The sequence below is a fragment of the Neolamprologus brichardi genome, chromosome 1, assembly GCF_056152115.1.
Source record: "Neolamprologus brichardi isolate AB-2024 chromosome 1, ASM5615211v1, whole genome shotgun sequence".
Classification (NCBI taxonomy): Eukaryota; Metazoa; Chordata; class Actinopteri; order Cichliformes; family Cichlidae; genus Neolamprologus; species Neolamprologus brichardi.
Window position 1 is genome coordinate 8,521,342 of NC_142104.1, and position 221,186 is coordinate 8,742,527.

Sequence of the window (221,186 nt, forward strand, 5' to 3'; positions counted from 1 at the left end):
TCAGCAAGTGAAAATAAAATAAATAATAAAAGGCGAATCAAATGGACCATTACGGCAAAGCTGGGATGGTCAATTTGGTAAAGTAAATCCGTTGGGCATCTTTCTTGGCCTTTAGACAATAATTCTGATGGTAAAAGAGCCAAACGGGACAGGCAAAAAAGAAGAAGAAAAAAAAAAAAAAAAGATTGCCATAAAAGGTTTTCCCTCTCACAATGTAGTGCTTGAGGTCCTGCCTACAGAAATCAACAAATAATTTACAAGTGCCTTTAATTAATTTGATCGACACTATTGTTGTTTTTTAGGCCATTTTGTATATTTCAGAATATAAGCGCATGGCTTCCATGAATGTGTTATTAGAGCAATACTGTACAGTGATAGATGAAAACAGGTATGATTCACAGAAGGGTTCATAAGGTTGACATTTTTGTCTTTCTGAAACAAAGCAGTGTGTGACTAATATGAGAGGTATTCAGAGAGATGAGTGAATATTTTAGTTTGTAGTGGGTGATGTTAACGTTGTTGGATGCAACCGAGGATGAAATTTGTTTGATTAAGTGTACAAGTAAAAAGATACTCTGTGAAAGCTGGCAGCCATGGTAATACTGGTATGAGAACAAAATATTAATTCTGTTTTAAACAACAAAGGCCCGATATTGATGCTCTTTCAATTAGAAGACGGTATTAAGAAAAAACTAACATGTAAGTTGCTCGGTTAAAAATTGAACTCATTTAGCCACGATTGTTGTGGCACATCTGACAATGCTGCAAAGTGATACAACAAGGAGAACGGACTTCTTGGGGTCATGCCCCTCTCTGCCAAATGGCAATCAATCTAGAATAGATATAACTGCCAAACTGTCAAGGTGAGTGAAGTAATCAACACATGAACAGGAGGAGAGTTATTACTGATCAATCAATACACATATTCATCATTTTTTCTTAACTGCTCATCCAATTCAGGGTAACAGAGGAATTGGAGCCTATCCTAGCTGTCAGGGGGTGAGAGGTGGGCTACACCCAGACAGGTTGCATGGAAGTGGTTTGTCAGCAGTGATATGTCACCAGTCAAGGCTACAGGGGAGACAGACAAGCGTGAGCATGCAAAGTCCACAGAGAAAGGCTCCCGTCAGCTGGCAGATTCAAACCCAGGACCTTCCTGCCTCACCACAATGCCATCCCAAGGACACAATGTCACTGTACCAATCAAGATCCTGTAATGGAAATTATTTTGATGCACAGAGCAGATCCCCCCCTCCATGAGAGACCCAACTAACAGCAAGTGTTAACTTTGTGAAAAAAAAGAAAGAAAGAACATAATTTAAAAACAATTTCTTCAAACTGCTCGACTTATAAGCGATTAAAACAAAACGTACAATAGTACAATTGTATCCACTTGCTCAGTTTTGCATATAACAATATACTATGGAGTCAGAATAATAATGTTAAATAAATCTACCAGTAGTTATTCCCTATTTTACAAAGGGTTATGCTTTTTTGGTTAGGTAGAGTTTATGTAAAAGTACTTTTCTAAATGTCACTTAAATGTAACAAAACTGAAAAAGTTACTCTATAAATGTGCATCATAAATGTGCTTATATGTGTTATATCCCAGCATATACAGGTAAGTCCTTCTAGAAAAAGAGTATCCCTTTTAAAAGCAAAATGAATAACCATGTTAGTACAATCCTCAAAAGATCAAAGGGACAAACACAAATTTTGTTTCCTGTCTCTAGTGTCCATAAAATTAAATGTACCAACACTCTGAATTATTGCGTCTGTGACCTGAGTTCCAAACGTGGTTTTACATAACAGTGGTCTCAGTAGGATATTTCTATTGCTGCACTGATTAATATTTAAATTAACAGTGTTGAGAGTTAACTCTTTAAACAGTAAGTCATGTCTATCCATTATGTGCCTCAGAGGGATAGGACTCATATTAGAATCCCTGAAGGTTAAGTCACATCAGCTCACAAAAGTAAATGCTGGCAAATAACTGTCAATGCATGTTTTATGTCTGCGAGTACAACTTTTCATTTTGAGATCTAAGTGCCTTCAAATTGGTGCTTTTATTCTTCCATCACACAGCCATAAAGTGTCGGTTCTGAGGGAAAGGGCTCGTTTCATTTCGATTTTGTTATTAGACTAAAGTAGGTACCTTATGTTGCCTAAATTTACAGTCATTTGTATGATTCTCACACACTCAAAGGAAGTAAAATCTGTCACAGCAGCATTTTTTTTTCAAGCATTTCATTTTTTTTTCAATTTACCTATCAAAAATGACATTACGCTAACATAAACAAATAGCAGTCTTACAATGCACTTGTATCTGTGTATGTATGTAAGTGCATGCTTGTGTATGTATGTGCGTGCCTGCGTGCGTGCGTGTCTGTGTAAATGTGCGGTTATGTTTATGCTTGAGTGGAAGATGAATATTGCAGCACAAATTGATCACTCTGTAGAGTTAGAAATTTGATTAAATGCTCAAGGCTGATTTCCGCAACAGCTCGTGTATAAGTCATGAGAGCACTTTGGGGGAAGTTAAAACTGTGGAGAAAACAAAAGCCATCCATTTACCTCATTAGTGTGCGTGGAAAATCTTGACATGCTTTGAAGAGAACGTGCTTGTGTAGCAAAATCAGCTTAAGGGCCCAAAGCAGACATACAAGGGAGGCAACCAAACATCTTCCCAAAGTGATAAACAACCTCGCCTTGCTTGGGAGGACTGTAAAAAGAGACTTTGCTCCATTTTTCAAGTATTATTATTATAAGTTCCTCAGCTAATCTTCCTCTTTGCCTTCAAGCCAGCATTAACATGGCTGATGACAGGTTTCGCTGATTCGCTGACGACAGTTCTATCACACAGACATTAGCAGGCACACGCACGCACACATGTATAGGACAAAGACTGACACAAAGCGGTTTGCAAGGGCTGTCTACAAAGGCAATGACTGCATCAATGCCTCTGCAAAATCTCCCGTGTAATAACGGAACAAAACCAATTTAAGGTGTTGACTCTTCGGTTCAGTAGAAGAAAATCTGAGAGGAAGGAAATTCCCTCAAATGTCAAATACAAAACTTGGCTGATTCCCACGCATGCCAGGTTAATTCTCCGCCTTTTGCATGAAACCCTTGTTTGTTTTGGCAATGAGTGTGCTGCACGCTCCAGACACATCTCTCAATGACATAAGCCTCATTAAAATGATTTGCTCAAGCTCTGTTGTTAATCAAGCCACGCAAAACGACAAGTGGAAAATAAGTTTACGGACGAAATCTCAAAATTCAAGTCCTGTTGAGGGCACAACCTTTCCCAAAATCTAATTTGGTGAGGTATGCTGGTTTTCATCAACACAGCTCAATCGAAAAACAAAAACTTCGTCATTTAGTTGAAGACAGAGACAAAAGTAACTGTGGCTGCCTGGTAGTAGGCAGGTGAACCATACAGATACACAGCAGTACATTCTTAAGCAGGCCACAGAAGTGGTGTTATATATTCAATTCACACAATGACGATTCCCAGGTTTTCAAGGACAGATTTCCACAGTGCACTTGAAAGTAAAGGCACGCATTCAGAGGTGGAGGTACTCATTTGACCACCACAAACAAAATACCAGTTTAGTAAATATTTGCGATAATTTCCATCCTTAATTCTGTAAGCATAGAAAAATTCAGCACAATTGATCATTGATTCAAACTGGGGTATTTTTGCAATTTGATGATTTGTGTTTTTAAATATATGTAAAAGGTATCACGGCAGAATGAGTAATCTGATTGCTCTTTTCTCCATTTTATAAGTATCTCTATAAAAATATAAGTATCTGGGGGTTTCTAAGGAAATTCCTTTATATTCAGCTATGGTATTACTCTTTATTCTAAAAACTCCAAAGCCATGCTGTTTGTTACCTCTGCTAACCAGAGAAATATCATATACAACCACATGATGGCAGTACTGCTCTGAAATATGACAAACCCCAACAATGCTTTTGCTTTTCAAAGAATGATTTATGGACATAAAGGTGTGTATAGTAATGTGAACTTAGGTACCAAATTTGCTGTCACTGCCTGTCATGCTTCACTAAAACATCAATGAAGGCCTTTGCAAGGCTTCTAATTAGGTTATATGCTGAAACTGACATAAATTATGCAGCAGCTTTAATGAACTTGAATCAATAAACATAGGTTCCATAATGAAGTCACGCAAACTGCTAAAGGCTAAGTGCTTCTTTACCTTGGGGCTACGTCTCTACCAAACTGACACAACTGCCACGAATGGCTAAAACATTTGCATTGATAAAATGCATTTTCACACGGCCTTTGTCTGTTTATATCATAGCACTGCTCTCTAAAACATGGCAACGTTTCGTGTATGTATATTTATTTAAAAACACATTGAGGGGTGAAGCAAACATCTGGGTGGTGATGATGATGGACAGGAGATGAGGAAGAACACTGAGAGTTAAAAGCAAATAATGAAATAAAGACATAAACCAGACACAAAATTGATTAATATTAGTTTAAGTATAAAATTCTTTAAAAAAAAAATACGGAGCTGAAACACCTCGAACCCTCCAACCAGAACAATGTGTCTGTAAGTCTGTAATGGCAGATTTTCACAGTAGAGAAAAGTAATATGTGATATACACAGATAACTGAAAAATACTATTGGAGAGGTGGGCAAATATTTAAAAAAGGAACACTAACACGAATAAAGAGTTGTTTTTTTGTTGTTGGGTTTTTTGGCATGACAATAATGCAGGCAAGCTTTTGCAGTTGGTTTGTGTTGCAGTGTTACTCACTTGTTCCTAACAATGCCTTAATACACTGAGCACAGCTTTCCAGTAGCACTGCCAACTCTCTTGGCTGTGCAAAAAAGTCAGATAGCATCACACACATGTAATTCAGCAAGCTTTGTTAACAAAGTCAATTCCTTTCCCCAAAAGCACCCTAACAGTTAGTTAAACTCAAGTACAAGAGTGCAACAGATCTAACGATGTTTTCAAGATAAAATAAACAGTTTCTGACATTTATGCTCCTTTCCTTATGTCAAAAATTGTCAAAACACACAAAAATATAGTGGACTTTTCCAACTAGCAAGCTTAGAGCCTGAGGAATTAATCCAACATGGAAGCGCCATGGCCACCTGCATAAATCCCCATAGACTTCCATATAACTGCCTGGTTTTACACCAAAAAGAGACATGTTTTCAGGCTGGTACAAAACCCAGCTTTGGTGTCTATCTTGAGTAAACGTTTTGTTTTGACTCATTTTTTAGCATGGCCCGTTTGACTAGCAGGTGTTTTCAACTGATCCATCGGCTGTGTGCTAGCCTTGGCCGCAGCTAATTTAAGCCACTGAAGTGGACAGTTTGTGGCAACACCTTTGGAAGAATTTCTAATGTTGTCTGTCAAATATCACAGATTTCTGTGAACATAACTGTGCTGACAGCCTGTCTAAAATGCCTGTGCTGCAGTTTTAGCGGGTGGAGTTACTTTGTACTAATTAGGTGGGTACCTGCATGTCTGTGAATCACACATGCTGTCTCTGAACGTACTTTGATAACCAAGCTTGTTAGCATTTGCTGATAAGCGCATTTCCCTCTCTTGTCCAGAAATGCTCAGATGTTTCTTTAAAAAAGGAAATTATAGAGAAGATCAATATCCTTCAGAAGAGTTTACAAACCAGTGGGTGATATGATGTAGCTTAGAGATTATAGCAACACCTCTAAGGATTTTTCACTCAAATAATCTACATTAATTGCCATGGAGCAAAATGGAAAAATATCGTACATATTTTGTTCTTATAAGCAAAAGCACAACTTCAAAACCTTTTTTTCTAAAGCTGGTGGAACCTAACCATCAGTTTTTCTGACACAAATAAAGCTGTGCAGCTTCAGTTTCCTTCGCCTATTCGAAAAAATAAAGCACTTCTTCTCAAACAGAAACAACAAATATGTAGGAGGAACACACTTCATTCTCTCCATAAACAAGTTGAGATCCCCTGCCAGTTTAAAGCTGTTTGGTTTTCTTTATCTATTAAGGTGTATCACGCATCACAGTCAACCTTTGATTTTTAAAAGCAGCCTTATTCACTTTGGAGTCACCCTCAGAGTTTCAACAGCACTGAAAGCTTTCTCACCTTCTTTTATTTTCCCGTGGCAGGCAGCTCTCACAAACTCCCCACCCTCCCAAAAAAGATGCAGCCACTGCTTTTCTCTTCTCCTCCCTTTCAAGTAGAGAGGCAAGCTTTCAATGAATCACCCCCTGCTCACGCCATGTTCTGAACTGTGTCTTCCCTTCGTCAAACAGCGTGAGTGATGGAAGTGACAGAGAAGACACCTGCCCTGAACCACCACTGATAGAGAGGGAGAGAAACAAGGAGGGAAGAGGAGGGAGGGAAACGCATTGCCTGATGGGAGAAACACACAACGAGGCAACAAACTTGCAGAGACTATCACTTATAGTGACAGGCCAGGAGGTGCCGTGCTATTAGCAGGCCGTAGGGTAGGCCCAGAGCGCAGCCCGTCCTACATAGGATGGATGGGCCTCTCTCTCGGGACTAAATTAATACTGGGAGTCTAGTGAATTGCTTTTGGAACAATGTCCTCCTAAGGAGCTAATCAGACAGGAGTTATCTAGAAGTGCCTGTAGGCTGGCTGGCGTGGTTGCAGCGCTGTGGCTGCCTGGCAGAAGGCAGGTGCACCACACCGATTCACAGCAGTTCATTCCTGAGCAGGCCACAGCAGTGGCATTATATATTAGACTCTGGGGATGATGAATCTCAAGTTTTCAAAGAAAGAAAGATTTCTACTATGTACTGAAAGTGAAGGCACATGTTACAAGAGGAGGAAGTTCTTGTATGAGCATTACAAACAAAATATCAGTTCAGTAAATTTGGGGGATTCTTTAAAAACGAGTTTTTGTTTTTGCAACAAAGGAGAAGCAACTTCGCACTTGTGAATATCAAATAATTCCCCCATTAAATATGATATTATTGACTTTTATACCCAACTAGGGGGCAAGGCTATAGTGAACAACACTGACATGTTTTCACTTAATTGCAAACTAATAACTTTTTCCAGCATCCAACAGAGCAGATTTAGCATTCGTTTGAAATCAGCGGCTCCTTTTCTGTCCATTAACTCCAATGCAAAGTGAACAAGCAGTTTATTAGTAACTCTGTAAGCCAAAAAACGGAGGCTGTGGCCTTAAAACCCAGAATATACAGAGATACAGAGATATGGCGCATGGTTCTGCTGGTCATTGGTGACCTTATTTATCTTCTGCATTGTATAGTTTGGTAATATAAAATATTAATACATGCTCCCACTACTAAATAATTTAGAAAAAGAAAAACAAAGTAGCAAGTTGCAAAGTTTCGATATGCGATGAAAGAACATTTTAGATACAATTCAGAGATTCAATCTGACAAAAAGATAAAGAAAAAAACAAACACAACAAGGAAGCAATGAGTCAAAGCCAAGAGGGTTTTGCTACAGCATGGTACTCATCTACAGTGAGATATAACTAGGAGCAGATTCAGCTGTATGTATAAAAAAAGAGAGGTTAAAATTAATGGAATGGATTGACATTTATATAGTGCTTTCAACTACAAGCCACAGTTAACCATATACAAACACAGGGTTTTATTCTATGTATTTTTAGCACTCTATGCAGCTCACAGCCAATTTAGGGTGACTAGTTAATCTTACATTAACGTGTATGTTGTTTGGCTATACTGTACTGTGGTCATTACTCAAAAAAGTAATGTTTCACACTTACTTTTTACTTTTTAAAAAGTAATGCATTAAATCATTTAATTACTCCCCAGAGAAAGTATTTTTTAATTGCATTACTTTTAAATTATTCTGTAAAATGTTCTGAAATGCACTGTCACATAATTACAGTTAACATCATAAATCTTAGGCTGTGGACTCTCACGCCAACGCAAATCTTTGTCCTGTGCACACAAGCTGAAATCAGCTGTCTGAAGCTCAAGAAAAAGGCATGTTTGATTATTTTTTTCTACCGCTGTGCAGACAACTGAAGAACCTTTGTAAAATCAGGCACATAATTGTAACTGTAATATGATTACTGTGATTTAGGATATGTACATTATTGTATTACCATAATGTGATTATAGTAGGTTTGATCACTGGCCAGGGCTTTTCTCCATGCAGAAAAACAATTGCCAGGGTTCAAACCAGTTACCTTCCTTCTATGAGGCTACCAGGCTAACGACTGCATGACCATGCAGTGAGCTTAAACAGTGGAGCCAGTGGTATATGCTGAAGAAAGACAAGCAGAGACCATGATTAAAAAACACTTTCCATGCTCCACTTCTTTTATTCTTTTGTATATTCTGCACTCTGCGTGGACATCTACAGCTGCTACACTGGTTGAAGAATTGTAAAAATTATTATTTCTAAAGTTATCATCACATTTTTACAATTAGCTGACAATGACAAGTGCTGGAGGAATTTTACAGAGCCATTTATTTAGTAAAAGCAATAAAACACTATGAAAACACATCCCGACACATAAACTGTGTATTACTGGCATAATGTATCGGAAGTAACAGCAATTATTCCGCAGAAAAATGTTCCTTGTCAGTGTATTATGGATTAATATTACTGCTGCTGATATGTACGGTTGAGCTCATTTTAAATATACAGTAATATATCAAAATCATGTTTGTAGTGCCACTGTCCTGCGAGGACCGCATATCTCAGGGGGAAAAAACAGTTTTTACTGCACTTACAAACAAATGCTTTCAGTTTGATTTTAAAGAAGTATATTGAAATACATGAACAACAAAACATCAGCTATATTATAAGACTTGAGCACTGTGTGACATGGTTAACTACCAATTTCTACAAGGGAATTAAAAATATTAATGAAAAATTAAGATGAGGTACTGGTGAAATAGCTAATTAAACTTGGTAGATTTAAAGTATTTCTGGGAGACGCTCATCTGAAAATGTGGGTGGAGCCTTCACCTGTTCAGGTCGCCTATTAAACCGGACATGGCAGGGCCTGGCGCCTCCTGTCGAGCTTCAAGGCTTTTCTCACAAACGTGCTAAAGTAATTATTACGTTTCTTACGTGTTGGGTGAGGTAAGACTAAACTTATCTGTTAAGAGGTTGGATCACAAAAACACTGTTTACTCTGTACCTCTGTTTCCATACCAGTCGCAAATGATAGTGAGAGCGGTGAAAGCAGAGCCAGCAGTAGCTTGTCTTGTACAAAGATCTTCCGTCACTTTTCCGTCAGAGGAAGGTTTATCCGTGATGCGCATGCGCAAACAACCACAAAAGCCTACTGGATTCTCAGCATGCACAAGCTTTTGTTAACAGACAGTATAATCTTAACGGGATATGGAAAGATATCTAAAATCGAGAAATGTTACAGATTTTAGTAGAACTGTAGGCGAGCAGAGTTTAACCACCTTCCAGAGACACATTCCAACAGCCACAAGAGGGCAGTAGACTAATTTAAAGGATGAAAAGCTCAATGACTATCACTTACGTTTTAATTGAGTCCTAGTTTTATATTTCACTGGACAAGGAGTGCCTTCCTTGCGTGGCCTGATAGCCAGGGGGGGGAAAGACCTATTAAATTCAAGGCCAAAATAGGGATGGGGGGTGGCAGTTAAAATTATGTATGATAAGCATTTAACAGTTTTTATTTTGTTAAAAACAGTAGGTGTTAAATGGAATAGTAGGAGTTATGAATACATATTTTAAATAGTTTGCCATAATTGATGAATGCAGGGATAACCTGAACATAGTCCAGAAAGAAATAGAATTAGCTCATGCTTAAAAGTCACAAAATGTATGTCAATAATACTAGTGAATTAATGGGTCAGATAAAGCCAAATATTGACCGTGTGACTAGATGAGCCCTTTTGCTATTTCATTAACTCTAAACACCACTAAGAATCACTTTATAATGAAAAGTAAGTTGATGCTGATGAAAGGACTGGTCTTCACTGCACTGCACCACTGGTTGCAATCATTTATCAGGGGCATAAAGTGACTCGATGAGGTCTGAGCTGAAACAGATGAGAAAGCACTGAGACCACACACATGGCTGAACAGTAATTATGTGTAAGAGAATAAACTCTGCTTTCAGCACATAATACACACCCAGTATTACTTATGGCCACTTAACACAAAGTGTTGGTGAAAGAAAGCAATGTCTATGGGGCGCTGGCTTCTTAGCCTGCACCAGCCCAGGCTGAGAGAGAGCAGTGCCTCTGGCAAGCCCCAGCCTTAGCACTGCTTCACCTTCTGGAGGACAGCTAACGCATTCAGACTGTAATTCACGGCACAAAACAGATATATCATGGGTTAACTGGCTCGTAATGCCCTATTCAGCAAAACCCAGATGTTGCATCTTTTTACCTTGTATAAATGATACTGTATTATGCTGCTTAGAGGAACTCCGGTGATGAAAAAATTCATGCATTTTATGCCAGAAGATAGGTTTCTAGTGCTGTAGCATAAGCAGAACTTTACTGTTGTAGCTTGGTGATAGTAAGTTAGTCTAAACAAGATGAGGTCATTAAAAGAAAAGAAAAAAAAGTCAGGTTTATTTTTTTATTTTCTCTAAACTATTTCATTACTGTACATCTTTTTTTATAACATAATTGATGACACTTTTTTATCCATCTTAAAATAACAAAAGAATGTCTCAACAATCCACTTAAGTACAGAAATTAAATAAAAGTACCTGAGTTACCTTCATTCACCCCACTTAACCATTTTCCTTAGGCACAATATGCCTAATTTATCAACAGTAACTCTGAATTACAGAATTAAATGCACATTTACTCGTGTGTCGTGTTTTCATAGTTCTGTTTTGTAAAGTGTAAGCTACAAAAATACTTTTAATAGTGTGTTGTGCTTCCATATGTTATGACTTAAGAAGTTTTTTTTACCAACAACTGCTGTGTTTACTGTAAAAGAACTAAAACTCAAAGGACATGATGACATGCAAAACTGCGTCATTCTTTGTGTGGCTGTAACAAAAAAAAACCCAAACAAAAAACCCACCACCATTGAGTATATGAAGACTGGATTTTCACCAACTAAAGTTGGTTGGATTGCATGTTGTGACCATAAAATGTCATCAGCCAGCAGCCTCAGTCCCTATCAGGCAGTCTGCTGCACAGAGCACTCTCCTCTAGCCTTGGGCGCTGGCCGCACTAGCATGCACCCTTCCCCCATTGCCTCTCTTCTCTCTCCTCTGTCTGTCTCTCTTTTACCAGGCTGCAGTGACCCACCCTTCCCTTCCACCCCAACCCCACCACTCCCCTCCCTGTCACCCTGCGGCGCTTAGCTTCCATAGTGTCAGTGCACAGGCCTCAGTGTTGACAAAGCAGCAGGCCTTCAGAAGACACATCAAACCCTGTCCCTCCTCTGTGCTGTTAGGGAGCTCAGCGCACAACAAAAGGACAGGGACTCAAGCTTCAGTCTCAGGCCATTACTAGTCTCAACAACATAGCTACAGACAGAAAAAGGCCCTCGAGGATAATGTACGTACCAAGACTTACAAACATGAGCTGGATCAACTCAAACCATTCAAGACTCAATCCATGTTTTCTGACTGTTGTGATGACAGTGCTGTGATGGATGATTGTAAATATAAAACATAAGTCAAGGCTGTGGGTTGATGCCATCATGACACATGCACTCTAATGAGGACTGTGGGTGCTCTGCAATGCCAGGGACTTCTCCCAAGGCACATTGAGCGGGGGGAATGCTATGTGATGCATACCAGATGTGATTGGAGACATCACACTGTTCACGTTGTTACTGCTAACCAAATAGTAGCAGCAACAAAAGCAAAAGATCATTTTTCCTCTGTTTACACATTCAAGGCATGAGGCTGGATGTTTGTAAGACTGGTTTGAGCCAGAAGCAGAATAACACATTTCAGAGGATTTAGTTTTTTCCCCAAAGAACTTCAGAGAGGACTGCACATAGAAATGAAAATTTGGTGACGGATACAAGAGATGACATAAAACATAGTTACGTTATCACCTCTTCTCCTCTGACAAAACAGAGAAAATGTCTAATTTCTTGGCATTTTGGCAAAGTTTCATAAACATTCTCATGTTCTAATTTCATCCTGTACTCACGAATGCCTCTATTACCTGATGACCTCCTTCACAGGTACTTTTTCATCAGTTTGTAAATATTTAGAGCTTTAGACCACATGATGGCAGCAGATTTTGAGATTTTAGACAATTCTTAAAATGTGGAAAATACATTTTCCGCTTCTTTAAAATGTCAAATTTCTTTTTTAATTTATCTGATCTATAACATCCCAGAATGATAGGAGGATATTTTCTTTGCACAAAGAAGAAAAACTAAAAATACAGGTAATATTATATATAAAATTATCACAATACTGTATTTTTATAATTGATTTATTGGTCTATATGGGAAATTGCCTTTTTTTTTCTGAAATATGTTTATTTTAAAAGTATGCAGTCACTAAAGATGTCAAAAAAGGGGGTACAATATGTAAGATTTTCCATTTTTTAGTGAAGTAATATTAAGTACCTATGATGGCATCAAAGTACACTGCCTTTTTCAAGGTTCAGAGTCTAGCATGTTTGGGGTACTCTGCAGGCTTCCAGTTGGCTAATATTTAGTAAATGTCTCAACCAATTACATTAAGATTCTGAATAGACAAAGACTGAACTTGACAACATCAGAGTCATTGCAGTTTTACCTGTAAAAGTGGAACTGTCTCATAACAGCAACTCTCAGAAGTACACAGAGTGTACACACTCTCCTTGTGCTCAGCTTTTTCTGAAACTTAATTGCTGGCATTAAGCACTTGAGGGAATTCTGAGCTGTGCTTGTTAGGTGTTTGTGAGCAACACAACTCCATACGTTCTATTAATAAACTGACACCCTTTTACCTTCTCTCTCTCTCTCTCCCTCTCTCTCTCTCTCTCTCTGAACAATAAGTGTCGCTGCTGCACCTCAGACACACACCAACATCAAGCAGAATGTCAAATGGCTGTAAGAACGGAGCGATTGACAGCAACCGGGCTCCACAAGGCATGCAGATTACTAAAAGCAAGTTCTGAGCGTTCTTTTCAAACTTTCTCCACATGCCAGAGGGGCGAGTAGAAGTGGAATGCTTGAAAGAGATTCTTGCAAATGCTCACATTTAGAAGGGCAGATGTGACTGTATTGTGCCTACTGTTTTCACCTTTGTGCACGTGTAGTACAGTTGTGTGGGTGACCTGGGTTATGTGGATCAAAAAAAGGACATGTTGGCCAAATGCCCTAAAGGCTTTAATTGAAAAGTAAGAATAAAAAAAGAGACAATAAATATTAAAAAATAAACCAAATGGAAAGACTATAATATAAAAGCCTATTTTAAACATTTAATGAAATAATAAGTAGTACAACATATGGCTTCAATGTGACTGGTAAATGTGTGTTTTATCATTTTAATGTAGGAGAAAACATTACCCATTACCCTTGTACATTAATAACAACTTTACTGATGAATTATTATTGATGATTACTGACTATCAGATTCCACCATATATAGAAACAATATTACACCTGGTCCCAAAATTATAATGTACATTTTTATGCAGACGGCACTGTTTATGCCACTGGCTCTTCCCTTGAAGTACATGCGATCATCTAAATGTATCAGTGAGCAGTTCATTAGCCCTTTTGGAAGCACCAATCAAGAAAATGATATTTATATTTCTTATGGTGATATTGTTTATAGTCGTGTTTCTTCATCCACCTTGAAGCCTCTTGATTCTTGCATCATAGTACATTGTAATTTACCAATGATAAATTGGTGTAGGTCTTTCCTTACTCACTCTTCTATGAAGAAGTAGGATGGTCAACCTTAGGAAACAGAAAAAAGTGGCAGTGTGTGGTGTTTATTTTCAAGGCTCTACTGCAGAAATTGCTTGGTTAGCTCTAAACGCACTACATGCAATGTCATGTCACAGAATGTGCTAACATTACTTGTTATTCACAGTGAACCTGGAAAAACAATTTTTCATTACGTCTGTGATGGTTCTCAGTCATCCAGGTCACCGTAGTCTAAGGAGCTTGGAAAGAAAAGCGTCTGGACTTCTTTAAGTTTCTTTGCAGATGTTTTACCTCTCATCCGAGGAGCTTCTGAAGAAACTTCTTGGATGAGAGGCGAAACGTCTTCAAGGAATTTTTCATTACTTTGCTGCCTACAAATGGACTGAGCTACAGAAGACTATGAAGCTTCATTCTATGGCTTTATGAACGTTTTTAAAAGGTGACATTTATGTTTATCCAAAAACTAGAGGTGGCTGGATAGATGCAGATATTAAAAGTATTAATACCAATACTGGCATTGGTATTGAATTGATTCTGACAAGATAGGATAGATACTTTATTTGTTTAATTTGCGTTTAATTTTTTTAACCTCAAACATGCACTATGGAAAATGTCTGAACCTTAAATCAAAGTTATGTCAAATAGAAGCTATAAATCAAATAGGTGTGTTCCAGTTCACATCTGTTTGATTTGTAGCTTATAGCACATTTGAACAACAGAAGATGATCCAAAGTGATTTAGTGACGGGCACATTTACATTCCATGTATCCAAAAACCCCAGCTTTAAAATGCATAAAAGGTGAAAGTTGTGTTCTGTGTTAAATAAGTATTGGGGAAAGTAAAAAAATCAATTTGAATTAGTGGTCATTCAAGCGTGCTCTGAATTTGCAAATTGATGATTCATCTTATGAATCATGACGCGTGGCTCTCCCCTTGATAAGCTGCCTTTATAGCTTAAAAGTATCAGTATCGGCAGTACTGACCCTTTATTTGCTTCATTTTAGATCAATACCAAAATTTGCAATATCCCAAAGTAAGATCCCTTGTACATGCTTTTTTTAATCCTCTGAGATCCTCTGACCCCAATGCTAGTATCAAATCCAACCCTATGTTTTTTTGGGGGGAAGCTGGATTTTTAAAAAAAGTTGATGTCATAATTGAATATGTTTTTCATACACAGGTTTCTGTTGAAAACGATATCTTGATCTCAATGAGACAACATGTTTAAATAAAGGATTTAATAATAATTAAACTCATCAATATGCATTTTTTTGTTCACAGTGTTACACCTTGCCAGCAGATGGTGCCATGTTCCATCTTTCATTTGAGTAATAAGTATATCCTCCAGATTAAAAAGAAAAATACCAGCATGCACTCATTCATTGGTGTCAGATATCTGACCTGCTTACAGCAAAAAAAAAAAAAAAAAAAGTAAGCATGTGTCTGTACCACAAAAAAGAAGGTGGAATAAATAGTTTTTAATAAAAAAAAAATATAGTACAATTTATCCCTCAGAGGCATAAAGCATGCAATACACCGTTGATGCTGTGATTAATATATAGTAGAAATATATATTCCCCAGCTTTATCCTCTTGTGATAAAGCTGGAGAAAGGCACAGCATTGTCCTCTGTGCCACTTTAGGCAACATAAGTAATAGCACCTTGCATTTGAACCTAGAGGCAAAGTTATTCTTCTCGGGGTCATGCATTAATTCATATACTTCATTAACATATGTCTGAAGGAGACTGAAATTTTGACTGATGTATACAGTTTGAATGCGTCACGTTGCAACATAAACATCTTGACTCCGATTTGAGCAAAAATCTATGTTCATTTTGTAGTTTTACATAAGTAAACATTTAAAATAATGAAGAAATTATGTGGAATAATCCTTTAAAGAAAACTAGAACAGAGCTGTTATCTCGCTCTGTGCCTGCATCAGGGAGACCAAACATCTATAATCTCATTACCTGGGTCAAATAGTACAATCAGATCTACATTTTTTTAACCCTTAACGAAGAAAAAACACTAATCGTAGGGACAGTTTTTTTGGACGGTTAAGAAAATGGAAATGGAAACCTGTCTGTCTTCTCACTTGCTGATGTGCTGGTCAGGAGGACAGATGTTTAGATTTGGGAAATCTCAAAGCTGCATGCAAATCCTCAAGATGACCTACTTCTTCCCTTCCACATAGACACCGATAAAATCCATAAATTAAGGAAATTAACTGATGGGGCCCGGGGCCACTTTGTAAGCTATTTAAATCTTTAAATTTACAACATCCCTGCATACTTCATGTAATTGAACTAACTCCGGGCTTGTTTCCTTTAATGAGAAAAAAAATCCCTCTTTCCCTCCAGTCTGTACCTCTGGAAGCAACAAATCTGTGCCAGAGGGGAAGAAGGGAGCGCTTGAGGCACGCTGAGGTCTCTCTAATTATAAAGACTTCACTTGCTTCAAGGAGAGGCGCATTCTCACACATCCATCAGCTTGCTGTCAAATATCACCAGCACCTTTTAATTTTATATTTAAATATCTGTTATTTTATGCCGATTTTCTATAAATCTGTCTCTCTCTCTCTCTCTCTCTCTCTCTCTCTCTCTCTCTCTTGCTTTGTTATACACACACACACACACAAATGCATATATATATATAGATATAGATATAGATATATATAGATATATATATATAGATATATATATAAGATAAGAAAATGTTAGAAGAGTATCATAGTGATATTGCTTTGGAAATCTATGTGCTTAAAAAGAATGTTAATACTATTCGGGATGAACGAGGCTCCAAAATACTGAGTGAATTGATGTATTTCCTGTGGACCAATAATAAGTTCCTACACTGGTTGGCGCCAAATATCAAGAAACGAATATTACACCCCTCTCACGATTCTGGTACAGAGTAATTACTGGGCTCGATGTTGCATCAATTATTCACAGTTATTTACCCGCAAATAAACAAACATGCAAATAAATAAATAATCGTCTCCTTGGCGTGAGCACCTGCTTGACTCCTTCTTCCCCCTTTTACTTTGTGCTGAAGTGGCGCAACACTTTAGCGCTTCGTCACTTGCATTGTGTCTTTCTCTGTTGAAAAATAACAATAATCAGGCACAATCTTATTTTCCAAAAGTCTGGAGGCTGCCTCCTTTTATTGTAGAGTAGAGAGGGGGGTGTTCTGGGCAGATATCTCCATCTAAGCCCTGCGCTATAATTGAAATGGCGCATTTGGCTGCAGGCAGGTTGTGAGGGCGCTTTCTGCAGCAGCATGCATGCATGTCCATAGACGTCATTTGATTTTAATGGCCTGCAGGAAATTTGGCGTTACAACTCCAGACATTAAGGCAAGAGAGAGAGGGAGAGGAATAGAGAGCGGGAACACGGGGGGAAATCACAGCATGAAAGATATTGGTTCAAGGATATCGCTTCATTTTCAACATATTTTTTCCTGCTGAGACTTTATCAACAAGTTATTGCGTCTTTATTATATGTTGCCTGAGTAAAGGACTATGGCAGCCCGCCCGCTTTAAACTTTAAATTTAGCTTGGAGATGGAGATGGAAATGTAATCCTACTAGCTGGACAGCCTGGGGAACTATTACATCAGACGAAATGACAATGATTAAAATCTGCTTTTTGCTGCTCTAAATCTATTGAGCGACAGACAGTTGCCTGTTAGGTTTCCTACCCCCTCGAAATCACAACTACTTTTTGCCGGAAAAAATAAGATAAGTTATTATATCTATGTAGTCATAATTTCGGGAATAGAGGGTATCACGTTTTCTTCCTTGAGAAAATTGCCTGGGTGAGAGAGTGTAGTTGAGCTAATTGTAGCCTAATCCCTGGCCCAGAGGCGCTTGGGCAGCCCGGAGCAAGATTTTTCTTTTTTAGCTCCGCTCTGTTATTTAGAGAAGGATTATTGGCTTTCTTCTTCTCATAACAAACCACAGGGGCAGTTTCATTTAGGCAAAAAGGCAGACAAGAAGCCGAAATACGAAGCAGGATTCCAATAAGAGCGCACATTTTACGCGTATCCAAATAAGAGCAGAGAAGGGGAAGGAGATCATCTCATCTATGTTCAAGGTAAGGACGCTTCCTGTGCGCTTTGGTACAAAGAAGCTTGGTGAGGACAGGTCGAGCCAGCCTTGCAATTGAGCCTTTAAAGCCACAGAGACTCTTTGCAGTCGATCCCGGCCACAACCTAGCGTCTTTTAAAAGCAGTTTTGTGTCGGATACAGAAAAAATACTTGGCTTTTCCGTGCGGCAGTATAGGTACTGGAACTGGACGGCGGTGTAGTTCGGTGACAAACTCGGGGGCATTTTGAGAAAATATTTGAAAATTTTGGGGGGTTACGCGGACAGCAGCTGGGACTGACCGCCGGCACGGATTTCCTCCGGACTCCCTACAATGTTTGAAACGGTAGGGTGACCATTTAATATTACAGAATCCAATGTTTTTTACGCACAGTGTAGGCTTAGGAGGTACAGTTTTCGTGAAGGACAGTTGAACTGTGCTGGAGAGTCCTGCATTGGGCTACTGCTCGACCAAAGTGTATTTTCTGTCTTTTCTGCCAGACTGTACCCTATAGTTAACACGTGTGTGTTTTATCAATCGGGTTGTGAATTACACGTGTCGGGATTATGCTTTTAATTGTACAGCAGCAATAAGACGCCATGTTGAGCATTTGGTAGATTAAAGGCAGAGCAGGGGCTTGTGGTGTTCCTGCGGAGGGAGTGTTGTATCGCATCGTTTCTTTTTTTCTGTGTCCTTTTTCGTGGTTGTTTTAAAGATCGGTCGTCAGGGTTTATGTTGCTGTCATTAAGTGTGAGCTCGACAGCAGTATGTCTGAGCAGGGGTCAGCGAAGGGAAGCAGCAAGAAAGCAATTCAAAGAAGGAAAGTTGAGTCTCTGTAGCTGCTGTGATTTTTGTGAAGGAATTTATGTGTTGTGTGTCTACGTGTGTCACTCACTGTTTGTGTGTATGTGATAGGGAACAAGAGAGTTGGGAACAAGAGAAATCAATGAGAATGTGATCGGGATAGTAAGAAGATTTCTATATTTATTTTTCCACATTTGTTCTTCATTGTATGTCAGTGTAGGGAATTTATTGTTTAATTGGTGGATAAGTAGGAAAGAGGAAGATACCAGCGATGGGACAGACCGATGGGTGTTCGTGTGTGTCTTTGTGTATGTGCCCTAAACTTCTTAAGTCTCTCCAAGTTTTTTCTCTGTTCCTGGGTTTTGAAATGTAATCCCGTCTTCTTGTAATCGCATTAAACGAATACGATACTGCTGTGAGGAGGTCTATATAAAAAAAGTATCCTGTCTCATAGTGTGCCCACTGGCATTTCTCTCAGAGCCGCGGGAATGATCTGGACTTTGGCAAAAGGTCTCCCGTCTATCAGTAATGACAGTGCAACAGCCCATATGTGCAACAGAAAACTGATCAGTTCACATAATTTAGTGAAAGCTGGGATTTTATTATATCAGTCTGTTTAAACACACACACGTGTACTATGAAGCTCATATTATTATTTTAGGTTTCTTCGAATGGAAGGTCTGTATTTCAACCAGAGCCTGTAGGCACGGACTAGTCGTGATAAAGTGGAGAAGCGGTGACCTTTATTCTGTGATTATTAAAGACAATTGACTAAGAACAGTATATTTTTGTTTACTTTTCCTTTAAAAAAATAAACTCAGCCTCTGTGATGTACAATATGCTTCGTAACAGATAATAGTAACACTGAAATGTGGCCACACTGATGTTTTGTGGTTCACCTGCCGCTGTTGGCAAACAAATTACGCACCAGTAGGTTGGATATAAACGCCTCCTCCGCTCCTCCTGAAGCAGTGCGGAATCAAATGACGGCGCATCGAATTGAAAATATTTTGTCAATCATTTCATCAGATAATCTAATTCAGCTCTGCACTGACCTCGGAGTGCTCCGGCGTGCTCCCAGTAAGCCCCAGTCCCAAATATATGCACCCACAGTCTGTATACGGTAGGCTCTAGTGCCATGTACTTTACTTTATTTTAGTGGTTAATCAACGACACTGAGCTACAGCAAGTAGATACACAATAGTTTGGCCTGCAAGTAACATGATACTTTCGACTTTCGACTGAAATCGGATGCGTTTTTGTGCAATACATGAGGCCCGTGTGCCTCAAACTATCTGCGGACACATGACAATCTTAATCTTTTTGTGTACTGAATGGATGCGTGTGCGTGTTAGAAGAAAAGTTGAAAGCTCCCTCCCCGTCGAGCTTTCCTTACTCTTAGATTGGTGGTTGGTGTGTCTGGGCGCATCACGTCTAACACATAAGGCGACCTTTAATTAGAATATTGCAGCAGCAGTTTATTTTATTCCCCTGGAGGCTGACACCTAGCATTCCTCTCCCTCTCCCCCTCTCTTTTTCTATCTGTCTATCTCCTTCTGTCTCTCTCTTTCTCTCTCTCTCTCTCTCTCTCTCTCTCTCTCTCTCTCTCACCCCGATTCTAATAAGCATCCTCCTATCCTCGCCTGCGGTGCTGCATGAAAAGATGCAAACATACTTAATTAGAGCGGTGGCAATAATTTCCAGGCTAAATATGCGACCAGACAGACATGGAAGTGATCTGATACCATTCAGAAAGGATACTATCTACTTCCCTGTTTAGGAGCACTCTGCTGATTTTTTTATTTCTTCTTTACTTTTATTCCCATGGCTTTTCTCTATACTTGCTTTCAGGAGGGAAGAAGCATGTCAAGGCTGTCTCTGACCCGGTCCCCGGTCTCTCCTCTGGCCGCTCAGGGGATCCCTCTGCCGGCTCAGCTGACCAAGGCGAACGCCCCGGTGCACATCGATGTCGGGGGACACATGTACACTAGCAGCCTGGCAACCCTCACCAAGTACCCAGATTCAAGGTAAGATCAGTCCCTGCCTCTAGCATCGCTGCTGATCTTAATGTATTAATTCATAGCTTATCTATTTTTTATTTTTTTTAAATCAACTTTAAGAAATATGAGCAAACTAAAGAGTAGTTTAATCTGTCTCTTGCTGCTTTTGTTTAAAATGTGACACAGTTATGCATTTATTCCAGTTTAACTAAATAATGGAAAATGTTTCCTAAATAAATATTCAGTTAGATTTCAGTCACTTTCTATCTTAGTAGCTTTATGTTGCATTTTTCACAGTGAATCGTTTAAAAAATTGATTTGACTGGCGGTTTTGTTAATGAAGTCTAACAGAATCTGAGATGTTAGCAAGTCATTTAGCTGACTGGCATTGGGACACCACCAGTGAAACTTTGGGGACAATTTCCCCATATATCTTTTCAAATCATGCGGGGGCATTTCTCTTCTCTTCATTCTTTCAACTTTGTACCTTAAAAATGATACACGTGATTGCTTTTTTGTTTTAAAGGTGATTATTTCAATCTTCCAATAAATACCTCCAGGGCTTTTATTTTTTATCTCCTTTCACATGGTAGCTGTTATTGAAAATTCAGCTGCTGTGCAGAACCTTACACATGTTTTACTGCTGATGTGATAGTGTTTGTGTGAATTCACACCACGCAGAACATTTTCACACTACGCCCCCTTTTCACAGTCCTTATTTGTTTATTTTATTCTATTTTTCCCATAGATCAGGGTGCTGTTAGGAATACTAGAAAAAAAAATTAATGACGTAAGCGTCCAGAACCCCCTTAATCAAAGTTGATGTAAAACAGCTTCAAATGTGATTAAAATCATGACATGTTACAAGTTGTAGGGGTTTTTTTGCAACCGCCATTTATCATGTGTTGCAACATGACCTTATCAAAACATTTTAATAAAAAGTTGCATGACTTATCCTTTTATTTTGTGAGCTATTGTTTTCATGATCTGACTGTTATAGTCACACATGAAGCATTTCCACTTCTAAGAAAAAAAGCATGATGATTCAGGCTGTGTAAGAGCTGATGGTAATCCACCATCCCACATTTTTATACACATTTTTAGCTCCATCCACAAGCAAGGTGCCACTACTAAAGGAAGCAAATTCAAATAATGATAAAACGACTCCGTTTTATGCTGATTTGAATGACCCCTCCCATATTTTCCTCTAATGCAGTTTGTCATTTATTGCATTATGCTCCCTGCATTTCGGCATCAGCTGAATCCCATGTGGGCCAAGGTAAACATACACCAGGTTGTTAGAAAACCTGCCAAATTGGCTACAGGAAATAATCCACATAATCCCCTGGTAATAAAGTCTTGATATTCATAGAGTCTGCTGACAGGAAATCCCTGACAACTCTCTTTTTATTCCAGTGCAACATGTCATGAGAAAGATAAAGCTTAAACCAGAAAAGGCTTTATTGTTGTTTGTGTTATTAAGACAATTTTTTTTCCCCACTATTTCAGTGTCATAGTCAGTTTATCCAGTGGACAGATGGTTTTTACATTTCTGTGTCATTTGTATTCGCAATTGTGCATTGCTATTGTGTTCCTGTATTTATTATGCTCTGATGCAGCTTTACGCTTTACAAAGAAGTTATTCACTCTGAGATGCACAGGGTCTTTACTCCAAATGCAGCACAGAGTCATGTCAGAGCATCCAAGCAGTGTTTTTACAGTAAAGACCGGATATCAGTGTGAGTGTTGGTTTGGTTTAAGTGCTCTTTCCTCTTTCTTTCTCCTTCTCTTTTCACACATGCTCCTTTGCTCCTTCTCTCTCTCCCTCCCTCTGTCTTGTGCTGTTTCTTTCTCACTCTGGATCACACACAAACACGCGCGCACACACGCACATATTCACATGCATACACTCACTGTTTCTCTCGTTCTCCCAGCCTCCTCAGCGTACAGTTGGCCTCAGGGCTCCACTTTCCACTGGAGCCAGTGGAAGGAGGGGCCCTTTTGTGTGAATTAGTATAATGGCTGACAGCAGAAAGCAAAACAATTACACTGGCATAACCGCATATGCTGTGTTCAGCTACATCCGGTCAAGAAAGGCGCACGGGCAAAAGTGAAAACGTGACGACTGAAAGAGCAGGGCTAAAGAGTTTGAAGTTGCTGATTACTTTTAATAGATTGGGTTCTAAATAATGCAGGGTGCCAAGAGAAAGTTAGTCTAGTAACTAATGTGTGGATATTCATCTTCTTCTGTGTGGGCCATATTAAGGGACAAGGGTCATGAAACATTGATGTGCACTCTGTGTAGCTCTCAAAGAGGACAGTCTCAGCAGTCACTTGAACAGAAGCTGAGGAAATTAGGGGAAATGTTCCACAGACAAGGAAACTATTTTGAAAGGACCACTGGACATTTTTCTCTATGAAGACGAGACTTCTATGTCCAGAGATGATAGATCTGTACTGGCTTTATGGTTTTTCAGTGGTCCTCTGTTTCTGGAAATGTACTTTTCTATAAGCTGAGCTCAAAATATGTAACAGAATTTTGGAGTTGTGTTATTTCATTGCTATTTTGTTTCATTATCACAAGCTTCTTTTTTTTTAGTACCAACACACCACCATGAGATAAAGCTGAAGCTTTCAAATAAATCTTTTACTCTGTTCACTTAATGTTAAATATTAACAGGAAGTAATTGTTGCTCCGGAGTAGAAATAGCCGTATTATACAACCATAAAGTAACAGATAAGAAAACAGAGCTGCAGGCAAATATTGGCAGTACCAAAGTGGAGATGTTTGCATTAATACATTCATGTTTATAGTATTTTTTATTTTTTTAAAAAATCACATAATCTTGCAATTAACCCCAATTTGGACAGATACTGAGCAACTGAGCTATACACAGTGAAAGTTATTACCAGAGAACCAGCGAATTCTGTTGCTGCTGATTGCATTAACACGTCAAGATTTCCAAAGGCATTATAGTTAGGCTGGAACTTGAGTTAAATGTTCTCATTTATTTTCCATAAGTCACGATCTTCGGAAAAAGCAAAAGTGTGTTTCCTTATTTTGAAACCTGTATCACCCTTCCTTTGGGTTAGCTTGTTTGGAGAACCATGAGTTTATCTAGTATTTCACAGTCGCTTCAAGCATGACTTTGCGAATCAGAGCCAGGGACTGTAGCGATTTGGTTTTGAACTTTCTTATTTGACTTTCCCTACTCGGAAGCCATTGTGGGCAGCCTTTGATGTCAGGTTGGACAGCCTCACCGAGATCCCTGGGTGTGTTTGTTTCACTTTCCAAGAAGCACCCGGTGCTTTGTCTTCGTTAGGGGTCCACAAGTGATACAGTTTCCACACATTGTCTGTTCAAGCAGAATCAGTGTTACCTGGGTCCTATTCCCAACCTCGCGAGGATGCGTCTTTGGCAGCTCTCAGCCTCTGGCTGGCTTTAACTGGTGAAGCAAACATCCTGCCAGATATTGCCCACCTACTGCCCCACTGCCTGCCCTCGCTTGGCACCACAAGGGTAGGAGATCTGAGCCATCCGTGATAACCTCCAACACCCACCACCTCCCTCGTTCTCAGTGACTAGCACGCATTATCCAAGTTTTTTAGTTCCGTCAAACCTTTTTCTCTCCCACTTTATCTCTCTGCATTTCTCCTGCATTCTGTTTCTTTTCTCTGTACTTCTGTTTTTTGTACTTTCGCCTATCGTTGCCTGTCTCTTTGTTTTTTGGCCCTTCTGTTTGTGTATCTTGTCTCTTAATTTCTCTATACAACCCCCACTCCCTATGGACACACCCTTTTCTCTCTACCTACCTGTTAAAAACAGCCCACTCTCCAATTCAGAGATTTAACAGAAAAGGGAAAAATGAGGAGACCAACAGAGAAGACAGCGAGACAGAGAGAGAGAGAGAGAGACAGAGAGAGCGAGAGAGAAGGGAGTTGGAGAGAGGGAAAGAAAAAGAAAAACAGGCAGCATTTTAATTGCTTTTTAAAAAAGTGGAGATGAAAAACAGAGTTAGCCTGGAGGGGTATGGTGAAATTCTAGCTGGAAGAATTGCAAGACCATATGAGAAAGGAACACCTCGGGCAAAACAGGGAGATGAGTATTGGTTTTTTATAAAGCATTTTGCATCGATTTCCAGAGAGAAAGCAAGTAAGGGAGAAGGATAGAGACAGAGAGAGAGAGACAGAAAGAGGGAAAGTCGGAGAGAGTGAAAAAGAGAAAGGATGGCAGGAGGGGAGAGAGGGGGGAGAACCATCTTTGCTTTCCTTCTTCACACAGTCAAGTCAAAGAAAAGAGACAGAGCAAATTTAATTTGATAGCTTCTGTGTGTTGAGCCAACACATCAGGGTCAGAAGATACCTGATACAGCCAATAACTACAAGCTCATACACTTTTACAAAGCAGCCGATTGTAATTGTAAATTAAAGCGAAATGAGTCTGTGAGTAAAGCCTTGGTGTTTGTTCATTGACATTCCCACTACAGCTCCCTTCCTCTGCCATGTAATGGAGTTTGACAATGCCAGTGTTCAGGCAGTGCTTTGTGTGTGTGTGTGTGTGTGTGTGTGTGTGTGTGTGTGTGTGTGTGTGTGTGTGTGTGTGTGTGTGTGTGTGTGCGTGTGCGTGCATCCGCGTGTGTGTGTGTGCGTGCGTGTGCTGGTCGGCATATTTGCAAATAGGTTTTATGATTTTCTTTTGTCGCACAACTTTGTCAGCCAACCTAGAAGCTGTTGTTGTGATTAAAGTGCTGATTACTTCAAAATGATGATAATAACAGCAACATAGCTCCGTGCCAAGAGCTGTTTCTCTGCAAGACGATGTACTGTAAATGTGCACGGAAAACGTTAAGAAGGTTACGTGCAACAGATTTCTCATGTAAATCAGCGGTACAGCTTATTTACACTGCGTAGGCATTCCAGGTTTCTCTGCTGAGGGTGAGTTTTGTTCAAAAATGAGTCACCAAATTAAATTATTGCACTTCAGACTTCGGAAAGTTTAGCGAAATGGGACACTTGCACATTCTCAATATTAGGGAGATGCTAAAAAACTGTTTTTTAATTATTAAAAAGGGGATATTTAGTACTTGGAAATGAACAAACAGATAAAGTGAAGGTGCCTGGATGAGATCATTAGACCAGCGAGAGAGGAACCTGCAGGTAAGCGGCAGGAAAAGCACACAAATATTAGGGGAAATGAATATCTGTCCAAGGGTATCTCGAGGCGCGGCACCAGCATGGTGTGATGAAAGTTTAAAGATAACAGCAATTTCCACTCTTTGCTTTGATGAGCCCCTGTAGCTGGCTTCAGCCCAGCCCTTAATCTTGCAGTAAACTGAAGGGGTTAAACATGGAGGCAACAAGTGTTTTATTATTATAGCAAAGTCTTGTCAATACTTAGTGAAAGCTTAAAAGTATATATGTATTTACTGTCTTTAGTTTATCATTATTCACATCATTTGGGCACTGATATTTACATTATCTTAGAAGTTATTGTGTCCTTGCTTCAACATGTGAAAGAGATACCTCTGTTGACTAATATAGTTATTTTAATTCATTTTAACCAGCCCATTTAATAGAGGGAGAAAATGAAAACTCAGCACACTTTGTTGGGTTCTGGTCATGTTTCTCATCTTAAAATGAATTTCTGAAAACAAATTCAAATATTTAAAGGTCAATATGTTGAGTTCATTCTCAGTGGGGTGGTTCATATTCACAAATATAAGTGTATATGTTTTAGATCAGAATTATCAGCTGGTGCTTTGTCTTTTTATTCTTCTACAAGAAAAACTTGCACAGATTGCAAAGGAAGAAACACTAATATCCTATGATTCCAGCTGCAAGACAATAATCTTCTCGCCATTAAAGCGAACTGCAATTACATACATTAAGAAAATTACGTTCTGCAATTTTCCCTCATACTAAGACAATACAGCACAAGAAGAGTGTTATTACAAGCTGTAACACTGTATTAAATTAAAGCAGTATGGCCTACAGTAGGATTGAGTCTGTCCGAATTCCCCTTGAATTAATAACGAAATCAAACTGTAAAAGTAAAATATCTTTTTCCACATATTCTCACATTAATATGTGGCCCGTCACCATTTCCTACCTCTGTTTCATTTCCAGCCCTCTGACAGATGGAATAATAGAGCTGTAATGCTACATTCATGCCATTAATTTCTGTAAGTACAAGCAGCAAGCGTGTGTGTTGTTGTAATCTCTCTACAGAAGGGACACTTCAAACAAGTCTGGAATGGAGGAACGGTGCCTTAAGCCCCTTGTTTCAACCTGGGATGCTAATGCATTTCAAGCTTAGTGCTAATAAAATTGAAAAATAAATGGAGGGTAATTGTTTCATGCATTTGAAGGGAACTGGCTCATTCCATTATGTGGTTGTGTTTGTGTGTGCGGCTGTCTGCGTGCGTGTGTTTGTGTGTGTGTGTGTCTTTCAATTTCCAGAATCAGTCGTCTGTTCAATGGCACCGAGCCCATCGTGTTGGACAGCTTGAAGCAGCACTACTTCATAGATCGGGATGGCGAGATATTCCGCTACATTCTCAGTTTCCTCAGGACCAGCAAATTGCTCCTTCCAGATGACTTCAAGGTATGTGTCTGCACCACAGTATACTGTATTGTGTGTACCTGTCTGCACCATCAACTCACTGTTTGAACAACATAACATAAAAGGCATTTGCCCAGACATCAGCTCACACTCTGTGTGCTTCTTTATTTTGCGAAAGATGGCACATTTAGGTGTGAATACTTCTGTATTTATTACAGTTTCTCTGTTCTCTGATTGATAGTGTGTTTCCAAAATAAACCTGATACCACAACAGTGCAACTAGTTGTGCTTGATACGCACAGCCTTACCCCCCTTAAGTGTATCATATGAATTATGTGTGGTAGAAACATAAACAGTAGTTAAGAAACTTTAAAGAGGAAAAAATGGATGCAGCCTGATTATTAAATGATGGAAAAGTAAACTGCTAACTGGTTAACTGGAGCATGATCTGGTGGTGTGCATGCCAAAGCCTTGAGCTGTTGTTTTTCACCCAGTGTAATTTCTATAGAAGTGATCCCAGGTGAAATAACCCCTTATGAACTTCCGCTCAGCTCCATGCAGACAGTAACTCTCACCCAGAGTCTAGAATTGGAAGGGAAAGGTGCGGTTTAATACCTGGTGCTCCGTATATGTATACTTCTTTGCACTTGCTCTTTGCTCTTTGTGAGACAATGAACCTGCATGCATGTGTGTCCTGTTTTAGTGGCATGTCAGTATCTATTGCAAACAGTGTAGGTGCTTTGTCATATTCCTGTGTTAAACAATTTAAAGCACATGTTCGGGGCACAAAAGCAAATTGTGAAAAGTTTTACATTTAAATGTGTTAACTGTACAAGCTGTTTTGCATTCGCTGTATTTTTGTGTTGTGAAGGTTTCAGTTTGACAGAGTAAACTGTGTGTGTGTGTGTTAGCTGTAAAAGTTGTGTAAGAAGCTGATGTGAGAGAGTGTTAGCAAACTTTAAACATTAGCATTTCACTGAAGTTTCTGGACACCTGCCAATGTAAGTGGAATAAATCCAAAATATCCATGTCTTTAGTTGTTAAATTCTTGCCTATGTTCATTAGTTGACTTTGTCTACATGCTATTTGCTTCTGGCCAGGTAACATTTAGTTGGTGTAACAGAGCTTTTTTTTTGCCTCCTGCTGCTTGAAATGAGTGTGATGGGAGTGAGGGATGAGAGTAAACCAAAATAGTAAAGCTACAGGCTGTGAAAGCAAAACGATGATCTAAAAGATGCTAAAATGTTTAGTTGACCCTAAAAAAGGCTGAAGAGTTAGAGGGATGATCACTACCTATGACCCCGCTCACATTGCACGCATGCCATTTAATCTACTGTAATATAAAAGATAACGATTAAATTTATTTTTTGGCACTAGTACAGATTTAGTCTCACCTAACAAGTATTCATACAATCATATGTGACGTTGTCAGAATGATTATCTTCCTACAGCTTCTTCCTTCTCGAGCTTTTCATTCCATGATACAGTTTCCTAGGTGTATTCTACACTTCGCTTCACGTCGACCCCACCTTAGTTTTCATGACCTTTTCACTGCACTGGCACTTGTTCATCATTCTGTACGAGGTAACAAGGCAAAGCCAAGGCACTGAGAGCCAGGGGCAAACTCTTTGGGCCCCACGGATAGTCTGAACAAGAGCCAAACCACAGACAACAGAACATGACATGAAAGCCCTGCATATTTTGGCAAATGATGGCCTGACTCAGTACCGATTAGATTTTCCCTTCTTATTCATACACCCCTCCTCCCCTCTGTTAAATCTTGACAGTCCAATCAGGCACCACAGTGGAAGAGAATGCATTGGACTTCATTGTTTCAACTCATTACGATCCCCTCGCATAAGCCTGTGTTGATCTGCATACCTTTCAATTTGCGTGAAGCCGGGGAAAAAAATGCAAATAGTGCGAGGCGGAATTGAGCATGTCCTTATCTGAACACAATCAGGCTTGCCGTCGCCCCAGGGCTGGGTCTGTTCTGCTGCTGGCAGCCACGGCGCTGTGTGTTTTGCTAAATCAATGTGAAAGTCTGAGCAGAATAGGAAAAGAATTTTTTCAGCCTGCATCACTGGAACAAAATATTCACTATTAATATCCTCCCTCATCACATTATTCAAACTACAATTAATCACGAGAGAGTAAGCAATGCTCAGTCATATTGAGGGCATGGTTATAAACCGGTAAGAGTTACTGTTTTCTGTTGTTATTCAGATTTTGCATTACTCCTCAAATTGATTTTTTTTTAAATCTCAGATGCTGGAAATGACAGAAAGGCGCTTTTATTGTGATTTTATCTTATTTTTGAGTGACATTGTTATTCAACAACCTTGAACTTCTGCTTTTTTGGGGGGTCATTTTTGACCAAAACCTACATTAGGTCTTCACTAGTCCTCTAAACTCCCTTATAGTGACATTTTCCATCATTTTCGTCTTCTCTTTCTCTGTCTCTCCCTCCCTCCCTCTGTCCTTCCCTGAAATGTTGCCTTGCCAGTGGGCGATCAGGTCGGATCATTATTTTGAAGCTCAAACGGGCTGTCTGGACACAGGATTGGGGGATGAATTGTCTCGTAGAGCTGGCAGCAGTAGCAGCAGCTTCAGCAGCCAGGACGGAGCTGTTGGCCCTGTCTCCCTCTCATCCTCACCTCAGCGCTTAGGATTACTCTGTTGTTTTCTGCTCTACTCAGGATGACTAAAGTGCCTCGCAGACAGACCCCTGTTAAAAACATATCCATCCATGGCTTCAGACCTGTGAAGGATGAGGAGTAGCACTTTGATACAGAGAGCTGCCTGAAGGGGAGCGTCTCAGTATGAGTTTTGTCAGCTGCAGTAAGAAGGCCAGGAGAAAAAAGACAGGTAGTAAGGGAGAGAAAAAGGGAAAAAAGGACCTCCACCCCCCTCTTTTCGCATTCTGAAATCTTAAACATTAGACAGTCAGCTTAAGATGTGTTGCGTCAACGACGCGTCCAGATGGAGTTGTATTTGGGTGTCGTTCACATGCCTCGGATGAAGGCACAGTTTAGATGAAGGGGTAAAACAGTGAGGGAGGCTTTTCAAGGCTAAAGAGTCTGACAGAAGCAGCAGGGTTAATGAATATGCTGTTTGCTGCCATGCTCTGTTTCTGTGCCCAGCAGTGGTCTTGAGGAGGAAAAGGGGAAAAACTCTTTCTAGATCAGGGCTCTGTGCCAGCGCCGACACCCAGACACCCAGAGCCACCAATGATGCAGACTATATGAAACATATGTTGTTTTTGCAGCACAAACACACATTGTCTCACTTGGGTGTTTGGACTTTGTTATACGGAAAAAACACAGCAACCTCTTTCTCGAAAAACGTCACCAAATGGACAATCACTTCTTTGCTTCAGTTTACTATGTCCATTCATTGAATTACGCTGTCATTGTTTGCCACTGTGAAACATTAATCAGAACACAGATTTATTAATTACTAATTATTTAGCAAAAAGGTTTTGCAGCATTTAGGTGTAACCTAATTAAATCTTGTTCTAATAGGAGCTTAACATCGGGCCACAAGCCTTATTAACATAAAACTCCCTCCATGTGAGGAATACATTAAAAACCTCCTTGGCTGATGATTGTCCTCATGTTCACTTGCACATATCTTTTCCTCACCTCCCGTCTGCCTCCAATAGCGAACCTCCGCCTTCCCGTATTTTCTGTGGTAGTGGTGAATGATGGTGCCATCTGGTCTTGTGGGAAATTAGAGGCAAGAGCGCAGGGGCAAATGGCCCCCAGCAAACCCTGCCCAGGAGGGAGAGGCAGGCAATCTGCTGCAGACTGTCTGTGCACAGGAATGCACCATCCCACTTCACCAGAGCCCAACTGACGGCCTTTCTGGAGTCAGCTCACTAAAACACGCTAAAGGCTAACACCACTCTGCCAAGAGCTACTGTGGAGGAGAGCTGCAGCATGGCTATCCTTTGTTTATTGAGAGTGTTGTCCTGCTGGTCCGAGTCCATCACTGATCTTGGTTTATTGTTCTTCAATCTGGTCGACGTATTACATGAAACCAAATGCATTTTTAAAAAAAATTAGCCTCATGGGGACAAACAAAGGTCACATTTTTGTATTATATTAAGATTCATTTGTCATTCGTGCAAGTTTATCAATTTAAAATCCTACACTGTTATTTTGCCATTTGTAAAAAAAAATAAAATAATAATTTATCTATCTGTCAATGTGCAATTAGTTATTAGATCTTCTGTGAGTTACCTTTGCTACACAGGTAACACACACTTCACTACAGTGGAAGAGTCAGAGTTCATATACAGCAAGAACCCGCTCTTGGAGTAATTGGAGGTTAAGTGTCTTGGTCAAGGACATCATTAGCTGCTGTGAGGAAGCCATAAGGAGTCCCGCAGATATACTTTCCTCTGTCATATTAATGTTGCACAATACTGTATATGTGTAGGGTTTCTCTGTGACCTTGGTGATGAGTTGCAATCCAGGGAAAGTCATAGTGTGTTAGTCACACATATTGCCAAGAGGAGTATAATACACATGCAAAGTCACTGCTCTCATCTGTATGTTTGTCTGCCTGTACAGGACTTCCACCTGCTGTACGAAGAGGCGCGTTATTACCAGCTCACACCCATGATCAAGGAGCTCGAGCGCTGGAAGCAGGAGCGCGAGCAACGACGGATGGCGCAGCCCTGTGACTGCCTTGTGGTTCGTGTCACACCTGACCTGGGCGAGAGGATCGCCCTGAGCGGAGAGAAGGTCCTCATTGAGGAGATCTTTCCTGAGACTGGAGACGTTATGTGTAACTCGGTCAATGCTGGCTGGAACCAGGACCCAACACACGTCATCCGCTTTCCCCTCAATGGCTACTGCAGGCTCAACTCCGTCCAGGTAAGACACTGAAATGCCTGTCCTTTGTTCGTCTCCTTCTCTGCCCATGATTTATTTATCACATTCTAGACTTGTGTGTAAAACACATTACAGTGTTTACAGTTTTACTTGAGTTAGATCGTCCTGTGTGTACACCTCTGAGTGTAGTGCCAATATAACAAATATGTGCTGATATCTAACAATGACTTTCATGCGTAGTTATTTTTTCTGTTACGTTTATTCACTAATAAGCATGATATCATGGTACTTGCAGAGAATCAAGAGCAAAATGACTTTGTGTGACAGAAAGTTTTGATGTGTGTCTAATATGTGACTGCAGCATCGTCACAGTCTTTCTAAAACTGGAGGCGGCATCATGATCAAGGCTGCATTCTGTAGCTACCAAATCAGCTAAGTTGGGTAACTGACAGCTGTCTTCAGCTGTGAGGAATTTGCTAGCTCATATAGAGCTGATTCAGCTCTTCCAAAACCTCCTCACCTCAGCTGAAAAGGAATAAACTGCTAGCTTGCTGCTAACAACAAAACGTACAACGTGATCATGAAACTAACAGTGGTAGTTAATATGAACATTGTGCAACATGCATGGGGGAAAAGCCACAAAGTAGCTTTAGTGGCGCACTTGCAGAAGAGTCAGAAAGTGTCAAAATGTGCATTATGTTTCATTATCTTTACCCAAACAGCTTAGTTTAGCTTACTTTCAACATGAAGATAAAATATTGAATATTTGTTTTATTTCTAACTGTCGGATAGTGAAACTGTACACAATGCTTTATGATACTGTGCTTGTACACCCCTCCACTCTCTTTTCTTACCAATTCTTTATTTAATGTTAGCCACAGGATGCAGACTCCAAAGAGGAACTTATGTATTTATCTACTCGTTTATCCAGCTGCTTGGCAAGCAAACCATTTTTCACACCAACTTTCAACATTTCCATAAACATTTGAACACCTGGCTGGGATTTGCTCAACCTGGGCTTTTGTGACCACTCTGCAGATCCACTTAACTGTTTTGCTGAGTGGCACACGATGGCATCTGCTGAGGGAGAGGAGGCTTTCTGTTGGTCACCTTCTGTGTGAGTCCTGTGTCAGCCTGCAGAGTTTATTTTCAGGTTGCTTTCCCAGATAAATGCTGTTATATACACTGATTTTCTTCAGTAACAGTAAGCTGGAATTACACCTCAAAACTTTGCTGTAAGGCACTTGGCATGATTTGTGGCCCACTATATTGCATTTTGCCACAGTAGAGATAATAGCTTGTTGTCAATAACTGGCATAATAGCCACTCTGGAGCAACAGCTGGAGTGTGCAGGTGTACAAAAACCTTTGGAGTTTTCCATTTTGTCAAACGATGGTCTTCAGTTGGCTGTTGGGGATGAGAATGATGCAAAACCTCAGCACGGTATTACCATAAAGCAATTTACCGCCAATATCATATCAAATACATTTGCTTTATGATCTGTTTTTGAATAAGTTTGACACCGGTTTGAAAAATGGTGTGAGATGAACATCTGTTTTTGGTCAAGCAGAGTTGACCATGTTGTGGAGTCAAGTAGTAAGAGATTAAAAGCAACTTCAGAAAAAAATAGTTTTACAGTAGTGTTACCCTGCGAGGTCTGAGAGAGAAAGAGAGGACGGGGGGAAACATAACAGTCTCACACCACAGGCTCGATATAACACACTTGAGTGCCCACAGCCACGAACAAACCTACACATAGAGGAGCGTTCACCCCTTCAGCACCCAGAGAGAGCCTCTCCCAGGCAGGCTAGTGCACTCTGACACCTCCACCTCCTTCCTGCCAGCGTGAGAGACCACCTCCAGGGAGGAGAGCAGAGCGAGTGGGACAAAGCACGTGTGGACTGCGGCCATGTTTTCCTGCGAAAAAATGAAGAAGAGAAATGGAAAGGGGGGGAAAATGATATGCATAATTTACGCTTTACTCCTTTTTAAGACACAGCTCCTTTTTTAAAAAGACTCCAATATAACACCGCTCAAGGCAATTGAAATACACGTATTGCATTTTTTAATACCATACTTACAATTTCTCAAACAGCCTAAACCGGTTTATACTTCTTTTATAGATTTTTAAATGACTTACAATATAATTAATTGGCCGCATCAACTAACACAACATTTTCCCACTCTGTTTACCAGTGAGACTGGTTATGGGATGTGAGCACATCTGACTAACACAATCTGAACGGCATCTTTATTGTTTAGGCTTTTATTAGGCTGTTCTTCTGAAGGCGAGGTGAGCCGAAACCCTTTTCTCATACAAACTCGTACAAGGCGGATCTGCGAGGTTTATAGGCAGCGACCCCTTCTTGTCTCATATTCTGGCCTCTCCTTGGTGTCTCCTCGTGAGCCCTCTAAGATACAGCTCTACGGCATTCGTTAAAAAAAATAATGAAAAGCACAAACACACACACACACGTACATATGCACACACAGTGAAGCGGCCCGGCTCATTGAGTCGATGTAGATGAGGACACAAGGAGCAGATGGAGGTGTTTTTTTGTTGTAAGGGGAGATTTTTCCAAACAACTTACTCATTCTGTTCTCTTTCATTGTTGCGTGAAGGAATGAAAAGGTTAGGAAAATAATCCTTGTCTTACCTGCCAGACAATGAGCCTCTGATCTGATTTCAAGCCTGGACCCTAACCCAGGGGAACACACACACAACCACACCCTGCCCACAGAGGAAGTTCAGGGCGAGCATGGGGAGGCTGCGGCAGCACCGTCTGAAACTTATTTACTGAGTGATTGGATCAGTTTCAGAAGAGGTCTTGACAGGAAAGAGATGGATATATGATGACATTTAAATGTGTGCTGTTTTCACTTTATTATGTCAGAGGTGTAGAGATTTTATTGGAGCTGAGGTACTGTTGCTTTCGTGCCCCAGGCTGGACACTGCTAGACCTTGTTATAGTTGGTCACAAAATGATAACACACATTTCTCCATACCTTACTGTACACTAAGTATATCGACCTGTTTTCTAAACATTTAATATTCCATTTTAATAAGATAAAACATGAGGATAATTCATGAACATTGAAAAGATTTCCATGACTCAGTTTTCATGCTTCTAAATTGGTGAGATATCATTATACTGTATCATCTATTTATAGTTTGAAATGTGGCAGCAGTAATTCTTTGCATGTTGAGATATATATGTAATCTGTTGCTTTGCTAATTTAGCCCCTTCTTTAATCTGTTTTCTTGTATATTTAAATGCGAGAGAGGGAGAATAAACAAATCCACCTTGGCAAGTAACTCTCCATGAAGTCATGAGTGGAATTTCGGGAGTAATGCAAACCACCTGCGCTGTGATGTAGATCCAGCGGGGGGAAACAAAAAGCAGCAAAGGCACTGAATGCAGGGAAAACATTTAGCCAAAGAGCCACAGAGGTGTACACACACGCGTCCCAGCGCTAGAGCTGGGCCTGCTGTTCCATACATCACCATGATGAAGCACTCAGATCAGACCAGAGCCAATCCGTCCTACATCAATGTGACAGCGGAGGCAGTCGTAGAGAAGGGTCCCCTGTCCCCCTGCTGCCCAGGCGGAGAACGCAACACGTCGCAACACTCTCTTACATGTCACGCTGCCACTCCATCAATCCAGCGCTGGGTGAAAAGAGAAAGCACAGCTCATCGGAGCAGACATGGCCACACAAACACCTCCGCTGCGCTCCTCAGCGGGCCGAGTGGCAGAGTAAGACATTAACACTACTATGGCTTTGGGTCCCTTGGCTTTCTGTGTGGCTCTGTGGGTAAAGCACAATGTCAAGATTAACAGTAAGCAAGCCAGTGTGTAGAGAGGATTAAAGCTGGGAAATTCTGGCTGCTGACAGCTTCAGCAGTTGATGCCAGAAAAATCTTTTAAAAAATTGTTCTAATTCGTTTGTTGGACACGGGCTGATTAGGTAGCGGAAAGTAAATCAGAATAATGACAGAGAAGGACAATTCAACTGAAGACAATTAGGTAATTAACAAGTCGTAGTTTAATCAAAAGAAATGAATCAAATATATGGCACTTTTTTTCTGTGTTACATTTTATTGATCAAGTGTCACAAAATCTTTATCTCTGTAGAAATGGCTCATACAATGAGTGTACTGTAAATGTGAACATTAGTGATGGAAATTTCAAAGTCAAATGCTCCAATGAGAATATGTTTCACTACAAATTAAACTTATTTATTCCCAGTCTAATTTAAGGAAAAGATGTATTATCAACAAAATGAGCTTATAAAATATAAAAAAAGAGATTTATAGAATATTAGACTATTGCTTATGGGCTAAGCGATAATTTAATAGTTATTATTAATAGCTGATCAAGATAATTGTAACAGTTATATCCACTCCAGGATTGTTTTAATCTATAGATTGGATGATGGTTTGCATTTTCTGTAAGTGGTGCGGGAGTATAAAGTGGTATAAAATGTAAAGAGTTTTAAAGATTGTGCTTTTAGTACATGAGTAAATTCACAAAGTTTTCTTTGACGATGGCTCTTGGTGTCTTAAATACGAGAACGAGTAACTAAAATTGAAATAGAAAAGGTCAGCGGATGAGTCAGGTGGAGCCCTTGTGTATTTAAGTCTCCTCAGTTTAGTAGTTGAACTACTTGCAGTCCCTTTGAGGACTGACCTAACCCAAAACACCTCTGTGCTCAGTATGTATTTACTGTGCCAGAGTTAAGTGTTGCATTCCCACAAGGGTCACCTGAGCTAAAAGTCCTCGGTGAATCACGATGCTTAAAGACACTTTAGAGTGCCTATTTGTAATGGAGCTCAGTCAGCTGCAAGTACTTTAAGAATAGACTGTTCTGTCAACGTGTTTTTTGCTGTCTGTGACTCTTTAAAAAGCTGGCAGATGGCTTAGAGAATTAGAAAGAGTTGGAGCTTCACGGATGTTTTATGCCAGATGCTTGTGATAAGCAGAGGATACGACGCAGAGACTGCAGTTAGTGCTCCTTGTCACATATTGAAGACTGCATAGTTAAACAAAAGCAACCCCCTGAGTGTGGCGCCCATCTCATGCTACAGTGTGTGTGTGTCATAATGTGTCAATCATCTCTGTGTCTTGTGCCATGAGGAGCAAGTGTCTTACAACTCCTCCTGAGAAGTCTTGCAAGTGTGTCTGTGCACTCTGGTGGCCATCAATATTGTATTGTGCTCCGGTTTCCAGGCTTGAGACTCATCCACTTTGATGCATGCCTCGCCATCTTGGCTAAGATGCTGGGAGGTTAGAGGAGTGAGGCTGATGTATACCCTCCTGATCCCCGTGGTGACTCCAGGTTGAGTGGCAGCTCAGATGGATGGTTAAATGCTGAATGGTGCGCGTGTTTTTGAGGGGAGATCCCTGTGCGGCCAAGTCGACCGTGCAACCGCGAGACTGATTTCAAATGCAGGATCACTGGGGATGAAGAGGCTGAAGAGACACTTGTATTCAGCTTCAATCACAAAGAGAGGAGAAGACAAAAGGAAGTGCTTGATTTCATAGAACAACTAGCAAAGTTTGGTGCTGCAATATCCTCTTCACTGCTATTTCGATTTCCTGCTTTGATTATTGTGGTGTCGTGCTGAAGAGAAGCCTGTCTTTAGGTTGAAAGTGGTGGACATGAAAAGCGGAAAAAACAAAAAAACTAAACAAAGACTGCTAATTAGCTGTAATCCAATTTCGTGGAAATCACCGTGTTAGGGATGAGGCATCGACCAATGAGGGTGCCCACATGCAACTCGCCGTTAGAATATTTTGTTATGGTTTCGCTCAAGTGAGGCAGTAAAGGAAGCAAAGAAATCTGCATAAGTACAACATAAGCTGGGATCTGAAAGCCTGCGGTCAGAAGTATGTTCTGCAGAACTGAGAAACCAGACATGTTTTAGCTTTTTAAGAGGGTGCATTACTTTTCCTTGTCAACGGGGACTGATTTCGGGACATTGTCCTGTGGACATTAAAACCTTTTGCTGGGATACGTCTTAATTATTCACTATATTGTTTATTCCCCCATGGCACTAACTCACTGTGTCAAACTGAATGCGAAGGGTTTTTTTTTATGGCATCTTATAGTCATTACAGTATCCTTGAGTCAGTTACAACTATCTATAATAATATCCTTAAGTCTTTTGTGTTGCCATGCATTAATGATAAAAGTGTTTTCAGACTATCTTTATTGATCAGGCCATTCTCCTCTGTGACCAAATTCATTGCTGAACATGATGGAGTCCCACATGCGTTAAGAGATGATGGGGAAAAATGCAATGTGATGCAATGATCAAAGAAGGCTATGTAATATCATTTCCATAATCGTTAGGCTCCTCCGTCGTCTGTCATGGATTTGGGAGTGTTTGATGCTTGGGCAGGTCTCTTAATTAGCCGTCCTCACCATCAGCTGTCTGCTGCCCCTTCTGTCTCACAAATTACATAGTTTGTTGTTGTCATTTTGCTAGAGGACAAAAAGGGGGAGGGGGTTAACTTTTGCAAGTGGTCCTTTCTGCTTACAAGTAGCATGTCGGTGCACATTTAAGTTTTAATTTGAAAGCAGATGGGTGCTGGGGTTTTTCAGGTCTGTTCAACAAGTTTGTATGCATTTGTTATATTTTGGATTTGTACATTTTAATTCTTGCACGTTGTGTGAGTTTATCTGCTCTTCTTCACTGTATCCCCAACTGAGGAGGCTGCGGCCCTTTGACTTGCAGGCCTAAACATTCAACCATAGCACGCCAATGGGGCCTAAGCTGTAATTAGAGAGGTCATCCTTCGCCACGAGTGCACGTGTCAATGTGTGTGTGTGTGTGTGTGTGTGTGTGTGTGTGTGTGTGTGTGTGTGTGTGTGTGTGTGTGTGTACGAGCATCTGAAGAAATCATTCTGTTTTTCGTGAACTTCTCTGGCTCTCTATCTGGCAGAAAGAGTTAGCCCTCGGCGAGACCTTTCATTTCCATGCGCTGCACACTTCTTTAAAAGGAAGGGGGGATAAGTAAATACACGGCACTCCTCTCACTGGGATTTAGATCTATACCCCCTCCAAAAAAACAACATCCCACATGGATTACCCCAGATGAGGGGAGAAAAGTGATGCTGAAGTTCACGCGTTTGAGTCTGAGCGCATCTCTTGTTTGGACTACGGTGTGTATCACTGTCCAGACTAGAAGGGTAACATGAACCCCATCTCCTCTTCTCTCCCTGCAGCTCCAACACGTTGTCCACACTCAGATCACCCATAACTCCTCATCGTCATTCCCCACACGTCGCTCTCTCTTTCGCTCACGGACCTCACTTCTCCTCTCACCCAAGCCTCATTACTCAAATTAGGAGCTCCAGTAATCACCACGCTGAGCTACACTCAGCCTCTTAACACACCTCACTCACTCTCAGCTCTCCTCATCCCTTTGAGCTCATGCCCTCAGTTCGGTAGCCAATCTAGCACAAGCAGCATGAATATTGCAGAGATGGTGTGATGTTGGAGTGCCCTCTGGATTTATCTCATCACTGTGTGCAATTGGAGGTGGGGGAGGGTTAATGACACATGGTGCATGTTGTGACTGATGAACATCGGAGGTTGATGTCCGTTGACTGGATGTGTAGATATCAAAAACTTGTACTGCTGCTCATTCATTAGTAAAAATGGATAGCAAACTTTATTTTTACAGTGGAAAGACTTGGCCGTGGCCAGACTCTGGAACAGCAAAATTGTTACGCAAAAACAAACAAAAAAAGATTTATCACACAAAAAGTTAAAAAGTTAAAACAATGAAAAAGTCCAATTCTTGGGAAAATACAGAAAGTTGTTTAACTGTTGAGGATGATGTTATATGTCTTATACTAAACTATAATCAGCACAAAGACTAAAAACAAGGTTAGCCAAGGAAATTAGCCTATCAGCACCTCTAAAGATGCTGTGATCTGTTACTCTGCACTAAAACTGAAGTATAAACTCAACAAATTTTTCTGATTGGTTACAGGCCAAAGCAGTTATGAGATCATTAACTTTCTGGTGTGTCTGGTGGTGGCTTTGGCAACTGTTCCTCACCAAGACATAACGCAGAGCACAGAGTAATCCCTTGTAAAACAGGGAATTGTTTTGTTTTTACTCTTTGGATTTTGTGCAGATTAAACAAACTAAATCTAAAGTGTTAGTGAGCTTTTGATGTGACGGGAGGACAAATTTGTTATTAGACAGAGCTGCACTATTAATCTTCCCATCTTGGCAAGAATAAGCATATTTCACAAAACGTCAAACTATTCCTTAGAGCTGTATAAAACCTGAAACCTGCATCCTATCTGTAAACTGTTTCATTTAGACTTTTCCTTACTGACGTGGTACCTTTGTTGTAATGCCTTCTTCTCTGTCCTCTCTGCAGGTTCTGGAGCGTCTTTTCCAGAAAGGTTTCAGCGTGGCAGCATCATGCGGAGGCGGCGTGGACTCGTCCCAGTTTAGCGAGTATGTGTTGTGTCGTGAGGACCGGCGAAGTCTCTCCATTAACACACCCATCAGGATAAAACAAGAACCCCTGGACTAGAGCGTTCTGGGCGAGGGACTGCCAACACCCCCCACCTCCCCCTAATACTTCTTCCATCTTCTCACACCACCCCACCCCTGCCTACTCCAACTCCCTTCCTGCCCTAATAGGACCACAACCACCCCCAACATACCTAAGTATTAGCAGAGGCTTGTTAACCTCACCAGTTCTCTGCAAAAACTCTAAGGGGAATGTAGTACCAAACAAAGGAAAAAAAAAAAAAGCATCAGCAACAAAAGTTTTTAATTATGTTAAACAACGCCCAAAGAATCTGGGACTGTGATGAAAACAACAATGACAAACGGACACCACAGCAGCTGACAGCTCAACATTTTAGCACAGTGACTGGTTGTTTTTTTCCCCTTACCTTGTCATAAAAAGGTGTCCCGAGACTCTTGGAGGGACACAGTTTTCCCCCCTCCCATGCCTTGAACTCCAATCCACCTTATCATCAGCTACCACATACACCCCAACCCTCTATCTTTTGTTTCGTCCGTGTCCGTGTGTGAGGCCTCAGTCTTCTCTGACTGGTGACAAGTCTGGTCTATTGTGGGACAAGGAAGATTTGGCAGACAGGATGTTTTTAAGGATGACAACAAGAGGACATGATTTAATGTTGTGAACTCCCACCCCCTCTCCCACAAACCCCCAAGATCCCATGACCCTCACCCCACAGGCCTGGCTTCAACTGTCAGGACCTTGCCAAACACGACATCGTTTGCCAACTGATTGTTTATTACAATTTTTCATTGTTGTTTCTAAAGTATGTTCTTCTTGCTCCTTTTGCTGTTCTTATCATGACATAGTGTAAACAATTATTATTAATAGGATTATTTTTAATGTCTCTTTTTTTCTTTCTCCAATATGAAGGATGTATGAAAATTGTATTCATTAGGCTCTGAGAGCTTGTGAGGGAGCTTTTCTTGGCAGTAGCTGCAGAAACTCAGATGTCTGCAGGCTATGTGGCTAAAGCAATCTGACTGGCAATGCATTCAGAGCCAGAAAAAGTCCCATTGTTCGAACCAGAATGGAAGAAAACCTGGATGTTTTGACATTGTTTTTAGTCAAATGTGTAGCGCACATGAAAAAAAACGAAGTGCGCCAGAATTTCTGCTTATTAGCTCTAAAACATATCTCGGGTCTCTGATTGGATTCTCTCACACGAGCACAAAGGATTTGTTCACACTTAGTTAAAGAACATTTGTAAATTTGAAATTCAGGTCAAATTTGCACACGCTCCGAGTGTATTGCAGTTTTGTTGAGTTAGAATGTTAAAGACTTGAGGACCAACGGAGAAAGCTGACGTTTACCAGTAGATCTCATAATCAGCACGAGATGTACTTTAAATGCTAAATGTTTCTTTGCACTTCAACATTTCCAACAGAGCTGCTCTGACCTGCTCCCTCAACACACTTGCTGGAGTCCAGTGAACGGCACCAAGTCAAGCTGATTCTCTTCTCATGTTTTAGGAGACTGTGACATTAAACTATTTAAAAACAGAAAGAAAAAAAAACTCCAACTGAACAAACACTCTGGTACCAAAGTAGACAAGGTGCCTGTTTTGTTGATTGTACAAATATAAAGATGTTCTTTGTTGCAGTTTATAGCAAAATAAGACTAAATGCATTATTCAGAGCTGTATGAAGGGTACCAATATTTGATCCTCCAGGCTGCCAGTCTTGACAGCTTTCTTGAGAGTAGCTCACAGAACCTCCAGAGCAAGTTTGAAAGACAAGGTCTCTGTTTCAGGATTGTCACTTCTAAGTGAAGATTATTTCATCGGTTCTTCACATGTATGTATGGCAGAACCCAAACTGAACTATACTCACAGCATCAGCATATTATTCACAAAGAGGCGTGTGGGCGGCATTTACTCTCTCCTGCTCTCGTTCTTTTGGTCTTATTCTCAACATTTCTGGATCAAAGACAGAAACAAGAAAGGCCAAGTTTTCATGCTTTATATTTGTGTGTGACTTACAGATGCTGTTTCTTCCATTCCAAACGACTGAGGAGAAAAAAGAAGCCCATTCTGATCCTTGTGGGTGCTGGCAGTTTTTTGAGTTAAACTGGGGTTGTTTTTAGCAGTCCATTAAAAATGGGCGGTGGTTGTTCAAACTATGTTGTTTGTAATAGAATATTTAGTTTTTCTGGATGCTGCTGATTAAAAGAGGCCAATTAGTGGGTGAAGATGGACTGAGTTTAAGTGTTGCTTCAAGTCAAATGCAGTCCTCCCTGCGGGTCTTTTAAAAAAAATATATACAATCAAGTCCTTTGTTCTGACCTGCCAGTGGCCTGCGCCTTTGTATCTAGTCGCCTCAAAGGGAATGGTCAACCAGCCCTTTCATGTGCCAAGGCATGTTGGGCGCTTTACAGTCATCTTCACCCCCCTCTGCTTCCCTGAAGGCTCCAAGCTCAGTGGTGCCAGTAGAAACACGGGTTGTACCCCCTGCTGCTGTGTCATCCCTCATGCTCCATTTTCAAAATGCCCTCCTACGCCATAGCTCATTGGACCACACCACAGCAAACCAAACAAACTGATGAGTCAAAATACGAACATACTCGGAGCAGACTGTACTGTGCAGCCCGTCCACTTTACTGTGGTGTAGATGCGAAGATCTTTGATTCATGTGATATGAGGTGTGGAACTCCATCTGGGTAGTTTCTTGAGGAAGAGTGGTAAAAATCAGTGATCAGTGTTCTAAAACTACACGTACAAGAACAACTTTTTCAGGGAGGAGGAAAAGAAAGCAGTTTTAGTTTGCCTCCCTGAAGTGGCACGGTGAATTATACAATGGACTCTAAACAACTTCCGAGAGCTAAGAGGTTACGCATTTGAAATAAAAAATAAATAAAGATTTGTATTTGTGAGAAAAAAAAAGAGTAGTATGGGTTTCTGCAATAAAACCTCAGTATAGAAATAGCAGGTTATCTACAGAGACAGGAACGTGTAATTGGACTGGATAGTTCATAGACATGTTCACACGCCACCCATTAAGTAAAAATACTGGTCAGTGTTCAGCCTGTCCACACGGCATTTGCTCCACTTCTGAGGCGGGTCAGTTGTACAGTTATTGTAAATTGAATTATCAGGACGCTGGGTTTTATGGGACCCTCGTGTTTTTAAGAGACATCTCAGTCCTCTTCAGAAAAGAATGAAAAGAATTCAAAGCGTAACATTGTGTAAATATGGATTAAAACATTTCAAAGGGTATAATAAGGTGCAAATGTATATTATTTAAAGTGTTTAAAAACCATTAGACTGTGGTATTAAAGGGCATGTGTTCATTTGCAGTGTCTCCATTTGACTTTTCTTGCATATTTGCGATAATAAAAGGATGTACTGTATATCTGACATGTGTCACGTTGCTCTCATGTTTTTGAACAACCCCCATAGGATGAGAAATTTCAACTGTGTTTCCTCTCTCACTGAACTGATGCAATCTCACCAGCCTTTCTCTACCCAGGCATGTGTGTGCTCCCCGTTCATCATTTTTGCAAAGGGGGAAGGTCGTCTTCAGGGCTGAATGGGCCGAGATCCTGAAAAAACCAATATGCTCCTAAACCCCAATATTTTGCACTGAGTTAAACGGTTTGGTCTTTTCGAAAATGCTTCTGCTTAATTAGCAGCAGAAACCTAGAGGGACTTTTCATAGTTGAGCAGCAGCGCTTGACTCAGTTTGTACTTAGCATGTGCAATGTTAGAAATGGAAATGAAGCAGGCTGAATTAGTAGTTGACTTTGGTAAAAAAAAAACAAAAAAAAACAGCATAGCTCATTCTCCCTTGAAAATCTAAGAGGTGAACACATTGCTTAGTTGTTTTATTATTTGCATTTAGAGACATTTTAGAGTAAAAAACACCTACCTACAAAATATGTTTATGCATTCGCTGCTAGAATGATACAAAGAAGAAACTGGAAAAAGTCGTCTTTTCAGTTTAGTAAACAGCTTATTTATTCCTTTACAAAATAGGTACAAATACATAAGTATTGTTTTTCACACAAACAGGAAATTTTCAAGATATATACAAGAGTTTACCAAAAATAACGTGGTTCTAATAAACACATAGTTTTGTAAACAATATTTACAAATCATCCTTACACTGAAATGTATTTCCTCCATCTGTTTACACAGGAATATTGTCCTAATATTTTGGCTAAAAAGCTGTAGTAGTAGTTGTTGTTGTTCTAGGAGTAGTAGTAGCAGTAGCAGTAGAAATGCCCTCCTGTGAAACGACCGGAAACCATAGAAATAATTCATAAAATCATCTGAAATCACTACAATAAGTACTGTTGTGCTTGTTTTTAAAACATGGCATTTTAGAGATAAAGTTTATGAAAATGTGTTGAGCATAAAAGCCAATCTAATAAAAAAAAAAAAAAAAAAGCAGAACAGAACAAATATATTAATTGTTAAAAAATAAGTGTCTTTTGACAGAAAGTGGCAAATACTGTTTCTTTGCTATAATACAATGACAGCTTTCAGTTGTCAGGTAAAATAGATATCAAAAAAGTGCCGTCAAAATTTACAATGCACGACTTTTGCAAATGTCATCCATATTTAAATAAATTTCAATATGACAAGAAAAGCTGCATAGAGGCCAAGATGTTTAGTTAAATAGAGAAAACAAACAACAACAAAAACCCATAATGAATGCCATTACATAACACATTAAGGAATGGGGGGATGAAAGTAATATGACGAAAATGCAAGACATGTAAAAAGGACTTTCTGGTCAAATAGTGTTCTTCGGTCAGTGATATTGCAGAAAAGACAACAACAGAAACAAATCAGAGCCGCTTGCTTCAGTTTACCATTAGTTTGTTGCTGTGACATTATATTTTGGATCGAATGTCACACAAATATAAATGTTGTGCACTAAAACATCTCATGGATTAATTTGGCCTTTCAATTAATATCAAAGTGAGGGTGTGGGTTGCTTTGAAATAGTTAAAAAGTGTTTTTGCCAAACATCAGTAATGTGCAGAAAGAACTATGAACGTGGAAGATAGAGGAATGTCTGTTTTCATTCTCCCATGCCACTGATGCATCTAGAATAACAGCAAACTTCAAAAATCGACCTTCATAAACCATTACTGTGGGCATGATACCATAAGACAAACAGCTAGTCATAAAACAATGTTCACATTATGTGTTTAAAAAAATACTGACTCACTCAACAAGGGAAACCAGTCTGAAACTGGTGTCACATAGTGCCGTATGTGTTTTTTGTTAAATGACCTTTCAAGAAGGCTCAAGAAGAGTCTTCTTTGTAACAACACTCTACAGAATATACCATCTAAATTTGACTCTTTCAAAGCACATGGTTGTACAAAACATCAGGTTTCATAATATTGACACGTGGATTATTCCTTTTCTTACAAAGCTTACATGTGATAAAAATATACATGCTGTAAAATAATTCAAAAAGAACTATTTACACATATAGTAAGGAAATTGAATTTACTGCTGTTATTTGGAATCTGGATGTTTCAGAATCATGAGTTGGTCTAGAAATCTGTAAAGTCACACTTATTAGGTTCAGCTAGACTACATTCATTGAACTGTGTTCAACAAATAACTCATGGATAATATTGTAGGCTGTATCAATATGCTATTATATTTTCTTAGGCAAGGAAATTTCTACTTTAAGGTGGTTCACTGAAGCTTCTGCCAAGAATGTCAAACAAACGTGGAAGAAGGTCTTGGTCAAGTCCTGTGACGTAAACACATCGTTCCTCTGGCAAATCCAACTTCAGCAATAGGAAATGATGGGGCCCTTAAACTGAATGATCTAACTACACACTGTGAAGCTAAAGGAGAAGACACGGAACACCGGTTTTATTTTTATTCTTTTTCTGTCTATATCTCTCTCACTTTCTTTCTTGTTATTAAAAGCTACATCAAACATCACACTACAACACATATGGAGACACAGAGCTGAAACATTAGACCTGATCTGAAGGCACGTGGCTGGGAAGGAGGAGGAGGTGGTTGAGGTGGGCGCTGAGCGGAGCAGAGGCTACTTGAGCAGGGCACGGTAAAGGAGGAGCGAGTGGGCGGTCTCTCTCTCCTGCTCCATGTAGAAAATTAAGTCCCTGAGGTTGACACGAGTGATGCGCTGCCGTGTATACTGGCGTGATGAGGTGGATGGGGCGGATGAGCTGGCTGGGGAGCCTGCCGTACTGCCGGAAACCTGGAGACAATGCAGAGGTCGAAAGGTGAAATGAAATAACTCATACGATATGTGGATGCTTTTCATCAAGTGCTATATTATCCATGTAAAAGCCAGGTTCTGCAGTTCTGCAGCAGTAAAACAGTAAAACCCTCATCCAATTTAAGTAAAAGCGCTAAACACTTCAAGGTCATCTCCTTGTGCAGCCATACACTGTTCCCAGCACTCCTGCTACATTTGGATTGCTGCCGTTTTGAACCTTTTTATTTTTGCATTTCAAACTTGTATCGAGAGCTAACATCATCTTTTATACCATAATGGTTCAGCTTTCATATTGAGGTTGAGAGCTACATCTCGACAAGGCAAACTCGCTAGTTTTTGTTTCTTGTGCCTTATTCCCCTAAAATAAAACTCAAATTGAAAGGTCTCTTTTATGGCACAGTGGATCCATGCTTTCTAAACAAATGCAACGTGCATCTTAGCATGTGAGCATTGTAGCAGGCTGACATTATGGCTTAGTCACACTACAGTAAAAACATAACGGTCCCCTTGTAACTAAGGCTACGTTCACACTGCAGGTCTTAATGCTCAATTCCGATTTTTTGATCAAATCCGATTTTTTTTGTCTGCTCGTTCACACTACAAATAAAATGCGACAGCAAACGCACTCTAGTGTGAACGCTCAAAGCGGCCCGCATGCGCAAAAGAAGACGTCACACACAACGCGCTCTGTTTAGACCCAGAGCAAACGGTATTGTTTGACTGATGGCCCTTAATATAAAGACTTCGGACTTTACGTTTCCCAATTTTTGCTTTAAGTTATTTTGTTATTTATTTCATAATAATGTAGATAACCTAATAATTATCCTTATTGCTGTTTAAGAGAGGAGCGGTACTTCAAAGGATAGTTGCAGATTTCTGTCAGAATCTGCAGATTATACAGTTCAAATAAAATGTTCACGTTTCTCCAACGTTGTCTTCCTAGCAGTTTCACTGACATCTACACTGAATGGCCAGGAAGCGTTCGTGATGTCTTCTCGGACGCTTCTCCGGCGCCGATAATTGGCGTCTGTCTTGTGTCAGTGACGTAAAAGACGAATTTAATGCGACATGACCGTTCAAACAGCAGTCGCTTTCTAAAACATCAAATATGTGTCGGATTCAGTACCACATACGAAAGTGACCCAGATCGGATTTGAAAATATTGGATTTGTGCCGTTCACACTGTCATAGCATGATCGGATATGGGTCGCATAGGGTCAAAAACAAAAATAGGATTTGATGCGCTTTCGCCTGCAGTGTGAACGTAGCCTAAGAAAAGTTGGTGGTCAATATTTTTTTTTTTCTGTGCATTTCATCACCAAAGAGTTTGGATGATCAACCTATTGCCCAGACATTACACATGCAAAACCTTCAAGCTCTGGGCAGCCACTTTGAATTGTGAGGCGACTGCATGGGTCACCTGGGGGTAGGCAGCCTGTCTCTGAACTACTACAGTCCGACTCAGTCAGACTGCAATTACTTTCAGACAGATTGACAAAGATTTGCAAATAACTGACGTTTAATTTATAAATGCAAACAGATTGCAAATATTTTGCAGTAAATCTGGTTCCGTCTGCACTGATAAGCACATCTCATCTGCAATGTGTCTCTTTGCAAAAAGGGGACTCAACTCAACTGGTTGCCAGCTGGCTGTATTTTTGTTATATTTCTATATAACAAGAAGCTTGCCATGTGCCTATGCCATTCAGCAGATAAAGAGGTTTGCAATTTTGCATTAATTTATCACAGTTAATTGCCATATGGCCACACAGAGACCACGCAATTGCCCACTTGACCCCATTTAATCGCAAACTGATAGGTTGACGACAGATTTACTCAATCGCATTTTACATTCTAGAAACTCATTTGTGATTTTGTAGGAATCATGCAGCTAAAAGGAGAAGAGAATACTTTTGTTTTTGAATGGCAAATTGTGATAAGTTAATTCGTGGTGTGTAATGATAGATTTTTGATCCCACATTAGTGTCTGTTTGTGTACTTTGGCTATGCAAAGAGAGGGATTGTGGGAATTCAACTAATGCGGCAGCTACATTGCATGTAATGTAGCTGTTTCCATTGGATGTTTGTTTGTTTTTTTCATTTAAAAGGCCAAAAGCATAACAGATTGCCAACTGGTTGAAAGGTTGGCTTAAACAGAATGGGACAGACAGTAAAGTCCACCACAAAGAAGAAAAATTGGAAAAAAGACATCAAAGATAGCATATAGCTCAAGTATAGACCGTTTTCATTATTTTTGGTTTCACCTCACTGCAAACAAGCTTTTTGTATGGCTTTTTTTTTTACAGCTAAGCTAAACTCCCAACTTAACCTAGAGTAGCCCAGTTTACTGGTTGTTCTACGTATTTTTGACACTGTCCCTTGGTGACAGTGCAGCTACAGCTACAACATGTACATACGGGTCTGCAAAGCCCTGTATACCACCTCCTATCAGTGCACCACCATGCTGTGACCTCAACGCAAACCCCAAACTCAGTATGACTTTTTTTATTGTTTCTTTTACTAGGAGTTTTTCCCTCACTTTCTTTTCTGTAAGTCTTTGGAACAGTTTCTACAGTGAAACACAAAACTGTTTAGAGTCAAGCAATATGTGGTTTCCATTCAGAAAATAAAGTAACCTTTGTTCAATGGCAAACACATTGACAGTATCAATAGTAAGGAATGTGGCCTCTAAGCAAGTATACACCTCCAATAAAGAAAAATAATCTGTCTTGAAGAGCTGGATGAGATCAAAAGACACACTAATAATGTCCAGATCTTCAGGTGCAGGCAAATGTTCAAAAAATCTTTAAACGTTCAAAACAAAACATTGGCAACATTCACCAAAGGCCACATTTTTGCTCATGTATGTTTTATGGCTCTTTACATTGCCTGGACTATGAACAGATTTTTCCTCTAAATAAACAACTCTGCTGACATAGATCTTAGCTGACGTTCCAGTCTGAAATGGAGACCTTGTTGTTTGTATTTGATCCAGGAAAAAGGAGAACGATAAAAAAACAGGGAGTGTATACAGAGGCTGATACAAATCAAGAGATGCATTTACATTTGGAAATGAGAAACACTGGGAAACAAATCCAGCGAATGCCCACTTTTCACCCAGGCACAGAGAAATAAGACAGACATTTCAGTCAGGAACACCCTCTCATAATTACATTGATTGCACCACTCTGTAAACACAGAGTACAGACAGGCCTTAATTGCAAACATATGATGGGTATGAATTTACAAGAACAAAACCAAAGTCCCTCCAGTACCCACCCCCTCATATGCTTGTGTTTGTGTACAATGTATGATGATGCCTTGTCTCAAATTACCCTTAGAACACATTTTGTCCCTTTTTTGGAAGCTGGATGACGATTGAGGCTAGCCAGGCCACTTCTCCTGCCAACTTACCTCAACCACATCTAGGGGCAAGTGGGTACAGCATGCTCCTCAGCACCCTGGGGCACACCAGACCCTCACTTTGGGGAGCAACCCCACTTTAATCAGGTCAATCATAGCTGACCACACGTGAAAGATGGGCCTGCCTACTGCCATGCCAATTACTGCCAATCACAAGTAAGGTTGATGACAGGGCCACAGATTTTACCAATCAAAGCCATCCATCCACCTAGATGGATGGGCAGCACTGGCCACAGGCAGGCAGTCAGTGCTGGGGTGATGTAGTGGCTAAAGTGGGTGATGGTGGGGTGGAGGGAGGCAGAAAGCACAGACAGATCATGGTCTACAGGTAGTGCACTGCAGATCCCAGAATGCCTTATTCCCTTTGGGGACAAGGGCAGTCGTAAGTGATTGAAATAATACAGGCAGAAAGTCCAGCGCTTATAGAGGAATTCACTCAAAACAGCCTCTCCTCTCCCCTCTGTCTTTATATGCTGTCGTCATAAAGAATGCCAACAACCCAAACAGTGGTATGTTGTTGTCAGTATCTATGGAGACCAATGCCTCTCACCAGTACACACAGGAAATAATGTTGCAGAGGAGGGAGGAGAGGGATGGGCATGGTAAACACCACCGCTAAACAAAGCAGATGGTGGAGTGTCAGTTAGAAAGGGAAGTGAGACATCAATGACTATTCGCTCTTTGTCTAGCAATTACACTGTAATTGTGTTTGAAATTGAATAAAAAAACAAAATGGTAGACTTTTGTAAGGTCATGGTGGATAAAAAGAAAACGTGAGCAGAGGAAAGAGCACGAGAGCAGAGTCACAAAGACAGACAGAGGAGTACAGCAAAAAGGAAAATCTCAAAATCAGCTTGGCCAAGAAAGATCCATGAGGCAAAAAACAGCATCTGTCATTTTATCTGTGATGGGCGCTCGGAGGCATTATGTCATATGACATATCCATCGTACAGAATGCGCAGGGATACTTCGATACATCTCTTCAGACATTTGACTTGTTTGGAGCGGGGGACAGACAGAAAAAACACAGAGAGTGCGGTGGATGGAACCTGAGGAGGGGAGAGCGGAGGCTTTAAAGCTCGTCTGTAATAAGGCCTCTTTTGCTGGCTCTGGTCTTCAGCGACAGTGTGTTGACATACATGACAACGCGCCAATGGTCCAGACACATTAGTTTACACTATTTAATTCCCTGTGGTTTGCAGCACATTTGCGAATGCACAAAAAAGCAGAAAAAGCACGTCTAAATGTGCTTTATCTATCTTGCAATTAGCATAACACACTAAGTGGAAAATAATGAGAGAGGCACTGAAGCACAGGACAAGTCCTGCACATTCTTGGGTTGTGACCCTATAATAATAGCAATTTCTTGTGAAGCTAAACTTCAGATTAGATTTAGAAATAGAACATGAATGCATACTTTAAATGACTGAAGTAAGATTTACAGACGTTATTCACAATAAATATGGCCTGATATCAGACAGAATTTTCAACTTGTTACACTCCATTTCCTTCGTAAGTTTGACAGTTCATCCCCTCTAACTGATTTATATGGGAGAGGAGATTTGATTTTCCTTAAACAATGACTAGAGACCACCTGAATCTAACATCGTTTTAAACCAAGAATGGTGCATAGCCACGTCAACACGCTGGTATCACTGTGATTTTAAGAGTGAACTGGAACATATTAAAACTGTTCCACATGTTCCGTCATTTATCTTTTATTTGTTTGTTTAGTAGAGAAACCCACTGTTTCATCTGAGCAGACAGTTTGGCAGAACACACAGATTTCAAGATAATGACAAAGGTAACAACAAATACAAGGCTTGTATTATTTAGTGTTATTATCTTCTCCCAATGCAATTATAAAATTATGAGTGAGGGCAGATTTCATGAAAATGACAAGGCTGGTGTGTTTGGACATTAATTTTTTTTCTACTTTTATATGATAATCAGAGATTCATGGAAAAAAAAGAATATTTTACTAGAAAGGACAAAGTTAGCAAATCACAATTTCAGATTATCAGATCATATATGGACTGCAAAACTCACTTTAACTTTGAGAGAACTAAAATGAATTCATATTTTGCTAAACTTACTTTCAATTCATATTTCTATTTACACTCTCTGTCTTTCTTAATCTTGCCCTTATTTTTGACTTATTTTCTCCAGTTGAACAGTAACAGTAGTGGTGCTTGTATGTGTATGCAATTTACATTCAGTCCTTTACTGTTTAAGAAAGGGAAAGGGGGTAGGGTAGCGGTGGTGGTGGGTTTCTTGCTGATCTGTGTCTTTGAACCCTGAGTGGCACCTGTGCCTTGATGCCGAAGCCAATATTGGATTTGGCCCAGGTCACACCTTAGGGCGGTGGGTTAATGGCCCACTTTGCCAGGCACGCAGAGCTGCTCGGCCCTGCACAGTCCAACCTGCTGTCTCAGCACTCCACTCCTCACGGCAGAAGTTGCAGACAGAGGCTGGGTGGTGAGAGAGGGTGTACTGTATATACCAGTGTGCGACAACACACTAACAATCACGCTGCATTAACTAAAACTGCAACATGGGGATAAAACACTGCGTAGCTGTCATGCTAAAAGACAAATAGTAGACTCTTGAAAAATAGAAGCTGTTCATAATACAACATTTATCTTTTACTTTGGTGGTGAGATAACTCTTATGTCTAAGCCTCAGGCAATGAGGACATATATAGAACAACAATGATAGACTGCTGATAACATAGACAAATAGGCGAAGCAAAAGCTACACCAAGTAGTGTTTTAAAGCTAAAAACTGGGTGGAAGTTAATGATAGCTGCTATTTAGTTATGAAAATTTTCTCTTTCATATTTTGGTCACTCTTAAGAGCACAAAGTCATGATTTAGTGCTCCAATTATATTTGCATTAGGTGTTTAGATCCTTTAAATTGGCTTGCAGGTCCTACTCCTGTTGGGCTTCCTCACATGATGAGTACCTGATGTGCTGACAAACTATCATGCATGCTGGTTGACTGAAGGCCTCGCAGATTTGCTGATTGTCAAACTGAAGACCTGACTGTTGGGCTGACTGGCTTAGAGCTTGACTGACTCACTGACTGACCGACTCATTTACTGACTGAAGGGCTGACTAACTGACTGCCTGGTTGACTGACTATGTGCCAGGATGCAAAGCTTTCCCACATGTTTTCCTCCATGCTGCATTTCAGTTGGGGAACGCTGCCTCGTCCCTTCAGTGTTTACAGTGTGTAGCCCAGCCGTGGGAGTGCAGCCCCGCTTCATCTCCACACTCGGGCTGAAACGCCTCTTCTCCGGGCGCCATTAATCAGCAACAGAGACTTTCTCTCTCGCCTCTCCCTTTTCTCGCTCTTCTACGCCCACAGACATGCTGGATGAGGCCATTTTGAAAGAGTTAACAGATGTCGGCTGATTTGCCCCAGGCTTTCTGACATTGCCCGAGTGATGTATTTGATGTGGAGTTTATTCAGCTCTAATAAACGTATAAAGAATTAGAATAATAATTCACAGATGTACATACCCAGATTATATGCCGGAGCTCCCCTTTGAAGCAGACAAGGCAGCCAAGATTAACAGAACCAGGGGGAAGGATGAAAAGGGTTTTGGTTCAGTCCACCAATAATCACAGAGGTCAGAATGGACTAATACCACAGCTTTATGTTCATGCACTGACGCAGATGGCCTTTGTTCCTATCAGAGGTTTCTAAATAAGAGGCAGCCAGTGTCGCCATGCTTTCAAAAATGGAGGCGAGTGAAGCCCATTTGCTCTATATTTCTTTTCTTGTCACAAACATGTTATTTTTAATTTGTCATTTTGTGAACAGCAGAAAGAAAAACTAAAAGAATAAAGGGTAAAACACAATGGGACAGGAGTGAGGTCTAGCATTCTGATCATGGCAAAAAGGATGAGGGAATTACTTTCAAAACAAACAACTTCCATTTGCTTCACAACTAAACAACAACAAATCTCAAAAATGGCCAGTTGCAGAGCATCTTAATACCCACATAAACCATAAAAACAGCTACACAGCTCCATGGCAATGCATAGCAACCGTGCAGAATTTCAGTCAAGGAGAAAGAAGGCAAAAAAACACCTTATTACTTCTAACTCCTGCAAGCCATTTTGGTCTCCAAAGGTTTTAGAGCGCCGCAGGCCATGTGTCTGCAGTGTTTCGGGAAATGACTTGCCTTCGCACGAACACTGCTATGTTCTGCAGCACTGCTGCCCCCAGCATCCCCGCTCAATTTCTGTTTAACCCTTTCCTGCCTTCCCTCACACTGACTCACTGCAACAGAGAGCTCACACCCAGCACAATACTGTCACATTGTTCAGCCTCCCACAACCAAAGCGAATCAGACCAGCTTTTTCACGAGCTAACACATTAACTCCACGTCTAATTTGGCTACTTAAGCATGTGATGGCTCTTGAATAACACGGTGCAGGAAAGGCGTAAGTTTACACGAGGAAGAGAAAGACGAAGTAGGGGAAAAAAAGTGCTCCATTCCACTTGATCTACTACAATGTGCGACACAGTTTGCACACTTGAGTGTGTATCAACGGTGGATTAAATCTGCAAACTCGTTGACACAACACATAATTAAAACATCTTGCTCGAGGTCAGGAATTTTCTAATTAGTAGTGTACTGACAAAGCTGCAATTCCATCGCCCTGAGTCCACAGGTTACTGCTAAGATGAAAGCCGACCCCGGAGCACTATTCTGCAGGGCTGCTCATACAATTCCTCAGAAGACAGTCACAGGGTCACCAAGCTAAACAGTCTGCTGCACCCGGAACCTTACTTCCAAACAAAGAACTTCAAACTTTCCTGCCTGGAAACACAATCTTGCTTTTGTTTCCCCCTCTCTCTTTCTTTTCAACCTGAGAGAAACAAAAGATTTTGTGAAGGCAACTAGAGGAAGAAACCATAACACCATTTTTAATCTTTTTAATTAAAATGCTCTAAGCCTGGCTAGCTGAACAACTTGTTAAATAGTACAAAGGCTTTATTAGGTGGGGCTTTGTAGCTTAAGTTGGCAACCCCGCTTCGGATTTGGGGGTAATAACATTTGTTCACATTTTGCCAATTATTATCTGCTAAATGACAGGAAAGCCATATTGTCCACAGCCAGAGTAGTACACCAGCAGAACAGCTAACATAACAAGGATCCAGATGGTGAGTTTGTTGCTGTTGTGATTAATAAATCAGTTTTATTTGTCTGAAGATCATAATCCAACCAATAACCCACCAAGCAATGTGTTCAATGTCTTGCTTCTCTGGCACTTTCTGTAGTGAGGGACAGAGTGGCTACGAAACTGCTAACAGCCTCCCTGATAACCTGGACAATTAACACAGGCCAAGTATCTTTGGCTACATAAAGTATCAGAAGTAGAACTTTTTCAGCATTAAATATTCAAGGCGTTTCATATATAAAATGAACCCAATTAGAGTTAAAATAGGAGAAGTGTAATGAGTCTCTAGTCAGAATGCTTGTCTTCAGAACTACTCGCTAATGAGCCCTTGTTGGTTTTACACACTTTACTTTCTATGGTGTGGCACTGTCATTTCTGCTGGTTTTTAATTTTTAATTCAAGTTGAATGAGAGGGTGGTGACTGAGTTAATAATCAAGGCACCGGGGTGTTTTGCAGCCGATGGATAGCTGGGAGAAGTTGCCAAATGAGGCTTGTGGTCCACCCTTTGATGTCTTTGCGAAACGTTCCAAATAGGAATAACCAGTTAACAAAAGCCTATCGGTTCAGAATGGTATCAAACATAAATGACCATACTAAGAAGAACGCATCCTGCAAATGGCCTAATTAGGGAAAATGGTACACTAGCAAAATAGCATGGCACTGAATAACACAGAACCCATGCGCAATAACAGACACTGACTCAAGCACAGGATGAGACACGAAAAGCAGCACAACAGTTCCCGCTGCTCGGCAGACATGTGCTGTATCCTGAGCTGTCAGTCTTCACATAAATCCTCATATGAGCAGTGACACATTCCACTTACAAGAAAAGGAACACACCAAGGAGCCACAGTAGATTTGCAGATGTAGGGTTTTAGAGAGCACATCTATGGCAGAGGTTCGCGCTATGAATCGGCCCTTGATCTTAAATTGACATTAATGGGGCCATTTTTGACATCACTTAGCCATCACAGGCTCGCTCCCGTGCTGCTGACACTGGTCCCCGTGCACCTGATGCAGCGCCTGCTAAGATGAGCAGCCGGAAAATGGCTGTCTGAAGAGCAGGTCTGATTAAAATCCACGCTCTTCAGGGGAAAGAGTGGAGTTTCATGTTTTATATAGATGGCCCAGAAAGACGAACCAAAACTTAAATAGAGTGTCTCTGTGAACATCCGTGACCCCCAGTGTCATTGTTTTTTTATCCAAAAAGCTGAAGGGGAGAAGCTGCCAAAGTTTTCTAAGCTATTCTGAAACAAATTTACCAGTCTGGGGATTTATGGTGTTAAATCAACCTACAGTAAAGTTACAGTAAAATGCCCGACTTATATTGTACTTCTACTAGTTTTTTTGTTAAGCAAAAAAGTCTTTTGACTAACAATATGGTATGTGACACTTGTCGAAATTCAAATCGTATAGAGTAATATGCAATTAATTTAAAAAATCCAGATGTGTGGGAGGCGAACGGGGTAAAAATGGTTGGCAGCTTTGCAAAATTTCAACGCAGTTAAAGACTTCCTCATTATGGTTCTGTTGGCACTTTTCTGGAGGCCTCATTCCTCCCATCAGATTGCTCTTCCACAGGCCCAGAAGGCTTACTTCCTACCTGCACAGCATTTTGGCAACCTGCTTTATTATACCACATACAACAGCATCCTTTCCCAAGCAGCTGTGTGTATATATGTGTGTATAGTGCTTATCTACATATTGACTTGGTATAAATCCACAATCTTGTCTGCCATAATAATTACACATCTTGTAAAAGAAAGTACTCAATTCTTCCTGCACCTGAGGCGGGCAGCTGCAGGAGCTACCCTTCGGCGCCCAGCAAACACACCTCCGGCGCTGCCTGGTATCCAAACAGCTTCAGCGTGCACCCAAAGCCATTGCCTTCCATGGTGTAATGGCGCCTTTCTATTAGATTCCAAGTGAAGAGAAAATGCCAACGCAAGCACTGGTAAATGTGTTTCTATGTACTGCAGGAACAAAGCAGTTAGGACCGGCTGAACAGGTAATAAAGACAGCAGGGGCCTGTTTTATAGTTGTCAATGAGTCAAGACCACACACGCATAACTGCACATACCTTGATACAAATGTATACGCAAACACACAACAAAGCCATCATGTGTAGTGACAGAGGCCAGCCCAGGAGGTATGTTTGCATTCTGTGGCTCTCTGGACCTTGTGGTATGTGTATATAAAAATTTCTCCAAAGGCCAGACAAGCCTTTTAAAGCCAAACCACATCTCATTGCTCAGAAATGCCGTGACATGTAATCAAAATGCTGATGCGGGCGATAGGGACCATAGCAGCTATTCACAACTCCCCCAAAGTTCTATCAGTGGAGGCCGTTCATTAGTCCAACAAATACATAATTTATGCAATCTAAAATATACATGTGATCATGAATCAAAATGGGAATGAGAGGCACAGAAACACTGAGGCTTTCTGATGATGCCAATTCCTTTTTTTTTGGAAAAACGAGTAGTGGTCAAATGTTGCCAAACATGCCCAACCGCAGCATCTTTGTTCTTCTTAGAGGCTAAACCAAAGCCAGTCTTGGCAATATTAAAAGTAGCAGCAATCTATGGTCATTACAACTCTTTTCTTATTCAGACAAGATTGTTTTGTATTTGTCTATCGTCTGTGTCGTAGTCAAGTACATTATTAAACTCAGAATACGCCATTGAGCAGCAAATGTGGAATTTACAAGACGTGCATGTAAAACATATTATGCCAACCTGGGAGATAGTAGGTTAGAGTGAATGACACTTGACACAAAAAAGAAAATGCAAAATCAACGGGAGCAACACAAGCAAAAACAGTGAAAGAGCCATAAGCCTTTATTCTTTCTTCATTCAGGGCTCATAACATCTATGTGCATGGTGATGTCTGAACTCTGCTGAGATTATTTGTCAAAAATGCCTGAATTTCACAGTTAATTGGCCTCCCTAATTAGCACAGGATGTCTAATTCCCATTGCAGTCAGTGTGCTAAATGGTAAAGCTTTAGCAAGCGGATGCCATTCCTTTTCATTTGAGCAGAGAGACTCCCTGTGCAAACCGAGCTACACTGTACATTACACACTCAATGATCGATTCTAAATCTTAATTAGGGAAACGACAAACAAGCAATGGGACTTAATGAACTGTGTACCTTGTCAAACAGCTGGCTGATTATATTTATTGAGATATATGTTAAATTTAATGATTTGGGCAATTAACTGTTAGACCCCCTCTGTAATCTCTGAGGGACATAAAGAGGCCAGGGAGTTGAGCACAAGGGCCAGAGACCTAATGGAAAGCAGCTGACAAATATTTGTCGTCCCCAGAGTGCTGAAATAGGCATCGGCGACTCAGAAGACCTTGTGCTTCGAAATGAAGATGTCATATACAGGGAGTCAACTCCCCTGTCTGCTTCAATCACTAGTGCTCCTGGTTAACACAGCTCTGATGGTGTAATAAGACATGTTTCAGACACTCCTAGCTTTGCTGGGACCTCAATTCATTTAATGATGTGAGATGTTCTGCACAAACAATACAGAAACATAACAAAAGACATCTGAAAGTGTGCACAGCCTTTATTATCAGTGTCGTTTTTTTCACGGCCATCCATTTCTAACTTTTTTTTCTAAATTGGTCAAATGGAAAGCAGTGAAAAGCGAGGAAAAAAAATTAAGCTGAGCCAAAAAGTGCGACTTGGATTTAATATTTTATAATTGCCAAGGGACATTCTAAGATCAATGAATTTTTGCCCGGGACACACATCAGAAAGAGATGTACTTCAGTCTTTTTAGGGAACATTGGTCTATTTAATTCCAGTGTCTGATGCATGTGAAATATGCCTTCCATGGCCTCCTTCTTCTTCCCCAGGCACTGCTGCAGGCAGACATTACCACTTTTAATGGGCCGCCATGAGAAGAGGCAAGTCAGCCAATAACCCATCCTCACTAATGGATCGCCTTGTTTGTTCTCTTTTACCATTTTCAGAAGCTAATTTTAGATGTTCTGTTTTCCTGTTAAAATACAAAATAAAGGACACTGTATCACAACAACATTTTAACAAAAACAATGAAACAAATGAAGAACAGCAAGGGAGCTGTAACAGATATGATATTTATGCACGGACATTCTCTGCATGTAAATCATGTGGTTGTTCATCCAGATTATGAAGGGTGGCTATTGTGTAACTGAAAGCCATAACAGGGCCTGTCTCAGAGAGGGGGGTTACTGAAAAGGCTTCAATGGGTTGTAGTAACAAAGTCAGACTTGACTTATGGTGGGCAGAAAACGGCAGTAGCTTTTAGGAGTGGTAATGATCAGCTGTTTGATCGGTTTAAGCCTGGGATAAAATATCTGCTTGTCTGGATTTCCATTTTGCCTCAACCTTTAACTTTTTAAATATATCTGAAGCTTCAGTTTTAGTTACAGATGTACAAATTTTTTGTAGACCAAGCGTGAATAATATGACTGATACTGATTACTGATATACATACTAATAATAGTATGTATATCAGTAAGTTAGTAGTTAGGGAATATAATTAACATCAATCCACCTCACAGTTAAGCTGATAAAAGGCACTGAGTCGACATGGCTGGTTAAAATATCCATCAAATATTTATGGTAAAGCTGAAGCCCAAGATGTGTTAGAACATGTTTTTGGTTTTTGTTTTCAAAATTAGGACAAGTTCAGTTCTGCCTACCTGCTCAACCAGTGTGATGTTAATATAATACTGACAATAACCACGATAGGTGAAAATTAAAGACACTGACATTGGCATCATGTTAATAATAGAAAGTAGATAAAATCACATAAATTATAATTTAATTGTTCTTTCTATACTGCTTTCTACAGAAACTTATAAATCCCCGAATAGCATTTTAAGTGTAAAACACACAATAAGGTTGGAAGAAATGGAAGAATTTCTGTTTAACTCCCTCATGAAGGTTTGTACAATGCAACTTGTTATGTTCATGTTATAAGAATAAAGGCATTTTAAATTATATTTTTAGAAATAGTGACTTGGAGTTCTTAAATATTACCTCAATTAAGAGCAATATATTTTTAATTTTTCTAAAAACATTAGAATAATGTGATATTTGTAGTAAAAATAATATCTATCATGATAGATTATATTACACTTAACCATTTCTACCTTTTTAAGCAGTTTATACTATTATTTAAATTTCAAGGGTTCATTCCCACATATATTATTAAATATACAAACAACTGTAAATGTATGTCTGTAGGTTACACAGAAACTATTTCTGGCAGAAAAATAGGAAAGTGCAAACTAGTATAGTTCAACTATTACACAGTGAAGATTGTTCTAAAATATTTAGCACTGACCTATGAGTGGAGAGGAATTGCTTACAGGATGCGTGATGTGCACCTCCATAAAGTCGTTGTTCTAGGCTCTGATCAGGCATTTCTAGCATCCAATTGTAGTTTCCCATCTCTATACATACAGCTACTCTTCCTCCCGTCTTGGCATTCTTCTGCCCTCCTACCAGCATCTTTACTATATTTTTCTTCTTTCTTTCCACGGGATCAAACCTAAAGCTAGACCGCTGACAATGGAGTGCACATAAAATAACAGTGAATGACAACAAACCTAAAAACATAGCAACATTAAAATGCACTCCTCCTTTGTAATGCTAGTGCTGTGCTGCAAAAGGCAATCAGGGTTAAATCTAACAGCATCGCAGGAGGTCCTATAAATAACGACAGTAAGTCACACAAAGGCACAGGAGTTTCTTAAGTGAGCCATAACAAAAAGAACTCTATGTATGCCTCTCCAGGGCTCCACCATGTAAGTTTCAGAGGCTCTATGTTGACAACTTTATTAGCAGCTCTTGCGTTCTCGAGTCATTCGATGCCATTCTCACATGTTAAGAATAAGAAACTTGAGGCTCGGAGTTTCCATCTCCTCCAGGATGGAGGAAATATAAGCAGCACAGAATGGCAAAGAGTGATTGAGGCATTTTCACTGCCTATCCCTATGAGTGGTGAAAGCGTAGGATGAGGAGTGTGGGTTTGCACAGTGCGGTATAGCACAGCATGGGGCCCACGATGTTAGGCTGTCCCCACGTCCCTGGCCAGCAGGCTAGCTAGAGAGCCAGCCATTACTGGTCCGCCTCCATAGCAGCGAGGCGGAGGGGGAAAAAAATGCAGCAAATTTCATTCTTCAGAAATTTAATTATATCAAGATTAACAAGGGAGGTAATTAATTTCTTTAAGATGGGTATCTTTTAAGTGCCTGGGGCTCAACTTTGTTGTCAAAACTGTATATTTAACCATTATTTCAGGGCAAAGTTTTAAAGGCAGAAATGAGGGGGATATCTACTTTGGCATGAATATGAATATATAGAAGCTTCTTATCTAAATAAGGAGACTACTGTGTTAAAACTACCATGTACATGTATAGATGTATGCTCTATTTAGGAATTACTAACAAAAAGACATTGGAACTTTATAATTATATTTTCAATGTAAAGTATATTGAGCTAAACCTTTTATTTTTTAATCAACTGGTTGTAGTTGTAGGGAAAAGAAAAGAAGGTGATACATCCATATGAGTAAGATCTTATATGCCCCCTAAATATGTTCAATATGTTCAAATATGTAGAGGTGTAGAAACAAACAGGAAACAGGCTATTCAGAAATAAAAGTACACTAAACTCAGTTTATTTTAATCCTGCCATCATGTTAAAACAGGATAAGCAACTGCACAAATATTCATAACTATTATCCTAAAGCAAGAGGCCATAAAGAAGATAACAGTTTTTGAAGTTTATCAAAATCTTTATTAGAAATTTGTGCTTATTTATCATCTTAGCAGCACTGGTTTCATGTAAGGCAATGATGGTTGGGTAGTCATTTTGCTATTCCGACCCTTTAGTGCTGACTGAGATGTCTCAAAAACTGTTGGTCTGCCATTAAATGCTGGACATGCATATAAAATGCCCAGAGGATTAATCCTAAGACTTTGATGATCTTGACTTTTCTTGAATTTCTAGTTAAACATTTTCATATATAACCATGGTGGGAAAAAGTAGGAACCCGAATTACAACTTTGTGATCCTGTGACCTTTCCTGCAGCACCTCCAGCAGTAAAAGGTTTTACAAAATTTCTCAGTATCTCAATATCTGCTGGATATGTGCATGTACAAAACTGAGTACAAACATTAGTGGCCCCCAAAGAAGCAGTCCAGAGACTTGGTAACAACAATTTTCTCGTGGTGTATATTAAACACACATGCAAGGTGTATCAAAAAAAAAAATCATCCAATGTCAGAGTTTTTTTAATTCTACAGTTGTTCACCGGTAATGACTGAAACATGTACTATTAAAAAGAGGGGATTCGTGACTTTCATGTGTTGCCGGTAGGTTGCATAACAACAGCAGTGCCTGAAGTGACTCCAGACATGCTCGCAAACGTATGTGACAAGTGTGACTATTGTATGGAGATATGCCATCCCTTGGAAATCAGTCTATTGTTACCTAAAACTAAAATGCTGGACTTCTGACTATAATTTTAAGCATTTCAGGTCAACTGCATATCTGTTGATTACATGAATATCATGTTTTTATGTTTCACGTTAGCTCACAATAGAACTGAATGGGAGTGGAAAGAAAAGTGTTTGATATAATTAAAGCAAAAACCAACAGTTTTATCTTTCCATGATATAGCTGTATTTTAAATGCCTTAACCCACAGAACATAATGTTAAAATCCTAGTGGATACAACTGTGCTCCGCATTGTGTAGGGGAAAAGAAAGTTGGCTAAGTTCACCGTGTTAAAGCTCTCAAAACGGATGGCATCTGGCCAAGAAACCCCTGTAACCATTCGGAAGATTCAACTCTGTCTCCTTTGTGTCCTCACTAGTAGAAATACTGAATTGCCTTGAGACGTAAAGTCAAACTAACATTAAAATCTTCTTGACATTATGAAACCAATAGCAGCCTCTCCGTGCCCTCTTTAATCATATTTATGTAGTATGTAGAGAAGGGGAGCTCACACAGGAATCCTTATGCTTCACTGCATCCTCACAGACGTCATGCTAAAGTCGTTGCATTCATCTCAGATCCCACCATTATTTCCATTAGAGGTGAAAAAAATCTTATAAATGCAAGAGCTAATCAGGGGTTAATGTCAAGGCTCCCAGTGGATTCAACAATAGGCTCTGTTTGGTTAAGGGCAAAAACAGAGCTCCACAAGAAGGTTAAGTTAGCTGTCTTTTCCATTAAAACCGTCCACTTGGTGTATGCTTCGGATTCGGAGAGGAGCAAAAGGAAGGTACAAAACAAGAGGCAGTTGCAGTGACTACATTATATTTGCTCATTACTGCCCCTGCTCCTTCAACATTAGCAAGTAGCCACGACTTTCCAACCATATACTAACCCCAACAGATTCTGGACAGAGAAGGGAAAAAGATGGAAAGGAAAAAGCGATGAGGAGGAGGAGCAAGTGTTTTCCTTTATGCTGTGCCTTCTACAATCATTCGGTTGGCCTGTCTCCTTCTTAACCAAACAGCCTGGTTGGTCCTAGTCCTCTGAGTCCTTACACACCCCCTCCAGCTCCGGAAGCCTTGTACTCTCAGAGTTTCCTGTTTGTCTGGTTGAAGACCTGGACATTTTACTCCCAGGCGGCACATTGGGAGGGACATTGGAGGAGGAGGAGTAAGCAAAGGAGAAAAGCACAAGAGAGAAGGACAGAGGGGAGGTTGGCGGGCGAAGGCAAAGGGAGAGACACTGAACACTCCCGAGTTGGGATTGATTTACTTCATTAACCGAGATTACAAGTTTAACTTACAAACCAGAGGTCAAAATTTCTCATTAACAAGGGGACCGTGGAGAACCTCAGGGCTTGGAGACCACTCTTATTACTGACTACACATTTCAATCTGTCTTTGATGTTCCATGTCTGCCTTTCTACCCCCTCTTTCCCCCTCCTATTTTTTGGCAGCGAGGTTGATTTTAATTGTAGCTATAGAACAGAGCATAGTTTGCCTGTAAGCCAGCCTCCACATCTGTAGCGAGTGCAGCTTTAGTGATATTGGGTGCAGTCCATAGCTTGGGGCTAATTTTAATGGTCCCCCCCCTCCCTCCTTCATTGGAGACTCAGATTGTTTTCCACGTGATTCCTGTTAATTTAGCTGGAGGAAAGGGCATCAGTTTTCCTTGTGCTTTTCCCCCTCTCTCCCCATGCCTCTCACTCTATTGCCTCACTCCTTCTTTCTGATCTACAGCCTCAAAGAAAGAAGGTGAAATGAATTCAAATGGAAAAATAGACTGTGCTCACTATTAAATCGCTCGCCTACCTTTGTCCCTCGCATTGCGCCTGGTTGAGACAGATAGGAGAAAGCCAGTGTGGCTGTACAAACTGGGGCAATTTAGCTGCTATTGTCGCTTTTACGTCAACAAACAAAGCTCTTCCTTTGATGTGATAAATGGCCTAAGTGCCTGGATGATAACTCAGAGCTCATAAATGTGTCAAGGATGTTTCAAAGCTCTGAGCATGTTTAACACTGCAGGACATTGTGCACTGAGGCACAGTTTACATCGCAGAACCTTTAATGCTAACCTTAGATGTACAGAGGAGCCTCTGCCTCTCATAAGCTAGCAAAACAGCAGCAACTCAGTTCAGACAGGATTAACCATATGAGATGAGAGGAGATCACAACATACAAAAATCAATGGGTGGAAATGAAACAGTAAAGTGTTCAAATTGTATCAAATGTGTTAAAGGACAGAGTACAGAGGGTGTCATGGAATAATCATTATAAACAGAGCTATTTTTGGCTTGTCTGTCTCTCATCCTTTATTCACTGAACTCAAGTCTACCTATACCATCTTACCAGCTTTTACATACGATATACAAATGTTGGTGGCTGGAGAAAAGAATTGAATATGGAATAGAGTTGACTTTTGTGTAGGATGCAGTAGTAATGTGTAGAAGTAATGATCCTAAAAGTTAATTCCCTTTCATTCTATACTTGTAAAAGCATTCATGAGGCCAAAGGTCATTTCTCTATACAACTTCAAACACCCTTTGCTAGCACACGTCATCACAAACTCCTAAAACTGGTAGCTCACCCTTGACTTTTGTGTTGAACCTGTGTGTGCAGATAGCTGGGTAAGGGTTGTAGGATCGGGACAATTAAGCTGGAGGCAGAGTTGGAGTATGTGCGCCTGAACACCCTCTGCCTGTGTGCTGACCCACCACTGGGGCCACAGCAGGCCTTCTTCCAGCAAGCCAGCCAGCAGCCGCAGCCATTGGTTCCTTGGAACTAATCCACCCCGAGGAGCCCTGTAAGACCCCCTTTGTTCCCTCCTGCAGACTAGATCAAGCTGGAGACAGACACTCCAGTCTTGACTGGCTATCAATTTCACAGCTTCTAGCGATCTACATCCAGGCACAGGCCCAACTGCGGCCAAGCCGCCATCACATTAAAGGTGATTGAAAGGGGGGATCGGGCTGCGGGGAAAGAAGCAAAATTGTGTCACGTGAATTCCGTCACAGTCCAAACAAGGTGGAAAGGTGGTCTGTTTAGTGAAAAAATAAGCAGGAGTAAAGGCATATAAAAAAAAGAGGATTTCAGCAGGAGTTTTGCCTCTCAGTGAACAGAACAGGATCTCAACAAGGCCATTATCTGGCTCCTAATTTGAGCTCTGGCACAGCACTGAAGGGCTGCCTTTGTCTAGGATTAATGCGGAAAGCTCAGGATGCGATGTCAGAGGGAAATAATCAGCGTGGGCCCTTCATAACGTTGGCTGCTTGTGCTCCTGGCCAGGGCCCCCGGCTCATTTTTGTGGAGATGAAATCTATGACAAGCCCCTCAGTGAAGCTAAGAGCAGGCAACAGTCCAGTAACACCCACAGGCCTCCAGGCATCCTGTGACCCCCTTAGAAAAGTCACATTCACTTTGCTCTGGAGAAGGGAAAGAGAACGCCGCCGGCGATTCCAGCCCATGTGAAATGAAGAAATGTGAGGAGGTGAAAACGAAGTGAAAATAAGTTAAGATTCCTCCTCCGCCCCCTCTGCAATCACTCCAGAGGAGGGGCACACTGTGGCTTCACTTTATTATGCCTTCTAATTAAACATATACAGGACATTAAAAAAGGGAGAAAAACATAAAAAAGCCAACAACTCTGCCATAATGTATATTCATGTTTATGTTGTGTAACTGCATTTAGGAAAACAGTTTGAAAAATCAGGGTTGTTTTTTTTTTTTTTTTCTAATGCAGCATGAGGTCGGGGGCTAATACCCATCAGGGTAAAACATTCTGAAAGAGGTTGGCACTGTACTCAAGGACCAGAAATAATGCTTTTATTTTGTTATTTATGCTTTTTTACCGTTTGCATTACCATGCTCCTCTGCAGCATATTGCTGCTAAGCAAAGGATGTGAAGATGCAACTCGATAAGCAGGTTATTAAAATGACCAATTGACATTCAAAATTCAGGCTTATTTTAGATTCATCATATTTACAGATGAATATGTGGAATTTAAATATTTCCCAGCTGCCTAAAGGAAAAATATGATTTGGTACAGCAACTAGGCATGACTTCATGTATAACCCTGTGCTACAGAAATGTGATACAAAGGTTGTTGCTTTTGGAACCTGTAACGCAAGAGTTTTCTTTGTAATACCAGAGTTCAGGTTAATTAAAACCACAACGGGCAAGTCACATGGAAGTGTGTCGCTGTGCTCTCTGTACAGTGCAGATATTTCCTTACATCCATCATTTCATCCTTCCTAACTTTGAGTGAAACAGGTTGAGTCTTCAGATGTATCTCTAAACTTAAATCATTCTTACCAGTAGAAGAACACAACTGAGCTCAAAGATAAAGACAGTCATATTTAAGACCAACAAAACTAGTCTGCAAGACAAACCTGCTTCCTGGTATTTCAAGAAAAGTACTGCCTCATCACTCTAAAGATTAAGATTTTATCCTCTTTATTTACTCACTCCTTGGACATTTCTTTGTAGGCAATCATCGCTGATCATTTGATGCACGCCACAGGCCCGATTGTTTTTGAAACACTCTGTTTCATTCATCTGGTAATGAAAATTTGGCCCTCTGCTAAACTGTTCCTCTGCTAAAAAATGAACTACCTGGCTCAAAATGTTCATAATATGTATTAATTAATGTAAATATGAGATAAAATTAATAACTTTAGCGCAAAGTGACAATAACCCTTTTGGCACCCATATAAACCTCATGTGAATGTCGCTCGGTCAATGTGGCTTGCCATCGCTGATCTCGACGCCTGTTGTGTCAGTAGTTCTAAAACCATGCCTGCTTCCAGTGTTGGGAAGGTTACTTTTAAAATGTATTCCACTACAGATTACAGAATACATGCCCCAAAATGTATTTTGTAACGTACTCTGTTACGTTACTGAATGAGAGTAACGTATTCTGAATATTTTGGATTACTTAATATATTATCATGCTTTTACAACTACATGAATGTACTATTGCTGTGTGTTTTTTTACTATTACAGAAGGCTACTCACCATACCAAAACCAACTAGATTTTTAAATCTTAATATAAAATGAGTAACAGTAGGATGGACATTAGGTAAGGCTGCACTTTTTGCAGTGATCTCGTATAGAAAACTATTCCACGCGTATTTAAAAACAAGTCCGCGGCTCCGAACCGTAGTAAAGGGACCTCTGGCTAATATGTTGGTTCCGTGTCAGGCTCGTAGCCAAAAACTAGCTTTACTTTGTTGTCTGGGTCAACTTTGCTAGCGAGAGACAGAGAGAGGCATTGAAAGGCTGCTCCAACAGAACTTATTGTTTCGGAGAAAAACACGAACACAGTGTACAGTCGAGTCTTAACAGCTTACTTACAGCTGGGCTACACTGTCCATGAGGCTACATTCTTTAGGGCTATGCCTGTAACAGTCTGCCTATTGCCTTCATATTAAAGAATTTTTGAACAATAATTTAAAAAAAATATTTTCATTATGCGGGCCGCAAGAAGAGGTGACATGGGCCACGAGATTGAGACATTAGAGCCTCTTAATGTGTGTTTTGTTTGGCTTTCCAGCGGCGTGGAATTACCAAACATAGAGAGGGGATAGCCTAACACGAAACAGGAAAAGACAGCTGTGTAATCCCTTGATTTCAACAAAGTAACTGTATTCTGAATACCACCTTTTTAAACGGTAACTGTAATGGAATACAGTTACTCATATTTTGTATTTTAAATACATAACGGCGGTACATGTATTCCGTTACTCCCCAACACTGCCTGCTTCACATTCACATTTCATATCTTGATTTCTGACTTTTTGTTTACATGGTGTGTGGCACTTTGCTAGACTTCATTTACCTCCATTTTTTATTTTCAGTTTCATTGTTGTGTCTTCTTATTCCTTTTGACACTTTAAATACATAATTTAAAAAAACCCAGAACTTAAATAATGTTTTCCCCAATAAAATATTAATAAGTAAAGTAGGTGGTTTAATGAAAACAAAGGATAAGAGGATAACACAACTACAGAAAAGAGGCCACTTTATTGTATCAGCACTCACGGAGGATCAGATGTGTCGAAGGACAAGATGTTCACATCCACCGGCTCAAGTGCTCGTTGATGTAAATATCTAATCAACCAGCCACAAGGCAGCTACTCGATCCATATAGACATTTAAACATGACCAAGAAAAATGCTTAAGTTCAAACCAAAGGTGATTTAAGTGACTTTAAAAATGGCATGTCCGCTAGTGCCATCTGTGTTGGTCTATGTATTTCAGAAACTACTGATTTACTAGGGTTTTTCCAAACAGCCATCTTTATTGTTATACAAAGAATGGTCCAAAAAAGAGATCTGCGGTCGTGTCCAAATTCATGGGCTGCATCCTCCTGAGGACCCGGCCTTCGCGGTCTACGTGGGCCGGGTCCTCAGAAGGTCGGGTAGGCCGGAAGTAAACGGCTGGGGAAATTGGACGGTCTAGCCTTCTGATTAGCGTCACCGCTGTCTCAGTGGAGTTTAATAAACTCGGCCTCTGCTCCTTGCTATCTAAAATATAACAGGACACTGGCGTAAATTCTCAACCGTCTCACACTTCTGTTTAATCAGTTTTCTGTTTAACGTTTATTCAGCTGTGTGAAAATCCCGGAGGAACCCGGGGGATTAACCGATTTACTCACGAACAAATAAAACACCAAAAAAAGCCCAACAATAACATTTTTAGGTTGTCTAAGTGACTTATATATTACGTTTAACCTGAGTAGCGAAACTCCGCGGTGATCTGAAAATGATGTGCCAGGAGTTGTGCCGTTCTTGGCGGCTTCAGTGACCCTCGAGCTCCCAACTAGCTATCAAGCTGGTGGGTAGCAGATGCTCCGAAAACGTCGAAGCACTTTTGCAAATATGCGATATCTTGATAAACCGAGGAGATATTTGATGTTTACACAGCTACTTTCTCGCCTGAAAATATGTTAAAAGCTTATTTTGTGACCCAGAAAGATTAGTAAGAGTAATTTTAAAACTTATTAGCGGCCGCCATTATTGGAAACTGGAGTTTGGCTGGGACGCGCTATAAATTCTGGGATATGGTAGGCCACGAAGGACACACCCGACCCATCCTTCAAATTCGGGGAAAAGGAGGACGCATTTGTCGGCTGCATTCGGAGGAGTCTACGAATTTGGACAGCCTTCGGCGCGTCGCTGTGACGTAATCGGTCTACAAATGCGGCCTCAGGAGGATGCAGCCCATGAATTTGGACACGACCTATATATTGCATGGGCTCATTTGAATTATACATAGAAGCAGGGCCATGTGAAGAAAATCTAATATCGCAACATTTTTTGGCAATATCGCGATACATGATATATATCACGATATGTTAAAATAACCTCCAAAAACAAATGTTATTTTCAACCATATAGTGCCTAAAATTGCATTCAAATCAACCACTGAATACTTTTTTTACATGGAATACAAAAAAATCGATTGAATAAATGAATGAATGAATGATTGAGTCTTTAACCATCAGTTGCACACAGAGGTTTTTCACAAATGTCAATACTGTCACAGTAAGTCTCTTTCTGTGGTCAACACTAGACCTTTAACAAACAAAAGATCATAGCAACAAAAAAGTACATCAAGCAAGAATTAACCTCCTAGGACCTGCAATCCACAAACGTGGACATCACATTTTGGGTTATTTAGACCAAAATACTCAATTTTGCTCTACAAGGGCCTGATATCCACTTACGAGGACATTATACTGCTACTGTTCTATCAATATTTTAAACAAATATCCTCATGTGGCTCTTATTTTTCTTAAAAACAAAAATAAGGTAAAAAAAACCCCCAAAAACTGGTAATTCTTTGTTTTTATATTCATTGGGCCCCAATATGCCCAAATATGAAAGAGAAATTAAAAATGCATGCCGTGGAAGAGTTTGGGTCTTAGGAGGTTAATGAGAGAAAATAAAACAACTGAATTTTAAAAAGTGCTCTTTGTGCTTATAACATATTAAAATAATAAAAACGATAATAAAAGTCTAAAAACGACTGACCAAGAATAGTCACAGGTATCACAGCTGGTTTATTTAACGTTTCCTTTGGTGTGTGAGGAGACGTTGACATGCAGAGTTTAAAACAGTCTTCATTTTGCAGTGGATGACTTTTCAGCTGGAGGAATAATTTCGTGGTGCTGCTAACTTTTGCGGCAATCGTTTTACGGCATGTTTTGCAAGTTACCGCATTTTGTTCAACACCCTCCTTGTGAAATCCAAACAACAGCGAGTCTCATTCCCTCGCTTGTTTGAAACTTCCGCTGTCATATTTTCCCTATCTGGTAGTATATAAAACGCATGCTCAGCATAGTCTACCAGGTAGACAATTTTCTGGTTGGATTAATGATGCATTTGAAGTGTGTGGGAGAAAAAAGAACTCACAGTAAATTACATGCAGACAGCTTAATATTGCCATGGCTATTCATACTGGATGGTTATAATAAAGCTATTTTAACAAGCATACATTGAAAAACTCGCAATACATCGAGTATATTCAATGCATCGTCCACCCCTAAACAGAAGGTTGAAAAACATTGCTTTGATTAGTCTTGATTTTTGCTGTTACATTTGGATGACATGATCAAAATTTGGCTTAACTAAGATGAAAGCATGGATCCATCCTGTCTTGTATTAACAGTTCAGTTTGGTGGTACAATGATGTTGTGGATATTTTCAATGAACACAACTGGGCCCCTTACTACCAACGGAACAACAGTTAAATGCCTGCCTGAATAATCACCACAGTATACCCACCTTTGATGGCTGCCTCCAGCAGGATAACGCATCAAAATTTAGATCATGTCAAACTTTTTTCAGCACGACTGTAGGGTCATAATTTGTATTAGCAGATATGACCATCGCAATGACCGCAAGCTCATCCAAGAAAGCACTTAGGGGTAAAGTTGAACAAGAGAATTGAGAGTCACATCATGAAATATTCTGGTTATTTTTTTGTTTCTTTCATAACCTGGCCTCATGTCTTGCATTTGGGTGCCCTCTATAGCAGTTGCATCCCATAACGTTCAGCAGAGGCTTAAAATTTGCAATAATAATTTTTTTTTCCATTACCAAGTGCCAAGTTTATGACTACCAAAAAAAACCTTGAACATTCTCTGAAATGTGAAAAGTATGATTTAACAACAAGATGGTAATTAGATTCAGGAGAATAGACGGCATTAAAAACTTTTCAAAAAACAGAACACCTGAGATGTGTTCCAGCAATCTGACCAGCAGCCAGTATCAGAAACCACAACATTACCTGCAGTTATCCATTGTTATTCTTATTCACTGTCTTGCAGATAAGATATTCAGTGACTCATTTTTACTATCGAGTACTTACCGCAGTTGGGGATGACACAACTATGTAAAATTACCACTGAATACTGCCTACACAAGAAATTTAAACAAAAAAGCAATATTTTGGGGGAAAAACAATGTCTATGGGTAAAACTCTAATACGTTGAAATGTTTATTGTTATTATATCATAAGCAGGAAAAAATGAATTTGAATTCAAACTTATATCATGTAATAATTTAGTTAGTTAAAATGTAATAGTTAAAAAATATTTTTATCATAATGAATTGTGCTGTTTGTTTCCTCATAAATAACAAGAAAGTGCACAGATTTCTGTCAAATAAGATAACAATGTCATTGCCTAGGCATGTCCACTAACTAGAAATAGTAGAACATGATTGATTAAATTAGATTAAATCCAAAATTCTCTACTGTTAATTTCCCAAAGATCGATAGCAAGTCAGCATTACAAACTGGTGATGACAAAAAAACACATTGACAATATAGTTCTCACCTCAGTCCCTGATGGTGTGGCCCCCGGTGAATCCACTTTACGTTTTTTTCGGGGTCCAATGGCGGCTAGTGCTGTAAGGTTGGCATCCCGCTGCCTCATCTGGGCCAGTTCCTGTTGTTGCATCTAGTGAAAACATAACAAGAAACAATCAGACCTTACTATGAACATAAGATTCACATCTAATATTTCCACATTTTCACATGTTGTTCAGTTCTTCTAAGTCTTATGCACATAATAAATTTGCATCATGGCAGTGCATCCAGACACATTAGCTTAATGCTCCTCCCAAATGTACTTGCTGTTGTTGTACTTGTTGTTCTTTCATAATGCTGAGAGATCGTTTTTTTTATACTTAATTTTTTATACTTTTATACTTAAAGTATAAAATAACAGATCTCTCATCAATATCACTGTATTGTTTTAAATGTCACTCTCAATGTTGACATATTCCTAATTTAACTGGGCTTCTTCATTGACAATAAATGTTGAACTCTATCTCGAACTCTGAAATTAAACTTTTTACTTGTGCATACTGATGGAGCAAACCTTCACCATCTCCCTGTGATGAACCCAAAACCAAATAAAGGGGCACCATAGCAGTTACATATAGCCAGTAATACTAACCCCCAAACTATGACTTGCAATCATTAGCTCAAAAAAACAACAACAACTGTCAGGCATATAAGATTAAGATCAAATGTAAGAATTAAAGGAGACTGCAAAAAAAAAAAAGATTTCTTGAACTTCTACTGTATAAGTAGAATTTCCTGAGCAAAACAAAATGGTAGACTGTTCTCAGCCATTAACCGAGCTCCTCTCAAAGACTATGTGTGTGTAGTCACATGGTTCTAAGGGAGTGTGGGGGTTGCGGGGAGGCACTGCCCAAGGTAATGTCATGCCTACCCTCAGGGTTGAGGGGGGATCCAGCATTGCTGGGAGCTGCCCTTTATATTGGGTGGAGGTGTGAGGGCCTGGGGCCACGGTACAGAGGGTGTCAGCACTCCCTTCAACATTCAAACAAAGTGTACAGACACACAACACATACACACATGCCTATCAATCTTGGCCACAGCACAGGGAATGCCTACCCACCAGCTTGCCTGCGTGTCTGCCCGCTGGGGGAGTGAGGCCTGGGTTGAAGCGTACAGGGACAATCAATGTGCGCCTTGATGTCTTTCATGTTCTTTTATGTTATCTCTCAGCATGTGTTCGCTGGGCACTGGTGTTTGCGTGAGGCATGTATGTTGTCTGATCAGGGGAAAATTTCATGTTACTTTCAGATGGCGCTCTGTAAAAGGTTGCTTTGGTGTACAAAGTCTGATCTTAAATGTGCATGCAGTTGCTTCTGATTTTTTCCTAAAATCCCGCTGGCAAGGCATGCCCTTTAGGGTGTTGCCACTTCACATTTAGCACGGCGGAATGTTGAAAGATTCAAACACGCTGACAACACAAAGTAGGGGGAATAATAGCAGCAGTACCAACCAGCTCAATGAATAAACTACATTTATTTATTCCTTTTACATTGGATTGTGGTCAAAATAAAGATTTTGACTAATAGTAACAATTTGGACAAATGTTGAGTCAGGCTCTTAAAGTCATGCAAATGTATACAGGCATTAGAATAGAGTCACACACTAAGGATTGTGGCTGGATATGGCAAACAGAGTGGATATGATTTTTGCCCCTGTCTACATGGAAAAAGCTGCATTAATATTATCACTGTTATCCTTATTAGGCTTTGCCATAAACAACAGACAACCCTCTTCAGGCCTGATCTTAAAGAATCCCACTGAAAAGTGAGCCGTGACAGAGCATAGAGAGAGCGAGAGACAGAAAGAGAGTGAGTGAGGTCCGCTATCTCACTGATGGCACCAGGATGCCGGCAACTCTGGCTGGCAGTTGGCACCAGGCATGGGCTCCCAGCGCCCACAGCAACTGCCTGCATTTTCAGATTTATGACTGTATGATGAATGTAGACTTCATTTTACCATCTGCAACCCTCCAGTCTGCGTTTCCCGTCAGTGAAGTGGCCGCCGTGACAGTGGGAGACTTATTTCTGATTTCAATCTGGTGCCATTATGCAGAGTCTACCTTCCTTTGTTGACTGCCAGTGGATACAAGCCAGAGTTGAGTAGGGCTGGGGCAGACTTGCTTTGCCTTACAACTTTCTCTGGCTACCCTTAAATGTTTACATATGTATGCTCATATGGTCACACAGAGGTGTACAAATGCTATGAACTCCCCTTTTGTAAACCTTTCTTGATTGTCTGTTGTGTGTTATATGTAGCACCATGGCCTTGGAGGAACGTTGTCCCGTTTCACTGTGTACTGTACCACTGCACGTTTGGAATGACAGTAAAGCCGCTTGACTAAAAATGGTAGCAGCAAAAATATTTACCTTTTCCAAGATCCAGTAATAAGGTTCTGACACCATACTGTTAAATACACCGTCAGTCTCTTCTAGTATGTTTTTACAAACAGAGCTATTCATCTTTCCTTATGACGTTCCTGAAAAAGATTTTACAGACTGACAATGCTGCTGATTTATTTTTATTTTTTTTGCAGGAGGACATCTTTTCACATTCTTTAATCTTGTAGAAATACAAAAAAAGCAGAACCGTGACTTCTAAGTGCAATAATCGCTCTGAACCTTCTGGAGTACGCTGTCAGCACTGTTAAGCGATAGGTACAAGCATTGCCAAAAACTGCAAAGGTCACCATTGGAATTCTTCCCAGACTGGAAAAATAACCAGCTGACAAGATGCATACATTTGCCAAGTCCGATCAATGGTACCACATAAATATCTGCTGTTCTGAAGTCACTTAAATACCAGTGCTTCCAGTCTGCCGGTATGCCCTTTGTAGGCAAGGAAATGGGACTTGTAAAGTCAAATTATTAGCAAAGGTCAGGAGATGTAGAACATTTCTGAGATAACCCAGAAAATCAATCTACAGCTTTGCTATGAGATTTAAGTTTATATACGCGCAGGTGGCAATTATAAAGTAAGGTAAAACAGTTAATGAGAATATTACAATTGTTCTAATTAAACTGTTCCTTTGCTTTTGTAAATGTAAATTATGACTACTGGATTTAAAAAGCTTTTTAAAAATGATTTATTATAACACTGTACTGCAGATTAAGTTCCAGGACAAGAAGAAACCTGTTGTATAAGCATGTTTAAAATTTATGAAGTTCACGTATTTTATTACTCATATTTTTAATAGCAAAAAATAGGAAAATCCTCTTGATTTGATCTGTGATCAACTGTACTGTTTTTTGTTCTTATCAGTCACCTGCTTCCCAACATCATGAATTATTTATAAGTTAACTCGAGCTCTGCGCCCTTAATAGATTCGTTAAAGTATCTGTCAAGACGTAAGTAAGAAATAACATGGGTTTTTCTTATCACAGAAGAAAGAGCAGTATGCCCCCTTATGATGCAAAAATGTCTAAAATACAGAAAGAACCTTAGAGCGGTCTGACACGCTTGGAGTGAAGAGGAGGATAAGCTGTAGGAGCCATGATGGCCAACCTGCCGTTTTCCATCTCTGCTGTTTTTAACAAAGTCTTTTCTCTCCTCTCCCCCTGCTCCTGGCCTGGGGGACTGCTTGCGGCCCTCCAGACGCTTACAGACAGATGTCCTTGCTAGAGCAGAACATGCTCTGCTTGACGTCACAAGCAGCTACAGGGCTATGAAGGAAGCTAAAGGGCTGTTCGCCCTGCAAAGCCCACAATATAGTGTATAAGGAAGATCATGGGTTTTTGGGTTTTCAGTTAGTGTCTGTCCTAACACCCCCTCCAAACACCCCTCAAAAGCTTTGATCCAATACAACAAAGCAGGCAGCGTTTTACTATATAGACAAAGCATATGTGGTATTTGGTGAATGTCTTTCTTGGACCCAAGGCCCCTGGTGCAAACATTTTTTAAACAGCGATGGGTACAAACTTCGCTGTTTTGCAGTTTCTACATTCATTCTTTATCTTCTAATAGTGTAAAAAAGTTTGAGACAAAAGTGTACCAAAATACTACAACCACAGCATATTGTCTTTTGCTCTTTTAAACTACCCAGTCTCAATCAATTTAAAGTGCATCACTTTTTTCTTCAAATACAGCCAAATTGCCAGCATTAAAAATAAGTCATCTGATGCTGACTACATAAAAAGTGTTAAATTAATGATAACAGTAGTCAATGCCAGCAGTTTAAGAGACAGGCAGGAAGGCTTTAACTGGCAGTGTGTCAACTCACTAATTGTAAAAAGATAAAAAAGCCTGCGCACGGATTTACAGAAACAGTCTATGGTCTGCCTCTAATACACTTGTGGATATATTATAAAGCTTCAAGTATATTACATCCACAGGACCAGGACATAATCAAATGCATGCAAAATGTAGTTATAAAAAAAACTATATTTATTCTTTTTTAATGGAACTGTAAGTAAACACAATAAGGTTTTAGTTTTTAGCTTCACTGGCAGTGTGGTTCCAGGGATTGCAGTGTCAGTCTTACACGACAATGTTAGATGAATTTCTGAAATTTGTAACATTCTGTTAGACTGTCATGTGACCTTGTGTAGATGACACTATTTTGTATTATTTATTAATGAAGTAATAATAAAATTAATATAAGGTTAAAGAAAAGTAATAACTTTTGATTGTTCATAAGAATGGTTTGGTATTTTGTAATATTTGCATGAAAGAAAAAATCTCTGCTAAATCAATGCAGACATTATCACTGGGAAACTATTGCATGCCTATATGTAACTGTGCATAGCAGTGTAGGTCTGACGGACTGATGTTTATTTAGTATTTAATTATTAATAATTAATACAAAACAGAAAAAAGGATATGTGCACATTATTTTTGATTATATTATATTCATTTCATATGAATGAATTAATCTGATGCAAAGGCAATGTCTTTTCTTTAGCATGAATTCGAATAATAGATTTTTTGTTTGTTTGGTTTCTTAATAAAGGCTGCTTTTGAAATTCCGGTATTTGTAACATTGCGTGTTCATTTGTCTAAGTTTCCCACTAACATAAGTGTGTGTGTGTGTGTGTTGACATTTTATGTATGTTTTTTATGTATGTCTGTAATCCATGCAACTCATTCACCTGACACCCACATGGCCGACATTACGTGAACATCTGTGAGCCGCATCTTGAGGCCTTTCTTCATGTGAAGTGCCTGGCAGTTAGTTTGCTGCAGGCAGAGGGGCCATTTGCAGTAACCAATCAGGTTTCCCTTCTCCATCTGCACTCATACACTACAAAGAGACGAGTTGAGCCACGACCTGCTAATGTAGGCAAGTGTGGATAGAGACATGTTTGGCTTCATTAGACAAACTGAACTGCAAATAGGAGAACGGCATAAAATATTTTGTATTATTATTATATTGAATTTATATTTAAAGATTTATAATATTTATAAAGCTTAAAGTTAAACTATGCGATATTCAGTGTGCATTACTAATATGTTCTGACACATTATAAACGGCACTTAAAACTTTGGATTTGCACTACAGTGCCGATACTAGTCTTTCTGAATAGACAGGCAATAGATAATATAGACAGATATAATAGATAATAAATCACCCAAAGTTAAAAATGTAATGACAAAGCGACATAAACTGTTTTGAAATTCAGTTTCATCATAAATTCTTTGCACATAAATTGTGATTGTGGTATTTTACCTATGGAGCAAAATGTGCAAGATCTAATAGTCTTAGTGCAGTGTGTTCCATTTCCTCTGAAGTTGAGTATGTCTGAAGTCCTTCCAGGGCGAAGGACCAATTATTTAGAGCCCTCAGTTGTCCCTGGAGCTAAGGTCATTATGTGAGTGTCACTATCACAGCCCTGTGGTTCTTCTTCATATGCAACTTATTTGCAGGAATTAAAATGTATAAAGGGACACTGCATGAAATACATGAATAAATTGAATGTGTCTTACAGACTTCGTGCCTTTACTTTGGAGTAAGTAATGCTTCTATAAATAATAACATTTGCACGACACATTTCGCCAAGGAACGGTGTTTAATGAAGGAGCCAGAAATCAGTGTTAAGCAGATTCTGACAGTGTTACACCGGAGCGACAGGGGAAGAGGAGTGATCATTAAAAATACTGCTTATCTAAGGGAAAATTTCCTACTTTAAATGTTCTCTCGCTTTGTCTCGTTCTATGCTGCTGTGCTTCGTCTAGCAATCTTCTCTCTCCATGTCTTGCTCTCTTTTTTTAACATTTAGATTTGCCGCTCGTCACCTTCTATTGATCACGCCTCATTTGCATCCAGGAAAAGATGAGAACTCAGATATTCACACTCCGAGAGAGGACGATCTCAATGATTTATTCATTTCCAAATCAAAAAAAGGAGTGAAAGGAAGGTAGATGAGAAGGGGAATCTTCATATGCAGCAGGCGACTAGGAGGCTCTGAGGCTGGGCTCTTCTTCCCCACACCGCCCCTAGGCACATGGTGTGCAAGTCCTCCTAATTAACAAGGTGAATCATGCTGCCGCTCTCTAATTAGCCAACATGACAATCTAATGGAAACATGCAGGCCGAGCTGGCACACTTAGCATCACCTCTCAAAGACCCCCGCTACTGTCCTTCCCATAAGATTTCCACAAAAATGACTCTTTAGATTTTAAATGAGAAAAAAGAGAAAGGTGGGGCACAGCAGTTCAGGGAAGTGTATTTTTGGGAAAGGTCAGGAGGGAGAAGGTAGCTGATGTGGGCAAGCTATTTTTTCCCCTCTCCTATCCTCTGTGTGCGGTGTTTGTTGCCTAATTGAAACATGTCCTGCCTCCTGCCTCCCTCTCACTTATATCCCAGGCAAAGGAGGCTGGCACCTCGCCACCAGCATAGCTCAGCATAGCTCAGCATGCCCAATTCCCTTGTCGCTTGAGTCCCAAGGAGTGCTCCGGCGCACAAAGAGAAAAGTGAACCTACAGGCTTGTACAGCAACTAGACGAGTCGCTATCTCCCTCTGAGGCAAAAAAAAATCTCCTTTTTTTGTTGTTTTCCTTCTCATTACAGCACTTTGTAATATTCGAAAACACACAGGAACACCAAAGGTACTTTTAAAGCCTGTTTCTATTTTTTTTTCATGTAATATGTCTTGAGGTGAAGAAAAAAAACCTGAAGTTGGAACTACAGACAACAAAGCAACAAATAAAAAATAAGGTTACAGTGTACTATTAAGTAGCCTGCATATCTGGAGGACCTACAAAACAGACCTTTCTTATGTGATAATTAAATTATCCATCTTAACCTGTTTCGTGATCTTTCAGAAAAATAATTGAAATCAAGTTGAAAACATATTAGATTAAAAGCACTCTTGTTAATTGTTTTTTTTTAGAAAAATGAATTTTTAAAAAGAACCTAATATATAAAATATACTCAAGAAGCACACATGCATGTTCCTGTAACCATGATTGTGCAAGTTGACCACGATGGCTGCTGCTCAAGTGAAATGAATGTATTGTGTATCTGTAAGGCTAGAAGACAAGAATATAATAACTATGAATTGGGACACGCATAACAGCAGGAATTCTCTTTGAAAGTCAGCATGGAGAGGGAGCAAATGTGGAGGAGGGTAGCAGGCTTTTGCCCTGGGGCCTACCTAATGGGGGACAGCGCTCCTTTGAGCAGAGCAGTTTGAGGAGGGCCAGAGGATGAGAGCCTATGAACTCGGAGATATAACTGGCCTAATAAAAAGCAAGGGGCTGTTACATCGTCTTCTGACAGAGAAGTGTGAGGCAGCAGCTGATGGGGCTCATAGTGTGGGTGGATTCCAGTTTCGCCACGACCTGGTCACTTGTGGCGAAGGTAAGGCCAGTCAAACACATGTATATGTGTATTAAGGACTGGCTGAACAAACGGGTACGATCTAAATAACACAAAACATTAATGCAAACAGTTCTTGAGAATATAGGCAATATATGGGTAAAGTATATTCCTTTGAAAAAGGCTCTGCATATCTCACGTGAATAGTGGTCTAAGTGAATTCAGACTCTAACATATATGTTTGCACCTCAGGAAGGATATATACCTGCAGGCTTTTAATTGGAGCCATGCAAGGTTCAAAGTTGAGCAAGAGCAGAATTAATTTGGTAGAGGTTCAAGACATTTCAAGCAATGCTGCTGCGTCAAATGGGCAAAAAAAAAATCTCTCAATGCCTGAAGAAGAAAAAATATTTGAGGAAAATTATTCTAACAAAAACCTTTGAGATTCCCATTGGAGAGCTCTCGGTTTCACACAAGTCTTCTGGAATCACTCTAAGCTAGAAGTGGAGTGTTGCTGCAAGGGCATGGTAATGTGGAAGAATGGAAAAAGAATGAGAAGAGAGAAGAGGAGAGGAGAAGACCATGTACTCCCTTACGCTCCCTCCCACATCATCTAAAGGTCTGCCAGTGATTGGGCTGGCAGTGGGAGACAGACTGTGTTAACCATTTTTTAACCTTTATTTATCCAGGGAAGCTTGACTAAAGCCCCCCGCTGCTTTCAAGAAACACCCTGTTACTAAATCTCACCACAGAGTTCTGCTGTGGAAACTAAAAGAATTTGAATCAAGTGCTGAAAATGTGCTGAATGTTCACTTTTAGTAGTTTCTTCTGTAGTTTTAGTGCTTTCTGTGGTGTTAATTTCCCTTTGTGCATCTCTCGTCCTGCCTTATATTTGCTTAAAACAGCAAGGATCATCATCTCACAAGCATCTCAATCCTCCTGCGCTTTTCGTTTTTTCCAACAGCACAGAAGCTTCACGTCTGTAGTGGTCCAAGCATCTTAGCAAAAACACCTAAAATTAAGACCTCAGTGGCTTAAGTGTTAAACCATGAGCTCCCTCAACTTCCCAGCCAAACAGCTTTGACTAATGCCCCATCTTATTTGTTTTTGAATTATTAACAACATCAACTGTCTAATAAAGGCATAAAATGCTGGGAAATCATTTTTAAGATGTATGTAGATCTCTTTTCAATTTAGAAAAGAATACAACCATGTGATGGCAAGTCAATATCTAAGTTTTTTGTTTGTTTTTTTCTTTTTAGGAACTTTGAAACACTAAGGGTAAATCCAGATTCACTCTCTATGGGATATCACAGAACCTTGACACCTGTCTGAAAACATCCTATATTCAGACCCTAAAGCAGCGGTCTCCAGCCTTTTTTGCGCCACGGACCGGTTTATGCCCGACAATATTTTCACGGACCGGCCTTTAAGGTGTCGCGGATAAATACAACAAAATAAAACTAGTACCGGTACCGAAAAAAAGAAGATTTATTCATAACACACGTGAAAAGACCCAGGAAAACCGAGTTAACGATAAAAAGAATAACAAAATAACGCTGAAAACTGATAAAAACCCTGAAAACTATACATCTCACACCTGAGCCTCAAATCTTGCGGCCCGGTACCAAACGACTCACGGACCGGTACCGGTCCAAGGCCCGGGGGTTGGGGTCCGCTGCCCTAAAGGACATGACTTGTGATGACAAATGTGAAGCACTTCCTGGAAAACATAGTTAAATTTGTTTTTATGCTATTCTATTATTCCTCCACAGGGTTGGACTTGCAAGCTACAAGTAGTGAGTCTGGCTGCCCACAGAGCACAATTTTTTATTTCGTTTTTTCGAAGTTCGCCATCATCATGTTTGAGTAAGATCACAAAGCCGAAGCCGGAGTCTTCCAATGCTGTTTATCTTTGAACACCAAGATTCAGGACAAGGTATGTCCAGTCTGGGGATTATGCACAACAGGAGAGCCAGCTGAGCATCAGACTGGTCCTCAGCTTCAGTATTTAATCCTGGAAAATGCATGTCATATTTCTCAAGATGTTGAGAAAAGTCTGAGTCCAACACTGAGGAGCTTTGGGATGAAGTCCTTGCTGGTAAGTGGGGTGACCACATGGAGTATATTGAGGGGTTATTTGACCCGGAGCCCTTTGAGAGTGCTAACCAGCCACAGTAGGAGATAGCCAGTTTATCAGAGGATGAAACCTGGTAGCAAAGCCCCGGCTCTCATCTCTTACTCTATATTGGGGAATGTGGATGACTTCACGCTTACCGGGAGGGAGCGTCTTTAATAGCTTTCAAGTGTATTGTGAACAATCAACTACTTGCTCCTTATGTAGCCATAATTCTTCTTTCTAAATAACATTTATTTTATAAAAGGCACTCATTCAAGCAGTGGTGTTAAAGACTTTTTTCATTGCCTTTTGAAGACATTCTGTCAATTAAGTCTATTTCGCAAGTGGGTATTTCTGTCACAATCCTGGGTCTTATGACCCAGTGTTTTGAGTTTTAGTTCTTTTGATGTTTATAGTGTTTGTTTAAGCTTATTAGGTTTCTTATGTTCATTTGCTTATTAGCTCCCCCTTGTGTTTTCAACCCTTGTGAAGTCTCCCTTGCCCTTCGTGTGTTTCATGTCTGTGTGTCTTATGTTGTCATGTCTGCCTCTCATGTTTCCTGTTTTATTTTGAAGAGATCTTGTGTTCCTGTGTTCATCGTGTTTAGTTTTACTCTTCCACTGTGACATTGTTATGTTCATGTGTGTCAGCTGTCCCCCATGTGTTCCCACTTCTCTCATTAGCCTCCTGTGTGTATTTAGTCTGTGCGTTCTCATTCAGTCTTTGTCGGATCGTCTGTGTTGTTCCCATGTCAAGTCCTGCGTTCAGGTTTTCATATATATATAGATATGCGCTCATCTTCATTGCCATGTTTAGAGTTTTGTTTGTTTTTCTGCCAGGGTTTTTCATAGTTCGTGCTTCCTTTCTAGTTTACCCAGTTTAGGTTATTGCTTAGTTTGCATTGTTTTTGCCCTTTTATTTTGTACTGTTCTGTCTGCCTTAATAAACAGCTCATCAGTTAAGTTTGAGTTTTAGAATGTCTGCACCTGGGTCCACTCTTCACACTCCACGCAGTTTGCCTCGGCAAACTGTGACAATTTCTGCCTATGATATTGGGTCTGAAAGAATAAGGCTAGGTGGTTCTGCTCTTCTTAAATGGGTGTACTGGCTGGTTAAATTGGAAATAAAGCTTTTTTTAAAGCTCATTTTAAAAACAGAAACATCGGTTTTGTGTTTTGCACACAAACTCGTCATTACAAACATGTTTTTAACTCCCTATAATTGTTTTTGTTCAAGATAAGATCTTTATGGATATTTTTCATATAAAACTCCACTGCTTCTCACTTCCACAAAGGAGGTGGGCAACCTCCATATTTTATTCTTGGATTCGAATTTCCCCTTGGATTGCCAAGATTACGTTATTTGCTGTTGGAGAATTTTTCCCCCAGACGTAAATCTCTATCTAAACAGCACTTTGGTGATGTGTTGTTTGAATTCTTGATTGTCAACATTTATTTCTTCATATAACTTCTTCTTTCTTTATTTATTTAAAAAATGTTAATAATGACTTGAATAAATATCAATTAACAAAAACTTAAGTATTCATAAATATAATAGCATAGTAAAGACTTTCTCAAAGGCTTACAGTCACAAAGGTCTTCCTTTACCTCACTCTCAGATAGCACAATTTCGATCAAGGTTAATGCAACGTCATAGATTCTATTGAAAGGGATATAAACTTGCATCTTGCTGCATCTGTTGGTTATCACTGCAAACCTTGTCTTTGGTTCCACCATGTGTATGTGACAGCTCACTAGGCGATATATCCTACCTGCACTACTGTGCTTGTAGCTCAGCTGAAGCATGAGGCTTCTCTGTGAGTCTTGAATCCATATCCAATATGTATTGCACTAGATTAACTAACTTAAAGAGAGGCACAAGGTACAGCAAATAATGGACCTGCTGTGGAACTGGGCTTGGTGAAGACAGACAACTGCAATGAACCCTTAGAAGTGATGTACATATGTACAGGTGTGGCCTCACATACAGATGGCACAGGTCATCTGACTTGATGCATGCTGTATCCCATAAAATATGTGCCTACACTGTTCTCTGCTTCAAGGAACACAAGTTATAAACAACATTTTTTAACAACATGTACTAGAACACATGTGGATCTGTCCATTTAAAACAAAACAAAACCAAAAAAAACCCTTTGTGACTCTATTAGAAACCTATGTAGGACATACACTAAAGAGTCACACTACACACCATTACAAGCCTACTTATGAACCAATTGCCAGGTATGATCAGGTGGCACTTGAGTTATTAACGTTCTCCCCAATGCACCAGTTCAGGGAAAAATTACCTGTAGCTGCACAGCTGTAAAATCAATTTCATCCTAAGTCAGCTGGTATTATTATGATTATCATTTGTCCAATTTGAATCGTAGTGGAAGCTGAGTAGGTACTGCATAATGCTTTAGTGACAGTTTTTAATCAACTTATATGAACTGTGCCATATAGTGGAAATATTACTGTTCGTGGCTTTATTTGCTTTCGGGGTCGAACAAACTCAAACAGGAGCTTTTGGCCGGCTTTTGGCCAGCTGTAGTAGCCAATTTGTCTTTTTTCTCTTCCCTCGTCTCTCTTGTCCTGTCCTCTCTCCACACCTCTTCTCCACTTCACTCGTTTCCTGCATCCAGTTGTGCCTGCAGACGCGGTTGTGATGATGAATCTGTGGCTGCAGTGTGTCTGTGTTTCTGACATTGTGATGTATCTCCACTGGCCTTAACTCCCTCTCTATCTCGCCACTGCCCCCACCCTCACCCCCAGTATCCTTTTCTCTCCATCTCTTTGTCTCTGTCTCTCTGTCTCCTCCCTTCTCTCTCTCTTCTCTCTCGCTTATTCTCTCACTTTCAATGATCAGGCATTGCTTGGCCCCCTGCCTCAGTGATGGAACAGACAGAACACACAGACCCACCAACAACAAAAACAAACAGGAACTGAGCTCCACGATTTGCCGATTGATTTTTACTGGGGGCATTTCTGAAATAGCCCATCTGACCTTTCGGCCAAATGGTAGTGAATAGAGGAAACAGAAGTGCTAAGCCTATCGCACACAAAACCTCTGCCAACAACTATCTGACCAGACTACACTGCTGGTGACGAGGTTGAGCTTCAGGTTGCCGGTATATACATAAGCACAATCACAGGATTAGCTACATCAATATACAAAACTAAAATCCTGCAGCTCAGCTGGAAACACCTAGAGCATAAGATGTTCATTACAACCCATACCGAATAGAACGCTGTATTTCTTTTGTATTCTGGCATTCTTTTCTTTTCTTTTTTTTTTTTAGTGAAGCTAAGTCTGTCCTAAGGTTCGGGCTAGAGGAAAAGATTGTTGCATAATTAAAAAGAGAAGGTTTTATCCCCTTAGAAACACAGATCTAGTCTCTGTAAACTTAAGAACAAAGTGCCTAAATTATGAGACAGTCTGAACAAAGTTAGTGTTTTGGCCAGCAGAAAGCTCGTGGACTGTTCAAAACAGAAATGGTTCATCAATTAGAGAGCATTTAATAAATGTCCCAGGATTCTGCTTATTAATTTCTAACATTTCTTTGGTACATGTGAAAGCTCTGGTCTAATCATGGCACTAATCAGGGTGTGATGCCCACTCGTCGGGTTGAAGGTAAGTGGGGTCCTCAGGCAAAGATACTATGTGGGGCAAAAAAGACAGGTGCATGGTGGGAAGCTAAATATGGACAATCAGCAGAGACAATGCTGTGTAGTTAAAAACAATTAATTTCTTTGGCTTCAACAGGAGTCAAAAATGTTATCTCTGCTTTTTGTAAAACTTGGTCATAACACTGATAATGAATACATATTAAATATACATCCATCTATTTTCTCCTGCTTAACCAACCTATTAGCTGGCTGGGACACAAGGAGAACATGCAAAATCCAGAAAGACCCCAAGTGGGCCACAACACCAGTGTCCCACCTATTACAATTCTTTAATAGATTAAATGAGGGTAAGATGACGCAGTTGTTTTATATATGTAACAAACTCTATAAGGCAAATGTGTGATTTTAAAACTGACTTAACTAGACATTCAGCCTGAGCATTTCAATTCATACAATTTATTTGCGAGTCATGGTTAACACCTGGCTGTCAGGCTCCAGCACTGATTCAGGTCTGCAAAAGTAGTTTCACAGCACAATGTACCTGCCTTTTTAAAAACAAATCATGCGCCAGCTCAATTTACATGCCAACACTTGGTTCGAGTATATAACACTCTGTAATTCCATCTCCCCAAAATGATGACTGTTTGGTGGTAGTGGTTGTGTGTGCGCGTGTGCATATGTGTTAGACTATGTGTGTGTGTGTGTGTGTGTGCGTGTGTGCGTGTGTGCGTGTGTGATCAGGGAGAAGGGCTTAAAGAGAGTCGGCTCCTCTGCCCGTCGCCTGGAAGAGTAGCTCGGGCTCATTATCCTGATGAAATTTGCGCAGATGTGTGAGCTGCCGACAGACTCTGCAGTGACACAAACAGCCAGCTCTGTCCCCTTGAGCCAGTCAGGTGATGAAAACTGGAGAGGCACGGGGGCTGAGAAACGACGGCCATTAAGCAAAAAAGAAAGAGGTGAGGGAGGGTGGAAAAGGGGAGCTGAATGTGTGTGTGTATGTGGGGGGTGGGGGCAGTTGGAGGGGTTGGTGAGTTTTCCTCATCTCTATCTAGCGGGAGAAAGCATTACATAAAGTAACAATTTCCAAACCACCTTCTTAAAATTCCAGATGAAAATGAAAATGTGCATACATGCACGCGGCATCTCCTCACGAGGCACTAATCTGGCCGTATCCAGATGACGAGCGGACTGCCACTTAACAGGGAGGAGATCCACTTTGATCACATGGCCCCTGGGGCAAACCTATCGCGCTGCCTATTACGCTGCTTCATTTGCATATGTGGGGCTTATGGGAAGGCTGAGATCTAGTGTGAATGTTCTAAACTGCAGCAGGGCTCACTGTTGCTAGAAAGAAATGTCCGGAAGAGAAGAAGAGAAACGACAGAGTGCCGCAAGCAGCCTGTGGTAAGTGCACTTGTCACTTTAAGGTCACAAGTTCAATATCACACTCTGGCTAAGTACATCCTAAAATTAAATATTCTGGCCAAACAACAATACAAGAGTTTCCGTTGAACGAGATAGATGCAATTAATTCTTAATATAAGTGGCCAAAAGTGTAGAACTGTGTGAGCATAAATGATGGTGTAAGTCAAAAAAGTGCATGCATGCTCAGTAAACTTTACTTAAATAAACAAAAGGCTTGCTTTAAAAGAGTAAGCAAGTTAGACAAAACCCTGTGTGCTCCTTACATTCTACATCAACAACAACAACAGGTGAATGCTGCTCGTTTTATCCTCCTGCCTACTCAGACTTTTCAATAGAAGCTCCACACAGGCCTCTTGATCTTTGTTGGCAAGCCAAGGACTGAAAGCACCCAGTGAAGTTATTCGGGTGTAAACAAAAAAACAAGACAAAACAAAAAAAACAAAAAAATTAAAAAGGCAAACTTCCGCTGTGAAAGTGCTATTTCCTTTTCCTTTGCGTAAACAACATTAACCATCCACTAAAACACGGTGTGGTCTACTTTCTGAGCTCCACTGGGAATTCATTTTATACAAGACCTGCACTTGAGATGAAGCGCCCCCGTTGTACAGAAAAGAAATGCACTATACCAGTTTAAACACTTCCCAGTTTGCAGAGCTAAGTGTTATGCCTTTGCGTGTTGGAAAAGGAAATAACTCTTTTTACTACTTTTTACTAGGAAAAGTTATTGCAGACCATGAACTGGTACATCTTAAAACCTCATTCATCATATACTTTTATGCTTTTGCTGAACTATGCATCGCTGCAACTGGACTAATTTACAAACAGATATAAAAAGTTAATCCATTTTGCTCTCTCGCTATAAATTCTGTTGCACTGTGTAGGCTAAGATAATCGCACTTTTATGTGGCAACAAAATTTACATAAAATGAATACAAATGTACTTTTAAGATGAGATACAGATGTGCCAAAAGTGAGTTGAGAAATTAACAGTAAATAAAGGACACCATCTACCGAAAGACAGCGGGCCCAATGAAAAGCAATTAGTCAAAATTTACACTGCTGTGAGACGACACAGATGAGGAGAAGAAAAAAGAAGAGGAGTGGAAGAAGTGGAGGGTGTCTTGGGTGCGCAGAAAATCATTTTCCACACTTGGGCTTCAATCTGCGCGAATAATTCTTCAAACTTTTTTAAGTCCGACTTTAAATGGCATTACATATGTAGTGAGGCATGAAAAATTAATACGTTGGAGTCGGGGAAATGTCAAGGGTAATGATCTCCGCTGCAGCTTACCTCCTTAGCTTTCTGTTTCAGTCGAGCTTGCTCTGGGTCTTCTTGCCTGGAGCGACTCTGTGGAGCAAAGGAGGGGGGGGGGGGACACAGGTTAACAGCTGGTTTAAGGAGCCCACAACCTCTCCGCTACTCATCTGTTGCTGCGGCAGCAAAAAATAGTGCAAAATGGGAACAGGATACAGAGGTGTCAAGGACATCGTATCTGAATTCAGAGAACAGCAATGGAGCGCCCCCCGGGGGGCAGTGGCCTTTAAACCCGCTCCAAATCCAGCCCTAAATAAGCCGCTGGAGGGGGATTCTAATCAAAAGAGGTTATTAAAAATTCTGCTCGAGCCAGCACGCACACACGCGCGCACACACAAGGGGGAAAGGATGTTGGTGACTATCAGTGGCAGAGAATGTCTATGTGTCACTGAGAGCCAGTGTGGCTATCCGTTGCTTTGTGTTTGTGTGAGTGTGTGTGTCCCTGGCATAACAACACAGCACTTCTATTTTAATCAGCTGCTAAGATCTGGGTGAATGTATTTGTCCCTGGGAATCCTTCACCACGCAGCCAAATGTACATGTACAGCTGACCACTGCAGGCAACAGCGGCAGATTATGGCACTACACAGTAATTGCGCGTTGTTTGTTAATCTGGAAATAATCTATGCATTTGATTTTTTTCCCTATTAAGATGAGCAGAAGTTGATCGTCCCTAACATTTTTGTGCAAACAAAGCTCTCAGTTACTGTCTAACCTGATTTTGGTAGCTCTATAACGTCTTCATTTTATTCCCTGAAACATTGCAAAAGGTTAATCGTGTAGGTCTACATATGTAGAGAACCTGTCATATTTTATTTTTACAATACAGCCTCCATCTCAGTGAAGTGAAAAGCTATCTTACTTTCATCTAATTTCTTCAAACAACAAATCAGTTAGAACGTGCGCCAGGCCATCCCTATTCCCTCCTTAACATTACCTCCCTTCCTCTCCTTATGTACTCTCTCTGATGGACGGAGACCTGCTCTTCATAGCCTTACTGCTAATTGGCTTTAAATATATCAGGCAGTTCACGTAGTGGTCGGTATCTCAACTAAGACTAATGTGTTTGCCCTCCAGTCGGCCAGAGCATCCCTCAAGACTTGAGTCATATTTTAAATGGCTGGCATAGCAGAGGGTAAGGCTTGTTGTGAAGGAAGGAGGAGGGGGTGGAAAGGATTATTTCAGTGCGTTTCTTATTCAAGAGGTCAAATTAGCGGGCGCTCGAGCAGCAAAGAGGCAGGCAGGGAGGTGGGTGGAGGATAGGAGGGGTAGGTACAGATGGACTGTTTACAAAGGGCAGTGGTGCCACTGGCATGCTTTACATCTCCTCTGTCAGCTGCCCTGGTTTCCCCACTTACAGGAGTGAACAGAGTCGAGAAGGGAAAAGAGGACTGCGTACTAAATGCTGACAAGCTTTGTTGGTTTTGTGTAATTGAGTGTACTGTGCTTAAAAAATGCAGTGTAGTATAGTATACAAACAGTCTGGGAATGTATTCTGGAGCTGTTTTGTAATGTTGAAATTTCATTTTGTTGCCAAAAATGAATTATGAGAACAATCAGAGGGTTATTTTTCTTTGATTAAGCTCCGGGTTCTATGTGGAAACAGCAAAGTTAACATATTCTCCCAAATATTTAGAGTGAAACTTGTCATACTTTAAGTTACCACTGATAGTATTTATACATCTGATCAATCTTATTTCCTTTACAAATTACAGGCAAAAAATAATAATATCCACCAACAAACCGCCAGCATCAAGCTTCACCGTAAATCTTTCTTTTATGAAACTTTAAGTCAATAAATGGCTCACTTATGCAATATAAGAACATAACATTATGAATTATTGAGAGTTTTAACATATTCAGCGATCTATATCTCTCAAATGAAGGCTGAACATGAAATACTATGTATAAAGTATTTCATTTTATAGTTTAGTGAACTGAGCCAAAAACATAACATTTAAAGTGAAACAGTTATTAGAGGAAGTCAGAAAAATCGAACCAAAAATCAAGTTAAATCATCAGCCACTCCCTAACAGTATGTAAGTGTTTTAGGATGGATTTTTCCTGCTTTCCCTTAAATCAGTCTGTTATATTGGCTGCAGAGTATCAAAGCAAGTGTACCATAAAACAGATGTGATACCTATAAAGCTGTAAAGGGAAAAAAAAGCAGGAAAAGTAAAACGAATACATGATTAAATAATAGAGAAAGTACTACAATATTATCAAGCACTGTTTGTGTAGTATATTGTTCAATTTTCTTTCCAAACTTCTCCTTGAACTGAAACGCCATGGCAACAAGAGCCAAAAAGCCACAGACGTGGCTCTGAGGTGAAGTCAGACTTTCCTCAACGAAGCTCAGGCAATCCAAACAGCCCCGAGGTAAGCCCTTCTAACAGAACTTGGCTACATTTGCAAAAGTTCTTCAGTAATCCTGTTAATAAAGAGAGTTTTCCAAAGTAAAAAAAAATGATTAGAGTGCTCAACCATGTAGAACTGGGACCTGACAAAGAGGATCCTAAAGCTGCACTTTTTCTTTTTAAACAACCAACTTTACAGTTTAGTTTCCTGCTGAGGCAATGTCTTTTTTTCCATCTAAAAAAACAGAAAACAAAAAAAAAACAGATAGGTCATGGGGTTTGGTGGCCCTGTTCATCAACTAGAGGATTTTCTAATATCCTGCATGGCAGGACTGGAGCGTAATAATGCAATTAAGACAGTGAGGTGTGCTGCAATGAGAATCTTTACTGTGGGACATTGGCTCCATTCAAAATTAATTAAATTAACCTAGCTTCTGCTAATGTTACACTGCAGGGCATTTTCATTTGCAAAAGATTCTCTTTCTTTTTCTGGTCAGTGGTGATCTTCTTTTACTGAGAGACAAATGTCTTTACATGCACAAAGCTGAGATCAGAATACTGGCCATGTGTCAGTGCTACTAGCACCCCATTAGTTTTGATCATTTTTTTTTTAAGGCTAGGGCAAGTAGTCCTGTTCTAAATGTCATGTGCTACAATGTTTAACTGGACGAAAGTAACCTTCAATCTGGAACAATTTTAAAGAACAGAGAATTAGGTGTCTAACTATTGTCCAGTTTCACAGTTCACCACCTTCTAGGCTTATGCATCATTTTTGTTTGCTTGTTTATAAAGGAGATCATAATCAAAATAAAACTCCGTTATTGGATTTCCACCTTTACCTCAAGGATCTTTAATTATTAAGGCTTTAAAAAGGAAGGCAAGCTTTAAAAAGGGAGTAACCACTCCAGATGACTAACTAGCATAAGCAGGATAAGCACATGGCTAATTGTCATATCATTACATAATGCACAGTAACAAGCGAATTTGCAAACTGCAGTTTATAAAATGCAGTCTTAATTAAAAAAGAAAATTTATAAACCAGCACGTATTTATTAGGTGTACTTTACCACAAAGACTGGCTAACATACCAGTTAGTTCCCGCCTCTCCTCTCCCATACTGTCAAATAGAATTTTTGATTTGACTGTTTACAATCATGAACAGAGTTTTGCTGCACTTACCCTTGATAACATGTCAGTATCATGCCTCAGTTAGTAACATGAGACCTCAATGGTCATGATGTTATTGAAGCACAATAATCAGATGCCTTATAAAAAAAAATATTGCATTCAAACAGCCTTGAACTGGACATGTATGGAAGACTTTGGCAACAGCAAAGATAGCATGGAAGGATATTTTATTAGCACAGTTGAAGCTCCTTGGTACCAGCTGAGCATATCACCAGACGCACCAATCCAACAGAGCCCCTTCGGGATATAGTAGAACAGGACATTCGCATCATATTCAATGACAAATCAACTGTGTAGTGCTTAGAGGTGGGAATCACCATACATCCCACGATACGATATTATCACAATACTTAATGCACGATACGATATTATTGCAATTTTTAAAAATATTTTGCGATATTCAGATTCTGTACATAAAAGTCAACTTTATCAATATTCATTTTATCTAATATCAAAGTCTCACAGTCAGTCTTTCTCTCATTTCAGTCAGTTTTATTGTTGTTGACAAACTGAACAGTTTGTATTACAGTCTAGTCCAACTTAACTGAACGCAACCATCTGGTACAATTATAGCTATTCTGAACTATGCAATTTATGAAAACTATGCAGCCCATTCAGCAACTGAAGAATTTGAAAGTAAATTTAAACAAAATATAATTTTACATTAAATAAAAAAGTTTTAAACTTAATTAAAATAAAACATGTCTTAAATTAAAATAAGTAAACTGTCATGTTTATTGCTGCCATAAAAAAAGTTAAACACATTTGGACGGTGAATGAATGTCAGGATTCTTGCTCAGAAAAAGGATCAACATGCTCTGAAGTTAAAGCAATAAAACCTTTTTTGTAACAAAATATCGATTTCTGCTGTCCCTGTATCGATACATTATTATTAGCAAACAAAATATCACGATACTACACAGTATCGATTTTTCCCCCACCCCTAGTAGTGCTGTCACGTCAATACGGACAAAATCTGAGCAATGTTTACAGCACCTTGCTGAATCTTCGCCACAGACAATTAAGGTGGTTCTGAATGCAAAAAAAGGGTCCAACCCTGTCCTAGCAAAGTGTACCTCATCTGTCATCTGATGAAAAAACGTTTTGTTTTGTTTTTTCAATTGACTACACATGGAGCAACACGTTTTTGCTATTACACACTGAAAGTAAATCATTATTTTTAAGGTTTGTAGGCTAATATTAAATATGGACCACGCTTCATTTTAGATGTTTGTGTAATAGCTAAGATAAAGTGTACTCTACTTGCAAAACCCAACAAACCTATCAGCTAATTCTTTGATGATCTCCACCAATATATTATCGCTGCTATTGTTTTGTGAGTCTGTCCATGTGTGTGCATCATCAAGGCAAAGGCCTGGAAAAAATACTGCAGCGGGAAGTAGCTCAAAGGCAGTTCTGAGTTTTTTTGGCAGATGTTTATGGAGACGGGCGACAAATTAAGGGAAAAAACAACAACAACAATAACACTGAGTCTTAGAAAGCTTTTGGGAGAAGTGCTGCCAGAAGAGCTTTAACTCACCTTGGCAATGATTGCACAAATCTCCTGAACTTCTACAAAAGGGATGGAACATCACTACTCAAACGGTTATTTAAGTTTTGATGATGGTGCTGATATTGTTCCAGAATCTCCTACAGGTATTCAGTTGGGTTACGCTGTGCTGACTGTTACAACCATACTATGTTATTCCCATTATTTTCACACTCAAGCCTTTAAGTAACTCCTTGAAAAGTATATATAGGTTGTTTTTGCTCTTACTATGAACCATGTAAAGTTTGCTGCAATAGGTGTAAGGCTGCTGGGAGATTCCCATGATGCATTGAGTATTTCTTCTTCAGTTACTTTTCTCACTCACTATCTGTTAATAGACCTTTCTGCATTGAATCATACTTGTTATTATCGCTGACTCTCTTCCACAGGATGTCTTTTATCCTGTCTTCCTCCTCTCACCCCAACTGGTCGTGGCAGATGGCCCCGCCCCTCACTGAGCCTGGTTCTGCCGGAGGCTTCTTCCTGTTAAAAGCGAATTTTTCTTTCCCACTGTCGCCAAAGCGCTTGCTCATAGGGGGTCATATGATTGTTGGGGTTTCTCTGTATGTATTATTGTAGGGTCTACCTGACAATATAAAGCACCTTGAGGTGACTGTTGTTGTGATTTGGCACTGTATAAATAAAACTGAATTGAATTGAATTAAGACCACTCCCTGGATTAACAGAGCACTATCCACCCTTCCTAACATACACTGTGTGGTAAGATTGGAACAGCTGTATAGGTGCTTCTGGCTTCAGATACATTGTAGCTGCTGCAAGGAAACGGCGAGAGAAAGCGATGTGTGATCCAGCCTATTTTAAATAGGACAGATGATGGCTGTATAGCTTAAGGTAAACTGAGGCAATTTTGCCTCGTTCAATTTTTTTTATAAATCTTTCAGGCTATTTTTTATATTTCAATTTCATTTTATTTAGTTGTCTCAAGGCGCTTCCTATAAAAAGGTAAATAAAAAATGTTACATTATTGTTAGGGCAAAATGTGCACTGTAGGGGTCAAGTGTTCAGGTTTTCCCTTAATTTGTCACTTACTTGTCTACAGACAGAATTTGTCAAAATCTTATATTATTTTTTATATGAGATCAAAATGAATTTGAAGATATTTGAGGTCTGACCCATGACTACTGAGCACCAGTGGGTAAGACTAGATATTACTAAAGAACAGTCTTTAATTTCTAATGCTATCTTATTCCAAACAAACCCCAAAATGATTAACTTCTTGCACATCATTAGAAAAACATTTGCATGATCTGATCTGACTTGCTGTTTATTTTTTGAAAACAGCTCAGGTGATACAGATGCTCTGTTGCACCTGAGCTGTCAGGACTTGTGATAGAAGGATGTTTTACAGGTAATACATGCTGCGGATAAGTGTGTTTGTTAGCTTCACAGTGCATGCGGGTTGTGTAAGGTTTTTCCCCTCCTTGCTGTGTCCGGGGAGGAAGAGCCAGGACAGAGGAGCCCTCAGGCCAGGAGCCTGGGAGGACAAAGGGAGGTCACTTCATCCACTGGTGTCACACTCTAATTCATCTGTCAGGGCCTGCACAAGAGCAACATGCTCACACATGCACACAACGGTACACAAGTTCACACTGTTGCACAGGGACATAACTTTCACACACAAACAAACACACACATAGACACACAACAGGATGATAAGGCGACAGTAACTTACTTTAGCGGCTTTCAAAAGGATCTCTCTCTCCTGCTCATCCTTCCGCTGCTTCTCGATTCTCTCCAGCTGCTCAAAGAAGCGAAGCTGAGAGCGAACGTCTGCAGACTGCTCGTAGCACTCATCGTCCTGACAAGCAGATAGAGATAATTACTGTTTCAATGGTAATAGTTGAACAAGTCCCACTCGGCAGCTACTTCTAAGGCTTTAGCCACGTACTTCAAAACTCTGGGTTGCCTTCAGTTCAGATATTTCAAACTGAAAATAAGGTCAAGATGGTTGTGATATTAATAAGAAAACAGAATATTTCAAATGTAAGACACTTAGAAGACTCTTCCTCACTGTTAATGATTTGTTTACTTCATGATTTACATTTGAGGTTAGTCTTCTCATGTGTCTGCTGGTATACATCTATATTCCCTGGGCAGCTCATTTAATCCTACACAGTTAGGTATGTAGGTATTTGGACAATTACACAGTTTTCCAGTTTTCTACCACCTCCGTGTATTTTAAATCAAACAATCAATATGTGATTGAATTACAGACCATCATCTTTAATTGGAGGGGTTTAACAAAACTATCACCTTAATCATTTAGGACTTAAAGCAAGTTTTGTACATTTTTAAGCACTCAAAAGTAACTGGACATGGTAACATAATTTTAAATATATGTTTTCAATACTTGGATGAAAATCCTCTGCAGTCACTGACTGCCTGCAGGCTAGAACTCATGGACATCACCAAATGCTGGGTCTCTTCCCTTGGCATGCTCTCCTTGGCCTTTCCTGTAACCACCTTCAGTTGCTGTTTGCTTGTTTCTCTCTCGGCATACAATTTTGTCTTCAGAAAATGAATTTCAACTCTCAGTTGGGTTGAGATGAGGTAACTGAGTTGGCCATAGAAGAATATCCCATCTGCTTTTGCAGTATACTTTGGGCTATTATTCATTCGTACTGTAAAGAGCTGCCCGATCAGTTTTGCAGCATTTTGTAGAATCTCAGCTGACTAAAGCCTTGTGCACTCGAATCCTAATAGTTGCCATACATGCCCAGGCCATAACACTGACTCCACCCTTTTTGATAGAGAATATGGTATGCTTAGGATAATGCTTCTCCATACTTTTCTCTTCCCATCATTCTGGTACAAGTTAGTCTAGGTTTCATCTGGTTTCGACTTGGTTTGATGATTTGAAGTTACTGAGCTGGCCAGTGCATTCACTTTTTCTGAGAAAGTACCAGGTTGTTTATTTGGTCACTCCTAAGGTTTTTGACATCTCTCTTCACTTACGCTGCCATCTATCTGGACCTCATATTAAGAGTTCCAGTGAAAATAAACCTTCTGCAACTTCAACACTTGGAATCAACTGCAGATGTTTTATCTGCTTAAGCTGTCATGCAATAATGAGGGAACAGTCCTCAACAGGCTGTGGACTGTTGTTATGCAGTGTCACGCCTTTTTCAATATGTCATATCATTACTAATTACCTTAAAAACACTGATTTTGATTTAATGGTGTAAAAAAATCCACCTAATTTTCAAATCCTTTTTCCCTAAACAGATAGGATATTTATCCAGCGCAGTGACTAACTGTAGTTCCAGATTAACTAAATCTTCTTAAGCTATTGTATTAAAAAATTGCAGTAGATTGCTATGATCATACAAATCTATATTTAAAATGAATTATTTGTTGAGAAGCAACCATATTTTTTGGTTAAACAATGAAAAGAAACTTTAAAACACAAGTCAACTGGAACACCACCAGTCTGAACACATCAACAAACTTTTTCTATTTACAGACATTGCTTCTCTTTACCTATGTCACATCACTTCCCACTTGGGAGATAGAAAGGCAAGAGTAAAAACAACTTTTTTAGGCCATCAAAAGTTAATAGGATAATTGCTTATTTCTCATGTTTCTGTGTGACTGCATGTGTCTCATGCATCTCTGTTCTTGCTTGCACTTGATTTCTATATCACTCTCTTCTGTGTGTGTTTCCATGAGTGGATGAGAGACGCCGAGTGGCACAGAGCACAAAGACACATCAGAGGAGACTCATCACCAGCCCTCTTCCAGTCTCCCGCCCCCCTTTTCCGTCTCTCTCTCTCATCCAGCTTCTCTCCTCTTTGTTGCAGCGCTGAGCCTGCACTCTTGCCGTAGCTCCCGCCGCCGCTCCTGCCGAAGCCCGGCTGCACTTTAAGGCCGCTTTGTCTTTCGGTCTTTTCTCTCTCTCTCTCTTTTTTTCGCTGATGTCAACAGAGCTGGGCTCACAGTGCTTCATGCCTCCTTCACACACACACCTCATTTACAAAACCACAAAAAAGGCAAAGAACGAATGGAAAGAAGAATCACAAAACAAGACGGGGACAGCAGTAGCAATGCTCTTCCTCGCTCCTCCTCATCCTCCCGTCTTGGCATCAAGAAAAACACATTTTCAAAAGTCGTCCCCCCCCCCCCCCCCCCCTCCGACACACCCCCATTTCTCATAACGATGCAAAGATATAGCCTTCCAGCGGAGATGAATTTGTGCTTTAATGTTTACCAATTAAATGTGGTTATATAGTTATATTTAAGGGCTACAAGAAGTAAAGTCACCAATAATAACAAAAGTATGCAGCTGTAGGTAGACGGGCACTTACAAGTTCTTTTATAAGTTTTGACTGGCTGAAAACTCTGAGCTCTGGCGCTTTGTATCAACTTAAAGGTAAATAAGAGTTCTGACATTAACTTTTACGTGTTTATAGTTCCATTTTTGTTTGTGAGTTAACAAGTAAAAGGAAAAAAATGCATATGTGCATATGCCAGTGTGTATTTACATGACTGCTGAAGCATACATATGCCTTCATATCCATGGCAGTTTAGTTTTGCATGTTTGCTACAATATCCCCATGGATTTTATTTCCTATCTTGAGTGTTTTGTGCATTCCTAAGTACGGTGACAGTCTAGCTAGGATTCATTTAGTACCATTGGTGGCCCTTTGTAACATTTTATGCAGCCCCTGAACAGAAGAAGGAAAAAATTGTTGACTGAACCTTTCATTCATCAACAGTTTAAGTCATATCATGATAAGGTGGCGCCAAAAAAACGACAGCAGCATTTCTCTTTAATTTCAGCTCTTGTGTTCTGCCCATAAAAGCAGCTTACGATGTAGAAACAACGCAGGTTCAAGAAACCTGTCTGTCCTCTCAGTGATGGCTGAAAAGACTATAAACCAGAACAAACATGACAATTACCCTATATAAACCACCATACTCTGATTACACATTACAATCTCAAACTATACGAGTTTGATGCGTTTGATGTGTTTTTTCTCTGCTGCCCTTAATCATATGGTAGCTACCTAAACAGGCACTTAGTCAGATTGTCTTATAATAAACCGGATCGTACTCGCTGCATGCTGGGGCATGTGTGGTAAGGGTGTGAGACACACAGTCCCTCATTATTCAGTATTATCACAATATCGCTATAAAAAGATCTATAAATAATATAATTCTACGACACATAGCAGTACATTGGTATATCCATATGACAGGAAATAATTCCCATAAAAAGGAGAAAAAAATCCCCCCAAATAATCCATTTTTCATTGTAAGTGTAAATCATTATTATTCAAATGTAATCAATCCCATGTACTCATTTATTGTTCTGTTCACTCTACCCTCCTTCACTGGATAACGGCCACCACAAAAAAACTCATACTTGTTATAAAGTATGAGGCTCATAAAATGAAATCTTGGCAGGTGGCTGATCTGATCATAGTTTTCTTTTATTGTGTTTTGTTGTGTTTCAGTTCGTGGTGCTTCATTTGCCTCACTCGAGTGACATGCAACAGTAAGACAACGGTTTCAGAAATGCAGCTGCATGATTATTTAATTTTTTTTCATGCTGAAACTGTACCGAGCTCAACATATCTTTTTTGAGTGTGTGTGTGTAGGGGGCAGAACATATTTATTTGCAAACGTCCTACCTTACAGGAGTCCAGTCGGTGCTGTGCGATAGTAGAAACCTTTTCTACTACCGTCCGAAGCCGTGACTGCGTGGCGTGTGAGATGAATGTCACTGTCTCCATGGGGACTTCCGTAATTCCAAACTTTTTAGCTGCAAAAGATATATTGACACACCCATTTAGGACAAGATGACATTTCTATGATCAGATAGGGTTTTGCAAATATTTCTTACTTTGCCCAGGTTTATCAACAACTGCTCAAATACATATGGAGACTATTTTAGGATTTTTATTTAGATATTTTTAATTTGTCTGAGAGAATAAGTCATTTTTTGTATTTGTTCATTTTTTTTGTCACTAGTAAGTTAATGAAACACATTTCCAGTGTGGTGTTTTTTCAGTTTTCAACATTCCTTTCTCAAGTAGGGTCCCCCTCTACAGTTTGAGAAACTCTAACTCCACTATCTTGCTCTGCAATTGGCACCAAAAGCCCTTCTTCTTTGGAGACCCACTTTGAGGTGAAGGGCCACTTCAACCAGCACCTGCTGCAGCACTGAAGAACTGGTTCATGTGCCTTTACACAAAGAGAACAAGGACAATCAGTGCCAGCTGCAGGCCAAGAAGGTGAAGTTGGAGTTCATTTGAAGGATGAGAGACTCATTTGAGAGGCAACTGATTGCAAACATAAATGGCGAAGACTCGTGTACATGTGCTCACATATATGTCTTCAAAACAGAACCTAAAACTCTGGGAATCACTGGATTAGTACATCATTAGTGTCAAACAGATGCATTTTTTGGACACACCAGGTACAGCTAGTACTTTTGCTTCTTATAATTTCATCTATTTCGTTAAATCCTAAAATATTGATCCACTTTACCAACAAGGAGTTTTCTAATGTAACATCTGTTCCACATTTAATTTACTTAATGTTATAAACAGGTCATAAGTCACTGTTATATCGTCACTTAAATTGCTGCTAAGACTTAAGAAAAGCAGCAGATAAGCAGGTAGAATTAAAACACATACAGTGCATCTGTAAAATATTCACAATGCTTCACTTATTCTACAGTTTGTCATATTACAGCCTTATTCTGAAATGGAATAATTAACTTTTCACCTCAAAATTATAAATACAATATCCCATAATGAGAAAGGGAAAAAAAGTTTGTTTGATGTACAGATTTATTAAAAATAAAAAACAAATATATAACATATACATACAGGTCCATCCTGTTTCCACTGATATTTTATCAGATGTTTCTAAAACTTGATTGAAGTTCACCTGAGATAAAATCAGTTGTCTGGAAATGATTTGGAAAGACACACATGTCTATATAAGGTCATATGGCTCACAGTGCATGTCAAAGCACAAAAGAGCATGAAGTCCAAGGAAATGTCTGTAGACCTTGGACACAGGATTATATCAAGGCAAAGATCTCAAAAAGGGTACAGAAAAACTTCTTCAGCATTTAAGGTCACAATGAGCGCAATGGCCTCAGTCATGCGTAAATGGAAGAAGTTTGAAATGACCAGGACTCTTCCTAGAAATGACTGGCTGGCCAATCTGAGCAATGGTGGTGGAAGGGCCTTAAAAGAGAGAGGGAGGTGACCTAGAATCCAATGGTCACTCTAACAGAGCTCCAGTGTTGCTCTGTGGAGAGTGGAGAACCGTTCAAAAGGACAATAATTTCTGTAGCCCTCCACCAATCAGGTCTTTACGGTAGAGTGGCCAGATGGAAGGCACTCCTCAGCAAAAGCCCAATGACAATCTGCTTGGAGTTTGCCAAAAGGCACCTGAAGGACTCTCAGACCACGAGAAACTCTTTGGACTGAATGCTAAGCGTCATGTCTAGTGGAATCCAGGTATCACTCATCACCCCGCCAACACCATCCCTACACAAAATAACCTGCTCCAGAGGCCTCTGGACCTCAGAGGTTCACCTTTTAAAAGTTACCCTAAGCACACAGCCAAAAACAAAAGGGGGCTTCGGCACCAGCCTGTAAATGTCCTTGAGTGGGCTAGCCAGAGCCCTTGACTTGAACACGATTGACCATCTCTGCAGAGGTCTGAAATTGGCTTTGCACCAACACTCCCCATCCAACCTGACTGAGCTTGCGAGATCCTGCAAAGGCGAATGGGAGAAGCTGCTTAAAAATAGGTTTGCTAAGCTTGTAGCGCCAAGCTTAAAACACTTGAAACTGTATTAGCTGCCGATGGTGCTTCAACAAAGTATTGTGCAAAGGATGTGAATATGTACGTACATGTTATATTTATGTTTAGTATTTTTAATACATTTGCAAGAATTTCAAACCTCACTTTTTACCTGGTCATTATGGGATATTTGGTGAAAAGTGATTATAATCTATTTTGGATTAAGGCTGTAACATGACAACATTTGGAACAAATGAAATGCTGTGAACACTTTTCAGATCCAGTGCACAAGCTCACACACCCCTCCCAAAGAAGTCAAGAAGTAAAAGCACATCAACAGATGACCACAACCTTCATTGAGTACCTTCACTTATGCACACATATACACCCACTGTTCTTACACATTCATACAGAAAAACTGTCTGGATTAGTATGTGCAATTAACTCCCAGAAAGAAGACTCATTGCACAGAAAAGTTAATTTGTTTCACAGTCTTAGTGCAAATTCTCAAGTGGCTTTACCAGCTAAGCTCCTTCAAGTGTGTAAACGACATTGACCATCTCTTTTCATAGAAGGATAATTTAGTTTCCTTGGAGCAAAACTCATCTGAAGTCATAACAAAAGAGAGGAGGACAGACTTTGGTAGGGTTACTATCTGTTTCCAACTTCCTTTTAAATTATTCCATTAACATAATTTTCTCTCTGGCACCCTTTTAAGTAAACCACACCAATTATTTAAATCAGCTGAACAATACATACACTTCTCAGCAGCTAAAGCTTTGAAACGGATGGAAGGAGCCCTGTTAGCCTTATAATTACAGTGGCAATACATGTGGCAAAGTCACAAGGTCAAAGAAAAACGCTAATAGGCTCCTGCTCCCTAAAAAATGCAATCTATCAGGGACATTAATATTTCAGACAAAGTTTAAGAGACTTAGCCGCAGAGAGAGAACAAAAACATATTCTTCAACTTGATACAGATCATTATTCTTCACCTAGAAAAAGCATGTAAAACAGCTAGAAAACGACTAATGATCTGTACAGCTATAACATTTTGTTTAATTCTGACTTAAATAGCATTAAGAATAAAAAGACAAGCACCAAAGACTGTAACACTTCCAGTTGTGTGGTTAATTCAACTCATTTAAGCTACCTTGTGTACGATTTTTTTTGCCAAACTACTGACACTAATGATGGCAGTGTTGTTCAGTGAAACAAAGAACTGAACATTTATATCGAAAACTGATATATAGATTCTACAAGGTGACATTACCTCTGACATTACCTCCAATGCCTCTATCTGGAGAAAAAAATTAAATTTATAAACAGATATTGTCAAAATAGAAGCTTTCTGTGAAACAGGATGTGTTAAAAACTCAAAACTCAAGTGCATCCAAGATTGTGTAATTGCCTAACTTAGCATAAATGCAGCCGGATTCTCAGAGCGCTGTGGTTTTTAAGACCTTAGAAATTCTTCTTCAAAACTTTCTCTGAATTCACAATGTGTTCCACCAAAAATTTGTTTAGGAAAAGACATAAAACTGATTTTTTTAATATTTATTTATTAAATTTGTTTTAACCACCAACCATGTTGCCTTGCAAGCAGTCTTTTTCTCTGCATTGACACATTGCTAAAATTCCTATGTGTGCATATGAGTAAGATATTAGTATACACAAGATAAGCAAAAAGGTAAACCACACATAAAAAAATAACAGGTCTACAATTCTGCTAAAAGTTTAAAAACCATCACAAGATGATGACACATCAATATTGTGTTCAAAACTTATGAGTTCCCTGAGTGGCTCCGTAACAAAAGTCCAGATGGCCAGAAATCCAACTGCAAACAAATGGTATACACCTAAACTCCCTGTTGGAGCTGGTTTAACTGAAAGAATATTTGTTTAAAAAAAAATTAAATAAAATAACATGCTACACTGACTTCAGACCCCACCAGGTGACCACCTGTCCTTGGCTTTCCCCTCCCACTTTTATTTACATGACACAGTAAAAGTCAGTTTTTAGAGTTTACTAGTCAGTAAACCAAAGTTAATCGTACAGGCTACAATTGACATATTTGTGTTCTTTATCGCTAAATCTGCATGTATTACATGTCAACTCTGATAAATTTTAAAAAACACATCATTTGGCTAATTGAAAGTTGTTTATTCAGCTGCCAAATACTTTTTAAAACAACAGACATAGTGAAATCTCATGATGAGACTCAATCTGCAATGATACTTGGATTTTTTAGTTCCTGTTAAACTTGCTGGTATTGATTGGAAAAAGAGTCTCCCTGAAAAGTACCTGGCAGTGAAAATGGACAAGTCCCATCTGTTGTAGTTTATATCTAAAATAATTGCAACTTTGTCATTCCTTCTCAAAATACACAGCCAGTTTCCATAACTGGTTTTGATATTTATTTCACCATCCATTGACGAGATGGCCAGACCATAACTGACCACTACAAAGTCAGAAAAGACTTCTCTACTGCACGTCATGAGTCAGTATTTAAGAAAGACCACAACAAGGACCGCTCCATTCTACATATGCTTGATGTTATGCCAAGAAAAGACCAAAGCAAATTCTTACAGCAAATGAGAAACGATTACTCACAAAAGCAAAGTCTGAACACTGTACTACAAAAGCCAAGAAGTTTAAGATCTTCTCTCCTCATCTTATGAAGCAGGTGCAGAGCCGAAAAAACAAATGGGACAAAGAATCGTTAATTCTTTTCAGCAAAGTATTTCACTAACTAGTAAGAAAATTACAGAGAAACCCCGTTGTACTGGACAAGTTGGACAGTATTAGCATATAGTATCCATCCAATAACACTGGTCAACCAATATCTTAGTTCAGCTCAACTATAAACTGATATAAAAGATGGATGTAGCTACATCACCTGTCAAGGGCAGTGCTCACCTTCATTTGGCTAACAACATAACAAATAAGATGATACAGCATGCTTTGTTTTATTGCAGTTATTGAGGTCTATCATTTACAAAGCTAACTTCATGTTATATTTAATAACACATAATTGCATTTTGGCACTCAGAAATCAGAAAAGTTCAGCGAAAGAGAGCAGATGGCTGTTTGCCAATAGACTTCTATAGAGCTGGTAATCTTTAAACGACCACAGGAGTTGTAGCAATAGGGCGGATGACGACATAAAAACATCTATCCTATCGTTTGTTTCGTGGTGTCGCAAAATAAACTGTTTACGGCAATATTTTTTCATCGTTTTAATGGTCACTGTAGTGGCTATATTAATTTCTTAAAGTTCTCTCTTTCTCTTATATTTTATATAACCACACTACGGATGGACAAGCACCGGTTTTATGCGTTGTCGTTAGCAACAACAAAGGTAAAACTATCACGTGTCCCCTTGTTTATTTTCCACATAAACCTTTCACAATAAAGCTCAAGATCCTGTTGAGACTTTTCAAAATAAACTGAATCACGTGAAAAAAGTGTGCACAGTATTTACGGATAAGAAGCAAAAAAGAGCCGTCATGTGCTAAAAAATAAACTAGACTCAAACGTTAGAACAGGCTTTCCCCCGCAGCACGCTGTGTAATAAATACAAAGAAAACGGCGGCCGTTAAAACTTATGTCTAAAAATGTGTCATTTCATACATCGTTAAAACACTCGGCGCCAGGTACACGACGCCAAGCTGGAAACACTTCACGCAAGTCGAGCTGCCCGAGATTCACAGAATTTACAGAAAATGTTACATTTTTGTGATTTATATCGTCATCGGGCAATAGAATTCTTATATCGGAGATATGAGATTTTGGTCATATCGCACAGCCCTATGTAGCGATAGTGATAATTCTTTCTCAGAGATCACAAACAAATACTTTTAGTGCTAAAAAGCTTAGTGGATTGGCATAAGTACTTCATTCCTGTTATATTCTGTATAATAAATAAAAGTAAAAAAAAAAAAGAGAGATTTGGTAATGTTGCTTAAGAAGGTTTTTGTATTATTAGTAAAATGTACTATTTTGTACAAATCTGAAACAAATTTAAGCAGGGATATGTTCAATGGTTAAATATACTCTAATGCCAACCATGTCTGTGTTAGCCACTTCAGGGTACGCAAGTTTCTTGATAAAAAGAAAAAAAATTAAAATGGGTTTGCAGCATTAGAGATCATTAGCAGCTAGCAGGAAATACTATTTATAGATATTCCAAATACAAATAAAAGGCAATTAGCCAGCAAAACATTATTTGTATTTCATCTTAAGATTTAGCTTTTTTTTAAAAAATGAAAAAACAAAAAACCCTCTGTGTGTGTGCGTGTGCGTGTGTGCGTGTGTGTGTGTGTGTGTGTGTGTGTGTGTGTGTACCTTTAAGGTACCAGTGGACTATCATTACTTTGAGGAGCTTTCCTAGAGAACTCCAGCTGTGCCTGTGTTCTGGTTCCTGAGATGGGGGTGGAGTGCTGCTTTTTAGCTTTGCAGCCCCCACCACCACCACCACCACAAGCTCAAGGACAAGCCTGGAGAGTTATGAGAGAAGGGAGACAGGTTTGGGAGGCGAGGGCGGCCCAAGTGTTTGTTTGCAGGGGATAAATGAAAGAAGAGAGGAAGACACGGAGAGACATGAAGATGAAAATAAAGAAGGGGATAGAAAGAGCCAGTCCCCTCTTGAATTCACAATTCAGAAAATACATCAAAAGGGGGTTAGAAAGGGGAAATTAAGACATCTAAGAAAAGAAAAGAAAGCTACTACAGCCAGTGTTTTCATGGGGGCAACCAGGGCAGGAAAGGTCACAATTAAGTTTTTTGCAGGATGCTAAATGTTAAATTGGAACAAAGTTGGTGCTTTTGCAGGAAAGAAGAGCAGCCGAGCCTTTCTGATTGAGTGGAGCTGGCAGGCTCGGGGAGCCTCCCTCGGACTGCTGTCAGCTGGGAGCGTGGAGGGGCCAATCACTGACACAACAAAGCTGCATAAGTGCCACTTCCCCAGCAGGGGGCGCCCTAGCCTCCTGCCCCGTATCATGCTGTGTGCCCCCCTGAGGAAAGATTTATATTTTTAAACAACTCTTCTACCCCAAGGTGACGGGATAACAACCATGCCAAGGGTCCACGTAATGAAACATGACCCGCAGGCCTTCATGCTACACTAAAGATACTTTAATTGAGATAAAAACAAGATGAGGGTGCTAGACTCCCCGTCACGTGGAATTATATTGTGTGTTTTTTGATCTGATGCACAGGAGCAAGATGCTAGGCACAGTTATTTTGAGCAATAATGCTCATTACACGTTTTCACAGGTTTTACCGTGCAGCTACAGCCTTAGGTATATATCAAGCAATGAAATGGGTTGCCGCTAGCAAAAAGAGGTAATGAAGACACCATCACTCGTGTGTGATACTGCATACAAGCAAGACTTCTCCGCCTATATTGATTAGCTCAGGCAATATTGTGCGCTTTTAGTGGATCTTGACACTCTGATAAGCCGAGAAAGATTCAAAATTTCACTGGCAAGTTACATCCCTCTAAACTCTGTTCCTTTAGTCCAGAGGACAATCTGACAGCCAGCCTTCAAAAGACAAACCCATAAAGTATTTATGCATGTGCCTGGGGTCCAGTGAGTTCAGACAGCCACTGAAGAATTCATTAAAGGAGGTGAAAGAATTTTTAAGTGTATCAAATTTAAACCAAGGCCAAACAAGAAATGCTCAGTCTGAACCACAGAAGGAGAAAAAAATCAAAACTGTCTGTAGTGATGACACAATAAATACAAAAACAACATGGTCCTTACACAAAAGGCAACAGAGAATCTTTTTATCATGACATGAGGAATTTTCCTACTGCATCGGTAACCATTTTTATCTGCCATTAAGAACAACTAAAAGCTACAGTTCTGTGAAACAGTATTTGCCCCCTTCCTGATTTCTTATTTATTTTCCCCATTTTTGTCACACTTACGTGTTTCAGATCACCAAGCAAATTTTAATGTCAGACAAAGATAACTAGACTAAATAGGAAATGAGGTTTTTAAATGATGACATTCATTTATTAAGGGAAAAAGGTTCATCAAACCTACCTGGCTGTATTGGATAAAAGTAATTGCCCCCTAAGCCTAATAACTAGTTGTGCCATCCTTGGCAGCAAGAACTGAAATGAAGTAATAACTGGCAATGAGTCTTTGACATCATTGTGGAGGAATTCTGGCCCACTTGTCTTTGCAGAATTGTCTTAATTCAGCCACAATGGAGGGTTTTTGAGCATGAGCAACCTGTTTTAAGCTCATGCCAACCATTGCAATTGCACTAAAGTCCAGGCATTGTCCAGGCTCCTGGCAGTAATCGGGCCTAAGTGTAAATAGTGAAATTGTACTCAGCTTTCCAGAAAGCATGGTTAATTACAGTTCATGAGTAAGTAAGTCAGTTAATTCATGACATAGCTCCCCCCCCCAACAAATGAAATCATTATTTAAAACTGCAAACTGCATTTTGTATTTACTCAGATTAACTTTGTCTAATATTTAAATTTGTTTGAAATATTCAGGTGTGTGAAATATGCAAAAACAAGAAACCAGGAAGAGGGCAAATACATTTGGCAAGTCTTTATATGTCACTTCTGCGATGAGTGGTCAGGATTCACCTGTTTCTTGAATTCGTCGGTGTAGCAGCCCCGGATGAAGAAAGGCCTCGTCTTTACATGAGCGGATCTGCGTTCCCACGAGGTCAGAGTTGGTGGCGAGTATTCTGGCACTTTCCTCATTCAGGTTCACCCCGGCCATAGAAGCCACATCATTGATATCATCGTCGTCCCTGAAGGACGAGATGGTAGATGGTAAAAAAAATACGCATTTTATTGCGGTACATTTTTACAACACATTTCTGTCGTGCAACAAGATGAATAGAAACACAAGAGACGTAAGCGGTACATTTTCTCAAAATATGCATCTGTCCAAGTTTTACTTTAGGTAAAGTCTGTGAAATTTCTACAGCTCTCCAAGGGAAAACTTGAGAGGCCCTTGTCACAGTTCTACTGACTCCTACTGGAAGCTGTGTTCAAAATATTTCCTCTACTTTTTAGCTCCAAAATCACCAGGAAAATTCATTTTGCACTATCCTTAATTGTGTATTCACGCCCTAACATTACATTGTCAACTAGGAGATTTTTCACAGGGATATTTGCCTGGACAAAATTATGCATTAGTTTTGTTACAAGGGGCTATACGTTGCTTATAATGGCACAGAAGTCCCATTCCAGGGTCTATTTGCGTCAACACTTTGAGAGTCAGGGAGATGAAGAGCGTTTGGAAGCTGTGTTTTGCTCGGTAAGGATGCTCCTGAGAATTGGCAAAGAGCTGCAATGAATCTGGCTATAGACTAATGTCAACAAACTCTATTTACACAATCATGTGCAACACACAGCGATGTATTTTCTCAAAGCACTGGTCATTTCTCATGGTCATAATGCAGACTTCACAATGTTTACACAGTATTACAGTTTAGCAAAGACAAAGGAGTATAAACATGCAAAATGTGTGCTATGGTCACTGTGTTTCTCTCTCAAAGAGGTTTACATATTCTGTAAAAGGCTGCAAGTTTCTTTGTGAGTTGTCACTGGGAAAAATTCCTTTACAATTATTATACTTGGCAAGTAATGATTATGATCCTGGCCTGAATTAGCAGAGCAGTGACATGTTGTGCTTACAGGACTGGCCTAGAGCGAGGAGCGGATTTTCTGAGTGGCTTTGACGGAGAGAACAAAGAACCACAGAACACACACAGAGTGGCCGATTGCCACTCACTGGCTAACCTCCGTAGTCATTTATGTTCATGCCACTGTTGTGGGTTGCGACAGAGTTTACGTGTGTGTTGCTGTGCTTTTGCTTACACATGTGTGCAGCACGGGGCACCGAGTTCTTTCAGGCGTCTCGGGGTGTGGGCACACACCGTCAGCCAAGTCCACCCCACCGAGGCCCTCCTGCTCCTTAGTGCGGCCACGGAGAGCCGATATGAAACTTGACACCACGGCAGGAGGTTGACAAAGACGATTAGAGTAGCTCCCTGAACTCTACACACCTCAACCTTCTCTCGTCTTTTCCTCCTCTCCTCCAGCTCTCTAATTAAGCCTTCACAGAGAAAATCTACACACCAACGCAAGCGTGGATGCATAGGATTATGATCTGTGTTGCACCTCAGGCTGTGCACCTTTCTTTATCACGTCCTTATGGATAACTTGACCTGGCTTAAAATCCACACACACCTTAGGCCATACTCAACCAGCTAAGTAAAGAAAAACTGAAAAACTACACATCAGGCCAATGTCCATGATGGAAAAGTGACTACACAAGATCACTCAAAGCCAAAGCAAAATCTCAGTATCAATGCATCCAAAGAGATCAAAAAAACCGATGCAAAAATCTCTATCTGATGACAATAATGTGATGATAATATGATAATGACAATAATCATAAGTCCTTTCTGTAAACTGAATGTCAGGACATAACATCATACAATAGGTTTTGCTTTATATAGCCATGTATCCATTGTCTCCTGCTTGTCTAATTAAGGGTCACAAGGGGGCTGGTGCCTGTGCCAGCTGCCCCAGCTGGAGTGAGAGGCAGGGTATACCCTGAACAAGTCACCAGTCTGTTGGAAGGCTAAAGACAGACAACTATTCACACCTAGAACTGCCAGTTAACCAAATATGTATGTCTTTGGACTGTAAGGGGAAGCTAGAGTACCCAGAGAGAACCCACAAAGCCACAGGGAAAACACACAAACTTCACAGAGAAAGGCCCCAGATGACCTGTGAATTCAAACCCAAGAAATTCTTGGTGTGAGGCAGTAGCAGTGCAAACTACCCACCACCATGCCAAATTTCATTACAGTCGTGTAGTGCACTGAACTCGTGGTTCCAAAATTGATTCCTATTTTACTCATTTTTTTTAATCTGGCTTCTTTTAGGTGAACTAAAAACATTGTGGGAAAAGGTACAGGTTATGAAAAGCTTTTCTTCTCAGGGCTGAGAATAGATGAATATATTTCTTGCATATGACAAAGATAGAAAGACAGAGAGAGAGACCGAAATCTCATGTTGGCAGAACACATCACATAGTCTTAGACTAGAAAATCTCCGAAAAACTGGCTAGGCTACTTTTACATGAACCGTTATATTACAGCAAACTGTGGGGTGGGCACTGAGCCACTCCAGGTGGGGCATGGAGCACTAGGGGAAAATATCGAAGGAAACTAAGCTGAATTAATGTGATTTACAAAGGGAACGATAGCATTCTAACCTGTATTCACTGAACGTCAACTTGGATCCATTTTTTATTGTTAATGATTGATTACAAATTAGAAGTGTAGGGTGTTGTTTCGGCTTCTGAAGTTGTGCATGTGAGATAAAGTTTGAGAACCACTGAATTGAATCAAGTACAAACAATTTCAGTACATAAAAAGGTTTTCAGTGATTCTTTCGGTCAATATTACATGGATTAACAGTTGAGCATTTTATTAGTAGTAGTATTGTTTCAAATAATTTGACTAAAAATGACAAAGAAAGTTAACTTATTTGGAATAAAAGACGAATAAAGGAAAAAGATGTATTCACTGTACTAATGGAGTCTCGTTATCTGAGTAATAAAAAATAAAATAATACCATAGGGTCAAGATCTCCAATTTATACTGCAGAAAAAAGTGTTATTTTTAAATCAAGATGGTACAGCTATAGCTGCACTATAGCCCGAGGATTTCTTTACAGGAAATGTATGTGTAGTTTGAATAATTATTTACAATGGATCTACAGAGTTAACATTTTGTGTATCGGCACACAAAATATCAACCAGTATCCAAAAATTCTGGTAATCCCTTTTTCTTTGATGATCTGTTTTCAGGGCCATTCGAGATCACCAAGGCTGAAATCAAACGAGAATGCTAAAGACAGGTCTGACATTAAAAGGAGAGAGTGAGATATGAAATGCAAAATATTCCCGACTATATCTCTGCACTAATAAAGCAGATATGCAATTAGCTTCCACGGAAGCTAAAGAGCAGGCTCTCAGTTATTGGTTTGGGTTGGCTCAGGGACTCGGAGCCAGAGGCCACATAAATACATATGCATGTCGTTTCCACATCGAGCTTGTGTTTCAGCGAGGGCATGCCATAGGAGGTTGGAGAATTGCACTTGCTGTTTAGAGGTTGTGTAGGTGTGGGGTGCATTCAGATCTCCTCCGCCCCCCTCCCCCTTCTCCAACACTGATCCATCCCCTTTATCCCTGTGGATAAAGGTCTCTGTGCCCAGGCAGGGGGCCCTGATTGATCCCTGTGACTAACACCCAGGCCATGCATGTTGTTGTGCCCACACTGAGAGACAAGCGCCACTGGAGAAGTATTCTCCATAAAACAGCCTTAAGTTCAATGGGCAGCTGACAGGACATGTGTTAATGACCAAAATGAATGATAGCATAGGCTTAAGAGCCTTCCAAAGACCAACAACAGGTCAAGTATTGTTTCATGTTTAATGGGTAAGTGTTATTAATTCATTACAACACTCAGGCTGTTATTATTCCCAAGCACTTAAAATACCTGGCAAGGAAATGGTGTGATGTAGGTGACGATCTGATCAATGCTAAGAGTCATAAGTATATTTTGTAGCATTTCAAACTTTCCTGTATCTATGTGGAGTGCTGCCACTTTCTTTGGAGTTTTTGAACATCTTTGTCACCAGCTGGCCAGACGTGCTAGCTACCTCTGCTCATTCTTCGTCAATTTTTTCCCCAAATCTCAACATAATCGAATCTTGTGGTTGCCGTGCTTACAAGTGGCAACATCAACATTTTTCAGAGATCACTTTTAAGTTCTAATTTACTTTTAAAGTTCGTCTTAGCAAAACAGGCACATCACATAGCAATTTATACAGCAACAAAGGATATAACCGCAAAGCATAATGAAGTCAGTTTGCTGGTACATGATGGAAAAGAGCTGGTGGACTTTTGCATCCATTGGCAACAGTGACTGATGAACGAAAACTTTTGATCCTAATTTTGCATGTGTATCTGTGTGTGTCTTTTCCTATGCAACCATGCCAGTATTCGTTAATGCGCAGGGATGTGTGTCCACCATGAAGCACAGGGTTGGATTTGAGGGGCTGAGGCTGAGCTCGGAGGTTGGCAGAGGGCTGAGGGCCTCGGCTGGCTCGCCAGTGATTACAGCGGATGTCGAGTGTTTACAGAGAGATGAGGAGGGGTGGGGGGGGGACGCAGAGACAGCTGCTTTCACTCTGTACTGTAAACTACACACACATGCGCACACACTGACACAAGCACTTACACAGAAGGCTGTAGCTACATTGGAAACCCCACAAGCCCTGCAGTGTGTATGTGTGTGTTTGTGCTACAGCTGGCCTGCTGGGACCAGCGGTTCAGAGTGACAGCCATACACACATCAGTCCCAGACTACAGCTGAACATGGTGCAGGCTGGGTGGGGGAGAGCACGGTGGATGCTGACTGACCATTGTTTGTTTGTTTTGTTTCTTTATTACAGTGAACAGATACCTTCTACACCCCTCTAATTCTGCTATGGAAGCAGTTAAGTCAAAATGGCTTTATGACCAAATTCCCCCTGACTTTAGTTCACTTAGACTTTTTTGTGTGCTGGCCACTTGTCTTAATCCTTTTTTGATTTCTAAGTAATTACTGAAATTATGTCAGTGGCACACATTTTTAAATTAAATCTGGCCTACTTGACTATTTTATGCAAATGACCTGCTGTTGCTGTTTAAATATTAGCGTCTTTAAAAGGCTATAGAAACTCAAAATTAACTTTTTTTTAACAACTTGTCTGCATTTTTCAGCATGGTAAACATGAAAAACAGCGTCTGTTCACAGACACAAGTCATCGCGTCTGACTGGACGTGGTGTGAAGACAGTGTGGCGTCAGATGGATCGCCTTGTAACAATGAGCTCTGTTCCAGCATGTTTATATCCTCAGGTACGAAAAGTAACAGCATAAAAAAATAACAGCAATTTCTGAGGTTTCAGTCAACAGCAACCAACCGACATTAACAAGTTAAGAATTTAACGCACATGCATTTTTCGGTGAAGTGGAAAATTAGGAACGACAGTGAGAAATGAAGATAATTAGATAATACGGAGGTCAACTCATCAAACAGTTAAACCTATATCGGAGTCAGAAAAGTCATATGTGACTTCAAGTAACAGTGTGATGGCGAGAAAGGTTAGCGTGTATGCGTCGTTGGAAGAAAACGAAAGAGACAAATAAAGGGATGAAAACAATGATGATTGACTACACGATATAGACAATAAAGTGTCTAACGCATAAAATGAAAAGCAGGCAAAATGTCACCTGACCCGGATAAAGAGAAAATAAACTACAAAATATCATTGACATGATTCTTCCATGACAGTGGTACTGTGTGTTATTGGACTTGTGTTGAAACCAGTGCATTTGTGTGTGGTGGGCCCCTGTGATCACCGCAGGGGGGAAAAAGGTCGCCAGTAACAAGCGAGCCTGACAGCTTAATTACCAACGCAGCTAAAGATTTATTGGTTTATCAATCAGAGCCCAGGGCGCTGCCTTTCCCCTCAGGAGATGGGAGCCATTACCATGAACCCGTTGGCCCATGTGACCCAGACTCTTCTTGCCCTGTCCCAGTCACACAGGGGCAATCCTAAACCTCCGGCACCTGTCGATACATGTGTACAAGCACACTGGATATGCACGCACACATACGCACGCAAATTCTTAGATTTCTGGAATATACACATATGTTCATGTGCACCCAAGCAGAGACACAAACAAACACAGACAAATAGAGGAATGTATGCAAACATAAAACACATAAAGACTCACACAAAACATGGACCGCAAAGGCCAGCATGTGGGCGATGAACCTTTTATGTTTCGAGACAAAGGCACAGCTGAAGCAGAGACAAGACCAGAGAGAGAGAGAGGGAGGAAAGCTGCAGGCTAAATACTGTATGTTTGACTTAACCAAAAGGTATTTTCAGAACCGCATCCAGAAATTCCAACCATATGGGCACAATTATCTTATTTCTAAATTAAGCGGTAGCTCATTTGGAATCCTGTCGATGAGTTGTGACAGTGACACGAGGAAGGCGAACGTGAGGGTGATCTGTTAACTGACAGTGTGCTGCTATGTGGTGGGCATGGGAAGAAAGGACCACCGATCAACCAGTCGGGCAGGCAGGCAGCCAGGTGGCCAGGCAGGCGACTCAGATAAACACTCACAGCCTTAGCTGAGAGTGTAGCCTGTAGTCATGCAGAAGCTTTTTAGTGAAATGCTGCCCCCATGTGTTGGCAGACACAAATAACATGCTCCACAGTCACTCTCCTGGCGAGAGGAGTTGTACCTGAATGTGCCTCCTCCGGGGTCATTGAGCTTGTTTTTCTGATTCCCGGTGATCTGAACAGGCAGGCCCATGGGACTTTTGCCTGCTTGGATTATGGCTCCCTTTCCCATTGTGCCTGTTAAAGAAAGGGGGGGAACAAAGAAGAAAACACTAAACAAAAAGGAAAGGTTTAATGTTATCATTGAAGTGTCCCCTTCTATCTGCATCAAATATTCATTCTTTCTAACGACTACCTTCAGCTGTCTCTGTCATCCTCACAGGGGTGAGGGTGAGGGGCTGTCGCTCTCCCCAGGTTGGTGCGGAGAGCGTCGCTCTGTCAATATCACTGCACTTCACCGCCTTTCCTTACACTCCTAAACCGCATCCTGCTCCGAGACACGTTTTCCAGAGAGGCACAAGGACTGCCAGAGTGAATTTAAACTTGATTTTAACAGGCATGTTCCTAGCCAAGAGGCACAGGAAAGTATTTTTAGAACTATCCCCGCATTCCAATTTATGGGCATAAAACAACCTACAGATCTTTCACTGCAGGCAATCTTGGGGAAGGGGGCAGATCAAATTTGTATGCACCTCCGATCGTACGCGCACACACACTAACACAAACGCACAAGCACAAACAGGTACAAACACATACACTCATTTCACACACCACTTGAGAGCACAGAGCTCTCTTAGGGGAGCGTTACACCCGGTTGGTGTTGGGGCGATATTTGTGGGCTTCTGTGGGAAGAGTGTTTGTGAATCAGTGTGAGTAAGCAGTAGCGCAAATGTTTGAGAAGGCTTTATAACCAGACAGGAAAAAAAAAAAAACACAAAAAAAACACCTGTTCTCTCTATGGCTCCTGCCTGTTTACACATCCTTCAGCCTACCGAGAGAACATTTACGGTTTCACTAATGGCCATCTTAGGCTATATAACCTGTTTTATTGGTTCATCATTTAAAAAGAAATTTAAACTAAGGCTGAAAGTCTTTGAATATTTTTCCTGCAATGGTGTCTTAATCGAAGGATGTAAATATTGCATAACAAAATCAGAGGAAAAACGTGAGTCAAAGTTTCCAAAAATATAAAGAAATGTTTGTTCATTCTTTCATCTTTCTATACTTTAGTCCTCCAAATGCCTGGTATAAGAATGGGGATTGTACATGTAATTGAATTCAATCAAATGTGTCTGTAATAGGCCTGCAGATGTCTTACCTTGCGCTCTGATGGACTGCGTAATCACCACAGGCATCCGGACCTGGCCACCAACAGCGCCTCCTGTCTTGACACCCTGAGGAAGCAAAACTTTATTGTAGCATTTCTCAGAAGGAAACAATTGGAGAGAAGGAAGAGATAAAGAATGGAAATTAAAAAGGATGAAACTGAACACCTACTAAAGCATTGCTCCATTTTTGTGTGATCCCCAAAACCGAAAGTGAAAAATCAAACTTTTTGTCATAGTTGGATAGAAAAAAAACATCATCTGTAGACCTAGACCCACTTGAGTTTTGTATATTGATTTCTTTTCAATTGTAACACAGTGAAAATACCAGCAGTATATACAGAATAAATGCATAATACATACAAGAGTGGTGAATTCTACAGTGGCTATCGCCACACAGTACAGAGAAACTAGAGATCAAATTAAATGCACAAGAAGGATGGATTTCTCCCGCTGTATATGACCTACATTTGCTTGCATTTGCAGATAAGACAAAGGCAATAAAAAGTCAAGGCCACAGTGAAAAAGTAGTTGAGAAGAAGAAAAAGTAGTAGAAGAAGAAGGTGCGGGGGGTGGGAGAGTATACTGGGCTATTAGAGTCACTTCCTTCCTTGGTAGCAGCTACGGGCCGAGCCTCAGGCTCAGCCATCCATTCCTACCAGTTTGCTTCTTGCTGCATATTTTTTAGCCTTGTTTTCCATTCCCTGACACATGCTATATTACTGTTCAAGCTACTGAAAAAAGACAGAGGCCATTTTTCCCAGAGATCCACTGCAGGGGTCTGCGAGTAAGGGGGGTAAGGGGAGAAAAATACATTCAGAATGAGCAAAGATAGCTAGCACCTCTGGCCAGCTGGCGACACAGTTAAGAGAGAGGGAAAACCCTCAGGTAAGAAGTTTTAGAATCAGGGGCAGAAGGAATAACACTAAACCTAAACTGCTCATCTTTCATATGATTCATATTTCCTACATTTAACATCTAGAGCAATCTTAAATGTTAGATGTTTTTTAGATTAAAGAATAACATGTTAGTTTTATGTAAAGAGAGAAACAGATTTCAAACAATAATACAGAAAAATGCATATAAAGCTACAAATTTGCCGCTATTTACTATTTATGTCTATTTATTATTCATTAATTATTCATTTTCCTTGCTGTTGATGCCCAATAACTTGACCAGCAAAGTTAGAATATATTATTTCAACCTCTTAGCTCAAACATCCATAGAACATCACATGTACTGACGCTGCACACTGTTGCAATGAAGAATGAGCTGTTATGGTATGTGGTGGTGCGGCCTACTTACACCTCTCGAGTTTTCATCAAGGCCATTCACCTCGTATAAAATTTGCCCCAAGGAAGTTTATGGTCTAGTTCCCATATAGCTTTTGGCACAATAAAAAATATATATATATATAATTTAAAAATATCTAACTTTGATTTTCTAAATAATGTCTTTATTACGTGGTCTATCCTCCATGTGTTTAGAAACGTAGAATACTTCTTTTTTATCTAATTAAACCCCTGACATTTGAAACACAGCATTGTTTCAAATGTTGTGGGTTCAAAACCAAAAATGATTGTGGCTTATTGGATATCCTGGAGCATTAATTGTAATTAAATAAGTAACCTTAAATAATGTAAGCCCACATCTATATACTCTACTTTACTACAACAAGAAATCTTTCCCATACCACTGTAGTATGAACAGATTTTTTTTTAGGCTAATTCAACTAGCGTTCTGGTTTCAGACTGTTGACGTGCCAGCGGCGATCATTTACTAATGTTTTGTGTGATAGCTTATGTTGCCGTTGTGTGTGTGTGTGGAGGGAGGGAGAGAGAGAAAGAAGGGGGGAGCGAGAGACCAGAGGCATGTTCTGGACATAGACTGCGGCCGCCACATTGCTTTAAAATTGACCTGGGGCTGACCTAGTTACCTCGCTTCACCCTTCAACGGTTAACGGGTAGAGGGAGGGAAAGAGGGAGAGAAATGAGAGGGCGATGCGGGGGCAGATACAGTGAAAGAAGCTGTTGGAAAGGCATGGAGAGAAAGTGTGTGTATGCAAGTGACAGCCTAAGTAAACCAGGAAGGAGTGAGTGAAGAAAAAGGGAGGGAGAATGAAAGAGAAACAGAGAGAGAGAAATACAAAAGAGAGACCCCTCTGGCTTGCCCACTACTCTGCCTGGACCAGACCAATCTGAGTCTGACCTCACTTGACCCATCTGTAGACATCTGGGCTCTGTGGGGTCGCATGATTCTCAATGTACAAGCACATCTGCACACACAGACACAAACACACGTTCAGTATCCACAACGCGGTTATTATAGTTAACTAAAACTATACCACGATCTGAAACTGGGGATAGAAAACTAACAGAAGTTAACTAACAAAAATACCAAACCAATTAGAAATATAGAGGAAAGGTCCATAATATTAGTCTTTGCTAATATTGTCATATTATTCAATACATTAAGTAAAAGAAGGCATCGACTCTGAGCCAGGTTTTTGTTCTGCAATACCTTGTCTGAACTTCTTAAATCTGCTCCTGGCACTACCGACTACAGTATTACGATTATACAGGCTAAAATTAATAAACATTTTTAAAACATTTCAAATATAACTGAAACAATCAAATCAAATCTGGAAACTAAATCAGACAAACGGTCAAAAAAAACAAAGAAAAAGTAAGGCTGTTGCTTCTTGGTACAGTCCCCCTCTGTCATGGTACTGCGTCTTTGACCCTGAAATATGAATTTTGTTGGGACTTTGAATTCTTTTCTACCTTTAGGTGCAAAGCTCGGCCTCTTTTTGTGACGCTGACAAACAGACAGGAGGCCAAGCTGGAGGTGGCAGAGTAGAGGATGTTAAGATTTTCAGTAGGAGTCACCAGAACGGACAAGATTAGAAATGAGTGTATCAGAGGGACAGCACAGGTTGAGCAAGTTAGAGGGGCAAGGTTGAGATGGTCTCAACCCTTTCTATAATCTCTTGTGTTTCTCTGAGCCTTCCCCCTTGTCTCCCCTGTGTCAAGTTCAAGTGTGTGTGTCTTGTCTCTTTGTCAGTCAGTGACTTCCAGGTTTATTTTGGTAGTCTTTTTGTCTTCTTGGTCTTGTTCCTAACTGTCTTAATTGTCTTCAGCTGTTCCTCGTTCCCCACCTGTTCCCTATTCCCCTGATTAGCTCTCAGAGCGTGTCAGTTTGTATAAATAGGCAACAATTTCACATTGCCCTTTTGTTGTAGTGTCTGTGTTTCCTCAGTGTGTGCGCTCAGCCCAGGTTTCGTGGCGTTTCGATGTTTTTGTAGGTTTACTTCCTGTCGTTTTTTGAATCTCCTGCTTCTTTGACTCCTTTACACAAATAATCATGACACTTTTATAACCTGCAACATATGGGTGTGACTAACCATCACAGAGACTGTACTGCATACCAAGAATCATATCACAGATTTGTAGGACAGATGGTGGTGTTAAACTGTTTCCATTAAACTGGGGGAAGGATCTTTAAATAGTCCTTCAGAAAGCTCACAAAGACATATAATACAGTCCTCTGTGTATATGTATGGCATATGTATTCCTAGCTTAATGTAATGCCTCCAAAGGACTTCTTTGTGGAATAACTGAACCATCATGTTTAAAACTACTTTAGTCTAACAACAAAATCCTCCAAATTCACTGACAAATATTTCAAAATCCTACTAATAAAGAGACAAACCTTATGTCATAGCTTTAAAAGGCCTACTATGTGGTGTTGTGTGGGTGTATTGTGCTGCTTTCAGCTGACTTCACGTATAAAAAGCCAGTGAGAGCAGCTGGTCAGCCCGGTGATCGAGCTTCATAAGTGTTGGGAGTTGATATCTTGCTTGTGAAGAAGTGTGGTATCAATGAATAATCTGTTGTTGCCTTATTATTTTTTATTTTATTCTTAGACATAGTTGCTTTCCCATCTTTTTAAATTAAACCTTTCTGTTAAAAAGTTGTTTTATTTCTCCATATGCTTTCTCTGGCTCTTTCTCCAACCCAGACATTGTTATTAGTACTTCTTCTCACCTCCCATTTTGAGCAACTTAACAGTGTAACAGCAAAGTTTGTAAATTGAGTACCTCTAATTGGATACTTGTGCTTTGCCATCTGCTATGGTCAGTGGAGCCACTTGCACATTATGCAAACAACCTCTATGGTGTGAATATGCAAGTTTCCAACAAGTGTGTTCTAGATGGATATAAGACAAAATAAATATTTTCTAAAGACAGAAAATGTTGCTACATGGGTAGGCCTGGGTCACCCTTTCCCTTTTTTTTTTTGACTCTAACTCACTGTTTGATGTATGACTTCCAGCCATGACTGTGACTTGCTCCAGAATAACAAAACCCATCATCAACAAGCACACTACCCCCAGCAGGTTGGATTCACTGCAGGTTACCATTTTTTAAATGCATGCTGGGCTGTTGTGAGAAAATGCGTCACATTTACTGTACAACTTCCGCTCTATCAGACACCTTACATACATACATACATACACATTTCCTGGACATGGCTACCAATTACAGAAAAAAACAAAAAACAAATGAAACACATATGAACATTTACACATTTTAGGATCGATCTTTGTATTTGCTATGTTTTACTTCAAAGATCACATGTAGTTTCATTTGGACTGTGATGTTGGGGAACAAACTCTTGTGTGTGAACAAAAAAGTTTTAAAAAGCAACTCCCAATTTAAACATTGTGATGACTGTGTCTGCACTGGATACTCTTCCAACTGGGCCGCGTTATACATACCATTGCAGCTGCATGTCCGAGCGTCCCAGCGGGCAATGCACTGGCACCCGTAGTGGTGCTGACACTATTAGGGTGGCGTATGCGGACAGCTGGCCCAGCGACGATGGCAGGAGGGGTGCCACAGGGTGCTGGTTTTAGTCCCTGCTGCGGGGGCTGGGTCAAAGACTGCTGACTATTCAGCAAAGACAGCCTCAGGGCTGGGAGGCTCTTCTGTTGATGGACAGAGGGCAGCCAGAGTTTACAGTCATATAGAGAAATAGACATGCATTACAAAGCCCCATACACAGCTGCAACAACTACGGCTGTGGTCACTGGCTAATTTAGCATAATGCTATCAAAAAAATATGGCTATAGACAGCTAAAAAATATCTGCAGATGCATGTGACCACATGTTTGTAGAATGTTTGCACAATGATTCATGTGACTTTTATTTGTTATTTTAAAAAATGCTTATTTGTGTGCTGAAATTGTTTAATTTGCATTCAGGATAATAAACCTACAGTATGCTTAAAACTGTATACAGTGTTACCATAACTATTAGCATGATAACTCACTGTCAGTTGACCTAAGGAGCTGATGTCGTTCCCTAGAGAATATTTTAGGGCAGATTTTTGACGTAAATGACCTAACATTGCCTGACACCATGTGTTTGTGGCCCTGTTGGGCGGGTGAGTGCCTTGATGTGATGCTCATCATGGCTGGCTGAAAAAAACCTGCTGGCTACTGGAACGGCTGCAGGGGCCACCGTCACCGCAGTCAGAAGTCAGGCCAGAGGGAGGGTGTGTGTGTGTCTCATTCAACTGTCAGGCAAGGCTAACATTGACTGTGGTCCCATGCAAAGAACTACTTTAGGGGGATCATTTCAGAAAAATCTATGAGGGGCAGCTTAAGGAGCCAAGTTAGGGAATGCGTAGAGGAGAAAGATAAGGGGCAGTTCAGAAAACAATTTTAGGGGTCAATTTCAAGTAGACCCCATGACCCAGAATTGGTTAAGCACAAGAAAATGGATGGATGGAGGGATGAGAATTTCAAGTACCTACAGGTGCTATAAACTGAATAAACAGGCCCAAGGTTAAGAAGACTACTTGATGACCGAGGTGTAGGGTTCAATGTTAGATAGGCACTTTCAGAGACTTATAAAGAAGATGAGCTCAATGAGCCATTGCATTAGTCAATGTAGGAATCAGTTTTATGGATGATATAGCTTAGGAAGAAGGTTTAAAAAAAGAAGTTAACTAGCAAGAACCTCACCTTGAGAAAGGGTACCAGGTAAGGCTGCGGAGATGACTTGAGCTCTGTCTGTAGTCGGCTGGTGAACTCTTCCGGTTCGATTTTGGCATCCTGGCATTTCAAAAGAGAAGCCGTGCAGTACACCAGAGGGTATAAGCACAGTTAGATGAAAGCCCATCACCAGAAGGAATCATCAACCATTCCATCCTGAAACTTCAGGGTACAACTTAAGGTGCACATTTTGTATGAGATGAAAATTCATGACACAGAAAAGAGACTTTCGGAAAGAGTTTCATGCTGCCATCTACAGGTAGGAAATATTTAATACAACGACACAGAAAAGTGTCAATTTTAATGTAAAATTTAAAATATGTTACACCGCAAAACAAAAACGGAAAAAAACCAAAACAATGGACTCACACTTACCATGTTATGATTTCATTAAATTAGTTAGATGCATGAGAAACATGCTGTTAAAATTATTTGCCTACAAAAAAAAGAGGTATACGGCAGGTCCTTAGCAGTTTTTGTAAATCTAATACTTGCCCCAAAATTGTCCCATCTAAACAAGTGAAATTATTTAGTTTTTCCTATATGGTATGAACAGCGTTTTGTGAAGCTCACCAGCAGGTCCTGAACAAGAGCCTTGACGTTCTTAGACGTCTCGGGGGACGGAGAATTGTGAGATGCCAGCTTGATAAGTGTGGCCAGGAAATTCTTACACTTCTTAACATTCTCTTGCATTTCCTGTTGAAGACAACAAAATAATTCATTTTCTATAAAACAAACACACACACACACAAACAAAAAAAACCCCAGTGACACCACTACCAAATCTCAACCTCAAAGACACTGTGTAGGAAGTGAGGAAGAGAGGAAGTGGCCCTATAACTGCGCTGCATGTCCTTAAATATTGGCTTAAAGAGTTGAATTAACTTGGCTGATAAAAGAGGCTAAAAAGCATCTGTCACAACTCAGTGAATAGTGTACATTCAGGACATTAAAATGTAGCACCTGGGTTGACAGATATGTGTGCGCGTGTGTGTGCGTGTGTGTGTGCGTGTGTGTGTGCGTGTGTGCATGTGTGCATGTGTGTGTGTGAGAATATGCATACATGTGACTTCGTGGTAAATCTGTGCTTCTATGTCTTTCTATGTCCTTGGGTCAGTACGCAATAGTGTGAATGTATGAGCGCAAGCATGTGTGGGCATGTGCAAGACTCTTTGTCCATGGCCAGCTGTGTGACGTGGTGTAGCTGTGGGTCCGGGTCTGAGCTTGTGACACAGCCAGCCTCCTGGCAGCTGTGACAGTGCCCTCACCCTTTAGGGTGGAGTGTGGGCGGTAGTGGAGGAGGATGAGAGGAGGGCAGTGTGGCAGAGGAAACAGACCTGGGATGCGACAGAACCACCAGAGGCCGTGGCGATTCCCGGCTGTGCAGGCTGCACTGGCTGGGGGGCAGGCTGGGCCGGGGCCTGGGGAGGCAAAACCACGGGGGTCTGCTGCGGAGCCGTCACAGCCACGACCGGTGCCACAGGGCCCTTCTGGAAGAGCAAGGAAGAGACAGAGAGATAAACAGGACGTGACGCCTCGCTCCCAGCAAGGCCACAGAGAACAGGAGGCAGGCGCCACAGCGCTCCTGTCACATCTGGTGTCCTTACTTTGGTGGACATCTCTTAACAGACAAGGAGGAAGAAGGGGAGGAGGTGACAAGCTAGAGGCAGGGAAGCACAGGAGCACATCAAAGCTTTTCTTAATCGTCACCCACCTGACTTGGAAGATTTGTAACAAATGTTGGCTACCCATAATGATGTGTGCGCAGTTGAATAAAATTCATATACACAACTTTGCTCATGAGAGGAGGTGCCAACAGCAGTCTCTCACTCTAAGGCCCTCATCACCTCTTTTAAATCTCTCAGGGCCTGTTCACACTTGGCAATAAAATACATCTTATGTGACGTGGTCAAAAGTGGACAGCTCTAAATACAGGTGTGAATACACCCAGATGAAGGGGACACATTAAGGTCCTATCATTTGAGTGACATATAGATGGTAACAAGGCTACGTGTACAGTTATATTTGTGGTGTGACTATGTAGTGTAGTACGTTTTTGGTTAAATCAAAACAATCCAGATTTGATCTGGATCAGAGGATACAGTGCTCTAGTTCCTTGCCAATAAGTGCCAGTATTTAGTACAGGTTATGTATTATGTGTAGCTAGGGCATCAATACTTTCCTTTTTTTGTTTGCACACTTTGAAAATAAATGGTTTGACCTTCTGAGACCCAAGATTTTGTTTTGGATTCCCTTTTAAATTATTCCAGGTATTTGCAATTAACTGGACCTGACATGCATATAATCTAAGCATCCTCTTTCCTGTAACAACAGGAAGTTTTTACTTCGTTACATAATTGATATATATTTAAAAAAAATGTCCCCATGATTTTTTGCTGTTACTAAATACATTTTAATTATACTAGTGAGTATTATTGCTTACATCAGGTATAATATATACAGAAAAGGGTTTTACTAAAATTTCCTCCGAAATACTTGAAGTCAATTATCAGCTTGTACACAACCTTCAAGTAAACTTTAGACTCAGTCAGCACTATTTCTAGGCAGTTATCTGGGATAGCAAAGGAAAAAAATGCCAGGCAGAGGACTGAATAACATGTCAGGAGGAGTTGTCTCACTGGGCGGAGTGCAGGGCAGGAGGAGGAAGAAGAAGAAGAAGAAGAGGAAGAAGTCTGTAGGGCAGGGCTGGAAGGAGTAGGAGAAGGAGACGGTGCCATCTTGGCTGGGGTCAAAGGACATTGCCTGCTGGTCTGAGAGGTCACAGGAGATTGCTGGAAAAAGGAGAACAGAAGAAAAAGGAAGAGGAAAAAGAGACAGAACTCAGAATAAATATATCAGAGGAAGTAGTTGACGAAAGAGAAACAGGAGAGATAACTGAATACAAGCCACCTTAAAAGATACAAAGGAAGAAACACAGCGACAGTGATGCTGTGCCAGTTTCAGCTGTGAAAGAAAAGAGTGAGGAGGAAGGATGGCAGCCAGAGAAAAGACGGGGGAAAGTGTGAGAGAGGGAGAGAGAGACAGGGCAACAGAATAAGAAAAGAGCAGTATCGTGCCTTGCAGACAGATGAGAAAAGGTCATGACAGCAGGAAAGAAGAAGGAAGGTGGCAGCATGTTGTCGACATGAAGATTTAACTCAAGAAAGCACGTTTGGTCAGGTGGCGCTGGCTCACAGTGACGTACTACTGGGGTCTGATTCCAGAGGAGACCTACATCAATCAGCGACGACACTGAAACTACTGACAGGTAAAGGGAATAACACTGATGATTTCATTACAGTGAAATGCTTTGCTGGGAAACTTTGAGTTATCCATTGACTAAATAAATGTGTCCTTTTACAGGAGAAATATTCGAACTTTAAATATAATAAAAAATAAAAATAATTTTAAAAAGTAAATACATGTGAAAAATAGGTGGATGTGGTAGAGGCAAACAAGGTCATGCAGTAAGGAGGCTGTTTCATAAGGACAACCATCACCTGCTGTCAGCTAACAGGTGCAACATGAGGCTCAGGGGACCTGCACGGACCTGTGGAGAGTAACTGAACAACCAACAGACAGGTAACTATTAATGATCCTTCAACAGGTTCACTTACAGAAGACCTTAAAAAAGTTACTTTTTGTACAAAAAGACTTATGTAATCTTCTTAGCTTACGAACTAAATTTGGAGTGAGTCTGAGATTTTAAGGAGGACTGAAAACTCCTTGCTACTGAAAACAAAAGAAACGCTGGAGGTGCTCTTGATCTGTAATACAACAAATAACACAAACCAAAAGCAAAGTGGTATATGAAATTAAAATATAGATCATCACCCAGCCCTAAGCTGAGTCCAGAGACTCATGGTGACAGAGAGGTTATAAAAACCCAAATATTGGTGCACACCCAATTATTGCAATGGCACTCCCCAACAGCAGTGGCCTCCCAGGAAGAATAATGCCACACTACAAAAACTGCTCAGGATTCAAACATGGCAAAGAGAACCAAGGGGGTGCGCACGTAAAGTTCATGCATTTATTACTTCAAGCATGGACTACTGTAATTCGTTATTATCAGTATGTCCTAAAAACTCCCCAAAAAGCCTTCAGTTAATCCAAAAATTTTGCAGCAAGAGTACTGACATGTATGTTGCTGGAGGATTCCCATGATGCATTGAGTATTTCTTCTTCAGTCACCTTTCTCACTCACTATGCACTGAATCATACTTGTTAATCTCTGGCTCTCTTCCACAGCATGTCTTTTGTCCTGTCTTCCTTCTCTCACCCCAACCGGTCGCGGCAGTTTTCTGCCCCTCCCTGAGTCTGGTTCTGCCGGAGGTTTCTTCCTGTTAACAGGGAGTTTTTCCTTCCCACTGTCGCCAAAGTGCTTGCTCATAGGGGGTCATATGATTGTTGGTTTTTTCTCTGTATGTATTATTGTAGGGTCTATCTTAAAACATAAAGTGCATTGAGGTGATTGTTCTTGTGATTTGGCGCTGTATAAATAAAACTAAATTGAATTAAATATTGCCAAATTTCTTCTGCGAGGTGAGAATTTTGGCTGAATGATGACCAACATTACCCCAATGCATGGTTTAAAAAAAAGAGAAATCCTTTCTTCCTTCACTTCAAGCCTTCAAGCTTGGGTCCTCTATCTGTTCTGTTCAACCAATACAGATATTAGCATCTGGGGGCAATCATGGCTCAAGAGTTGGGAGTTCGCCTTGTAATCGGAAGGTTGCCGGTTCGAGCCCCGGCTTGAACAGTCTCGGTCATTGTGTCCTTGGGCAAGACACTTCACCCATTGCCTACTGGTGGTGGTCAGAGGGCCCGGTGGCGCCAGTGTCCGGCAGCCTCGCCTCTGTCAGTGCGCCCCAGGGTGGCTGTGGCTACAATGTAGCTTGCTATCACCAGTGTGTGAATGGGTGGATGACTGGATATGTAAAGCGCTTTGGGGTCCTTAGGGACTAGTAAAGCGCTATATAAATACAGGCCATTTACCATCTAAATACTCACCTAACCTTGATGTTGGCACCAAGGAAAACATGTAAAAACAAAGTGCATCAAGCACAGCATATTAACAGTATCAGATTTAAAGTTTGAACCTGCCTACTTTTAAAAGACCACAGATATTTGCGTACAGCACACCGCTGAGATGTTTTCATGTTTTATTAAACTTTATCTGCACTAAGAATGAGTTAATGAGCAAATTAATGGATGAATAGAAGACCCAACAAACACACAAAGGGGGTTAGTCAACAAATAAATAAACAGAAAAATGAACATGACTTTTCTGAAACTCACCTTTCACTATTAAGTGTCAATGACTGTATAAAACATTCCTCTTATTATTATGCTTTTATACAGTCTAGAATTTCCACTGTAAGTTGTTGCAGAAAAGTAAGGCAATACTGCAAGCAATTTATTAAGGCACACTTTACTATAACAGAGACAAAAGCAATGGGTGCAAAAGGATCACACAGAATACACAAGAGGGATTAATCACTCAACTCACACAGATAAATTATGTTTAGGGATATTTCAGCAGATTCTCTTTAGTACCGTATTACTCTAGCTCATTAGATTTCAAATGACACATTAACTGGGAGCTTAAATTGCTGACTCCGAGTTGCAATTTGAGGATGTTTACATGCATACTGTTTGTACTATAAACAACAATTTTCATCACATATTTACACAGGGCCAAAAGCACTCAGACAACTGGTTTCTCAAATATTTCTTAGGTATGTTAGCTTGTTAGTTGTTAACCCAGGCATAAAAATGCAAACTACGGGCACACAGATTATTATGAGGCTGAAAAACCTGAATAAATCAGATGCACAGAGTACATTCTAGCATGAAGTATAAATTCAGGTTAGGCTGCAAAATCTGTGGAATAGGTTCAAAGCACAGTGACATATCGAAATACGGTATGTGCAATTGAATGAAGACTGGAAGAATAAATGAAACTTGACAAATGCAGCATTTATAAAAGGATTCACGCTAGTGCTGGAATGTGTCGTAACCTAAGATTGTTTGCTAACATATGAAAAGCAGAAGAACGAATGAGGAGGACAGTGCCAAGTGCGACAAAGCCAAAGAGGTTCATCTCTTACTCACACACACCACACAGACAAACAGACAAACACATAAACACACACACACACGCACAAACGTTCATAAACACTTCCTGGCTGCTTCCCTGCTACCCTGTCTATTAATCAAAACAACCCAGGAGGGCCTCAACCCTGACCTCTGGCACTCAGCCTTCCATTCACAGACAGACCAAAGCACGCTAACAGACACAAATTCATGCACACGATAAACTGCACTTGTCACAGACAGAAGAAAAGAAACAAAGACTACAGTGCAGAGGAGAAGAAGTGGGATAAGAAAGAAGGAGGAGGGGGTTTGCCTCCACTAAAAGTTTAGTAGGATCCAAATGAATGTTACACTGAAGAGTTGGAGGAAGTGAGTGTATGAGAGATGAGGCGATGGGGGTAAGGAGGGTGATGCTAAGAGCCACAGGGTGCATCCCACCGCTAGCTATGCCACTTTCTCGCTCACTCTCTCTCCCTCAGACAGACACACGCACACAAACGCACTTGAGAACCAAAGCCTTGTTAGCTTTTTAAAATAATCAGGCAGTTGGATGATGAATGATTTAACAGGTATGGAAGGAAGGAAGCTCAGGATGCCTTCCGTTTCTCCCCTTAGGGTCATGGGAAGAGTGACAGGCCGACAGAGGGGTTGAGCTCTGGGAATAAACACCATTCCCTTTCATTTCCCTGCTACTGCTTTTCCTGTCGAGATGGCAACGCCGCAGCCCACTAATTTGTCATCAACTGTGAGAGGCGATGACAATCTGCGACTTTCTTTTCAAAGGGGTTCGTATCAGGATGGATATAGGTTGGCTGACTATGAGCAGAGAGGATTGTTGTGCAGCTAATGCAGAATTCTGTTCATGACGTTTAAGGAGATGAATGTCTGACCATGCTCTGTGTGACACTGACTCTGATTCACAGTTTACAGTTTTTTACACTATGAAAGTAACAGAGCACCTGAGGTTAGACTTAGGTTTGAAATATATCACATTATGTCTCTCAGTTCAGTCCTACCTGAAAATGTAATACTACCCACTATAGAGCACAATAACACTAAATACCTGAAGTTTACAATGATACTTCGTATTATATGTATATAACATTATAGGCTTAATTTTAACATCAGTTCTTCTTGCACCTTATGTAAGAGCAGTCAAACTCTCTTCAGTCTCTATTTTAATTTCATATAAAGTTGTAAAACTGATAGAAATCATATAAGCATGAATGGATATCTTACCATAGCCCAACGTGATCAGCAAACACTACAAACAGTCATCAAAATTCAGAGTAAAAGACACCTCAAGTTAAAATAGGCAATGAAATGCTGCCCTCTAGTGCTAATCTTTTGTCTTTGCGGTTAGGGTTATAATGAAAAGTGCAACCTTGAAAGCCTGGGGGGGGGGACAACAACTAGCTATATTCGATTTAAACCTTTGAGATTTAGCAAATTAACAGATATGAACCAATCATAACCAGCCAATCACATGGCAATAAACATTTAGGCATGCATAGAAAATATTCTCCTCAAGTTCAAATCGAGCATCAGAATGAGGATGAAAGGTGATTTAAGTGACTTTGAACGTGGCATGGTTGTTGGCGCCAGACAGGCTGGTCTGAATATTTGAGAAACTGCTGATCCTCTGGGAATTTCCCGCACTAACCATCTCTAGAGTATACACCGAATGGTGTGAAAAAAAAAAAAATTCAGAGAGGCAGTTCTCTTGGTGAAAATTCCCAGAGATCAGATGGGAATGGCCAAAATATTTTGAGTTATCACTTAACATGCATAAATTTCAGATAATTAAGATGAAAAATATTAATTTAACTATATGTAAACCAGTTATGTTTACCAGTGTAGTTATCGCTTAAAGTTATGTTTTAACCAGGGAAAAAAACTGATATACACTTAACAGCACAAATTCCAAGTACGGGGCTCAACACCCTTCTGCCTTCAGGATTTCTTTCAGCACACGTTGAGCCCCTTAATATCAGCTCCATAGCCTACCTGAGTATTGCTGCTCACAGGTCCATCCCTTTATGGATACAGTGTACCCTTCTTCTGAAAGTTGCTTCTAGCAAGATTATGTCAAGCTGGTTCCTTGGAGATGACAATGAGTTCAGTGTATTCAATCACAATCACAGTCACTAGATCTCAATGCAGTACCGCTCCTTTGGGATGTAGTGGCACTGGAGATTCCAATCATGGATGTGCAGCTGACAAATGACCAAATGGACCAAACTCTCTAAAAAGCCCAATACTAGCAATTTGTAAGTAGCATTGAGTGTGTACCAGGATTTTTTTCCTGGTTAAAAACAGGTCTCGAGGGAATAACTATGCAGGTAAGCATGACTAGTCTACATATAGTTAGAGTAATAAGCTGGTTTCACCCTACATAACTGGTCTATGCATATTCCTATTATTTGAAGAAAAAAAAAAGATGAAGAGTGTATTTCCTTCTTAAAAAACTGGTAAAAAAATAACCCAGTCATGCTGACTTTTCTTTAGAGTAAGGCCAAATCCTCTGTGGTGTGCCAACATTTTTTGGGGTTTTTACACGCAGACAAAACCTGTGCTGAAGCAACTACTAATTTAACCAGTTAGACAACTGATTGCAGGTTTTTCATAATAATCGAGATTTTACTGGTTCAAGCTCCACATATCTGAATATTAACAGATTTGGGGTGTAGTTTGGGATGGGAATAATAGTTATTAGTAATAATAGTTTGGGAACAATATTCACCCAAAATGGCCTACGATAAAACACACCATCTCACATTACAGAGGTAGTGTTTTGCATTCTGAGATCAATAACAGAAAAACTAGCCCAGAGACATTAACACGCTCAAATATTAAGCTGTGCACACATTTCAGCTCTATTAGTGCTCTGCTGTCACCAGCCCATTTCAGCTGTCCCACTTGATTTAAAGAGAACTGTGGGGGACCAACTATCAAGTAACCTCATTATTAAAAGCAATTAAGCTCCAAAGGTGTACAGCCAACAGCACAAGCTCAAGTTATCAAATGAATGATGGATCCACAGGTGATAATAAGCAAATTCCAATTAATGATTCAGGAGCTCGTTAAATTTTGATGAGAGGACCCAATGGAGTCATTAAAAAGCCTTGAGACATTAATTCACCTATTAATCTCAGTTTAATCTATAGATTAAAAAAATCAAGGATATTCTTTTGTTATAATTACACAGTTTAACGCATTAATCACACCCCAATTAGGGTCTACAACTAATAAAGTGTTCATTTAATGAGGAGGTGCCCACCCAACATCGACTGTGTGAACACACGTATAATTAGATCACAGTTTTTCAAATCTCATCAGTCAGATTATTCTTTTACAAAGGTCACCACCTGTGGCATTAACATTGACGGAAATTATGCAGAGCTGGAGAGAAAGAAACCTGAAATGTGCCCATGAGGATTGGAGTTCGATGTTTTTGTAATCTTAGTAAATCATATGCATGGCACTGGTGTAAGCTGAGTTTGCACAGAGTGGAATATCAGCAGGTTTTAGAGGTACAGTAAAGATACACATCTGTTGAATTCTATTATTGTGGCTTTTTAAATATGCTTTAAAGTGAAACATCTCCTTTTCTTTCTATACGCTGCTAAAAAAAAATACAAACTCTCTATCACTCTTACCATCAGGCCTTTCTGTTTCCTCTGATATTCATTTAGAGGTTGTTTTTTTTAATTCTACTATATGTCTGCAATCAATTTGTTTTTCTGTTTGTCTCACTGAAAACATACGATTCCATTTCAATCATTTATCTGACATTCATTGATAGATGAACAACATCTGGACACCTTTTACTACGCAGGTTATTTACTTGTTTATTAAAAAAAAATAAATCCCATCTAACTTTTTCTGAATGTTGCAGAATTATTTACCAAAAGCAAAATGCACATCTGCATTCAGATGCTATCGCTGCTGTATGTGATGTGATATATCGCTGTGCTCCATCCTAACGTTTCAGGAGCAGCCAGCAGTCACAGCACAGTAGCTAAGAGTCGGCTGTTTTCGGGTCTTTTTTTTAAGACTATTAAGAGTCGTAACTCATACATTCTTGTCTTTTTAGCGTGAAAGATACGAGGAGAAAATGCAAACCAACCATTGCTAGAAATAGAAAGACCTTTACAATTCCAGGTAATGATACCTAAATGAATTTGGGTTTATTATTTATTTGCAAATATAGGCTGCTCACTTGACATGACTCTCCTTGCGTTGGAGACTCGCTGTTTGCATGGCAGTCCATTACAGACTGAAGGACAGCCTGAAAATATTAGACCTACAATTCATCCAGAGAATTGTAGGCCCCTCTTCTTCCTCTACACAAAGACACTTAGTTCTGTTATACGCTTCTGGTTTCTATCATGTGGTTGACACTCAGACATCCTTGCTAGCCGCCAATCTGAAACTCCAACTGACATGTAAGAGTGGATGTGAAATCGCCTAAAGTTCAACCTCAAGAAGACTGACCTTCTGTTCCCACGGGGAATGAATCCCTCGGTGGCACGTTACCGTTATGATGATGGTGTTCGCTCAGCTGGCGAGGAAGCTACGAGCGACCCTGAACAACAAAATAGCATTTGCAGCAAATACTGCAATAAAAGATGGCCATCTTGCATTCTATCCTCAACAGTGAGGCTTCTGAGGCATCTCCTCTTTTTTTTTCTAGGAAGAGTAGGCAACCGCGTTCCACGTGAGTAGGCAGGTATCAAATGTAGTCTTAAACCTGTCAGTTCTGAAATTAAATGGCCTGTAAATGGCCTGTATTTGTATAGCGCTTTACTAGTTCCTAAGGACCCCAAAGCACTTTACACATTCAGTCATCCATCCATTCACACACACATTCACACTGGTGATGGCAGCTACATTGTAGCCACAGCCGCCCTGGGGCGCACTGACAGAGGCGAGGCTGCCGGACACTGGCGCCACCGGGCCCTCTGACCACCACCAGTAGGCAACGGGTGAAGAGTTGTCCGAGCCGGGGCTCGAACCGGCAACCTTCTGATTACAAGACGAACTGCCAACTCTTGAGCCACGATCGCCCTTAAATTAAACAAACAAAAAGACAAACAAACAAAAAGAAAACAATTACCTAATAGACCTATCAAGTGGACACTATATGTGCTGCCTCCTGCGCACAGATTGTTCCTACACCTAAACCACAGAGTATTTCAAGCAGTGCGTGTGAAATGGACATCAAGACAAAATAGCTGATGAAAACACCCGGACACTTTCTAAATTGTCCAAAATTCTTATGCGAAAATTACCCCAGACTAGTAAAAATGCTGGAGACAACATTTGTGAAATAAGGCCACTACCATTAGTCCAAGTAGCTGATGTCTGCCTAGTACTTGTATTCCTGCACAGTTCTCCTTCCATGTACACCTGTCTGGCTTCCAGTCATTCAAAATTCTCCTGCTTATCTACATGCCAAGAACAGGGCAGCTCCTTCCTACCTCCAAGTCACGGTCAAATATCCCTTGGGTCATCCCATCACTCAAGAAAACCACAGGGTCATTTACGACTCTTCTCTGTTCTGGCTCCATAGAGATGGAATGAGCTCTCACTGAAGTCGGGATAGTAAAAGTGATTCCCCAAGGCTAAAACCTCACCTTTTCATTTTATCAGTGTGAGAGCGCAAATGTCTAGACATGTCAGATCAGACATTAAATGGACTTTAACCTGCCAGCTTCCTGGTAGAAAGTCAGAGTAATATCAGAATGAGCCCTTGTGTAACTAACACGCGTAGTTTTCTACAAGTTCCTACCTCCTGCGTGCTCTACCCATAATGTGTGTCAGCAAGTTTAGATTTCACCACTTGTGTATGTTTCTGAATGAGAATGACTCTAAACTGAGTGCTGCTAGCTGCAAGCTAAAAAGTGGATGAAGTTCAACAAATGGATACCAAAAAATTAAAAACTGAGAAGTGTTTCCTTATGAGTGACAATTGAAATAAATAAATAAATACATTATAAAGGCTCTGCACTATGGCTCAGGTTAAAAAAAAAACAACAACAACCTGATGAGAAGAATCCTGATTAGAAATCGTCTGAAGAACACTCAATTGCTAAAGTTGGTGGCTGTTCCACCTCTGTCCTCCTTACCCAAGAGGACCCTTTTAGCTGTTCCACACACTGTAAGTGATTTATGGTGACTTAGTGACCAGAGACAAAGAAACTGAATAACATTTACGACTTCAGACTACAGAAAATAACTACATTTGCAAGTACGAAGTGGGTGGACCCGCAATAAACTTTGATGCAAGGAACTGAAGAGATTACTAATGAGAGTGAAGAACACAGTTGATTAACATATGACCTACTAGTAACTCATCTCGAACGGTGGACTCATCTCGGACGGGGATGAGTCTGCCTACAGGAGGGAGGTTGAACGTTTGGTGTCCTGGTGCAGCCACAACAACCTGGTGCTGAATGCCCAGAAGACAGTGGAGATTATTGTGGACTTCAGGAAGCACACAGCCCCACTCCCCCCCCCATCATCCTGACTGACACCCTCATCACCACTGTGGACTCATTCCGCTTCCTGGGTACCACCATCACCCAGAACCTGAAGTGGGAGCCCACCATCACCTCCGTCATAAAGAAAGCCCAGCAGAGGATGTACTTCCTGAGGCAGCTGAAGAAATTCAACCTGCCAACACGGACGATGATGCAATTCTACACTGCAATCATCGAGTCCATCCTCACCTCCTCCATCACCGTGTGGTACGCTGGAGCCACTATCAGGGACAAACAGAGACTGCAGCGTGTTGTGCGCTCTGCTGAGAAAGTGATTGGCTGCAGACTCTCTCTGCAGGACCTGTACACCTCCAGGACACTGGGGCGTGCAGCTTGGATCACAGCTGACCCTTCTCACCCTGGACACAGTCTGTTTGACCTGCTGCCCGCAAGCAGGAGGCTTCGGTCTATTCGCACCAGAACCTCTCGCCATAAGAACAGTTTCTTCCCCTCTGCTGTTGGACTCATGAACAATAACCATATGACTGTTCCCACCACTAACACATGACCCTACACTGTGTTCACTGCATCATTCCATGTTTGCACTGATCACCACCTGCACTCATGTATATATCTATCTACTTAGCACTTTTAATTTTTATTTTTATGTTTATTTAACCCTTTAAGACCTACCATAGAACCAAGTCCGCCAGAGCTTATATTATATTTTTACATGCTGTGGAGCCATTTTTGGGAGCATTTCAAGTTGCTATACATCAATACAACCATTACAGCCCAATTTTTAATAATATGTCTGCATTAAGTGCATAGTAATTACATAAATTGCAAAAAAGTGCAATAAACTACAAAAAAATTGAAAATTGTTTTTTTTTTTTAACATATATTTCTAGTTAGAGAAATTTAAGAGGCTTATCCCTCAAAACTGTAAATACAAAAAAGTTGCACAAAATAGTTTCCCACCACAGGAAATTTATTTTGAGTGTCTTCATAGTTTTATTTTTGAAATACACCAATTTTTATATACTGCAGGAAAAACGAAAATAAATATTATAGTGCAAATTTGCAAAAAAAAAAACAGCATATGCATCAAAATAAACTATTTCCAGCAGTGCAATATGAGTCCTAAGCATCCCAGAAACGACACAGAAAGTCATAAAGTCAAACATAACTTTTAAAAACACCAGTATAGGCTCATGAGGCCCTGATGGTAAAAAAAAAAACTACATTTCTGTAAAATGACGTCACTTCCGGTTTCGGGCAGGTCATGGCGGACATGCGATGGTTTGTGCTGACGTAGGAAGTGTTACAAACAGCTGATCGGATGGCAAAGCGTGTTTCTGGAATATTATGTTTTTGCTGCAAGCGCTTTTTATGCAGTTTTTGCAAAACTATATGTGGAAGGAAACCGTGACCGAGGACAAGCTGATGGCATAAGATGTAAGTACAACTCCTCCGGTTTCATATGCAAATAAAATTGATTGCGCTAGCTTACGTGGTTGCAGTGCTACCGGGATTTAAAAATAGTTGTGCAAAACGGAGCGTGCCAGCTCCAACCGGCTTTAAAGGGTTAAGCGTTGTCTGACAGTATGTTTTGCACTAAGTACCGCAGCAGTTTCCTAATGTTGTAAATCTGCTAAACATTTGGCAATAAAACCCTTTCTGATTCTGATTCTGATTCTAAATACATTAGCGGATCCACACTGCAGCCTGGAATATCTGCAAGCGACCAGCAGGCAGTTTTAAAGCGATGCTTGACAAGCAATTCATTTCCAGTGTATACACAACTTAAGAGCAGATCAGCACCCAGAAAGGGAAACTTTAACTAGTTGTTTTTGCACTTACCCATGTAAATGGTAGGCAGTCACAGCAGGTGTGCTGTGGCAAATGTTATCATAGTAAAAATGTAGGTGCATGTACGTTTTATTTTCTCTTGGCTTACTATATCCTTCACACTGATAGGCACGCCATTTGTTCAGTGCTCTGGTGGGATACGGAGCGATGCTTTTTTCACATCAGCTCTCTGGACTGAGCCAGTAATGAAGCTGCAATGTTGAGTACTAGGAATACAATCTGACAGGAAAACTTAATTCTTAACCTTATTTTGGAGAAAATTTACTAAACTTTAGAAGAGCTTTTTATTGGATTTAATTAGTGCATGCATTTTTAATGTCCCACTAACTAGTGAATTTAAAGTTATGGGTGTCTACTCATTCAAGATTCAAGATAGCTGCCAAATTCCCAGAATCACAAATTGCATCAAATGGAAATTTGGCCCCACCTATCCACAGTTCAAACCAAACCACCTGTTTGCAAGAGGCAGTCAATCAGAAGGTTGGCTTAAAGAAGCAAAACTAATGGCTTGTTTCAAACAACTAAACAAGGGCCAGCTCAAAGGTCTAGTTTAACAACATGGATAATTTTAAACTGTTAAACCAATGCAACGCTACACTAGTAGAGTTGCAAATGAGTATAACAATCTTTCTGTCTTTCTCCTTCCTTTTGTCTCATTTGAACAGCAACACTGTGTGCCGTGGTTGTAGCAGTGAGAGTCTACAGCTGCCAGCTATCATGTGGGTTCTGTGGTCTCACCTGTGGAGAGGTTACTCTGAAGGATGTCCCTGTGGTGGGGGTAGCAGGTCGTGGAGAAATGTTGTTCTGGGCCTGGGCTTGGGCTTGAGCTTGTGCTTGTGCTTGAGCTTGAGCCAAAGCCTGCTGGGGAACCATTACCAGCTGTCCTAACTCTGTGCGTACCAACACCATACCTAAGGAAGAGCAGGAAACATAAATTAGAGAACACCACAACATAAATACCGCAGAAGAACAGCTAAAGCAGCCACTAAAAAAAATACTGTATATTTCACATATTATACTGCAGGTATATCACTGCACTACAACCTTATAAAACAATGCAATTTTACAAAAGTAACATTTCATGACAGGATCTAGACTTTGTAGGATGTTACAGTAGTGCACATATTATAATCAAAGTCTGAAGAATTTGCTTTGGGCTCTGATCATGAGTGAATTACACAAACTCTCCCTTCGTTTTAAAGGACCAGGACTGCAGTTATTATAACCCCACATCTGGCCGTGATAAAATGTTTTATTACACATTTGTTTATCTTTATAGAATTTCCATAAAGAGAAAAGGACATGAGGTCAATAGTAAGGTTAACAGCATGTTCTGATCCTGCTCTTGAAAATGTAACTGAGCTATTATTTCTGAGGTCAGATGACTCATTCAAGCAGTGCAGCACAAAAACCATTATGACCACTTTCCTCTGTTATTACCTGCCCTTTTACAAGTACAGAATATGAGCTTCTATTGAGATTACAGTGTTTTAAATATAACAGCTAAATTAGGGATATAAATATGGCTCATCTATTGGGTAAGCTATAATTTGAACTACTGGAATCCTGGACCACTGAATTGTTGTTGTAATAACAAAAGTTAGCTACATAAAAAAAACAATATCTACTCAAATATTTTTGACAACATATTGCAGTCTCAAAGCATCAGTGGCTACTGTCTACACACTGGAGCTGCCCAAAGCATTTCTCTGTGCCTCCCAAAGTTTCCTTAGAGGTCTTTTGTGATTCTACTCAACTTCACAGTGTACTATTATTATCCTGCATAAATAAACATTTAAATTGATGTTTTTTGCTCTAGGTTTACCACACACACACAAGATGTTTGTGCTTATTGCATCTATCTGTATAAATACTTTGATTTCTGTCTTTTTCACCCCAGTTTTATCTTTTTTTTTTCAATTACAAACAAACAAACCAAACAAGAAAATCAGGGTTTTTCCTGTTTACAAAAAAATTTGACTTTGACCTTTGAGTAAATGAAAATCACCAGGACTGTAATGAAAAAAATTTACTAAAACATTTAGTCAAACATAAAACACAGATTTATTTAGCAAATGATCAGAAATAACATGAAAATCCACAAACTTCTGTTATGTAAGGTACAACACTCCTTGCCATACATATATGTAGATTATTCATGCCCAAAGGCCTATTTTGAGCCAGGGAAAATCCGGAGGATGTCACACACAATCTTCTATTATGGGAGAGTCCAACACACACCGAGCCCTTTTAACAACCACAACCAGGATTCTCTGGCTTGGTTGTTAGCCCTCCTGCTAACCTTACCTTGTGGGATGGTAAACCCAGGGGGCAGCTGAATGGTGGTCTGCTGCTGAGGCGGTCTGACAATCAGTTGGGGGGTTACAATCCTTTGTGGGGCTGTAAGTCCAGGACGGGGTTGTGACTGTGCAGATGTGGCCACAGCAGGTGTTGGGGAGGGAGCTGTTGGCCTAACCATAGTAATAGTGGTGGTCACCGATGTGGTCTGACCAGCTCCACATACTGAACTAGTTGCCATCCCTGTAACACACGCAGCAGGTGTGATGGAGTTCAGAGGCTGAGTTATTGTTATTGTTGTTGTTGCTGCAGCTGTAGTAGTTGTTGGTGGTGTGACAATAGATGAAGAAGTAGAAGGAGGAGGAGGAGGAGGAAGAGGAGGAGAGGAAGTGGAAACAGTATTTACTACAGAGTTGACAACGCTAGACTGGGTTAACATTACAATTTTGGACTGACAGTCGTCTGTTTTGGAAGCCCCAGTGTCTGTGACCATTTTGGTTTGGTTCCCCGGGGAAGCTAAAGAGGTAACGGGTCCTATACGAGCACCCTGCTGGACTAAGGCCGAAACACTGGTCCCGTTGCCGTTCTGGGCTATACTGGCAACAATATGACTCGGGAGTCTATGCAAAGCAATAGTAGGAGTCCCCCTGTCGAGCGCAATAGCCGACTGACCCACAGGCAGGCTCGCGTTGGATAAGGTGAACGTCGAAGTGTTAATAGAGGTCGTGACGGGTCGTCCAGAGTTTGGTGTACTTGCACTCGTATCCACTTGGCTAACGCTGTCGACCACCGCTGTGTTGCTGTTCCTCCGCGTTGTTACAGCTGCGCCGTTCAAACTCTTTATCCGCGCCGAAGCGCTCCTCCGCGGCGTCGTTATGCGTTTTCTCGGCGGGGTTGCTCCCGTCGACGTCTCACCTGTGCCCACGGTAACCTTAGAGCCCTGGCTGGATGTGGTGGTGCTGATGCTGGCTGGCGGCAGAGATGCCAAAGTTGACACACCAGATGCAGTCAGTGTTGTGATGGATGCTCCATGTGATTGCGAGCCGCTGCTAGTGGCGCTCACACAGGCACCCGAAGTGGTGGAAGGCTCGCCAAAAGAAGGGCTGCAGCCCGGTGAAGGAGATGTGACAGTCTTATCCGGGCTAACGTCTTTAGAGTTGATCTCCTGGCGCATCTCAGTTTTATTACGGCGTCCTTGTTGTTGTTGTTGTTGTTCTAGTGTTGTGGTGCTCACTGGAGCTGGTAGCGTTTTTCCTAAGTGATGGTTAGCGGGGGCCACAGAGCCAGCGCCTCCGTTTTCGTCTGCTTTACCAGCCGGGTTGCTTTGTCCAGCAAGCTGTGACTCCAATGAGCCCACTAGGTCGCTCACAGCTTTTTCATCCACCTCCGAAAAGAGCATATCTTCCAGGGGGTCGGAGGCGCCCGCCATCTCTGATCACAGATAGCCGTCTTCTATTTTTTTTACAATGCGCCTGCGTGTTACTAGGCATTGTGGGAATGGATCTGACGTCATTAAACAAGGGGGGTATAAATGGAGAAAGGGGCGTCCTAGGTGTAGCCGTAAATCTGTGGTTATTGTATCCTATTTATTATGTGTTACCTTCACGGAGTATTAATTAGTAATCATACTAAGTACCGTGCAGTTACACCGCCATCCCAAAGTAGAATATGAGGAGCTTTGACCATATTTAAAGAAAATGATATATAAATGAGAAAAAAGATCAGGAAGAAAGCAAAGATTATTTTAAAACGATATAAGACAGTTATAATGTACATAAAGCTACTAAGTTAATGAATAAATAAAACAGATCTGAAACAAAGCAGTTACTCAGAAGTTATATAATTATTAGGTCTGATTTTGGTATTGTTTTTTCCCTTTGTCTGTGCATCTTTTCTTTTACCTTTGCAAAAGGTAAGATGGGAAATATATAATTTATTATCCAAACAGTTAGTAAATTACTTTTTTTACAGCCGTTAAAAATGAAGTTAACACAATCTGTAAAATAATAGCCTAAATCATTAGGATTGTATCTTAAATCAAATAAAAGGAAATTTGGCAATAACTAATATAAAATAAAAAATAAATACAATTTGGTAAAATATGACTAAATAAAAATATGAAGTATTAAATTAAAATGTTTTTAATCCAACATACAATAATAAGATTAGAATTTCTTAAAATATGATAATAAATATTAATAATAAATATGAGATTTCTTTAAAGTGGCTCAACATAGCAAGGCAGTGCAGGGTTGAAATGAAATGACATTATGAGAAAAGAATAATACACTGATCTATTCTGATGACGAGATTTTGATCAGGAATAATTGGGAATATTTTTGTTATAGTAGTTAAAATAACAAGAACAATAACCATAATAATTAAAAAAAATATGGTAGCTGTATTTGATTGTTGTATATTGAAAGATTGTAATAAGTTGTATATTATATTAAGTACAGTACAGTAATTTTAGTAAAAAGTACAGTAATATTTAAAGTAAAATACCAAAATAATAATATTATTAGCAATAATTATGGAGGTTTTTTTTCTTATAATTTTTTTTGAAATGTTTGTACATTTTGTACAGTTATAGCTACAGTTTATGTTCTGCCAAAACAAGGCAAAACACCCAATAAGTAACGTTAAATAACTTCAGTTTAACTGAAAGCATTATTTTTTAATATAAATCACAACACTGCAACATTACATCACCGCGACATTACTATGAATTTGTTTGGCCAGAGAATAACTAGTTTCAGTTTTATTGGCATAATAGCAAACGCTAAAGCTAAAGACATTTCCCTTTTGTTGGGGGGGGGGTATTTTATTTTTGTTATTTTTATTCTGATTATTTTCAGAAATCTAGTTTTTTATTTATTTGTTTATTTGTGTTTAAGTAAAATGTTTTCACAATTAGTATTTAGTTTGAGTTAGCCTAACTATAACTGCTCAGAAGCCTCTGCCTAAAAATATTGACATTAAAATAAAAATAACCGTTGTTATTATTTTTTCATTTAAAATTAACTGCCTTGCAGGGACAGCGTCATCAGAGCTGCGGGAGACACTTACGTAAAAAATGTAGACTGTTTAATGGCTGCGAAATTTTCTGCTCTAAACCTCCGGATGTAATCTCGTGTAATATCGTGAGATTATTGTGTGGTTAAATTTCAAACCTGTATTAAGTATCCTTATTTAGTGACTTTTTTAATCCCTTTGAGGAAATGTTATTATAATAATTACAAAATAAAAGCCAAAACTGTATCGAAAATGTTAGTACCGCTAAAAATATATTTGTCACATCATTCGTTTCTATTTGTAAGCAAAGGAAACAGTGGAAGGGATGGAAGAGGAAAAGGAGGCGACTTTAGTTGACTAGGCTGCTACCTATCTCCCAAAATCCTTTGCGGCAGGGGAAGGAAAATGAAAACGGCCATGTCGTGGTAGAGATCAGTTGCGAGCGGGCGAGTGAGATTCATAGTGTCGTTTGACGATATATGTTATGTAGTCTGAGAACTGCAGGTCTGAAAAGAACGCATCCGACGCTTCGTGTGACACAAAACGTTTTCTTTGGAAGTACGCGTGTAAATAAAGTTAAAGGACGAAGATGAGCGGAGGAGGGACACCGTACCTCGGCAGCAAAATTAGCCTCATCTCCAAGGCCGAGATCCGCTATGAAGGAATTCTTTACACGATTGACACAGAAAACTCGACTGTAGCTCTCGCTAAAGGTAAGTTAAGGCACACAGAGAGGGAATACAAGACTCAAAGAGCGCAAAAGTGTTAAGCGAAGGAGAACAGCATTCTTTTAGGGTATTTGGCTTTGTTGGTTAGCTTTTTAGTTAGCCAACAGAGCTAAGTGGCGCTATAGTTAAGCGCTGTAGTCCTTTGTTTACGTTGTAATTGTGGTAAAGTCAAATGCTGTGCACCAAGTGACACATAATTACCACTAGACATACCTTGTTAAAGCACTAATTGCGGCTTATTGGCTCTTTTTAGTGTTTTTTAACATGCGTTTTAGAAACTCTGATTATAATACTCTGTCTGACAGTATTGCTTAGACCTGGTGGACTGTGCGTATGGGAAGAGTACTAACTTTATCTCAAGAGCTCCTATTGTGTGGAATTTATTATGTTGAACAATGTGGTTAACAAAAATTTATATATTTTGAGGCGTCTGTTTTCTTTCGTCTTTATTTAACGCAAATTCATAATATTCAGTTCTAACATTGAAAGTTAATGTGAAGTCAACAGTGTTGGTTCTTAACGCAAGGAATTTCTCCTCCTTAATTAATAAAAGTAAAGTCGTGTAAGTTAACCTGTGAATTTTCCCTACAGTTCGCTCCTTTGGCACTGAGGATCGGCCCACTGACAGGCCTATTCCTCCTCGGGATGAGGTCTTTGAGTACATCATCTTCCGAGGAAGTGATATTAAAGACCTAACAGTTTGTGAGCCACCAAAAGCCACCAGTGCCCTGCCGCAGGACCCTGCCATAGTCCAAGTAAGTCAATTGGTGCATTCCATTACTATAAAACAGCTGTATAAAGGCTTTTCTTTAAGGCTTCTTGTATGCTAGCTCATGGTGGCACAGGCATGGCTTTATTGAGACATTATAAGGGAGAGACACTCACTAATTATTCTGTATGTAGAGTTTTTGTGTGTGTGATTTTATAACTAAATAATAGCAATTGAGATAATCATTCAAAATAATTACTGAAATAATTGCCTAGTGGCATTTTGAGTTGCAAAGCTTGCTTTAAAGGAACTTTGCTGTAGGGCCATCGTTAACATTATTTCAAACACCTGTGTATTACAAGGATCAACTATAAAGAAATTCAGGTAGACAGTGACAACTATTGTATTACTGCTTTTTCTTTCTTTGTTACAGAAAATAAGTGATTATCAATGTTTTTAATTATTGCACATTTTAAGAAAATTAAAGAAACCAATTAGAAAATACAATAAGCAACAAAAAAATAAAGTGACCACTTGTTGTAGAAGCCCTGAAAACCAGATTCACAAACAAAGGAGTCTGTTAAAATAAAGTATATTCAAAGTAGAGTCAGGCCTTTTTCCTTCTAGATATGGTATCTTATCTATCTTCTAGATGACACTTTCTAAGATGTGCATTGGTTTATTAACAGCTTTGTGTCCAACCAACAGTTGCACATTCATTTTGTGTTATTTGTTGTTTTGAAATGTAGGCATCAGACATTTATAATCGTATCTTAGTATTTTCAGTCATGGTTAACAGCTATGTTCAAAAGTCTTGTAATGTTTTTAACTGGATGTATATTTGTTTGTCTAGTCATCAATTGGATCCTCAAGTGCTGCAGCACCTCCATCATTCCAGGCTCCTGGGTCCTATGCACCTTTCAGCAGGGCTCCTGCCCCATCATACAGCCAGTTTGGTGTTGCAACCATTGGTTCTCAACAGTTTGGATCTACTGGAGCAGTTGGTAAGGAGCTGTGTGAAATAAGCAAGTCAACCACATTAAAAAGCATTAGGTTTTTCAAGTTCAAACCTGTCCAAACACTCTCTTGGATGGAAATGTAGCAGATGCAGTTAAATCTTTCACTGCTGATATCTGTCTAAATGCTACATAGTGACCTCAGACAAGCTAAACATCTGTTTCTCAAGCAAATTTGGAGCAACACCTGATTCCTGCTCATTTGAATAGAGCACAGCTGTATGCTGCTTTGAGTTTCCTGCTACACACCTGATCCCTATTGTGTTTTGAACTGGAAACAGCAAAGACAGTTATGCATCATACTTCTAATAAACTGGTGAAGTTTTTTAAAGTGTTCAAAGGAGAAGTCACATATACAAGGCACATGTCAGATTTTCTCTCTAAATGTACAGATTGGATTTTTACCTTTTTGTCAGTGAACATCTGTGTCATCCACTGCCAGTAAAATGGAAGTGCGTGAGTAGCTGAAGCTTATCATTCAGCTCTGACAGAATCATCTTCACTACTACCGTGTATTATAGTTTTAAGTAGGTTGGGGTGAAGGTTACTTTTACTCACAAATACTCCAAAAATGTTTTACACTGCACACAAATCTATTACAAATACAAGGGAAATGCTTACACTGTGGAGTCCTTCACTGCAGGACTTTAATGGACAGTATGTTTTTTCCACTCAACACTGTTAATGTGAATTTTATTTATTTATTTTTTTTCTTCCCCTCCATAAGAGCAGCTACTTTGGAACAGCTTTTAATTGCTGTTTGTTTGCTTGCAGGACGCACTAGTCCCCAGCTGGATTCTAGAAGAAAGAGTCCCACCCTGGAACAGGCAGTGCAGGCCCCACCATCATCTGCCCAAGCTCCACCTGCACCTGTAGGACAGCGGAGTCAGACAGGGGCAGCAGCTTCCAGAACCACCACCACCGGCATCCAGAAGCCTCCAGACCTCCTGGAGCAGAGAAAAGGTAAAAGTGTAGGTTGTGGCTGGTTTAAAAAGTTATTTGTAGTAAGTTCATAACAGAGCAAAAGAGACATTAATCAGTAATGTTGATTTATTTTATTTTTTTTAAGAATGCAAAGCCACAGGATGTAAAGAATACAAATTTTCTGGTGTCTTTGATTATCAGCTTGTTGTATCTTGTTAGCGTGGAAGGAACTAAAATTTAGCACTGGCTATCAAATAGTGCTGTTAATAGAGAATCAGCCTAATCAGGCAAGTCATAAGCAAGGTGTAAGGCTTGTTTGATGACAAGAGTGATTAAAGTTTGAATTGGATCTTATGTTTGGTAATGGCTACTCTACATAACCAAAAACTAGAGTTTAACTTCTGAATTTATTCTATGTTTAACAAATACAAATGAACCTGAACCCGTGCTGCAGTTGAAGCTCATATTATTGTCTTCCTCAGTGCCAAGCCCTGCCAAGTTAAATTGATGACTGTTTTCTTTTCCTGTTCAGTTCCTGAGGTTCCGAAGGTAGCGCAGCCAGATAATGAGCAGGGTGCAGTTGAAAACCGGGATCCCAACAAGCGCCAAGGTGGTGAGTAATTTGCACCTTCAGTCAGTAATGTCCACAACACTTACTGCTGTTTACTGATGTGTTCATCTTTTTTATTTTGTAGCTACTCAGCTTTGAAAATTTAAATATATAATGAAAAGTTTTATTGGATTCATGTTGGGATGGCAGTGCCTTTCCTGAAATGCTTTGGGATAATTTCACGTCAGCCAAATCTGAAAAGTTCCCTCAGAATGTACTTTTGTAATTTATCAAGTGGGAAGCACTGTTTTTCTTTTTTAAAGTTTAATATTTAAGTTTGTTTCTGTTGTTTCTCAGCTGGTGTTCAGTCTTCTAACCGCCGTGGCCGTGGAAGAGGAAACCGCAGCAGAGGCAAAGTAAATGTGCGCAGGGATGGCACAGTGAAGTTTGATGAAGACTTTGACTTTGAGACTGCCAACGCCCAGTTTCACAAAGACGAGATTGACAAAGAGCTCCAGAACAAGCTCAAACTCAAAGGTACCACTTAAACAAGTTCTAAACTGCAGCAACTACAACTGGAGGTTATATGTACCATGATACATATGTGAACATTTCTGGCATTTTAAGCTGTTTGATTTTGCAACATTTCTTCCTACAGATGACAAAACTGAAAAGGCACTCAATGGGGAGGAATCGGAGCATCCAGCCAATGAAGGTGCTGCTGAGGAAGAGGAGGCTGTGATAAATACCTGCTACTATGACAAGTCCAAGTCCTTCTTTGATAACCTGTCCTGTGATGATACCAGGTACCTCAATACATCCATTTATTTATTTTTTATCTGTTCTGTGGTGGATTAGTTACACAAGGGCATGTTAAGATTTGAGTGACTTAAGTTTTGTCACCGCATCTGTAGAATTTATTTTCAGCGAATATAAGGGAAAAATCAAGATTTACACAACAAGCAAATTTGGCATGTGAACTGTCAGCAAGGTTCTTCAAAGATGTGTAGAGCTGCACTTAAGGGAAAAAAAAGGGCAGAATCTGAGTTTTTTGTGCCCCTCTGGAGATTCTGCAGTCTGCCTCTGCATAAACTATGCTTTGTATTTAATCAATACGCTGAAAGACTTTTGTGTCTATCTCTTTCAATAAAACAAGTGAAAGAGGTTTTTCAAAGGGAGATGCATTTTTCTATGTTAGTCGAGGCTTCGCATGTGAATGGGACACCGAATTGCTACTAGTCCGTCCATTGCCGCCCACTGAAGCACTAAAGATGCTTGGGTTTTTTGTGTGTGCAGGAAAATTCTTTAAAAAAAAAAAAACTTTTTAATGTTCTGTTATCTGCTCAAAGTTGGAACTTCACTAATGTACAGCTGCTTTTTTTAGTTCTTAATGCTTGGTTTGTTCACTCTCTAATGAATTTTTGATTAAAAAAAAATGATGTTAGCCTGTGATGCCTCGCTTTGTCGTGTAAATTTATTTTCATGTGACTTAAAAGAAATAAATAAATAAAATCTGTATCCTTATTGATGTCTGTGTCTCAGGGATCGTAGGCCAACCTGGGCTGAAGAGAGACGAATGAACGCTGAGACGTTCGGCCTTCCTCTGAGGCACAACCGAGGAAGAGGTGGTTTCCGTGGCCGAGGCTTCATGGGGCCTCGTGGAGGCAGAGGGCGACCGGTAAGCAGAGGCTCCTTCGGACCACCCCGAGGTGCTCCACCTGGATTCAGAGGCGGATTCAGAGGTGGCAGAGGAGGCCGGGATTTCTCTGATTTTGAATACAGGGTAAATCCTTTATGAACTCATTATAGAAGGTATAAGATGGACTTAGCCTCCAGATGTGAAAAGTGAATTGCAATTTACTAGTGCATTGTGTGTTCTTTTCAATGGCCACCCTTGTGGTCTTGTAGGGGTCAGTGACCAACAAAGACTCAGTATATCAGTAGGCACCTTCCCAATCAGCTTGAGAACTCACTAGTTTAAGGACATTGTCTGAAACATTAAGTTCATTGTGTAAAATATGGCCATTCTAAGAGTGAAAGTCCAGTTTCATTTGGCTTCGCTCCTCAGTTGTCATGACAGCAAAAATGTTCATCTTAAGGCATTGTACCAGGATTTTTGCTCAACAGTGAGGTGTCATGGAGGCTGTGTCCATCACTTATGCTCTCTGAAGATCTCACATGTATTTTTTTTTTTTTTTTTTGTAGCAAATAAAGCAGATTTTAGGAAATGATTAACTTTTGTTTTGCATTTTTGCAGAAGGAGAACAAGGTGGCTGCGTAGTACTGCAGTGATGGATCCACGATGAATGGTAGCCAGTCATCATGAAATTATATTCATCCTACAAATTTTCTCAGCATTCAACAGACAAAAAATGAAGACATCTTGTTGGTCACCAGCACCACGGTGGACTGTTCAGGCAGTGAGAGTGCCGCTCCCTCTCTCAGCTTCACAATGAGGCTTTTTGTTTTTTGTTTAGTTTTTTGCCCCAGAAATATTAGTTTGATAAGCAGTCACCGGATGGACAGGAACACATGTAAATATACCATGTTTTGGAGTTTGTTCTCTTAATTTACAGTATTGTTTGATATTGAATGCTGTATCCAGAGTGCCCTCTGATACTGTGAGCGGATCACAGTCGGTGTGATCGATAGCTTTATTTTATCTTTTTACAGTTCCCCTCGACTCCGTTTGATATATTTCTTTGACACCAAAATTCAATGCATCGCCTGTTGCACTTATTTTTTTTCTCCTCTCAGACGCATGTGTTCAGTATCCTTTCTCGACTTTAAGTCTTTTATTTTTCATTAATTCATTCTCAAATGTAGTGAGATCAAAGCCAGCTGAAAAAGCAAAAATCTGAACTTTACTGAATGTATTCCGATCTCATTTTATTCTTCCTGCTCCACAGCAAATTTATTGCCCACCAAAAAAAAACCCCAGTCTCTCCTAGTTTTTAAGACGTATGTATTCAGTAAGTAGATCAGTCAGCCCTCATAAATCAGATGAATTCTTTCAGCTTTAGGTTGGCAGCCTAGTGCAGCCATTCATTTGATATATGCAGTTTACAGCATTAGGTGTAGATGTAAATGTTGACTGCCGTATTTCTTTTTTAAATTTTTTTTTAACAGTTTCCTGTTATTTGTACCTTTTTTGAGGAAATATTCATTATTAGCAAAATCTGTAGAAGGCTTTTTGTTTTTCCTGTAGGGAAGGACACCTAAACAGGTTAAAACTGACAAAAAACCCAAAACAATAATGTGTTTGAGCTAAACTGATTGTCTGCCAGAAGTATGTGTTATCATTTAAGTACCTGTTAAATGTCCCAAACATGTGGAGTCATCTGTTAATTTCAGCTTACTTTTGAATTGTCTTACAGTGTTGTCCTCTGAATTGTCGTCTCCCCCACCCTCCCTACTGTTACTACACTCAGCTGTGTCCGATTATTTACTGAAAATGGGAAATATTGTGGATTAAATGATGTCTCAAAGCATATGTTCAAACAAATGACAGCGATGCTGATAGGTGTCAGCCTTCCAGCTTGTTCGTAGCGCTCTTGTTGCATTGTGGTCAGTGTGATTGTTCTCTGAAGTGAATTTATTTTTATTGACTTTGAACAAAGGGACAAGAACTGGATGTGGTGGGATGCTTCTTTTTCTTTTTGGCTCTGATTTAGTGCTTTACGGAGTGCCTTCAGAGTGGTGGGTTTTTGTACAGCTCTCCCTTTAACGAAAAGGTTACCTTTTCAGACAAGTATCAAAAGCACTACAAGGTGAAATAGATCCTTTCCTGTAGCTCTGGTTGTTTAGAACAGAACAGTTCAGGTGAAAGTGGGCCGTTTAACCGGGTTAATCACAGACAGCCGATCACTGCATGATAGTCGTAAAAAGCATCATTCTAAAGGGGCTTTCTCAATAACCAGCAGGATTAAATTTGAGACAAAATATTACTGAACGATTCACAACTGACATGTTTTCATATGTTTGCTACTGCTTCCAGTCACTGGAATTGTAAAACAGGAATAGTTTTCTTGAGAAGCAAAATGGAGTTTTTACGTAAAATAAAGAGTTGTACGATTTATGTCTTGACTTTTTGTTTTCCACGTGACCCTACGTTTTTCCCACAAATCCTGCTGTGAGTTGCATCTAGGTCATCCTTTGTTGCACACTCACGGGCGCAGTCTGTAAGGTTATATTTTTAAAGAACTTGCCTATTAGAACATTTAAAAAAAAAACAGGGTTAATACAAAGCATTAACCCGTTAACAGTTTCTCATATTTGATACATGTTTGGAATCTTTACATTATTATTAGACAGCAATTAGCATTATTAAGCAATAAATAGCAAAAAATGGTTGACAGCAAATACACACAACTCACATGGTCAAAAGATCAAATTTTAAAAAATAATTCATGATAAAAGAATATACACCCACTGCTCACCTGATTAGGTAGATCTCAAATATATAGATCCTCTGGGCTGTTTCAGAAACCGCTGATCTAAAGTCAGATTCTGTCAGCTTGATAGGTTTGAGACAATATGACTTTTTTTGGTAATTAGGACATTTCAGTTTATCTTGCAATTAAAATGACTACTACAGCAGCATAAAGAATAAAACAAAGGATGATCTACAATTTAAACATTCCTGGAAAATCATCTTTTGTTTTTTAGAACTGAGCAAGTCTCTTGAATGAGAGATGAAACATCTTTGCAAATTTACACAAGTCCAGTTTCCTTCTTTTTCAAGCTCTTAGGTCCAAAACAGCCCGAGACGTCACACTTCTGCCTCCATGTTTAATAGTTGATGCCACACACAGTGGAAACATCCTTTCACCTACCCGACAGCGTACAAAGATCCTGAGTGATGAACTGAAGATTTCAAATTTTGATTCATTAGTCCCTAATACCTTCTTCCAGTCTTCAGTAGTCCGATAGTGGTGTTTCATGGCCCAGGCAAGCCTCTCTGCCTTATTCTGACCTATTAGCAATGGCTTTCTTACTCCAACTCTTCCTGTCAAACCTGCAGCCTGCACAGTAGTTCTTGAGGACTGGAGTTTGAGACCCCTGTCCTACAATATTGGCCACTCCAACAATCAGAGGATTCAGAAAGTTTATTCATGCAGGCCCATATGAGAGAGAATATGCATCTTCTTTTTGTTTTCATAATTTAATTTATATTTAATTGTGTTGTGGTTTGCAGTGTTTTGTGTTGTTTCACCTTAAATTTGTTTAAAAGGAAAAAGCTGAAAATTTAAATAGTTAAAAATTGAAATGTGAATAGTTGTTTTTTGTATTATATGATTTATTTATTACATTTTATGTGGAGTGAATAAATAAAAGTATATTTACGGTGGCCCTTAGAGACAAAGCACATACAAACTCCAAAACACGTAAAAACTCGATAGCACGTACAAACTCCGAAGCACGTACAAAAGACAACATAAGTGCTCCAGAATGCTAGGCGCAGTGTTGAGCTTTTGTTACCTAGAGGCTACACAAGCCAGGAAGTACCAACGAACGGATTTGGTGTGTGGTAATAACAGGTAAATGAACATTTTTTTTTTTAATTATTTGAATATATATGAGTGCTTGTGTATAAATACACAAACAATACACATATGCTTTCAATTGTGTAATTTAAGTGATCTAGGTAGCTCTGGTTTGGAAGGTCAGTTAACGATAGAAATGTGTTTTGGAATTTGTACGTGCTTTTTGGAGTTTTTACGTGTATGTGCTTTGTCTCTAGGGGCAACCGCAAATATTTATATATAAACATATATAAATAAAACCACTTTTTTACATTAGTAATTCCTTTTGTGCATAATTTTATATTATTGTTAATAATAAATTAATTAAAGCAACAAAACAACCTGAAGAGCCGGTTGGGAGCCGAAAGAGCCGACTCTTTTTAGTGAGCCGAGCCGAAAGAGCCGGTAATCCCATCACTAATACCTAATCAAATGAGTGTAATATGCAAATACACATACATGCACGTGAAAGACATCTTTATCAAGCTGAACACCTGACAGTTCCTCCCCAGTTTATTGTTAATCTATCAAAACCTCCAACAAACTTGGGGATTCCTAATTCAAAATTTCAATTAATTTATTTAAAGTTCGACTTAAAAACTACAATTTTAGGTTATCTTATTATTTTTTTAAAACAATGCGATAGTACGTCGGCTTTTTTTTCACACATAGATGGCAAAAAAAAGACTCTTTTCAGTGGCGGAAACGAGCTTCTTTAATCTAGCGTTCAGCCTTCGATGCAATGGAGTGCTCCATCTTTCTGCACATATCATCTTTGGTCAGCTCCCCGCCCCTGACGTTTCCCTCGGCCGTTGGACGGGCGGCTCGCACGCTGGGCTGTGCCTGCCTCCCCGTGTGTGAGTCGAACGTAATACGTCCCACGAAGAAGAAGCTCTCCGGTCAGCTGACGTCGTAAAAGCGAAATCGTTGTAGTAGGATTAAATTAAACATGTCGATTGTGTTTGTACCAAAGAAACTCAGAGGAAAAGCTACAGTCAACCAAGAGACGATACAGAGGGTAAGACACCAAGAACGTATATTTTAGAAGCTTTTACGTTGATTTTATGAATCGATCGTTCTTGGATTAGCAATTAGCTTGCTAACAGGTTTATACGTTCACCCTTATTTGGGGGGGGAATTGGTAACCTTATCGCATTTGGCTGTTGACTTTTTACACGGACTTGTCCCGGTGACGGGTTTAGATAAAAATGTTAAAAGTGGTTGTGGTAGGGCCTTATCTTAACATGGTTCAATACTCCGTGAAAAGCTTTGTTATTTTTTGCTGTAAGTGGCTTTACGCTCTCTAAATTTCTCTCTGGTCCTACCGGATTCTCTTTGTTCCAGTTACTGGATGAAAACGATCAGCTGATCAGATGCATTACAGAGTACATGCAGAAAGGACGCGCGGTGGAGTGTGTGCAGTAAGTTACACAAACCTCTCCTCCACTAATGCTGTTGATTGACTTCATAGTGGTGTTATTTATTTTTTCCATTTTCCAACAGATACCAACAGATTCTGCATCGCAACATTGTCTATCTGGCAACCATAGCTGATGCAAGTCCCGACAGTGCAGCCTCCACATCAAATGTAAACACAGCCCAGACACAGAAGCAGCAGTAATAATGAGGATGGAGGTGGCTTGTTTCTAATGCTCTATTATTGTCTTCGTTTCTAGTGCACATCTAATGACACATCAGCTTCAGCAGCAGCTGTGAATGGGCACACAGAGGGCAGCTGATTGCAGTTTCTGTGACAGCTGCATTCTTCCTCAGAAGCATGTGATTGTGGTCATTTAACAGCATAATTGCACAGAAACTGCCAAGGTGGAGTTCACAAAACTTGGAGATATGGACAATGGAAGCAGAGGATCCACCTCCTGTTATTTGTCAGGAAAAAGGTCTCTAGCCTTGGCAGAAAATGCCCTCTCAAAGCACCCTGCCAGTCGAGAATGATCTTACAACAAAAAAACTGTTCAGTATGAACTGTTTTCAGTGACGTAAACCATTTCAGGGTCGAGCTGGATATCTGCGGACAAAATTGGAAACAAAATAAAATTTTATTTGCACTAGTCATGAGTGCTTTTTGTCTCTTCAGATTTTATATTGTATTGATGCACACTAATCCCCTGCTACGCCTGAATTATTCTGCAGAATCTGTACAACCTATAGTCAACCCAACACCTTCCTCAGCATTCATATCTGTGAAAGGTGTGTTAACTGCACTAGGTACTAAAATTTATAAGGAATGGGCACATCATGCGTAGGGTTTCACAAGGGCTTGCAGTTATAGTAAACCTGAGGTGTAGAGTTCACATCCACTTAAATGCTTTCAGCAGGAGCATCTTTTATCACTCTGGTTTAGAACACCCCTGCTGTTTTTCTTTCCTCTCTGAGGCCTTGAGCTACAACTTGAAAGCTACCACACCTACATATATCCAAGTTACATTATACAGAAACTAACAACACAGGCTACAGTATACCCCCACAAAGTTGCAGTTTTGTATCAGAGGAAATCTTTGAGATGGTGAGAGACCATTCAGAGGCAGAAAGTAGCCAATCCGAGAGCGTTATTCAGCTCTCCTTAATGCATCTCTGGCAGATGGTCCAGCATCACTGCGTGTAGCTATCTGTATGTTGTTTGTTTTGTTCTTAAAGCGCTAAGACGCCACACAAAAGCATATTTAGGGTTTAAACTAACCTTAAATTAAAAGAGAGGCTTTTTTGAACCACATCCAGAATTTGCAGTTTTTCAAAGGAATGTAACCCCTGCAAATTTTGAGGGTCAACTGTGTCTCGATTAAGAAAGCTTCCTTGTCTTGTTTTGTGTCTTGGACATGCTGGAGAGATACATTTTGCCTGGCTTAGGAATGGCTGTGTGTTCTCCCCATTTGGCGCTGGAGCACGCAGCTGTGAAGGAGGTCTGTTTAGACTGCTGTCCCTGTAATCCAGGCCCAGATGAAAAGCAGACGATAGGTGAAGTAAGTGGGAGGAAAAAATGAAAACCAGCAAGAGACTTATGTTTAAAAAAACAAAACAAAATTTAAAAAAAAACAACAGCATTTTGAATTGCTAGTTATTTTTATTTATTTTTTGCATTGCTGGTACACTTGGAAAGATTCAGTTGCCAGCTCAAGAGAACAATAAGCAACATAAGCCAAGCAGCCCCCCTTCATATCTTCTATCAGGGCAACATGTTTTTATTATTATTTTTCTCTTTTTTTGTGTTTTTTTTTTAGAAGCCACTAGTAAACCATTTGACACAGCTGAGAAGCTAACAGTTACAGTCCAAGGTCTGTACTGATGTCTTAAAAAAGGCTGCAACAGTTAGGGAGATAACACAGACAAAAAGCAACAAACCCTATATCTTGATTGTGCAAAGCACATTAACTATAAAAAGATATATATTTATATGTATATACAGCAAACAATTCTCTGTAAACATGTTAAGTATGTTAGTTTTCTGAAAACATGGTGTCATTTCATAAATACAGGCAACATTGGCATCCGCAAACATCACAAAAAGATAACATTCTGGGCTTTTAAATACAGCCCACTGCCATAGGAACGGAGGAAACAAGGGCTTGAAAAAACAAAACAACAACAACAAAAAACCCACCCTCGTTACACAATGTTTTAGTGTTTAGCATGGCATATTTGGTAACCTTTATCGATCGATGCTGTAGTTAAACTCTGTAGGAAAAACATGTGCTTTTTTCACATATTGGGAGGTGGAAAATAATGTTTTATGTAATATGTCTGCAGGAATACTAACATACAGTATGGTATAACATGTAAGAAAATACAAAAATAAGATTAATACTGTCAATAATTGTACACAAAAAATATTGTGTTATTAAACAAAGAAGAAACGTTAGGTTTATGGGAGTTAGTGTCAATCTGGAGCCAACAACTGCCAATTAGAGAAGAGGAAATGAAGATGTTCCCTAATGCTCACATCCAATAGGGTGTTTAACTTCATGTTGATCAATAATCTCAGACTGCCACTCATCTCTTCAGCACCATTCGTCTTCCGAACAACGCTTTGGTTGGAAATAATATTCTGCAAGTGCTATCGATACCAACATGGCACATAGTTACTGCTATAACTCTTAACTCTGGTCAGTTGTTGAAAAAGTAGTGTATTTCTCTCAAATTACACCTCTGCAGTGACTTACTATATTTATGCTGAGCCTGCTCAAAGCCTCTTAATAAAAAGTACTAAATATTTATATTTCAACTTCACTATTTTACAAGCTATGAAACAGTAGATGGTAGCTGTATTCTGGGTCATCTTGCATGAGATTTGGCAGTTACAGCTATGTAGACACAGTATATTTATTACGGGCAAAATGAGAGCATTTTAAGCCCCTGCCCCCTTGTAATACCCTCCTCTACACACACACACACACACACACACACACACACACACACTCACACTTTTAGCTGCAGAAGCAAGTGGGTGACGGCTGTGCACGTCTCCAGCTCTTGTCTGAGGAAATTTCTGCTCGACAGACAGAGAAACGACCACCTGACTAACTGCTGCCAGCACGACATGCGCACCTTTCATGGTTAAAACATGGCAGTTTGAAAAACTTCAAAATACATCTTTTTCTGATGGGGATGTTTGACATGGAAAAATATAGATACAAAAAAATGTCGAGCCAGTGTGTATACTTTACGTTGCCTGTGAGGCTTTTGAAATTTTCCAATTCGCTGGGGATGTGGAGTGTAATGGCTGTAGCTCGGCCCACTCAGTGGCTCATGTAACAGAGCTACGGGTCCTCTGTGGCACTTCACCGTGGACTCGTTAGACATTAGATCGGGATCAGTACTGGTGAAGGTAGGAGGGTCTGTGCTCATGCTTGACGGGGAAGGATTTAAAGCCCTTGGTCATGGGTTTATGTTGCTGCTGTTGCTGCTGCTGCTGCTGCTGGGTGAACGGAAAACCAGAGGAGATGCCGGTGGAGGGGGGGCAGTCGCTGGCAGTAGACCACACGGGAGACTGGAGCATTGGCATGGAGTCGCCCCACTGGGAAGAAGGAGGGATGTTCATCTGGTACAAGGAAGAGCTGGGATTGGGCATGGTGTTGGTGTGGGTGGAGTGTTGCCACGGTGCTTTGGGAGGCCAAGTTTTAGTTTTGCTGTCCTGTGGAGGAGGCCGGAAAATGACGAGTCAACATGCAATCAAAAATAGTAGAAATGGTTAAAGGCCCACCAGGGGGCAGCATTTCACCAGTGCTCCTGCTCTTTTAATTTACAGCCCTGCCCCAATCTCCTCAAGAGGTTTTGGCTTTTCCTAGACTGTAATTTTTCTCTCAACAGCCATCTTTTAATATATGTGTGTAAAACACGGATGTAGCTTCTGGGTTTGAGAATGAAGAGGAATTGAACGTGACTTAATCTGTATTTTCCTGGTGACTTTATAATCTCAATCACTACTTTCAGATCATATTAAACAGAATATTAGGCTCATTTTGTAAATCCAGGTAATTTCAAGAGTCAGAAAGGAGGATTTCATGGGAATGTTCACAGCAATCTATTATGCACTTCTGGAGCCAATTCCTACCCTTGCTTGAAAACGCTTCACAATGGGACTTCCCTAACCAATCCATGACGTCACGGTGGCTACATCCACTGTGTGCTACCATTAATGACCTGCCTGGTTATACGGATGTTACACCGACTCATTGCAGAATCCTGTGGTGCAAACAAGTATTGCATAAAAGTATGATCTGGGCGTAGTTCAGCTGATACCTAGACATTTAGGACAAAGTCATAGCAGCTGTTTGTTCACATTCATTTGACACATTTATTATTTTGGGGGAGTTCCTAAACCATTCTTAAACACAGGAATCTATAATTAGTCCAGCGTAAAATAAAATGAAGTGTTACATTTCACTGGCACAGAGGGGTTCAAACTTTACCTGGCTATCGTCGCCGATGTGATGGAGAGGTGGTGAAGGCAGAGTGCACACCTCAGGCTCACCACAACTGTGTTTCCTGAGGACAGAGAAATCTACATTGAACATACTCACAAAGAGTATCTGATGAATGTTAAACTTCATCAGATATTTTTACTGAGATAAACACAATGATCTACGGAGCCTTGCAAGGGACATGGGAGAAAAACAAATTAAGATGAACTTTTGCGAACAAAAGTTTTGCGAGATCTCGCAAAATAGACTGCATACTTCACAGGTCACATTTGAAGGCCGAGTCTGTGTATCCTTCGTAACCCAACCTATCCCAGAATTCATAGCGCGGCCCAGCCAATTCGTTTCCAACAATGGCGGCAGCTACTTAGTTTTAATATTACTCTTTGAGGGTCACAAATTAAACTTAAGATATTTTGAGGCGTGAATGTAGCTGTGTAAACGTCAAATATCTGCTCGGTTTATCATGACATCACATATTTGCAAAAGTGCTCCGACGTTTTAGGAGACGTCTGTTACCCACCATCTCGAAGCTAACGGGAGGTCGAGGCTCACTACAGTCGGGGGGAACACCGCACTCCCGGCACATTATGACATCATGACCCAGCTTCGAGCTGGCGGCCTCTGAAGAATGCGGCTAAACTTTTGCGAGATCTCGCAAAACTTCAGCTTTATTTTTTTTCTCCCATGTCCCTTGCGGGGCTCCGTAATGACCAAACCAGGAAGACAGAACAAGATAAACAATACAAGTGGATGACTTTCAGACTTACCGCCTTTGTTTAACTGCAGCTACCAGGTCTGGCCCAGAAAACATGGAGAACAGACTGTCACCATTGGCTGAAGATGTCTCGTCACTAGAGCTGGCCGAGTCCCCCTGATTGGCTGACCAGCCGCTGTTTACAGCATCACTGTGGGCACAACCAGAGAAGGTGTTAGCAATTTCTCTATTAGTTACTAAAAATTGTGTATAACAAAACCAACAAAATTAGACCACTTAAACATATGAATTTAAAGCCCAGTATCTCTCGGCCTTTATTCAAAGCAAAAGCTGCGTAAAAGTGATACATTTTTGCATAGGGTTTAAAAGTGAGATTGCATAACTGCAATGATGGCTTGTTTACTTCTATCTGCTTGCATCTGTGAGCAGGATGGCGTGTCACATGTGGGTGGAATTAAACAAGAGCACCCAGGATAAACATGCTAAATGCCTCACTTATTGCTGATGTTGGACAAATTAAAAACATAATCAAAATATCACATGACACAGTTTGACAGTTTAAAACTATGCCAGTGCTTACGACGAGGAAAGCTTTCACATTTCAAAACAAATGTACCATATGTGAAACCCATCAGTATGCTGGTTCTCAAACTACTAAAAGTCAGACATCCCTGCATTGCAAACATACAAACAGGAAAGCACTGATCTGTACTTGTCACATTTGAGAATCAGCAGGATGCTGCATACTGCTGTCATTTACAGCTTTTGGCTTTAAAATGTGAAGTTGCTGATACATGCATGCTTTGCAATGGCCACAAGGGGGTGACCTTTGTTGGTTGCAAACAGACTTCCAGTCTCAAAAATCTATGGGGCAGCCCCCTGCCCTGACCTCTGTACACACTTTACTGTTGACTTCATAGGCTCTTGGCTCTGGAAGCATTTATTTATCTGTGGTTAAGAGTATATGATTTTGTCAAAGCTACATCAACAGAAGATAGAACAATATTGTACTGCATTTTACTTTATTTTGTATAGTGTATTTCTCTTTTATCCTAAATGACTTTCTGGATGCTGTTTACATAATTTAAATCAATTGGACAAAACAAACACTTTTAAAAGTCCTCAAAAACACCTTTGTGCTAGTTGCCTCACAGGAGCACTGCCATAATGACAGACACACACACAGAGACAGACTCTCAAAGTGAAAACAATGTCAGGAATGCAACCATGGCTGGCCAATCAAAGGAATGATATCAGCAGAAACAAATGTTTGAGCTAAAAGATGATAACAGCTCCTCAGGCAGATTTATCCAGAGCTTAGGTGTTCCAACAGCAGAACCATGATCTGCTAATCTTAAATTCAGAGACATCAACAGCAAGAAGGTTCTTATCTGCCTCAGGCTGTGCACACAGTGGCAGGGGAGAGCAGCTCTGAGATGCTATCTGAAACCTGGTCACAACAAACCTTAAAGCCAATCACTAAAAGCTTATGAATTTTTTTAATTGAATGTTTGGTGTTAAGATCTTTACCTATAATAGTCCGAGTGTAACTGAATTTTAAGACCAAAACTGACATTTGTTGATTGACTGATTTTCTTTTGCTTTCTGACATACAAAAAATAAAGAAATGATCTTAACATTTGCTGCAGTTCTTATTACTGGTTTACATGCATGAATGACCTTAACTATGACAAACTATGCAAAGTAAATATTCATAACATGGTTTCTTTTCTTTAATTTTTCATTTATCGGCTAATGAATGCTGACGGAGATAGACTGGCAAACAGCTAATACTGACATATAATACTGATCGGTCAGATCCCAACAATAAACAAATGACATGCTTGTAATCAGAAAGCTCAACGGTATCAGTTTCTTTCCATTTATCATTTTTTTAAGTAATACATTTCTACAAAGGTTTGTTTAGGTTCAGTTTTAAATAGAAGCATGGAAGGAAAAGGATGAAAAACATGATGACTATGATGACTTTATTACAATTTATTTATTGATATTTTTTTGAGTTAAAATGATAACAGAATACTGTAGAATTCACTTAGACATACCCAAAGTTTTAAAATGTATTTTTTTAGTACTGTTGAACCAAAGACCAGCTGTTTTTGAAATAGTAATAGACACATATTATAAAATGTAATTTATTTGTAGAATTGGTGTTTTTTAACCAATAACATAAGAGCATTTTTAGAATCTCTGTCACATATAAATGAAACAGCATAGGTTGAATAACTAAAACCATGCATCATAAAAAGGCCCTTACTCTGATTCTAGTTGAAATAGCTTGGTTGATTGAGGGTCATTATATATTCTTAAACATCCCAATGTGGGACACGTGCTAAAATGTCAATTTGTCTGGCAATGAATGAGTGGTAAAAGCAGATGTATGGGTACCAACCCCTCGTTGAAGTATTCTGGGTGGGACCAGGTCCTGTGCTGCTCATCAGGCATTGGCCAGTTGCTGCGCGTGTTGCTGGGGCGGCGAATGTGCTGTACCTGCCGTTTCTGCTGCATGGCCTGACTGACGCCGGCGACGTAACGTGCAAACTCCGGGTCCGAGCCAACTGCGCGTGGAAAGGGAGGATAAACACAACTATGAGTTTCTGACACCCTCAGCTTTTCTCTTTCGCTCCCTGGAGCTCAATCTATTCAGCCAGACTGTCTACCACAGCAGAAAAATCACAATAGCCTTAAGTCAACTCTGCACAACGGGCCTCAACACAATCAAAAGAGTGTGCTGCACTGTAAAAAATATAACTGACACAAGCTAAATCACCAACTTACAGTTGTAGCCACAACTTCTCATCCTACCTGACCAATATTGATATCAGGTGTCTTATGTCACCCTTCAGGTTTTAAGAAAAATCTGCTCAATTTAATCAAATTAGAGTGTCTTTTATGCACTGTAGTAATATTTGTCTGGTAGTCGCATCTTTATTTTTGATATCAACTGATGTTTGAAAGCTAATTTTCTTTTATGACACAATTAAGATTTGAATTTAAATTAAAAACTTTTTACAGTCAGCTTGATACCCACTATCATCTTCTTAATGGTTTCAGCTTGATTGTACTGTAGGGAGACTCAGGCCACCCACACCCCTTTCCTGAACATTAGTCTCCAGCTATACCTTTCAAAGTGTTAGAGACACTACTAAGCTTCTCTGAGGTTTTAAAATAATGAAAGTCAGTGCCATCAATGCTGCAGGATTAGCTGAAACTTAACCTAACCCAGCGAAAGAAAACTAAATAAAAGGCTCTTTGGTTTGTTCCCTCATCTCATCACAATCAACATTATTTGTTTATTTAATAAGAACATAGTATGTTAATGGATATCACTACCAAAATGCATAATGCAAGTAACAAAAAATGGTGAATTTAGTCAACCTGATTTTTGTGCTCTCAACTTCTTCATGTGAGGATGTGAGTGTCTGCCTTCTTTTTAACTTAAAGAGTTGAGCTGTTCTTATATAAATAAATGTTCACTCTGTTTCATATGGATGTAAACTCAGACATGAAACTGTAAGGTAAACATCACCTGCTGGGTCGAAGGGCAATGTGTCCCCCAGGACTCCAAACACTCCCTCACTCTGGTCCCGGTTGGGCCATGTATTGTTACGAGGACCTTGGGGTTTCTGACCCAGCATCTCTGACACGACACTGTCCATGTAGGTGCTGACCAAGCCCAGACTGTACAGGTCTGAGCTCAAGTCTGGCAGTCCAGATGATGCCCACTGCCCAATGGGACCTAGGGGTGATAGCCCTGCTGGGGGTCCTTGCGGCGGAGGCTGTTGCCCAGAAGTGCCCAGCCACTTGCTTGCCACTCTTTGTTGTGGTAAGACCTGGGGTGGGGTTTGCTGGGGAGGAAGCTGCGGGGGAGGCGCTTGTTGTTGAGTGATGGGCTGCAGGAGGTGCTGGTAGTAGAGGTGCTGGGCCTGTGGGGAGGGCTGCTGAGGTGGTGGAGGAGGGGGTTGCTGCTGCTGCTGGGGCTGTTGTTGCTGTGGGGGAGGCGGCTGTGGATTAGGCTGAGGCTGTTGTTTCTGTACTGGCTGTGAAGGTTGAGGCTGAGGCTGGGGCTGAGGCAGGGTCTGAGCTGGAGGCTGCAGGGCACTGTGAGAGATTGATGAGGTGGCTTGTGAAGGACCACTTGGGGGCTTCAGCTCAGCAGGATTAGCAGAAGCCACAGAGTTCCTCCTCTTGACCAGGGGTGAGGCTTGCTGGGATTTGCCCATGTTGAATCCTGAGAGAAAGTCAATGACATCCTGCATCTCTTGGTCTGTGGGCAGGTTCATCCCCTGGTCTTCAGAAACTGAACCGTTGGCCAGCTGGTTTTGTTGAGTGGAGTCAGAGGTACAAGGCAGGCTGCCCATCTGCAGGATGCTCTGTAGCCTTCCATCATTGTGGCCCAGGCCTTTTGCCTTGTCCTCAGAGTTACTGGTTGTTAGCATGCTGCGAGATGGAGTACTAGGGATGGAAAAACTGCCTCCGCTATTTGAGCTGGATGAGACTTTCTTTGTGAACTTGGAAGTCAGCTTTGATATAGTTTTGGGCAGTCCACTAGAGGTCTTGGAGCTGGTACCTGGAGGCAAGTCTGTGGGGATGCCATAGTCTGGGCTCTCTCTCTGTAGCTGTATCTGAATAGTGGGCAAGGCTTGCTCTCTTTTGTGGACAGGAGAAAAGAAATGTGTGTTAGCTAGTCAAAACATGGAATGAAATAGTTAATCATTACTAACATCTACTCACTTTCTCTCCTTCCACCTGTTGATGTCAAACACCGCTGTGTAAAGCACGTCTACGAGACCAAGTGTCTTCTCTGGGTCCAAGCTTCGCTGGAGTAAGGACATAGTAGCTGGGTCCTCCTTCAAACACCTGAACCCAAAGACACAAACATTCACAACAGGACAGGACATGATCTGTGAGTCCAACAATATGTCTTACACTTAAAGGCTCAGGTGAGATGAATATCTGGCATGTGATATTTATAAACAAGAAAAGATCCCACACTTCCTTTTATTAAAATAAAAAACTCAAACTCATCACAAAACTATGTCGTGTGACATGACACAGAGGTTTTAAGAAGAAATACTTCCCCTATTCCCTAAAATAATACTTGCTTTGACTAGTTCGACTTGATTTACAACACACATAATATCAGCACTGCATTAGAGTACATAACTTTAAAAAAAAAAGTCAGTTAAATAAAAGCCTCTGAGAAACGCCTTCCTCCAGCACCATTATAAAAGTGCTCTGAATCAAAAACCAGTTTGACTTTTCTAACACCACAAATACCAATGATATGGCTCAGTTTTTAAGTACAGAGCATTTACACAAAAATCTCTTATATACTACCTAAGTATGAAGGCATTTCACTGTTTATTAAATTTTAAAATTTTATATCAAACACATTCTCAATTCCTCTTGAGCCTTAAGCTTTAAAGTCTGTATAAAACCGTCCAAATCAACAGCATGTGTTGATTTGTTCCATAATACCAACTTCAATTTACTTGCCTTCAATTTTCAACTGTCTCCAACAGTCTAGATTTGTATGTTACTTATCTGCTCACAAACCCACAATGAAAAGGTTCAGATTGATTTATTACCCAAAGCTCAGTCAGCACATGTGTAGGTGTGCTTGAAAATTTACAGCTGATGCTATAAATTAATAAAGTTGAAGTTCTGCAGTGTAAGAGCAGTTTTTCTTTGTTTGTTTTTTTGTCATGTATTTAAACATCAGCATTGGCCACAGAATTTGTAAAAGATGAATAAAGCTTCAGGCTCTGAAAAGTGAAGCCAACACATTAATACTTTAAACCTGTATTCTTGTTAATAGCCAGCAGGGGGCAACTCCTCTGGCTGCAAAAAGACTTTCTGTTGTAAAGAAGTTTATAAAAAAAACAAATAAAAAACAAAAAACAAACTTTCAGCTCTCTTGGTCTGTGATCTCAGTAAACACTTTTCTGATGACTGCAGACTATGCTCATGTCTGTCCCCCGTTTCACAATAAGATCCAGCCCGTCTTTCATCCTGTCTGGTTCCAGGCATCATAACTTGTCTTCAAAGACTAGTGGTTGGCCTCATCAATCCTTTTTTTTTTTTTTTTTTTTTTTTTTTTTTTTAAATAAAATCAGTCTATGGCTGATATTTGCCATCATAAAACCAACTGCCAAACCTTGTTAAGATCCAACAATGCAAAATATGATTTTCTGCCATTTTTCAAGTGGTCTTAAACTTTTGATTGCGACTGTAGTAAACAGCCCAGGTACCTGTTTTAATTATGATTTCCTGGCAAAAAGGCTGAATAACACGTATACAAACAAAAACAATGAAAAAATGTATACATATTACCTATATGCCACATTAAAAAAAAAAAAAACAACTCATAAAAACAACTTGTGTGTTGCATTTCTCATGTTGTACTCACCATGTAGAAGGAACCTGGACCACCACCTTGGATCCCTCCAGAGTGATCTGGGGAGCATAGGCCTCCTTGTTCTCAATCTGCGCAGTATCGACAACCACCTGACAGGACACAGAAATACCCTTCTGTTAGCCATCTTAACCTTTCCTGCCATTTCTTTCCATTATTGTGATTTATCTTCTGAAAAAAGGTTGTGCTGAAGTGCTGCTAAGTTTTTTTGCTATTTTTTTTTCCACAAACTTTTTTCTTTTCAAACTGTTGCACCATTTCCCTCTGTATATCTGTAGCTCTCTTAACTTCGGTACAGGACTATCATTAAAATCGAGGTTAAAAACTGACCCAACGTACACTCGCATCTTCCACCCATCTGCAGTGCAGTGGTCCAATGCACTAGGTTACAAAAACTGAAATGCAAGACCGTCCAAAGTGCTACAAATACCGTGGTGGACGCCAGGTAATGTGACGTCAAACTTGGTGAGTATAAAGACACCAACTCTACAAATTCTACAGAATACGGACAGATACAATTACAATTTTACCCAGCTGATTAAAACCCTCCTTTACCACCATCTAACAATATCAGAAATTTTCATTCACAGTTTGTCCCCCCAGAAATATCAGTGAAGACAAATTCTCAGCGAATATTATCTTTGTGCTGATATATTCATATCTGCATTTATAATGGCTTCTAAATTAAATTTAAGGTTAAAATGAAGTTAAAGTAAAGAAGATCTTAGAGAAACACCCTTCAGTCAGTGTCAGTGTTGCATAGTTTGTCCACCAGAGGTCACTGCATAACTTCACTGTTGGCACCATTTGAAAAACCAGGCTTAAATGTTTTGATCAACTTCTTCATGCTCCTAAGCGAGCAAATAACTTCATAAGCAACTTCCCTATTAGTGCCATGTTTGGAATGCCACAAACACAACAATCAGCTGATCTGGGCAGAATTGGGAGGAAAAAAGTAATCCGCAAGTTCCTGTAACAAGATTGTTTTTGGCGTAAAAAGATTTCTCAAGTGCACAGTCATATCATCTTAGCAAGGACTCAGAAATAACTACACATGACAAATGTTTAGTAAATCTATGTATAGTTCAAATGTCTGAGAAAAATAAATATAGTGGCTGATATATTGGAATATAGAACTTTTAAAATCACCAGATATCATCTGAATTGGTCTTGAAAATCCTGTACTGGTCAGGGTCTACATGTCACCAGCTGCTAGCATCTCCTCCTTTCATAGCCCTCCTTTCATGCTCGACCCTTAACTGGTGAAACAAGTTTGCCGTTTCCTCCTTTAGTCAGAACAGTTTTCTTGCCTATTTTGCACTTCTTGCATATTCTTGCTTTTTATTGTGCTTATTTGGAGGTTTGAAGTATTTGAAGTAGCTCCCTTTTTACCAAACCATCCTTGGAAGCTTGCATAGAGATTCTGGGGACACGTGACCGCTTATGACGTGACATTAACTTGTTGGCCATTTCTGTACGTGCAAGTGAAAAACCTACTAAACATTATGTAGAGGAGACAAACTCTGGCAACTATGAGTAAACAAACAAGTGTATATACTCTGTCAGATGAAGTAAAACACTTTCATGACAACCCAAAAAGTTGATTCTGTTCATCTGGACGTAGCATTTTTAGTGGGAGAAATGTTTCATCACACATCCAAGTGACGTCTTCAGTCTCCGCTGAATGCAGGTTTCTTTGACCTTATAAACAGTACATTTGCGTAATGACTGAAACTAGCACCACTGACGAACAACGGGCTGCGAGGTCATTTTCTTGATCATGAATATGCATTTGTCATGACCATTGTCAAAACCCTTAGTTATCCCTTATGTGTCAAGATTATCGGACAGCTGGGATGCATTTTCTCCAAACACCGCATCTCTGTGGGTTTCAAACCCTAAAAAGGCCCAACTTGAGGTACATGGGCAAGATAATAAACTCAAATTGTATTCTTGTATCTTTGCAAAACCCAGGTTTCTCTACGATGCATTCAGCAGCGTGTGAATCTTAGATAGAAAGCACTTAAGCATAGAAAACAAGCACTTGAATGAGCTATAAAGCACACCGAGTGCTCAGGTAGAGTAGAAAGCGTTATATAAGAACCAGTCGATTCACCGTTTACATGTGGCACTTGCTGTCAGACATGCCTGGGCTTGTCGTGTTCTGCCCACTCGGGAAATAAACACATAATGCTGCTACATGACACTTTTATATCAAGTAAAAATGTATACCTGTTCTGTCAGAGATAATATAAATGTGTCACAGTTTAGAAATCATAACTCTATACTTTAAGTTTTCTTGCTTCACATATACAGCAACACACACTGACACAGTCTTAAAAAGCAACCAGACATGACTTATGCTCAAAGAAAATGTCAGTCTAATTTAAGACTTTTTTCCAGGCACGGTATGTTGTGGAAAAATAGTTAGAAGTCAAACACCTCTCATTAATTTCCTACTTAGCAGCAAGAGTTCAAGGTGAGAAAGGTGAATGACTTTAATCAGCAAGTCACAACACACAGGTAAGCCTTCCTGTCTGCTGGGAGTCAAATATATTTGCAAGTTCTTTGAAAGTGGCCTTGGCTCCTTGAGACCTGAGTAGTTGGGTCATAAAGAGGGAGTGAAGGTGGGAGGAGTCTATTTCCTGTATTGCAGGAAATTACCCTATTGTTATTAAAAAGGCAGGTGCATCCTTAAAAAAAAAGGGGGGGGGGGGGGGCAAACTATGTGAGAACCACACACAGATGCAGTCAGTCGGTCAGATATGTTGAAACACAGACACACACAGAGAAGTAATGCAGCAGAACAGACAAGGTCGTGTTGTTTTAGTGCACTCTGACAGCCATAAAAAAAGTGAGCAACATTGCCAGGAACACAACAGAAACGGTGCTTCTCACTGTAACTGTCACATGAGTGTAAAGAAAACAGGGAGGAGAAACATTTCTGTGGGAGTCATGTTTGGTGCATTGCATGACAATGAGCATGTGAGTAAATGTGTGGAGAAGATACAATGTGTGCGAGGGTGGGTGTCCATGCTTACTTGCCGCAAGATCTATTTTGGGTTTGGTGGTAATAGGCTCAGATAAGGAGCTAATGCAAAGCGCTCGTTCATCATATAGGGATTGTTTTACAGTTAGCATGGGGCTGGACGGGAACAAGCTCTCAGTTTTGACACACAAAGCAGGGCAGACCACACAGAGGAAATAAACACTGAAGCATAAACACACTGGTGTTACTCTGAGGAAAGACTTGCTCTGCCCACAACTCTCCTTTTCAACAGAAGGGTGGGGGAGTTTTGTTTGAATTTCGTCAGACCCGTCCAGACGAGCCTATCCTTCAGCCAGATGCTGAAGGAATGCTTCTTCCCTTTTGTCTGTCACTGGTGTTCATTTACACCTCCTGGCTGCCTCAAAGCAAGCACACAGATCTGCTCATCTTCAGTACAAGTACATCGTACAAACAATGGGATGTAAGTAGCCAAACCACCAGATACTCAGATGGAGGATTCAGTGGCATGAACCGTCAGTGAAGAGGCCTGTTCACACAGGTATTCCACCTTCTATCCACTGTTCTGAGGTACCAACTACACAGTGGATGTTAACAAGACCAGTCATCATTTGGCATAGACACATAAAATAACTTAAATAAATTACATTTCTGGTGACTTTCTTAAGCATTTAGGAAAACTGAAAAAAAATCTAGAGGAATATTTATAATAATAAAAGTCACTTTATTTTTTTCCATTGATTTTGAAATTCTCACAAACACTACTGAATGGTGCTCTGACCTAACATAACATCTATACTCACCAGACCAGCCTGGGCAAACAGTAGCTGGACAGCTGTCTTGCAAGCTCCTCTCCAACTGGATGGGCAGACCTGGTTTAGGACCTCAGTGACAGGAGAGTCATCTCTGGGTGTCACTCCGTTCTGCCCAAGGGCCTCCTTAATGAGCTGCAGCATCGTGTGCTAAAGAAACAAAACATGGAGGTCCATTACCAAAGCAGCCTATCACAAATATTTGCTGATGTTACAATATAGACACCTGTATTAAAAAAAAACCCCAAAAAACAACAACAACAACTTGAGACTTCAGGAGCCTGCATATCTGCTAAGGTTATCACTCAAAACACTGAAAAATGTTTTGATGATGAAACAAGAAAACCAACAGAATGTCGACGAGATGAGGATCATACCGTTTTCAATTTGAGGTTTTCAGCTGCTGACTCATTGAAGGACACTCCTTTGAGAAAATGTGAGCCAATTTGCACGGGGATGGTGGGCAGCTCGCACTGAATGGGCTGCGAGGTGGTCTGCATCCTGCCCGCCTGCTGAGCCTCAGCCTCACTGCAACAACCCTATACGACACACGCATGGATATAAACACACAACAGCTAAAACACTCATTGCAGCAAAAAACAAAATAAAAAAAAAAATAGTAGCGACACAATACAGAGATATGTTCGTAATATTCTTTAATCAACTCCTGTGTCAACACTAAAATGATACAAGTACCATAAAAACAAACTTTATGCTACTGGGAAATTAACAGGCATTAAATCATTGCAAGTATTAGGAACAGTGGACAGCCACCAACTCCAGTCCACAGTGACGGGAGAATTAAGCAAACACGCTACAATAGCAGAAGGGAAGGGAACACACACACAAGCATGGGGAGAGCATGCTACCTTGACATGGAAAGGTTACAATTTGTGATAGTGAACACACCTGTAAGGCTGCCTCCACAGCTTTGGGGTTGAGATGAAAGCCTGCCTTCAGAGCATACTCACTATGACCGAGGCTCTCTAATGCTGCTTTATAAGCCTGGACAGGGAAGAAGAAATGATCAGTTACTTTAATATGTTACAGTTTTTATTTCTCCTCTCTTGGCACTGTGGTTTTTTAAGTAATTATATTATAGTTTTATAATATAAGACTTCATCTAGTTCCATTGTATTATTCCATTAAAATGAAAAGAAAACCTCAAAGACCAAAGTCCATTTGATTTTTAAAACATACCTCAGTATATGTCTAACTCTGGAATAACAGCAACTCATTTCCTAGCCTGATCTATACACTCATACTGTACCTGTAAAGCACTGTCAATCTTCATGTTGAGCTCCTTCAGCTGGTGCTCAGGGATGGTTGTGTTGTTGGAGCAAAAGAGTTGCTGAACCTGGATGCCTGCCAGGCAGCCGTCCCGGCCCCTCTCTCTCAGCCTCGCTGTGGCCTGAGGGTACAGCAGCATACAAAAGAGCTCTGGGTCAATTTACAGCAGGAACATCAATGAAATGTGCACTGCAACAAAATCTCACCACAAACAAGAAGTACTTGAGAATAAATGTATAATGCTAATATAATACTGATCGTTTTCTTTCAATGCTGCAAAAACCCTATCTTGTGTAGCTTCTGAAATATGAGCCCTCTGGTGTCTCCATCTATCCAGGCTGATTCCCTCCAGGGCTAACACTCTGCATGCCCGAGTTTAACAAATCAATCAACCCACTATTCTCCTCTCTGCTTCACTGTATACAACAAATCTTGAAAAGGTCCTTGGAGACTGATAAGCCTGGAGATCAGTTGGGTCCTCTTACAAAACAGCTTCTTCTACATAGAGATAGGCTTTAAAGAACATAGCAATGCAAGTTTACAGACAAGCTACAGCCTAGAAAAGAGGAAATGGGAAATTTGGACTGGAAATCATAAATTGTTGGCATTTTTCAGGAATGTGTAGCAAGCTGTTTTTTTCACCTCACACAAACAAACCACACATTTCCAAAGCTTAGATCTGGAAAAGTCCTGGGGCTGTGGCTGCATACCTCAGCTGCACCTTTCCATGAGCGGGAAGCTTCTTCCAGCTCTGTAAGGGGCCCAAGGTCAGAGCTTTGGGAGCGGGCATTGGCACAGCGCTCTTGGGCCTGGGCAAGAGCCTCAGCCAGGCAAGACTGAGCCACGGGCTGGACCTTCTGAAGAGCCTGTGATAGAAACTGGAAATGGACCTGCATCACCGTGAGGAAGCACCGACCTAGTACCTGGAAAAAAAACACAGAGATTACAGTTACAACATACCTTAACTCTAAGAGGACTCATTATTTGAATGTAGCTCAGTCAAGATGTTTGAGAAACCAAACAATATGGATGCCCTCAGCATAGAGGTGGAATCCTGTATGTCCACATGCCTCTGGGCTTCGTTATTGTTGATTAAAACAAAACTGCTTGCTGCTTTGTTTGCGCCTTTCTAATGAAGCATTCGTCAAGTAATGACTGGTTGCTTTACCAACAAGTTATTTCTCCATCTAATTTTTTTTTTTTTTTTTTGCATTTGCCTGCCCGTTCAACCATAACGTTCCAGGAATTAAGAAGTGTGTCAACTATTTTCTATACACAAAACATCATCATGCTTGACAGGTAAACCTCAAAAGCTGTGATATATGCTTGTTTCGGTAAATTTGGTGCAGGATGTTGCGCAGGCATGATGTGTTTTGGCTCGAGTTGCAGCATATTAAGATAAATGCTTTGAAAAACATGCCAGCGACAACCATTAAACTGTTTATACACACATACAGCAAATGAATACCAGGCAGATTAAAGTCTGCCCTATTAATCTCAAACTTATCCAACAAATAAACTCAAGTTCTCTTTCAGAAACACTTTGCTACCTTATTTCCCATTTGTTTTTTTACACAAACTTAAAAATTGTAATGAGAAAGATGGCAAGATCAAATCTCTATAACCAATACATCAACTTCTAAAATACAACATTTTATCAGATTTTAGCAAACCTAAACTTTACGATGTAGTAAACTTTAGAGATAGATAAATAGATAAGAACATTATAGCAAGGAGAGAAAAATCCACTATTCCACACATGTGGGAAAAGCATGTGCAAAGTTGACAATAATAACTGACATCATTCCACTACAAAGTGTGTCCAAGCAAGTGCTTGCTGAGTTCTGACAAGCTGTTTGTTGTTCAGTTTGCAAAATAAGAGAAATAGGACACTGTGGGTTCGCTACGGTCAAAGGGTTTTCTTTTTCAGATACCTGCTGAAAATATCTCAAGGGATAGAGCTGAGTTCTGAAGTAAGAAATATGCAGTTGCTTTATGATGGCAGACAGGAACAACAACAACGAAGCCACCTTCATTCTTTAACACAATTCACAGACACCAAAACTAAGATGCACAAATGACTGGAGGCATAAAACCGCCATGACTTTGGAGTTTCATTGGTTTTGTAACAACTACAAAATAGGACACGTTGCCAAATAATTTATCATCTTTGACATGCTCATGAGTTTGGAATTTGCTGCCTCATTCAGTGTTTTGCTTTACCATCTAGTGAATTATAGTGGTTGATGGGCCATTATATCTTGTGATCCTGACAAAAAAAAAAATGCATAAACTAGCTTAGTCTTAAGACACTTGAGCAGATTCCATTTAAATATCAAATGACTCAAGAGTGAAACTTTAGAGTAACTAAATATAAAATTCAAATGAAATTGATTTTGTTTAAGTTTACTATAATTACAGCGGGAACTCAAATGTAGTTCTCGCTGTTATGTGTGGGGACACATTTCATTAACAAGCTTCCAGTCTATTTTTCCATTTTTTCATATGAGGTATTTTTGAAGGCACACTCAATCCTCCATACGAAAGCAGTGCTGGAAAAATTCAAAGACTATGCACTGTGGTATTCCAAGCAGGGCTCATGTTTAACATGCTGGACCTCACAGAAACTGAACAATTGAGCTCTTCTGACCAGAAATATCCTCTGAATATTCAGGCTTCTTTTCATGTTCTTTTGCAAAGTTTAATTGTGGTTTGTGCAAAAGAGAAAACCTACTAAGAGGCTGTTAAGCAGTGTCTTTTGCAGAGTCTGAGCTGGCACAAACTCTGATTTCCACCGATGAACTGTTTGCTGAGGCGAAAACACACTGAAACATGTGCTTTTATATTTAGACTGAAGAATCATCACACCTTACACCATGAGGCTCTGATTAGTACCAGTTTGAATTTTTCTATACCTCCCAATTACTGATGCAACTCAGTTTCAACTTATTTTAATTGGTCTACATCTTCCTGGCTCATTTTCTATATTAAAAATAAAAATCTGATTGCAAGACTTTTCAGTTCTTCGGGCACTGACTGTATTCTGGGAATCTCATTTAAAATTATAGATGTCAACATGTTTTCTGAGTCAGTGTGCGCACTGGATAAATAAAGTTCTACCACAGCAAGCCTGAGGTAGAACTATAAAATGAGTATACTTATAACAAGCATAACAAGTTAGAGAACCTACCTTTCCCAACAATTTTTTAACTACATTTTTTTTAATTACAGTTCAGAGAAAGTAATGCAACTCACTGAACATTCTGAGCCAGGAAAACCCCTGTAAGTATGAAAGAAACATTTTATTATATAGTGTGCAACAAGCAATATGAAAGCTCACCAAAAGAAAAAGAAAAGAAAAAGAAAAGAAAACTACTAAACAAGAACTTTCTCTGTGACTCAGAGTCAGTATCCTGTCTGAAAGTTGATCATGTCAGTATATCATGTGGTTTGTTTAATCTGTTCCTCGTAATGCAACTAAAATAACAACAAGCTGGTCCTGGACTGAAAAGAAACAAGAAAAGTTCAGAGGAAAACTTGTGGCTCTGAGATATTATATGGCACAGCTCTGCTCTAGACTAAAAAACTAATGTCAGTATGCTAAGATGCTTATATTTACAATGACAATGCATCATCACAGTCTTTGCTTAGTTCTAAATGCTGCCACACTAAAGTAAGTTCTCAATTTTGCAAATACACATTTACATATATACATTCTGAACAACCCTCATCACAAAGATATTCATGGTTCCCCATTGATGTATCAGGGAGATGGTGTTGTTATATTTCAATCTGCTGGTGGTGCAAAGTGAGAAGTCAGAGGAAAAAATAGAATGAGTTAAATTAGACTAAATTAGAATGTCTGGGGGACTTAAATATTTATAGAAAATTCCAAAGCAATCTACTGACAATCTGTTGGATATTTAACTGGGAAACCTTTATGGTAGTACTGGGAAAAATCATTACTGGGTCACTGAAATGAGCAACATTTATCCTTTGAGGCCAATAAAAACTGTACAAAAGTCGACAGTGAACTCCAACTTACCAGCAAAAGGTAGAGAGCCCAACACTTCTGTCGCTACAGTCCTCAAAAAGAAATCCATAACTGCAAGTTCATGCCAAAACTCTTAGATCCACTAAACTATGTAGGATAATATGATGCCTATCCCCCTGCCACCTTCAGTCGGAGATCTGATAAATACGGGCTCATTTCCAGGGTACACTACATGAGAAACACCTGTTGTTGCTGTTGAAGCAACTAATCAGAGGTCAATTATTCAATGGAGATATAGTATGTTTGCCAAACAGAAAAATAACATAACAAACACACGCAGCCTGATAATGAGGGCTGAGGTAGATATTACCAGCATATCTTAATGAAGATAACAAAATGAGTACATGCTGACAACAAAATCAAAAACTACTCTGCTACAAAGGCTGCTATAATCAAGCAAAGAAAAAAAAATGAGGACATGGCTAAAGCACAAGATAATGGATAACACATGTGATTGGCTGTGCAGTATCCCACACAGTCATGGAAAATATGAGAAATAGTGAGTGCAGCAGAGCCAAGCTGATGCTGGCCTCCCTCAGAACCAAACAAGGCGAATCATGAATCAATCATCAACATTTATACTTCTATTTTCTGAGAACACCTGCACAATCACCACACCAGATCTGGGAGAGTAGAGTTCCTGAAGTCCAGACCTTTTCTGGGTAAAAGGAGAGTGAAGCTATTATAACAACCAGATGCTTACATAGTGGGGTTGCACTGCTGTCTGATCTACAAAAGAAAACAAGCAGCCTACCTCTGTTCATTAATGTCACTGGTCATGCTTTATTTCTTTTTTGCTTTCTCCCTTGCTTTTCACTTCTTTTTTTTCCTGTATCTTCTCCCTTACACAATCATTCCTAAGAAACAGGAAGGTCACAATTATCCTGACCCCTACATTTCTCAGAAGTGGCCTATTAGATATTCTAGTATTTCAAAAACTTAAAACAGCTGTTCTGCGGGACTCTAAAGTCATGTGGATGGAACTTCATCAGCTAAATAAGCAGAACAAAATAATCCAATATAATCTCATAGTTTGGTTAAAATGGGGTTTACCTTTAAATGGCACAACAATCAGGCTAAGAGAGATATATAAAGTATCGTGCCGAGCACATATAGAGACATTTTATTTTTTCTTGAGGTCTAATGCTGGGTTCAGAGTAAATATTAGCAGATCTGACGCAATCAGGATGATGTCAGCTGTGAAAATGAAGAGATAAAAATGGCCATTATGATCTGACAGAAAAAAATACTTCATTTCCAATGCTTTCTCTTAAATTGTCAGATTTGAGCAGAACGGTCTCCGTTGTGTAAAACGAAACTGATATTGCAGATTAAGCTTGGTCTAACTGTTACATAGAGTGCCAGCCTCTATCATACACACTTCTTTGGTTGTTATTGTTTGTTTACACTCTTTTACTTACTAAATTACTATCGCGCCTTTTCTGAAAAAACAGGCATGTTGTCAAAAACGGCAAGTATAATTGATTAAAACATGAACGTTGCCATTTCTCTCAATTGTGAAAAAGCCAAGATTTAATAACTTTATTAACTGCCCAATCTGACATACTGACCGTAATAACAATGGATTTTAACTTGGGTGGACTGCCCAAGAATATTTGATAAACATTCAGAAATGTTAAACTGACTTATCTTTTAAATTCATCTAAGAAAGACACCACCCACAACTGATGCCACTTTTATTTTGAAAAGTTTGAAGTGCTACCAAGCTGGCCATCTTGGTGTTGTATTAAACTGCAGGCGGTGACAGTGGATCTTGCTCTGCTTTGGAGACCTGCTATGACCTAGAGGCCACTCTAACCAGAACCTGCAGCAGAGGTAGCAGATTGCAATGCTCCATCATTTATTTATTACAATCTAATATTTGTAGAGATCTTATAAATCATATAGTTTGCTTTTTTTTTAAGTTAGCTCTTTGATGTTTTAAATCCTGTATTGTTTACATCTGTGTATGCCAGCTTATACTTTTCGTCACACCTTATCAGGGACATCAGATTGTCAGTCTGCTTGCTCTCATACATTATTTTAAACCTTTAATCTGTTTTGGTTTGAACTGGAAACAGAAGGACGTCCAGAAATGTTGTTACACCAACATGTGAGCAGCAGGATATGCCATATTTCGTTACAAACTAACTGTTGCGCATCTGTTTAGGCTGACTGTAGACATTTTTTTTAAATTAAAATCCCGCTCATGAAAGACTGTATGGTGCATGTTGTCCACGTCCCTAGTTTTAACCGTGTTGAAAGGTTCATCCTCAGCGTGTTTTTAACAGTTGAAGACCAAGGTGGTGTTTTTCCAGTGTTTCCATTGTGCACAGAGTTGAGAGTGCTTATTCAGTCGTCTGACTTAAACAGCCATGAAGGTCTTTCTGATTGCGAGGACTTCACCATCTGCCTCTGGTCTCTGCTCTGCGGTTTAAACTTACAAGCTCAGCAAACAGCCTCCAAACAAACCGTGACAATTTCATGCATATTTGGCAGCAGACTCACTTTGACTGCTCAGAAAGCTCTGCTGTGGTTTGGAAAAAGAAAGTTTGTTTTGTAGACCTGGTCTACAAAACAAACCAGGGGGTGAAAAAAGGCCTGGGGGCAAAAAAAAGAAAGAAATAGGAGAAGAAGATGTGAGCAAGGGAAAGAAGGGGGGGCTTCACATACCACAACTCTCCAAAACCAGAAATGCATTTGGTTCTTTTTGAAGACCTCATAATAACTCGAACTGCCAAAAAGCATTCCTCGAGTCATGCAGACAAAGGAAAATCCCCTCAACAGTCACAAACACAACACATTGTACGAGACAGACTGAATTAGCTGCAATTATCACGAGCTGGGTCTAAACAAGTCTAATCTGAGTATAGTGAATTCTTTTCTACCAAAGCACACCATGGCCGATAGTAGAGATATTTTGTTAAAAACAATGCAAAACCGAAACACAAACATGAGCCGCAGATGACTCATCACAAACCCATGCACGTATGCTGTACACTTTAATCTGATAACTCTGGACTTTTCTAAATACTGTCCTAAAATTAAAAAATATTTACTAAAAACTATACTGGACAGTCTTACTGGATTACTTACCTCAAATATTTTTGTTCAGATGGGACATTATACTTCATTTTACAACCATAACATTATTGTGGAGAGTGTTTTCTCTGAGATCAATGTATTTGACACACTGGGAAAAAAAGGCCATTGTAAAGTAAAATATTAGTACGTTTCTCTCAATGTTTTAACAAATGTACCTTTTATGCCTGAGGCTAGACAGCACATGTGAGTGCCAAGCTGTGCGGTCTAAACTTTCACAGACTTGGGCTTCCTCTAATATTCATCTGTGCATATCCAAGACCACAGAGAGTCAGATTTACCGACTGTGGTGCAAAAGTGTTTCCTGTTTTGGGCTCAGCCACATCCACTGAGGTTCTGCAGGCCCTCCAGTGTCTTGGCCGCTGCAATGTAGCAGCTCTCCTACTACATGATAAAGTATTATCATGTAGCATAGATTGAGTAATATCCCCATAATTTTTGCTTTATAGTGTTGTATTTAACTATACAAAGTCATTTGTGGCACACTGCAATGTATGGAAATTTAACTAGTCTTGGTCTAAGTTCTGCCAATATTTGTGTGTAGTCTATAAAAATATCTTTACACAAACCACAAAAACCCCGACTAGATGTTTAAACACTGCTACTCTTGCTATTCAGCAATAGAAATACTGATTACTGAGTTACACTAATCATTGATATTTAATTAATACACAACACCTAAGATGCTAAATTGTTACACAGCCACCATCAGGAAGCAGAAAGTAAGATGAATGACAGCCCCAGGAGCCGGTGCTAATCTGCAGTACTCTGATCTAGAAAATGAACAGTTGGATGAGGGCTGTCTCGAAACAAGCTGGTGAATAAGCATTGGCGCAATGTGTAACCACATTCGGATGTTAAGCTGCAAATAAAGAAGGCTGTTGGTGTTACCACTGCTAACATTATACACATACTGCAAATTAATCGGACAGCATGTGTGTGCAATGTTACGAATGATGCATGTAACGGAAATGCCACAAATTTCAGTTAAACACATTCAAACTACAATGTTACTGACGAATGCGATCAGCTGTTTCAAATGGCTCTCGTATGGATCCAACATTTTTATGGGAAATCTTAAATTTATCCATTCAAGTTTTTGCTTTCTCTAACTTTTAGTCTACTACTAAGTATAAGTGTTTTCTCCCATGAAACAATTTTGTGTGTACTTGGGTCTGAATGTCCTTGCCACAATGATTTTTTACAGGTTGTTCCACGGGCTCACAAATGTGCATTCAATGCAGGTTAAAGAAGCAGGCACAGTAAACATTAGGAAATATGGGCTTTTTTCTGCTTGGGTGTGGTGCAGAGATTAAGATTCAGTTACTCGATGCTCACAGCACCCTTGAAGACACTATTATGACAACACAATTACAGCAAAATTGAAAACTGGAATTGCGACGATAAATACCTTATTTTCCATAATCAACCGATGATTATTATCCATTACAAACACAAGCACCTGTTTAGTCTTGCCATTTTTTTTAATCATTGTGTCCTGAAAGGTGTAATGCAAGTTATTTAACCTGTGTGCAAGAACCTGGCTTGAGTTGAGAGTTTCTCAAACAGAGCCTAGATTTCATACAAAAAGTTGAACAGGTTTTTATAAGAACTATAGGATTTGTATGCTGTTATTTTTTGGATTGACAGTTTAATTAGTCTCCAATAGACTTCATGTATTTCCTCTTTTGTAGAGTCCTCAACTCTCTTGAGCAGAAACACTGTTTTTATTCAAGATAAGACAGATGCAGATCAGGATGCTGTTTGATGAATCTTGCTATGACAAATCTGTCACACCACTGTGTGTGTGTATACATAGCACCGGACTGTTACAGCAAAAAAATAAAAGACAATGTGGGAGACATACAAAAAGAAGACAGCAAGATAATGACATTAGCAGTGAGCCTTTGGATAACAGTCTACAGACCCTTTACTAAACTTACATAAGGAACACCTCTGCTGCAGCCAGCATTAACCATTGTGCACTTCAACAAATTTAGTGCTGGTGAAAGATGTTGTGACAAAAACTGTTTTTCTTCTCACATCCGCAGTGTTTTTCACACCTCACCCTCAGATCTTGACACCAGCTTAACATTGAGAATTAGAATGTTATTTGAGCCAGGAAACTCTGATTCATGAAGCCAGCATTCTAACAGAGACCAGCTAAGCATCTTAGCACCCTCTCCAGAGTGCATGAATATGATAAAGTATGTCATGGCTAACTTTAGTACCCCAGCTTGTGAGCTTAGTTAACAAAATTTAAAATTTCTTTGTAGCAGTTTTTTACTGAAGTCAAAACAATCTGACGTTGTCTTTGTGAACCATGTGGACTTTAAAAGTTCACGTAGTAAGACTGCGTGTGATTTGGAGACTTACCTCAACATCCTGCAGGCTGAAGTCATTCTGGTCTTTAAAGTTGGCGGCTCCAGCGCTCAGCTCCATCAGCATCTTGGCGATCTCAGGCTTTATTGCTGCTGTCAGTCTGCTGGCGGCCTCCATGACGTGTTCCTGCACGTCCTTCAGTTGCATAGCTGCTTTGGAATAGTGAGAGTTCCTGAACACACTGCTGAACAGGTCTGTTAGGAAGGCGCTGGCCCGGCAGAACACGTTGAGAGCATCCAAATATTTTGAGATGCCTTGCTGGATATCGGCAACAGCGGTAGAGGTGCCAGAAGGAGGTGGGTGGCAGCTGCCAGACATGCCTACCCCAGTGCCCATGGGTGAAGAGGCAGAGCAAGAGGAGGCCAGAGAGGCGCTCAGGGTCCGGCTTAGCTCAGGCATCTGGTACTGCTGGTGCTGTTGCACTTTCTGCTTGGACCCGCCGAGCAAAAAGCGACGCTTGTAGTCCATTTTACTTTCCTGCGCACTACAACAATACATAGGTGGTGCAACAGCACCGGAAGCTCCTGTTTGTAGTTTCTTTTTCCTCACAAAGTGTTCTTGTCCTTTTTAGAAAAAAACCCCCCACCAAATTCAACGGCCCTGAAACTGTTCAAGTTAGGTATAAAGACAGCTCAAGGATTCTACCTCACAGAGGTTCATCTCAGTATGCCTTGTAGAGAGGCAACTTAGAAGTGGGTGAGGCCGAAGGGTGATCAAAAACCGACAGGCTGAGTAAAATACTCACATGCAGCCCTGCTGCAAACTCATCATGCCTAGCTTAAAAAACAGCAAAGACACAGCTCCAGATACTCTGTTTTCAGCTTCAAACAAAATGATCATAATAGAGGAGGAAAGTATTACAGCCGAGTTTTAAAGTGCATTAACTTTCCTTCAGAATGGGGGGGAAAATCCTTCATACAGTATGCAGAGTATATACACTTATGTATTTACATATATAAACCTATACCAGCTTCAGCCAGTAAAAGTAGAAAATTCCTTTAAAAGCTGAAAGCAAAAATGAATCCGAGGAAAATGACACACTGGTCAACAGCACGGAAGGAAAATGGCAATTTAAAAAGAAAACAACACACAAGCAAGTAAATGCTGGAATCAGAGGATGTGGCTTCGTCTTTTCTTTTGCAGTGGCTGGCAGAGGAGCAGTGGGAGGCGAAGGGCAGACAGATCCAGTCCGTCTCAAATCCTCTTCACAAAGCAGGACACGGCAGGCAGTGAGCAAGCGGCCAGCTGATAGCTCTGTCTGCCTGTCAGAAGTCTCCAGCAGCTTCCCGGTTTCTCCCCGTCTGCTGGCTGAGGTAGATATTACTCACCGCGGAAACAAGTGTGCTTCCAAATCTCGCTGTTCTCTGCGGATGCAGATTAGAGCGACAAAAGCACAAATGTATCTGTAAGGCCTCTAGGTCATTTCCTAAGGGAGGAAAGGGCAGAGACACAGAAGAGTGTTAACATCATGTCAAAGAGGAAGGATGAGCTTAATTTCAACGGCTTTACTGTGACAACCTAAAATAAACTGGCTGCTCTACAAAAATCAAAACATGGCTAATTTCAGCTGATTTCCAAAGTTTTAGGATTAGTACATAGAATGGCGGAGGTATAAACTGTCAAGTAATGTGCCTTCAAACAACAACTAATATTCTAGTATGAAACCTTTACTGGATAGTGACAAGGAAAGCAGTAAGAGAAAGCATGTATACTTTACAATACAATATGCAAGCCACAAAATATTTGCTTTAGTTTTGTTCAGTTGCTGTGACATCCAATCAGTGATATCAAACCACAACCATAAAGTTGTACTACCCATTATGTGTTGTAAACCAGAAGTGACACTCAAAGGCTTTTATTTTCGAAAACGGATTGGGAAGGATGCGATCAGCCACAATTCCCTGAAATTGCTGCTAATATTGTATTACAGTTTGGTAAAGAGCTGTGCTTTAGTTGTACATTTCTAGACGATTACTAATACCATACCTCACTGAGCGTCTGTGCAAAGAATCTCTGGCAGTGTCTGGTTTAGCAGTACACAGCTGCAGACAGAAATTCCTGCATGAAGCCATTGTTGGAAGACACTGCGGGGTCTGTTGAGCTACACGTAGTAGGAGTCACAATACTCTCATTCTGTGTGACTTTTCCATCTCCCTTTGGCCTTTTCACTGAATTAGGAATATAATATTTTATATTGTTAACATTAAAGTGGATTTGGCCTCACTTCTCTTCTAGCTTGTGACTGTCAGAAGATTCGTAATTTAGAAGGTCTCAAGACAAACCACAGTTAATAAGATTCCTGACAATAAAACAATACTAAACATAATCTGGAATCATATAAGTTAAATAAATAAACATTTCATGTAAACTGATCCAAAAGAAACATGCCTTAAATCCGCAGGTGTAAAATAACCTTTTTCTCATCTTAGGTCGCAGTGTTTTAGGAAGGAACAAAGAATACATTCCCATTAAACCAGTCCCTTAGCTATGCACTTGCAGAGAGCTATGTGGCACTAAAGACTAAAACAGACACTCTTTATGACAATAAAGTCAATAGGACACTGAACATGATCCTGACCGACCATTTTCTTCATGAAACAGCTTTCCATATACCAGGCAGAAATCTGACTGTTATCTTGTAACATCACACTGAAAACAATTATGTTTTGGAATGAAACAGGAACCGCAGATAAAAAAAAATATTATTCCCAGCTAGGTAACACATCCAGGATGCTGTCACTGTAGGTTTAGCAGCTGTGTGGTAGTCCCACATACAGGGTAGCTTCCATTACGCATCTCCGCCAACATTCGCCTGACCTTCAAAACCTCACTTCCTTTCACAAACAGAGGGGACGCCCAGCAAAAATCAGCCCACCCTTATCTGTCCCGGGCCACTGAGTTGAGAGACAGAGCCAAGGGAAACTACTGACCTCCTCTTGAAGGGACAAGGGAAATGTGCTTTCAATTTTTTTAACCCTTACATTACAGTAGTTAGTCTTTCAGCTATTATTTTGAAAATTTGCTACAAGGACACCTTACTTAAAAACAACCACACAAATGTACATCGTAGTCAGTGAGGTTTCATCTCCAACACTTGTTCAGCAAGTATTGCATGTTTACAATTGACAAAGATTCAGTGAAATATGTTAACGCCAACCTTTTCCTAAACAAAACTGGGTGATTACCACAAGACAAACACTGCAGGGATAACTAGGATGACCAGTCAGGAGCTTGGCTGTACATTTAAAGTGGTCAGTGCTTATTCAAAGATCTAATACCCCACATCTGTATCAAGAACGTAATGCAATTAACTTTATTATACTATATATTCAATTAACCAATTATTTGTTCAAGCTCTAAAACAGACCAGAAATGTTTGGGTTGCAGGGTTATATAACAAAGAAAAGCAGGAAATCCTTTCATTTTAGAGGCCTGAATTAATGATTATTTGTCATTACTTCATAATTTCTTTCCTGAAAAATAACCAAATTTTCAGATCTAGTTGTGGTACAAAAATATCAATTATACTACCACCTACAAAGTTATGCAGATAAATTCAAGGCATTGTAGATACGCTCTCTTTCAGGAAAACAAACAAATAAAACTTTTCTCTAGGAAGTATTTGATGAAGGAATAGCAAATCTAATTTTATGTATGTGATTGTCTATAGTGGTTAAGAGCAGCTAACTAGGGCAACAGTGCAGCAGGGCTCTAAATCCCAGGGATTACTGGCACAGTGAGAATCTGCCAGGTGCCCACAATGCCTGCTAGTTGACATAAGTAATAGGATATAAGCTTCTACAAAGTAAATGTGAAACCTAAGCTCGGCTAACCCAGAGCTGGCTACTTTTGTTCCACACATTCACACTATTTTTGGCTAAATGATGGGTGGAAGATTAGTCTTCTTTCAAACAACTTGATGAATATACTAAACAGGTCGGTGAGGAAACCACAGCGAACAAAACTAGCTTGCTAGTAACACAGCATGACGTAAAGGACCAGGACACAGCTGGAAACAATTAAAACTAATTGTGGACAGCAGTTACACAGCTTTAGGAACGTGGTTTGGAAAAACAAAGGTTGGATATATTTAATCTTCATGAAATTATTCTTTTTTTTCCTCTTTAGATTTGCTGCCTCAAATAGAGGAAGTCAAGTATCTCAGGGTTCTTGTTTACAAATAGCAGAGAAGTAAAGTAAGAGGTTAACCCGTGGATTGGTCTAGCATTTACAGTGCTATAGATGCACCAGTTTGCTTTATTGAAGGACAATCTGAATGCAAAGCTATTCACTGAGTTGTCAATCTGCATTACTTCCCTCACAAACTGTGGGTTATGACTAAAAGAATGAGACTGCAGATTCAAACAGCAGAAATAAACTGTGTCTGTTCCCGCCTCCTGAATCTCCTTAGTGATAGGATGAGGACCTCAGTCATTCGGGAGGGCCTCCTGGAGGTCTCTGAGGTGAGGCATTGCAAACATGTCCAACCCAGGTCAAAATAAAGAAACAGTCTCTTGGCTAGCTTGAGAATGTCTCAGTTACCAACCAGAAAAGTTGGAGGCCAAGGCTGAGAGAAGTCTGGACATCGTTTCTTAAGCAGTGATTATACCCTATTGTGGATACGGACCCAGGTAGCTGGAGACAACATGGATGTATTTAAATGAATTAATTTCAGTTGCAGTTCTTTGAAATCCACCTGAAGGGAACACTTGTGGCTGCAGCGATGCTAGGTTGTTGTTGTTTTTTTAGCTGCAATTTCCTTTATTTGGACAAGCACATGGAGTGGTTATTTATCAGCCAACACTACTTGGCTTGATTAGCTATCTAGTAATTGGTGAGCTAAGTACAAGACACCTATTGGTTTCAGCTCCCTGTGTTAAGACACATGCCAATCAAAGCAACTGTTAAGTCAATAATCCAGGTGGAGTTGGAAGAGTTTAAAAAAAAAATTTAATAAGATAATAAGAAAAATCACCCTCATCTAAGTAGTTAAAAATTGGGAACCTATACAACCAATAGTAAAAAAATTCTTTGAATTTTAAAGCTGAGTCTATAGCCCCTTTTCCATTTGCCCCTACTCAAATCGTCGGGTTTTCAATTACAATCGAATACCACCTAATGTGTGTGGTCGTCATTATAGCAATACAGCTGAGTGTTCCGTGACATAATTAGCTACAACAAAGGTCGACGTCAAGGTGATGATAAACCTGCTACTCGATCTGTGGCTTTTCGTCAGACTTATTCTCGTGAAAGAGATGCTCTCATGACTCATCGAGTGACGCCACTAACCAGCCAATCAGTCCCACGGAGTCTGCCGTCACATTTCAGTACCTGCTCAGATCACTTTGGAATCATGGCCAAGCAGGTACTATTTTTGTACTATGTACCAGGTACAATAAAGTAATGGAAAACCCTGATAAATATGGCAAACTGTGGCAAGTCGATCCATGTCGGTACTAATGGAAAAGGGGGCTTATGTTGACTGACCCCCTTTTGGAGTCAGCCTAACGTCTATATGCCACTTCGCACTTCAGCTCTAGATGTTGCCCAGGACAGTGTCATAAGATATGCTTAATCTTAAGAGTTTCACTTCCTTTAACAAAAAAAAAAAGCAGTGATAGTGGAAAAAAATGAAGAAGAAAAAATGCTGATTCAAATAAAAAATTTTGTCAATTAACTTCATACTATTGAGATTACCCTACAATCACAATGGTATTAATCTGAGCCTAGTATAAAGAATGTGGTTCTATTATCTTTCACTTAAAAAAAAAAAAAAGTGAATAGCTTCGTCACACTATCTAGCACAGTTAAAATCATTTAGCCAGCTTAAAATTGGTGACACACTATATTTTTCAGCCAATGTCAGTAAATGTCATCTTATTTGGCAGGCCCATCATTCTATACCAGTGTTCAGTAGTTGTGTTTTTGTTTTGTTTTTTTCTTGTTTTTTTTTTTTTTAGGGCTGTGAACAACAAAAGTAACCACACATTAAATGAGTGCTGTAAGTCAGACTCAATTCAGCCCAAACAACAAAGTGACATTATTAGAGAGTGTTCATGGTCTACATTTCCTTCCTGGCAACAAAACTCTGCAGGCAGAGGATATCCCAAGAGAAGCAGACACGGCATCAATATTAATGAGGTCTGTTGGCTTCTTAGGGTAGCTCTGTTGGCTGACAGCCTCCTGTTGCAGGGCACAGTGTGTTAGAGATTGCACCCAAACAAACACGTGTGATAAGAGCGTCCCTCCGGATGCACTGGAGTTCTGCCAGCCCACTTTAGTGTCCTTCCTCCAGCAGGAGCCGCTTAGGGCTAATGTTAGCCCTACTTCCCCACTCGCCGTACATGTCAGCTGCTCAACTTCAACAGGAAGGGGGTTTAGGTTTCCTGGAGCAAGCTCCCTGTCGCCAGTAACAAAAACTTCAAGCCAAGTATGCCACTGGGCATGTAGTAAAGTCATGGTACCTGTCTTTACAACCTGCTGGCCAAACAACTGCTTACAAAGGACTACCTTAAAAATGAGGTAGTATAATAAAAACAAATCCTTGAAATACTGATAGTAATTCAGAAATGCCACAACTACTTAAATAATACTGTCTGGGCTACACTTGTATTGTAACAGATATTCATACTGATCAGCTCTACTTGACTATTGGCAGGGATCTGCATTTTATTTTATTCAGTTTCAATACACAAATTTCTCTATAGGTTTTGCAACATTAAAACACCCTTGTGTTAATTTATGCAACCTTCAGGATATACCGGCGTTCATAACAGCAGTTACTTTTGGATACTCTGCCATATTTGTGTCACTGTTACTTCAAAGCTAGGTGGCTTAATAGCTGTAGATGGGGCAGCTGTTACCCATGTTGACAGCTCCTTATCCATCTGCCACTGGGAGGCAAACACAAGCCCTCTGATGCTCTAGCCACAGGCCCGACATTAGTTCTCTCATGAAGTCTATTTCGGCCTTCATGGGCAAAACAGCTGCCCTGAAAGTCCACACTGCCCCGTTTTTAGACACTCCAAAAGGTTCAGCGCAAAGTAAAAAAATGTCCTCCTCTACATCTGTTGCCAATGAAGCAAAGGAATGCATTTCCCCAAGAACACTCTTAATGTGGGTTCATACGAGTATAGAAAAATGGGCCAGAAAAACTGATATGCTGCAAAACATCTCCACAAAATGTAATGTAAACATGAAAAGTGCATGTTTAAAAAAATGATGCGCTAATTGAAATGGAAGGCAAAGTTTACGCTGTGTGTTTTACTGAAGACATTCCAAAGAGCAGATAAGTCACAGTGAAGTCTGAGAATCGGCAGACAGGTCGAGGAGGTCAGTCCGAATGACAGGACAAGTGCCGTGAGCAACTGTGTGATAGGAGCTGAGCCAGGCTCCTCTTGCCCACAGAGCACAAGGAGAGTATTGTGGCAGCCCTGGTGTCCTCATACCAGCACACAGAAAAAACACACACATGCACACTTGCACATGCAGCTGCATGACTTTGTAAGAGGAAGAGAAAAATAAAGGTCTTGGCTACAATTTAAAATTAATATTAATAACAACTTTTTTTTCCATCAATATAGTCTGTTTCTTCTTCGTCTTCTTTCTTTTTAATCCTGGCCCTGTTTTTTAGGCATTGCGGGTTTTGATTGTTGTGGTTTTGTTCCCATAACTAATCCTGTTTTGGTCCCGTTTTTGGCTTGAAACTAAAAATACATTTTATTTTATACTCAGATATTACAAAAGACTGTTTCTAAACACTTTTCCAGTTCTGCTAAATTGTATTTTTTGGCAGAATTTGCACTTTATAAAGCAGTAGTGAAACCTTTCCTACTGCTTAAGTACCACTGTTATGAGTTTGCTCAGACATATCAGTCAAGAGGCTGATACAGCTGGCTGGATAATATTAGACTAACCTGTAGTGTCCTAACACACACTGTAAGTAGCTTATGGCTCCAATAAAAATAGTGAACAGGCTGCACTCACAAAGGACACACTCACAGGCCTCATAGGTCTGTGTTGCACAGACTTCAACATGTGCTTTTGACTTAATTAAATATTAATACATTCCATCACCTTAAAAACAAACAAAAAGCATATGTCCCAAATTTATTAAAGTCTAACGGGGAATCAAGATGTCAGCTGACATGCATGCATTAATTTCATTTGATTAAATAAAAGTCCCATCTCATCTGATCTAATCTAAGCTTTTGCACAAAGCCTAAATACCTTTCAACAGTCAACATTAAGCAATCGGAATAAGCTCAAATACCCTCTTCAAATAACTCTGTACAATAGACCATGTTTACTGTGCCTAACCAGCAGGTTTCAAAAAGTGAGAGCTGTGATGAAAGGCTCTGACGTCAGTTCCATTCATAAAAGGTTGGTGGCAACCTGTGGGGATGAAAATGCTTTCCTCAGCCTAAACTGAGCAGACTGTATACTGAGATTGCAGGTTGTGTTAAATGCCAAGCATGAGAGTTGTATTTATAGACAAAAAGAAAGATAGAATTTGCTTTTCCCATTTAGCCACAACGACAAAATATATAGAGCTTTCACAGAAGCCGTAAGTAAAAGGGTAGTAAAAGAAAATCAAGCCAAGTATAGCACTACGCATGTTATCATTAATATAGCTGCACCAATCTAGCTTTTACCACTTCTTATTCGATCCCGAGACCATGGCTTAAGGCATCTTCTTATACCAAGTACTGATCTGACCCACTGTTAAATAAATAAGCTATATAAATTTATTAAACTGGTATGCATTCCTTTTGTCAACAGCCAATTAATTATCTTGAGTCGATTCAACTGCTATTAGCTTAAAGGTGGGATGCAGACTGACAAACAATCATTCACATACACGGTCAACTTTGAATTGCCAATTAAGCTAACCCATGCATTTCTTTGGACAGTGGGAGGAAGTGACTGAGTCAGCTGCTTTCACAGCTGTTTTTATTGTAATAATATTCTGAACTTAAAGTTTTTAGCTAAAAAACACCATTGACATTATAATAAATAAAAAAATTAAACTAATGAAAACTAAAGTAAACAAAACAACACAAATTAACAGAATTCTGCAAACTATTTAAAACAAAAGTGAATTTAAAAAGCCAAAATGAAATGGGAATAAAAACAAATTTTAAAGCTCAAAACTATAAAATATGCATGTTGATCGCAATTTGCATTTAAGTTACATACTTTTGAAGACATTCAAAGACAAGATCTTGGCATCAAGGATGTGAAAAACAACCAAAATGCTGACGCTTTGCTGTCAGCAGCCGGTTCACTGTTCCTGAAGCGTTGCGTAGCAAATACAAAACAAAGATTTGAAGTGAACAAAGCAACCCCATAAATCACCACAGATTTTATCATTCTAAATTCTCACACAGTTACAAAACTCAGTAAATGACAATCCTTTGCACAGAGGATAAAGAAAGGCTGTTTACTGACTGAGTGCTTCAAAACAATACAATACATTGGCAGGTATGGTACAGGGGGCAGACTGTGGAACTTTTAAACACTGGACAAATGTTTGATTCACTACTGAAATACCTTACAACAATCTATAAAATCTTTACCATCTCCACTGCTTGATTTTTAGTAACTGATCCCAACATCTAAGCTGCATATTTTCTGCAGGGATTAATAAAGAGAAGTTTCTCTATAGAGTTTCATGGTAGTCTTGTTTCATTTGATCATCTCTGGTGCATGAACAGTCATGCTTCTCACTGGGAACATTTGACTGAGGGGCAAATAGCTGACCACAAACTAAGGCTAAACTGGTTTCCCAGGAGACAAGGGTGAGATTTCAAGAAAGAAGCCCCCTCCCTCCCTCAATCCTTTGATTTTCTGAAAAATCGACAGTGCCCCTTATAATCTGGTGCGCCTTATGTATGAATTCTGGTTGTGCTTACTTACCTCAAACCAATTTTATGTGGTACACGGCGCTCAAAGATTTATCAAAAAAACTGTTTTAGTAAGACTTTTGTAAGCTACGAAGCCGCACGGCTTGATGGACTATCAGAGCATTACGGCTACTGTAGTCAGGAGCCTTGCGGAGTAATACGCACTGTATGCTTGTTAGCTGCTTGTTTAATTGAAAATACATTAATGGGGTTTTGCACTAATAAAGTTGTGGAGTTGTAAAGTATTTTGTCTTGCATCAATTATATCGTCAGTTATATTGTTATCCCAATTTTTCAAATATATATCACGATAAATATTTTTGACCATATTGCCCTGCCCTACATGACACACTAGCAGACAGAGTTGAAACAGCCCATGTAAGAGAAAGAGGTAGACCCAAGCCCTCTGACACACATAAATACTGTTAGTTTTATTCATCCAAAGGAAAATACAAACACAAACCACACAAAGGAAAAAGAGTAACAGAATAAAATGGGTTGCAGCTGAAAATTATTTAATATGATCAGAGACATGTGAAATATAAATTGTCCAGTCTGTCCCAAATTTCACATGTTTGATTAAAGTCAAAGAGACATCTATATGTCAAAATCATGTCACACTCACAGCATCAGCTAATGGCAACAGGGAATCAATATTAGGTACTAAACACTGTCTGATGTACATTAACTTTACATTTTGTATTTAAAATAATGTGACTGACTTGTTAATTACCAAATTAGCCATTAACTATTCCAAAAGGTGCTTTTTAGTGTCAGCGTTTTACTGCTGTGTCCCAACTTTTTTTTTTAATGTTTTGCTTGCTTATCACACTTTTTTCTGGATATACAGGGGAAAAAACAAAACAAAAAAAAACAAACATGCTAGCACCTACCAAGGAACTTTTTACATGTATTAAACAAAAATTACCAGAAAAAAGTAACCTTTAATTTATAGTTAATTTACTTAAGCTTAATTACATTTGTTTCAAATGCAGCCAAAAATAACAACAAAATACAAACATTTACATTAAAAAAGGCTCCTTACTTGAGATGACTCTTTGCCTTAGCTATATGTAAGCCAGATGTGGTCCCATGAGTAATCGCCATTAAAAAATTGGTTTTGAGCTTAGAAAAGCCATTTTTCAGTAAGCAATAACTTTTCCCGGTTCCAGTATTTGAACTATCCAACTGAATGCAGGATTTAAATCCTACGTACAAAACGCAAACTCTACACAATGCAAATCACTGCAATGTATTTACATTTAACACAGACTCCCAACTTTCTGGAAGTTGTAGTTAGTGGCTACATAACATCCTGCAAATCTTTCTGGTCTCAATGAAAAATTTTAAGTAAACCTCAATACACAAAATGAAGGAATTCCTGTTTATCACCTACTTCCCCCTCAGTGGAAATGTCTCTGTAAGACTCACCTACATAAATTTGACGTGGAACAATAATGACTATAAAACTCCTTTGTTTAAGGAAATATCATTCAGGCCCATGAAGTGCCTGCACTCCACCCAATGCAAGTGCAAACAGTAATCTTGTGACTGCTGACTTCCTCATACATGTATCCGGATTTAAAGTTAGACTGAGGAAAATGGCACTCCTGGTCATATATATCACATGTTGACAAACACTGGCAACAAATAATAGTATGAAAACAACTGGAGCCTCAGTGCTAGTCCACCAGCTATGGTGCCCATTCAGGCACATAGGCTATCCAAAGGAAGTGAGTTTAAAACAGACAGGAATTTTGCAGTGCAAAGCATGTATTTCCACAGAGACACAGCTGTGGCAGATGTCAACACAAAGGTTCAGGGTTGTTTTAATGACAGTTGTACATGCATGCAAAACTCCACAAAAGGAACGTGCTGGCTTTACCATACATGTTCACTTTAACAAAAAATAAAGAACTACAGCAACAACAAAAATAATTGAACACCAGTGACAAACACAGTCATCTGAGTGAAAAACAACTTTCAATAAAAGTTTAAAAGATCACAGCCTTTTACAGGCATTTCTCAATGATAACATCTTTACTTTGGAAGGCAACAAATCTAAACCACCTATTGGACAATATTAGATGAAAGTGTGCGTTAGGGTCAACAAAGCCACTGAAAAACAGTGGTTTTATTAAACTTCAAGAAAATACGTTAATGAAGTTGATCTTCATGAATATTAATTATAATTCAACTGACATGAGCTGAACTAAACTAAACCAAACAGAGCTTAACAGGGAATCAACTGAGGCTCCTCAAAGGTGAAAGAAGAGCCTTAAAGTGGATTTTATACCAATTATCTTAATTTAAAAGCCCCTGGAAGGCAAAAATTGTAATTGAAATCAAATTAACTGCACACCCCTATTACCTAACAAGCAAGAAAATATGAATCATGCAATGACAACAATTTTATCAGTCTTCATCAGAGTGGCTGCTCATGGCAAACCTTGCACGTATGAATAGCCAATCAGCGCACAGACATCTCAAATCATAGGCGATATCCTATGCAAAGACACGATCAGACAGTAGGACAGCTTCTACTTTCACCACAAGCACATCCACACGATCTCAAACGACAGACATCTGGCTAGACTGTAGATGGCTACACCCCTCCAAAGAAGTGGGGCAACGTTATTTATTAATGCAACTCCACTCATCTTCTCTGTACTGTAGAGACTATCTAAAACATCGACATCAATGTAGTTGTGCAAGTTTCTACTTTACTTATAGTACGATTATTTAAGGTCAATATATCGAAATTAATGTAAACCAAGAGGAGAGTATTCAACGACCATAATAGCATGTCTGAGGATACGATTTCAACACCTCTACAGCATTACTGCTGCTCTGCTCTGTACGTGTTATTAAACACAGCACGGCTACTCAAGGGCTATTATTACAACGGCTTGCTACTTAATCCTGAAACCCCAGCGGGGAAGAAAACCAACTAACTAGCTAGTTTTGTAAGGGGGTTATTGTCAAACACGATCACTATTTAGCAGGAAGGTGTAACAGAATCCCCGCAAGCGCAGTTAGCCGGTTTCATCGAAACTCTGGGATGACATGGCCCAAGTCATGGGAACACTATGTCGCAGCTATTAATACGGCCTTTTAACGCCCTAAACGCGGTGTCGCCGGAAAGCCTTTCGCGGCATCAACACGCCAAACGCTGGATAAGCGAATGACGGGGAAATGCCACCCCCGGTGGGTACCCAGCACACTAGGTCCCTTGCTTTCCCCGGTCTTTGACACTCAGCCGCCTGCCACACAGAACCAGACGCTCGCTTTTGTGTTAGCTAGCAAGCCGGAGCACAGAAAGGCACAGAAACAAGTATGTAGCCACAGGAACCGTAAATAACGTCCGTGTCGCCAGCTTGTCTCTAACGTTAGCCTGCATTCCATCTTTGTGCGGCGGATGATCACCGACTGCAGCGCGTAACTTCAAACCGAGAACGCCCAGGTCCGTTATCGGACACCCAGTCAATCCAGGTTATTACAAAAGCTTAAGGCTTGTTACATCATTCTCGCACGTAAGAGTGTCAAGACGATGATCAAATCTGAAGCATCGTGCACAGATATAAACAAGGGGCAGTGTTAACAGAAACAAACGACAGCGCCAACCCACCTCTCCTCCTTCGCTAGCCGAGGCGGATGCGCTTTATCAGCACACATGAAATTGGGCTTGTGTACATACGAGCGTTCAGTTGCACAAATATGTCAAGTCCTTCTGGAGCCTTCACTCAAAACACTTGTCTTAGCGATTATGGGGTTGCAATATTTTGCTTAACACGACTTAGAAAAATAAGCACGTCAAATAAAGGTGCGTCCGATAATGGACACATCAGTACTAATGAAGCTAGCTACACAGCTTAGCGAGCTAGCGTTAGCAAACCAGCTAGCTCTCTGCGACACGACTGTAAGCGCTGCTAGAAAGCACCAGCTAACGTAAGCGGCCCGGTGCTGCTCCACCACAGACTCAAAACAGCCGGGACTACCGCGGCCAAGACAAAACAAGCTACCGTGAAACACAAGAAAATTATTACAGTACGCGTTCAGTTAATCAAAGCATCGCTTACCAGCTCTAGGCATCCACCCTCTTGACAGCGAATTCCCTGTCTGTGTGACCACTATCAAAACCAAGTCAATAAACTCACACTTCCGCTGAGACTTTCACAATAAAACCGTCAATCAGCAATATTTTATCAGTATATTTTGTCTTCCTACAACACCGCCTTAAATACCATTTAAAAATAATATAAGATTGCGTTACCATATTGTTTAATTTAGTTTCTAAACCTTACACTTCAATTTTGGTTCTTGTAATATAACTCTAACTAATATAAATAATAACGATAACTATAAATAACATAAATATAACCAATATAGTAAAAGGCACGAAGTAAGAATAAACATGGAAAGCATCAAACATCATGATTGAAAAAGTAGGGAAACCTAGTTATTCAAATGAAAGGGAACCCAAACAGTGAGCTGAGAAAAATCGCATTATATCTTTTGCTTGAAGTGTAGAACGGGTTTGTGACTACATGGAATAAAGATTAAGACGAAATAAAATCCAGCACAATTTAATGCTGCTTCTGGATAAGGTTTTCTCGCCCCCTAATGTTTGTTAGAGAATGTTACATCTTGTACTTCATGCTTAAATAAGAACACTTGGGGGCGCTAAGGTCTCAAACTTGTCTTTAATAATGCAACCTCTCCAGGTAGCAGACACCTGCACAGCTTTAAAGGATACAACCTGCACTTGATCTGGATCTGCAGTGTCTCAACAAGGGTTACAACTTTTAGATCTAGATAATTAAAGAGGAGCCACAATTTGCACTGTTAGGTCAACTGATTTCATCGCTATGTGCTACATAAAATATGCACGTACTGGAATCATGCATATTAAAACATATTATGTTACACACATTTACCATGAACTAGCTGAGCATAAATGGTCGCTTGTCTTTTTTTACTAGCTGTAGAACAGTAATGCTAAATAAGGCATAACTAGTAACAAGCCAATATGCTTGTTTTTGGACTTCAGTACACCGTACTACAATGCAGGTTTGGATGAGAAACCTGCGAGAAAAGCTTAGTCTATAGTTTGGATGTTTCCTTTTCCCCCACATATAGTTGGAGAAGAATATTACTAAATGTAAATTAGTAATTCATTACAAAATGAAAAATTGTTGCGTTCATATAATTCTTCTTTACCTTGGGCATAAATGCAACCTTTATACTCAGTTTTAAATGAGTATGAACTGAGTTTTAACTTAACTGAGTTTTAACATTTATGGCCACCTTCCATTTTTTGTGACTGGCTTCCCCTCACAAACAGAAGTTGGAAGGGGCTGCTGTGCTCACTGCTGTGCTCTTTGTCTCTGAGATGGCCATATTAGAGATGTCCACTCTCACCGAAATTTCACAGATACAGAACAAGTGAAAAGAAATCGGAGACTTACAGTGATTATGTCATCCACTGATCTTCTTATTTTAAACTGTGGCCATTTTTGGCTATTTGACTACTGTATAACCATTTAAGAGAAAAATAAGAAAAGGTACAACACATTGTCTGACCTGTGTGATGATCCGTGTGGCACAGTGAACTACATGCACTCTAACCCTGCAAGACAGTGGGCAAGTGTGACACACTCAGGTCATGGATATTATATGTCTCTTGTAGGAGGGGCAAGTTTAGATCTAGACTGGGTGCCCTTCAAAAAGCTCTCTCTCTGACCTGCTCAGTCGCACTCAGCCAAGATAGTTGAGCACAGTGGAGCACAGCAAGCCCCCCTCTCTGGACAGCATGGGACTTACTCAGGACCCCAACTTTCAAAAGTTGCAGGAGTGGTACACAGCCCACGCCCTGGGCCTCAACATGAGGCACATGTTTGAGGCTGACAAGGAGAGATTCAACAAGCTCAGGTATAAAACAAGAACAGAATACATTTAGATATGTTTGATGTATTTAATAAGTTAATGTTAATTCTGTTTTATCATCTGTTGACATGTTTACATAACAGTCCTCTGTGTGGCTTCATTACATACATGTCAAACCTCAACACAACGACAAAATGATAGTTTTTGTCTGGATACTGATACTCAGAAAATATCCTCATCTTGTCTCCAATAGCCTCACACTGAAAACTGAGGATGGAGACATTCTTCTGGATTACTCCAAGAACCTCATCACAGAGGACGTTATGAAAATGTTGGTTGACCTGGTAATTCAATTTACATTTAAATGATCTGTGGCCTTTAAACTGTTTATATTAATTACCGAATCATTAGCCAATCAATCCTTTCATCAAGCAGAAAGTGGGGGTCAGTTCATCAGATACAACTTTCATCTTCACTTAAGTTGTGTTTCTTTGAAGGACTGCTCATAAGTTTGAAACTTCCCAAATTGTTACTGACATAGCATTCATATTTATTGTTTCATTAGGCCAAGTCAAGAGGCATTGAGGCTGCCAGAGAGAAGATGTTTACTGGAGAGAAGATAAACTTCACTGAGGTGCTTGTTGTTAAACAGTCATAACTTCGCTTAACACTCTTTCTTTTATTTCTCTTAAAAATGAACACTAAGTACAGTAAATGCAAGCTGAAAAACCCATTCACTTCTCATTCACAAGCAGTGTAAGCAGCCAGCAGAAAAATACCAAGTGCTTCAGTGCTGATAGTAAGAGTCTGTGTATATTAACATTTATCTCCTGGTGCTGTGGAAATGAAGGGCCGTGCTGTGCTCCATGTGGCTCTGAGGAACCGTTCCAACACTCCCATCATGGTGGATGGGAAGGATGTAATGCCAGACGTTAATAAGGTTCTGGAGAAAATGAAGGGTTTCTGTCATGTGAGTGAACCCAAAAATAAAGGCACAAAATCACAACAAAAGCTCTTCCACAGAACTGTTTAAACAATTCACTATGTCAGTTTTGTAGCCCTGCTCATGAATTTTTGATGCAGCTATCAGCAGTTTATAGACCCACAAAAATAATGTTTGCGATTGATGTGTTGCAGAAAGTTCGCAGTGGCGAGTGGAAGGGCTACACAGGGAAGGCCATCAGTGATGTTGTTAATGTTGGAATTGGAGGATCTGATCTTGTGAGTGGATTTGCTTGAAAGATCTGTTAATCTTACATATATTAATAATAATACAAATAGGCCTGACTTTTTTTTTTTTTTTTTGCTTACCATGACCTGTAGGGCCCCCTGATGGTAACTGAGGCCCTGAAGCCGTACTCAAAAGATGGACCTCGTGTGTGGTTTGTGTCCAATATTGATGGCACCCACATCGCCAAAACCCTGGCACAGCTCAACCCTGAGACAACCCTCTTCATCATTGCATCCAAGGTAGCATGTTCATGAAGAAATGAGGAATGTTTATTTATTTATTGCTAAATCTTCAAGCACAGACAGAAAGTTCCTTATAAATTGCTACATGAATATCTGTGTATTCCTATATATACAGACATTCACCACCCAAGAGACTATTACAAATGCTGAGTCGGCCAAAGCTTGGTTCCTCGAACATGCCAAAGATGTGAGTTTGCAGCAATCCTGCACAGCACAGTTTCAATACTACACTAAAAGGATGTCTTTCTTAATTATAAATTTGGTATGTTTCAACAGAAAGCTGCTGTCGCCAAACACTTTGTGGCTCTTTCCACCAATGGTGTAAGTTGTACCAAATTTTTTTCAGGGATAATAAGCCTCTCGCTGCATCTACACATTCTAATACTAACTTTTCGGTTTTTCTCTGTCTCCCCTTCAGCCCAAAGTGAAAGACTTTGGCATCGACACGGAGAACATGTTCGAGTTCTGGGACGTAAGTGCCCTTTGAGCTTTAAAACACACACTGTATGCAGGTTTTTCACGTCCACACGGTGCCATGGAGCAAGAGTAGAAGCTATAAATAAAGCAGACTTTTGACCTGTGAAGTAGGTGGGACAGACTCTCTGAACAGCAGCTGCCCGGTAATCAGAAGCCTCTCTCTTCAGTCTCAGTTATTATTGGTAGTGACCTTCTCTCTTGCAGAGGTTACTGTAAAGGCTGAGTTGCATCAAAGGTCAGAGAGTTGCATTTAGTTACATTGTTGGTATTTTAAAGGTAACATCTATAATGTGGCCTTTATGTCAGGAGAAAATGGCTGCATGCACAAAATCTACAGCAAAGGTGAGCAATCAATTTTCCCAAAGGGGCACATGGGAGACTGGGACTGTTATAGAGGGCTGCCACAATAAGCTTATAAAGAGCTAAAATTAAAATCAAATGAAACTGAGTTAAGCTTATTGATGTGGCCCTCGACATCAGTCCCAGTTTCTCATGTGGCCCCTTAGAAAAATGTATTGTCCGCCTCTAGTCTACAGTATTTTCAGTCCAAAAGAGAGAAGAAGGGAGAAAAAATGCCTAAAAGAACTTTTGGAAAAGACTGAAGCAAATCATACATTTCTTGCTACTATTTATCAAAGCTATAAAGATCAAGTGTGGTGTTTATTTTAATTGCACATGTGCATAACCTTGGCTTCCTTTCATTAAAATGGGACAAAAAATTACATAATTTTTGTGTGTTTTCTTGTAGTGGGTTGGTGGTCGTTTCTCCCTGTGGTCTGCAATTGGAATGGCTATTGCCCTGCATATTGGTATGTACAGTAAACACACCCACACATTTCAGGGAGCTCGCTGGGGCTTAAACTGTAGGAATACCAAGGTTACTTGGGTCCATCCTGAGGAGAAATCTTTGCATTTTTATGTCAGTATCTAAAATCATTGTGAAAACTTATATGTGTGGACCAGCAATCATATTCATCCCAAGTACAGTGCTAATGTAACCGGTGTGATTCTGCGTTGTGTCTGATAAAAAAGGTAAAAGAAAGACCTCCAAGTAAATAATTTGCCCACTCCAGCTCCTCTCCCACAGGGGAATTGTAGAAAAGGGCGCGGCATGTATTTTTACATTAAACATAAAGTATGCATTTACACGTAACATATTTGACATAAGATAAAACAAAAACAACAACATGAAAATCGACATACCTGTTAAAAAAGGTAAAAGAAAGAAAGACCTCCAAGTAAATAATTTGCCCACTCCAGCTCCTACGACCAAATACAAACAGTGGGGAAGAGGATTAGCTCAACCCACCACAACTTCCAAGCTAGCAAGAAGTATATATTCATGCTAGCATTTATGGTGCCTAAAACCCATTTATGATACATACATACTACACACTTGTAACATCCAACAAAAAACAGGCTTAATAATGACAATAATTGAACTAAAATCACAATCAGAAACATCCAGGTGGCTAAATATGCATTATATGAGCGTTTTACAGTGTTGGGAAAGAAATTACACCAACCTCTCCCACAGGGGAATTGTCGAAAAGGGGAGAGGCAAAAGGGGTACACTGTATTTATAGGGTTGCACCAAAGAAGAAGAAGAAGAAAAGAATAAGGAGGGGCTCTAACTGATAATGCACATAACTACAGGCTTGGAGGTCCTAAAAGTCAGGTATAAAAGGAACAGTTTGGGGGTTTAGAACACATTTTGTGTAATTATAACAATGTGATTTATGACCCTGTTACACTAAAAGTCTACACAATCACTTAACTTTTCTTGTGCATCTGATCTCCAGGCTTTGACAACTTTGAGAAGCTTCTGTCAGGAGCACACTGGATGGTGGGTACACCATAATGAGATGTTCAAAGTGTCACTTCTTCACCTGCCTGATATTGAAAATTATTGTTATGAATTTTTCCCTAAAGAATGATACAGAAAACATAAAGGTAAATTAGGTTTACCCTTTCATATATAGGACAAGCACTTCCGTACTGCTCCCCTGGATAAGAACGCTCCCATCCTGTTGGCTCTGTTGGGCATTTGGTACATCAACTTTTTCCACGCTGAGACCCAGGCCATGCTGCCCTATGACCAGTATATGCACCGTTTCACTGCCTACTTCCAACAGGTCTGTCCCCGCAATGCAGAAGTGATCCAAAACATTATTTTAAATCAACTTATAGAGTTGATAGATCATTTTAATAATATAAAAAGTCATTGTATATTGAGAGTGTTTGTTGTCTAGGGTGACATGGAGTCAAATGGAAAGTACATTACTAATCATGGGACACGTGTGAACTACCACACTGGGCCAATAGTCTGGGGAGAGCCTGGAACAAATGGACAGCATGCCTTCTACCAGCTCATCCACCAAGGTAACTCCACCTGAGAGCAGCAACAGTCATTTGATTCAGCCTGTCTTTTTCTGGTCCTGGGTTGTCAAATATGTAGTCTGTGTACAAAAACCAGTACATGAAAGTATTTCTGGAGGTTGGTGAGTTGCTGAATCATAAAAACAGTATATACTATTGTAGTTTAGTTACAAAAACTCTGCATGTGTAGGTTTGGTGCCTTTGCACTGTGATCTGTAAATTGTAATGTACATGTAATTAACAGACTCAGTGAATGTGGAAATCTGAGCCATATCATTGAAATTGCTGTCAGTTGTCTTAAGACACCTCAGGCTGGTGATTATTTCTGTTTGTATCACTCAGCATATAAGAAAAAAAGAATAATGTACCAAGAAATATACATTTCTATTTGTCTAGCAAAATTTGTGAGGGAAAGTGATAAGGTGTGTTTTCATTTAAAATATTATGGTTTCAGTGCAGGTGAAACTCTTCAGAGTAAACTTATATACAGTTAAAGAACGGGAATTATCTTAATGGTCCAGGATCAAATTGGGCTGTATGTAGCCCACAGACTAAAGGACTTTAATCCAGTTTGCTACCTGGTTAAGTTTGTCACTAATGCGACTCAACATGTTCATTTCAGGAACTCGAATGGTGCCTTGTGACTTCCTGATTCCAGCTCAATCACAGCATCCAATCAGAGACAACCTGCACCACAAGGTATCACTGATGTTAGAGAGGTATCTGTCTAAAGCAGCATTTGTGCAGATATTGCGAAGTCTGTCTCTTGTTTAGGATATTAAATGAGTTTGACCACATCCTTGACTACTCTACTAGACTGTATAGAAAAGTATTCAGCCATACCGCTTAATCTTAGAATTACAGTGCTTTTAGTTTCCCTGTAAGCACCTAGCTATGCGGTCTACTTATATAAATATTTGTGAAAGAATTCACTGACTTGAAATGTGGTACTGTAATAGCATTCCAGTGTTGCTACAGGATAGTTTGTGAAATTTCTTTCCTCCTAGATATTTCACAGTCAACCGTAAGCACTACGTTTCTGGAAAAAATCTCAAGCATGCCAATACACCACCTTTTCAGCAACACATACAAGCTAATAGGATGCATAATGTTAGTAGATTTAATAAAGCTAGATAAAGAGACCAATATTAGAGCTGTTTTTAATTGTTTTAAACGGTGGTTGGTGAAGGCTGCTTGTTGGATTTGTGAGATGAAAGTCCAAAGCATAAACTTCAAATGATGGTTTTATGATAAGGTTTGTCCGAGAGGTAGAGCTTGGGGTGGAATTAGAAATTATTAAAATCAGTGCAACAAATAGCTACGAAAAGTCACAATAAACTATTCCCAAGAGAGCTGCATGTTCTGATATAACTTTTGTGGGCATTTTCTCAAAGCTCCAAGACAAGTTATTTGGCAGCATATATGATATTGCACTTGCACCTTGAAGTGATTGTCAGACCTCCGACATTACCATCAGAACAAGAGCTGCGCACTGGAGCTGAGGTGCAAGCCACTAACCTTCAATTTATTTTCTGCTTCCTTCTAAATTGTCATAGTGGTCAAACCAGTTTATGCCAACATCTAATTAAAGACACAGCAACAAATTGAACTTTTGATCTTTGCGGTGGATTTGTTGGTTCTTTTATGCTGTGCATTTTTGTAAAATGGTTTGATTCCACTCATGTCCTTAGAAAAAGGGGTTAGTGAATAAAGAGTGATCACCTTTATTCTATAGGATATTTATGGGAGAAATCAGTTTCAGGATCACTATGCCCCAATTCGAAGGGCACGAGGGGTTATTGAATCATTTTATAAGCAGAAAATATTGGTTTAGTTAACAGATCTCACGCCAGCTAAACAAGTACAGGAGATTTTGGACTGATGTGTCCCAGACATGAGGGAGTATCTTTTAGAAGAATGGTGCTGAATTCTTTCAGTTCCAGATACTGAGACATTTTAAATATATTATTTTAATTTGTTACTTATCTGTTTGTTAATCATGTAGGAAATACACTGTATCTAAAACTGCCTGTTTCATTTGACTGTAGATCCTGTTGGCCAACTTCCTGGCTCAGACAGAGGCTCTGATGAAAGGTAAGACTACCGAAGAGGCCAAGAAGGAGCTGGAGGCAAGCGGCCTGAGTGGGGAGGCTCTGGAGAAAATCCTACCACACAAAGTACGTAGAATAAAGAGAAACTACCTTATCAAAGATAATGAACCTGCTGCGCTGCTGATAGCATGTAACAGCAACAAACCTAAACTTAAGAGGAGAGCTCCCTGTCATGTTGCTTTTACAAACCCGATTGCAAATTGTTTTTGACAGCAGGTTAGAGAGACTCACCCAGTAAAACCTCTGTGAACAGATGTTGAAGACAACTGTGTCACTTTGAAAAGTGAAAAGACATCTAAAAAATACATCTCTCTTTATGTCTAAAAAATGAAAATACACCTTTTCTCCTTGTTACATTTGCAAACTCTAAAACATCAAAGAAGTCTAAAGCACTCTCTTTTTCGAATAACCCTGGAGGCTTGCTGAAGGCTTTTTTGCTGAAATGCACTGGAGTTTTTTTTTTTTTTAAAGGTTAAATGTGACCATGGTCTGACAATAGAGACATTTATTGATTTTATTTGAAGAATAAATAGCCTTGGACTTCTTTGATGATTTAGCTTATATGTATCTCATCCAAAGAGGACCGCAAACAGTCTGAATCAAGGACGCAGACTTTTTCAGAAACCATTTAAATGCATCTTCAAACTCCTCAGACAACCAGGAGAATCAAACTCTGAACCTTCTTGCTATAATGTACTAGCATAACACCCTAGCTTGTGAAAAAAAAATCAGTTTTGACTGTCCACAAGCCAGTAAGCCTATTTTGCAACAGAAAACCAGAGTTAACTGCATTAAAAAACAGAATTTCATTAATGTTTTAATATTTTATTTATTTATTTATTTTAAATGTCATCCTCTATCATCTGCCTGTCCAATCACACTGGTTTCAAATTAAATTTCAATCTAGTTTTGTACTAAAACCCCAAAGACATATGTATTTGCAATTTTTTTAAAAAAATGAGGGGATTGTCACAGATTATTAGGCAGAGGACTCACTCACAGGACTCTGAAGTTTTAGAGAGAAGGTGAGGGTTTATTTACAATGTGGAACCAAGTGAGGATATATACATATATACAGTGAGACAGATAACACGGGGCTCCAGGGAGTGGAGGGGGGTCTGAAGGGGAGGGAAGGTCCAAGGCAGGTGCACGCATGCTCCTCTTCAACTCAATCCACAACTCACTCAGATAGTCCACTCCAAAATGCTCATGCTCACTCACACACATCCACAGGAATCCAGCCAGCAGGGAAGACATGCAGGGACTCTAGAAGGCCTGTACACAGAGGAAAACAACGTTAGGAGGGAGCTTTAGGAAAGCACAAGGAATACTCAAAAAGCTAGGCTACACTGACGCTAGGTAGTGTGACGATCCAGCAAGGAAGCAGCCTCTCTTGCCACCTTAAGTAGTCTGCCAGCATCAGTGTAAATGAGCCACAGGTGTGTGTTCAGGGCGGGTTCAGAGGCGGGGACTCAAGGTCCAGTTCCGCCCTGGAGAGGCGAAGACAACAAAACACACACCACGACCTCTCCAGATCTTGAGAACCATGACAGGGATGTCTACTAAATATTCACTTGTGTCATTTCAGTTCAGTTCACCAAAATAAAGAAAATAAATAAATAAAAGCTTCCAGTAACGAGATATGTTTCAAATAGGAATAGGAATTGCCTAATAGAAATAAGCAAATCTGAGATGGTGACATGGTGGGTGGACATTTAAACTTGAAACTTAAACTGAAATGACAATGACTTTTGAACCCATCGTAAACATTTAATTTTAGCCCTGACAGCTAAGTACCATGTTCACATCTGTGTCTAAACTAGACTTCTGATTTTTGTTCAAATTAAAGTCAAGTCATTGTAACAGCTAAAAAAGTTAACCCCCCCCCTTCCCCCCCCAAAAAAACCCCCAAAAAACCCAAAAAAAACCTTTCCATGAATATCTTGTGTTAGGGGGACAGTGCCTTCCAGTGACATGTATGGACATGGCAATCTATACTTTGTTTAAAAAAAAACATTTTTGCAAAATAGTGAATTTTATTCTAAAATGTTTCTATTTGATCACCGCAGGTATTCCAGGGAAACAGACCAACCAACTCAATCATCTTCAAGAAACTGACTCCATATACACTTGGAGTACTTATAGGTAAACCACTTTCGTCACTGTACTGGTTTTATCATTGGTAACATTACCAATAACAATTTCTTTTGAAGCTTTAATGTCCTTTTAAACATCGTTTTAATCAATTTAATTCGACATATACCATTATCTAATTTAACCCGGTTCGTTTTATCTGAAAATGAGACATTACGAAATAATTTCCACTGTTTTTTAATGCGCTGGACTGCACAATAATAAATGATATCTGAGACAGTGGTGGTAATGATCACACAGTGGGAATTTCCTGAAACAGCCAAAGAGCGGCAATTTCCAGCTGAGCTTCAGTCAGGACGTTGCACACTGTTGCATAGTAACAGTCAGTGTGTTTGCACCTGTGATGGGAAACTAACTGAGCAGGTTTTATTCTGAACAGCTCTATTGTGCTGCTTCAGAAATTCAGTGTTTCTTTGTTTCTTTGAAAACAAAGAAACACCTTCTTTCTTTTCATTTCATTTGTTGAATTTGTGATTATTCTTCCCGTTTTTGCAGCAATGTATGAGCACAAGATCTTTGTCCAGGGATTAATGTGGGAGATCAACAGCTTTGACCAGTGGGGGTGAGTCTGTTTCTTTCAGCATACACAACAAGTTTCCTAATAAAAGTCTCTCTTTTGTGCTAATTCACAGCTCCACATGTTTATTCCTGGACTCTGCTGAAATTTTGCATGATTCACAGTCAGAATAAACCTTATTTAACATTTACTATGCCTTGGTGTAGGCCCCTCAGTTCATCCCCTTTCCGAAACAAGCAGTTTTACCCCCTCTCCCTCACTTTAGGCCAACTTTCTTCTCATTGTCTGACCCAAAGGTTTGAACACCAGGGGCTGCTGTGCTCAAATAAGCAAGCTTTAAGAGAAGTCTGACGCCTAATGTTATACTGTGCAGCTTTCAGATTGAGGCACTGTGGATACATTTTTGCAGATTTTCCAAAATGTATTAACACATGACTGAACCCATCATATCTCTTGTATTCATGTCTTCTCCCCTCACATACGCATTATTAGAGTGGAACTGGGAAAACAGCTCGCCAAGAAGATTGAGCCTGAGCTCAAGGACACTGCTGAGGTTCACTCCCACGACTCCTCCACCAACGGACTAATCAACTTCCTCAAGAAGAATTTTGCCTGAGCTGAGTGACCTCAATAACTTCCCCTTGACTCCACAGCATTATCTATCTTATCAGCTCAGGAGCTGCGTGGACAGGAGTCCCGCAGTGGCAGCTGGTCACTCCCACGCAGTCGAGCTGAAGCACTCTGTATGTTTGTTCTCGCATTATGAATATCGTGACTGTCTAGTATGCTGTCGTTTCCACGTTTGTTCGTTTACCACTGTGAGAGGAAAAAGCTTTTTGTATTAGACTGTCGTGACAGGCAGAGCGAAGCATGCCCCCACTCTGTCTCTACTGTTACACGAAATTTTGTTCCTGAAATAAAAATCTTCACACAGAATACGTAGATATGTTCGGTTTTCTCGTACATATGTACATGTATGTAATGATGATGTGAGCGTGCGACTAACAAAAAGCAGTACACCACTAGATGGCATCAGAGTGCCAGATTTATTTGCTGGGAGCAAATGAGCCACCCAGTAATCAACCAGTTATTCAGTGGAACAAAGGGTCAAAGGTCAGTCCATCTGTACTGTTCCTCCCCACAAATCCCCAGACTCCACAGCATCCATTTAGCTTAGAGAGAAAAACAAACAACTGGACTAAACAGCATCTGGACTGCAAGTCAGTCAGCGCTATGTTTAACTAGAATTTAATTTTATGATCGTTTTGGACACATGTAACAAAATCTCCTTGTATTCTCCCGATAAATGGAAGGATCACATATAATACTTGTATGAGAGGCAGCTTGCTTCTGAATAAATCATGATCGTGTTAAGTACTGTTTGATGCACAAAACAGCCTGAGCCTTAAATATATTTCACGGTGTTTCCTTCACTTTAAACCCACTGCCGGGTACAATTACAGAGTGTGTGTGAGGACAAACAGAAAGTTAAAAAAGAAACCGAGACCCCCAGACACTGCTGGGTTTTCAGTCCTGTTGCCAGGCAACAATACAGTACTTCAAATCTAACTTGTGCTTTTTATCTCTAGCTCTGAAACAAGATATAGAAGAAAGTGAGTTTGTCTGAGGAGAACATTCTGCCTTATTGTGAATTATCAGTGAAATGAGTCCAAAAAAACACATTTTCGACTCATAGCTAGAAAAAAAGAAGAAGATAATTTTGGAGTATTCTTTGGAAACAGTGTTACCTTTCTCACTGAAACTCATCCCTCGATGACTCTCAGCTGAGTCCTGGATGAAGGGGCAAAGCCCTGGCTACATCATGGTGGTGAGGCTGAGCAAACCTGCAACTCTGCTTACTGAAACAAGAAAGTCCAGTGAACTAATAAAATACAAAAAGCAAACAGTAAAAATCCCCAAAATAGAAGAAAACATTATAGCACCTGAACATCAGTGAAAATATTCCATCCCTCTGCAACCCTTACTTACCTCGCAGTGACAGTGCGAGTTTCTGGTGTTACCAACATTTAAAATCTTGGGGAAAATACCACTTCTTGCCTTTACGCTCTCTAAGTTGTCACTCAACTGAGGTTAGTAAGTGGTTTAAATTAAAAGCAATGTTTCCGTAAACAACTGCTGCTGAGCCTGGCTGTAACAGGAGAAACTGGACAAGATTTAAAGAATAGACACAGACTAACCTGAAAGCGAGCGTACATTTAACCAAAAACAGTAACACAGTGGGAGCTATCTTCAAAAAATATAACAGACCGGGAAAAAACAAAGGAACTACTGACAAAAAAACAGTTTTTGATGAACCATTTTTGCTTTTGACAGCACAACCAGTTTATGGGCTTCATCAACAAATCAATCAATCAATCAAAGCAAAACAAAAATGTATCAACTGAGACTTACATAATGGAATTTATCATACATATGACTCTATCTGTTTTACTTGAGAATAGCAGCCCGTATCAGCAACTAATAAGTGAACAATTCACCAGAAAAATCTGCTATTTGGCCAAAAGCAAGTTTCAAAGGCTGAAATATTCATCCTTGTGACATCTAAACAGTTGAACATGGCCACACCTATAAAGACTTCTTCTTCCTATGTGCACCTGCATCCACAAATAGCGAGAGCCTCTAGTACTTCTGCGTTACTCTGCGCACTATTACTCAAAACAGGTTAATTTTCGAGGCAGAAATAAACAAACTGCAGCAAATCAACATGAAGAAGTAACAGGGCCGACTCGGTTCAGCGGAGAGTGGAATCAAATTGCAGCGTGAAAGCATTAAACAGGATCTGTGTGCGTTCCTGAGATTTTTGTTGAACAATGCCGCTGCACACCCTCACATTCCACTTCATACTCTATTGGTTTGGTCACTTGGTTATTTTTCTTTCCTCCTGGAGTGTTTAAGAGTTGCCCCCCTTCAACATTGCTTGCCATAATGTTACTGACAATGTCAGGTGTAGCTTTGGAGCTACAAAACTGGAATTCTTCCAGATGGCATGAAGTGCTTGTTGTTGTATGGAAAGATCCTCTGAGATGCATGTTTTCTTCATCAGCATGTTCTCAACACATTTGTATTCATCGTGCGCCACGGTGGAAGCAGTTTGACGGTCAGCATCCGTGCATGTAAAAAAGCTCGGAAATCCAGGCCTCAGAGGAGGAGAGTGCCTGCAGGTCTTCAGCCAGCTGCCATTCTCACTTGAACTTCACTGGCATGCTTGTAATGTGCATGAGTTTAACTCTGCTGCCCTGCCAGAAACCTTCAGGGAACATATTCTCTTGGGCAAAACACTAGCCTTTCAAACACATGACACATGACATTCTGACTCTGTAGTCTGATGCTGCCACTGAAAGCAGCCACTGAAAAACTCTGGAGGATATAAAAAAAAAGAAAAGAAAAAAAAAAAAAGCCATCGTGTCAAGCCCAGCTTCATTTTTCCCATGACTACAGGAGTTATATAAAGATTAACTTAAGTACGTGGGCAGAGCTTGTCATATTGCAGCAAAGGAAGCCTGCTGGAGTCGCACGAGGCCTCAGAGTGCTTCAGCTAACCACTGCTCAGACTCCATGTTTCTCCTCAACTTTCTACAGCTCCCCATTTTGAGGACCACATGGAAAAAAAACTGCTCTCTGCATTCTCACCATCACCGCTACAAGAACAAAATCCTGAGCACGATTACAGCTACATGCCAGTGCACATTGTGTGATTTTGTTCAGGTATTAAAGCAGAAAGCTAAACCTTGGTTGCCAACATTAGTACACAGATAGTGTACAGGCAGTTCTGGCATAAAGCATCACATGCAAACATATGCATCCTTCATAGCAGAATTGCTTCTTTGAGATGCCCTTGACCTCACAGGTCAATCAGAGGCTGCTTTTTAGTGGTTTCTCCCTGCCAAGCTACCAGACAGCTGGGCTGGTTTTTCCCTCGTTGAAGGCCCTAGGTCAGTTATCTGGTTTTCTGTGTGGGTTTTTGCATACTAAGCACCCATTGTAAGAATCACATTTTTTTGTTGCCTCTGCAGATAAACTGACCAACATCTGGCTCTAAGTCAGCTTCACAAAGTGAGAGATACATAATACTCCCACGCTGATATCCCCCTCTGTTAGTCTGCAGGAGACATAATATCACATCGACAGACACAAGGATTGTGTTGAATGTTGATTTATTTAAAAAAAATTACATCAAAGCTTTTATTTCTGATTGTGGTGACATATTTCAAACCAAGCCGACATGACTGTGTAGCTTCGAGCTAGAGCAGTGTAGATAAGATTATTTATTTTAACCTTCAAAATTTAATAGTTCAGCATAGGAGATTTTTTTCAGTAAGTCTTCTGAATGAGTGAATTGGTCACCTTTGTGCTCTTTCTTATTTATTTACTGGTTTCTGGTTAATGGTTTAGTGTTAGTTTGCTAGCTAAACCTCAAAAAAGCAATTACTCATGTAATGTAAATTGAAGTAGTGTAGTAATTAACTACAACTACACATCAAACTCGTCTAAAGGCCCCATATGCTTGTTTGTTTCCATTCCTTCCCTCTTTGTCTGTTTGCCATCTTCTCTCAGAGGCATCACGCAGATCTACTAGGTCGAGAAGATGAGGCCTTCCCTAAACTGCAGCATTTGGCCCATTCATTTATCTTTCACTATTCCCATCTTCATCAGTAAACATGTGGAGTACATTTGGGGTTGTAGTTTTTGCTTGTGAATCTCTAATATGACACAGAAATCTGGCTCTTTTCCCACTCAGTGTCAAAATAAACAAGACACTAAATTACTGGTAATTGTCTGTCAGACTTCCTGTTTAAAGTAGGTTTCAAGCCCTGCCCAGCATAATGATGATGACATCGTGAGGGGTTATTTTCTCAAATCCCTTTAGAGCCACAAAAGACGCTACACAGAGGAGGGTGACCAGCAGATGTCGAACAAACTGATCTTTGGAGTGAACGGTTAGGAGGTTAACATCTTTATCTTTAAAGAATCATTGAAAAATAATAAACAAGCAAAAAGAAATCAAGCAATAAAAATAGGAAACAGACAAAAATCGGTTCCTGTTGTTCAAGGATATCAAACTCATTTTACATCGCTAAATATGGCCGTCTTAGATCCATGTCTTTAACATTGTTAGGAAAAGATTACCGATTTCCGGAGAGGGTTTGTTTTTTGTTGTTGTTATTTTGTTATTCTGTCTAGTTTGGCTTAATTGTCTTATTTATTCCACAAAACGTAATCTCTGAGGGGATGTGTTTCCTAAAATATCCTAAAATATCAGGACACTATCAATATATAAATTTTATTTAAAAATACTTTAAATTAAATACTTAAAAAACTAACATTGATCAAACTAACATATTACTGATGTTTATTAATTTATAGTCTTATTATGTTTCTTCTGGATACAACCCCGGTGAAAAGAGATTTGAGTCTAGTGAAATTTCTTTAGAAATAAAATAATAACTATTATTTTTATAGCAATTTTCAAAATCCAAACTTCACAGGAGCAACAAAATAAATTGACATTAAAAAAAAATGTGAAGACGTTGCAAAAATAACAGAAATTGTTTAGTAAATAAAGGTCTGTTCAGTGGAAATTCAAACTCTTGTAAAATCGGGAAAGTGTGTTTTAAGTATTTAAAATAACTGACTCAGCCAATTTCTTCAGGGAGAACCTTCCAATGCGCCTGGATAAAAGTCCGCTTCCCAAGGATCCCAAAGTGTACACTGGTTCATACGGTACTAAGAAGTCAGAGATGTAGCTAGGAGCAAGGTAGTGAGGCCAATTAAAAGTTATCAATAAAATAAATAGGAATTATACAGTGATTAAAGTCTGATCTTCTCAGATTATTCTGACCTCTTCCTAAAATGTCTTTCTGCACCCTCAAACACAGTAAGACTATCTATCTATCTATATATATATATATATATATATATATTTATAACAATCTAACTTCAACTAGCAGTTCCATGTTGGCTTTAACCGGCTATAGTGTTATATTCTGAACTCTTTAATGGGCAGAATGAAAACATTATAATCTGAAGAAGCTACAAAAAATTATAGTCCAAATAGTCCTGATTTTTTGTTGTTGTTGTTGTTGTTTGGGGGGGGGGGGGGGGGATTAAATAATATTCACATGTTTTTGAACTCTGATTTTGGTCAAAGATCTTCATTCAAATGACTTTATTTAAATTAATAAATTACTGGGAAACTCTGGCAGTTGGATTTTAATTATTTGCCTGCCAAATAAATTACACCTGCACTGAATGTGAATTCTGTGTAAAAATTCGTGTCACCTTTAATCAAACAGTTTGTCAGTATTATCTGTGTACAGACAAAACAGCATAGTTTCTGAAAAGTCACATTGCTTCAGACGTCTTCAAGTGTATTATTTTATATGGCTGTTGTACTGAGTATGCACTTAAAAGATTAACACATCGTTGTTTTGGCAGAGAAAAACAACACTTTCCTTTTAGTGCTTACACTCAATAACTGAAATGATTTATGAAGTGACTCATAACCAATGTAGCTCCTGCCAGTTTAATGTCTTTTCTCTTTAATTTTCAGTGCATGAAATTTGATTTTCTTCAGGTTCACAGTAGAAATAATTTCATTTCCCTACAGGTGCGCGCTATATGACTGCACCACACACAGCTAATGATTGCACTTCGAGGAAACTGTTGTTTTTTGCAGATTAAAATATGAAGAAACACATTCTATGTTCGGCTGAAATCAAACAGGAAATAGGTAAAAAAAAAAAATGTTTTAATTTAGTCTTAGATTTTTAACAGTTTCCTTCCTCAAGGTTCTACGTTTGAGTCTTAAAAGTTTTTGTTCCCATATGCCTGGTGATTTCTCTCTGGAGGCTCTGGTTTCCTTACAGAGTTCAAATGCATGCATGCTTGCATGTTGACAGAAGGTGCAGATGTGAGATAAACAAAGCTCTGTGTGTTCAGAAAGACTAGGAGGGCATTATGAACCAATTTTGTACTTTTTAGTCTGTTTATATGTATTCATATGTATGGTTACATTAAGGGGAAAAATTGTCACCACATGTTCAAGACTGGTCTCCTTTAAGCTACAAACAATGACTGTTTTTTACAGTTACTGACTACAAACCACAATGGTACCCTCTGTTGAGGGTACAATGGTGGTATCTTTGGCCCCAAGTTACAACAAAAATAAAATCAGTGCAGAGTGCCAGTAACTCAATGTCCTAGAATTTGCTCCAAATGCTCAGCTATATGAAATCTATATACAATCTAAGATGGCAGGAGGGTGATGTTGTTCTTGTACTTTTATAGATACAATAATACATTTTATTTTGTAGGAGTGAGGTGATGTACGGAATATTGTCTGCTACTGATGCAGAAACTTAAATAAATTATATTGATGAGAAGATAATGAAGACTCACTATTTTGTGTGTTTTACATCTACAGGGGAGAACAGGAACACAGAATTGAATACAGTTGTGGTGAATCATCTCAAACTTGCCCCTGACTTTGTGTCCAAACCACTCAGTCCCTCTGATGTACTTATTTCTCATCTTGTCAGTTCTAGTCCCTTATAATAAAAATCTTAACATCTGCAGGGCAGCATCCTGTCTTTTCATCAGTGCTACCGTTTCCCAACCACACATCATAGCAGGTCATATTCTATAAATCTTCCCTTTCACTCTTGCTGCTATCCTTCTATCACAAATCACCCCTGACATCGTCTCCACCCACTCCACCTTGCCTGTACTCTCTTCTTCATCACTCTTGTGCTCTATCCATTGCTTTGGATAGTTAACGTCAGGTATTTAAACTCATCCATCTTTACTACGTCTACTCTCCGATGCATCCATCGGAGTGTGAATGTGTATGAATGGTAGACTACTTAGCACTTAGGTCAGAAAAAAGTGCTTGTGTGAATGGGTGTGATTGGGTGAATGAATTAGTTGTATAAAGCGCTTTGAGTGCTCAGACAGAGTAGAAAAGCGCTATATAAGAACAAGTCCATTTACCATTTACTCCTTGCTTGTTCACCTTTCCACCTGTCTCTCTCTCATCCACACACGTATTCTGTCTTTTCTTGTACTGACTTTCATTCTTTTTCTCTCCACTGCATACCTCCACCTCTCCAGGTTCTCTTCTCTTCTCTCTGCTCTCTACTTTCACTGCTAATCTTAGTATTGTTTGCAAACATCATAGTTCATCCTAGCTGACTTTATCTATCATTCTGTCCATCACCGTCACAAACAAGAAGGGGCTCAGAGCTGATACCTGATATAATCCGACTCCCACCTTGAACCCATCCATCACTTCATCCAGACATTTTACCGCTGTCTTGCTGTCCTCATACATATCTTCCACCAGCCTTTTCTGTCACTCCTGACTTCCTCTTGAAGTTCCTTTCTTGACACTGTATAATATGATTTCTCTAGAGTCACAAAGACACAGTGCAACTCTGTTGCATCTTCTCTGTACTTCTCCATCAACACTCTCAAAGCAAACATTGCATCTGCAGTGCTCATTCTCAGCAGTGAAGACACACCTTTGCTCACTTATCATCACCACTGTGCTTAACCTATCTTCACTGTCTCTTTCCCAAATATTCATGGTAATACTCATTAACATCATTCCTCTGTAGTTACTACAGCTCTGCACATCACCTTTTTTCTTGAGGCTGGAATTTTTGGTAGCAGGAAGGAGACAATGCATCGGTAACAAAGGATTCAGCATGTGTGAGGTAATCTTGTGGCAAGAATTTTTTCACTCATTTCCTGGCAGTGGAGGGAGCCGTGTGCTCCAGAGGAAAGGTGTTCTTCGGTTCTTTTGTGCGGTGTAACAGAGCTCACCTCATAGCCGATCCCCTGGGGCTCGGCTACCTCTGCAAGCTTACACACACACAACCACACACACACTGAGGGTGGAACCCTCACACACATAAAGGGCGCTTTGTGCCCTGACTCATGGAGCTGTCAACCAACACCAGAGAGCTCCTGACAGTGAACACCACTGTTCAGCACACCGGAGAGCTCAGTCAGTGGGCAGCTGCACTTTCATGTACACCCACACAAACTTTATCTACATCTCAAACAGACTGTGTATCACAGACTCATAAATGCAGCTGCCCCTACTGTAATTACATTTTCAGACAAGTGGTTTGCAAGCCACAAAGAACGAGCACGATTTTTATTTTTCTTTCAACTTCTGTTCAGGTGAAGTCTCCTTCCTTCATTTTCATTTTATATTAAAGTTATTCAGTCTTTTAGAACTGGCTTTTTTTAGCCTTGCTCTCCAACAAGTATTTCCTGAAAATGAAACAAGAGAATAATTTGATATTTTGTCCTCTTGGGGGAAGGAGCCAGACAGCAGTAATTTAGCCAGTGAGTAAAAAAAAAAAAAAAAGGGACTTCTGCATCTAATAAATCCCATCAACTTATCTGCAGGATCTTCAGAGAAATGACAGTACTGCTACTTGTGGCATGCTCCTTTACTTTTGCACAACCACTACAGCGTGACTTTTTATATGTGGTATCGCAAGAAATTAGTTGGTTATATAAATATATGAGTATGCATAATGGTTATTATTCATAGATACCTACATCCTAAATTCCTGTTATTCATCTGAAAGAAACAAAATGAGTGTGTCGTTACAATGGTAATGCCATAATGCCAGGAGAGGCAGTGTTGGTTCTGTGTTACATTTATGTTGTAAGAAAGTGGAAGAAGAGAGTGTCCTGTAGGAGGCAGTAAAAATGGACACTGTAAGTCTCAGTTATTTTATTTTTGTTTTTGAAGATGCAACAAGTATGTATAAGATGACACTTATACTGATGAACACACAGAGGGTTATGGCCTAAAACTGCAGTTTCCTTTCAGTTCCAATTTTTTTTTTAGTGCATTGTTGGTTCATTGTTATGGTTTTTGTTCACTTGCTTTGCTGTCATTAGCACAGTTTGCAGACTCAGAAGGCAGGTGTTTACAGCAAAAACATCTGTTAAATCTCTACCTGCCTAAAACCTAAAGCTAAAGCTCTGCATGCTTTTTTTTTTAAAGGAAAAGTTCAATTAAATAATGCAAAACTAAAGAACTAAAGTGAAAACAGAGCTAGCTGAGAAAATGCATAGAAACATCAACATATATCATGAATTTAAAATAATTTCATACTTTTATAAGGTAATACCTTAGTGCCAAAAATATGGTTGCTCTGCTCCTGATCATATAGGAAGAATTTCTCCACAAACTTCATTGTAGTCACATTACATTTCCTCTTCTTTTTGTGCAGTTAAATATTAATTCTTCGATTGTTATTGTTAATTTCACTTCTCGTTTTGCTTTGTTTCCTTTTTCATGTGCCCCCTGTGTTCCCCTCTGGCTCTGTCAGTGTCACCCCAGTCCCACTTTCAGTTTACTTCCTGTTTTATTTTGAAGGTAAGATCCTCGTGCGGTTTTCCGTGTTTTCAGCTCCTTCCTTTGTTCTTTTCCAACCCTTGTTATTTTCTAATTAAGGTCAGCCTTAACTGCTTGCTTATTTAGTCTGTGGCTATGTCCTCAGATTTTCTCAAGTATGATTTATCCTGTTTAGGTTTTTTTTCCCCTACCATCGTCTGCAGTGCCACCTGATTTTCTGCCTGTGTTTGGGTTTCTTTCTGTCTGAAATCAGATCTTTCTAGAAAACTTTCAATCTTATCATCCAAGGATCTGAATTTGGTAAAGGAGAACATTTTACCTTGAGAAAAGATGCACTTGGTGTTCTTCAGTAGAGAATATTTTTGAGGAATATTTGATAAAAGCCAATGATAAGCCATTATTTGTGTAAAAGTATGTTCTTGGAAATGTTGGCAGAAATTTTAAAAAAAGAAGCGTTTATTCAGTGCTCACTTCCCCTCATTGTTATGCAGTTTGTCATCGTGACCCAGTGTACTGAGAAAAAACCTTCCTGACCAGCATTTATAAACTAGCCACTCATCCTTGCTGTGTTAGTTTCCTTGCTGTGATTTTTTTAGAACCTCAAAGGCCTTTGAAGGCTTTTATTTCATGTCTCCAAAGCAACAATAAAAGTAAATACAATCAGATTCAGCTGAAGCGTCTAAGGTATTTTTTTCTGTCTCTTAGAATAGAATAGAATTCAACTTTATTGTCATTGCACATGTCACAGGTACAAGGCAACGAATTGCAGTTCCATCCAGAAGTGCTTTAGCCATGATATAGATATATTACAAATATATTTTAGCAATAATATAGATATGTAAGTATATTACAGAAATGAACTATTATGGTATGTTATAATGTACACGGTATGAAGTATGTTATGAATATGCTATAACTATAAGTATGTACAGGCTATGAACAGGATATAAATATAAAAAACTATACAGAAATATGAGATATACAGCTATACAGAAATGTGAACTATGCAGGTTATAAACAGTTGTAGATTTAAAAATTATCGTATTGTACAGAATGATTATTTACACAGTCCTCTTGTTCAGCCACTGCCCCATGCTCCTGCACGTCTATAACATTTTGCTGATCTATTCCTCCTTCAGATGCCCACAAACATTCCTACCTGCGGCATCACACCGTAACCTGATCATCCCCACCCACTCTTACCCCCTGCTCCCACATCTTCTTTGTCAGATTTTCCACTTTGCTCAAGCCACTCTCCCTTTCAACTGTTCTGTTCAAGCATCTTTTTCTGACCCGCTGCTTGTCTTTAATCTCTGCACCTGCTTTAATTTAACTGACTTGTTTGCATGTAAAAAAAACTGTATTACCTTCCCTTCCGATTAAAGACCATCTTACCAAATCTGCCTGTGTCTGCACTTTTATAAGTTTATTTATAGAAGCATTAAAGTCAGTGATTCAGTCACAAAGGTCACAATTATTTATAGTATGGCTGTTAAAATGTTAAATCTGAAGCAAAGTTAAAGGGAAATTATAATTCTCATTTTCAGCGTCTATATTTTTTTATCATTGGACGCACCTAGCTTTGCATGATTCATCTTCATACTTTATCATCAGTTCATCTTCTACCTCAGACAAGCTGTTTCCATCTTTTCCAGATGTCCTCAGATTTCCTTCCATTTATAAACAGAGGGTTCAGACAGCAGGAGGCTAGGTTTTCTGCGATCAAAGCTAGTATTGTGTACCTGAAATCACAATATTAGGGACATCCATTCTATTGGGCATCATACAGAACCAAGGGTGAAAAAAACTGAGCATCTCAAACTCTGAAACTCTCAATCTCATTTGAAGTGAGCATTCAGAGGAAATAAGAAAAACACAACAGATCTCTCTTGAAGAACATCTAATGGAGACTCTCTATCATCCGTTAGTAACCGATAATATTTTAACTGCTCTTGTACCGGATGGGTTTTATGTATTTAGCCTAAGGGTCCAGAGAATATTCAGAATTTAATATCTGACATTAGGCAGAGATAATGAACATACTTTATGCTCCAATTAGCCCAAATGTTGTATAATGCTGCACCACAGGGGTGCAGTCTCTTCATTCATCCCAACAACCCAGCAGTTGCATTACAGTTGTAAGATCTAAAGGGAAGCACCATTGAGTGACAACTTTAACTCTATAACTTAGCTGCACAAATCGAAAAATAATCTTTACTGCTTTATTTCATGCCCAGAGGTTTTGTCAGCACAAAACCAATTTGTTCCAGTATGTAAAATATTTGTGCTTCTAAATGCATTAAATATTTTATGCTTGACTTCAGGCTTGTTTTCATGTCTGTAATTAAAAAGCTTTGGAAATTCCACGTTCGTCCTTGCAGTATGGGTTTATCTTGCCAATGTGATGTTTACGGGAACGTTTGTGCACTAGATCAGTTTTCTGAAAGTGTCAGTACCAAGGGATCAGCCTCATCAGTGGATTTCAGCCAACAGACATAGTTTATGCTTATCTCTATCATTTTATGGCATCATGTTTAAATTTGTGTTTGTTAGTTGTTTCTAGTTTGTCTTTTCCTTTTTTAGTTTTTAGATAAATGGTTTCTGATGGTCTTTTTTTTTCAGACTTCTGAGAGTCCATGGCATGCTACAGGGTTGTGTGCAAGGACGTGATTATATCTCAGTATTTTACTAACTGCGGGCAAAACTGCCCACTTGCACATATTTAATGCAACTAATGATGTTGTGTGGGACTTTCTGTTGTTCCCACTTGAGCGGGGGCGGGAAGGTGGTTGGGGGTGGGGGGGTAAGGTTGTAATTAATGTTTTTAATTAAAGGATTTATTTATTATTTCATAATGTGAGTCTTATTTTTGGCTGTATCTGCACACTAGAATTTGTAAAACACTGACATTAAGAGCCGGTAAATCCTGCAGGGTCATATCAGGAACACAGAAGAAAAAAAGAGATTTCATGTAAAATCAAACTGAAAAAGTTCCCATCTGACCACATTCATATTAACTGATCTTTTTATGTACAATATACAATAATGTTTGTATATCTAACAATAATACTATGAAAACTGTCAGAGTTACAGGTCTTTGAGATAAATATTAGGGGTGCAACGATACACAAAATTCACGGTTTGGTTCAGTTCGGTTCGATACTTTGGTGTCACGGTTTGATATTTTTTCGATACAAAAAAAATGTTTGTGCCTTTTTAATTTGTCATTTATTAAAATTATAAATATATATTTTAACTTAAAAGTACAGTTTTTAAATTTAATGTTGCTGAAACAACAAAGTAATAAAAAAAAGAAATCTATCTGATCAAGAAATCACTCATCTTTGGAAAAGAGAGTTTATTACAGAGAAATGCCTCTTTCCAAAATAAAAGCTATACTATACGCTTCTTCTGGGCTATATTCTCAGCAGCATATTAAACATATCAGGTCCCCATAAGGAGAATTATGTGCTAACGGCTGTCTAAATGACTCGGGTAAAGTTTGTAGCATGCGTGCTTGTTATTTTTGTCTGCTTCCACTTGTCTTTGCACTAGGATGATGTCAGCGTAAATGTGCAGTCATATTCGTTGTGTTCCCACTAGTGCTGTCAGCGTTAATCTCGTTGAAATGACGTTAACGCCACAACACGGAAAATCTCCGTTAACGAGCTACCGCGGATCACCCAGTGCGTGGGGCTGGACGGCCAACACGTCAACGAGCTAACTGCGCTAACGCACTAGTTCCCACCCATGTAATTGAGCATTGCTGGCACATCCAACATGCTGTTTTACTTTTGTCCATGACGCGCTTACCTTCAGGGTCATAGTCACATGAAAACCAAAATAGTTCCAAACGGCAGATCTGAATGAGGGTGGGGAAGGTTCAATTTGCCATGTTGCAACGAGCTTAACTTCTGTCTAGCTAGCTTGCCCTGCGCTCAGTGAATCTGTGTTCGACTACTCCGCCTAGGCTGCACTGTCGAGCGCAGATCCACTGAGCGCTCAACACAGACAGCATCGTCAGAAGGAAAGTTGATAAAATAAATGAAAAATTTTGTATTGTTCGATACATATGCGTACTGAACCGAAAGCACTGTATCAAACGGTTCAATATCGATACGAGTATTGTTGCACCCCTAGTAAATATAGGGTGGGTCCAATTTTCACCTGTCACAGGAGATACACATGAACTGTATCGCGATTTATCACAGTTTCAAAAGAAAACAACACCAATTATTTGTCTATAATGTTAACTGATCTGAGCATTGGTCGCCTGGATATTATATCGGTTTTCTTCAAGATGTGTGACCAGGTGGCTTTTTATAAAAAGTCATAGCATCTGAAAGGTCTCTTTTTTATTTTTACCTATGTTTTGATACCAGAGTCATCTTCCAGCCAAGATTCCTTCTGTCCCAAAACAATTTTCCAGTGTTTTCATGTTTAAACACTTGCAAACATAGCTTGTGGCTTTGAAATAGAGAAATATTTCTGATGTTCATGTTCTGCATGATAGCTGGGAGATTGATCAAACAACTTTCAGTCCATTCTCAGGATCGATGGATTCACTCCCCAAAAGTTGATCCTGTTCATCTGGACGTAGCGTTTTTAGTGGGAGAAACATTTCATCACTCATCCAAGTGACTTCTTCAGTCTCAGCTGACTGCAGGTTTCCCCAAGCTTATAAACAGTACATTTGCATAATGACTGAAACTAGCACCACTGAAGGAACAATGGGCTGGGAGGTCAGTTCCTTCATCATAATTATGCAAATTCTCATGACCATTGATCAACAACCACTGATCAAAGACCACTGATCAATGGCCATGAGTACCATTCACAGAGAGTTGGGGAATGGCTGCAATCACAGCATGGTAATATGGTGAAAGATGTACCCTTAGGCCTCCTTTCCCTTTTCACGTAAATGGCTTCAAACCAGCGTCATATGATATGACCAGTTCCTTCAGTGGTGCTAATTTCAGTCATTATGCAAATGTACTGTTTAGAAGATTGGGGAAACCTGCAGTCAGCTGAGACTGAAGAAGTCACTTGGATGAGTGATGTAGTGTTTCTGATAATGCTATGTCCAGATGAACAGAATCAACGTTTGGGGATATACTTACCTGGATGATTGAGCATGCATCAAGAAGATGGATAAATTCCTTTTTTCAGCCTGTGAAGACTTTCTTTTGGAAGAAGTTTGCATCTCCGTTTTATTGTCCAGCTGTGGTGAAACAGCTTGTAGTCAACTCCAAACAATTTTTCACTTATCAACATGCTGGTCCACCAAATTTTTGTGTACAAAATCATCATATATCTGTATTTTCACACATTTTATTACTTTAACTACAATTGCTCCCTCTTTGACGAGATTGAAGGAGAGATCTGAGACTACAGAGCACTTTTAACATTGTCAGGCTTTTTGTTAGATTATCTAGGTGAACATAAAAAAATAAACAAAAAAACTAATCAAGAGCAATAGAAATCATAATAGTGGTTATCAGCTTTAATCAGGCCTTCTGCTTCAGGTCCTGTTCTCATTTGACTCTTCTTTCTTTCACAGTGTATGTGACAAGAGGGCAGTCCATACGACATGTTCACTTAAATGAAGATAAAATAATAAAACAGAAACACCAACGAGATTTGATGAGATGTGGATAGAAGCGTCAGTTGGTGGGCAGTAAATTGTCATCAAATGGACCCAAAAGTTGCCAATTAGGAGGACGAGGTCATTGAGAGATATGAATGACACGAAAGCAAAGCGCAATGCATGCGGCAAGTCAGGCAAGAATAATATACTGCAGTTATTTAATTTTATTTTTTTCAAATAGTGGCAAGTCATTGTTTCAGTAATTCTATTTATATACATGGCTCATATTGAATGTTAAAGAAAATAATTAGTGTCAGTGTGGGACTCTTTGCAGCTGATTTTAAACTGATTTTAACCAAAGTCTTGTTCCTTTAACGTGGTAAAAAGAGAACTTAAGACAAAATTAAAACCTTTGACTCAGAAGACAACAGTGACTTAGATTTTTTTTAAAAAAATGTACAACAGTATCTCTGACCACACGACACATCGAACCTCGAACAAGATGAACTACAGCAGCAGAAGACCACACCAGGCGAGCTAAGAACAAAAAACCGAGGATACAATTCGGAAAGACTCACCAAAATCGGATAATTGAATGCTGGAAAAATTCTGCCTGGTCTTAATTTGGATAGTACAAATCTAACCTTTGTATAGTAG

The 221,186-nt window shown here is 39.8% G+C and overlaps 6 protein-coding genes across 9 annotated transcripts; 4 read left to right on the forward strand and 2 right to left on the reverse strand.

Moving 5' to 3' along the window:
* Nucleotides 1–17,220: 17,220 nt before the first annotated feature.
* kctd15b (potassium channel tetramerization domain containing 15b) lies at nucleotides 17,221–44,067 on the forward strand. Of its 3 annotated transcripts, none has more exons than XM_006779752.3 (5): nucleotides 17,221–17,952; nucleotides 20,600–20,775; nucleotides 27,208–27,352; nucleotides 31,888–32,193; nucleotides 40,557–44,067. In XM_006779752.3, the coding sequence occupies exons 1-5, from the start codon at nucleotides 17,944–17,946 to the stop codon at nucleotides 40,713–40,715; spliced, it is 795 nt and encodes a 264-aa protein (XP_006779815.1). In that variant the 5' UTR covers nucleotides 17,221–17,943; the 3' UTR covers nucleotides 40,716–44,067. The 3 variants fall into 3 exon arrangements, with proteins under 3 accessions (XP_006779815.1, XP_006779814.1, XP_087704041.1); XM_006779751.3 differs by lacking the exon at nucleotides 17,221–17,952 and adding an exon at nucleotides 17,959–18,289; XM_087847915.1 differs by lacking the exon at nucleotides 17,221–17,952 and having other exon boundaries at nucleotides 20,425–20,775.
* A 583-nt stretch (nucleotides 44,068–44,650) lies between these two features.
* On the reverse strand, nucleotides 44,651–140,879 carry LOC102797770 (transcription initiation factor TFIID subunit 4). 2 transcript variants are annotated; one of them, XM_006779753.2, is made up of 15 exons: nucleotides 139,447–140,879; nucleotides 137,878–138,050; nucleotides 125,323–125,475; nucleotides 124,021–124,173; nucleotides 123,257–123,379; nucleotides 122,654–122,743; nucleotides 121,403–121,612; nucleotides 116,617–116,692; nucleotides 115,421–115,535; nucleotides 108,672–108,841; nucleotides 99,924–100,054; nucleotides 95,963–96,088; nucleotides 89,152–89,208; nucleotides 72,903–73,025; nucleotides 44,651–46,909 (listed from the first exon to the last, which is right to left on the reverse strand). In XM_006779753.2, the coding sequence occupies exons 1-15, from the start codon at nucleotides 140,864–140,866 to the stop codon at nucleotides 46,736–46,738; spliced, it is 3,294 nt and encodes a 1,097-aa protein (XP_006779816.2). In that variant the 5' UTR covers nucleotides 140,867–140,879; the 3' UTR covers nucleotides 44,651–46,735. The 2 variants fall into 2 exon arrangements, with proteins under 2 accessions (XP_006779816.2, XP_006779817.2); XM_006779754.2 differs by lacking the exon at nucleotides 125,323–125,475.
* A 1,683-nt stretch (nucleotides 140,880–142,562) lies between these two features.
* lsm14ab (LSM14A mRNA processing body assembly factor b) lies at nucleotides 142,563–150,457 on the forward strand. The gene is made up of 9 exons (XM_006779755.3): nucleotides 142,563–143,165; nucleotides 143,772–143,935; nucleotides 144,743–144,893; nucleotides 145,680–145,868; nucleotides 146,362–146,442; nucleotides 146,737–146,916; nucleotides 147,038–147,185; nucleotides 147,922–148,162; nucleotides 148,637–150,457. Exons 1-9 carry the CDS (start codon nucleotides 143,042–143,044, stop codon nucleotides 148,658–148,660), a joined length of 1,302 nt encoding a protein of 433 aa, XP_006779818.1. The 5' UTR covers nucleotides 142,563–143,041; the 3' UTR covers nucleotides 148,661–150,457.
* A 2,265-nt stretch (nucleotides 150,458–152,722) lies between these two features.
* ss18l2 (ss18, like 2) lies at nucleotides 152,723–153,973 on the forward strand. The gene is made up of 4 exons (XM_006779756.3): nucleotides 152,723–152,922; nucleotides 153,249–153,325; nucleotides 153,408–153,492; nucleotides 153,581–153,973. The coding sequence occupies exons 1-4, from the start codon at nucleotides 152,854–152,856 to the stop codon at nucleotides 153,641–153,643; spliced, it is 294 nt and encodes a 97-aa protein (XP_006779819.1). The 5' UTR covers nucleotides 152,723–152,853; the 3' UTR covers nucleotides 153,644–153,973.
* A 990-nt stretch (nucleotides 153,974–154,963) lies between these two features.
* Nucleotides 154,964–193,687, reverse strand: garre1 (granule associated Rac and RHOG effector 1). The gene is made up of 14 exons (XM_006779757.2): nucleotides 193,623–193,687; nucleotides 179,633–181,064; nucleotides 170,811–171,023; nucleotides 170,081–170,221; nucleotides 169,720–169,815; nucleotides 169,188–169,349; nucleotides 168,802–168,960; nucleotides 164,986–165,083; nucleotides 163,308–163,433; nucleotides 162,103–163,223; nucleotides 160,966–161,131; nucleotides 158,608–158,745; nucleotides 157,829–157,904; nucleotides 154,964–157,050 (listed from the first exon to the last, which is right to left on the reverse strand). Exons 2-14 carry the CDS (start codon nucleotides 180,134–180,136, stop codon nucleotides 156,730–156,732), a joined length of 3,321 nt encoding a protein of 1,106 aa, XP_006779820.2. The 5' UTR covers nucleotides 180,137–181,064; nucleotides 193,623–193,687; the 3' UTR covers nucleotides 154,964–156,729.
* A 1,590-nt stretch (nucleotides 193,688–195,277) lies between these two features.
* Nucleotides 195,278–205,476, forward strand: gpib (glucose-6-phosphate isomerase b). Its single transcript, XM_087848178.1, has 18 exons — nucleotides 195,278–195,474; nucleotides 195,683–195,773; nucleotides 195,995–196,063; nucleotides 196,280–196,399; nucleotides 196,567–196,650; nucleotides 196,753–196,899; nucleotides 197,018–197,089; nucleotides 197,179–197,223; nucleotides 197,321–197,374; nucleotides 198,128–198,188; nucleotides 199,182–199,225; nucleotides 199,362–199,514; nucleotides 199,632–199,761; nucleotides 200,381–200,457; nucleotides 201,807–201,935; nucleotides 203,939–204,014; nucleotides 204,519–204,585; nucleotides 205,033–205,476. Exons 1-18 carry the CDS (start codon nucleotides 195,356–195,358, stop codon nucleotides 205,154–205,156), a joined length of 1,662 nt encoding a protein of 553 aa, XP_087704304.1. The 5' UTR covers nucleotides 195,278–195,355; the 3' UTR covers nucleotides 205,157–205,476.
* Nucleotides 205,477–221,186: the final 15,710 nt, after the last annotated feature.

Excerpts from the sequence above, each read along its gene's own strand:
- garre1 (XM_006779757.2), bottom strand. The coding sequence starts at position 180,136 with ATGTATTGTTGTAGTGCGCAGGAAAGTAAAATGGACTACAAGCGTCGC. Across the intron at positions 169,350-169,719 it reads CTGTGGAGGCAGCCTTACAG|GGTTGTTGCAGTGAGGCTGA; the intron begins GTGTGTTCACTA and ends TGTGTCGTATAG. Across the intron at positions 158,746-160,965 it reads CCAGAATACTTCAACGAGGG|TGATGCTGTAAACAGCGGCT; the intron begins GTTGGTACCCAT and ends TTGTGCCCACAG.
- kctd15b (XM_087847915.1), top strand. The coding sequence starts at position 20,573 with ATGGCTTTTCTCTATACTTGCTTTCAGGAGGGAAGAAGCATGTCAAGG. Across the intron at positions 27,353-31,887 it reads TCCTTCCAGATGACTTCAAG|GACTTCCACCTGCTGTACGA; the intron begins GTATGTGTCTGC and ends CTGCCTGTACAG. Across the intron at positions 32,194-40,556 it reads GCAGGCTCAACTCCGTCCAG|GTTCTGGAGCGTCTTTTCCA; the intron begins GTAAGACACTGA and ends TCCTCTCTGCAG.
- gpib (XM_087848178.1), top strand. The coding sequence starts at position 195,356 with ATGGGACTTACTCAGGACCCCAACTTTCAAAAGTTGCAGGAGTGGTAC. Across the intron at positions 196,064-196,279 it reads AGAAGATAAACTTCACTGAG|GGCCGTGCTGTGCTCCATGT; the intron begins GTGCTTGTTGTT and ends GTGGAAATGAAG. Across the intron at positions 201,936-203,938 it reads AGAAAATCCTACCACACAAA|GTATTCCAGGGAAACAGACC; the intron begins GTACGTAGAATA and ends TGATCACCGCAG.
- ss18l2 (XM_006779756.3), top strand. The coding sequence starts at position 152,854 with ATGTCGATTGTGTTTGTACCAAAGAAACTCAGAGGAAAAGCTACAGTC. Across the intron at positions 153,326-153,407 it reads CGCGCGGTGGAGTGTGTGCA|ATACCAACAGATTCTGCATC; the intron begins GTAAGTTACACA and ends ATTTTCCAACAG. Across the intron at positions 153,493-153,580 it reads GTGCAGCCTCCACATCAAAT|TGCACATCTAATGACACATC; the intron begins GTAAACACAGCC and ends CTTCGTTTCTAG.
- LOC102797770 (XM_006779753.2), bottom strand. The coding sequence starts at position 140,866 with ATGGCGGGCGCCTCCGACCCCCTGGAAGATATGCTCTTTTCGGAGGTG. Across the intron at positions 122,744-123,256 it reads CTCTTGTTCAGGACCTGCTG|GATGCCAAAATCGAACCGGA; the intron begins GTGAGCTTCACA and ends TTGAAATGCCAG. Across the intron at positions 73,026-89,151 it reads TGAAACAGAAAGCTAAGGAG|ATGCAACAACAGGAACTGGC; the intron begins GTAAGCTGCAGC and ends TGTTTTCACTAG.
- lsm14ab (XM_006779755.3), top strand. The coding sequence starts at position 143,042 with ATGAGCGGAGGAGGGACACCGTACCTCGGCAGCAAAATTAGCCTCATC. Across the intron at positions 144,894-145,679 it reads TGGATCTACTGGAGCAGTTG|GACGCACTAGTCCCCAGCTG; the intron begins GTAAGGAGCTGT and ends GTTTGCTTGCAG. Across the intron at positions 148,163-148,636 it reads TCTCTGATTTTGAATACAGG|AAGGAGAACAAGGTGGCTGC; the intron begins GTAAATCCTTTA and ends GCATTTTTGCAG.